This window comes from Rhinichthys klamathensis, unplaced genomic scaffold, assembly GCF_029890125.1.
Source record: "Rhinichthys klamathensis goyatoka isolate OS25496 unplaced genomic scaffold, OSU_Roscu_1.1 h1tg000183l_1, whole genome shotgun sequence".
Lineage (NCBI taxonomy): Eukaryota > Metazoa > Chordata > Actinopteri > Cypriniformes > Leuciscidae > Rhinichthys > Rhinichthys klamathensis.
This window is the reverse complement of record NW_026606711.1, coordinates 525,437-813,794: the sequence shown is the minus strand read 5'-3', so window position 1 is coordinate 813,794 and position 288,358 is coordinate 525,437. Positions and strand designations below refer to the sequence as shown.

The following is a 288,358-nucleotide window of genomic DNA, read 5'->3' as shown; positions in this document are numbered from 1 at the left end:
GCCATAGTCAAGCCGACCATAGTCAAGCCATAGTCAAGCCATAGTCAATCCGACCATAGTCAACCCATAGTCAAGCCGACCATAGTCAAGCCATAGTCAAGCCATAGTCAAGCCGACCATAGTCAAGCCATAGTCAAGCCATAGTCAAGCCGACCATAGTCAAGCCATAGTCAAGCCATAGTCAAGCCGACCATAGTCAAGCCATAGTCAAGCCGACCATAGTCAAGCCATAGTCAAGCCGACCATAGTCAAGCCATAGTCAAGCCATAGTCAAGCCAACCATAGTCAAGCCATAGTCAAGCCTGTTTTGGATTATATTTTGTCACTTTATTTAAAAAATATGCACTTGGGTTCAAGTTCATCTCGCCTACAGTGGACATCTGTTACAATTACCATACTAGTATTTTCCAGTATATTAATTTTCTGTATGAATTCAACGTTTGGATGACCTTCAATGCCGTTCAAAAGTTTTGGATCAGTAAAATCTTTTTTTTTTTTTAAGAAATTGATACTTTTATTTAGCAAGGATACATTAAATCAATCAAAAGTGTCAGTGAAGACATTTATAATGTTGTTTATTCTATTTCAAATAAATGCTGTTCTTTTAAACTTTCTATTCATCAAAGAATCTTAAAATCAGGAATTCCACACAAATATGAAGCAGCACGACTGTTTTCAACATTGATAATAATCATAAATGTTTCTTGAGCAGCAAATCAGCATATTAGAATGATTTCTCATGTGACACTGAAGACTGGAGTATTGATACTGAAAATTCAGCTTTGATCACAGGAATAAATTACATTTTAAAATATATTACAATAGTAAAAAAATATTTTAAGAAGTAATAATTTACAATATTACTGTTTTTACTGTATTTTTGATTTAAAAAAAAGTCTAATCCTCAGCAAGGCTGCATTTATTTGAACAAATTGAGCATAAAATACTATTTTATTATTTGTATTTATGATACATTATGATTTATGTTTGTTCTGATGCCAGTGACAAGTCCTCAAAATTTCAAATCGCCCTGATGTCAATCATGTTATTCTTCTCAAGTGAATGCATCATGCTTAATATAACATCTTTCCTTTCCATCACAACCCTTTAACTGGTTTTTAAGACCAAGCGTTTGAAAAATAAGAGCGTTTGGTTCCAAAAAGTGGTAGTAAAAACGTGAGCTCCACAAAGTCACAACAGAAAGGTCACCGTCATCCTCCTCGTGTGTAACGAATGAGCCAATCTATTTTCACCTAGAGTGCATTATGATGCAGGAATAAATCAAATCATGCACGCTCAAAGCTCAAGCGGAAAAACAAAGTGAGGTCTCTGTACGTCATGAAACTACAGGCTGAAAGATTCCCACGGATTCAAAAAGAATATGCTGCATTTAATGAAGCATAACACTATTTTTCTCATAAAGAAATAATACTTTTTTAAAATGATGATATTACAGGCTACGTCACGATACATATTCATGAGTGTCAGAAGATCAACAGAGCGTTATGAAAGGAACTCACGTGGAGTCGGGACCACTAGACAGGCAGAGAAGAGCAGCTGTAGTTGGAGAGACGCGGTTACATAAAACTCCCTGGAGGAGAGACGCTCACTTCTGAAGCGTTGGGCTGAGAGTCTCTTCAGCCCAAGAGTTCAGAAGAGGCTTCACACGGGAACCTGCTCGCATTACCGGAGCCGTCACTCGCCGGACACGCCGATCAGCCGCAGCTTGAAGGAGCGTGTCGGATCAGCTTGAGTTACCAAGGCTTTGAGCTTCGGTTAGTGCTGCTTTAGTTTAAAGTCAACATGAATTCAATATGGACCCCATTTACACCATCACAAAAGCATTTTGAGGTTTCTGCTTAAATGTTTAAATTAATTTTGCAAACAAATTTATTGCAATATGAAAAGTGAAATATTTTAAGAAACATTTAAATGACTATTTTTGGAATTAATTCATTTTGCAAACGAATTTGTTTAAAAATAATCTGCAAATAAACTGCAAATAAGCTAATTGAGTTTATGAAAAGTTAAACAATTTGTGAAAAATGTAAATGACAATTTTTGGAATTAATTCATTTTGCAAACAAATGTATTGCAAACAAATTGCAAAACAAAATGAGCTAATTTATTGCAAATAATAAAATAAACCGCTTAAATATAAAAAGTGAAACATTTTATGACCATTTTAAATTACGGTACAATTTTTGGAATTAATTCATTTTGAAAGCAAATTTATTGCAGACAAATTGCAAATAATTAGCAAATTAGCTGCAAATAAGCAAATAAATGGTGCTTATGAAAAGTTTAACAATTTGTGAAAAATGTAAATTTTTGGAATTACTTCATTTTGCAAACAAATTTATTGCAAAGAAATAGCAAATTAGTTGCAAATAAATGGTGCTTATGAAAAATTAAACATTTTGTGAAAAAGGTAAATTACATTTTTTGCAATTAATTTCAAATTTTAATTTATTTTTGAAGAATTTATCTTTACAGCGGGTCACAAAACCCTCTTATTTTTCAAACACTTTCATATACAGTAGAGACGCTTTTCACCATCCAATCAATTCCTAATGGACAAAATCAGGTTCTGCCCTACATATTTTTCTTATTGATTATCCTGAATGTGAAATGCTGTGAGCCAAACTCAAACTTCAAACTCATATCGTTCATGTGAGCTCAATGCGTCAGACTCAGAACACGAGCATTACGCCTTTTGTTATACAGAAATCACAGTTGTTGTAACCAGGTGGACTCGTGATGTCATTCTGTGACTCGCTGATCTCACTTAATCACCACAACATAGTACTTACCCAACTAATTAAGATCAAAATCCTTGTTTTTAGCTCCAACTAAGCAGACAATTAATTTAATAAGACGCAGCTGAAAGATGTTAAATAGCGTTTAATTGTTGCAGCTGTAGTCTAGTGGTCGGCACACGTGCTCGGATACGTTTGAGGCTTGATTGTGTCATTTTCCTCTCCTCCCTATCATTTCAGTCCTCTTTCTTCTATCACTATCAATGAAAGTGTGAAAGTGAATAATAATAAAACAGTCAGTGAAGAGAAAATGCATGGGTGCATCATGTCAGCAGGACTTGAGGAGACTCACATTTCTTTGCAGAGGTTCCCGATGCGCTGAGTTTCTGAACACAACTGCTCCTGATACTGAGAGTTCTGCTGCTTCAGGGCCTCAAGCTGGTGGAAGAGATAAAAGATCATTAAAACAAGTGAAAATTAGGCTTTAGGACAAAACGTGTTGGAGAGAATGTCACGAAACCTTCCAAAAACATGTATTTTCCGTAAAGAAATTCATGCATACTTAATGACCATCATGTCTTTTCCTGCATTCTTAAATTATTTTGATGATAATTAAGCATATTTCAACTCAAATTCTCACTATCACAAAAATATCAAATTTCCATACCTGCAATGTGGGGGAAAAAATGTTGTATAAATATTATTTACATTTACATAGTGTATTTCTACAATAGTAGTATTTGTTGTTCTTTACTTTACTACTATCTTTATTACAGTATTTTCTAAATGACAGTAAATATCCAGTAATATTTAGAGGAAAAGCAGTGCTGTTATTGTTTACTAAAACTATTTAAAAATGTTTTTGTTAATTGAAAAAAAGCTGAAATAAAATATAAAAAATAGATTAAAAAACTTAAATGAAAATTAGAAATGCTGCCTTGAAATAAAAACACACAAAAAAAATTATATAGCACTTTTCAGGCATAAAATCCAGTTCAAAGTGCTTTACATTAAAATTATACAGTCAAATATCAACAGCAACATCACATTCAATAAAAAAATGTGCATCAAACCTAAGAGATAAAATAAATTAAATGCAACATACAGTATAAAATACTAAAACGTGAAGGACAAACAAAAGTAAAAGTGACAAAAGCACATAAAATTACTGAAACTTCAATTAAATTTAAAATGAAAACTAAACACATAAAAACAAACGCTAATTCAAAATCTTAATAATAGTATATAAATATAAGACTAAAATACAACTGGGGGAAAAGCATTTAATTGTCATGAAAATAATAATGTGCTTATGCATAAAAAGGTGTTCTGGTTGTTTTCCGCCGTTTTCACGTCCAAAAATTGTAAAATAAGAAACCATCTCTCCTTAAAAATTATTTTAAGTAGCAATTATTTCTGTAGCACAAACATTTCAGTACAAGTTACACACCAAAACTAGTTCGAGATTGAAACAAACCTAAGCATGAGTAATAGTATTAGTGATGCTGCCTTCTTTAGCAAACACTGTCTAATTTTGACAAAGTATAATCAATGAGAGCTTACTCTGTTTTTAAATCAGAAAAGATAAATCACATTTAGGACTAATACATGCACAACTAATACTTAGTAAAAGCATGTCAGACTGTGAAATCTGGTGAAGTCAGATTACTGTTCCCATGAGACCCATAATTCAATCCCATCAGACTCTCTGTAACTAACTGGTCTGCATCAGACTGAAGCGTTAATTACACTCTTCAGCACAAACGCCTACAACTGGCCGAGTTGGTAATTCATTTCATCTACATGCCAAGAACCAACATCAGTGTTTTTTTAATGAATCATGGAGATTTGCCTGTGCTGAGATCATGGAGTGATTCAGTGTTTACATTGAGAAAGCTCGAGAGAATCCTTGATGATTGAGGAATTATACTGTCATCACTGAACGAACTGTCATAAACAACCGTTTCATACAGACTCGCATGAAAGCATTCTTCAACTCAAATGCACACGTCATAACGTGCACCAGATAAAAGTCACACGTCATAGGATTTTCTTTCCTTTTAATGCATAAAAATCATCTAAAAAATCAGAAAGAGCTAAAAAATAGGGATGCAATATGGATATCTGAAAATAATTTATGCTATCACCAATATCCAATTTGCTACTGAAAATAAACTCTAGAAGTTAGATATTTTAACTCACACTGGCTGATATTATAAATGGATACATTGGGGGGGGGGGGGGGACGACAACAAACAGCGCTCGCATTTAACATCATCTAAAATAATACACACTTCAAGTGCAATCAGCCATCAAAACATGCATGCAACTAAAAGGGTTTAAATTGAAAAAAAAAAAACAATGTCATCACAATCCAATTCCAATAGTTAAAAAAAGCTACTATTGCTGAATGGTCCAACCATGGTCACCAATATACAGTATCATGCATCCCCACAGGGGAAGAGCACTACAGAAGAGCGACCTTTACCTGGCAGAACGAGGTATAAACGCTGCCCGTGTAGTTCTGTTGGAGCGCTGTCACATCCATGCTGCTGTGTCCTTGCTATTTTTTCCAAACAAATGTGCCCTATCAATAATACATCCCCCTACGGCCCCCTGCAGAGAGAGAGAGAGAGAGCCGCTCGTGCTCCGCTGGCGTTCCAGCACACACTCACGTTTGAGCAAACACACGCTCTGAGAAGCATCACACAGGGCAGCTTCATTATGTAAGGACGACAAGCCCCGCCCCTCTCGACACCCCCCACCACCACCCCTTCTGCTGTTCTCCGTCATCAATGCTCATTCATCCTGAATTAGACGTTTCTACATGATGAGACAGTTCATGTTTGACTGGTGACATCAGAGAAATGAAAATCCTTGTGTGAGCGAGAACTCAGTCCTGGTTTCTATTTAAACATTATTTGGTGAATGTACACTACCATTCAAATGTTTGGCTACGTTTTTTTGTTTAAAGAACTTGAAAAAATGACAGTAATGACTTTCAAATGAAAATTCTAATGTTTTTTTCTTAACTTTGCATTCATCAAAGAATCCTGAAACGTAAAGAGTTTCCACAAAAATATTAAGCAGCAAAACTGTTTTCATTGATAATATGAAATGTTTCTTGAGCAGCAAATCATCATATTAGAATGATTTCTGAAGGATCATGTGACACTAAAGTAATGATGCTGAAAATTCAGCTTTGATCACAGGAATAAATTACATTTTTAAACATACTTAAAAAAAACAGTTCTTTTAAATTATAATATTTCATAATATTACACTGTATTTTTGATCCAATAAATGCCGCCTGATTGAGAATAAGTTTTAAAATGTTTTTAAAAATGTTTTACCGACCCCAAATTTTTAAACAGTGGTTTATTTTTTTAAAGCTTCAGCAGAGGCTGTGCAAGAGACTTCAGTGTCATCCTTGAATGACACAAAATAGAAGGAAATTCAGGCTAACCTAAATTAACTCTGCTTTTCTAAACCTTGAGGGGACAAAAGTCCTAAATGAGGTCACAATAAGGTTGTCTTTTTCAATACAGAAACCAAAAATAAACTTAAAGGGACAGTTCACCCAAACCTTTTAACTCTGTCATAATTTACTCACACTCATGTCATTTCAAACCTATATAACAGCATTGTTTATATAACAGCAGTTCATAGTGACAAAAAAGGTGTCAATATTACGTGCTAAATAAAGACTTTTGATAGCTTTGTTTGAAGAATAGAGCAAAATTTAAAGGGATAGTTCACCCACTGTCATTAATTACTCACTCTCACGTCGTTCCAAACCCGTAAGACTTTCAGTCATCTTCAGAACACAAATGAAGATCTTGATGAAATCTGAGAGCTTTCTGTTCCTTCATTGACAGCCACAAAACTGACACTTTGACGCTTCAAAAAGTTCATAAAGAGATCATAAAACTCCATATGAATTGAGCAGTTTAGTCCAAATTTGGTCCACAATCTTTCGGGTTTGGAACAACATGAGGATGAGCAATTAAATGACAGAATTTTCATTTTTGGGTGAACTATCCCTTTAAGTACATCTCCTCTGATTTAACACAAAGTTGTGGTATATACTCTTCAAAAGATTTGGAATATAGTGCAAAAAGACGCTTGTACATTCTCCAAAACTGATTTTGTGCTCCATGAATCAAAGTCAGTCATATGGGTTTAGAACAATATTAGGGTGAGTAAATAATAAGAGAATTTTCCTTTTTGGTGAACTAACCCTTTAACTCTGTCTATGTTTTGCCTCGTGAAACAGAAAGTAAGTCTTACTAAAATCTGCATGAATTGACCCAAACAAGCACTGGTCTCTCTCTATGGATATCCTGAGCATGTTGTCGCTTTACCCTAAAACACCTTTTCTATCTAAATCTTTCGAATCCATTAATAGGAGCATGCACTGTTTATTATTTATACAGTATATTTATACAATACAGATTGTTTAAAAACAGCTTCACTATATTAAACAGGAAAATAACATGATAATGTTGTATATGTATGCTTGTCTAATATTTGACGAAGTTTGTTCTGTTACTTTCCTATTTATTACTGCGAAGCTGCTTTGAAAACATTTCTAAATCTATAAAGCAGCATAAAACTAAAGGTGACTTGACTGTAAAACTCATCAATTATGAACAAATTCCAGCTCAATTCAATTAAAGATTTTGTTCGTATCTGATAGCGTCAGTGCAATTAAATTGATAATATTCCTAAATATTAGTTGTCTTTTAAACCTAGCACTCGCCAAATGTCTGGTTTGAAAGGCCACAGGAGACGAACCAAAATTACCCTCATCAATGCTTAACAGATTATGCTTATCCACACAAATGTCTTTAAACCAAGACCATAATTATTGTTCCTAATAATAATGTGCATGTGTGAATATCCACAGACTGAACCAACAACATTCTCTGAACCATTGCAGGTTCCTATCACTCGAGGACCAGTGACATAAGAAGACCTGTGACTCTTTCACGTTCACGCAGTCTTACCGTATGTGAAAAGCACAACCGCAGGAGGAAAGTCTCCTCTGATAAGCGCTGGCCGTCGGGCTGCTTATGTAAGGCCACATACGAGCGCACAGAACATGCTTTACATGCACCCTGCAGGCGGTCAGATGTAGAGGACTCATGCATGAACTAACAAAGTGTCTGAACCATTTCATCAGTAACAGGACATTTACACAGTGAAAAATCTCTGCTCACCTCTTAAATAAATGACTTCAAGTTAATCTGACTACAAATTCGGAATATGTTTTAATAATACTACTGGCAGTTTCACACATATTTTGTGTTCAACGTCATATTGACAGCAGTAATTCATGTCATGATGTTAAAGGGATAGTTCACCTAAAAGTTAAAATTCTGTCAGTAATTACTGATGATGTGTGAGTTGATGAATGTTCATCTGTTCATCATATAAAGCGTTTGGAAAAAGAAAAGTTTGGACTAAACCGCTCGATTCATATGGATTTGTTTTACGATCTCTTTATAAACTTTTTGAAGCGTCAATGGAGGGACAGAAAGTTCTCAGATTTCATCAAAAATATCTTCATTTGTGTTCCAAAGATGAACAAAAGTCTTACGGGTTTGGAACGACATGAGGGTCATGAGTAATTAATGACAGAATCAATTTTGGGGGGTGAATTATCTCTTTAAAAGCAGATATTTTTTATGATTATTACTGGTGTCTGCTAAGGCAAGAATCACAATCACTGCTAAGGTTAGTGATTTGGACAAACCCCTAACACTAAGAAAGCGACCTTATACACGGCAGCGCCATCTTTGACTTTTTTTTAGGCTGTGAGAAGGGTTGACATACATCTCGTCAGTGGGTTATACTGCTGTTTAATGTGTTTTTGGATCGTTCTGCTGACGAAACACTGTAAAAGTCCAGACAACATGAGCTGTGGCATAAAAAGTGATCTAGGAGTTTTATACAGCAATCGAAAACATGGTAATTCTATCTCTCACAGCCTCGTTTTCATACCTGTCATGGCACTGCTCTGAATAAGGTCTATAAACTTCATCCTACTGTATGAACACGAATACCTCAAATCATGTGGACTGGCAAGGAGATCCAGTGAGCAAACAACTAGCAACCACCCAGAGCACCCTGACAACCACGTCTCACAGAGGCGACTTTTGAACAGGTAAAGGTCATCAAAATAGTCCCACCCTTCCAAACATCCTCACACGGATACGAAGTAAAGTAACCTGGAGTCATAAAACACTGTTTATTTATGATATGAAGAGTTAAGCGTACTTACCTCCTCCTGCAACTCCTTATTCTTGTGCATCATCTGCTCCAGGTTTTCATCAGACTGTGCGTGAAAAAACCTCCAATTACACACTTGTACTACACTTCTTGACCAACATGCTCAAATATGCACTAGTTTGGGGTTGGTAAGAGTTTTAAATCAAGTCTCTTATGCTCACCAAGGCTGCATTTATCTGAACAAGAATACAGTAAAAAAAAAAAGTAATACTAGTCTGTGAAATATTATTAGTTTAAATAACCGTTTTCTATTTTAAAATGTTTTAAATGTAATTATTCCGGTGATGGCAAAGCTGAATTTTCAGCATCAATACTCCAGTCTTCAGTGACCCCAAGCTTTTAAACAGTAGAAACATGATGGCCTTTTGTTATGGCATAGATTAACAGTATATGCTATATGGAATTAATGACAGATGGATATGTTAGAGTTGGCCGACCTGACAAGTATTTACAGAGACAATATACAATACTTTCTGGAGTTATTGTTATCACTGTAAAATCATAAATAAATATGCAATCTCCTTTAAGCAATGTAAAATAACTGAACTATGTTACTTTGGAAATTATAATAAATTGTTTCCAAAACTTAAAAGGATAATGGTGACAACAAATGTAAATTAAAATGAATTTTCTCCTTTAAAATATTTTTGAAATTCTAATATATTTTCAGTAAATTTTGATGAAATATTATGAAAAAAATGTGTTCAATTTCAAAAACATCTCATATGCTACACATGCACTACCATTCAAAATTTTGGGGTCATTCTTTTTTTAAAATATATATATATATATATATATATATATATATATATATATATTTTATTCAGCAAATTATGCTTTTGAATGAAGTATCTTATGTTTCTGATTCCATTACTTCAGTGTTCAGTGTCACATGGTCCTTCAGAAATCAATCTAATATGCTTTACAAATAACATTAATGTTACAAACCGTACCCACCCCAGTGTATTGACCGGTAGTGTATAAAAGTGGGCGTCTGTTTTACAGTGGTAAATGTCAGTCACCTGGGTTTGGTTCTTGTAGGCTTTCAGTTCCGCCACCTGCCGTTCCGGCCCAACGCTCCTCTCTGTGATTCTGCTCAACTCTCCTTCTGTTTGGCCCAACTTCTCCTTCAGCTCCTTCATCCGAATCTCTCTCTCTTCATCCTTCACCTGTTTCTTCTGCAGTTCCTCCTTCTCCCTGGACACCTGATCCAGCTTCTCTCTCTCCGTTTTCATGTTCCTTTCCATTTCTGCCGCCACACAGAAGAAGGGGAGAAGGTCATAGAGGAGCTCATGAAGCAGTATTTGTGCTAATATGATCATTTTCCCCAAACTTTCACACAAATTGGATTGCGGAGCGAGTAAAAAGTGTGCCGTTGTGAGTTATGGCTATGCTGGGAACGTCTGGTTTATCTCATGAGCATGCAAAAATGAGTGTGCAGAGCTATTCGCATTGGCCCAGGCTCACATGCCAGAGATGCAAATAAATAAAGGATCAGATGCTTAACAGTAGTTAAAGAGCCTTTTAGTGCTTTTGATGAGTCATGTTTTACTTACCTTGCATTGCTAGTGTTGCTTTATTATTGTCCTCTGCTGCTGAGTCAAGCTTATTTGTCTGAAATTAAACAGAACAAACAATTACAAACTAATTGGTACAGAACAAAATGCTGGCCAAAAACAGATGTTTACCTTGCTTTGATTCAAGTTATTATGCAGACAAGAATACTTAAAAAAAAAAAAAAAAAAAACAGACCTGAAGTTTATATACCGGTACATATATATATATGCTCTGTACTTTATTTGATTTTTATTTTAGTACTTATAAGTTGGAAAAAATCCATTTTTCGTGATAATGTTATTAAATTCAAATTCATCAAATTGCTAGTACCACTTCACGTCAAGCTTAACCATAACCATGATATAAATCACTGTAAAGCATTGCTTCTCAAGACTTCTTGGCTGAATAGAAAATATTCCAAGTACCATGATTTTGTAATGATATTACATTTAGTTTTAGAGAAATGTATGCATTCCAAGGCACATCTAAATAATTTAAATAATATAAAGGCAGTTATTAGATCACCATATGGGCTGGAGGGAGGCGAATGTACAGCACAAGAAATAAAAACTTTTAAAAAATGAGTGTTAGTTTCCTGTAATCATTATGTGAAATAATAACCAGGGTTTTTCAGGTTAGTAAATAAGCAGTCTTAGGCTGCATTTACACTGCAGGTCTTGATGCCCAAATCCGATTTTCTGACTATATCCGATTTTTTTGACGACCCGCTTACATCATCTTTTAAAAGTGACCCTTATCCGATTTTTGCATTTACACTATACACTGCTGAAACTACCAAATGTAGATGTTCTGACCCGGAAAAGGAAGTAAAACAGCACGAAATACAATGGATGCAGATGCGAATAAAATTATCCAGTGTTTTGCTTTCCACAATATTTTTAAAAGTCATTAAGCTTTTTATCTTACGGTGGCACTGTAGCCACGAGCGCTTAAAACCGTGCCTCCCATCCATCCATCTTCTTCCGCTTATCCGGGGCCGGGTCGCGGGGGCAGCAGTCTGAGCAGAGATGCCCAGACTTCCCTCTCCCTGGACACTTCCTCCAGCTCTTCCGGGGGGACACCGAGGCGTTCCCAGGCCAGCCGGGAGACATAGTCTCTCCAGCGTGTCCTAGGTCTTCCCCGGGGTCTCCTCCCAGTGGGACGTGCCCGGAACACCTCCCCGGGAAGGCGTCCAGGAGGCATCCGGAACAGATGCCCGAGCCACCTCAGCTGACCCCTCTCGATGTGGAGGAGCAGCGGCTCTACTCTGAGCTCCTCCCGAGTGACCGAGCTTCTCACCCTATCTCTAAGGGATCGCCCAGCCACCCTGCGGAGAAAGCTCATTTCGGCCGCCTGTATCCGGGATCTTGTCCTTTCGGTCATGACCCAAAGCTCATGACCATAGGTGAGAGTAGGAACGTAGATTGACCGGTAAATCGAGAGCTTTGCCTTACGGCTCAGCTCCTTCTTCACCACAACAGACCGGTACATCGACCGCATTACTGCAGAAACTGCACCGATCCGTCTGTCAATCTCCCGTTCCATCCTTCCCTCACTCGTGAACAAAACCCCAAGATACTTAAACTCCTCCACTTGAGGAAGGATCTCTCCACCAACTTGAAGTGAGCAAGCCACCCTTTTCCGACTGAGGACCATGGCCTCGGATTTGGAGGTGCTGATTTTCATCCCAGCCGCTTCATACTCGGCTGCAAACCGTCCCAGTGCATGCTGAAGGTCCTGGTGTGAAGGGGCCAACACGACAACATCATCCGCAAAAAGCAGCGACGAAATCGCGTGGTCCCCAAACCTGACACCCTCCGGCCCCTGGCTGCGCCTAGAAATTCTGTCCATAAAAACTATGAACAGAACCGGCGACAAAGGGCAGCCCTGCCGGAGTCCAACATGCACCGGGAAGAAGTCTGACTTACTACCGGCAATGCGAACCAAGCTCCTGCTTCGGTCATTCAGGGACCGGACAGCCCTTAGCAAAGAACCCCGGACCCCATACTCCCGGAGCACCCGCCACAGGCCGCCGCGAGGGACACAGTCGAATGCCTTCTCCAAATCCACAAAGCACATGTGGACTGGTTGGGCAAACTCCCATGAACCCTCCAGCACCCTGTAGAGAGTATAGAGCTGGTCCAGTGTTCCACGGCCCGGACGAAAACCGCACTGTTCCTCCTGAATCCGAGGTTCCACTATCGGCCGTATTCTCCTCTCCAGTACCCTGGCATAGACTTTCCCAGGGAGGCTGAGAAGTGTGATCCCCCTGTAGTTGGAACACACCCTCCGGTCCCCCTTCTTAAAAAGAGGGACCACCACCCCGGTCTGCCATCCCAGAGGCACTGTCCCTGACCGCCACGCGATGCTGCAGAGGCGTGTCAGCCAAGACAGCCCCACAACATCCAGACACTTGAGGTACTCAGGGCGGATCTCATCCACCCCCGGTGCCTTGCCACCGAGGAGTTTCTTGACTACCTGGGTGACCTCAGCTAGGGTGATGGACGAGTCCACCTCTGAGCCCTCAGCCTCTGCTTCCTCAATAGAAGACGTGACGGCGGGATTGAGGAGATCCTCGAAGTATTCCTTCCACCGTCCGACGACATCCCCAGTTGAGGTCAACAGCCGCCCACCTCCACTGTAAACAGCATTGGTAGGGCACTGTTTCCCTCTCCTGAGGCGCCGGACAGTTTGCCAGAATCTCTTCGAGGCCAGCCGATAGTCCTTCTCCATGGCCTCACCGAACTCCTCCCAGGCCCGAGTTTTTGCCTCCACAACCACCCGGGCTGCAGTCCGCTTGGCCTGCCGGTACCTGTCAGCTGCCTCAGGAGTCCCACAAGCCAACCAGGCCCGATAGGACTCCTTCTTCAGCTTGACGGCATCCTTTACTTCCGGTGTCCACCACCGGGTTCGGGGATTGCCGCCTCGACAGGCACCGGAGACCTTACGGCCACAGCTCCGAGCAGCCGCTTCGACAATGGAGGTGGAGAACGTGGTCCACTCAGACTCAATATCTCCAGCCTCCCTCGGGATCCGGTCGTGGCTCCGCCGGAGGTGGGAGTTGAAGATCTCTCTGACAGGAGACTCGGCCAAACGTTCCCAGCAAACCCTTACAGTACGCTTGGGTCTGCCGAGTCTGTCCAGCCTCCTCCCCCGCCATCGGATCCAACTCACCACCAGGTGGTGATCAGTTGACAGCTCCGCGCCTCTCTTCACCCGAGTGTCCAAGACATACGGCCGCAGGTCAGATGAAACGACCACAAAGTCGATCATCGACCTGCGACCTAGGGTGTCCTGGTGCCACGTGCACTGGTGGACACCCTTATGCTTGAACATGGTGTTCGTTATGGACAAACTGTAACTAGCACAGAAGTCCAATAACTGAACACCGCTCGGGTTCAGGTCGGGGGGGGCCGTTCCTCCCAATCACGCCCCTCCAGGTGTCACTGTCGCCGCCCACGTGAGCGTTGAAGTCCCCCAGTAGAACGACGGAGTCCCCAGTCGGAGCACTTTCCAGCACTCCTCCCAGAGACCCCAAGAAGGCCGGGTACTCTGCACTGCCGTTTGGCCCGTAGGCACACACGACAGTGAGAGACCTAGGCGCAGGGAAACGACCCTCTCATTCACCGGGGTAAACTCCAACACATGGCGGCTGATCTGGGGGGCTATAAGCAAACCCACACCAGCCCGTCGCCTTTCACCATGGGCAACTCCAGAGTGGTGAAGAGTCCATCCTCTCTCAAGGAGTGTGGTTCCAGAGCCCAAGCCATGCGTAGAGGTAATCCCGACTATCTCTAGTCGGAACCTCTCAACCTCACGCACCATCTCAGGCTCCTTCCCCGCCAGCGAGGTGATGTTCCACGTCCCTAAGGCTAGTTTCCGTGTCCAGGGATCGGGTCGTCGAGGTCCCCGCCTTCGACTGCCACCCAATCCTCTCTGCACCGGCCCCTTACGGCTCTTCCTGCAGGTGGTGAGCCCACGGGAAGGCGGTCCCACGTCACTCCTTCGGGCTGAGCCCGGCCGGACACCGTGCCTCCCATATCTCGTGAAATGTCTTCAAACACGGATTTATTTCTGTAACAACCCTGCATTTTTGCCTGCACTGTCTCTTCGCCCCAAACACTCAAAAGACATGAAACCTCCGCATTGCTCCACTGTGTGTATCCTTCGTCCTCCATCGCGCCTATAATAAGTCATGTGATCTCAGTTGGTGGTGTCCACCTGAGTTGACGTCACTTTTTTAATGACGCATTTACTGGGGAATATCCGATTTGTCTGCTTACATGGCACACGCAAATGCACGTATCCGATTCATATCCGATTTATTACCACATATGAGTAAGGCCTGAATCCGGTCTGAGAAAATCGGAATCCATGCATTTTTTTCCTGCTTACACGTTCATGGGTCATATCCGATCTGTGCCACATGAGAGTAAAAAAAATCGGATTTGGGTCACTTGAACCATGCAGTGTAAATGGGGCCTTAGTGTTACCAGATCTTGCAGCTGCTGCTGGAGGGATGTTTTCTCCTGTTCAGAGGAGGAGAGTTTCTGCTGGAACAGAAGCACCTCCTTCTGTCTGTTCTCCAACTCAAAGTTCAGCTCCTTGATCTATAAGAACGCACAGAACACAGTGATCTTATGATGTAAATGTCTTTTGGTGTACAAGCAAATGTCATAATGCATCTTATTTAGGTTGATTTAAGGAGGGAGATGAACGGACCTTTTTGTCTTGTAATGGAGGGGAGGCTGATCCCGAGGTCTCGGCTCGAAGAGTTCTCAGCTGAAGCTGCAGGTCGGACACCTCCTTTTCCAGCTCCATGATCCTGGAGCGCTCGGACACCGTGGCGACCTACAGCAGCAGACAAGACTTAATCAACTGCTAAGTGTGACCAAACTGGTCTATGAAGGCATTAAACATAAACTACATACTTTCTACATAAGAAACATCTGCTGTTTTCTCATGAATTTAATGGGCGTAATGAAAATCAACATGCCAGGACTTTTTTTTATTTTTTTTATCACAAACTAAATGTAACACAAAACATTCTACTATGATATACACTACCATTCAAAAGTTTGGGTTTAGTACGATTTTTATTTAAAAGAAATAATACTTTTGTTCAGAAAGGATGCAATAAATTATTTAAAAGTGAGTAAAGACATTTATAATGTTATTATTAATTTTTCAAATAAATCCTGTTCTTTTGAACTTTCTATTCATCAAAGGATCCTGACAAAAATGTATCATGGTTTCAACGAAAATATTAAGCAGCACAACTGTTTTCAACATATCATTCCTTTGCATCACAGGAATAAATTACATCTTAAAATATATTAAAAGAAAAAAGAAGGTTTTATTTCACAACATTACTGGTTTTTAGATCAAACGAATGCAGCCTTGGTAAGCATAAGCATTTTCTTAAAAAAATCCTAAACTTCTGAAAAGCCGCTAACTTTTGAATAGCAGTGTAAACCAACAAAGATACTTGTAAAAACGCAATTTAAATGATATTTATTTCCCCACATAACAGTAGGCTACTGAGAATTATGGTTAAAATGTGCTTAAATGACATTTGGGGGTTTGGTTCTAAAAAAGACCTAGAAATATTTTTATACAAAATCATTTATTTTCTTCTTTTGACTTTGGGATGAAAAATGGCTTGCAGAGATGCACCCAGAGGTGCTTACAAAAAAGAGACCTACCTCAATCCATCATGGAATAAAAAATAATCGCTTTCCCAAAATAAGCAAAATCTCTTCCGTGCATGGGGATCTGACTTTAACCCCAAGAGAAATCTCTCTCCCCCTCCCATCTGACAGATTCATTTACCCTAGTATCCTCTAACTCCCTCTGGAGTTTATCTGCTTTGGTCTTTTCAAACAGAAGACTCTGTTCGAGCTCCTTAATGTGGGCATGCTCCAGTTTGGTCTGCGTCTGTTAGTAGACAGAAGAGGAAAAGAGAGACAACACCAACGGCGCGGTCACATGCCAGCCAAAAGCCAAGTACGAAGAGCTTCATGCAGATCTTGACATCATCCTTTCTCTATGAATGAGGACAAAGACAGCAGTGACACACACACACACAGAGCGGCGTGAAGACGGAGGATCGCATTTAAAAAAAAACAAGAACACAAAGACATGAAACAAATGTGAAAGGCTCAAAGAGCAGGCAGATGAAAGAGAGATGGAGGGTGTCAATAATAAAAGAATGAATGAAGGAATGAACGTTTGAAAGTGATAAAAGATGGAAAGAGAAGAATGCAGTGATGAAAGAGTGAATGAATGAACAAATAAAGAGAATAAGGTGAATAAAGCATCAAAGAGTCAATGCTATAACAGCCACAAAGTGATGCACTGTTTTCATTTTCTCCAATATGATTTTTGAAGAACTTGTCAATGAATGATCCTCATTTGATCTTGAGATCAAATCTATCTATCTATCTATCTATCTATCTATCTATCTATCTATCTATCTATCTATCTATCTATCTATCTATCTATCTATCTATTCATCCATCCATCCATCCATCCATCTGTCTATAGTTGTAGTCACAAGAAGTTTATCTATCTATCCATCCATCCATCCATCGTTGTAGTCACAATAAGTTTATCTATCTATCTATCTATCTATCTATCTATCTATCTATCTATCTATAGTTGTAGTCACAAGTTTATCTATCTATCCATCTATAGTTGTAGTCACAAGTTTATCTATCTATCCATCTATCCATCTATCTATAGTTGTAGTCACAACAAGTCTATCTATCCATCCATCCATCCATTGTTGTAGTCACAAGAAGTTTATCTATCTATCTATCTATCTATCTATCTATCTATCTATCTATCTATCTATCTATCTATCTAGTTTTAGTCAAGACAAGTCTATCTATCTATCTATCTATCTATCCATCCATCCATCCATCCATCCATCCATCCATCGTTGTAGTCACAAGAAGTTTATCTATCTATCTATCTATCTATCTATCTATCTATCTATCTATCTATCTATCTATCTATCTATCTATCTATCTATCTATCTATCTATCAGTGTAGTCACAACAAGTTTATCTATATATCTATCTATCTGTAGATAGTTGTGGTAACATCAAGTCTATCAATCAATCATCTATCTATCTAGTCTATCATCTCTTGAAAACAATATTTATTTTTCTGATATCTACTTATCTCCTGTGAATTTGTTTTGTTAAAAGTGTAAACGATACTGATTATTTCTGCATGAACACAGACTGATCTGTGACAGGTGCCTACGCTGGTTCCGGCCATATTCGGTTTCTCTCGATGTAAACGTATATGATAGGGTCACTTTACCTCTAGGTCACCTTTGGTAATATAAGCTTCTTCTACACGGAACTGCAGGTCCTCCACTTTTCTGTGGGATAAAAAGCACACTTCAAGCCCTCAAAAGTTTCTTAACACATTCACATGAACTTGCATGTTCTTTTGCAATAATCAAGCAATATATAAGGTATTTTTAAAGATCAGGATTACCTTTTTTCCTCTTCCAGTTGATTCATCAGCTCCACTTTATCTCGGTCTGCAGTCTCCACAAGTCTCCGCAACTGGTCCAACTTGGCTTCCATCTCGTTGGCGTACTTCAAAAACACATGCAAAATTTTAAGATTCAGAACACCATGCAACACGTGTGCATCTAAAGGTGGTGATACACGGGGCAACTTTTTGAGCAATGTTGCCGTCATTGGCAACCAGGCGAGACACAGGGCCCACGACCAATCTAAAATATCCAGATAGAAACATGTTGCCCATTCTCAATGGGAAAGAGCCCAAGCAACATTGCCCAGAAATATTGCTCAAAAAGTTGCCCAGTGTATCATCACCTTTAGAGTCTGGTTTAATATCAGAAAACTGCCCACCTGTTCCTGGCCCTGTCTGAGCAGTGCCAGCTCTTGCTGCACCTCTCCAGCATGGCTTGTGGCTCGTGCCACTTCCGTCCTCTCCAGGTCCCGCTCAGCCAGGAGCTGCTCGATGTGCTGCTGCTTCTCCTTCAGGGCCTCCTGCAGGGCCGTGGTGCCTGAGATCTTCCGTGCGTACCGTGCAGACGTCTCTGTGAGCTGAAAGATTATTGACGGGTAATTATTTCGAATAATATATGGAGAAGAACATATACTGTGAGTGAAAGGAGCAGGACTGTACCAGGCCCGCTCGGCTAGGGTTGCCTCCTGCTGAGGAGGTGACAGAGCTGAGGGAGCTGACGGAAGATGCGCTGGGGCTGTTCTTTAGGGTCGACCTGCGCCTGGAGGCTTTGGATTTGGCAGTGGTGGTGGACGGGAATCCGATGCGTGTGACTTTGTGCGTAGGAGCGAATAGTCCATACTTTGGGAGGCACTGAAAATACCTGTGAGAGTAAAGCATAAAAATACATAAATATTCTCTAATCAAGATGTGCCAAGCTGATAGACTCATATCCAAACAGAGTGCTGTAATAAAATCTTAGTATTAGTTCAGGGTGTGCACACTTATGCAGTTAGTTATTCCAATTTTTATTTAGATTTTATTTTTTCTATGAAAACTGTCACTTTGGTTTTCAGTGGCATTGCATAGGTTGTGAATTTTACATTCAATATATGCAAAAGTTTTGATATGACTTGTCTTTGTTTCATTTTTTACATCACAAAAAAAAACTTTTTAACAGGGGCGTGTAAACTTTTTATATGCACTGTACTTACAGTACACTTCCCATAAAGACAGTTCAACTAAAGTAACCTTAGGTTAACCCTCTGGGGACCAAGAACGCGCCCGCGCGTTTTGCTGTTTTTTTTTCACATGAGGAATAATCCTGGGACATTTACCACAGAACAAGTGCTGGTTTCACTTCGAGGAGGAGCAACAGATTCAGCTGAGAAGTGTAAGTGTTTTGTGCTTTGTTCTAATCGCGATATAGAATAACGTTAGTGTCTGTAAACGGAAAAATAGCATAGCCTACTGTTTTGTGAATCATGTTTCTGTGTGTGTGTGTGTGTGTGTGTGTGTGTGAATGAATGAACGCACAGATACGCACTTACAGACGAAATAAAATAACATTTCTTTGACTAGTTTTGGATAAAGTTTTTCAAATCAAATAAGCATCAAATAAGCTTAAAATAAGCTTCAAAATAAAGACATCAAATAAGCTTATGTTTTGTCAATAAACTAATCATCTAAGATGTTTGTTCCAATGCAAGCTATATGAAAATAATGAATCCTCAACTTTGAAATATGTATGATCAAACTAAGACATTTATGGAAAAAGACTATTTTCTTTTCAAGATGTTTCCAACTCTAACTTTGAACTGAAATAAAACCATGTCTATATGGTGAAGGGTGTGTGATAGAAGTGTCCAGAGTATGCACCCTGTATTTTAAAGAAGAACATTTAATTATTTGCGATACATTATTCATTCACAAAGAATTCAGGGACATTATTCATTTCCCTAAAGGTTGGAGTTTTCCTCATTTTTTAAATTAAGGCATTAAGATTTTTTATTCCTCTTTGTAGTCAACTTTAGCATGGGTGTTTTCACTTATTCTAAGCAGTGTGTGTGTGTGTATATATATATAATTAAAAAGCAATTTTAACCAGAAACCAGTCCTTTGTTGTGTATCTTTGGATTATGTTGTGTTGTAAATAAATCCAAACAATCTAAAAGCCATTCTTTTTTAAATCTCCTCATTCTTTGTGCAAGGCTCCTCCTAATGATAGGGCCTGATAGCACCTAATAGGGCCATTATGGGAGGGTCTTTGTCTTTCTCAGGTGTGAAATGCCATACATATTAATGAGAGATCACGCCTCCTCGCATAAAGCTTTCTCACACTAAACACGTCATACACATTCTAAAAGACTTTATTGACTTATCTGAATGAGTAGTCAGGATGATTCTCACATAGTTTTGGAGCAAATATTCTAGACTATGTGATACAATTTTCAAAAGTCTTGTGAAGAAATAATCAATATGTGTTTTGTGGCTTTATTTCAGAAACTTTTATTTTTAAGTTTTTCAATAACCATGCATAAATAATATTCTCTCAAAAATACAAACATGTAAATACATGTTGCTCAAAGATTATGGTAGCCCCGTTTGTGCTATATAGAGTGAATTTACACCTTTGCCATTAACATGTTTATAAATAACTGAAAAAAGCACAAATGTCAGTGCATGTCAAAACATCCCAAGGGCCTCAAAAAACCCTTGGTCCCCAGAGGGTTAAAACTAACATGACATCATTACCAACTCGTTTTACTTCTGTAATGTAATATTTCAGAGCGAAACAGGACATTTTTATTATAGAGGGTATGCATGTGACATCACTGTCTGGAGTGACTGCGGTTACGCCCACTGAGTGGCAAAAAGACTGAGTGGCTGCATTGGTTTTCAGCGAGAATGCCGCGAAAAACACACAAAACACATCTAAAACAGGAAAAAGCTTTGAGATTGACTGTATAAATAGATTTGACAAGAAATCTATATTTTAGTAGATTTATAATAAGTAAGAAATAAGTATATTTTAACAGACTGCCAAAAGCTACAGAAAAGAGAAGCAAATGGATCGCTGCAATTCACAATTTGCAAAAATTCTGCAATTTTCATTCATTTTTATGTTTTTTTCTTGTCATTTTAAGTTTAAAATGATCAAACGGTGTGCATGGGGTACATGCAACTCCGACACTAGGTATCCCGAGAGGCAGGGCGACGGTGTGTATTTTTTACCCTTTCCCAAGTCACATCTCAACCGAGATAAGTATCTGCTCTGGATAAAGTTATGCGGTAGACCACAACACCAACTCAACGTGGATAAATTAAACAAGAATTAAACAAGGATGTCTACATCTGTTCTAAGTCAACAACGTATTTGAACGTTATCTTTAACATCTCTAACGTAACGTTAGGCTAACGTTAGCCTAACATTAGAAAACGTTGACGTTAGCTTCTAGCTGCGTTGTACATCATGTCACTTAGCTTCATTAACGTATCTTTAAATAACCGAGATAACAAATGTTCATATAAAGATTCATGTAAATACTGCAGTGCATGAACACTGCTGATCCTGGTGATGACAACGAGATGCGGTTTATCACGTTTACACTGTGACCTGTACATTTTTGCCTGGAGCTGAAGCTTTTCATCGACCTTCTCAACAATAAAATTATTCATATAACCCTCCAATGAATAGTTAAGGCCCTTTTGGTGACTTCGAGATGATATATAATCTTTCTGTCTCCAAAAATCATCAATTGCCTCCTGTGAAATGTCTCCTACTGTGACAGCGTCTGTCACCGAATGTTGACTGTTTGTCCGAGTGAGTGGAGGGGGCGTGGCTTAGCCATAGGTCAATTGAGTCCATCCTTTAGTTAAACTGATTAATCGTTTGTTTTACTCGCATTTTCACCGTTTTCAATTAGATCCAGTCATGCAGCAGGCTCTTTTGCCACTCCGGGTGCTCCATTGGGAACTGAACATGAAAAGTGAAGCTATTTGACATACTGTACAGTTAAAAAAAAAAAAAAAAAAATCTCACATGCCTTTTCTATGGCTTCTCAACAATGTCTCAAAACTCTAGTTTTCAGGAATGTGCTAAGATTCAGCCAGATAAGCAAAGACCTTAAAGATCTGTTTTATAAATGTGTTTTAAAACAGAAGGTCCTGTTCTCACGGGTTGTTCTCTTGTGTAATTTTGACAAATTGTGGACTTACCTTGCACCAGCTACTGCCCCATCATTCTTGCCAAGAGGCTCGTCCAGCTCAACGCCACACCATTCACCTTTCGCGAAGTCAGTTTCGCCCAGGAAACGCACAACACCTGCCTTGGATCCTGCAACCTAAGGAAGGGAAGCAAAACATTCCCTCAAACTTCCCTCAAGGAGCCACTTAAGTGTGAAGACAGACCAGATATGGGCCTTACCAGCACACGATCACCCAGCTTCATGTCCCGCTGTAACTTCTTGGCCGAATCCGTCTCAGACATATTGGATGCAGACTCGCTGGTGGCCCTGGTAAGGTTTGATGAGGACTTGGTGGTTGCACTAATGGTCTGAGTGACAGGAGCAGGATCTTTGGCAGGGGAGGCAGAGGCCTTGTTGGCGGGAGTCTGCGTGCCATTGGTCTTGCGCTCTGCCACGGGAGTACGAGAGAGTTTGGAGGGCCGAGTAAATATGCCTCGCAAGTCCACACACTGGAAGTAGCGCACTCCAGACACAGAGCCATCGTTCTTCCCGATGGGCTCGTCTAGAACTATTCCTGCCCACTGGCCCGGTGCAAACTGAGTCCCTCCGATGAACTGCACAGAACCGGGCTTATTTCCGTTGACCCAAACACGTTCGCCAACAGAGAAATCTGACGGCGCATCTTGGCCGCTATTGGAGGTCGGAGATGTTACAGCCTTGGCACCAGCTGAAGTCAGCAAAAATAAAGGCACGTCATGTCTGAATCAGTGCATTTAATATGTAACCCATAGGTTACTCACCTGACGTGGGCGAAGTTTTGGTTGGCGCCGAAGCTGGTTTACCAATCTTGGTGGGTGGTTTGAGACCACTTGGCTTCCCCGTACTCATTTTCCCTGCTTTATGCACACATGTGCTATTCCTGCAGGGCCTGGAAAAACGTCAACCCTCCTTGACCAGATAGGATTCCCTGACAGAAGAAATGTTAATATAAGTAAAGCATGCGATTTGTGTTTAATTGTGTGATGATAAACCCCTAAAAACTCAAAAAGTACCTGTGTCCACCTTAGTCGTGATGAAACAGAAATAGCAACAAGTGTAACAGATTATCAAAAAAGGAAAAAGGTGGGAATTGGTTTTATTAATTAGTTGTTTATTGGATTTGTGGGTGTTGTACTCTTCCATGAGCATGCAGGGGAGGGGTTGAAGCAGACTAAATTATTGGCTAAAATTTAAGCAGACTAAATGATTGGAGAAGTCCTGCATACGTCACCAGAAAACCTTTAAAAACAAGCCTACTGTGAGGTACGAGGTTGTTAATCTATGGTATTTGCTTCTGCTGAAGCCGTCAGCCCGCGTTAATACATCATATTTTTGAAATAATCGTTTTTAACAGCACAATTCTTGGTGAAAAAACTACATTACCCATGATGCTGTACAACATACCGCAAGAGCGATTAGAGAGCAGAGTCAGCAGACGTCACCGTATGCTTTTGAATCGCTCTCCCGGTACTTTGATGTCATAAACCGATCGGTCTGTGCAGCGCCGGTTCAAGTCGAACAAGCCTTTATATTTCTCCATCGTTTTTAATTTGATTATGCTGTTCGCAATGCTTCATGGGATTGTAGTTCTTTCCCTCACTAAAACTTATTTTTGTCCAATATTATACGTTTTTGCTTCAATTTTATGATTCACCTCTTAGCTGATTGGCTTGTTTCATCATGGCTTATAACCCTTCAACAAAGACTCTCTATGGGAAAATGAATGGAGAAAATACTTCCGGAACCAGCGCCGCTGAAAAAGGGACGGGCACTAATGCACTCTTATAGGGAAGAAAAGACTAGATCAACTTCTGTTTCATGCCAACTTTAATACATGACATGGTAAAAACCATTATCATCAAAGTGGAATACATGGCATTACTAAGGTACTTTTTTGGTGACTGTTGGAGGGAAAATAAATATATTATTCGTATGATTTTATATTATTAACAATAATCAAATAACTAACTATGGTACTTTGGTGGGAACTGTTGTTACCATGGTAACCATGGCTATTTGTGTCGGTTAATGACAGTTAATCCTGAGTACAAAATCATTTATAGTTACGCTAATCCACATAATGACAGTCTATGATGACACATAATAAAACTTAACGGTAACAAAGATACCTAAAAAAAAAAGTACCATGGTACTACATTGACAGTACCATGATGTATTTGTGTACTGTATACCATGGTATTACCCACTGAAAATCACTCAACCATGGTAATACCCCAGCACTTTAAGTGACAAAAATCATAGCACAATTGTTTACTCTATTATTGAATAATAAACCACTGGTTATTTATTTTAGTTTAAGGATGAGTTAAATAAAGTTATCTATACTTTTGCTTCTGGTTGTTAACTAAATATTTGAAATAATAATAATGTTTGCCACTTAATGCAATCAGTGATTTCGATCAATTTGGACTGGATTGTTAAAAGAACAAAATATGATTGTTATTGTTTATTATTCAAGCGAGCTAACGACAACTAGCCAACGATAACTGTCAAAACAATAAATAAAAACTATCCAATAATTTCACATAATATCCTTCTAAACAAATATATGAAAGTCTGTTTTTAGTCTCAAATTCAGTAACGTTATATTTGTGTTTCTACGTGGCTGCGAGTTCTCATCATAACAAACTGTCTGCTAGCCGACATTAGCCAGAGGAGCTAATCCTCTAAATGCAACACACATGAGCTCAATACAGTGAGATTTAGAGAGAATAAAGTAATCATATTATCTTACCTGAACCGTTTTAATGTCAAGCATGCCTCCGTGATAAGGGAAATAAAGGGATTTCTTGTTTGTCTGGATGATGATCTCACACTAGGGATGATGATGATGGGTGAGGCAATTCAACACAAAGCTGCACCCAAACACTTTACAGTGACTTTTGACACATCCATATAATGTAAATTAACGGGATATAGACCAATTAAAATGAGCCTTATCAGAAAAAGTGTGGAAAATGGATTTATGGATAGATGCATGAGGATTTTTGTAGCAGAATATGTTTGATTTTAAAACATTTGAAATGTCTTGCTGGAGAGAAACAGAAAAATGTGTTGACCTACGATGAAAATGAAAAGCTTTGAGTCAGAATTGTGTGATATTGTTTCAGAAACAATTTAAGGGGAGAAAACAGTAATTTGTTTTTTTAATTATAGTGAATGAATGTGGCCAAAATGTGTCAGACTCAGTGGTCTGTGGCGGCCACTAGTGGTCGAATCGGAATGTTAACAAAAAATGTTAACAAAAAACATGAACATAAAATTTAACCTTTTTTGACTTGTTCCGTTATTATTTTCCACTTAAATTTCTGCATTTCCAATAAAGATTTGTATTACATGTCACCTTTTTGCTATTCTGACACAAGAGAGTACACAATAATGACCTTTAAAGAGTGCAAAAACGAAAAATAATAATTAAATAGCTGGTAAATTGATACCAGATAGTAACCAGTTGATTGATAATCTTAAAGTCTATAATTTTAGTATGAATATGTTAGTCCTACTGTTATCTATTAGCTAGTGTGCTCCAAAACAAAGACAATATTTTAAACTATATAAGAATTCAAAACAGTGCCTCACTTCTGCCAATATATGGATCAAAGATTTTGATGCCATCGCTGTACTACACTTCAGTTTCTCATCAGATTTTCTGTCCAATCAAATGCTCTCTAGAATCTAAAAAGTTCCGCCCTCTACATTATAAATAGACGCTAAAGCTAGGGCTGAAATCAGTCATTTGTTTACACTTGTATTATTTTCAACTTGGTGAATGGCACATATACAATACACTCACCTAAAGGATTATTAGGAACACCTGTTCAATTTCTCATTAATGCAATTATCTAATCAACCAATCACATGGCAGTTGCTTCAATGCATTTAGGGGTGTGGTCCTGGTCAAGACAATCTCCTGAACTCCAAACTGAATGTCAAAATGGGAAAGAAAGGTGATTTAAGCAATTTTGAGCGTGGCATGGTTGTTGGTGCCAGACGGGCTGGTCTGAGTATTTCACAATCTGCTCAGTTACTGGGATTTTCACGCACAACCATTTCTAGGGTTTACAAAGAATGGTGTGAAAAGGGGAAAACATCCAGTATGCGGCAGTCCTGTGGGCGAAAATGCCGTGTTGATGCTAGAGGTCAGAGGAGAATGGGCCGACTGATTCAAGCTGATAGAAGAGCCACTTTGACTGAAATAACCACTCGTTACAACCGAGGTATGCAGCAAAGCATTTGTGAAGCCACAACACGCACAACTATGAGGCGGATGAGCTACAACAGCAGAAGACCCCACCGGGTACCACTCATCTCCACTACAAATAGGAAAAAGAGGCTACAATTTGCAAGAGCTCACCAAAATTGGGCAGTTGAAGACTGGAAAAATGTTGCCTGGTCTGATGAGTCTCGATTTCTGTTGAGACATTCAGATGGTAGAGTCAGAATTTGGCGTAAACAGAATGAGAACATGGATCCATCATGCCTTGTTACCACTGTGCAGGCTGGTGGTGGTGGTGGTTTAATGGTGTGGGGGATGTTTTCTTGGCACACTTTAGGCCCCTTAGTGCCAATTGGGCATTGTTTAAATGCCACGGCCTACCTGAGCATTGTTTCTGACCATGTCCATCCCTTTATGGCCACCATGTACCCATCCTCTGATGGCTACTTCCAGCAGGATAATGCACCATGTCACAAAGCTCGAATCATTTCAAATTGGTTTCTTGAACATGACAATGAGTTCACTGTACTAAAATGGCCCCCACAGTCACCAGATCTCAACCCAATAGAGCATTTTTGGGATGTGGTGGAACGGGAGCTTCGTGCCCTGGATGTGCATCCCACAAATCTCCATCAACTGCAAGATGCAAATCCTATCAATATGGGCCAACATTTCTAAAGAATGCTTTCAGCACCTTGTTGAATCAATGCCACGTAGAATTAAGGCAGTTCTGAAGGTGAAAGGGGGTCAAACACAGTATTAGTATGGTGTTCCTAATAATCCTTTAGGTGAGTGTATAGGGGATAGGGAATGATTCAGGCAGTGTAATATGCTTTCCATTGGGGCGAATGAAGTCTGGTTTCACGGTATGTGTTACGCAAACCGCTGCAGCGCGCACAGTCTGCTCTAGTCCAGAGATACGAAAGCACAAAGTGGATCATGTTCGAGTCGGGGCAGACCAAAAAATTTATCGGACCCATTTGAACTCTACACAGAATGCTATATTTTAAAGCGATATGGAGGAGAAATGGTTAGAGATTAGGAAACTGCGTCTTTAACGAGCTCAATGGCTCTGGTCATGCTGTGACATAAACGAAACGTTATTGGCTATTTTTTTAAAAGGGGAGGAGTTGCTCGACATGTCCCGCCCTGTCTTCTTGTTTCAGTGGAGTCAACACATTAATAATGCTGCGTTTCAGGGCACTTTTTTAGTGGGTCTTTAACAAGAGCTGCTCACTGCAGAGTCAAATGACGTCTAAGCTCCACCTCTCTGGACTTGCATTGGTCATATGGCGCTATCACCATCAGTGTTGCCAAGTGGGATTCCCTTTACAGTGCACACTGTTTCCGTGGGTTGCTCTTTTAATAGAAATTGGCCTGGTTGTGTTACGCAGACCTGGCAACCCTGATCGCCACATTATTACCTCATTTTTAGACCACTCCTATTGTATTCTGAACCTGTAAAATTCGCAAAGCATGCAGATATATTCCTCGACAATAATTAAAACATTATCAAGTAGTTATTTGCATGCATAGATGCGCGCCTGGTGTTTTTATTTTTAGTGTGTAAGGGAATCCAATATTAACACCCCGATTTTAAGAGTGCTTCTGAAATACACGGGAATAACAGGAAGGATTCCGTAAAGGATTTGTGTGCAATCCAAAACATCTCGTGTAGATAAGGTAAGATGTACACAAAGCTTGATTTGAATTAAAGGGATACTCCACCCAAAAATGAAAATTCTGTCATCATTTACTCACCCTCATGTTGTTGCAAACCTGTATGAGTTTCTTTCTTCTGCTGAACACAAGTGAAGATATTTTGAAGAACGATTGAAACCAAACAGTTCTTTGGCATCATTGACTTCCATAGTAGAAAAAAAAAATACTGAAGTCAATGGTGCCCCACATCTGTTTGGTACCAATCGTTCTTCAAAATATCTTCCTTTGTGTTCAGCAGAAGAAAGAAAATCATACAGGTTTGCGACAACTTGAGGGTGAGTATGATGATGACAGAATTTTCATTTTTGGGTGGAGTATCCCTTTAAAGCCATACAAGCCTCACAGATCTGTTTATTGTTTACTAGGCGACTTTTCAAATGTATTGATGCGTTTCATCGTATTATTTTACATACACAAAGAAGAATATCCATTTTATATGCACCGTGCAAAGATATCATGTGTATGGATTGATCTTTTCACATTCCAGCTGCTGCCATTTTGTTTTATGTTTTACCTGCATCCACAATGAACAACACATGCAAATAAATGAATGGGCGACACTATAGCACAGAGCTTTTTTCATATTTTGTCAAAAAAAATAAATGTTCAACATTTTAATTCAGATTAGCTTTACTGTTTACTGTCATGGCTTTAGAATGTTGCCAAAGGAATACTAATAAAACGTATAGCCACACACAACAATAAAACCATGGATTCACAAAATGCAACAAATAGCTAAATTGATTTAGAGACCATGCAATGAGTTAAATCATTTAAAGGCACAACATTTTTAAATTATTTGATTAAAATATCCAAAAACAACTAGAACAATATGTTGATGATTTATGTAGGCTACTTTACATTATCCCAAATATTTCCAAAAATGTTTAAATCCAGAGAAATCAGCTATTTTAACCAGTGTCCCGTGTCATTGCGAAGGTAATCGACTCGTTGACGACACAGCTTATCGCTCATTGGGTTAGAACAATCATGACGTTGTCTCTGCGTCCAAAATTGAATGCAATAGTACGCCAAAAGAGTAGTGTTGAAGTACCCGGATAACATACTACTTTAAAAACCTTTAAACATCATGCTTTTAAAACTACTTCAAACTTTCTGACTAGGCTTTTTCAAGCTAACATAAAACATTTTCTTGACAAACTTTATCTAGTTTAATTGATTAATTATGCATGAACACTCCTTGCACTCTAACAGTGACATCTGTATAGAATATGACTGTAACCATATTACTGTAATTAAACTGAAATTGATAGAAAAGATACAGATTTAGTTTAAATTTAATTGTTGTTAATAATTACTTGTTCATTAATCATTCTTTATGTAAAAGCAGCAGTATTTTAAAACCATCCACTTTATTAGAATCAAATAAAAAAAGTTAATTTGACTACTTAAGTGAGGACATTTCAAAGGCCTCAATTGTTTTCATAGCTGGCTAATGACATCTCTTATCCTTATCCCTAAACACACAAACTATCACTAGCTTTAAAGAAAAGTGTCATCTTTTAATTTTAATAAAAAAAGACACCAAATTGTTCTTCCAAAGTGTTTTTCAACATGTTTCACTGTTTTAGTATTAGAACACATTTGATCCTAACAAGTATTACAAATTAAATTATAAATGTGGCTTCCCTTGGACCTTGCTTGCAGTTCAATCTGTAGCTGCATAATGAAGAGACGGTTTAGTGTTGTGGAGTCCCTGGTTCGTTTATTTGAATCCAGAGAAGAGGAAAGACATGCAACCCTACATACAAGTGATGGATGCATAGAAGAAGAAAAATGTGCAACCCTACATACTAGTGATGGATGCATGGAAGAGGAAAGTGATGCGACCCTACATTCAAGTGATGGATGTATAGAAGAAGAAAGAGACGCGACCCTACATTCAAGTGATGGATGCATGGAAGAAGAAAGTGATGCAACCCTAATTTCAAGTGATGGATGGATGGAAGAGGAAAGATTACTGGATGGAGAAGTTGAGCCAGAGGAGGAGCTCTTCGATCAAGCTTCTGAAACAGAGGACAATACAGAATCCGACCCAGACTACCACTCTACTGATGAGGAAGAGGAAGAGGATCCTCCTGATGTGGAGGCCGCTTACCAGTCCAAAAATGGGAACATATTGTGGACTTCAACAACTCCTTCAGAGAGACGAGGGAGATTACCATCTCATCGTGTCATCAAAATGACCCCTGGACCAACCAGGTTTGCATGTTCCAATGCCAAAGACATAATATCAACATTTGAATTGTTTTTCCCAGATGACATTAAAAAGATTTTGATTGAAATGTCCAATTTAGAGGGGAAACGAGTGTTTGGTAAAGCCTGGAAGAACCTGGACTGGACGGACATACAGGCCTATTTCGGTCTGTTGATTCTGGCGGGCGTGTATCGATCCCACCATGAGGCTTTGAGTAGCTTATGGAACGGTGTGTCGGGAAGGGCAATTTTTCGTGCTACCATGTCTTTGAATACTTTTACCATTATGTCAAGGATTTTATGCTTTTCTAGAAGGGTTGCAGGGCCTGGCCGACAGAAAGATGACAAGCTGGCACCAGTAAGGGACATCTGGGAAAAATGGGTCCAACGCCTGCCGCTCTTGTACAATCCAGGCCCGAGCATCACTGTAGACGAGTGCCTGGTCCCTTTCAGAGGTCGCTGTCCCTTCAAACAATACATGCCGAGTAAACCGAGCAAGTATGGAATTAAAATCTGGGCGGCGTGCGATTCCAGCTCGAGCTACGCATGGAACATGCAGATCTACACAGGCAAAGCTGCCGACAGAAAGCCAGAAAAGAACCAGGGAATGCGTGTGGTCTTGGACATGACATCCGGTCTCCAGGGACACACCATTACATGTGACAACTTTTTCACCTCGTATGCCCTCGGCGAGGAGCTGCTCCGAAGAAAAATGACCATGATCGGAACAGTCAGATCAAACAAGCCTGAGCTCCCGCCTGCACTCCTGTCAGTCAAAGGCAGGGCCCGATTCTCGTCCATGTTCGCCTTCACCGAGACACACGCTCTTGTGTCCTACTGTCCTAGAAAAAATAAAAACGTGCTTTTGATGAGCACATTACATAGAGATGCCGCAATAAGCAACAAAGACCACAAGAAGCCGGAAATAATCCTAGACTACAACAAGACCAAAGGTGGAGTTGACAACCTTGACAAGGTATTTTACTACTTTGCATTATTTATACGTTATTGGCATGAAATAAAAATCAACCCTATCTATTTTCTAAATGCATATTGTAGATCTTATTGTGAACAATTCATCAGTGCATATGTTTTCTTTTTCAAAATTCTGTTAGACCTGGATGTACACAATAGAGTTGAAAAGATCTCTTACTAGCATGTTATCACGACTTTTATGGCAAATGAGTATGAAGTGACCTGAATTGTCAGCTGATGACTAAAGCTTTTATGTTTTTTGCTTGTCATTTAACTTCCAGCTAGTTGCCACATACACCTGCCAAAGAAAGATAAATCGTTGGCCAATGGTTGTTTTCTTTAACATGTTGGATGTCTCCGCCTCCAATTCACTTGTGCTCTGGACCGAAATAGATCCTATGTGGAACAAACAGAAGTGCTTCAAAAGGAGACTCTTTCTGGAAGAGCTAGGGGAAGCTCTGGTGATTCCCTTCATGAAAAGACGTCAAGGCATTCCCCGCTCGCTAGCCTCTCAGAATATGGTAAAGGAAGCACAAGCAGGCTCTTCAGAAAATGAAGCCTCCCCCAAAGAGGTTCCGTACCATAAAGTGATGGAAGCACGTGCCTGCACTGTTGAAGTCAAAGAAACTGGCCCCTCGCCAGCCTCAACCCCCTCTAAGAGGAAAAGATGTCAGGTCTGTGAATCCAAGTTGGGCAAAAAAACCAACATGACGTGCAGTAAGTGTAACATGTACATTTGCAGGTCTCACGCTGTTATAACTTCTTACTGCTACCCATGCAACAAGCGAAAGAAGGTTTAAACAGGATTTGTCACTGCTTATGTGCTGTTTTTTTACTCAGTCTTTATGACAAATTATTTTCTTGCTATTCTCTTTAGTATGTTTTTGCTAATCTTCTGATTATTAATCCTGTTTTCTTGAGATTTCTTTTAGTTTGCTTCATTAGAGTAACTGAATGTTGATGCTTGATATTTTAAATAAATAATAATATGACAAAATAGTGTGCACTCTACGTCTTTTCATTCATTGTATCACTATTTTGTAACTGTTTTTGGCATCACTGCAGAAACTGACACTTCAAAACAAGTGAATATAAACATGATAAATTCAAGAGTAGTAGTTTCTAAGTATATCGTAAGTATATATCCAAATTCAAAAGTTGTGTCTAGAAATGGAGTTTGTGAGAACATTTGGCCCCAGAGAACTGGCAACATGCATCACTGAAGCCACCTACTGGTTATGTTGCTGTCAGTTTTTTCAGCAGGTGTTTTCAAATACACAATATGGCAGTTTAATGGAGCATATGTTTTTACTGCAGATCAAAATATTTATTTAATTTTATTTAAAAATTAATGGTGTAATTTTAGAGGTAAGTTAAGTCTAAATACCATAGAACTTTCAAAAGAAAGGAACAAGTTAAAAGATTTCACTTTTTAAAAAAAAAATACCTAGGACTGGATGTTTGTTTTTTATTGACTTACTAGCTGGAATCCTATACATGTGTATTGCAACCAATGTTTCCAGTTGTTTGATAGTAAACTTCAGTTACATTTGCACTGGTTTGCACTGGTTTGACTTTAGGCCACTACTGTATTCTGAACCTGCAACCTGTGGCTTTCGCATGCAGATATATTCCTCAACAAAAATTAAAAGATTATCAAGTACCGGTAGTTATTTGCATGCATAGATGCATAATTGTTTTCATTATTATTGTATAAGGGAATTCAGTATTAAACCCCCAATTTCGGGGGGGGAAACAGTCCATGATGCTCTTTATTGCTAAGTTCCAGCTAGATTACAACATGGTCTGAAATTTCACTAATTCTTTCATTGAATATTCGGGAAGCATCGAAAATATTCTTCAGATATGATTCCGTTGTGTGCAACATCTGCATGACTGTGCATGTGCATCACCAGAGGGCGCGTGAGCTGCTCCATTACAGTGTCAATAATATGGTCATATCTGCAATTTCTGCACCCCCGAATTCAAGGAAACAGTGTAGATATTACAGTAATCAGCACATGGACGTTTCCGTCTGAATGCAGCGCTGGTGTTCTTGCTAATCGCATGCATCTGTTCCTCACGCAGAGTCTGCTTCTGAAATACACGGGAATAACAGGAAGGATTCCATAAAGGATTTGTGTGCAATCCAAAATATCTCGTGTAGATAAGGTAAGAAGATGCATACAAAGCTTGATTTGAATTAAAGCCATAAAAGCCTCACAGATGTTTATTGTTTACTAGGCGACTTTTAAAATGTATTGATGCGTTTCATCGTATTATTTTACACATACAAAGAAAAATATCCATTTGATTTGCTTAGGTGCAAAGATATCATGTGTATGGATTGATCTTTCTTTTCACATTCCAGCTGCTGCCATTTTGTTTTATGTTTTAACCGCATTCAACTAAGAACACAAATAATGAATGGGTACAGAGCTTTTTCATATTTTGTCAAAAAATAAATATTCAGCATTTTAATTCAGATTAGCTTTACTGTCATGGCTTTAGAATGTTGCCAAAGGAATACTAATAAAACGTATAGCCACACACAACAATAAAACCATGGATTCACAAAATGCAACAAATAGCTAAGTTAATTTAGAGACCATGCAATGAGTTAAATCATTTAAAGGCACAACATTTTAAAATTATTTGAAAAATTTTTCCAAAAACAACTAGAACAATATGTTGATGATTTATGTACTTTACATTATCCCAAATATTTCCAACAATGTTTAAATCCAGAGAAATCAGCTATTTTAACCAGTGTCCCGTGTCATTGCGAAGGTAATCGACTCGTTGACGACACAGCTTATCGCTCATTGGGTTAGAACAATCATGACGTTGTCACTGCGTCCCAAAATTGAATGCAATAGTACGCCAAAAGAGTAGTGTTGAAGTACCCGGATAACATACTACTTTAAAAACCTTTAAACATCATGCTTTTAAAACTACTTCAAACTTTCTGACTAGGCTTTTTCAAGCCAACATCAAACATTTTCTTGACAAACTTTGTCTATTTTTTTTTTTATTAATTATGCATGAACACTCCTTGCACTCTAACAGTGACATCTGTATAGAATATGATTTAACCGTAATTAAACTGAAATTGATAGAAAAGATAGAGATTTAGTTTAAATTTAATTGTTGTTAATAATTACTTGTTCATTAATCTTTCTTTATGTAAAAGCAGCAGTATTTTAAAACCATCCACTTTATTAGAATCAAATAAAAAAAGTTAATTTGACTACTTAAGTGAGGACATTTCAAAGGCCTCAATTGTTTTCATAGCTGGCTAATGACATCTCTTATCCTTATCCCTAAACACACAAACCATCACTAGCTTTAAAGAAAAGTGTCATCTTTTAATTTTAATAGTAAAGACACCAAATTGTTCTTCCAAAGTGTTTTTCAACATGTTTCACTGTTTTAGTATTAGAACACATTTGATCCTAACAAGTATTACAAATTAAATTATAAATGTGGCTTCCCTTGGACCTTGCTTGCAGTTCAATCTGTAGCTGCATAATGAAGAGACGGTTTAGTGTTGTGGAGTCCCTGGTTCGTTTATTTGAATCCAGAGAAGAGGAAAGACATGCAACCCTACATACAAGTGATGGATGCATAGAAGAAGAAAAATGTGCAACCCTACATACAAGTGATGGATGTATAGAAGAAGAAAGTGATGCGACCCTACATTTAAGTGAGGGATGGATGGAAGAGGAAAGTGATGCGACCCTACATTCAAGTGATGGATGGATGGAAGAGGAAAGATATCTGGAAGGAGAAGCTGAGCCAGAGGAGGAGCTCTTCGATCAAGCTTCTGAAACAGAGGACAATACAGAATTCGACCCAGACTACCACTCTACTGATGAGGAAGAGGAAGAGGATCCTCCTGATGTGGAGGCCGCTTACCAGTCCAAAAACTGGAACATATTGTGGACTTCAACAACTCCTTCAGAGAGACGAGGGAGATTACCATCTCATCGTGTCATCAAAATGACCCCTGGACCAACCAGGTTTGCATGTTCCAATGCCAAAGACATAATATCAACATTTGAATTGTTTTTCCCAGATGACATTAAAAAGATTTTGATTGAAATGTCCAATTTAGAGGGGAAACGAGTGTTTGGTAAAGCCTGGAAGAACCTGGACTGGACGGACATACAGGCCTATTTCGGTCTGTTGATTCTGGCGGGCGTGTATCGATCCCACCATGAGGCTTTGAGTAGCTTATGGAACGGTGTGTCGGGAAGGGCAATTTTTCGTGCTACCATGTCTTTGAATACTTTTACCATTATGTCAAGGATCTTCTGCTTTTATAGAAGGGTTGCAGGGCCTGGCCGACAGAAAGATGACAAGCTGGCACCAGTAAGGGACATCTGGGAAAAATGGGTCCAACGCCTGCCGCTCTTGTACAATCCAGGCCCGAGCATCACTGTAGACGAGTGCCTGGTCCCTTTCAGAGGTCGCTGTCCCTTCAAACAATACATGCCGAGTAAACCGAGCAAGTATGGAATTAAAATCTGGGCGGCGTGCGATTCCAGCTCGAGCTACGCATGGAACATGCAGATCTACACAGGCAAAGCTGCCGACAGAAAGCCAGAAAAGAACCAGGGAATGCGTGTGGTCTTGGACATGACATCCGGTCTCCAGGGACACACCATTACATGTGACAACTTTTTCACCTCGTATGCCCTCGGCGAGGAGCTGCTCCGAAGAAAAATGACCATGATCGGAACAGTCAGATCAAACAAGCCTGAGCTCCCGCCTGCACTCCTGTCAGTCAAAGGCAGGGCCCGATTCTCGTCCATGTTCGCCTTCACCGAGACACACGCTCTTGTGTCCTACTGTCCCAGAAAAAATAAAAACGTGCTTTTGATGAGCACATTACATAGAGATGCCGCAATAAGCAACAAAGACCACAAGAAGCCAGAAATAATCCTAGACTACAACAAGACCAAAGGTGGAGTTGACAACCTTGACAAGGTATTTTACTACTTTGCATTATTTATACGTTATTGGCATGAAGTAAAAATCAACCCTATCTATTTTCTAAATGCATATTATAGATCTTATTGTGAACAATTCATCAGTGCATATGTTTTCTTTTTCAAAATTCTGTTAGACCTGGATGTACACAATAGAGTTGAAAAGATCTCTTACTACCATCTTATCACGACTTTTATGGCAAATGAGTATGAAGTGACCTGAATTGTCAGCTGATGACTAAAGCTTTTATGTTTTCTGCTTGTCATTTAACTTCCAGCTAGTTGCCACATACACCTGCCAAAGAAAGATAAATCGTTGGCCAATGGTTGTTTTCTTTAACATGTTGGATGTCTCCGCCTACAATTCACTTGTGCTCTGGACCGAAATAAATCCTATGTGGAACAAACAGAAGTGCTTCAAAAGGAGACTCTTTCTGGAAGAGCTAGGGGAAGCTCTGGTGACTCCCTTCATGACAAGACGGCAAACCATTCCCCGCTCGCTAGCCTCTCAGAATATGGTAAAGGAAGCACAAGCAGGCTCTTCAGAAAATGAAGCCTCCCCCAAAGAGGTTCCGTACCATAAAGTGATGGAAGCACGTGCCTGCACTGTTGAAGTCAAAGAAACTGGCCCCTCGCCAGCCTCAACCCCCTCTAAGAGGAAAAGATGTCAGGTCTGTGAATCCAAGTTGGGCAAAAAAACCAACATGACGTGCAGTAAGTGTAACATGTACATTTGCAGGTCTCACGCTGTTATAACTTCTTACTGCTACCCATGCAACAAGCGAAAGAAGGTTTAAACAGGATTTGTCACTGCTTATGTGCTGTTTTTTTACTCAGTCTTTATGACAAATTATTTTCTTGCTATTCTCTTTAGTATGTTTTTGCTAATCTTCTGATTATTAATCCTGTTTTCTTGAGATTTCTATTAGTTTGCTTCATTAGAGTAACTGAATGTTGATGCTTGATGTTTTAAATAAATAATAATATGACAAAATAGTGTGCACTCTACGTCTTTTCATTCATTGTATCACTATTTTGTAACTGTTTGTGGCATCACTGCAGAAACTGACACTTCAAAACAAGTGAATATAAACATGATAAATTCAAGAGTAGTAGTTTCTAAGTATATCGTAAGTATATATCCAAATTCAAAACTTGTGTCTAGAAATGGAGTTTGTGAGAACATTTGGCCCCAGAGAACAGGCAACATGCATCACTGAAGCCACCTACTGGTTATGTTCCTGTCAGTTTTTTCAGCAGGTGTTTTCAAATACACAATATGGCAGTTTAATGGAGCATATGTTTTTACTGCAGATCAAAACAATTATTTAATTTTATTTGAAAATTAATGGTGTAATTTTAGAGGTAAGTTAAGTCTAAATACCATAAAACTTTAAAAAGAAATGAACAAGTTAAAAGATTTCACTTTAAAAAAATACCTAGGACTGGAGGTTTGTTTTTTATCAACTTACTAGCTGGAATCCTATACATGTGTATTGCAACCAATGTTTCTGATGATAGTAACCAGTTGTTTGATAGTAAATTTCAGTTACATTTGCACTGGTTTGATGGTGCTTTAGGCCACTACTGTATTCTGAACCTGCAACCTGTGGCTTTCGCATGCATATATTCCTCAACAATAATTAAAAGATTATCAAGTTGGCTTTTGTATGCATAGATGCATAATTGGATTTCATTATTGTGTAAGGGAATCCAATATTCAATTACAGGGAAAAAACAGTCCATGATGCTCTTTATTGCTAAGTTCCAGCTAGATTACAACATTGTCGTCTGACATTTCACTAATTCTTTCATTGAATTTTCGGGAAGCATCGAAAATATTCTTCAGATATGATTCCGTTGTGTGCAACATCTGCATGACTGTGCATGTGCATCACCAGAGGGCGCGTGAGCTGCTCCATTACAGTGTCAATAATATGGTCATATCTGCAATTTCTGCACCCCCGAATTCAAGGAAACAGTGTAGATATTACAGTAATCAGCACATGGACGTTTCCGTCTGAATGCAGCGCTGGTGTTCTTGCTAATCGCATGCATCTGTTCCTCACGCAGAGTCTGCTTCTGAAATACACGGGAACAACAGGAAGGATTCCATAAAGGATTTGTGTGCAATCCAAAACATCTCGTGTAAATAAGGTAAGAAGATGCACACAAAGCTTGATTTGAATTCCAGCTACAAAAAAGTCTCACAGATATGTAATCTTTATTGGCGTTATTTTTATTTTTCAAATGCCATGGCGCGTTTCATCGTTTTTTTACACAAAGTGCAAAGATCTCATGTGGATGGATTTGTTCACATTCCAGCTGCTGCCATTTTGTTTGTTTTAACCCCCCGATTCTGTTCGGTCATTTTAAGCAAATTTCAATTTTAACCATTTGAGCACACTAAACATGGACTAGATTCTATACGTCTAAGTGGTTAATTAAAAAGGCTAAATTTGATCGACAATTGTTAATACATCGGACTAAAACAGAGCAATTATTAAATACATTGTCAAATAAAATCAACCAATCAATCAGGCAAAATGCAAAACACTCACAAAAATGAATGATGCTTTAACACATGACATTGTTGTTTTAATTTGTCAATAAAATTCTGATTTATTCAAGTGGTGTTCACTGCAGAGCCATATGATATCCAGCTCCACCTCTCTGGACGTCATGGGTTGAGGGATAGAGTGGGGTTAGGGTGTGGTTAGACCTTCTAGCTTCACCCATTACACACAAATTACATCCAGATAGGGGGAGCTGGACTCCACACTCCACCATGGCTCTGCAGTGAGCAGCCTCTCGATTTATTGGGCATAAATTAGGAGTAGAACAGTGTTGCCAAAGAAATATATATATAGGCCTATATATATACACACACACACTCACACACAATGCCAAATGTGGGTGTATTTTAGCAGTGGTGTGCAACACAGTCACTCCGTACTAGCCACTTTGACGGCTTGAATTTTGTATATAATGTATACACATTTTTCAATTGTATTCTTTTAAAAAGGCTTATGAAATAATAAAATAAGTTCAATGTAGTGTTGTCAGAAATAGAAAGTTTTCGAGAAAAATTCGAAATAGAATAGATAAACGATACCAGTGCTCTCTCTCTTCTCTCTCTCTCTCTCTCTCTCTCTCTCTCTCTCTCTCTCTCTCTCTCTCATCTCTCCGACAGCGTGCGACGCACAAACCCGCCTCTCCTTCATTTTCTCCGGATTAATATTGTTGGTGTTACAGGGCTTGAATTTCGGCATGGGATTGCGCACATTGCGTATAATATTACTCATTCCTGCAGATTTTGTGCTCACACCCAAAGTACGCGCACAAAAAGCCGCCTCTCAGTAATGAATTTAGATATTTTTTGGTATTGCACCTAAACAGTTAAATACACACAAAATAATGTCAAAATGTCTTGGCGAGTATTCACGTAAACACAGCCAGTTATGTTTTAAGTGAACGTAAACAGTTGAGAAAGAAAATCCATGTGTAACAGTATAATGGATCCGTGCATCAGGCCTTAGTGACAGCCTTATATACCTGCTGCCAAATTATGAGATAATATTAAGAATATCTATATGGCAGTTTTTTCCATGGTGATGACAAAATTGTGGCCAGTGAAAATGCTGAGTAGCTAGTAACTTTGGAAAACCACTAGCCACACTGGCTAGAGATAAAGAAAAAAGTAACATCAAGCCCATAGTTGCAGTGATGCCATGCTGGCACATGCTAAAATGTCTGTAAATGTACGGCAAGGCAGCCTCAGTTTTTAGAACCAGGCTAGCAGCACAAACCAAAAGGACGATGGGAATCGCTCATTGGCTGAGAACATTTGTGACATTTTGTTCCTGGGTGAAATGTTAATAGGTGTGTTTGACTTTGGCTGGATTTAATCAATCGGTGACATTTACCCCTCTCAGTGATGGGAAGTCCGGATAATTTTACTCACTCAGATTTTTGAATCTCACTCCACAAAATGAAAGAATCTTTTCTTCAAGTCATTTCGTTCATTTCAGCAGAATATAATTAAAATGTTACTGTAACGGGGTTCAGATGTTATGGGAAGAAGGAGGCGGGAACCGGTGAACATTCAACACTTTAATAATAAAATGAACAAATACAAACTGAAAGTAAAGCCAGCAGCCCCTCACGGACGACTGCTGGCCAGAGAAACAAAACACAACATAAAATCAGGCCTGTTCCTCTCTCAGTCTTCACTGTCGTCGCTCCTCCTTGATGCTTCCGCTCCTCCGTGAGAGATGCGAGACCGGTGCGTCTCACAGGTGTCGCTCATTACCACTCACGCCACCGGCCTCGCGGCCTGCTCGCCACAGTTACATGTTAATAGCCAAATTCCAAAACACATCTACTTATGCAAATGTGGATCACATTATGAGAAACAGAAACGATTAATTCATTGCTTAGCTGGGTCTTCAGGCTATGCAGTCTTTTAGTTCACCTCACCTCCCAATACGAGTTGTTTGTTCTTTTGTGACGTAGGCTGAAGATGCAGTCTGTAACGAAAACAGAAATTATTTGTTCACCCCCCCCAGGTCTTTCTGTTTCCTGTACAGAACCTAGGCTATAGGATGTTGCGCATGTGCAGTCAGCACAAAATGAGCAAATCACTCTCTGAGACAACTTGTTGTTCCTGAGTCATATTAAAGATTTTGTTCACAAGTAATGAATCGTGCATGATTGACCCATCACTAGCCGCTTGCAGTCTGGGAAGAATTTTAGATAGGAGACGTAAAGTTTGACATTTTCCGTGTTCTGTAGTGACGCTCACGTGGTGTTTGCGGATTAGATGCACTATTTGTCATATTCATTGACATCCGCAAGAAATTTTGTGCTCGCTCGCAAAACCTTTGCAGTCCCCCAAGAAACTTTGCGTTCGCTCGCAAAAACACGAGCGAACACAAAGTTTTTTGGGGGAACACAAAACATTTGTGAGAGAACGCAAAAGCAATGAGTTATTTTTCGTCCCATCTCATTTTTTTTTCACCACCATGTCCCTTTAGGGGCTCCGTCCCTTTTGAGCTTTTTGAAAACGAATGCAAAGTTTCTTAGGGGAATGCAGAACATTTGCGAAAGAACGCAAAAGCATTGACATCATTTTTCATCCATCTCATATTTTTTTTCTTCACCATGTCCCTTTAGGGGCTCCATACTCTCGCGGTGACATGGCAACGGTCCTGTCATTAATTAAACAAAAATGGCATGCACTGCTTAAAATCAGATGCCGATTTGGCTGCACAGCACTGCATGAAGTCAAACACACACCTAATTCTTTATCTCTAATTTAACATTTAAAAATTCCCTACCGCCATTTTAAAGTGCATTCAACGAGGGAAGTTTATTTTTGACAGACCCTCGACCCCGCGATTTTGACTGATGGAGCGAGTCTACTCCGTACACTTCAGGCAGATCCAAAGACCGCAATGCACCACAAAAGTTGCACTTAATTTAAGCTATGGCTTGCACACGCAAGGTCTCTCGCTTGCTTTCCCTCTCTGCCGTGTGCGCGCACGCTACGCGGTTTGGAGCACCATCTCTGTCTCGCGTGCGCGGTCGCTCTAGATTCCGGGAGATTTTAACTAATTCGCGGCATATAACTAGTCGATCACGAGTGGCTCAACAGGTAGATATATAGATTAACTCATCTTCCAGGCATTTGACCGACCAGGTTGACACTTCAGCGTGAGAAATCAGGGGTGTGGCGTGTGAGCGTGTGAAACCAATCAAATGCGTGTGTCTTACGGCCAATGCGTGAGAGTTGGCAGCTCTGCAGTAGCTTTAAAAATAAGCATTATATGTCCTATTTAAAGGGGTGGTTCAGGATTTTGGACATCGGGCCTCATTTCCAAGTTAGCCCTAGTGTTATTTATCAGTGGAGACAGTTTTCAAAAATGTTCATCCAGTCGTGCCAGTTGCATAGTTCGCCGGTGCTAGGCTAGCGCGAGTCAACGGTAACTGCTAGCCTGCCATTAAAAACAGTTTTACCCACTCCACAGTACACCAAAAGCAAATAAATGATAACGCCAGACTATCGATGTAAATGTCTGTTAAGAGAATAATGTTAAAAATCAAACTACACAAAAAGACTACCACTCTACTGATGGAGAAGAGGAAGAGGAAGAGGATCCTCCTGAGGTGGAGGCCGCTTACCAGTCCAAAAACTGCAACATATTGTGGACTTCAACAACTCCTTCAGAGAGACGAGGGAGATTACCATCTCATCGTGTCATCAAAATGACCCCTGGACCAACCAGGTTTGCATGTTCCAATGCCAAAGACATAATATCAACATTTGAATTGTTTTTCCCAGATGACATTAAAAAGATTTTGATTGAAATGTCCAATTTAGAGGGGAAACGAGTGTTTGGTAAAGCCTGGAAGAACCTGGACTGAACGGACATACAGGCCTATTTCGGTCTGTTGATTCTGGCGGGCGTGTATCGATCCCACCATAAGGCTTTGAGTAGCTTATGGAACGGTGTGTCGGGAAGGGCAATTTTTCGTGCTACCATGTCTTTGAATACTTTTACCATTATGTCAAGGATCTTCTGCTTTTCTAGAAGGGTTGCAGGGCCTGGCCTACAGAAAGATGACAAGCTGGCACCAGTAAGGGACATCTGGGAAAAATGGGTCCAACGCCTGCCGCTCTTGTACAATCCAGGCCCGAGCATCACTGTAGACGAGTGCCTGGTCCCTTTCAGAGGTCGCTGTCCCTTCAAACAATACATGCCGAGTAAACCGAGCAAGTATGGAATTAAAATCTGGGCGGCGTGCGATTCCAGCTCGAGCTACGCATGGAACATGCAGATCTACACAGGCAAAGCTGCCGACAGAAAGCCAGAAAAGAACCAGGGAATGCGTGTGGTCTTGGACATGACATCCGGTCTCCAGGGACACACCATTACATGTGACAACTTTTTCACCTCGTATGCCCTCGGCGAGGAGCTGCTCCGAAGAAAAATGACCATGATCGGAACAGTCAGATCAAACAAGCCTGAGCTCCCGCCTGCACTCCTGTCAGTCAAAGGCAGGGCCCGATTCTCGTCCATGTTCGCCTTCACCGAGACACACGCTCTTGTGTCCTACTGTCCCAGAAAAAATTAAAACGTGATTTTGATGAGCACATTACATAGAGATGCCGCAATAAGCAACAAAGACCACAAGAAGCCGGAAATAATCCTAGACTACAACAAGACCAAAGGTGGAGTTGACAACCTTGACAAGGTATTTTACTACTTTGCATTATTTGTTTTCAATCAATGCCAAATGGCAGATGTAAAATTAATTTATGTTTTATTTTATTTCCAGCTTTTTGCCACATACACCTGCCAAAGAAAGACAAATTGTTGGTGATTTTCTTTAACATGTTGGATGTCTCCGCCTACGATTAATTTGTGCTGTGGATGGAAATAAATCCTACATAGGAAGAAATTAAGAGATACAAAAGGACTCTTTCTGGAAGAGCCTGGTGACTCCCTTCATGAAAAGACGTCAAGGCATTCCCCGCACGCTAGCCTCTCAGAATATGGTAAAGGAAGCACAAGCAGGCTCTTCAGAAAATGAAGCCTCCCCCAACCTGCCTTGTGCGATAAAGTGATGTAAGAGCATGCATGCTCTTTGGGAAAAAAAGCCTCCCCCTCGCCGGTCTCAACCCCCTCCAAGAGGAAAAGATGTAAATCAAATCAAAGAAGGACACAAAAACCAGCATGACGTGCAGTAAGTGTAACATGTACATTTGCAGGTCACACGCTGTTGTAACTACTTACTGCTACGCATGCAACAAGAGCAAGGTTTAAACAGGATTTGTCACTGCTGATGTGCCGGTTTTTTACTCTGTTTTTATGACAAATTCTATTCTTGCTATTATCTTTAGTAATTTGTTGGCTAATCTTCCGATTATTGCCATTTTTACTAGTTTGCTTCATTAAAGTTACTGAATGTTGATGTTTAAATAAACAATACGCTACAAAATAATGTGTACTCTGTCTTTTAATTTCATTGTAACAATATTTGTAACTATAATGTGAAATTACTGCAAAAACTGACACTTCAAAACAAGCTGATTTCAAAATGTTAAACTTTGACAAATATGTTTCTAAGAAAGTATATATCCATATCCAAATTCATAACTTATGTCTAGAAATTCAATTTTTTTTTAGAATAGTTGGATCCAGAGACCAGGCAATATGTTTACCAATGCAAAATGTATAATCTGTTTATTGCTCCTTGTTTTCTTGACATTTTTATTAGTTTAATTCATCATTAGTTATTGAATGTTGATGTTTTAAATAAAGATAGGATAAAAAATAATGCATACTCTAGTATTTTCTTTGTGACACTCTTTGTAACCATAATAGGGTATGGCATCACTGCAAAAACAAGTGGATTTTAAAATGATTCTACAAAAATTGGTGTTTCTAAGCAAGTATATGCAAGTATATATCAAAATTCGTAACTTGTTTCTAGAAATGAAATGTTTTAAGAATATGGGGTTCCAGAAATCGAGACCAACATACGATCACTAACTGGTTACATTTTTTATTTTTGTCAAAAAAAAAAAAAAAAAAAATCTTAATGAATGTAGTAAAAGTCATATAAAAATATTATAGATATTAATAATTTTGAGATAAGTTAGGTCTAAATACCATAAAAATGGCAATATTCTAGTGACTTTCTTTTAAAAATATATGTATGTATAATGTGTGTCTATATATATATAAATAAAATTATTATATATTTATAAATTAATTTACTCACCCTGGTATTGTTTTAATGTCGTACAATCTTTCTCAGACCACAAAAGGAGAATTTTTTTAATGTCCTGCAAGCGCTCTTCCATAATGGCAGTGAGCAGTGACTTTTTAAAATAAAAAAAAAGATGCAAAACTATCATGTCTGCTAAGTGTAGTTTTCTAACTGTAAGGAAATCCATAAAAATGTACTTTCTTCTCTCAGGTGAATTTCTCCAAACCAGAGCTCCGGCTGTCAGATGAAAGTTGATAGGTGTGAATCTATAGTGTGAACTCGCTGTGTTGTTGCATCAACCAGAACACAAGAGAGATATTCACCTCAGAGAAGAAATTACATGTATAATTAATTATCCAGGAGCCGGGTGTTGCGTTTTGATTAATCTTAATTTCTAATGGTTTTGAACTGCTTCGCCAATACATTCTCGCCATGAAAGCGAACAAACGGCCAAAATCAGGATTTTACTCTAAATGATCAATTATATTTCGGTTTGTTTTTCACAAAACCCAATCGTATGCCATCAGAACAAGGGAATACATAAATAAAATAAAGAGAGAGAGAGAGAATTATCCACAGTACAAAAATAAAACAATTAAAATATTACGAAATATGATGTTAAAAAGTGACATCAGCAGTTCATTTTAAGCTTTTCTCTTTCCTGTCCTGAGTCCATAAAGTTTTAAAGTCATAATGAAATTTTTTATGGAATATTGCACTATTATTGTAAGTTTTATATATATAGATATATATATATATATATAAAATATTGATGTGCCCTCATAATCTTTAATCAGAATAACTTTCCCTCCCTCTTGCAGCGTCATCTCTTCTCTTCTCTGATGACGAGGGCGGGGCAACCTGTCACTCACATGAGATCGACCAATAGCAAACCACAACAATCCAATCAATCCCCTATGAACAAAATCAAGTCCCACCCTACATTTTTTTCTTGGTCCAGAAGAAAAAACTTGGATATACGTCACAATAGGCAAGAAAAGACTATCACAACTTCCGTTTCATGGCGCCTATGATAGACCCCCAAAAGTGTGCCATGGTTTTGGTGAGGGTTAATTAAGAATGAATGGGGAATAGTCATGTGAGAGGAGGCATCCATCATCGTGCTATGATTGGTCAATTACTAAATCCCACCTCTCATTTTTGTGTGTGCGCCACATCCACTAGTATCTGCCAAACTGGTCAGAATGAATAAGAAATGGTCTTAATGGGAAAACTAATAAAAAAGTAAGTAAACAACTTACTTAGATTTCACCGCTTTGTCACATTACATTAAAACTTGACATGACTTGAAAATGTGATCTGTGAGGTTTTTTTGTGCGCAATCAGTTTTGTGAAATTCATCCTTGTGACTGTGACCATTATGACACCTGCAGTGTTTACCGAGCTTGATGATCTGAAAATAAGTTGACTATTAAAAAAGCTAAATATCAGTTGTTAAAAATACATGAAATATGAAAAACTTTTTAGTTATTATTTTGGAATAAACGTAAAAATGTTTTAACATGCTTAATCTTTATAAGAAATGTACTTTGTTTTAATAAAAAAGAAAATGTATTACATTCTTAATGTAAAAATACAAAATAATGTTGTTTCCTTGATAGTGTAATTAATGTTTACTTATTTAACCTAAACATGTGTCAACTTTACAACAACAGCAGGGTGAATAATTTGGGGGTGAACTGTCCCTATAATTTGCCTTTAAAAACAGTTTTAACATTTAACTGTTACTTTTATTTAGTATATATTTTTTATGTTATTTTATAGCTTGACTGGAGGCCAGACCAGATGGCGTTCATGTCCAGACTGTCTCGGTCCCGGAGTAATTCCAGGTCTCCCAGCAGAAAGGACTCTGAGAAGGGCTCTCCTGTACTAACGGTTTCTGAACTCGAGCGTCTGCTCTACACGGGGAAAACCGCCTGTAATCATGCAGATGAAGTGTGGCCAAGACTCTACATAGGTGACCAGTGAGTAGCCCATCAACACATGTGGTTTTGGTCATTACGTATACAGGATATTGAACAGGAGATTGCTATTTCTCACCTAAACTTTTAATACTCAATTCAGAGAAATTGCCTCAAACCGCAAGGAACTCATCAAGCTTGGGATCACACACATCCTCAACTGTGCTCAGAACAAATGGAGAGGCGGTGCGGAGCATTACGCTGGCATGAACATCACATATCACGGCATTGAAGCCCACGATTCGCCTTCCTTCGACATGAGTGTGAACTTCTACCCAGCGGCCGAGTTCATTCACAGAGCCCTTAGTACCAGAGGTCAGTTCAGAAGCGGCCTCTTTCTTTTTAAACAATTCGCAGTCTTATTATAATAAAAATAAAGGCAAAAAAAAAAACCAGCCTCCAAGTTTCATGAAGAACTTTTTTTATTCGTCATTTCTTTACTAAATAAATTATATACTGTTTTTTTTCCAGTTCATTTTCCATTTGGTGTTATGTATAACATATTTGTGCTTAAATGCGACTTTTGAATTTATATTTGGAAATTCGAAATATTTTTTCTTATATATAATTCTTCTATTTTTTCCATTCTCTTGTAATTTATGTCATTATGCATTACATTATCAGTATAACAATTTGAGTGAAAGTTGTATTTTTTAGTATTTGATATGTAATTTTAATCACAGATATTCAGTGTAGTCTCAAGCCATGTTTCCATCCACTTGTCAATCGAATTATCTGAAGTTCGGTAAAAAACCTCATGCGAATAAAGCTGGTGAAAGTGTGTTTCCATCAAACGGCTTTAAAGCGGATAAAAACCTGTGCGTAATGACGTCACATGCTGTTTTGCGATCAAATTGGTATATCGAATTGATTTGAGACATGTTAAGGTGTTTCCATTCATTTTCTCACCGAATTGCACAACATTCAAGCCAACATTTGCGAACAAAGTTTGGATCGTGCCATAATAACGTTTCCATCCGCGTTTATCGCATAAGCCTTATATCGATCAAGATAAAATCCGATGAGACCGATCGTATTTCATTTGAGTCATTATTCATGAAATTCAATCGAATTTTACTGTTTCCATAAGGCATTTTTCATTCGATATCCCTTAATGCGGATAAAAACGTGTGGATGGAAACATAGCTTCAGACTTTTTATCATCCATGTGGGTATTATGATGCAGTGTCTTTAATTTTGTAGGAACGGTTCTTGTGCATTGTGCCGTCGGGGTGAGCCGATCTGCTACGCTGGTTCTGGCCTACCTCATGATTCGGCAGAACATGACTTTAGTGGAGGCCATCAAGACCGTGAAGGACCACCGTGGCGTAACACCGAACCGCGGTTTCCTACGTCAGCTCAGCGGTCTAGACAGCATTCTGCGTGCCAGCCGCAATTCAACATAAACTCACTGGTAGCTTTTGAACTTCAACCTTTCTGGCCCAGGCCTTGATCAAATGCGTTGCAGTAAATAAGAGCAGAAGGTTTTTACAAACAGTGAGTTTATTCCAGCTGTTCTCCTGCGGTCAATAGAAATGCCTTATTACATCAGGAACTCTAGAAATGTGCATAATGCCTTATACACTGTTAACCGTTCACATCTGTTCACACGACCACCCACTGAAATGTTGCCATGTTAGAGAATTGACCCATGTGTTTTTCCTCAAAGAAATCAGGAATGCTTAAGAAGCCATTCACACATGATGTGTTTTTAATATGCAGCAGGGCAGTGCTGCGAATAAAAAAAGAAAAGAAGACAAACAAGGTGCAGAGAGTTGAACTTTTAACGCTGCGTTTTTAGAACGGGTTGTCGCTGCAAAAGACCTGAGCGCAACGGGCAAACACATCCGTCTAGCGCATGTTTACATAGAAAAACTATGGAAAAGCAGCACCGCGAAATGCAAAAATTCAGTGTGAATGGCCCCTAGGCATTCACAGAACATTTTTTTGCGGTTAAAAACCAAGAAAAAAAATTAATACATCAGGTCTAGAGACGTTTTTTCAAAGTTTTAATTCTTTTAACTTGAGTGCCAAACTCGAGAGCATTGTGTCATGCACAAAACACTGCAAAAGATGCCAAATGTTCAGTCTAGTGTGTTTACATAGAAAAATAATGGAAAAGCAGCGCATTGGAATGCTAAAACACATTCTGTGTGAATGGCCGTTAAGCCTGGTCTAAACCTGGTTTATGCGCGTTGCTCGCCACAAATAAAAAAATTAATTACAGTTAAAAAGGAAAGAATTTCAACTTGACTGAATGTTCTAGGATCAGATTAGAATGTGATCGATTTTTAACTAATGTGCTGGAAACAAATATGGAAAATAAAAACATCTGCCAATCTTGAACAGATCTTAAAGCTGAAGTCGGCAAGTCTGGCAGATTGAGTGGACTTAGGCAAAATTTTGAATGTTTACAACTCTCATGCCCCTCCCCCACTATCAACCGATACCCTCCCCCCGAGTTCGTGCTCGTCAGTGTGTGTGCACCAGGTTATCTGTGAACACGCCCGTCTCATCAGCATCCATCAACACCATGGAGTATTTGGAGGTATGCTGTCCTGGCTAATATACCGATAGATTGCAATTGCTAACGTCATTTACACTCTAAATGAGCTTACTTGATTTGTTAGTGTTTTGAAAGCGAGATACATCCGCCATCACTGCGCAAACTTCAGGCGTGTGCATGTGATTGTAACGTGCGTGAGGGGTGGCGTGTGCCCGATCTGTGATTGACAGTCGGCGCTGATTGGACCCGATGATCCGGGAGCGGTAGATTTTTGCAAAACAAATAACACGCTCCAGGTGGAGTTAGAAGCTCAGGTTTTTTGTCTAAAACCACTTTATTTATGTTGTTCTGTCGGATTATAGTGTCGATTTCACTGAAAATGATCAAATTTTTTTTGCCGACGGCAGCTTTAAGCCAGCACCACTATTGCTAGGATTTGTATTAAAAGAGAAAACATAAATATTAAACTTTGGCAACATTTGAGCTACTAACATAAACGATACTGCAAAATGTGCAACATATTCTAAGTTTGCACTCGTTGGATGACCAAATATAAAAACCATTTGTGACCTTGTGACCACCCATAACAATCTAGTTAGCCACATAGAAATAGCAACCATCCAGAACACCTTTGTAACCACCTAGATATCCCTACGAACTTTTACATTTTTAAAAGTAGTTTTAAAAATGTTTTTCTAGAACATCTTGTCGCGTGTGAGACGCTGCAAAAGGTGCGAACAAACACGTCAGTCTAGCGTGTTTATATAGAAAAACAGTGGGATGCACTTTCTTTGTGAACAATGCATTGGTAAGACCCCACATCAATCACAACAATCTAGTAACCACATAGTATGGCCATAGTAACCACCCAGAACACCCTAACAACCACCTAGCAACACCCTAGTTGCCTAGCGGTACCATAGCAACTTTGGAAGCGTATTTCCGCCACTGAATAAAAATTCCACAAAAAAATAAAATCGCTTTTTTTTTTCAGAATTGGACTTTATAACTCACATTTGCGAGAGAAAAACATACAGAATTGCAAGAAAAAACATAATTGCAAGTTTATAATATTAGAATTACGATATAAACTCGCAAATGACTTTTTTCCCCTCACAATTTGAGACTCTCTCGCAATTGCGAGTTTATATCCCCCAATTCTGACTTTTTGTAATATAAACTCACAATTGTGAGGGGAAAAAAATCTGAATTGTAAGATAAAAAGTATTATTTTATTCCATGGCAGAAACAAGCTTCCATAAGCAACCCTCAGAACAACCTAGTAACCACTTAGACATCCTAGCAATGCCTTAGCAACTGCCAAGAGCACCCTAGCAACAACCCAAAACAATAATATTCCATAGTGACCTTTCAGAACACCCTAACAACCACTCAAATATTTTGACGGCCAGATTGTCACAGTAAGGACGTCTTATATTTTGTCCAGAAGATGGAGTTTTTCCCCAAAATTAAAAAATGTCTTGTTATAGGTGCAGTGTTATAGTTATGATAGGCTATTTGAAAAGTTTGTAAGTATGATCCATCGATTTTGCATTTAAATGCCGGTGTCTCAAGCGACTTTTAATGAAGGTAATGTAGCTGATCACATTCATCACAGTGAGCCAGTACATGACATACACTGACATCCACTCAGTTACTAAACTCTGGTGACCTGAGCTCAAGTGTACATGTGACTATATGCAAATTTGCAGTCAGTTTTGTTACACATTAACTTGTTTGATTTATCGTTGTCTGTATAAATACTACAAAAAAGATGTCATGTGAAGTATTCTACATGTTTCAAGTTATCCAAGCTGTCTCTTTTAACTTGTTTTGTATGGTATTGTAAAATACGGTAGCTACACAACAAGTGCAACCTTGTTGTACTTACAAATCCAGCAAATCCTCAAGTGCAGTACAAACTGTAGCTGTATGAAATTACAGTGTGCTAGTATTATTGTCATTTCTGTACATTTGTATTATTGGGGACAGCTGTTTACTGTATTTGTGTATGTGTTGGTCGTCGTAACATCTAACCACTGCTAAACACTGCCAGGACTGCCAATCCCTTCCACAGTATGTGGAGCTGATCCACACACCAGTTTGTGTCTTAAGAACAAGTATCGATGGCTCAGAGATTCAACTTGTTTTGGACCAAATTTCTGAGTTGAGCGGGAGCGTGCAGCCAGAGACAAAGTTTGTAAAAAAAAAAATGCTAATGTTGTTATTTTATTTATAATGCATATGAAATCTAAGCAAAGAGTTGCTTTTGTGCTGGATCTGAAATAAAAAATTGTTCAAACTTGTTTAAAATAGTTTTTTTTCTCCAGCAAAGCTGTTTTTTCTTTTCTTTTTTACCACAAACTTTGGAACAAAGAGTGTGCATTAGCGCCCGGTCAATTTTTAAGCACTTTTGGTTCCGTATTTTTTCCATTAATTTCTCCTTTAAGAATTTTTTTAAAATCTTTGTTAAAGCGTGCCATGAACCAAGCTAATCAGCTACAAGGTGAATCATAACAATAAAAACTTTGATTTGAACAATTTATTTAAAAATGTTGGTTATATACATATATAAACACAATCTATTTTAAGTTTTTTGCAAAATATGCACATACAAATATTTAAGTATTTTGCATAATTTCGTAAGTGCATTTTACGCCATGTTGTTTTCCTGCTGCATGTCCTAATTTTCAATAAAGTTTCGGAAAAAAAATAAGACGTAAAAACAGAATTAAGATTCTAGTCCACACTGGACCTATAAACATTAACATTAAACACTTAGCGCCACCATGTGGCCAATTCATTCAAAATGTAGCTAATTTAAAACGCCTTGCAAATATTTTGAATTTCATGATGAGGAAATGTTCACAAGGAAAATGACTGATGAAATATGAACTTTGTCCTCACTATCCCTAGGGTTGACTGGAGATTTTCGAAGGCATGTCGTCTGAATGTTGCACTGTGGTGTCGTTTAACCTTTGCTAAAGCCTTGTTTGTCAGAGAGCAGGGCTGGATTTTCACACAGAACCACTGAATGTTTAGGGCTGTTTGTTTGTGAATATGGCAGCATGGAGAACTAAAGCAATCAATTATTTGAAAATGTTAGGCTAAATAAAGAAACTACAAATGGACTAATAAACAGGCATGCAGACAATGAATCAATCAATGTATTGTGTAGAAAGCAATAAAGTTACAAAGCTCTGTAGTTAAAACAAAATACTATCATCCTGGCACATTTGACATATTATGATTTTTTGTGCATGAAGACTGTTCTAAAGTCTTCTTTTTAAAATCCTCTGGATAATGAGAAAGGGATCAAAACTGAAACCTGCCAATGTTGGTTTGATTTTTTTCCTATTTAAAGAATTAAGAATAACTTCATAATCTAAGTCTATAAGTCTTAATCTCATGCAATGAGTAAGAATAGTCTTACGGCGTTTCTTAAATATTAAATGAATCTTCAGTGAATTGATTATGGTGTTTAACGACAGATTTGTTAGCAGGGTGTGTGAACAAACAACCATCTGAGTCAGTCATGAATGACCGGCGCCTCAAAAGCCTTTGGCCCCTTTAACCTGGTAATATTTCTGTCTAAACATGCCTTTTAAAATCTCCTACCTTTTCATTTCGCTTAATACTACAAAGTATTCTACAAAGTATTCTAATTAATTCTACAAAGTAATTTCCAGACCACTTTGAACCACTTAGCCGAGTTTGTCTATTGTGAGTCATATATAATTTTCGCTAAATTAAATGGAAAACAAAATTAGGAGACTTTGACTGTGATGATCCCCCCCTAACTAAACACATTTTCACTTAAAAAAATAACTTGGGTCGAGAAATGTGTAGCCTATGCTGTATTTTTCTTTTTATATATATATAGATTTTAAGAGCTATTCATGCAAAACTTTTATATAGCCTACTTTTGAGGCCACACACGTTTATTTTATATATAGGCTAATATAATAGAAATACTTATAATTAATTGATTTAAATTTGATTTGATGGATATATGGGAAGTTTTTAACGGAGTGAATCACTGAATAATCAGTGAATCATCTAATATTTGTGCTCCGCCCCTTGAATTACAGGCGGGGTTTATTGTTTTCTCGTGCATGTCGTGGATATTTATGTCTGTCTGCGGTCCGTTACATTGTTTGATTTCCGTGTTCCTGACGGAATATTGTTTTATTCACATTTACAAACTCTCGATACTGACTGTAGATGTAACTAAACAGTCAGTGATTCTTTTGAGTCGTTTGAAGGTTGGCGCGTGAGAACATACAAAACCGAGTATGAATAAACACTGAAGGGAAAACGCTTATGGAGCCTGTTTATAATGGTGAGATTTTTTGTTTTTATATATTTTTTATTGAATTACATTGTAAATGTTTAATTTTGTTTCTTTAGGCTATCTTTCAGATAAATCGTGTTTTAAAAATCGATTGAAATTAGTGTGAACTGCCTTTCCAAGCGTTGTTCAAATCCCTAAAAATGTACTATATTGCTTTCAGCTCGTCCTGTTTCGTATTGTTATGTTGCACAAAATAATCACTTTAAATTTTTCCGTAAATTAACTTTTTTTTATCGGAATACTTTATCATCAACAAATAGCATGTACAAGGGTAACTTCCATATTAGCCTACAGCAGAAGAACATATCACATGGTTTACAATGTAATAGAAATTGAAAGAAAAAGAGACAAAAAAACAAGAAGAACATCAGAGAGGGTACATATCTATATTGTTGAATAAACATAGATACGTTTTGTGAAAATGTTAAGTTAACATATTGCAGTTGTTTTAATTGCTTTGCTATTTTTCAATTTTGACATCACATCTATGCACATTTTAATCTCATCCTCAAACACTGTAAAATTGGGTTTGCTATTTGTGAATTTACATTTGTGGATATGAAATTTACATAAAAATAAAATGTATAATGAAACCAGCATCCTTTGCGCAATGGTCTTTAAAACAGTAACCTAATATCTCATACTTATTGGATAAGAGAATATTTTTAATAAATCAATAAAATAATTATAATTATAATAAATTTATTATTTTTAATAAAGCAATAAATCTCTCAACATCTTTCCAGAAACACTGTGTACCTTGGCAGGACCAAAACATATGAGAAATGGTTTCAGTAGAACTTTGACAGAAAGAGAAGTTGATTTCAATATCACTTTTATTTTTTTTTGTAAAAATAGCTTGGTAGGATAAACTCATGGATTATGTTATATGAGATTTCCTTAACCTTATTTGTAAGGAGGAATTTTTGGGGTAACGACCAAAACTTGAGTCCAATATACATTATTAAACACATTGTCACAATAGAAAATAACAGGAGGAGTGGAAATATTCTCTTTTAAAAATAGAGATATAACTTTATAATTGTTAGATTTTAACTTGGAAAAGCAAATTGAGCCGACTGGGGTATTTACAGGTCTGGCAGGACAGACGGAGAGTGCAGACATATAGACATTATTTCTAATAAACACACCCACCCCAGCAGGTATAGTCTTTTTAATTACACTTAATTATTTGAATGTAATAATATATTACATTAAAAAGACAAAATATTTCATATTTTGAGATAAAGTCTACAAACTCAAATAAACTCCCTTCAATAGTGAATAACGGACTCCCCTTTCCTCTGTCGTCTCTTCTCTCAGGGCTTCTTGATCTTCAGGAAATGATTGATATTTAAAGCACCATGCCTCCAGTGACCTCTCAGGAACTCCCTCTCAACATCTATGTGGTCATCTTTGGCACTGGGATCTTTGTCTTTGTCTTAAGCCTGATATTCTGCTGCTTCTTTATAAGGTAAGTGAGTGTGGCTGACACTATCATGTTTATAAAGCTGGACTTCATCAGGGTTCTCCTGTAAATAACGACTGTGACAGACTGACAGAAAGGACTTCCTCTGGCCTCACGCGCTTCCGAACACGAACAATTCAGGACTAGATTGTATCTCCACGCTTTTTGTTCACTATGCTATTTTTGACCAAAGGCTTTTGGGTAATGTTATGTCAAACACAGAGAGAAGCAAACCTTCCCAGGGCAAATCTGTGTGGTTTAGAAACACACTACACACAGCACAACCACTGCTCGTACTGCAGCCAAACTGATGTCTAGATAGAGATGTACTTGATGGATACACAAACAAACACACAATATATGCAATATAAGTATTTAATTCAAATAATTAAATTGAATTAAATCATGAATATACATAAATAGATATATACACACATACACTGCCCGGACAAAAAAAAAGTTGGTGTTTGGATTTAAATAGGCAAATGCTTAAGAGTCTATTGCTATGTTTCCATCACCCTGTTTTTATGCGCATTTTCAAGTGTATTTTGCTGAATAAATTCTGACGTAAAGAACATTAAATCCCACGTGACTAATCGGATGTTTCCGCTGATGGTGTTTTATTTTGAAATGATTCGCTTCACGTTTGGATGGAAACCCAGTTTATGATTGGATCATTATTGCAGTGATTATGATGTTTCTAGCATGTTTATGTTTGGCAACAGTTCTTCTAACCCTAATTGATGGAGTGTGTAGCTTTTCATTTCTTAAACCACCATGTATGAGACACATCATGGCCATATTACAGGATGATAATGTCAAGATTCATCAGGCTCAGATTGTGAAAGAATGGTTGTGAGGATCATGAAGAATCATTTCCACACATGAATCGTCTCCTCTGAGTCCAGAGCTTAAATTCATTGAGAGTGTTTGGGATGTGCAGGAGGAGACTTTACAGAGTGCTGGACTCTTGCATAGACAAAACAAGTCCAATATTTGACCAAAAAATGATGCACCTCTTGATCGAAATAACATCACAACATTTAATTCTTCATGCTAATCCCAACCATTCTTTCACAATTTGAGCCTGATGAATCTTGACATTGTCATCCTGGAATATGGCCATGATGATAATATTTATTTAAGTTATGAATATTATCTATTTTTAATTCAATCAAAATAACATCAACCCTGTTAATGAAATGTGCGGCCTTTTTCTCTGCGCAGTAAATTGAGACACCAGGCTCGGAATGTGAGAGCAGGATACAAAATGGTGAGTGTGTGATGCGAGGCATCAAAAAGTATTTGTCACTTAAAAATGTCTATGTCAATCGTTTTGGCTGAGAACAAAGTGAAGTTTCATAACTTTATATTTAGGCTATTTTAACGTTGTATCCTGGTGTGTGTGTTGACTGAAGCTATACTATTTGTTTATTTTATTGACTAAACTATTTACTATTACTTCTCACTTTATGTTATATTTACTATTTGCATTGCACTACTTGTACCGTAACATATGTATTATCATAAAGGATCCATCAGTTATCTTTGTTATTGCTAAAATCTGGCCAATCACAAAAAAATGCTTTTTCCATAATAAGAAAACTTAAATTATATCTCAGTATGGGGGTCTTCACCATTCTTATCCAAGAATAAAAAGCCAGATACATGACTTGACCATTCTTTGTTAAAAAAAAATATTTTACAAGTCTAACTATCGAGATTTTAAATAACTAGAGATGGAACTTTTTGTACACCACATACAAACCACTGAAATCGGTTGATAAATGTAAAAACAGTTTGTTTTTATCCAGAAAAAACGCAGCTCACCCGTTTACTTACATTTGATTACAGTGCAGTCTTGCCCTCCGCAAAATGGCGGACCCGTTGACGTATCGTATTCTTTTACTGTCTATGATCGCAGCAACGTTCCAAAGCGGCCAATGGGGCGTCTATGTATTTATTATGTCTATGGTCCCGACTGCAGTGCTCTTCGGTTCCGTGTTTACTTTTCGGCGCAGTACTACTAACCGGAGCAAAGTAAAATTCCACCGCTGCTGAGAAACTAGTTCCTGTAAATGTATTGCGATCATTGAGATGCAAGACTAAGAGTACTTAACTCTACCATTATTCTCTCAACAGACATTTACATCGATAGTCTGGCGTTATAGTTTATTTGCTTTTCGTGTTCTGTGGAGTGGGTAAAACTGTTTTTAATGGCAGGATAGCAGTTACCGTTGACTCGCGCTAGCCTAGCACCGGCGAACTATGCAACTGGAACGACTGGATGAAATTTTTTGAAAACTGTCTCCACTGATAAATAACACTAAGACTAACTTGGAAATGAGGCCCGATGTCCAAAATCCTGAACCACCCCTTTAAGGACAGGAAATTCTCACTTTCATGTAAACTTGCTGAATTGAAAAGAAATTCACATTGTGTTTTGATGTTTAAATGGGGACTTTCCATAGACATAATGATTTTTATACTTTACAAACTGTATATTATATCCCCTTACACTAAACCTACCCATCACAGAAAGCTTTCTGCATTTTAGATTTTTTCCTCATGGGGACCAAAAAATGTCTCCACAAGGAGAAGGATTTTGGATATTGCTATCATTGTGCGGATATCTTCTCTCACACACTAGAGATATTCTAGTAGAATTCTCATGGTTTTGGAAAATCACAATACTTGATTTTCAAACTTCTCTTTGTTAAATGTATTCTCAGAAAATGTGCTTGTGCCATTTCAAAGAAATGCTGCTTGTCGATGCAATGAAATTCAGACATTTTTAAGTGTGTAAATACTTCATTTAAAGCATGTTTTAAATTACAGGTCGTATTTAAAGATGAAACGTCGCGGATACATGCACATGGGGTAAAACACCTTCTGTCTTCTTGACTATTTTGAAAGTTTTGAAACCGTTCTGATTTCCCCCTCTTACACACTGTGTTTCTCAGTTAACATGTGCAGTCTGTTTGGAGGACTTCAGGACAAAAGATGAGCTCGGAGTGTTACCATGCCAACACTCCTTTCACAAGAGGTAAATCCCCTTTATCGTGTTAATGGCATTGAGGAAAAGACTCCTTACAGCCAGACTAGTTTCAGGATAGCAGTTCTGATGCTCTGTCTTACCAGGTGTCTGGTGAAGTGGCTGGAAGTGAGATGTTCATGTCCCATGTGCAACGATAACCCCAACAGCGCTGCTCTGGGACAAACACACAGCCCGGGAAACTTGCTGGATGAGATGGTTTAACTCCTCCAATGAAGAGGCTCTGACACATTTTTACATAGAAACCTTGTAGAGCTCAAGCGAATGGACTCGATCTAAAAACACTGCTGTTGTAATACATCATTTGTAATGTTTTTGTATATGTGGTTAAAAAGGTTCACACACAATAAATATTGTGAGTTTCTTTATTTGGTGTCCTGTGGTAATATGGAAAATAATAGATTTCCTTAAACTTGGGAGGGCCAGAAAAACCATGCTTATTTCAAATAATGTGCATATTGCTGGGCCTATGCAGTTCATTTATTATTAATAGGTTACACAAACATTTCATCATTGGATTTTAAGGACATTGTTTACTTGAAGCAAAAAAATTTATTTCTATTTTAGTATCATTGCAATACTGAAATAGTTATTACTATTTTGATTTGTTTTTGGTAATATTTTATTTGAAAGTTTTAGTAATTTGGTGTGTTTAGTTTAGTAATTTCTTATTTTTATTCATTTACTCTAGCACATCAAATTAAACAATGAAAATACTATCTAAAATAAAAAGTTTAATTTTATGTCAGTTAATGTTTATTTTCAAGTAAAATTACTTATTTTAGCATCATTGCAATACTGAAAGAGTTTTACTATTTAGATTTTTTGGGATATATTTTTTATTAATTGTGTGTATTTGTATTTATGTTTATACAATTTTAATTAGTTAAATTAATTTGCTATTAAATAAACAATGAAAAAAATCTTATATTTTTTCAGTGAATGTTCATTTTCAAGTAAAGAATGTTTTTTTATAGATTGTTTTAGTGAACCACTGCACTAGTGAAGTAAGCAGGGCGCCACCTGCTGGTCAACAGAAACAACTGCAGCAGCACGCTGCCATTTTGGAACCAAAACAGACTTTAATGGGCTCCTTATGAATGACTTCTATATTACAAGAACACAACAGCACAATGAGAAATAAAAGATCTCTGGATTGCTCCGCAACAAATGAGTTGAGCTGTCTGTTCTAATGAAAGAAAGAAAGAATACAAAAACATGTTGAAAGGAATCTTGATCCATCTTTAATCCATGTTTAACAAATTAAGTCCTGGGGACTGTTGGAATACATAAAACAGGACCATGACACATGGAATAAGCATCTCATTCAGGAATGGCAATAAAAAAAGAAATCTATATAGTAAGGAATGTGCATGGTTGGGATGGGAAGGAGGTGTAAGCGACGATTAAAGTTGGCCACAGTCAGCGATCACGACCTTGGCGGAGCACTTCCCGCTGCTGCTTCCTTTGGCCTCGATGGCGTCCACCACGTTTATGCCTTCTACCACTTTACCGAACACAACGTGCTTGCCATCGAGCCTGTTCATGGAGAAACCAGAATTAGGGATTACGTCACCAAATCTAAATACAAAATCAGTTAGACGGCAGAAGGGCACAGTCACAAAGAAGGGCTTTACCAAGCGGTATCAGCGGTGCAGATGAAGAACTGGGAACCGTTGGTGTTCGGTCCGGCGTTGGCCATGGACAGGGTTCCCTTCCCTCCATGCTTCAGGGTGAAGTTCTCATCCTCAAACTTGTTGCCATAGATGGACTTTCCACCAGTTCCGTTATGGTTGGTGAAGTCGCCGCCCTGCGTGACGAGAGCATGACATCAGTGTGTGATGTCAACCACAGACTCCAATGACATCACGGGGTTCAGAGCTTACCTGGCACATGAACTTCTGGATGACGCGGTGGAAGCCGGAGCCCTTGTAGCCGAAACCTTTCTCGCCAGTGCACAGAGCACGGAAGTTCTCTGTTTGGGTATTGAGACATTAATGTGTAACTAGAAGCTAAAGTTACTAAACAAACATTGATGTCGGCTTGAGAAAGCCTGAACGGGCAGCCTTTGTATTGTAATAAATTAGCCTATTATTACAGCAAAATTATACATACATGTTAAAGTTCACAATAGTACAAGCAATGGCACAAATAAATCAGGTTTCAGGTTTGTAGGCGTTCAGATACACAATCAAATGGTACGGGTCTCCCTCTAGTGGACAGTACCGCTCCAACAGGGGGGGGGGGGCATTTTTGCTCATTAAGTCTATGGAAAACTTTCAATTTTTAATTATTATTTATACGAATACTGTAAGTCTGATCACTTTGAAAAAAAATATAGCAATAAACTTCAGAACAGGGAGTAGCAGTAAGAAAATTTAGTCTCAGAAGAAAAATATTAAGTTTAAAAAGAATTTCAGTGAGAAGAGAATGTCAACATATTCATAATAAAGCCATTTAATGTGGAAATATGCTTACCAGCAGTCTTGGGTACAACATCAGCTCTCAGCTATTTAAATAGAAGGGGAAAACAAGAAATAGAAATTAAGCTGAAGTCCAAGCAGAAACTGCTTATATATATATATATATATATAGTATGTGTGGATATCAATGGATTAGTGTTATCAATATGGCCATTTTCAGATTTTTTTTGGCATTCTCACTTATGTGTTCTATACATATTCATTTCAGTATATTTCAGTAAGTGTAATGCATAAAACCCCATATAAAACAAACTTCTTTCCAGTACGTTTTGCGATTTAACTGCATAACCACGCATGATGAAGATACGCTATTAGAGCATAACCATTCTTTGAAATGCCACATTTTAAACAATGAACAATCAAATGCAATCATTGAAGTCATACCAAATCAAATACGGAGATAAATCATAAACATGATATCTAAATTGAGTATATCCGCATCTTGATAAGCAAATATCAAAGGATAGATTTAAGGATTTGTTGTTTCTTGTTGCTGTTAAAGTATGAAGGTAAGTGACCTGTTTCTATCTTTAACTGTTCTAGACCATAAATTGGAACATAGATGTTTTGGCTGCTATGACGTTGAAAGAACCCGAACAGGTTAAAATTCCATGACTTCCGCGTCAACATCGATTTTCATTAGCGAGAGCGCGCGAGGTGCTGATAGTGCACGAGCACATTTATCGACATTTCTGCAGTACCATTTCAAGAGGGGATTAAAATCTTATGACTCAAGTCTGAGCATTCAAATCACATTTTAATATTGAGTGCTGGTGAACAAGTTTCGACAGACGGCTAAACTCCAGCATTCACCCCTCCCTTTTCAAAATGGCACCTTGGGGTTTTGAAAAAATGGTGAAAATGGCGTCTGCATAAAAAAAACGCGTGCAGCGCAACACACGCGCAGTCTGCGTCTGTAATCAGAGAAAACTCCGCCATGTGCGCTTAGCTGTCAGTCTCCTGTCAATGACAGCAGCACAACTCATTTTCTAGATGTCATTGAGAAGCATCAGGATGACTAACAGCGTTCAATTTTAACAAGAACACCGGTACCAATGTAGCGCCTGATCTACGGCGAATAGAAACATTGTTGCAGTTCGGCGCGGGAAATAACTGCTTCCCCATCCGCCCATTTCAAGATAAGGATGCTTCATACAGTTTACATGCAAATATTTAACATATTTTTTATGGACAAATACGCCAGATTTAAAAAGAAGGTGTGATGCTAAAACACAAGATACACCGCAAAACAGTCATTTTATGTTACCTACCTCAATTACAATCCTCCCAGCACTCCTTCCATCGATGGTGATGTCAAAATAAACTCTGGGGTTGGCCATGATGACAAAAAAAAATCAATTTGTATTAGCAGCTGGTCACCGAATGAATCCTACAAAATGCCGCAGCTCATCGGGAAGTAGGATGCGTGCGAAAACGGGATATATAGAAGCAGCCAGCAGACCTTTTTTTTCAATTGGAACCTATGAAGCCGTGGAACCGCTGAATGACGTGCGCGTTATCCAATCAGAGGCGGTGCGGATGAATAAATTATCGCAGCGCTCGAACGCAGCGATCAGAGGGAGTGCGTTTGATTGACATCCTCATTGGCCCGTTAGAGTAGGTAGAAATGACGTTGCTGCGTTCCATCCAATGAGCAACGAGGGAATGCTGTGGGCGTGTACCAGCGATCTGTTACTGCACGAGGGCGGTGGCCAAAGGCTGAATTCGCCATTACTGCTCAAGATTGTATCACGAATAACGAATGTTTTGAAGATTACATTTAGGAATTTTCTACATTTATTACATAGTTTGTGATTAACCAAAAGATCTTTAAACGTGACACAGTAAGATATAAAGCGAAATGAGTCGCAAAAGCTTTCTTTTCCCCTCAGAACGCCCGTCTTCCGGACACGCCCCATGAACAGCGTTACCGCGTCTTGACACAATGCGGTGCTGCTTCTGCTCTCTCCAAATAAAGCCAATGAAACGCAATGGGGCTTAACTCTTTACTTATAAAACATAATGGAAATATTTCACATCTTTAGAAAAACAAATCGATTTCAATTGTACATGTTTAATTCAATTGATAGAACTTAATGATCCACCAACACATGACAGTCAAACATCTTTTTCAACAGTTTGATCAACAAGTGATGCTGGTTTCTCAGTTTTTCATGATTATGGTCACAGATTTTGATGAATTCTTTTTTTTCTCTTTCTAACAAATTCATAAACTCTGCTAGTTAACACAGAAGAGAGAGATGCATACAGGCCCATCAATTATCTTTATAATTATAATAACAATTATTATATAATCAAAGATAAAATTGTATGATACACAAATGACTTCAAACAAACGAAAAAAAGAACAAAAGCACATCCGTCGACTCATGATGCTCCCTGTATTGTCAATATACAAACTGCACTTTGCTAACGGTGTCCAAAGAGCGATGATAAATAATAAAATCAGACAAGACAGGAACCGACAGCAGACTCATCTCCCCTCCACGGTTTCTCTGCTGAGAAAGCGAGCACTGAATGGAAAACGGGGGGAATGAAGCGCATGTCTGACATGAGCTCTTGTCATAGTGTTTCAAATGTTCTTTTTTCCATATCATGGGGTTAAGAGAAAGTTGACATCTGCGACAATAATAATACTATATCTGTACATATTTCACATGAATCCCAATGTTTTCCTTCTCAATTATGAGTGCGGCTATAAACATTAGTCCATTACCTGTTGTGACGCTCCCACCCACCCAGATTTGTCCAAGCAAAATCTCACTACGGGAAGGTATATGTCCAAAAAACGCCCTGTTTGTGACTCCTCGTGTGCATTTGTGTGTTTTGTAACCTGTCAACAAGGTGCTACTGGGCTGCTTGTGCTCTGTATGGTTTCACACAATTTGTTGACGAAGAAAACTTGTTTTCTACCAAATAACAGCCCAAACTTGCATATTTAAGGGCGAGTGAAATGCGTCCGCAAGTGAGGGTGTGATCTGAGCCAACGATGATCAGGGATACTAGTCCTTTCTTGTAATGGTAGACATCAACAGACATCGTGGCCTCAAAATCCACAGGGGAGGAAGACCGTTTTTAAAAAGAACAGAGGGGAAAAAAACTAACGAGACAGACGAAAAACAGAGAGCAGGGTGTGGCATTAAATTAGTCTATTGGCATGAGTTTGTGCCAAAACACACACACAGTGTGGCTTGAGGTGTGCGTGTGTGTATGTATTTGTGTGGGTGTCACAAAAGATGACTGATTCTTTGCCTTTTCCTTCGTGTGTTGGCAGACACATGGTGTGCAAAATGTCATAGTGCACTTCTTTCATGCTACTGTTTAAGGTCTGACACATTGTGATTGCCTCTATTAGCATGTTTAAAAGGAAAAAAGGCTACACTCGAGGTCTCCAAGTCAAGTACATTTAGGATTTAGTCATTTATGGTTTAAAACCATGTTACATCACATGGAGCTAGCTTTGTGGTCATCTTTGGGAGGAAAAAAAAGAAGAAATAAAACTTAAGCCTGCCTGTTTATTAAGAGAATTAAGTTTAGCCATGTTTGCTTTTCAAGTTACAACAGAAGTGAGACACTTTGGCTTTCCCCGTGTTATTTCTGAAGTGTAGTACTTTACATCAGCACTGACGTTAGTCCCTCATCTAATTTAGATTTAAAACAGGAGCTGCAATGAAAAACAAACAATGACTTGACCCCGCCCCCCCCTCCACACACACACACACACACACACACACACACACACACACACACACACACACACACACACACACACATAATGTCATTTACACCACACGAGTCTGATGTGAGATGAGGCGTCTTTCTACAAGTGATTCGAGAGAGCAGGAATTCTTTCAAACTGAAATTCACAATAAAGTCTCGACAGAGTTCAGAGAAGCAGACGAACAATAACATTGTCACAGGAGGAAGAAAAAAAAGAAAAGAAAAAAGATCTTCGTTGCACCTTCCCATGAGTCACTGCATTCCAGTCTCAGAAGGAAACAGTGCAAAGACGCAATCGGATATCTGTTACGCTTCCCAGACCTCCCCTCGACGAGCCGGGAGTGTGCGGGATTGGGGAGGCTGTCTGTTGGACGGTGATGAATAAGAGGGAGAAGGGGCTCAGTTGCTCTCGAACAGAGAGAGCAGGTCATCGTTACTGTTGTTGGGAAGGTCGGGAGGACCCAAGTAGGACAGCAGCTCATCTGGGTTTGTCAGCTCTGGGAGAAGCTGAAAAACAAAAAGGGAAGTCCAGGGGTTAAGACTCGGCCTATGGCAAAACTCTCAGCTTATAATCGTAATGATAAATTCAACATTAGTTGGCTTTTCAAAGACATTAATAAACATTAAATTACTGTCAAAAGTAGAGACCTGCATTATCGCAGGATTAAATTGGATTAAATAGGCGGCTATTACACAGTTATTAATAACACATACTTAATTGAACTGTTTTGCAGCAATTCATTAATAAAAAATCTGAATCAAAGAACCTTTCAAATAATCGCTAGGCCCATTTGCAGTTTTTGCACTGAGTTAAGTCATGTTCACACTAGACAAGTGAAACTTCTACGGACACAGCAAGGGTTGTGATATGACATCACACTCTGCGACATCTTTTTTTTATAAACATAAATTCTACATATAACAAATAATAATAAATCTAGAAAGCAAAAATATACAATCTACTCCACTTTACTGCAAAAAATTTGCATTCTTCTAATTCAGCCAAGAGGTCACCCAGTGACTTATCGATCTTCTATTGGTCACACATCTTCCCGTGATACGAATTCACAGTTCATCAAACTTGAACTTTGGAACGGGCCGAAATGCGAAACTTCTTTGCGTGAGCTTGCCTTTCCGCTCTCCAGCATTCATGTGCGTATGAATGGAATAAGCGTAGTGTGACCGCCCCTTTAAAGGTGATGTCACATTAGCATTAGCACATTAGTTCAGCAAAATTTTGCAAGCAAAAACATTGTCTATTGTCAATGGCGTAGAGATGCATTAAGTCACGTTCAAACCAAGCAGCTTTCTGTCAGTCAGCGCAGCAAATTAGCGTGACCAACATTAACATGAGCAACATTTCCGTGATTTTCTTTGCCCTCAGGCGAAACTGATTCCTGATGGAATGACTGGATTTAAGTGGTAGTTTGTAAGACATTTTATTAATGAGAAATAGAATTGTAAATGTAAAAAGGTTTGGTTTTGGCAGATTAGATCTGCTACTGTGACTGCAGAGTGAGTACACAGACTCGCTCTGCTAAACCACAAGAAAACAGAGAAGAAAACATGCAGCTGCTGAGACTTGCGTGTTTTATAGTAAAACGTGCTGCTGCAGGACAAAAGAGACCCCCGTAGCAGATCTAGAGAAGTGGTGCTGGGGCGGACCGGGACTATAGGCATAGTGCACAAACTGAGCTCCATCTAGTCAGACCAGAATATAAAGGCGTCCGTGGATAGGAAGACGTGATTGATTGGGTACCGAACCGCACATAAAGAGTTTCATGACTGAACTTGGTATTTCTCCCATGGAATTTCACTGAGCAACGGTAAATGTGACCGCACCTTTAGAGTAGAAAACTATTACTGATAGTTGAAACCAAAATTACATTATCCAAAATAGTTAATAAATGCAAATGTGGGGATGACCATTATCCAAAAGTTTTAAACATGATGAATTGCAAAAATGGGACCTAAATTATTGGCAAGGAAATCATTATAAGTTGGTAGTGGATGTACACGGAGTCAAATTGAACATGGGCGTTCGATTGAGATTCTCTGCATACCTCTAATTCAAATGGACAAAAATCATGACCGTTCGATCTGGAATAGATGATTGATTCTGACTTACATCAAGTGGCGGCTCTGGAACGTCGCCAGGTCCCCCGGGGCCCCCCAGCCCAAAGCTGTCTGTGTGCATCCGGGGATTCTGGGAGGAGTTGCGGGAGTGCATGGGTCCACCGGGGCCACCCATGCCGGAGTTACCATGGAGAGCTTGATGCTGCTGTTGCTGCTGCTGCTGCTGCTGCTGTTGAAGGGGATTGTGGGAAGGGTCCATGCGGCTAGAGTGGGACATCTTTATTAAGGAAGGGAAAGTGTAAAGAGAAAAAGAGACGGTCAGTGAAGCTGGAACACACTGCACAGTAATTTGAAGTGGCTTGTCTTGTGCTGCGTTTGGAGCGGGTGTGACGGGGTGGGAAAAGCAGCAGCTGCGAGTGACAGTCTTTCAATAGCTCTTATATGCAATGACATACGTGGATGACAGAAACCAAGATGTAGTAAAAGACATTTGGTTATCCATTCAGGACAATACGTGCAGCAAACTAGCCACGCTAATTTAAGTCATATAGATAAATTAATTTATGGATCTACATGATTATTTCCTTTTAGGCTTTCATCTGCAAGCTAGTTGGCAACAGACAGACAGATAAACAGATGGATAGACAGACAGAAAGATAAACAGATGGATAGATAGATAGACAGACATACATACAGATAGAGACAAAGACAGACAGACAGATATATAGATAGATGGATAAAACAGATGGATAGACAGACTGGCAGACGGATAGATAGTAGAAGTCGCCCGATTGTGTATTTTGCCGATAACGAGAACTAGGTTGGACCGCACTGGGGTGCGTTTCCCGTAGAGTGACTTAACTTTCTGCTTCACTACCACAGTACGATGCATTGTTGAAGAAAGCAACTAGCTAAACACGACTGTTTCCCGCAACCATATCGTCGCAAATTGGTCGTTCAACCATGTTGGGTAATGATGTCACGCAGGTGTTGGGAGTAATTAATACCTTCTTTTGACGAATCTGTTTGAGATCGAATTAATGCTAGATGTTTTGCTATAAATTACAGACATGGCATCTGAGAACAATTTCAAATTTTTCTCAGTTATTTTGGTTTATTTCCAGATTCAATCATAGGTTCGTTCTTACGTACTAGCGCACGTTCGCACATGCGCACTCTTCAAAAACAGTACTTTAAATCTCTTGACAATCTAAAAGACGTAATGACATTTGTATGTTTTCTAAATAATAGACACAGGTTGTACTGAATGTCAGCTTGCTTATTTGGCTCAAGATGAGGATTTATTGAGTCCACATGTCATGCAAACAAGAAACTCTGCTTCTAACCACAGCTCGAGAGCTGTCGTTCCAACCACACAACTTTCGATGCTATTTGCGAATGTTCATTGGAACGATAGTTTCGGGAAACACCGACTCGTTAAACTGCTGATAACGACAGAACTTGCGACCATAGTTGGCTAACGATGCTTTCGGGAAACGCACTCCTGGCCGATAATCGATTGATCAACCGATAGTTTTACTGATACATACTGAATGAAAACAAACAAAATACTCCAAGTAAACTAGTGCTGAACTTTACTACAAAAATGTTATTAACTTATTACATTACACAAATGTATATGAATGAATGTTAAATATTAATATGTTAATTATACCTTGATCATTCATGTTAGTTCATAGTGTTAACAGATACAATTTGAACATTTAAAATGTATTAGTATATGTTGAAATTAATGATCTAACAATGAAAAATACTTCTACAGCATTTATTAACCTTAGTGAATGTTACAGATGGACTTTTATTGTAAAGTGTTACAATTTCATATAATTCTAAACAGTCATGCTTAAAGATGGCCATTTTTAAATGTCTGCACAAAGGCCATAGCATTGAAGTATGCATATGTATACTTTCACATGTTATTTGCTTCTATGATGATAAAAAAGAACTGATAAAAAACTGATTTGTTTCTGTCAGCTGCATGAACATATCAATTTGCTTTCTCACGTCACTAGCTTTAAATATTTATATATTGTGACACTAAACATTTGAGTCAGATTTGCATGTATTTTTGTCACACGTTTTTAACCGCTTGAGGTACTACTAATGTTAGCGTCCTCTCAGCCTCGATGGCAAATATTCTGCTGTTCTTTCTCTACTAATGCAGCATCTAGTCAACAAATTTATAATGATATGAAAACATGTAGTGTAGTGTACTGTATACATACCGTTTCGTTGTCTATGCTTTAAATCTGCATCTGAAACGTCCCGCTCCGTGAAGCGCGCAGTCTCACGTGTCAAAACTACTCCACGAGGCGTCAGTGATAGTTTTTATTTCGCCTCTAGAGGCCGTTTTCGTACTGTATAATGACAGCGGACCCTTCTCAGCCGCTTCAGCAACGAACGCAACCCGGGAAAAATATCGGTATTGATTTTTGCCGATAACTGTTGTTCCAGCAATCAGTTATCGGTGCCGATTAATCGGCAAAACCGATCAATCGGTCGACCTCTAATAGTTGGACAGATGGATAGACAGATGCATAGCTAGACAGGCAGACGAATAGACAGACAGACAGACAGACAGAAGGATAGACAGATGAATAGTAGGGCTGCACGATATTGAAGAAAAATGTGATTGTTAATGCGATATTCGACATGCGATACGACATTGCTTAAAGTGTATAAAATCAAAAATGATGAAAATGATATAACCAATATATGTTTCACATTCTTTCTGGGAAAAGAAAGCATCACTACAACTGAAAGTGAGCAGCAGTGTTTTAGCATTACGCAAAAAGTAAATGTCACAAATCTGACAATGCCATTTTAAGATCAATGTAAACAAAAACAAACAAAAACTAATTTAAATACCAACAACTCTTTGCTCAACTTGGTAATTATATCAACTTGAAAACTTAACATCAAGAACATCCAGGAAAACAAAAACACCTGAAACTAGGGGTGGATGATTAGTTATTTTTGTTATTTTCATTTATCTTTGTTATTAAAAATAAGAACAAAGAAGCAAATTTCAACTATAGGACAAATACAATAAAACAAAGATACAAATGAAATAAACAGTGCTTTATGTTTTACAGATAGGCCTACATTAAATCTATTTAACAGTAGCATTCAAGTAAGAAACAATACAGAAAAGGAATAAACAAATGTAAAACTAAAACACTGCATAGTCTTCACATGAATTAAATATACATTGATTCATATTAAAGCTACAAAAGTTATGCAGTCAAGAGCAGTTAGTGATTTGAAACTTTTCTATTGTTGTTTGACAGACTATGGCAAGCCGTTTTAACTTTTATTCATTTCCAGGATATGAATACTTGATATCAACAATTCAATTTTCACTAGTTAAAATTATAATTATTGATATCAGGAATAATATTTCTAAGGGTAACAATGGCAATTTTTGATATCAGGAATTACATTTTCACTAGTAACAATGCTAATTCTTGACATCAACATTTACATTTTCACTAGTTAAAATGATAATTCTTGATATCAACAATTGAATTTCAACTAGTAAAAACTATCATTCTTGATATCTGTAATTGTATTTTCACTAGTGAAATGTCACCATAGGCTGCCATTCAAAATCAATTCTTGATATCAAGAATTGATTTCTTACTAGTTGAAATTCCAATTTCACATATCAGAAATACAATTCTTACTAGTAAAAACCTTTATTTTTGATATCAAGAATTAAATTGTCACTAGTTGAAATGTCTATTCTTGATATCAACAATTGAATTGCTACTAGTAACAATGTTCATTTTTGATGTCAATAATTCAATTTTCACTAGTGACAATGTTAATTTCTGATATCATGAATGTGATTGTTACTAGTAAGAAAGCCATTTTAGATATCTGAAATAATATTGATATCAGAAATACATTTTCAGATATCAAAAATGAAATTTTTTACTAGTAGCAATTCAGTTGTTGATATCAAGAATAGACATTTAGACTAGTGATAATTTAATTATTGATATCAGGAATTCGCATTTTTACTAGTAACAATGTAATTATTGATATCAAAAATTATATTTCTACTAGTAAGAAATCAATTCTTGATATCAACAATTGATTTTGAATGGCAGTCTATGGTGACATTTCACTAGTGAAAATACAATTGTTGATATCAAGAATTACATTTTTGATATCAATAATTCAATTGTTGATATCAAGAATTGAATTGTTGATATCAACAATTGAATTGTTGATATCAAAAATGTAATTGTAAATTGTAAAAATGTAAATGAATAAAAGTTAAAACGGCTTGCCATAGACAGACAGCATCAGGTTTACTGTTTTAGGCTGCTGAAATTTTAAGACATAATGCAAGCATCCTCATGACACATCTGAATTCTTTCTTTCTTTACATTCACTTAAGACATAATCGACTGTGTTTACATGAATACTCGCCACAGCAGGCGTATGTATTTGACCGTTCGAGTGCAAGCTGCGAAAGAGAACTGAATTCGGGATCACACACTGTCTGAGAGGCAGCTTTCTGTGTGCGCGCTTCAGGTGTGTGTCAGACAGCGCGCCGCGAGTATTGCAATGAGTTGTTTTCTGCACTTAACTCTTTTTAAATGTCAAGCAAGTCACAGGCAAGTAGCAGTCGCGTACCCAGTCTGTTCTCTGCTATATGCGTCGACCTAAAACTTTACACAACTTTTTGAAGTAGCATATTAAAATCATTCAGATGCATATTGCGATATGTGCACTTATGATATTTCGATATATCATGCAGCCCTACTGAATAGACAGACAGACAAACAGACAGAAGGACAGACATACTTTAACAATCCCTTATGGTAAAAATTGTATTTACAGGAAAGCCCACCTGTCCTGACATCGGGTGTCCCACAGGTTTTTCTGGGGTAAGGAGCCCACTCGGCAGGTCAGACTGGTAGGACAGTGGGGGCGGCCCGGAGGAAAACTCCCCAAGGGTCGGTGTGCCAGGGGCATTGGGAAAGTCCGAAAAGCCTGGTTGGTTAGAGTATCCTGAGCCACCTGAAAGATACGCGACAATGAATCAACTGGAGGTCAAAATACACTTCATCCAAATCTATTATGACTCCAAAGCAGAGTATTCAATGATAAAATGCTCACTGAAACATTTTTATTAACACATAAATGCTTCCTTGGGCCTTATGAGGCCTTTACAATCAGATGCGTCACACACCTTGGCTGGGATAATCAGGCGTGCTGCTGCTGCCACCTTGTGGCAGAGACTGGTAGGGCGAGGAGGCCGGGCCCAAAGCTGCAATCATCTCCATGACGCTGGGCAAGATCATATGACTAGGGCTCAGGGTGCGACAGCGTTTCAGGGCAGGGCCGTCTGGGTCCTCTTTAATATGCAGGTCTGGTTTCACCGGGACTGGCTTCCAGCTGCACACCGGATCAATGGTGATCTCCTCATAGTCCGAACTAAACACAAGGAGAAAGTTAAAAACTGAAAATACAGAGCACACTGCAGCTTATCTTGGCCAAAAAGCTTAACTTAGACAGGAAGGGGATGTCTGACCACGACATAAATCAACTGACCACCTTTGATGGAGTGCAAACTGGACAATACTTGTGATACTAATGCCGTTTTGGAAAATAAGGCAGCCAGTTCTTCCTTGGAAATGCTTGATAAAACAGCCTGGGAATTTGTAAACAACAATCTGTGCACTCTGACTCTGGGAAATTGGGTAGATGCCAGCCAATCATACTGGATAGGCCTATTTCACCCAGATCTTGCCATATTTGTGTGCAGTACACTTCACATGGTCAGCAAACAGTCCATGTACGGTCTGTACGATGTACGACTGGCAGATTACAACTGATAAAAGTATAATTTAGGATATCCGTATTTTCCAATCACAGTTTAGAGGCTACAGAGGTAACATTTTTGCAAAGAAACTTACTTCTGGATATAGATCAGAATGCCCAACATGTACTGGTCCACTTCTAGCCCCTCCAGAAGAGCTGTTTTACTGCAAGGAACAAATGAGTTTGTAAAACTGTACAAATATGTCAGCTATATACCATGTGAAACACATTTTTTAGGGATACACCGATATGCAATATGATATTATACAGGCTGATAAGCCAATAACTAGTTTCATGTTATGGCCAATAATGGCCAAAAAAATATAAAATAATATTAAAGTAAAATATTAACAAATATATATATATATATATATATATATATTAGGGCTGTCAGTTAAACGCGTTATTAACGGCGTTAACGCAAACCCATTTTAACGGCGTTAATTTTTTTATCGCGCGATTAACGGTCTTTTTGGCCTAGCAAACTTTGTAGGTTTTTTTTCACATGCTTTTGCAACAGGACGTCATGCGCGGCGCTGCGCTATGAAACCCATTCATTTCAATGGCTTGCGGCGCGCGAGGACGTTTTGAAAGCGCAAGCGGATCTAGCTAGACCAGAAACAAAACAACAGGCACGCCGCACACACTTGTTTGGGCTTGCGAGCCGGATGCGCGAGCGCGAATCTCTCTGCTCGCGCGCGGAATATAATGTGCCGAGCACGAATCTCTCTGCTCGAGTCGCGCGCGCTCTCAGATACACGCTGCTCTTGTAAGAATTTTCTCTGGGCTCACTCAGAGAATATGCCTGCACTTAAAACGTGTTCAGTGCAATCGCGAATCTCTCCTCTTCCCCAGCTAACAATTTTAGGTTATAAGAATGTTTTCATAACGTTCCCATTAAGTTATAAAAACGTTATTTCTGAATGTTATAGGAACGTTCAAAACGTCCAGTTTTGAGTGGATGACGAGCGTGAGACGCCGAAATGGATGCCAATAAGATTCTGAATGGAAAGTTTACTTTTAAAAAGTTGCCAAATGGTTCCATTGACAAGACCAAAGTGATCTGTGTGTTTTGTCGTTGTGAACTGAGCTATCATCATCGCAGCACGTCCAGTCTGAATACCACTTGATGATGGCCAGCACACACACACACACACACACACACACAGCTGATGCGAATTCTCCGCCCCCTCGTCAATATCAGGACCTCGTCAGTAATTATTTCACCCTTTTATTGATGGACAGTGTTATATTGTGTGAGAGATTATTTGCTCCAAGTGATAATGTTTTAGTGTGAAATTGAACAGTATATGCCAATATTGTTTTCAATAAAAAACATTTGCACAAAGCAAGCCGATCCACTTTTCCATGTTGATAAGAGCATTAAAATGAGAAAAAAATAATGGGACAAAAAGAAATCAAGAGACATTTAGAATAGATAAAAATGTGCGATTAAATGCGATTAATCGCGAGTTAACTATGACATTAATGCGATTAATCGCGATTAAATATTTTAATCGTTTGACAGCACTAATATATATATTTAAGACGAATTAAATGATATTCTAATATTATTATTATTAATACAATAATTTAAATACATATTTGTTAAATATAAAAATTCTATACTATTTTGTCTAGATAAAAAAAAACTGAATAAAACCTCAAATTAATCAGTGTAACTGTTAGAATGTTTAGTTATATTCATTCTGAGATTTGTTAAAGATTTAGCACTGTTTTTACATTTAGAGTTTGAAGTAACTTTAAGTGAGTGTTGTATGAAAAAAGAATTGTGCAAACACAATTATAAATCCATTGTTGTCTGTTCCCGAAAATCTGTAATATCGTCAGACAACTACTACGGTATGGATATATCGTGCATCCCTAATCATTTACTTAGTTTTAAAATAACAAAAATATCATGAAGATAAAAAGCAAGAGGGGAAGAAGGTTCTTACTTGCACACAGGACAACGCCAAGTTCCTCTCTCACAGTTGAGCTGCAGGTACGATTCCAGGTCAAAGCACTATGGACAAACAAAGACGTTATTTACCACAGAAACTCACTTTATGATGTCATGTGATTTAAACTTCGGGCCTCATCACCTGTATGTGTCTGCAGTCGTGGCCCCTGGCAGGAAGCTGGATGCGCCGGAAGGTGATCGGACACTTGAGCGAGACCTTGATGGCCGTCTGTTCCACGCCGTCCTCGCCGTTAAGGCCGGGAGTTCCTGGGATGGTACCGCTACTGAAGTTCCTCTTAACTGTGGAAGAAGATAGAAGGATGAGTACAAAAGTGTGGGGTCGGTAAGATTTTTAAAAATGTTTTTGAAAGTCTCTTCTGCTCACCAAGGCTGCATTTATTTGATCAAAAACACAGAAAAACAGTAATCTTGTGAAATATAATTTAAAATGTAATTTATTCCTGTGATCTTAGCTGAATTTTTAAACATCTCCAGTCTTCAGTGTCACATGATCCTTCAGAATTCATTCTAATATCCGGATAAACATTTACTATTATTATCAATGTTGAAAACAGTTTTTGCTGCTTAATATTTTTGTGAAAACCATGATACGTGTTTTCAGGATTCTTTTTTGATGATGAATTAAAAGTTAAAAAGAAATATCATTTAGTTACCATTTAACATTATATATGTCTTCATTGTCATTTTGATCAAGTCAATGTGTCCTTGCTGAATTGAAGAATTTTAAATACTTAAAAACATATCTTACTGCCCCCAATCTTCTGGATTTTAGTGTATGTGCAAAAGATCGTGGCATTACTCACTCTTAGTGACACAGTGCTCCGCTGGCAGGAGCCTCTTCTTCATCAGACCCTGAAGCACGGAGCGCACAGACGGCCTGTGAACCAGCTGCAGCACGAACAGATGAGACTACGCGAAAAAAAGAAACAGGAAATGAACACTGACCCATATAAAACACGTATTAGTCGGGCTGTTTGTAATTAACTAGAAGAACATGTGCGATGTGAATCTCTGTACTTACACAGCAGCAGGCTGTGACCGTTATCTGGATGGTGTTGCGTCCTGGCTGGCACACATGCTTCAGGTAAAGGGGTTTGTGGGAGGTCTTGTTGTCCCCGCGCTCGATGGTGAGAGGCGTGGCGTTGACGCTCACCTGGACCGACGCCGGCCAGTTGGTGTTCATCTGCCGGTCTTCGTGGTGATAGCACTTAAACTGCAGCTCCAGATCAGGCCTGTTAAACACACGATGGGCAAGATTAAATATTGAATGCGACAACACTGACACATTAAACACTCACAAACACAAAGGCTACAAGGGACAGATGTTGCACTCTGACCTCATCATAAGAGTCTTATACACGGAGTCTCGCAGCTGGAAGACGTGGTTGCTGACGGCCAGGTTGTGCTCCAATCTGAAGGGCTCCAACACCACCCCGTCCCGTACAGGGAAGGTCAGACGCAGGTCATCACTGGGGTTTCCTACAGACAGAAGAGCAGAGTTTCAGTTACTGAGGTGCCACATGCTTTTTAATCATTTCTCATCTAGGCAAGAAACAAAGGCAAAGTGGGAAAGAGACAACAAAAATTTCCAGAAAATTCTAGATGTAGCCTAAAGTTAGTAAATACTATAATGGCCTAAATGTTGAAAAGGACTTTTTTTTCTATTATATTTCTCTGGATGATACAGATTTTGCTGATACAATTCTAGCTTCTTGTAAAGTAAACAATGTCATACTACCTTATTTCACAGGTGCATTTGTCATGCATTATTTATGCCATAACAGATAGCATCTCATAATAGGGGGTTACAGAAATGAGGATAGTGGTCATGTGATCTCAACATGGAGGCCAACATGATGGGGAAAATCCTTTTTTGCAGTGTTGTTATTGTTAACTAAGCGAAAACTATTAGAAATCGTTAGTTTAAAATAAAGTATTGAAATAAAGCCGTGGCAACTAACTGAATTAAATTAAGTAGAAGTAATAAAATGTATAAAAATAAAAACTGAAATAAAAATAAATTAAAGCTAAATAAATATAAAAAAGTTTGGAAAAAATTACTAAAACTAAAATGAAAATATAAAAAATTATATAAATACAACACAACACTGCCCTTATGTGGAATAAAACAGCATTATATAGCGTTTTCTTCTTATGTGAGGAAAGAGGGGAAAAAACTTTTCCCCATGTGATAAACATTTAATTTGACAATTAAACTTTTTTATTTCCATTTACATCACAGAGAATTATAAACAAGGATTCCAGAGATAGGAGGGGTGTTGTCTAACATGCAGTGCTGTGTGTTACCTGTAGGGGGCTGCAGAGAGTTGATATTGGGTTTGACGTCATGGAGGAAGGGCGATTTGACGTCTTGACCAGGGGACATATACGGAATCGAACTGCCGGGGGTCATGGGAGGAGTGGGGTTTCCTGGGAGAGGAGAGCTGGGATATCCTGGCATCGCACGTCCGGGCTGTGGAAAAAAACAAGACTTTGTTTACAAGCTGAGGCCACCAAATTATCTTTACAGTCAGATTTTCATAACCGATACTCTGCAAAAACAGATTCAGCTGTGTGGAGTTTGGACCCCAGCTGCCAAAGTCCAATCGTGGCGCTCATGAAATGGTGAAATATTAACAGGCAGCTCCAAACGACTCATGTTTCACCAAACACACATGCATGCAAGAGAGGACACCAACCCCGTTGACGGTCCCCTGGTTGAAGGTGGTGTACCCAGCGCCCGTCACTCCTGAGGACAGGCTGTTGTGGCTGTTGCCCTGTCCGTTAAACTGGTCCGCCTGTTAAGCAAACACAACTCTTTCAACATCAGACTTAAAACAGAGTGAGTCAACCCAACCCCCGGTCTAAAGTTTAGAGACCTCATTGCAATGCATTCATTAGAAAGTAGCCATAAGAGGTATCTAAAATCTTATATTTAAAATGTGGACCTGCATTCCCCAGCATGGTAAGGCACACTAGGTTGAGCATGTTAAAGTGCCAAACTACAGCGGTATGACAATGGTGATAATCTACCGCTGTAATTCCAAACCCAGAATGGAATTTAAACCACCTGGGTTGGTTCGGGTTTCACTGGTACTACCAAAAAATCTTTTCACGACTAGTTGCCTCTTTAAAGTTCATTGCTGTATTCGTCAGTATCAAATGCCAGTGTGTTTCTCTAAAAACGGCAGCTTGTTTGTCACTAATACGGACAAAAGGAACCTGTTCTTTGGGAAACATGATACTGCTTGCAGCCTGCAATGTGTTGCAATTTGCAAGTGAAAGCTTTCTGATAGCTTTCAAACGGAAAAATATGACTATAACTTTCAGAAAGTACCTAAATTGATTTGAAGTGTCTTGCTTAATCGTAGCAAAGCTTTTTTTTCAAATACTAACTGCATGTATGATCAATAATACTGATGATCTTTGTACCTTGTAGTACTGGCTGGGGTTTCCTGGTCCTGCAGGATACTGGCCCATATTGGGTTGCTGGAGGGGCATTCGGTGGGTTGGGTAAGACGGGGAAGGAGCGGACCGCTGTGGCCCAGGATGGTACTGCATGGGCTGGCCTGGGTACGGGCTCCCAGCTCCCATACCGGGACCGTACTGCTGTCCCGGAAACCCCTGTAAGAAAAGAACAACAGTCATTCCAAGATTGAAGCAAGTTGTCAGCACTATCCTCATATTTTTAGACTTTTAAATTAGGTTTTATCATGTTGAGTCCTCAAACAGAGTGTCTTTAACATCTAGTTTGTAAGTTTGACCCTAACAATAAGCCATTTGAAAAAGATTAACTTGTGCATCATATAACCTAGTGGAACAGCTTTCTTGCCGGGAGCATGTCTAGTTTTGTCTAGTTACGCATGTTTTGGAACATGACATCTGAAAGGTCAAGTTGGTGAACAGCAAGTCTCCACTTACATCGGAGTTGTAGGGGCGTTTCAAGCCCTGCTGGTGGCGTGGAGGACCCTGCTGGCCTCCTGGGTAGACGGGATGCTGGGGCAACCTTTGGCCCTGCTGTGTGTACATGGGTCCCATGGAAGGAGGTCTGGAGCCGACCATCCCGGAGGGGGCCATGCCGGGCGGCCCACGGGGTCCAGAGTGCGACAGGAACTGGGTGTTGTAAGAGGAAGCACCACCCATCTGTAGAGCAAAACAACACAGAGATCCACACCCATCAGAACCAGCGTTGGGTAACAATGGCTGGAGACGTGCCTGCTGCCGTGACTTATGGCCGTCGGGCCCTGGGCATGAAAGGGAAACGGCAACTAGGTCACCACCGTAAACAATCCAAGTCCTGTGTGGCCATGATGTCTGCCATCTAAACCCAGGCAGACAAGCGGCATGTAAAATCTGCTGGAAAAATGAGGGGAAAATACTTTGCTTTTTTTTGTTGCAATAATTAAAGCCATGATTTTGGAATCAGGGCTCGTTTATCCACATTCGTCCAGCAGGGGGCGATTTGAGCGCAATGAAATCAGAGGTTACTGTGTGTCACACAAGATTGCTGAAGTGGAGTGCAAAGCATTTACCACACAAAAAAAGATCAGCAATCAGATTAACAGCATTTAAAAAAGAAAAAAGAAAAAAAGAAAGAGATTAAAAAAGGGGACATGATTTATTTCCAAAACATTTAAGCATGGGGAGATTTATTCCAATGACCTTCCCTTTAGTGCAGTTCACATCAACAAAGGTCAACTGCACATAATGTGAACACAAATAAGTCAGGTCGCTTACCTGCCCGTAGTTCAGGTCCTGGTTTTGCTTCTCCTGGATCGCAGCGACTGTTGCCGTGGCGGTGGCGGTTGCCGTGGCTGCGGCGGCGGCTACGGCAGCAGCGGCGGCCGCTTGGGTGAAGTCGGTGGGCGGACGAACTCCATGGGGCGGCATCCCGAGGGAACCCCCTCCGTTATTGGGGTAACTAAAGAGAAGACAAACAGGTTATGTAGAGCAGTGGTTCTCAAACCTGTCCTGGGGACCCCTCACCAATGCACATTTTGCATGTCTCCCTCACCTAACACACCTGATTCAACTCATCACCTCATTAGTACAGACTGCAAGAATTGAATTGGGTGTGTCTGATGAGGGAGACATAACAAAAGGTGAAACGGAAGGGGGTCCCCCAGGCCAGGTTTGAGAACCACTGATGTAGACCATCCCATTCATGTTATAAAATGCTCAATAATGTGACCCGGCATATTTGTAGAAGGTGGCGTAAGTGGAACTGATTATTCATATTGTCGTGGCAGCAAGTGAGTGGTCTGGCGAGCCAAGGGGGGTGCTGACTGCTCCGAGTCAGTGATTCAATAGATTTATTGCGATGCAAATTGATCTTAAGGGACACAACCGTGTGAGTGTGTGTGTCTGAGTCAGCGCAGGGGTGGGACATTACAACGCTCACATCCCCCACTGTGGTGACGTCCACTCGCTGCCTGACGTCACGCAACTCCCACGAGGAGCAGAGACTAAATACAGCCACACAATCACACAGACACTCATAAACGCAGAACGCACGGACAATATTTGCTTTTCCTCACCTGCCCCCATATCCAGGTCCGGCTGGGTATCCCCCGCTGGGCCGGCCGTACATGCCCTGCTGCATGTAGCCCTTGTTGGGCTCGGGGTAGCCCTGCTGGCTCATGAACTGCGGGGAGTTCATTCCCGGGCTGTTGCCAGGCATCATGTGACCACCGGCTGAGTTTCCGCCTGGACCCATGGGAGCACCAAAAACCTGGCGAAAAGAGATTTTTTTTTGATTGAGCACATTTTTCGTTTGGTATTACTTGCTGATATATCTTACATTTGATATATTATTATTATAATACCGTATATCAACACTTTCGGGTGGAAACCTTGTATGAAACCTTGTGTCATTTATTTCATAAATCACGTAAATCTCCCTTTACGTCTGCCTGTGGGTTTTACAAATATTTAACCAATAAAAAGCATTAAAAAGAGCTTGTGACTAAACCTCGTAACTACACTGGATCCTCAAACCTCCGCCCCTCCTGTATCAAGTGCTGCACACGGCCAATCTAATGACGGACAAAACATGTATGTCCAAAATTTGCTGGTCAAAAACCTCGTAACTCCATTTGAGCTTGATTTTGGTTAAATATTAATAATCTAATGACACATGCAAGTGTCTGACCATACAGTATATAAAGCCACAGTATTAACTTTTACAACGCATTGTTCACATATCTAATTGTTTTTGTGTTTTTAAATATAAGTAGTGTGTTCAATAACATGTGAACATGGACCACAAAACCAGTCACATGGGTAATTTTTTTAAAATTGAGATTTATACATCATCTGAAAGCTTAATAAATAAGCTTTGCATTGATGTATGGTTTGTTAGGATAACATAATTAATTTTTTTGGTAACACTTTATTTTACAGTGTCATTATTACATGTTACATGTAGTTTCTAAACTAATAACTATAAATTATGTATTATTACATGCAACTGACCCTAAACCAAACCAACCCCTAATCCTAACCCTATAGTACGTACATGTAGTTACTTAACATTACTCAGTACTTAAATGTATAATTACAGTGTAACAAAGACACTTTAAAATAAAGTGTAACCCATTTTTTTAATTATTCATTCATTATTTTAATAAAATAAACTTAATTATAAAAATAATGATTTATAAGAATTTAATATTTATTAATTACTATATTTATTAATAAGTATTTCTCAATTAAACAAGAACAACTCTGAATGCGGATTCATTGACAACAACAAAATTCAAAAGAAAAATAATGTTTTGTTTGAGAACCGGACATGACGAGGACATCCCAGGAACATGCAGTGCTTTCTCTGCTTTAAGATAAACAAGCTGGTGATCTCATCACTCCTTCTTACCTGGCTGGGTGAAGGATTGGTTACCCCCCACACTGTGGTTACCACAGAGAGGGAGCCGGCAGGCTGATTGGGGCCTTGCTGCCAGGGGACAGGATCATATGGGTAAGAGGCGTCACTGCGGGGCGAGAGAAACACACAGACACCGGGGTTATTAATGCATCTGAGTGCTTCCTCTACAAAAAGCTCTTAATTCACTTTTCACTGATCTGCCTCGTATTATCCATAACCAGATCCACATTATATTCCATCTACATCTTTTGTCTTGATATGATATCAGCATATGGTGTGAAGTGTGTGTGTATATGAGAGAGAGAGAGAGAGAGAGAGAGAGAGAGAGAGAGAGAGAGAGAGAGAGAGAGAGAGAGAGAGAGAGAGAGAGAGAGAGAGAGAGAGAGAGAGAGAGAGAGAGAGAGAGAGAGAGAGAGAGAGAGAGAGAGGATCTTTCTGCGACTTCAGACGTGCCAGAGCCACATGATCTGGAGGTACTCGGCACAATGTTTCCATGGCGACTCCAGTCACTTAGAGACAGGAAAGAGTAACGATGCCAAGGGAGAGGGGGGTGAGAGAGTAAGTGTGTGTATCTACTGTTTTCTGTGTAACTGGATCAAACCAGATCGCTCTCAATAATCGCTCGCCATCTTTCCATAATTAGCCAAACTACATCACATGCTGATTAGAACATGGAAACGCACCTTAGATAGAGTCAACGGCATATTTACTATGACTTGAATTACAACGAGGCTGTGAGGGATGAATGTTCAATCACTTGTACTATGTACATCTTCATTCTGAAAAGCATGTCAAAATTAGACATGATTTACGACACTGTGCAATCTACCCCTCAAAGCCTCTTTTTCATTCGTGTCAAGTTAAATATGGTGTCTAGTCTACCCTAGTATACAATAAAGGGCAAAAATGTGCACACATATGGCTCTAACAGAACTCGCACCTACATGCATTTTACAATGCAATGCTTACAAATTTGAAAAAAGGTCTTGACGGATAGAAATGTGCCCAATAAGTCCATTAGGGACAAAAAGGATAGAACAGAGCCAAAAATGACCAATATGAGATAAAGAAGAGTTGACTGGTAACTTGTTTTATGACCTGGTCGAACCGTAACATGCAAACTTCAGTAAATATTTTAATACTTTTATTAATCGAGGATGCATCAAATTGGCTAAAAGTGACAGTAAAGATATGTATAATATTACAAAAGATTTCTATATCAGATGAATGACATTCTTCTGAATTTTCTATGCATCAAAGTATGCAGAAAAAAAGGTCATGTTTCCACAAAAATATTAAGCAGCACAACTGTTTTCAACATTGATAATAATAAGAAATGTTTCTTGAAAATCACCTAATCATCATATTAGAATGATTTCTGAAGGATCATGTGACACTGAAGACTGGAGTAATGATGCTAAAAATCCAGCTTTGATCACAGGAATAAATTACATTTTAATAGATATTAAAATAGAAGAGAGTTATTTTAAATAAAAGTACTGTTTTTACTGTATTTTTCAAATAAATGCAGCCTTGGTGAGCAGAAGAGACTTCTTACAAAAACATTTAAAAAAATTCTTACAGACAAGCCTTGCATTTTAACCAATGTACATTAGCAAAAATATATTTTTTTAAATACAAAAAGTCTCAATATACACTGAATAATGACAATATTAATATTTGAGTTTTTTGAGTACCAATACTTGCACATTCATAAGATTTCTTATAGTCTAACAAAAAGGTTTTGTTGCTTTGTCAGTTTCAGCCGCAATTCACTTGCTATATTGTGATGTATTGCAATATATTGTACACACACACATATACATATATATATGTCAAATGAAAAATCTAAGTACAGTTAAATACAGTGGCCAGTAAATCATCTCTAGTCACTACTCATTGGCAGGATTGGCAAAAAACCTTGGACACCGAAAGGGAGCATTCCAGGTAAAAGCTATCCAAGCGGCAACAAGAGTATCAAGCAAATTAAACCTGCGAGGGTTTATTGAGTGATAACTGGCTCTGAACAGCTTCTCACCCGGACTGACCCGAGACACCTCAACCCCACTGCCACATGAAAGACTCCTCTTTTTAAAGCCCTCCGCGTAGAAAGTCAAGATCCCCTTCTTGACACATTTCCACTTCGATCTGCGGCAAAGTATCCACTGGCCTGCGGCCCACAGGATATTGAGGTTCCAACAAAGGCTCAAAGCGTGCGTCTCGTTGAGGCTGGTCATTGCACTGCTTTAGCAAGTAAACAAAATGAACTTTCGGCAGCTTAGAGACATTCCATAGGAGGCAGAGGTTTCTCTTAAAGTTCCTCTGCAGGAAAACCACCAGATACCCCTTCTCTGCGAAACAGGAAACTGTGGTTTCAAAGCCAAACCCTCTAGAAGCCAATCAGCAGCTGAGAGAGGAAGCAGCCAATCAAAATAAAAAAAAACTCAACACTGAAGCTGATTGAGAGCTCTGCAAATAATAGGAGAAGATGTGGGCGTGCGGATTCAGTTTGGGCCCCAATGCATGTGCTGCTGTGGGCAATTTATCTTCAGTTTACTGCGGTGAGAGCAAAAAGACAACTTTGCATATTCAGACTGTTTGCTTCATTATTGCCTCTGAAGCAACATAATTCCATTTATGTGCTCAAATAGCACTAAAACGTATGAAAATGTGCCAAGTACACCTACCTACGAGAGCCTGCAGTGCACCATTTACTAAATATTTAAAAGACCAAATTACTATGAAAGCTTAAAATCTACTTTAAAATACCCAAAGCACATTAAGCAATTAGGTCTTTGCTGGTTTGGAGAATTAAGCACTCTTAAAAGGGTTGTTCACCCAAAAAAAAAGCTAATTCTGTCATCATTTACTCACACCCATGTCATCCAAAACCTGTATGACTTCTTTTCATCAGTGGAACACACAAGAAATAGATGTTAGGCACATGATAAAAAAATATATATATACGTAAAATAGTAATATAAACTATTTATGTGCAGCATTATCTTTCATTGGATGATTAAAATCATGTTTGACATTCTGCTTAACTTCCTTTCGTGTTCCACAGAAGAAAGTCAGTCATATGGGTCTGAAACAACACGAGGGTGAGTAAATGCCAGATAACTCAATTTTGGGTGTAATTTCCCTTTAAAAATAAAGGTACAAAAAAAGTTCCACAAAGAACTTTTAAATCTCAGGTTCTTTTGACCATCCATGTACTGGTACTTAGCTTAAAAAAAAAAACCTATAGTGTAAAATCAAGAACTTGTTTTTGGGGCCAAATAACCGTATAGCAACTTGAGGACCCGTTTACAGCCAAATGAGGTTCTTGATATGAAGAGTGAACCTGAGAACCATCAAAGAACCTTTCATTTTAAAAGTGTGCAAAAATAACCTAATTCATAAGAGTGAAATAAACACAATTGAACTGCACGCCAAGGCTAATCTCATCCAGATAAGACTGCAAAACAATTAAAACACATTGCTTCCCTGAAGCTATTACCAAACAGCAGTTAAAATATGCAAAATCAACAATCAAAACATCAGCGGTGGTGTTTCGACTGTTAGATGCAGCGCTCAGGGAAGCAGGTGTCAGTTTGAGGGGGTTTGAGAGTTCAATGTCGTTGGAGAGGAAACAGTGGGCGAGTCACACTTTGACTCGCAGTCGACGTGCAGGAGATACTGACCTGTGTGGCGTTGGAGGCAGGGCAGGTTTCATGGAGTTGATGGGGTTCATCGGAGGAACCTAGGGGTCTATGGGGCACCCCGAATCTCCTCAACCTCGCAGGCAGTCTGCAAAAGAAAGAAAGAAAGAAAGACAGACACGTTAGAGTGACGTGACTCAATCAAAACAAAGGCTCTGTTTCCGCTTCGACTCACTGAGACAGAAGCTTCTGCCGCTGTAGTGGCTTTAACCAATTTCATTCGTAGGGCTCTCAGATGGCTGCGGTTCTGCCCAGAGGCACGAGGGGTTAATCAACAACTGACTGCGCCAGCACATCTTTCTCCGTGCTTTCATAGGGTGGCTTTTGCAATCGTTTCCTCGAGTTGGAGCCTTTCCACCAATCACAGTTTAAAAAGCAGCCAGCGCCGCACACAAAGGAGCAAGATTTGACAGCATGTGGCATCTCTCGGGCTGCTGCACCGCAGTCAGTGTGTGAGAATTCTCCAGACTGCATCGCCCGAGACAAAAGCCGGTGCAAAAGAGAGAGCTTTAAACGGGTCGTAACCCGTGCGTTTCGACGTGGACGACCCGAACGCTGCGTCTTACTGCAGGATCCTCACGCTCTGCGTCGACGGAAGGAGCCGGGGTGGGAGGGAGGGAAGGACGGAGAGGGCTATTTATAGCAAAAAAGAAAAGATGTGGAAAAGCAGAGGTTCTCATGGCTGCCGCCACTTTGAGATCCGAGCCCTCTACAAAGATAGCGCCTTCAACCCCGCTCAATTATTTAAGCGATCAGGGAGCTTGTTCTGACCAAAGAGGGTGCTTCTTTGTGCGTGTCCATTTAGATTGAACAACGTTAATAATGACAACAAGACCCCCTCCGCCCCACCCCAATGCCTCTCCGTCTGTCTCCACTCTCGGGGGTGAAGCTTGATTAGCACACATGCTAATTTGCCGCCAACATCAATGGCTGTCATCCGCCCCACACCCCTAACACTGTCCCCTCAACATCCCTCTTTAGATCAGACACCAACATTAACGACACTTTTCATTCATTATTAGTGGAGAATCATTTAAAATAATGAAATAAAATAAATAAATAATAATAATTCAAATCAGTCATTTGTTCCCAACATCAATGGCTGTCATCCGCCCCACACCCCTAACACTGTCCCCTCAACATCTATCTCTTTAGATCAGACAGCAATATTAACGCCACATTTCATTAATTATTAGTGGAGAATCATGTCCCTTTTTTTGTAAAATAATAATAATCAAATCAGTAATTTGTTCCCAACATCAATGGCTGTCAGCCGCCCCACACCTCTAACACTGTCCCCTTAACATCCCTCTCTGCTTCCATTTTCTTCTCCTTCCTCACAGATTTAGGTCAGACACCCCACAGCTGCAAAAGAAAGGTGGATGAACGCTGTTGAGTCGAGGGGGGGCTGGAAGAAGAGTCACTCAGAGGAGTGACAGAGTTGATCAGAATGAGCTTCACCTACAGGGATAATGAGAGGATCGAGCGGAGGATGAAAAAGGGAGGTGGGCGGCAGCGACAAAATGAGATCCTCCATTGTCGTGTTTTGATAACCACTTGACTGAAGCAGGCTTAGCAATATTTACATGCTTGTGTGGCCGTTTTCATTAGCAATTACACCAGCTCGTCCGTGTAAAGAGACGTTTATTAAACCAGCGTCTGATTTCAGCCTCTTTGCCATGCTATACTGCAGGATTTGCCTATTTATGGTTGGCGCATGTTCTTACAACTAAGGATACATAATATATAGGTGATCAAAAACAAAAAAAAGATTTTTTTTTTTTTTGTGGTTATTATTGGTTTATTGGGTCATTAATGGAGACCCTTCATCATTTTACAAAAAGAAAAATGTCATATATCATTTTTATATATAATAAAAATTCATAAATACTAATTTCTACATGTAAACATTAAATAAATTATTATATTGCAATAAAAACAAAAATTGATTAAATAATTGGTACAAAAATAAAATAAAATAATATTTAAAAAAAACAATATTTAGACTATTCATTTAGAAAATAATGACCAATATTAGCATGCAGATTAGCATTACATTTTAATCTCAACAACATGCTGAAAAATGGCTTTTTAAAATCCAATTAATTAAAGAAATAAATCAACAGATTAATCAATTATTCAAAAATGTATCATCTCATATCGATTGTCGGATATAAGAAATATTTAGGGGTGTTTGCCCTATCAAAATTCAATGCCACAATGCTAGGGTGTTGCTAGTTTATTCTGGGTTGCTTTCTAACTGGTCCAAGAATCCAAATAGCCCACCGAAGTCTCTTGATATGATAGCAAAGACCACTAATAAAGTATCAGTTTTCCGTATTAAGCCAAAATGCTTTTTACAACTACTGGTTTTGGAGGTTGTTTCCATGAAATGCATTACCTTATAGCTCTCCAGATTAATTACTGCAGAGTGATGATCATTAATGGCGCTTAATTAGCCCAGAGCTGCTCAGCCCACCCCTGTAGTCATTAATATCTCATATTAGAACAATCCTTCAATGAAGGAGCATCTATTCAAACAGTGGACAACCTAATCTATCCGCTCTGGAAACATGATATGGTGCGTGTGAGGAACACACACACAGTTAAGGACCCCATGATATGGCTTTCTTTCCTGTGTTGACATTTCCTATTGCAACAAGTTTATGTCACAGCCATAAATCATAACTTGCTACTTGCCGTTACAATGTTACATTCTCATTTAAGAGAGCATCTGATTTGACAAAAAATTGCACACGACCCTAAGTGCAAGATGAGTCATCAGAAATATGAGTTAATTTTCCTAGTAGAGAAACACTTGTTTTTGGACTCAAGCCACAAAAATCCAATTTCAAACATGAGGTCCTTTAAAACATACCCGGGCACCAAAGTAAACATCCCAACACAACACACACACACGTGACAAGTGCAACCACAAGCCAAAGTTTGTTCAAACCTTCAGCAAATGACACACACACACACACTCTTTTGAAGCACCAGATCTTATTTTGTGCTGTGAAATAACACGGCTCAGCATCTTTGCTTATTGCTTTCACTTCACTGTGAGACGGATAACAGCACAAACAGTTCTTGCCCTGGAATGAACAGAACACACTGTTCTTTACTGCTGGGCTCCATCTGAACCCCTCCTCTCCTTTCCTCTAGTCCCACCCCTGGCCTGCACTGACCTGTTCCTTCTGGGCTTCCCTCCCTTTCTCCATCACGTGGACCATCCTTCACTTCTCGTACCATTTCGCTCACTTATAACTACTTCTGGGCACGCCAAACACTTTTAGGCCTGTCCATGTCTCTCCCTTCCAACAGGATTGTTCAGTCTGGGACAGTAGGACACAAGACGGCACCGCAGGGGTGTGACCGTTAAGGCTACGAAACGTCTCGGGTTTTTTTTTTTTTTTTTTTTTTGCCAAGCAGCACACAAAAAAGCTTGCAGGTCTTTGATTTCTGATAGGCCGTAGAAATGCCTGTGTGTCAGCGCTCTTGAAATGAAGTGCAGATTCAGCTCTCCACAGGGACTGCGCTTTCAGAGGACAGAACCTGAAACACCACAGGTTAGGAGAGTATTCGAGGAAACGATCAAGACTGGAATAAAAAGGACTATTGTACCACATCTGAATTCACATTTTCAGACTATTTTTGATGTATTTTCTGTGTCACTAGCAGTGCCAAATGGATAACACCTCTGGCTCAAAGGTGATTTGAGTTTGTTCATTAAGGCTGTGCATCACCAAGAATCTGCTGATACGATGCATATCACAATACACTACAGGGGTTACGATACGATATCTTGCGATATATATTCAGGTATTTCTTGTTTTTTTTAGGAAGAGGATCTAATTTTAGAATCAAAAATAACACCATATGATCAAAAATACTGCCAAAACAGTGAAATATTATTAACATTTAAAATAACTGTTTTCTGTGTGAATATATTTAGAAATGTAATTTATTTTAGTGATCAAAACTCGAGACTGGAGTAATGATGCTGAAAATTCAGTGTCATATGATCCTCCAGAATCATTCTAATATGCTGATTTGCTGCTCAAGAAACATTTATTAGTATAATAACAAATGTTGAAAACAGCTGTGTACAATTTTTTTCACAATTCTTGATGAATAGAAAGCTCAAAAGAACAGCATTTTGTCTGAAATAGAAAGATTTTGTAACAATGTACACTACCATTTAAAAGTTTGGGGTCAGTAAGAATTTGTTTTTGGAAAGAAATTAAATTAATACTTTTATTCAACAATGATGCAGTAAATTGATCAAAAGTTACAGCAAAGAGATTTATAATGTTACAAAAGCTTTCTATTTCAGATAAATGCTGTTCTTTTGAACTTTCATTTTTGTTGTGCGTTTATTTTACTGAACGTTAAGTGTGCAGTACATATTCTCGAAAGGCCACTCGAAAGGCAGTGCGGATGGCGTCGGGATGTTAAGTGAGCGCTCCGATTCAATGCGTTTCTCTCGAGTATTGGATTTTAGCATGGCTCTTATCGATCTTCTTGGTGGTTTCTTTATAGTGGAAGCCAAAATGATTTCACACTTCAGCTCCGTACACCACAGCGGTAGCTGGTATTATCGTCTTGTGACCTGGGTTTGCTAATGGTAATGCTAGCGATGTACCCTCGCGCTTCTCTGCACCACAGTTTACCTTCTGAGATAACGCTGAGGTCGATCTAGAGATCGAACCGAACACAAGTCACTGACACGAAAATTGAATGAAAACAAATAAATAAATAGATAGTGTTTTTGAGAATTGATATCATATTGCCAAACGTATCACATTATTTTTTTTCACAATGCTTTTTGGTGCCACTAGTGCCACAGAAACCAGTGATATTACTCTAAACAAAAACGAAAATAACAAATGAAAATAAAACTGAATAAAAAAAGAAATCGGCATTTTCATGAAACTAACTAAAATAACATACAAATACCCACAAATTAATTTTAGTTTTAAATAAACTGTAATAATAATAATACAATTTATTTTAAATAAATAAATAAATACCATTACTGGCAGCCCTAAAATACTAAAACAGAAGTAAAAAGTATGAAATTCTGGAGAAAAAAAATAATACTAAAAGCTGATTAAAACTTAACTGAAAAGAAAGAAAAAAAACTGAAAAGAACTTTAGAAAATGAAAATAAATGAATTGGAAAAAAACTAAATAAAAACTAAAATAACTAAATAAAAGGTTGCCAGAAATTACTCACTGCAGCTAAATGAATACAAACACATACTAGAGATACCCTCTATCCAAATTTTTCATTTAAATATGACATTTGTTAACATATCTGCAAAACCCGAAACCCAGGGATTTCAAGCGAAGGACAATCCCAGTGCATCAATAAGAACAGTGGTTAGCTAAAGACCCGCCTGTCCAAAAATCCACAATTCGTCTGCCAGCCAAATGGGGGAGCGCCTTGGGTCACATGGTTAGGCCTCCCCTCCCCCACGTCGCTGAAGCCGGAGCGAAGAAGCTGATGCCAAACACAGAGAGAGAGAGAGAGAGAGAGAGAGAGAGAGAGAGACAGAGAGAGAGAGAGAGAGACTGGGGGCTGGGGAAGGGGACAGAGGATTAGGAACCACAGGAAGGCTGGGCCTGATAACGCATTCCTCCACACATGTGCACACACAAACACACACAAAAACACGCACACACGCTTGCTTCTGGCTAAAAGTGTCTCAACACCAGCAATGGAGCAGCAAAGAATGTCCAGTTGAAACTTTAAGCAAGAACAGAGTATAATGAATATCATTGTGCATAAAAAAAAAAAAAGACTGCAATATACGCCTACAGACTCTGGGCTGTGAAGAACAACACTTTTACCTGAGAAATCAGGAAGATCAGAAACAAATTGCCCTATGATTGGCGTAATAAATGCATCAATGCATCCATTTCTGCAACAAAAACGTGTAAAAACAGGCCGCTGCTTGTGCCGTCAAGTGTTGCGACTTGTCAGCTGAAGTTAGAGTGCTAGGTCAGTTTTAAGTACAGATAAATTGACATTCAATGCGTCGCCCTCAGGGCAGCAAACGTCCACCACTGATCCACAAATGGAAATGTAATGAGCATAACTGTGATGAAAATGGAAATTTGATTCTTTGTAAAGAGACAAAAAAGCCAATGTTCCCAGCTCAAATCATACCTACATCGCTTCACCTTTAGGCCTTGTTGCAGATTGCATGACGCAAGTTCAGCGCCGCACAGCAAAGACTCGGTCTGACATGGAAAAATATGCAAACGTAACTTGAATCCCAGTGTTGGTCGATGGATATAGAGGAGTTGTGTTCAGGAGTGGGGAGCTCAGTATAGCACTGATGTCTGTGTGCGTAGGGCATGCCACCGAGTAGGTCAGCTGTATTTGTTCGGTGTCCAGGCCCGTGTTTGGTGCTGTTTGAATTTCTCAAACACAGAGTACTTAAAGAGTGTGTACAAGCCGGTCTGTCACCTCCCTTTGAATAAATTCATTAGTTGCAAACAGAAAGTGAAGAACAACCGGTTTTTGCACGCAGCCTCATCCTGGTGTACAACTATGAGAGCAAAGCCAGATGCCAGAGATTCAGTAGGTTTTTTAACACTCAACAGCACGTCAGCATCCAATTATTCTGAGTCAGTTTCAGTTCAAAAGTTTAACTTCAAGAGTTTGCTTAAAAGTGATTCTCAGGTGATGACAGGTGAATTTTAGCCCAATTATGATACAAAGAACTAAGTTTAAGGGATATTTCACCCAAAACTTTGAGAAACTCGCTCTATACCAGGTTTAAATAACAAATTATAAATAATTTTTTATCAATAAACGTAAACACACACATTATATATATATATATATATATATATATATATATATATGGGTCAATGACATGATGTGCATATTTTCATGTCCAAGTACATTTCCTTTTAAAATAATTTGATAAATTCATGACACTTTATTCTATGAAACCCATTAGTTTTAATTAATTTTTAGTACATTTAAATACATATTTTACGTTTTGTCATCTTAAACCCCAATATGTCAGGTGGTGCAACTGTCCCAACAAATGAACAGACTATGAAAACTATTTAAAGTGTTGTCTTAATAATAAAGCATTAAAAACTAAATACCATGGCATCACTTTAGGGTTGAAACCTTTCATTTAAACACATTTTATAAATATCAGTAGTTTTAAAGCTGTTGAGAATTGAAAAACGTTTGTCCAGCAATTTGTATATTCTCAAATGTCAGGGTGGCACAACTGCACACATGGCTCTTTTATAATGAATTGACAGGGTAATAAAAGTAAACATGATAATGTGAGCCCGACTGATCCTTGTGGCAGAGTAAAAAGGTTTGTAGATCTCAAGTCAAATACTCGTAAAAAAAAATATATAATTTTAAGTATGGGAAGGTTGGTACACTTTTCATGTCAGGTGGTACAACTATAGTATACAACTATACCACCTGACATAAAAACGTAAAAAAATAAATAATTTAAACACTTTAAAATGTTATTTAACAACTGAAACTTGTTTAAACACATTGTTCATGACTCAAAAATATAGATTTGCATCAGATTTAAAAATATACATATTTTTAAAACACCTTTTTTGAAGCTTTGTCAATGACCCATATACAAAACACTGGCATTTGGTCAAAATATCATATTTGTGTTCAACAGAAGTCAGTCGGTCATACAGGTTTGGGATTGGAATGACACGAGGTTGAGTAAATGGTGGCTGCATTTTCATTTTTGAGTGAACTATCCTTTTAAATGCAACAACAACGAGACTAAATTCCAAACGATACTACAATGACATCGCCAGCATGGCATGTAAGGAGCATCCATGTTTCATAACACATCTGCGAGCGGTTTGTTTGTGTCTGACTCTGGAGGAGCGGCAAGGCGCCAGACGAGAGCAAGTACTTAACGGTAGAACAGAACAGGCCGTGACTATCTTCACTCAGCAGATTTAGTGGGTCTCTCCAGGTCTAGATCTGCACCGTTCCTCGGCTAACTCCTCCTCAAAACACCTTCCTCTCAAAGTTGGTGGGAGATGCCCGTCGCCGTGAGGCTTACCTCATCACCATAAAACTATCACACACACACACTTCTGCTTCTCGTCTTCCCTCCGTCTGCAAGGGCGGGAGCGTCCCGGGGTTCGTTCTCCAGTGCAAATCACAACTCTTGTGAAGATATTCTTGGTGGAAAGAATTGCTCTTCAACATCCCAACAAGACATTCCCAGAGGAAAACGACTAGGAAAGACAATTGAGCATATTAATAACGTCCTTCCTACGTGCACCACACTGTATTTTTATGACACAGAAAATGTGAGACGCAGCCGAAATGCACCAGTGTTCATAGGTTATTAGCAAAGAAATCAAGTTGCATCGTCATTCTCGGAGACAAGAAAAGGTTGAGTGGAAGTGCACAATGGAGCACATTCATTTGGCCGATATCAGATTTCTTCATGGGCATCAGTGAATGGTCTATAAGAGCCCAAGCCTCGCCGCTCTAAAACCCATTTCCCCCGTTTGTGCTTGCTTGAATCGAGCAGCACCGAATGCAAATTGCATCACAATGTATTGATTCTCCTTTAATGACTTTGTTACGCCTCTGACTGTCCTTTACAAAAGCAGAGCTGGCTGGTTCGTTCAAGGGCCTCCGCTTGATAAACTTGTCTGACTTCAATGCTCAGCTGCTCTGTGCATGTCTGTGAGTCTCTCTCTCTCTCTCTCTCTCTCTCTCTCTCTCTCTCTCTCTCTCTCTCTCTCTCTCTCTCTCTCTCTCTCTCTCTCTCTCTCTCTCTCTCTCTCTCTCTCTCTCTCTCTCTCTCTCTCTCTCTCTCTCTCTCTCTCTCTCTCTCTCTCTCTCTCTCTCTCTCTCTCTCTCTCTTCTCTCTCTCTCTTCTGCAACGTGACTCACTCTGCACACAGCAGTGTCTTTCTCTCCCTCGCTGGTGTAGAGGGAAAAACAGGTTGATTGACTGATGGTTTGGCTGATGAACAGTGACAGAGCCACTCGATGGAGACTTGCATTGAGACAGCTTTCTGCTGGCCAAAATCGGTCCCTCTACTCCGTTATCAGAGAACGGCGCTTGCCGTGCGGCTTACGGGAGCTGTAAAAGAGCTTCGGCTGGGATTGCAGCAGAGATGTTACTCTAATGGCAGTGTTTTGACTGTCAGTGTTTCCAGGGCTTTCGCATCCTCACATAAATGCGATGGTTCCTTGGTACCGATACTTGGTGGTTGAGGAGAGACCCCTGACATGATTTTAAAGCGCCTTGGGTGGACAGTAGTACATATGAAAGCGCTATGTAAATAATTCATTCCTACAGATGAGTGGGTGGCCTCTCAAATCAATTTGAGGGACTTGAAAACGAGCAAGGTTCATCCGTATCTTATTCTAAGGAACATGACAAGCCCTACTCATGCAAAGCAACAAACACGCTTGCATAAAGAAGTTCCCCTTCTGATGACTAGCTGTGATCATGGGACTCATCATGACGAGGCTCTTCACAAAGACAGCTCACAGAGCCTGGGCTGAGTGTGTCCACAACACCACAAACCACTATCACACCTGCATCCAAAAAAGTAAAGTTTGATGAAAAGGCTTGTTCACACCCCAAAGAATTTGCGACTAATTGAGCAATTTGCCTTTTCGCTCATTTATTTTGTCCATTCATGGTGAGGTGCGGCTTGAAATGTGAAAAAAAACAACAACACCTGCCCTGTGACCAAAGGGGCAAAACTTGGTTACACCACCAAGCCCTGATGAAATCCAGGGACTTTTCTAGGAACAAAATTTGCAAAATGGATTTGAATTTTAAAAGCATTATCAAATTAGCCAATATCTAATAAACAAATGGTGTTTTATATATATATATATATATATATATATATATATATATATACACGTGTGTGTGTGTGTGTGTGTGTGTGTGTGTGTGTGTGTGTGTGTGTGTGTGTGTGTGTGTGTGTGTGTGTTTGTGTGCGTAATGTGTGTGTGTGTGTGTGTGTGTGTGTTTGTGTGCGTAATGTGGACTCATGCATTTTCTGTAAAGCTGCTTTGAAGTGTGTATTGTGTGTATGTGTATTGTGAAAGTGCTATACAAATAAATGTGAATAGAATTGTGTATTTATTTTTAAATATTTAATGATATTATATAAATATATATATATATAGAAATATATATAGGCTATATATACATTGAACACAATTCAAAATTTATGTTTATGTTCTAATTATAAATTTATAATATATTATTGATCTATTATTATGTATTATATATTAATAATATGTATTATTTAAAATGCATCAATCCGTTCATAGAACGCTCCGTATCAATGTTTTTTTTTTTTGCAAAGCCAATCTAGCGCTCCGTAAATGTAAATGACATTTGTATGTATTTTAAATAAAAGACACTAGGGGTGGCACGGTACATGAAAAAACATCCGAACCGTTCGGTTCAGAGCGTGTGTGCGTCTCACGGTTCGACGCATGCGCAATGTAGCCTCGTGCCCGTATGATCTCAGACATGCGTTTCCTTTTCGCGCGAAATAAGACGTGTGTGGACATACAAATGTGGCTTGTTCGACTTGAACCGGTGCTGCACAGAGCGATCGGCGAATGACATCAAAGTACCGCGAGCGCGACGGCTCCGTATGCTTTTCAATCACTCTCGCGGTACTTTGATGTTATTACCGATCGCTCTGTGCAGCGCCGGTTCAAGTCGAACACGCCAGTAAAAGTGGAGTATGGAGTGCTGCAGGCAGTGGTGGAATGTAACGAAGTACAAATACTTCGTTACTTTACTTAAGTACATTTTTCACGTATCTGTACTTTACTTAAGTAGAATCAATAGTGCATACTTTTTACTTTTACTTCGTTACATTTTGCAGCAATTATTATACTTTCTACTCCACTACATTTCTACAACGTTCTGTTACATTTTCGTTAAATTTTCTGATCAGTTTTCCCCCTCTGCCAAAACGTCATCCTGACCGTCCGTTCATCGCACGTTTCTGTCTCACCATGTGAAGTTTGGTTGCCATAGACATATCAACCCGGTCACACTAAATGCGTCTCTATAGCACGCAGTGTGTTTATCGTGCAATTTATACGCGAAAATTAATTTTTACATGCATAGGAAACGCATTGGTAGGTTTCATAGACAGTAAAAGAAAGGTAGGTTTAGTAGTGATGTGGGGTGCGTGTGTATTATACGTTTGGTTAGGATTAGTATGGCAAGCCAAGAGGTTCAGAATTACGCCATAAATGAATCGCGTTTACAGCCAAACGCCGTCATATACGGCGTTTTAACATAATATGTGTTTATATATATATATATATATATACCGTAAATAGTAAGGGTTGGCTATATAGTAAGCTTGATGTGTATATTGCCTAATTGCAAGCTTGTTCAGAAATGGTGACAAAAACTTAAATTATAACTGCTTTTCCATCATATTGAACATCATTATATGAGTATTAGGTTGAATGAGTTAGAATTAACTCTTTTATTAATTATTAGAATATAGACATTAAGAGAATAAATTGTTATGCAAGTACTTTTACTTTTAATACTTAAAGTACATTTAAAATCAGGTACTTTTTACTTAAGTAGGGTTGTCATTGTGGTACTTCTACTTTTACTAAAGTAAATATGTCTCTGGTTATTTGTACTTTGACTTAAGTACTGAGATTCAGTACTTCCTCCACCACTGGCTGCAGGTCACGTCACGCGGAGAAGTGGCAAGTGGGAGAGATAAGGAAGGCTAACCGGAGTTGGAGGATGCTGCACTTTAATTTCAAGTGAAAAAAGTGTATCCTCACTCTCAGGGAATTGAAGCATTGTGAACTTATGTTTCACTTTATGATTATGGCCTTTGATATTGCTATAGCCTAATTATGGGCAATTATGTTTAATGTATTGTGACTTATTTAAAAGAAAGAGTTTTAAGAGTTCCTCTCTTTTTCTTTTAAAAGATACAATTTTTGTAAGAGCTACACTTAAGTTGGCAGTTTGATAAATGCAAGTTAATTTTCAATCTTTGTGTGCTAAAAATGCACATAAGTTCCTGTAGAGATAGTGATACACGTTCTACTTTTTTTGCCAAATAAACGAAAAGCATGTCATCAATGTCTTCTCTCTTGCTGTATCAAAATCTCACCTAGCTTTCCTCGGAGATGGTCCCAATAATGTGCTTAAAGTCAATTCAAATTCAGTTTGTGCATGATTGCATGATATAACATTTTTGTTAATACTGTATCCTAAATTGTGGATAATTAAGCTATATATCATATGCTGAAGTACATTTCTGGAGTGTTAAAGATTAAAAGAAAAAATAACAACAAGAACCGCACAGAACCGAAAACCGTGACCCTAAAACCGTGATACAAACCGAACCGTGGGTTTTGTGAACCGTGCCACCCCTAAAAGACAAAGGTTGTACTAATTGTCAGCTTGCTTATTTTGCTCAAGATACAGATTTATTGAGTCCACATGTCATGCAATCTAGAAACTCAGCGATGCTGTTTGCGAATGTTCATTAGAACTATGGTTTCGGGAAACACCGACTCGTTAAACTGCTGATAACGACAGAACTTGCGACCATAGTTGGCTAACGATGCTTTCGGGAAACGCACCCCAGCTTAGTTTCTAGATGTAGACACTCACAGAGGACGTGAGGAAAATCCCACAACAGATAGCAAGTACAATGCGAGTTTATATTTTGCTTCCTAAAATATATTTGCACAATGTAAAAATGTAAAATAGTGCCCTGCCGTGTTGAAGTTTTGCTACATTTTCTTTATTGTTTTCTTTATTTTTCTTTATTCTTTAAGGAGATGCACTGAATTTTGGTGAATAAGAGGACCTATTTTATTTTGATGCACATATTTGTACATTAGCAGGAATGTAGCACAATATGGATGTGAAAGCAGTTATAATGTGACAATAAAATTGTTTTTGGTTAAAATCAACAAATAATCGTGATGATTAATCGCGATCTCAACATTGATCAAAATAATCGTGATCATCATTTTGGCCATAATCGTGCATGGCTCCCTGTTGCGTGTTCATAAGTCGGACCCACTAACCGGCTAAAGAGAGGAAGAGGAGGAAATCACCGCTCAGAAGGCAGGAAGAACGTTCTGCTGCTGTTACAGGAAGCTACAGCGCATGAGCATCCAAGTAGCCTAGCATGAACCAACACAAACATGTGACAGTGTTAGTCAGAGGGGTCCGTTCGGTGAAAAAGCACTACACCTCTGTTTTCTCAGGTTGTGGGTGTATTGTGGTCAAGGCCTGCGAGAGGAGCCAGTGACTGTGTACGTGGCTACACACAACGTCAGAGGAACAGGTCAGTTGCAATTCTGCTGGGGCTTTACACAGTGTCAGAGTGTGTCAGTGTGTCCCACCCCTGCCCTGACTCACGGTTTCAGTCTGACAAACACGCTCACGCCCCCTTAACCATGCACACACTCTGTGACCTCTCTCCTCACAGATCTACTGTGTGCGCATGCAAGACGTTCACGATCAGCGAGTGTGAAAGCTGTCTAAATAAGAGATCCGAGGTGGAGGAAAGCCAGGAATACTGCTTCTCCATCACTCACACAGACACGGAGCAGACGCTGAGAGCACCTGTGTGGGTAAAGCTGTCAGGGCCAACAGATACAAACCAACATATCCCAGATCAACTGAGTGATAGGCTGTTACCATGCCTATTCCCCCATCAGCTTAAAAGCTCAGGCACTGAAGCCTCTTTTCCATCTAAACAGGCACGACACGGTTTCGATGTAAAAGAGGCATGAATTTTAGATCTTTTGAGTTACCTAGTTTTGAGAACTTAACATTCAAAGTAATGTAACTGCTCACTTTTAAGCCATCACAAACTGGTTTGATTTAGACCTTATTCACAGCAGCGCTATCATTGATTTGTTTTTAACAGGAATGAAAGCGAGGCTGTGTGTGTGTATCTCTTCGGTGGGTTGTACAGTTATTGGATTGTTCTGCTGACGAAACACTGCAAAAATATCTTTCCGAGAAATTTCAGTAGACAAAAAAAACCCCAGACAATATGAGCTGTGGAAAATTATAAGTGATCTAGGAGCTTTATACAGCGGATGCCATTGAAAACACAGTAAGGCTATCCCTCACAGCCTCACTTTCACACCTCTCACGGCTCAGCTTTGAATAAGGTCTATTATGTTTGGATGTCAAGTAATAAACAGGACAGTAGCAATCAAACAAAAAGATAACGAGAGGAAAAATACTGCAAGATATTAGGAATGTACGGAAGCGCATTGCATTCACTTGAGGAAAAAAATCTACTCTGTTTTTCTTAATTAACGAGTTAATTATCTCAGAATTACGAGATAATTTTTCAAGGAAAAAGGTTTTTGCTCTGTTTTTCTGAATTAATGACTTAACCATCTGAAAATTATGAGTAACACATTAATTCATAAAAACAGAGTGAAAAAAATGTTTTTCAAGAAAAATGTATCTCATAATTCTGAGTTATTAACTCGTTAATTTAGAAAAACAGAGTAGATTTTTTTTCCTCAAGTGAATGCAATATGCGCTTCCGTAGGAATGCATAGCATAATAGAGTAAAATGAATTAATATGATGAGAAAATAATATTGACTAAATTTAAAGGGTTCAAACTTTACACAGTGAGCAGTGCGTACCGGATATCCGGCATACCGTATCTGTGTGTGTTGTGCTGCCTCGCTAGTTCTAGCTTGAGGAAGCGCATCATACGTGTAAATGATCGATCGGTGTCACTTTAGAGTACTCGTCCACATTCATGGTGCTAGTAGAAATATATATTGTATTTAGCTAGCTACTGTTATGTTGTAATGCTTAATATTTTAAACAACCCAATAAATTCATTAAATAATCTTACATTTGGGTATTTAAGATAGGTTGGCAGTTATCCTAACTTAAAGAAGATATTTAAGATGATTTTAAAGATTCTTTAAAGATTCATTCTTTTTAAGATTTAAACATTTTCTTAAATTTTGTCTTAAAGGGACACTCCACTGTTTTTTCATATTAAACTATGTTATTCCCTTAACTAAGACGAGTTGATGCATACCTCTCTCGTCTCAGTGTGTGCACTCAATCGCTCTGGTGCGGGAGACACTTTGATAGCACTTAACTTAGCCCAGTTCATTCATTAGGATCCAAACAGAGAAGCGACCAAACACCTCCACGTTTTCCCTATTTAAATAGTTACACGAGTGGTATAACTCGACCAAGAATGGTGACACAAAATAAAACGTTGCGCTTTTCTAAGCGTGTAAAGTGGATAACTATAATGTATGGCGGAATACCATAGCAAGTGCTTGGGAGCACTTCGACTCGGCGCAGTGATATCATCACTCGTGAAAAGTCCTCTCCCCCTCCCCCTCTCCCTCTCCGGAGTGATGATATTACTGCACCGAGTCCATAGATATATATGCGCCGAGTCGAAGTGCTCCCAAGCACTTGCTATGGTATTCCGCCATACATTATAGTTATCCACTTTAAACGCTTAGAAAAGCGCAACGTTTTATTTTGTGTCACCATTCTTGGTCGAGTTACACTACTCGTGTAACTGTATTTAAATAGGGAAAACGTGGAGGTGTTTGGTCGCTTCTCTGTTTGGATCCTAATGAATGAACTGGGCTAAGTTAAGTGCTATCAAAGTGTCTCCCGCACCAGAGCGATTGAGTGCACGCACTGAGACGAGAGAGGTATGTATCAACTCGTCTTAGTTAAGGGAATAACATAGTTTAATATGAAAAAACGGTGGAGTATCCCTTTAAGAACAATCCTAAGAAAAAAAGATAAGAACATTCTTAAGATTTTTTGGGAATACAAAATATTTGTATCTTTTTAGAAAATAAGAAGAAAATGTCAGTTAAGAAGAATTTTATTCTTAAGACTGTTTCGTGAATCCGGCCCCTGATCCTGGTCTCTGACTGTACTGGTTCCTGCTTCAAGACTAGCAGGTTTAAGGGGCTGTCAAAAAGTTTATGGTATGACGGATTATTCAGTAGTCAGCTTATGATGAAGGCAAGGGGGTAAAGGTCAGCCAAACCCGACACCCTGTTAGTTTTGTCTGTCAGGAGCAGATGGAGAGGTGATGCTGGCTTAGCCGTTCTGGTCCAACAGCCTCCGTGAGTCTCCGTCCAGACTCTCACCTTGTCATCGTGCCAGCCGGGGCTAAGGGCAACACAGGGCCTGAACGCCAGTCACCTTTGTTCTCACACAGAAATTGCAGAGTGTTAAAAGCATTAGTTTGACAAATCTATCTCGGGATACTTAGGAAAGCAATTGTAAAAGCAAGTCAAGGCAGGTCCCATCCTGGGTGGTGCTGCTGTCAAGAAACACAACTTACATCTTGCACTTTCATCTAGGTGAGAAAGCTAAAACAGCGTTTTATAATGATCATTTCTGCATGGCTTCTTTCAGAGGTGCTTTCTAAGAAAAAAATGACTCAAGATAACTCCATGCAGAACCCAATGACTTGGGCTGCATATCAATTATGGACATAAAGTCTTGGCAAGGGTGCAACGATAACCTTCACTAACAAGAAGCAAGAACAAACATGCCATTTCAGCCGATGCCAATCAGTAAATTATTAAGCGAAACCATGAAGACACAGAGTCTGTTGCTGTAAACGAGTCGGCAGTCTGTTGCACAACAACTTTCTCGTCTCAACAATCAGACTCTTTGACTTCGCCATCCGCTTTGTTCGCTCACAGAAGGCAGGATAGAGATGCAGGGCTAATGAGGCATCTATCAGGGCCCACGGTGTCCCTGTCACTGAGAACAGAGGATCCATTAACCCGAGCGACCTTGCTGGGTTGTGTCCACTCCACAGTAACCAGACAACACCACCACAGCCTGAGGAGGAGCTCATTACTGCAGAAAGACGGCCTTGGCAGGGAAGGCTTGTGTGGAGCGATACGTGCACTCGCGGAGAATTTCGGGTTGTCGCAGATCGATTTGCCTGTAATTCAAATCAGACTCAAAAGCTGCGGCGCACTACTAAGCAAATGATCAACTGAATGACAAAAGAAGCCAGGGTGTCAAAAATGGATTTTTACCCCCACATAATTATTTGTTAATTATGTTTTTTAAATTATATTGAATTGGGAATTAGGTAATTTGTTAATTATTTGTTTTTGGGTTCTCTCACCAAGTTGTAAATGTTGATCAAATGTTTAACATAACACTTTTTATATGCAATAATGTTATATATATATAGTAATAATGTTATATATATTTATAAATATATTAAATAGTCTGTATATATAAATAAATACATTACAAAATCTGAATTAAAAAAAATGTTCTCTCTCTCTCTCTATCTATATATATATAGTTTTATTCTGTTTCAATTCAATTTTTATTATTTTACAACAACACAGTCCCGCTGAATAATCTTGTCAAATGATGTTGTATGGCCAACAATATCATGTGCGTTTCGCACGCAAGGGTCTCTACCAACCCCCCCTTGCCCTCTTTTTGTCTTTATAATGATGAATTGTGCCTTGCCGTCCTCATACGGGGAGGTGCGCCATATGGAGGGTGTGAATGATGACACAGAGTGCTTCTCTCTGGTGGCCAGATTAGATGGAAACAAGCCTGTTCTGGGAGTTGCCTTGTGGCAGGGCAGAGCGGTGGAGGACCTGCGTCAGAGCCCGGCGCGAACCTGATGGGAAGATTACACAGCGGCTGACATTGCAGATGAGACCGCAGGAAAGATTCATTTTGACAACGCGTCCGTTTTCCGTTAACGTACAACCCTGTCATCGTTCTGATCTGATTCTGGTGTTATCAGATACGGGCGGCCCGTTTAAAGAACGACAGCTCGTGTTTTATGCGCCATGTTATTTGATATATAGATTTAATTGTACTATTATAGTACACAAAGAGGATAGTAAATGATCCGTACACTGGTATGAGCGCTAAAGCTCAATGTGTCTGAATACATGTGCTAACTGCTAAGCCACAACGCTGATGTTGCACTGCAAATTTAAAGGGACAGTTCACACAAAAATGAACTAATACCAAACCTGACCTTGTTCCTTCTAAGGAACACAGAAGATATTTTAAAGAATATTTTTGTCCATATAATTAAAGTGATGGTTCAAAAAACTAAATTGGCCTCCAATTACTTTCATTTTGTGTTACGCAGAAGAAAAAAAAGCCATACCAGTTTGGAGTAACACATTTTCACTTTTAGTTAAACTCTTTAAACTACTATGGTTCTCTATCTTTACTGGTTCGCTAGCATGTTCATCATTAAGGGTGAACATAAAAAAATCTGAAAGCCATTTAGATTGCAAAGAGAGGTCAGAAAACTCCCTTGACAGAGAGACATATCAAAAGGATGATGCTCACTCAGCGTCCCTCTGGCAGACACGCACAAGATTAGAAACATTCAGAGCTGTCAATACAAATATGTTTCTTTTTAGTTGTCTGTGCCTGAAGGAAGGATGAAAGAAGTTACAGAGAGAGAGAGACACTTTGCTGCTTGGTGTTTGAACTGCCATAGTGTGTCTAAGCCTTTTCTCAGGTGGCCAAACACCAATACAGTAGTGTATTTGGGAGTGTGTATTACAAGACATTGAACACAGCATCTAATCCTCCTTATCTGTACCAGCTGTCACCACAGTCAACTAAAAATAAGAGGCGGAAATCGACGCCTTACCCCTTCTCCAGCTGAGACAAACTAGTGGACTAGAGCAAATAAAAGTGTACAATGCAAGTTAAGCTCAATCCACAGCATTTGTAGCATAATGAGTGATTTCTTTTCCCTACAAAAAAAACAACAAAAACAAAAAACTGGGTAACAATGAAGCACTTAATGGAAGTGAAAATACTCACTCTTTCAACAGGTAAATTCGATTTTTGAAATTTATTTGTTACTAACCTTTTCTCTGTAAAGCTATAGGCTACACAATTTTACAACTTTTTTTGCAATGACAATGCAATGCTATAACTTTGTTGTTTTTGTTAACTAAAACTATTAAAAATCATTTTTTGTTGACGTCATTTTAGTTCTATTTCAGTTAGTTGCCAAGGCAACATGTCCAATTATTGTTTAGGTTTTACATCCAATATTCATATTTTTTATATCAGCTTTAAAAAACTTAAAGCTGAATTCCAGTATTTGAAAGAACTAATAAAAATTATGAAAACATGAAATAAAACTACTTAAACTTAAAATAAAAACTAAAAAGTTCAAATAAAATGTAAAAAGAATATTAATAAATATTATAATAGTGTATAAATACATAATACTAAAACACTGAACGCCATTAATCTTTTTTTAACAGATTTAAACAGCTGTACAGATTTAATAGTTTAAACAGAAGAATTATTGTAAATAATGTAAGTGCTTTCAAAAAAACATTACCCCAAGTTTCACATTTAAATATTTATATTCATAATATTTATTTTGCCCTATTTACTTCCATTGCAAGTTGTTGTTGTTTTAAGAAAATTAAGGAAGAGAGTGAGACCCAATTTTTGGGTGGGTGGGGGGGTAATCAACATTATTCCAAAAAATGCAGTCGATTCAGCTTAACTTGTCTTGAAACCAAACTATTCCTTTAACAAATTTCCATAATGATAAAAAAAAAATGAAGGGACGCAACTGTCATGATGCAGTAATACCACACAGTCACTTTTCACATGAGTCTTCGCACAGTCTAGCAGGGTGTGTAGCATATGGACGACCGCAGCTAATTGTGTGTCTGAATCACGAGTTTGGCCAAAAAAACCTGAGTGAAACCATTAGCTGCTTGTGTCTAGATGAGCACCCCTTTAACACACATTCCCAGGATTCCTAGCAGCTGGTGGAAAGGTACTCTGGGGTGACCCCTGCGACCCTTGCACATTGATATCCGAGACAAAGTGTCTTTACCTTTCTCTGCAGTTACAGCCGAATAAACAGCCCTCAGGCCACAGTCCCTACAGGAGCAATTTGCGTGAGTGGTCAAAAAAACACAAAAAAAAAACACACACACACCCTGTAGCCCAAAGAAGATCAAAGCTATTCCTGCATATCCCAACATACAGGGGGGAGTGAAGAACATCAATTTGCAGAGCAAACGGCAGCTGCACTGAAAGGGGAAGAGCGTCCACCCCCACCCCGTGCGCTCGTCCATCTCCAGCGTCCATTACCACCCTCTATACACCTCTGGAAGTGGAATTTACTACTCACACCGACTCTTTGAAATGATGGGCTGTGGAATCATCTCTCCTCCTTTAATCCCGTTAGATGTGCTTACCGACGTGGCCTTTGAAGGAGAAGCTTGATAGTGGACGAGGATCCCGCCACCATTCGCCATTAGTGAGGTATGAAGCCTCCGGATCTCAGTGCCAACGTTATCCGATAATAAAGTTATGTTGAAGCACTAAAACTAAAATACATCAAAGCTACATTGAAATATTAAAATTATTTACAAAATAATTGACATACAAAATGATTAAAACTTGAAACAAAAACTGAAATTATAAAAATAACTAGTACTAGTGTTGTCAAAAAATATTGATATTTCGATATGTATCGACACTGAAATATCTGAAACTGTTCCAATACAACTTTTCTGCAGTATAGATACACTGATGCCAGCTTCACGTTCTCACTCTCTTCTCTCCGATGGCAAACTAACACTCGCCGGCCTCCTGTCACTCACTCGTCTCAAACACTCTGGTTGAATAGTGCTTGTATTGTGCATAATTTTTGTCATTCCCACAGGTTCAGCGCTCACGCCAAAAGCGTGTGCACCATTGATAGTGGCGATCTAATAAAGCCGCCAAATTGACTTCTTTTTCGTGGCTTAAACGGTCTAATACACACAAAATTATATCAAAATGGGTAAATTCAGGTAAATACAGTCAGTTTTGGGATGTAAATAGTAGAGAAAACACGTGTAACAGTAAATTGGATCCGTGTGTTAGCTCTTAAAGTGACAGCAGCCTAATAAATCTGCTGCTGTCTGTCATGTTAACTAAATAACAAAAAGAGAAAATCATTCGATGTTCTTGACTTTTGTTAGCGTGACTTCGTCATACTCATATTCTAGAAAGAATGTGAGTCTGAAACTGATCCATTGGGCTGTGATTATGGGGCGTGTTTCAACCGAACCAGAAAAGAAAATGCCTCTGCATTAAATTGGATAGACCTACAACCAATCAGAGCAACGGAGTAAATGACGCATGTTCTTCATTCATCTTTCCGACCGACAAATGCCTTGATCGCGGTTCTTTGTTCCTCTTTTAAAAGCAATGCGCGGTCGATATCTTCTATAACAGAAGCGATGGCGGAATATACACATGATTATTGTTATTTCATAAACAAAGTTCGGGAGGAGCACGTTCAAAAAATCAATCCAATCAACTTGTCATCAAACAATAACATGTCTAACGTTACCCTATCAGCATGAGAGGAAGCATATTCACTCTAACTCACCTAACACTCCTCGACAGTTTTTCAGCATCCCTCCACCACCCCGAATCCTCACTCTTGGCTTGTTCTTTCACAGCCAGGAATACGGGGAGTACTCTGGGTTCGGGCCGAATACCGATCACGGAGCCCTCTCCTCGGACAGCACGTCATATACGCATTTATTCTATCTGACTTATTTGTAAGTGTGAACTCGTGAAATCTCAATTCTCCAGCGGCAGAACTTTGTTGTAAACGAATTCAACCCAAGCGCTCTTTGGTGACGTGAGGATTACGTAACTGCACCTCATCTGTCAATCATCGTATAAAGCCCGCCCTGGCAATTTGATTGGTCCGACCATTTTTTGACTGATCATAATTACTCCTCAATGGATCAAGTCCAGACCGAACTTCCCGACCAAAAATTGTTGTGGGCGAGGTTCGGGCTGGCAGCCAGGCTAGACTTTTGTAACTTTAATTGCAAATTGATCTGCATTTAATTTTTACAATGAAAACTATCCAGTGTTACTTTACATTTGATTACTTTAATTTCTGCAGTATTTCTTACCCGAGTACTACTGTTAAACCAACCAGAAAAACTTAAAGCCATATTTAATTTACCTCTTTATTCTTTTGTATTTATTTGTGCTATTGTTTGCAATTTGTTTATATGTTCTTTTATAAAATTATGGAGGTGTATATGGCAGTTTTCCCTGTGGTATCGAATATAAATATTTTTCAAGGTATCGTATTGAAGTTGGAAATTCCAGTATCGTGACAACGCTACTAAATACTATAATAGAATATAAATAATAAAATAACACTGAACCCCATAAACCCTAAAATGTAAAATTGATGATTTAAACAGCTGTACAGCTTAAAAAATACACAAGTTTAAACAGAATAATCAAGGAAAGTGTTTTATTAAAATTATGAGCTTCACACTTTTTTTCCCGACGCAACCTTTGAAGGAGTCTTTGCTTTCGCTAGGTATGAAGCCGGTCTAGATCTCAGTGCAGACGATATCAGACGGCCGTTTGGGAACGCTAATCATCCGAGGACAACCATGAGAGAGTCTCAACACTTTGGCAAACCCCGTCCGGCAGCCTGCAATCTGACTTCAGCAATTTCCAGAGCGTTCCTCAAAGAGGCGAAACATCTAATTTGTCAGTCTTGAGAATGTGAGCGCCAGAAACGGGGAAGCAAAAAAAACAAAAAAAAACAAAGCAGATTTATCCAGGTTTATGACCTCTGCCCTCTCGTTTTGATCTGGCAGAGGTGTGTGTGGTTAAAGCAGCGAGTGGTTACGGCGTGCATGCATGCACACAGCTAGTCAATAAGAGGTTAGGCATCTCTCTGCGCCTGTCTTCTAGTGCACTGTCTGCATGGGCAAAACCGCAGGCGGATTACTGCCAGGCCTATCCGATGATCTTCAGGCTGTTCTGTAATGCCGTCACCCGCCTGTTAGCATGCCGCTCAAGCAACGCCTGAATGGTGTTAATGCAAGATCTCCTCCCTGATGGACGTCTCCACTCCATTCCACACATTATCTACATTAAAAACTCATTTTAGATTAGTGCACATGTGTTTTCCTCCATGATATAACATGACCAACAACAAAGAGGCCATATTAATCTGCGTCTTATAGCGGTTAGCCATTGACATCACCAGGGAGGGAAAACGGACACGGAGCAGCTCGAACATCGATTGCATTGATCTGTACCTCAACATCTTAATGTTTAATCACAAAGCAGCCCCCTTTACTCCGCTGTCATGTGATCCCATTAAACCCTTTAACCACATCTCTCCCCAGGCGGACCGCGGGGGTCCACGCTTCATGCGGTCTCTCGGACCGCTCAGACATTTAATCCGCCGCAATTGATGACCGCAGAACACAGAACTCAAGAGAGGAAATTGACGTAACGGAAGGGTTTTTAGTTTTTTTTTGAAGCTGTGTTTCAGCACACCAAATATAGCCTGGCTAGATCCTTACATGCGGCAGGGACATTGATTTCAACACTGCGTGCTTTGCTCACTCCGCGGATATAAAAAGAAACTCCCCCAGAGTACTGAAACAGTGAGGCAGACAGAAAAGAGAGGGCATGGCTGTGAATGTGTCTATGTGCGCTTTTATTGCTGCAATCTAGAGCATTACTCGGTCTTTGCAAGCACCAAACAGCGTTCAACCTTACCAACCACCAGCAGGATAAATGTTAACATGCTCCATGTCTAGTTTAAAGATTCCTCACAAATTTTAAAGCTATAATATAAACATTTAATACTTGCACACTGCGCAAAGCATATGGTTTACATGTAACATAGTATGCAACCATAAACATTTCAAACAGTTGTCTACTACACTGTCATCACTCATCACTTACTCTCATTACGTGGCACGTTTAACTCCGCAAGTGATATTGAGTTAACACTAAGGAAAACATCGAATTTTTAACCTACTTTTGAGTAAAAACTGTGATTGATATTGAATCTGATTAGGGCTTTAGATTTCTGTTACATTTTTCTGATAACATCGCCACTTAAAATACGGGGGGTTTTGTTTTTTCAAAGAAATTCTGATTATACATCAATATGCTTATAAAATAGTATTATTTCTCTTTATTTCATATTTTTATTTAGTAATTATTATTATTACTAAACAAAATAAGAAATATTACTATTGCAGTATTTCACTGTAAAATAAATCAAGTATTTAAGGCTTGTTTTCTTTCATTTCAAATGCTAAACCATCAGTCTTTTATTGTGGCTCTCCAAGCTTCTTTTTCTTTTTGAGCGCTTCTGATTTTGGGAAAGATGGTTGGCACATCTTGCGTTCCCAAATGCACGTTGTGAGAGACCCAAACTCAGAGCACATGCAGAGATGGATTTTGCATGCAAACTAAGCCGAACTGAGACACTGAAACCTCTGGATCGCAAGTAAAAGAACAGTGCCACACTTCATTCTGAAACACGAGGCGCGTATATTTTAATTAATTTGCAGCCTTTGCGATTTAATAATCACACTAAGCCATATCACGATTATAGTTTTATTTCGAATAATCGTGCATCCCTCCGCTGACTCATTCAAAGTCAGGTTGAGGGCATTGCATTGAGGGATACAGTCTCTCAAGCAGAGCTCTGGGTGTATACGACACATTTTAGCACATGCAATAAGCCATTCATGTAATATGGCACATTGTACAGAATGCATACTGCAAGAATAGCATGTGATTAAGCCATTATGAACATAGCTCAATTTAAGGACTTAAAATAAATAGGCTAAATTAACAGGAACAGAATTATGTTTGAAGGAATCGCTCTTCCTGGGCGGCCTTTTATTCGTCATTGTGTGAGGTCCTGGATTAAATTACCTGCTCATCCTTTTGTTCGTACAGAAGGGCCTCTGTTGACACATCCTCTACAAAACTGCTGTCTTCACACTCCCAATCTGAGCCAAGGTCAAGCACAGTGTTTGCACAAACCAAGGTTAAAAAATAAAGCGATAGGTTTCCTGGTGCAATGACTCTATTTTAAAACACGGCTCCTGTCCTCAAAGACATGGCATGCTAATGGATGTGGTCTACTGTTATAGCTGAGACACGTGCATGAAAGCTACTAATCATTAACAAGTCAATTAAAGTCAGATGAAAAGACTTGATATGAGTCATGACTGTCAACTCCAACAGAGTTCAAAAATATGACAGAAGCGTGTGTCTAAGGGTGCTTTAACACTGGTAGTTTAGTTCGAAACGGGGCACGGTACGCATGAAAAATTGCTAATGTGAAAGCGGTCATGCGGACCCGGTGAGCGCAGCGGCGTACCGAACCCAGACTACCTGAAGAAGTTCGGTTGCACTGGAATTGTGGGGCGATTCGCGTGAATGTGAAATCAACTCGGACTCAGGAGCGCACTGGTTCAGGAAGCTAAGTCACCAGCACACACATTTCGAAGTCATTACTTCAACAAAACACATCATGTAAGGGATGACAATGGTGATGTTTTACATTGGATACGAGCGAGAGTGAGCGTTCAGTGTAATCGCGCATATTATGTTCAATCAGAGCAGCAAATGAATGGATCGGAATCCGCCGTCTCCTCGAGAGTCCGTTTGCAAGTAGCAGAAACCCGGCTTCATGCAACACACATACAGTATATACACATTATAATTACATTTTACCATGATAGTGAGGTGTCTGCGGTTATCATGATGATTTAAATGTATGATACTATGGATGACCCCAATGGTTAATTTGAATAAAAGTAGAGTCCGAACTCAAACATTTAGTTACTTCATTTAGACCCTGGTTCCTGCAGTCGAAATACACAGTACCACCTCAAAGTTCCTAGTTCCTGCGGTGGAAACACGGCTATGTAGTTTCTGCAACTCTAGTGGCAGCTTGCGGAATTACAAAAACACCGGATATTTTGATATATTATTATTATACCTCTTAACGGGTGCTTGTGACGGCATGTCTCAACCACAGTAGGGCTGGGGCGGTATGGATTTTTTCTAACCGCGGTTGAAAAGCAAGATATTCCCGTGGTATAGCGGTAAACCGCTTTAAACACCCAACCCTACCCATACAGACTTCCGCGCACCGCGCACTCACCAGATGGTGTTTTTTTTTTTGGTGTTCTAGACAGATTTTGTTAAATATTTTCACCTACATCCGAAAAAAAACGAGCACAATTTGAAAGAGTCCAATTTTCATTAAGCTGTAATTTGGCATGAACCAATCACTGAATAGATTTCCTAATTTAAGAATATTCTCAGATACATTCGCATTGAATTCATCATTTTCAGGAGAATACATTATGATGTTGAACGAAATGAAAGATGAACACCTTTTCCAACATGTCTTAATTACAAAAATGATATTCCATATTTATGTTAACATAATATAATGTTATTTTTTATTTAATCTATGTCGATTATATGAAAAGTGAACACCATGAGTAAGATAGGATCATAAGATGGGTCAGACATGATTTTGACCACTTTATTAAGTTTTGTTTTGTAGAAAGCCTTTCTTTAAATTAAATTTCGTTTTGTATAAATTGTATCTTAATTTTAATCACTGTTTCATTAACTAATTGCCTGGAATTATACAAATGTAGCAGACATATAATCAGGACGATGTGGAAGCGACGGTGCGATCTCTTGCGCGTGAACTGGAGCTCGTCTCATAAATGAACCGAAACTCGTGCGCCCATCGGAGACGGAGTTCACTGCTGATATTCTGATGATACAACATAGCCAATAGGCTATACTAGGGACTTTAGCCTTTAAATATCTTTGCTGCATGCGCAGTCTCCTTTCTAAAACAGCCAAGAGCTTTCTAGCCTCGCGGCAGCAGCGCCTTGCATCGCTCATAGACCTTAAAACTGATAAAAAAATTCAAAAAACGAAAATTTATCAAAAAACGTTGGTGCGGATGGATGGCGGACAGATGATGAGTTTTGTGCTGCGGTTCCGTTGCGGATGAAATAATAATAGCCCATCCGCGCATCTCTAATACAAATGTAGCTAATGCTATGTGTCATGGAACATTGCGCTCCCCAACTCGCGAAAGGGATTTGCTCCATCTTTTGATAAGTTTTGTTTAGAAAACCTTGAATCCATGTAAGACACACTATCATTAGAAATAATCCATGTCATTAGAATCAATGAATCCATATCATTAGACACAACGTGCACACATGTGCAGGCCAATGTTTTTTTTTTTGTGTGTTTTTTTTGCGGTGATGACGGTGACGAGCTCAGACCCGCGGTTGGAGTCACGTGACCGCGGTATTGCGGTAATGCGGTAACCGTCCCAGCCCTAAACCACAGACTGTAAAAAAAAATATGGACGACACACCTTCACTCTCTTCCATTGTAGAGAAATGAAGCCGCCAATGTCCAAATATGGCGCTGACATCTTGGAGCCCGAGTCTGCGCATTATGGCGCTTTTTTACACGGCACGGTTCGGTACTGCACGCTTTGGCGCTTTTACACTGCATGGTACAGTACGGCTCGGCTCAGTTCGGTACGGCTCACTTGTGGCGCTTTTCCACTGCATGGTACGGTACAGCTCGCTTTAAATGGTACCACCTCTGTTGAGGTTCCAAGCATACCGTACAGATACTAAAATGTGATGTGAACACACTGCAGATCACTGATTGGTCAGACAGAATCATCACTACCAGCGTCATTGTATTTGCGAGACATCAAACCCGCTAGATTTAAATAGCCAGTAACAGCCACCGCTGTAGCACCTGTTTTAAAACTACTTGCTTGACTTGCTTGAAGAACAAAGAAAGAAAGAAAACTTCCAAAAAAAGAAATGGCTGAATCGTGGTCGTACAGACGTTCCTCTCGTTGGTTGCCGAGGAGTGGATAAACTATAACGATCAGACTATAATCCCACCCACTTTGAAGCGGTAGCCTACTAACTGCAGTGGAAAAGCAAACCGAGCTTAAGCGAACCGAGCCGTGCCGAGCCGTACCACGCAGTGGAAAAGCGAAGCGAGCCGAACCGTGCCGAACCGTACTGAGCCGTACCAGCAGTGGAAAAGCGCCATTAGTGAGCGTGACGTGGTGCCGCGATATCAAGCCCACATTCCCGCAGAATCAGTTAGTACAGTTAACTGCAGAACAACTCACCATGTCGGTGTGAAATAAAAAGTTATGGAAATGTAGAAATTAAAGTTGAAGATCCATTCTCCTCCCGAAAAAAGTCAGTTGGTGCCTCAGTGTCTACTTCGCTCAGAGAAGCTGTCAATCATGACGTCACACCCCGGATTTTATAGTAAACGAACCCCTGACATCAGCGTGATAAAAAGTAAAACTACCTAAAATTACAAAAATCATCTTTGGAAAAAAACAAATTGAAGTGTAATTTGATTGGTTAGTTAGTCTGATGCCCCATTAGATTTCATGGAGAGGGCGGGGTTTATGGCCTATACTGGGACCAGTCACCTGGGGGCGATCTAAACTTTTTGGCTTCACTTTTCAGGACCTGTGCGCCACATTTGGTCTCAATAGGTAAATGTATAGGCTTAGGCTACTTATCAGCAAGTGCTCAATGCTGATATGTTGGTTTGGCTTATGTAAGTGAGACCCTCGCGTTCGCTCTAAACAGTGTTAGCTACTCAGTTGCTCACTCTGTCTCTGACACACACCAGCACAGTTAAAAGTATTCTTAATATGTTGGACCTTTTATTAAAGGAACACACCGACTTTTTGGGACTTTAGCTTATTCACCGTATCCCCCAGAGTTAGGTAAGTCCCTTTTCATCTCCGTGCGTGCTGTAACTGTCTGACGCACCCACCGCTAGCCTAGCTTAGCACAAAGACTGGAAGTAAATGGCTCCAGCTAGCATACTGCTCCCAATAAGTGACAAAATAACGCCAACATTTTCCTATTTATATGTTGTGATTTGTATAGTCACAGTGTGTACAAATTAAAAAGGCCATATGAGAGACAGCCATCTTTTAACCGTATACATACTGGGAACTATATTCTCAGAAGGCGAAGCACTGCTACTTGGGCGGAGTGATTAGCGCTACACTGATTAGCGAACTCTCTGCTCCTCACCACGGGGCTTCTCAGGTGCTGCGAGCAAATCATTCCGCAAATCACTTGTATAGTCACCACTGTGACTTTACAAATCACAACATATAAATAGGAAAATGTTGGCGTTATTTGGTCACTTATTGGGAGCAGTATGCTAGCTGGAGCCATTTACTTCCAGTCTTTGTGCTAAGCTAGCGGTGGGTGCATCAGAAGAGTTACAGCACGCACGGAGATGAAAAGGGTATGTATGGACTTATCTAACTCTGGGGGATACGGTGAATAAGCTAAAGTCCCAAAAAGTCAGTGTGTTCCTTTAATAAAAGGTACAACATATTAAGAATACTTTTAACTGTGCTGCTATGTGTCAGAGACAGAGTAAGCAACTGAGTAGCTAACACTGTTTAGAGCGAACGCGAGGGTCTCACTTACATAAGCCAAACCAACATATCAGCATTGAGTACTTTTGACATGACGCACCACCCAGCATACGCGGTTAAAGAAGTCACCGCTCACCACTGGTATACATAACTATTATACACCAGATACAACAGTGAGTATGCTAGTATATTATTTCAAACACAGCCCAATTTATAAGACCAAAGATGTAAGATGAAATGATCCAGATGCTTAAATTCAAATTTGGGGGGGATAGAGGGGGTGCTGTGATTTTTTTTTTGGATCGAAAATTGTGATTGTGTGCAAGCCAAGGCTGTACAAATTGTCCAAAAAGTTTTCTGATTATATATCAATATGACTACAAAATGGTAATCCCTTTTATTTTCGTTCATATTTTAAGTAATAATAATAGTAATAATTTCTTATTTTCTTATATCTCAAACGTTAAACCTTTGAGCTTTTACGCAGCAAACTCTGTACACTCTTGTACGCAAATATTACCTGATAATACCACAGAAGCGCAAACAAACTCCGAGCACATTTAATAATATTAGACTTAGGCCTGTATCCCCAGAGAGAGCCGACACAAAGCCATGACACTCATCTTCAGGACCGAAGCTTTACTTGACACTGCCGAGGCCGGCCTGCCATCAATTATTGACCAACTCCTCACGACCAGAAGTGCTTTTAGTAAACATTTCCTCAACACATAGGGCACATATAAAGACAATGCAACCTTCTGAGTTAAATATTCATGACGATAAGTAATGATGTCATTATTTCCTTTAAAAACCCGAAGAACGTCAGAGTCCCTATGCTGTTTGTCCAGAATAGCAGATGGCTTGGGTCCTTATCATAATTGAGTGATCTATCACCGATGGTGTTTTAGAATGAGACAACGCATGCAAATTAGGGCTTAAAAAAAATAGAAATATCAGCGGAAGGATGTCTGTGGCCATCATTTGACCCCTGGGGATGGGCAACGCTGCATTTGTCGCCTACCTGGTCTGTGACCTGCAAACACAGAGTTTGTAGCAGCGCTGAGGTTCTGTCTGTGCACCACCTTCACCATCTGTCCATCTCACCTGCTGTGTCTTTACCGGCCTAAAACGCCTCCCGCTACACCGACCTGCCTGTAGGTGTGCTGCCAGTATGTAAAGCATCTGGGTGGAGCGCTCTATCATGATGCTAATGCAAAAGGTATTGTGATGCGACAGGCAAAACCCCCCTCTCATGCTGCCCTGTGTATGTGGAGCAACTCAGTTTCAGCTTAGATCCCAAAAAAGAAGATTCTAACAAGGAAAACAAGCATTAGACCTTGCATCTTTCACACACACACCCTGGAACTAACGTGTAAAAACACCTCCTGGAGCAGATCCTGTGGTCCCTAATGACTAAATTCAGAGGTTGATATTCATAACAAACAACTTAAACCACGTTCAACCAAAGAGCCACAATGAAGTGATCACTGTGACAGGCAACACTAGTGTCTCAAATGCATTTAGCTGTGAAATTCACTTAACAGCATCCTGATTGATCTAATAAAAGCTGTGCTATATCATGCCACACATTTCACTCATCAGATCAGAGCTGGACACATTTAAAAACATGTTGCCCACGTTTGCATTGAGAAAAACTGAGAATGCACCAACTCAAACTGAGATTCACTGTCTAGCTCTTTATTTCACACATATTTCAGACAATAACCACATTGCATGAGAGTAAAATCATGCAGCAGAGCAAAGTAATGATCCTACAACCCTGAGTGGGTGCATCTTATAGTGTAATTTCTTTCTTTTAATACACATTTAATGCCCTTTAAATAAAAATTCAAACCATCTAACCCTGGCTGATTACCTAATTCATACTCTAGTCCAGCAGAAGGCATTTCTACTGTAAGCTCATGTGCATGGGTCCATCCTTAGCTTACTCTACTTAATCATTTGAGGGCAACACATATTTATGGCAGATGATTATCGAATTGACAGCTGGAATAAAGAAGTAAAGAAAAGCAGGAAACGACTGCACAGGGCCATTCAAATCACCAAGCATGAATAAAAGCTAACACCTTTGAGCCTTGGAACACATTAAATATCACTACATACATCAGCAGCACATACAAAAATAATCAAAATCACAAAGCAAAACGATAATAAGATGAAAGAGATCATACTGAAAGCTCCAATGATCCGTCCTCACCTTCCACTCCGGCTGCCCGAGGTTGATCTGTTGGCTGGATTTGATTCCGTGTTCGGCTTTCCTTGTGAGAAATCCTCTCTTAATGTTCACAAAATAGAGATCGGGATCTAGCTCGATCCTCGCTGGGTTAAAATGGATAAAAACGTAGCCGTTTCTGTCCTTTCTTGGATAGCTAAGGTTTCCTCAGAAATCGGAAGCCGTGCGAGTACGTTAAAACCGTTAAAACTGGATCATATTATCTGTGAATGTATCCGTTCTTTGCGGATTTCTATTTATATGATCCATAGGTTGCGAAATAAAACACCCTAAGCTTTCAGACTCCCAGCATGTGTTTGTTTTAATGAAATGTTTTTGTGTAAATCCAAAGAGTCGCGACGGCTCTCGTGTTGCTTCTGCTGCTGCTCCTGCGCGCGCGTGCGTGTGTATGTGTGCGCGCGAGTCTGCTCGACTGCATTCCTCCCTCTATTGCACAATGAGTCGCTATAATTTATTCATGAGATCATGGGGATGGAGGTGCTCTGTCGGAAGAAAGAGAGGCAGTTTTTCTCTTTCTTGCTTGCTTTCTTTCTTTCGTTCGTTCGTTCGTTCTTTCTTTCTTTCTTTCTCTCTCTCTTTTTTTTGTCACTCACCCCCTCATCGCCCTCCCCAGCTGACTGACTTCCCTTCGATTGAGAGACTTGATTAATAGAGCGTCGAGGAATCGAACCAACGAGGCTGGGTTGGGGAGGGTGACGATTGTGCTGTGCTCGATGGTGAATATAAAGTGCCCTTCATTGTAGAATCACCTGTAGGCCTACATTAATCTATGTTAGAAAAATATATCACATGCATTAGAGGCTATTTGAAAGTTTTAAAGCTATTATAATATATCATTTTATAAGTATGTCTTTTGTGTAAAATGTAACTGTTGTTCTTGTTTCACAGACGAGGCTTAAACCTAGTCTCAGACTAAAATGCATGTTTGAGCTGTTTTAGCTGAAAGCAGAAATCAAAGTGCACTGATATATCTTAAAATAAGTCAGTGTCATTGTTTTATCTCAAGATAAAAACCAGTAATGTTTTTTTCTAAGGCACGTTTAAAAAAGCTGCTTGAATGTCCTAATTGAATTAAGGTCTAATCCTGACTTAATCTAAGCCTTGTCTGAGAAACCGAGCCTAAAATACCTTTTAATTTTATATTTTATAAGTTCATTTGAAGTTATTTTGTTATGCGCTTTTGTCATTTTTATTATTTTATTTTATTGAATTTTTATCTTTATTAGTGTTTTTAAATGTAGTTTTTTATTTTAGTAGTAGTAATTTTAGTACTTCAAATTAAATTTTCTTTTAAGTTTATATTTTTCATCTAATGGGCTATTTATATCTTATTTTATTTCAGCTTTATTTCAATTAATGAAAATGACTTATAATAGTTTGTCTTTTTGTTATAGCCTACTTTTTGTACCTTTTTTTTTTTGTTGAAAAGTCCCCATAAATTCTTAATTAAAGAATCACAAATTTATTTATTTTTAATGTCAAGAAGATCTTACACAGAAACAAAAAGAAAGGTGTTACATTCTTCTATGTCACAAAGGTACATTTTTTCCCATCTTTTTCAATGTATTTTAAAAGCATACTAGTAAGAGAATAAAATTGGTGTAAAAAGTAACTTATTTGATTTTATTAAGAGCATTTAGGGTAGAGACCAGACCAGATTCCTGTTATAATGGATGAACTTTGCGAATCTGACAATGTGAATTTTTAGTCAGAATGCTTGAGCCAAAATGGCGCACAGTTGCTGCGTTATACATGTTCAGTCAGGGAACTTTTTTTTTTTTTAAAGAATACTTTTATTCAGCAAGGATGCATTAAATTGATCAAAAGTGACAGTAAAGAAATTTATAATGTTACAAAAGATTTCAGTTTCAAATCAATGCCGTTCTTTTGAGCTTTCTATTCATCAAAAAATCCTGAAAAAAATCTATCATGGTTTTCACAAAAATATAAAGGAGCACAACTGTTTTGAACATTGATAATAATACTATTTTTTTCTAGAATGATTTCTGAATGATCATGTGACACTGAAGACTGGAGTAAAGTTGCTGAAAATTCAGCTTTGCATCACAGGAATAAATTACATTTGAAAATATATTCAAATAGAAAACAGCTATTTTAAATTGTAATAATATTTCACAATAGTACTGTTTTTACTGTATTTTTAATTAAATAAATTCAGCCTTGGCGAGCAGAAGAGACTTCGTTCAAAAACATAACAAAATCTTACCGACCCCAAACTTTTGAACAGAAGTTTATCAAAATGCAATTAATTATGTTGATTCAAATTTATTAGCACAATCATAGTTGGCTTCATTCATGAAACACAAACAGAACAAATGTCTATGCAAGAAAAATTTGCATTTTAACTTGTTAAATTGTTGGATTCGATGTATAAACAATCTTACACAGAAATTCCTTCCCCCACCGTTTCATGAATGAGGCCCAATGTGTTCAGGGACATGTTTTTCACATGGGCAGGTAGCCAAAGTGTCTTTAAATCATGAATTAGAAGAGCAGTGGTGTCCGCTGTCCTCTAAAAAGCAGCGGGCAGTGAAAGGATTGGTTCAGACTGCTGCACAACTCACAATAGAGAGGTCAGAGAAGGGCAAACTCAAATTCCCAACCCCTCGGATATGCTTAGATGTGAACTGCACTCTCCCTGGTGAGAGATGTAACTCGCACACTCAACGCTTCATTTCATTAATGATCTCATTTCGTTATTTTCATTGGAATAACATACATGATGAATCCTTCACAATAAGAGCAGGGATGTGAATTGGAAAAGTACATTTCAGGACTGAGCGCATGCACCTTCAGGTCCGGCAGAAAGGAACAGCAGTGGTTTAACTGTGAAACAGATGTATTGCAATCTGGCAGCAGTCAGCAGCGCTGTGTTTGGCAGAGATGGTGTCATGTTAAGGTTTGAATTCAGCTTCTGGGCATGAGGTGACAGTGACAGACGGTGTTCATCAACCTGATCTTTCATCTGCTTTCCTGGCTTTCTCTCGCCGTCTACATTTGTACGTTTATGGTTTGTTCTGATGCTCTTTTGCCTCTGTGATGTTATCACAGAAAGAGGCAGCGCTCACGTCATCCATTTTGTTAGTTTATCAACCTCTTGCTTTCATGCAGTGACATAATTGTTATTCCTCTCTCATTCCTGTCCTGTTAAGATCTCGCAGTGTACTGCGAGAAAAACGGGAAGAGAACTGCCCTTAAGACATTGAGTCAATAAAACAGGCACTTTACTACGCCGTGAGGGGATGGGGTCGTGCTATGTTTGTGCAACAGAGGGGTGGGAGTTGCGTTTTGCGTGCTACAGATGTCAAACTGTCTTAATATTAGTGCCATGCTTCACCAACGTCTCTGTGAATAGGAGTTTTGCATGATTTTAAGATGCAAATGTATTTATAAATCAGTGTGGGTGCATAAAGAGCTCCTGTTTGGTTTGTACTCACCCCTCGCTGAGAATGGTACGCCCCACGCCAATGGCAAGAACATATCATGGGAATTATCCAGCAGAGAGAATGGAGGGAAGGCGGGGGAGAGTGAGAGCGCCGGGGCTAGACTGGAGCTGCTGAGGAAAGAACAATAGATCTGCAGTCTCGATGAGCATGACTGAACGTTAGTCTGGAGGTTTGGGGCCAGGCGAAGAGCTGTAGGGAAACAGTACAGAATATTCTTTGTCAGAGGTAGAAAGGACAAAGACAGTCAGATGAGCAGGTAATGAGGAGACACCGTGAAAAACACATTATTTGATGTGCAACTCCAGTGTTGGTTTGGTAGATTGCACCTCCATTAAAGTGGGTCACTTTTTTATTATGCTTTTTCGAATATTACCTTTCATGCAGTGTGTGATATAGCGGTTTGTGAATGTAAAAGGTTTGCAAAGTTGTAAAGATCAAAGTGCTCGACAAATAAAGTTATTGTCTCCTAAAAGAAAGAATATATTCTGAACTGCCGAAACGAGTCGTCAGTAATTCCAGTCTCACTTTCTGTTACAAACCTACACAACAATGTAACAAATTTGCATAATGCCAGCCTATGCTCTTCATTGGCTGCCCACAAACAACGTCTACTTTGCCCCGCCCTCAAACACTACTAGCTGAGACTGGAAGAGTTTGGTTTGTGTTGTCGACATGTTTTGATCCACTTTGATGCACTTCCAAAAGATGACGACTCATGCTGGGATTGATACAGTAAAACCGACGCCATCGTAACTGATCGTATTCCTGTGTATCAAGCGCTGAGGAAGATCTGGAGGTGAAGTTCAGTTGTGGTAATGGAGGTTTCGTTTCCGCGATACCCAATCACAACAGACTGGGCCATCTGACCAATCAGAGCATAGTAGCTCTCAGAAAGGAGGAGTTTAGAGAGACTGAATCTTCGAACGAACCATTTCAGACTCTTTGAGAATTTGATGTGCTATGTATATTATGAGAAAATTAAAGTTTTTTTTTTTTCCTTTGATGGATTTAAATCTACTGTACAGGAGAACCTTTTAAATAGCACAATAGGGGAACTTTAAACGTTTGAAAGCATTAATTCACCCAGGTATGACAATTCTGTCATTTTTTTTAGAGCAATGGAAAAGCTCAATTCTTCATGGAACCAATAAAGAACCTTTATTTTTAAGAGTGAAATCAAAACTTTTGTTGAATCCGTACATCATGGCAAATTAAATGTAGGAATTTTGGTGCTTTGTCAAATGGCTTCTCAAAACTGGTCACTGTGAACTGTTGTCGTATGGAAGAAAGTTGTCTGCTTAATGTTGCTTTGAATTGATAACAGGCCGTGTAAATAATGGACGACTTTTGATTTTGAGCTGAACTACTCCATTTATAGAGGTTTCTGTAACATTTCTATTGGTCAAAGCTCAAAAACCCAGTGAAAAGAATCTGAGTCTTTATTAGTTTGTGTGTCAGTTTGAAGAGGCTGCATCACTGCATGCGGCCGGTGAGGGGGTGGGGGGGATAAGTCGGACTTATGCTCAGCAGCTCCCTGTTGCCCTGGAAACAGGTGCTGAGATTCTTTTGCCTTTTTTTCATCTTTCTCCTCGCTATCGATGTCAATGCCACCTCCCACAGGCTCCCCTCCCCCACGACCTGCTGCATCCCCCTCTCCCTCCCGCCACATCTACTGCAGTCATTTAACAATGTCACAGGCTAGAACAACCAACCCCCCTCGTTCCGCACACTGTATAGGGTCAAACAGCACTCGGTTATTGATCCTTATGAGCGCTGTCAAATCGCGCGGCATCAATCTGACCCCGGTTAATCTCACTGCACGGCCGCACAAGCGGATTGCGCGCTAGAATGCCACTCTGCCAGTCTCGTCTTTGTGCTCCTATTGGATGAGCAACAAGGACAGACAAAGAGTAATCTGACTGCTGAAAAAGACGCCCCCTCCCTCTCGCACGCACGCACGCACGCAGCGTCGTTGGCAAATCCACAAACTGGTACCATCTTACGCAATGTTCTAATATGCGCTTGGGAATGGGATGCAGCTGTGTTTTAAAGCGAGATAATTAAACACGTATTTGTCTAGGTTCTATTTTCGCTCCAAAGAATAGAAAGTACCAGATTTACGCCGGACGCGCGCATCCAGATCGATTCCATTTTCTGGCCTTTTTAAGTCAACATTGTTGTTTAGCGGGGCGCGCGCTGCATTCCATTGCAGTGACTTCTCCCTGGCCTGAAGAGGAACATTCCTGGGAAGTGGCTGACCGACAATAACAGTCGGCAGCAAAAAGGGGGCAGGAGCGGGTTTGAAAAAGCTGTTCTTTCCAGCCTTGTTCTCTGAACACACCCCCCCCCCCCCCCCCCCCCCCCCCCCAAAAAAACTAGGAGCTTTACCTCATCTGCATCATCTGGAACAGCGCGTCTCTATTGCTCACAAAAAAAAAACTAAAAAACACCACAATGCGAAATGCAAATAAAATGCAACTACTCGTATAATCGTGCATAGTTAAAATAATTAGGCGTATCAACTTTTAGTTGAAATAGATTTTTAGTTAAAGGGATAGTTCACCCAAAAAGTTCAATTCTGTCATCATTTACTCACCCTCAAGTTGTTCCAAACCTGTATACATATCTTTGTTCTGCTGAACACAAATGAAGATATTTTGAAGAATGTTGGTATTCCAAACAGTAGATGGACCCCATTGACTTTCATTGTATTATTTTTCCATATGTTAGCTAGTCTGTCAATGGTGCCAAACAAGTGTTTGATTACCAACATTCCTCAAAAAATCTCTCAAAATAGATATTGTTGTTGATGTCAGAGGTTGAGTGCCCAAACTATTTTAGCATTAATTGTGTCACTTGGAAATATGGCTAATCGTAAAATAACATTCGACCGTATACGTTTATTTAACGTGATTTCACCAAGTACAATATGTTGGATCAACGCATTTGTTGATCCTGGAACAACATTTCAATCAACCAATCAGATTAACTTCGTTAAGTTAGGCTTACAACAAGGGTTAGGTGCTTCTACATCCGTGTTATTCACCTATCATTTCCTTCTGATTTTAGAGATAAGTTATGGGTAGGGTTAGGTTTAGGGGTAGTGATAGTGTTAGGACTAAATTATCAGACAGGAATGACAAAATATGTTGATCCAGGAACATGTCAAAATCATGGTGGCCACATTTATATATACTTATATATGTTTTTGCATGTGTTTGGCATGGTAAATCTCACTTCTGCTGTTGTTTATGCAGTCAGTTTTCCTACCCAGCCTGTCCTGTTCATTTTTAATATTGTTGCGCCTATTATAAAAAATAAATAATAAAAATACACACACAAACATGTTTGATGGGGACTTTCCATAGACATAATGATTTTATACTGTACAATATTCTCTCCCCTTACACTAAACCCATTACAGAAAACTTTCCGCATGTTTACATTTAAAAAAAAATATACAATGCATCCTTGCTGAATCAAAGATCTGACTGACCCCAAACTTTTGAACCATTGTGTATAAATGTTGAATCATAATTTTATATAAATATTTGTAATATATTTAGTTTCTATTATAACTAAAAACACAGAATAAATCAGTCAGACTCAGTCTACACCTGTTGTTGAACCTCCTCACACACTCTTTGTTGTTACGAGGTCAGCGATCAAACTACAGTTGTCATATTAGAAATGTGAAGTCACCTAAGGCGCCGTGTGTTGTGTAAAGCTGCTGGATCATATGCAGTTCCATAACTCAGACAGACATTAACAGCCACATCAGCAGCAGAGCCAGCGATTGAAGAGGACATTCTGTCTGTCTCAATCATGCCACAACCCTCCTAATTAGGCAAAGCTTGAAGAAAGTGTGTCATGAGCTCTCAAAAAGAGATATCTGTGATTTGTTCTTGCAAATTGATTATTGTTTAGGATACATAACGACTATAAATCTATGGTCAGACTCAGCTTAGTGAGGGAGTATTTATCTGGAGGTTCTGGGGCCAGTGATGGCGAAGGCAGGGATAATGAGATTGCAGCTCAGGACAGCCGGCCAATCATGTGATGGGTCAGACAGCAGAGGGTGCAGGAGAAGAAAACCCTCAGGAAAGGACCAACCATCTGACTCAAACAGAGAGAGCTTTTCACATGTAAAGAGAGCTGTTGTTCCTCTTGCCTGAGGTGAATCTTTCTCCATGGCGTCCCGCTGAGGGGTTCAGGCACCAGTGAGCACAGGTTTGTCCAACAGTCATTATGCAGACCTGACTGAAACACAATGGGCAGTGGTTAGAAGCTGCAGTTTTGTGAAAATCCCTCAATCACTTTAAGAACAGCCCTAAAGCAACCAAGAAACAGCAGGGTTTTAATATATTTTAAAATTCAAATTTAGATTCATATTGAGTGAGCTGAATGTCAATGTGAATAACCAAGTTCTTAAAAGTAAATGAACGAGGTTACAATAATTGGAGTGTGGCGCCATCTTGTGGTTACCGTGAGGAATGCCAACTGTATTTTCTCAAGTCACCGGCAGGAGTGACAGAAAGTTTCGGACCGATCACAAGAAATAAGCTATAAACACTGAACATCAACAACGCGTTAATTAAAGACGAGAAAGTGTGTATACATGGAACTACTTATATAAAAATTCTGAAGGATCAGAATAATGAAGTATTTACCTGGGTAAGGATGAGAGGAGGGGATTGAATATATAATGATAGGAAAAGAAACCAGTTTGAGGATTCTTACAGTTTTGCAAATAATCTTAACCGGTTAAGTTCAATATCATCTAGATAAAACAAATGCTTATGTTAGAATTCCCTTTATGGACTTCTCTTCCACTTTTAATACTGTTCAGTTTCATCTTCTTTTAAAATGCCTTGATGATTTAGGTGTTAAGTAGCTGGATGATTTTATGGATTGATAAATGAATAAAAGATTGGCCTCAGCAAGTCAGTATCAGTAATATCATGTCTGTCTGCTATGTTAAATTGTGGTGTAGCGCAATGTGTTCTATGTTGTTCTCTGTATGCATCAATGAACTGCAGTGTGATGATGACAGTCATCTTTCGCTCATAATGTAGGCCTATATGCTTGATGATATGGCTTTCGTTTCCTGTCAGAAATAAATAAATTGCTCCTTATATTTTGAGTATATTGACAGTCTTGTCAATAATCTTGTCTAGTGCATCTTTGAGCCAACATTCAGTAAAGTAAAATACTTAAAGAGATAGTTCACCCAAAAAAGAACATTCTGTCATTAATTACAAGTAAGACTTTCGTTCATTTTCAGAACACAAATGAAGATTTTTTTTAACAAAATTTGAGAGCTTTCTGTCTCTCCATAGACAGCTACACATCTATCACTTTCAAGGCCCAGAAAGGAAAGACATCATTAAAGTAATCCATGTAAATCCAGTGGTTTTCCTCAATTTTATGAAGTGACACGAGTGATGTTATGTGCAAAAAAACAACAACAATAAAACATAATTTACCCATGTTCAAGTGTTGATATAAAAAGAATGCATGAAGATAGAATAATATGTGTGTGTGTGTAAAGGCAAAGGCTCTGTTCTTTCTTTTGATATAATGTGTGTTGGAGAACAAAATATTCTGGTGGCCATGAACGTTTTGTGAAAATGATCAAAAATTTTGGCACTGGCTGGCAACTTAAAAAAAAAAAAAAAAACACTGGCGGGAAAAGGATTAAAGTACAGTTAAAGGTATATTTCAAGTATAAAAAGTAATACCTAAATAGGAACATAGTAGTATACTTAAAATGCAAAAATAATATATAAATAGTAAATTAAATATGAATACTAAACCAATACTAAATACTTAAATACAAAACCAATACTTAAAGAATACTAAACAACTAAGCTAGTTTACTGAGAGTATACTTCAAAGTGTACTTTCATAACCTAAAACTAAAAAATGTGCTAAGTATTTAACTGGTAAACTCAGTATAAGTTCACTTGTAGTATTTTGTACTCAAAGTTGGCTACTGTTACACTTAAAGCATACTTAAAAGTATACTTTAAAAAGTTTGCCAATTTAGCCCCAAGTAGTAGGCCTATTGAAATAGTACACTTACAAGTTTACTACTAGTACATTACAATAAGTATACTATATAAAGTAGGCTTATACTTTAAAATATAACTGAACTTTACTTGAGTATACTTAATAAAATGAACATGAAGTATTCTTATATTTTGTAAGTATATTAGAAAATATATCAGCCTGGCATGTTTACAGAAATTTAAGCATTCAAAATGCATCATTCATGTGCGTATCATCACAAAAGTTGATTAGCATTAGGGGATTGTTCAAAAATCACTAACCTTAAATGTGAGCATGAGCAATAGAGCATTAGCAAACGCCGCCCACAACTAAACCACATAATAATTAGTGTGGCGTCATCTGATAGTTAATGAGGAAGAAAGATGAGATAATACTAAAAAAGGGCTCCTTTATGAAGCAGTTTAGACCAGGAAACACTATGACAGAATTTAATACATTTTATTATCATGAATAAATGTTTGTGGTGTTTTTGCATCTCGACACCGCTCGCGCCCAATGCTCGCGCCCTGCAGTTCTCAGGAAGTGACACCAGCTCAAGGTTTCACTCCTGCACGCTCACTTTCATTCTGTTGTCACAGGTGATCACACACACACACTACACTTCAACAACACGGACTGTCACCGCCGAACAAGTGAGTAGATGTAACTTACCATCTTCTGTACGTTCTGTCGCAATTGTAAAACTTCGCTAAAGCTATGTTGTGGTTTCTATAACAACAGTGCATTTACTGGACACGCAGTTGACAAAAGCGAAAGTGAAAGAGCTCAAAACATTACACCACAAAACATTAAAGCACTACATAGTGGGTATAATAACTAAGCATTTAACGTATTAAAAGAAAATAGACGAAACGTCTGCTAGGCTATTTCAGCATATTCCCTATCGGAGTTGAGTGAGTTCGATTTACACTAAGTTAGGCAGGCTACAGCCTTTTATACATATGTGATTCCTGTATTTTACGTTCTCAGAATATTTTTTTGTTAATATTGGCAATAACCAAAATATTAAAGACGTTAGTTTTAGAAAATCCGAATCAAATCAGAGCGAATTATTTTATTTAAGTAATAAAATGTAATTTTGCTCACAAGGTGAAAGTCTATATATATATATATATATATATATATATATATATATATATATATATATATATATATATATATATATATAGGCCTATAGGTTTTTTGGACTGTGTAATTTTTGTAATGTGGTTATAATTTTATTTCAGATTTACAATATTATCACCGCCCGATACTTGTCAAAGTAAAACATTCGAACGTTTGTTATGGTTACCTCACTTTTCGAATGTTCGCAGGTGATTCGAATTTTCAAAGTTATTTTAACGTTTGGAAACTTTGTTAGAACCATACGTAATCGAATAGAACAAAAATGTACTTCTTCTTTTTTTAATTCTAATGTTTTTGTTTTGTTTTGGGCTTAGATGTCGCACAACAACAGCAATCAAATGAAGGAATGCCTCGGTCAAACAAGTAACGGTGGAAACACTGTTGATCGTTCATCAAGAGGAGAATCCAGGAACCAGGACTCACGTGATCCTGCAGGAAAAGAGCCCACAAGCCAGACCGCATCTTGTGACGCTAGAGGCAAAATTGATAAAACAATGCCAACATCTAGTGAGAAAAAAGGAGAAGGGGGAGGAGAAAAAACGGGCACATCTTTTGAGAATGCAGAGAAAGGGGCCAAAAAAACCACATATGATGAGCATAGAGACAAAAAGGGCCAAAACCATGAACCTATGGACACTTCAGATTCCTCCAGCTCAGAAACAAGACCAAAGCCTGTGATAGTCCTGGGACCCACATGTCCCATCAAGAACCTCAAGACAATGGAAAACTTCAGCTCAGAGCTCAACTCGCAAATTCCCATGAAAGGACATACAATACTAATAGATGTAAGAATCATGCAATTTCATCCTCAGTTCTTGTATGCTAATCTTTTCTTATAAAGTGTGCTATGAATGAATATAATTCATGTTACTGGCTTGTTTGAGCAGACGACGCATTTCCGAAGGGGTTTAATTGTCCCCCATGAAGGGAAACACGTTTGGGATTCCCACCATGTGAAGTTACCACATCTGTATGTAAGTATGACCATAGAATGTTTCCTAAAGATCATCATTTCTATATCGAGAGCTTTTCTGAACAAGTAGCTTATCAAAATAGAAATGGTATCGGTTATTCATATTCACACTGAGTAATCGTTATTCCCCCATAGCAACTGCCTGCGTCCCACCAGAAGTCCCGTGCATCAGCCTCTCGATGGGACGCCACTTGTCAAGCGTTGCACAAACTCACCAAAGGCACTTTCTCTATTGGGGATATTCAGGTACTGCAACACTAAACAATGACAATTACTTTTACACTATAATGTGACCTGTTTTCTATCTTTTGTCTATTTGTAGACCGCAATAATGTCTTACAATTCCAGCAACAAAGACAAATGGACATTTGATGCATTCCATTATTACGGTCAGGTTAGTGAAACATTCTGCATATCAGAGGAAAGCTAAATGTTAGTGTAAAAATACAAATTGATGACAGATTTGTGCAATTGCTCTACAGCACGTACACTCAATGGACAATAATCTCCATACGGTGATCCCAAAGATGGCGAAACTGGCACTTGAATTACCTGATCTCATTAAACGGGTATGTTACAGGTTCCTTCTTTCCACAGACACTTGCATTATTATCCCTTAGTACAAGTATAACTTTAAAGTTAAATCTGATTAATGAGGCCAAATTTCTTTTTTTTCCCGGTTCCATTTAAATGTGTAGTGTGAATAAAGATGCAAGAATGAATGTAAAGGTCCATTTAACCCTGTAAATCATGACAATATTACATTTACATTACATTTCATATTTAATCAGCTGTGTTGATTTCTCTGAGATGACTAAAATCATAGAATCTGACTTAAAGTCTTTCTTAGCTTTTATGAAAGGTCTTACCGGACTCTGAACAATCTGACGAGCAACAACCAGACAAGAACAAAAAATAATAATAATAATTTCACAGTGCACCATTTAAGCTATAATAATGTCCCACTGGACCGAAGAAAATAATCATTTTCAGATTAATTGCATTGCTTAAACAAGTTTGTTGTAAGTATTTTGAGATCTGTACTCTCTGTCTCTAGCCCATTCCTCTACTGCGACAGCAACAGACCCACGCCATAACAATGACTCAGCAGCAGATCTCCTGTCTGTTAGCAAACGCCTTCTTCTGCACCTTCCCTCACAGGAACGACACTAGCCCTGGTTCAGAATACGCCAACTACCCGACCATTAACTTCAGCAGGTGTTACATTGATCGCATTAGACTCACACCACTCTATTATACTGGTGCTGTATCAATTATTTATTCATTTTATTTTTTTGCTGTAGCTTATTTGATAGCCGGAGTGACTCAGTAAAAGCAGCCCTACAGGCAGAGAAACTGAGAGCCATATTCCATTACTTCAACACCGTGACAAATGAAAGTCCTCCTCAAGATTCAGGTACTGAGAACACGCTTCACACACTTCACACACGACCACTGTACACTACCGTTCAAAAAATTGGGGTCAGTCAGATTTATAAATGTTTTTGAAAGAAGTCTCTTCTGCCCACCAAGAATGCTTTTATTCAATCAAAAACAGTAATTGTGAAATATTATTACAATTTAAAAATAACTTGTATTTTAAAATGTAATTTATTCCTGTGATGCAGGGATTTTCTAGCCTGGCTGCGCCCTCCTACGCACTTCCGCTCAATTTCATTTTCCTTCAGTACTACGTCTGGGATTCTGCTGTAGACTTTGGTTTTCTCCGATCAATTTTTTGTAGGGCCAATCAGCTAACAGAGGGAGTGGCTGAGAACGATGACGTCGTGCGTTATTTTGAGTTGTAGTTCAGTAATGGCAGCGGAGAAAGAGGCGAGCGAAGCCATTCGGTCCGTTGTAGCAACGCTGCCGAATATTAAGAAGTTAAAGCCGGAGCATGAACAATCTTTGCTTAGTTTCGTTTTGGCCATGATGGTTGTGGCCCTCCTCCCCACGGGGTTAGACATACATCACGAGCAAACGTTAGCGATTGGTGGCAGATCCAGAGTGACTCTGGGCAGATCCAATAGTTTTAGACTTCAATAGAGTACCCGCCTACAAGGAAGTTAACGATTGTCAATGGAGCGATGCCAGATCTGGCAACCGTTACTGGGCCAGAGCTGGCTCACTTCCGGCGTGCCGCTGCCAGTACACAGCCGAGTGAGCCGACACTCAGCCGCGATTGGCCCGATTCCGCTGGCTACCTGGGGACTCTATGTACAAATGAAATGTACGAGAGTCTGGTAGAACCAGGCTAGGGATTTTCCACATCATTACTCCAGTCTTCAGTCACATGATCCGTTAGAAATCATTCAAATATGCTGATGTGCTGTTCAATTTCCGATTATCAATGTTGAAAATGGTTGCACAGATTAATATATATATATATATATATATTGTTTTTAGGATTCTTTGATGAATAGAAAGTTTAAAAGAACAGTATTTATTTGAAAAATAATCGTTTGTAACATAATAAATGCCTTTACTGTCACTACTGTCACCAATTTAATGTGTCCTTGCCAAATAAATGTTAAAAAAACTAAAACATACAGAACCCAAACGTTTGAATGCATGCACATATGATGAGCAAGGATTTTATTTTTGGATTGAGTGTAACCAATTTCTTTCAGCTTCTTCAGCATCAAAACCAGATGGACTGGTTACTTTTGAAAGGATTTGCATTCAACCATCAAATCTCCCCGACTGGAATAAGTAAGTTGAACTGGTTCACACAATTGATAGACTAAAGTGAGTTGATGCGCATCTCTTACTGATTGTGTTTGATTTAGTCGGAAGGAAACCCTGAAGAACCTTCACATCTCTTCAAAAGGATCCATTGAGAAAGAGGGTGCAGGCATGCTACAGGTCAGCTTCATCTCAACATCAGTTTTGTACCCGTTCTTCAGATAAGATTCACCTCCATCATGTTGTTCTGAACAGGTGGACTTTGCGAGCAAATATATTGGTGGTGGAGTGCTGAAGTCAGGACTGGTTCAGGAGGAGATCCTCTTCCTCATGAGTCCAGAGCTCATCGTGGCCAGACTCTTCACTGAGAAACTGGCTGACAACGAGTGTCTTAAGATCACAGGTACTGCTGGGGGAATCAGCAAAGACAACGTTATCTTAAAAAACATAACAGCTTTCCGTCAGGTATAGGGATAGTTCATCCAAAAGTGTATACCTTGAGTGCAACGCAAGTCACTTTGGATAAAAGCATCAGAGTACTTATTTTGTTGTTGTAATTGGTTATGTGATTATTTTCTTCATCGTAGTCTAATCTCTAATGTCTCACCAGGGCCTCAGATGTACAACATTACTTCTGGGTATAGCAAAGAGTTTTCTTGGGTTGGTCCATACATCGATCAAGTAAAGCAGTAGGTACCACTTCAAAAGTGTTGAATTTCTTCAAAAACATTGGTTTTACAGATATGAGTGTAAGTTGTGGCACATTTATTCACAGGGACACGTGGAAGAGACGTTATCGGCAGATTGTTGCCATTGATGCTCTGGACTTCAAGAACCCGAGGGAGCAGTACACTAAAGATAATATAAAACGAGAACTCAACAAGGTACTAGTTTTTAATATATCGCTGTTTTTTTATCATGAGAATTTGTTATAAGGTTATTCAGACGTATACTGTGTGACTCTCAAAGGCATTTGTGGGATTCCACGGAACTCCGAAAACAGCCATCGCAACGGGCAACTGGGGCTGTGGAGCCTTTAAAGGGGATCCTAAGCTCAAAGGTAAATGAAGACAACACACACATACACACATGTTTGATCTGGTGAAATTGCAAACACTATTGATGGCTATGATAAATGCACAGAACAGAATGTGTTTGTCTTCAAAAGCTCTCATCCAGTTGATGGCTGCTGCAGTGGCTGATCGAGACATGGCTTACTTCACATTTGGCAATGAACATCTAGCATACGAAGTGCAAAGAATGCATGAAATACTGGCCCAAAACAGAGTGACTGTGGGTACGTACATAAACTGCATTTGAAACACACAGAAGCAGGTTAATAAAAAATATAACAAATATATCTTTTTAAGTGACATGAAGGCCAAATCTGGTAACCCATACTTGGATTTTGTCCTCTGCATTTAACCCATCCAAGTTCATGCACACACATTAGGAGCTTGACTACTCACAAAAGCTGTGATTAGTCAACACAAACACACAGCAAACTGACACACACAGCTTTGCTGCGGCTCCTGGGGAGCGATTGGGGGTTCGCAGTCGTGGGTATTGAGGTTGGAGAAAAGCACTGTTCATTCTCCCTCCCACCTACATTTTCCTGCCGGTTTTGAGAATCGAACCCACAACCTTCGAGTCTGACTCCATGAGCTCTGAGGTTGATGATTTACATAACAATTCAAAAGTAATTGATACTTTTAATCAGCAAGAACTTGACAGCAATTGATTAAAAGTGACTAAAGACATTTCTGATAATCTTTTTCTTTCTATTCACGAAAGATCATGGTGTCGACAAAAATAATTTTTATTTGATTATTTAATCAAATATATACAGCCTTGGCTAGCATGAAAAAAAATCTTACCGACATCAAACTTTTGAACAGTACTGTATGTTAATGTAGATACTTTGTGTTATTTTAGCTTTTTAAAATTTGAAGTAGCTTAATTTAACTCTTTCCCCACCATTGACGGAAAAGTCCATCCTTTGTGAGAAAACGCTACCCAGGCATTGACGGAATATTCTGGATTTTGGTGTTTTCACTGTTATAATGTAGGGGGCGCTATTAGGCCTCTTCTGATAGATTACGGAATCTCCTGATTCATGCAGAAATGAACGATATATGTAATCAGATGCATATGTAAAATAACACGATCATTAACATTAAACAGCATATAAATTAAAACTGCCTATTGTTACTGAATGAAATGTCGACCGACCCAGGACGAGTTACAGGTGAAGCTTTAGAGGTGTTGATGGACTTTATCTACTCCATCTGTTTTCATTATCGTTCTGAAGAATTCATGAAGCTAAAATAAAAGTTTTTTTTTTTTTTTTAAAAGCAGAGTCTCTGTTCTTTCTTTTGATATAATTCATGTTCAGATATTCATACAACAAATATTCAAAATATTTCAGTGGCTGGAAACTGAAAAAAAACAAAAACAAAAAAACACTGGTGGGGAAAGAGTTAATAGCCAAATTCAAAATTAAAGCCAAATAGCCAAATAAAATTACTAAAGTAACTAGTGTATTTTTGAGTTTGGGTTTAGAGTACCCTGATCATTTCTTCTTTCAACAGATAAACTGTACAAGTTGCTGAAGGACTACTCTGGACACTACGCTCGTGAACATCACTCGCCTAAAGACCTGTACAGATTCATCAGAGAGAAGATTGGGCATAAGGACAGCTTATTGTAAATGTGCCTGACTACTGTGAGATTCATACAAGCTCATTTCAGAGAAAAGTTTTCAGAACGGTTCAGCAGTATTAAACGTAAAGCTGCTTTGAATGTATCAGATTTTTGAAGGATCAGAAAAATTAAGTAACAATACTATAAAAAAAACTGTAATGTATTTTTTTTTTATACACAGGTGTCAGTCAAATTGTTTAGCTTAATTAAAATGCTTTAGTTATTCAGGATTTATAATAATTGTAGTTTCATCTGATAAAGTGCACATATGACATCTTCATTAATGCAAAATAAACACTTTACATCAAATTGATAGTTTTCTTGCAACAGTTCTTAGTACAAACAAGCAGACAAATGGAAACTGAGATGCTTTTATTGAACGAAGCCTTATAATAGTCTGGAATTAACAAACCTAAGAAAAATAAATAAATCCTTTTATTTGATGTCTTGCAGAGTCTTTCTTGCTGCATAATCTCAGCTTAAGGACAAAATGATTGTTTCAGCTTTCAGTCCTTGAAATCATCTATTGAAGGTCATGATAATTTGGCACGGAGTGCTTAGAAGGGGAAAGGGAGATATGAAGATGAGGATGAAGAATATATCGTCTTTACATTTCTTTCTATATTTTAAAACTCCTAAATGCAGGTAAGCTTAATATTTCCTTTCGCAATAATTTAAAAATGCATAGGGTTCCATGCATGTCCTTTAATGTCCTCATGCTATCATGACTTTTTCAATATGTCCCATTTCTGAGAGACGTCCATGCCAACTCGGTGCAAGCATTTCTTGCACTTCTCTGTGGTTTTTGTGCGTATTTAAAAGTAAATATTCATATTATTGAGGGGAAACCTCAAGCGGTGTCATTTTAAGGCTCTATTAAAACCATCATCAACATGCCTCAGAAAATACATGCATGCATTGTTACCATGTAGTTGCTAAAAGCTTGCATTCCTCTAAAAAAAATCTGCATTGATAGACCTGTCATACCTACAGAGTAAAGCAAACCTGTGCTTTGGTCAGGAGATACCTAGCTGCCAGTTTGCCCTCTTAACGCTATCAGCGGGATGTGAGCTTCCTGAAAAACAAGGGACGGAGGGATGAAAAAGGAAGTGAATGGAAGGGGTGAGGTGGTTAAGACCGGCCCTGGAAGGCATCCAGGTTGAAGGCGGTGTCCAAGAACCGCTCCAGCTCCATGAGATGCGCCTTCTTGTTCCCTGTGGCAGGGGCAGCTGCAGGTTCTCGGCCGGCATACCTGAGAAGAAAGCAACGCGAGTGAGTACAACTACAGATAAATGTTGCATGAGTGGATATCACGAAAACTTATTTAGGTCACCCCAAACTAAAAACAATTTCAACTCAATTTGAGATTTAAATATTAAAAATACTTTATTTATGCCTTAAAGGGGTCATATAATGGTACATGCACTTTTACAAGTTGATTGTACTGAAATGTGTGTTGGCAGTGCCTGTACACAACCATCATATAATGATAAAAAATCCATCCAGTGTTTTTGTTTTAATCTACTTATATGTTTTCCCCTGCCTCAAATTGAGCCGATCATTTGAGACGTCAATAAAACAGAAGCCCCTCCCACGATTGTTGATTGACAGCAGCGTTTCAACACAGACCCGCCCTGAGCGAGCTGTCATCATAGTCCGCCATTGTTGATACGCTGGAGCAGAATGGCATCTAAGCGATTGTGGTGTTCTGTTCTTGGGTGTAATAGCGAACACAGTCATTTTGATGTTCCTAAACCCGAACCGCTGAAGACGCAGTGGCTGAGTTTTGTTTTCGAAGGGAATATTCCCCACGAGCAACGTCAGTGATTTCATATTTGCGCAAATCTTTTCTTACTAGACTGCTTTATAAACGAGGATCAGTATAAAGCTGGTTTTGCTCCTGAAAAAAAAATCGGTGGCAACTATTTATGTTCCCTCTGCATCTCCAGAAGAAGTAAGTGTAAAGTTTTATTAACCTTTATATTAATCTTTGCAAATCGCGAAAAAAAGTTTTTCATGACCATTAGTTGTAACGTCAATCTGTCAATGAACAGTAAACACATAGCGTTCGTACCTCACTTCTCTACCGTTACCCTGCCAGTATATACAAAAATAGATCAAAGTGACATTACGTTAACCAACCATTCAGAAACGTCCTGTTCGAGCCTTAATTGTCTTAACTTCTTTGTGGCCGTCATCTTGTTTCGGGTCCGACTCCGGTTCAAACTGATACGATTGCACAGATGTGTCCTCAGAGACTCCCGCTGCCATTCTCTCTCCAAAATATACCCTCAACTGTTGTCAAGGCAACACTCCACGTGCGTTGTATCAAAACGCCGGCAGAACAGAGGGGCGGAGTGAGCGAAGCTCATTATCATTTAAAGGCATATGCACTGAAACGGCGTGCTGAAAACAGAGCTGTTTTTGACCAGGTAAAATAAGTGTTTTCTTAAAATACTAATGAGAATTTTTAATAAAAGTATATTACAAAGTTTTCATTTAGACCCTAAACATTCATATTAACTTGTACAAAAATGGCATTATATGACCCCTTTAAGAAACTGAAGCCTATTTGTATGACCATTAAAATGATTTGTATTGCGATCAGTGGCGGTTTTAGGCACGGGCGAATCAGGCAGTCGCCTGGGGCGGCATTTCTTCATGTCACATGGGGGGCGGCACGAGCAGTTAAAAAAATTCCTCTGTGCCGCGAAGGTTTTCTATTTTTTTTTATCAATGGCGCCCCTGCTTGCTGAGAAGGTGCCGTGCACAGAAGCGATGTCAAGGGGGTCTCCTGATTAGTTCACGTATCGCGTCTTTTGCGCGCTGGAGAGGGTTATTTCAAATGTAGGCGCACGGGAAGCGCGCTCATTATTGAAGCGTCGCGCTAATTTTTTTCCAGGAGCAGCGAGATGAAAAATTGTAAACTTTTCAGTATGGGAGTGTACCCAAACACTTGGGTGTTTTTCTCTTCTCCGTAAATAAATCTTTTAGCAGAGCTACAGCAAGCGTTTTTCTGTGGTGGAAATCCATTAGCTACTAAAACTTCTTTGTCGTTGTGGAGAGCGCAGTGCATGGTTGTATAGCAACGACAGCCATGGGAAAATCGGATCGAATTTTACTATTAATAATAAAAGATAAGCTACTGTGCATTATAAATGTCAGAATGTATCTTTATTGACTCATTCTTTTATAAATATGATTTAAATGCTGATATGTGAGGTTTATCTTTTTATAAAACCCTTTTTGTCAAAACTTTATTTGAACGTGTGCATGTAGATGTGTATTAGGCAATTTCATTGTGTATTAGTTTTTTTTTTAACAAGATTCTGTGTATAACCGTGATCATTTTGGTCACTATATTCATGAAATGAAAATCATTTTCATAATGATCAACTAAAATCAACTTTAATTATGTGTTTTTACAGTAGCCTATAATATGCAAAGTACAATTTTCTATTAAAAATAATCTCTGATTCTGTCCTTTTCTCTGACATTTAAGAGTGACATAGGCCTACAAAAGCTATTTTAGGTCTAAAACAGTTTGGATAGTTGTTAATATGAGAGCTGTTCGAAATTATTTAAGAGATAGCCTAAGTATTGTGTTACTATAAGTATCTCTCTGAGCCGTTCACTTTTAAAAACTCCATTTCGTGACAAAGTTTAACAAGTCATAACTAAAAGTGTGCCATGCTTAGAATTCAAGGCAGTAACCAATGCGCTAATGGTTCCTCCCTGAAAGTTAGATTCATCTAGCAAAATAACTGGATTCTATTAACTGTGTTTTTCAAATGGGGGGGAATCAGTAAATGATTCTGGATTAAAATATGAACAGGCTCTTGAGAGATTTTGTGAGATTTGCCCCTTCAAATTGAATCAAAAAACACTAGTTACCAAACAGGACGGGTGTTGTTGAAGGTTCTGCTGATGCGTGGCTTGACATAGTCATAGTAGCCTTGATTCTTATGCTCTTCCTGGCACCACAGCAGCTGAGCCTGTGAATACTTCTCTGCCTCTGCTTTCACCAGGTCAAACGGGAATGGAGAGAGCTGGAAACAAAACCTTCAAAGTCAATCCAACACAGTGCAGGAATTAAGCGAAAATTATAATGTGGTGTATAAATGTTTAGGAAAGAAAGCCTGACTAGCATGGGGAAATAATTACAGAATATGGCTCAATTAATAAAAATGAAAGTGTGTGCAGGTACCTGCTCAATGCGGCTGATGGCTACTAAGTCCTCCAGGCCTCTGGTCTTTCGCTCTTTGGTGAGGTCATAATAAACTTTCCCTGTGCAGAAGATGAGATGCTTCACTTGCGCTGAATTCTGCGATGCACTTCCCTCTTCTGGAATCAGATGTCTGAAGTGTGTGCCTGATCAAAACCAAACACAGACCATTACTACAACGTCCAAAGCATTTTTATGACATTTAAAACATTCCCAAGATTTCAAGCACACACCTGGTAACATGTCGTCAAAACTTGACTTGGCCTCTGGGTGCCGTAGCAGCGATTTAGGTGTGAAGATAATGAGCTAGAGCAAACAGAAACAAAAAAAAATATTACAAACAAGTTAGCTACAGACAGGGTCCCACACTTTTTGACTGTCCCACACTTTTCCATGGCCTGGATTTAGATGGATTTAAAAATATATATATTTCAATTCAGATTTTAAAATGATGTAAGCCCTTTTGACCGAATCACTAAAAAAAAGCAATTTAAAAGAATGATTTGCTCAGAAAGTGGGCATGACTTACAATAGCTGTCCAATTCAATATTTTAGAGCAAAAATATTTCTATTGCAGATATGATTTACCATGAATAATCCATGACTAATTCCAGACCTGGTAAGCAATTTATATTCCCAGATATTTCACTATGTGGAAAACTTGTGGAGTTGATAAACAGAGTGAAATGTCTCTACCGGCTTTCTGAAGGGTAGAAGGATCTGCCTCCGAAGAACATGGAAGTAGTTTGCAGGAGTTGAGCAGTTCACCACGATCCAGTTACAGTCATAAAGCTGTCGGACGGCAAAGTCCTCTGTGATTTTCTGTGGCAAAAAAATAAGTATTAAGCATTTTGCTAGAATGATAAAAAAAAAAAAACAGGGCTTGGTGGAAATTTCTATGTATTCTACCGGGAAAACGTCAGGGTCATCATTGCACATCTGCAGGAATCTCTCTGGGCGGGCGGAGGAGTGCTCTGGTCCCTGGAAGAAAGACAACAAGAAAGCAATGAAAAAGAGAAATGATGGAAAGATTAAAGCCCTGAGGTGGATTTAGGATGAAAGACCTCACCATGCCCTCCATGCCATGAGGTAGTAGCAGCACAATGCCGTTCTGTCGGACCCACTTGGCCTGGCCAGGGGAGATGAACTGGTCGATGATGCACTGGGCTGTGTTATGAAAGTCTCCAAACTGAGCCTCCCAGAGCACTAGAGCGTTCGGGCTCGCCATGGCAAAGCCAAGCTCGAAGCCTGCACACAAAGAGACAGACCTGAGGACATGCTTGTTCAGTGGGCATAAAATGCCACACACCACAGCTTATTCTGGGTTTGTTTGACCGACAGCAACCAACCAACAGCTCATTTGATTTATACCCACCAAGAACCCCGTATTCTGACAGGGAGCTGTTGCACACAGTATAAGGAGCCTGGTTCTGGTCCATGTAGTTCATGGGAATGCAGGTCCGTTTGTCAACGTTCTGATCATGTAGCACATGGTGCCGATGACTGTATGTCGATAAAAAGGCAGACTGTGAAGTTGCTTTCAATTCAAGTTCAATCAGAAGCAGGAGATGCAGCTATTCTCACCTGAAGGTCCCTCTCTCCACATCCTGACCACTGAGACGCACATGAATGCCTTCCTTTAGCAGAGAGCCCAAGGCCATGTATTCTCCCAGAGCCCAGTCCACTGAGCGGTTCTGCACCATCGCAGCTCTGCCCTTCAGGATACGGGACAGACCTTACGGGAAGACAGAGACAAAATGACCTCAGGGTAATGATGCTGAGGTACAGATGCTAGCTTAACTTAAAAAATATTTTTTTAAATATATTGTTGTGTTAATTTTTTTTTTTTATAATACAATTTTTGGCCGATTTTAGTGGTGATTTCACACGTTTTTGAAAACGTGAAGATTTTAGTCTTTCCCCATTAAAGTATATAGGAGCTGTAGTTGCATTACCAGAAACAGCCAGTTCCCAACATGTTTAAAAAGGACTTTGTTTGGGTACAGACGATCTGCCTTTTTCTAACTGTGTGCATGTGCATGCAGAAAGGGGAGTGGAAAGGTACCTCCGTGGATAGTGAAATCGTCCACAGGCACAGAAGAAGCCACTTGACCGATGTGACTGAGCATTTCCTCAGTGAGGCCAGTGGACGGACAGCTCATGCTCTTAGGTTGACCGTCCAGAGTGAAGAAACCTGTAGAGTTAAATACAAATGTCAAGCCAAGCAGATTTAAGAGCAAATACAAGTATACACACACATATACAAGTGTCTCGATACTGTTTATTGACATTGTACATTAACACAAACACACACCAGGCCAAGGGGAGTCAAGCCAGTGCTTGATGTGCATGATCTTCTCATCTTTAGAGCGATTATATGCCTCTTCACAGATTTTGTCATACTTAGCAATTTCCTCCTACAAGGACAAAAAGGCAACATTAAATTAATCTAAATATTCACTTTAAGTCATTTTAGTAAGAAAGCATCTGACATATAGTCAATATTTCCTATTAATGTCAAGAAATCTCTTATGACAACAAAGCCTGAATTTATTTGATAAAAAAACAGTAAAAACTGTAATATTGTGAAATAATATAACAATTATAACATAACTGTTTACATATTTTAAATGTAAATTATTCCTGATTCAATCAATACTCAGTATCAATACAGTCTTATAATCATACTTATACGAATAAGTATGAGAATAAGATAGTATGAGTCTTATACTCTGAGTATTGACAATTATAAGTTAGTGTATAATACAGTCTTCAGTGTCACATGATCATTCAGAAATCATTCATCATGTTGATTTTCTGCTCAAGAAACAGATTATTCTGACTATTCCGATTATTATTAATGTTAAAAACTGTTGTGCTGCTTCATATTTTTGTATAAATTATATATATATATATATATAAAATGAATATACATTTTGTTTGAGGATTCTTTGATTAATAAAGTTTAAAAGATCTTTTGAGGAAATCTTTTGTAACATCTTTACTGTCACTTTTGATCAATTTAACTTAAATTAAAGTATTAATTTCTTTTGAATAGTAGTGTATATACATATTAGCTGTAATATTTGTTTAATCTGACCTCATATTCCTGTCTGCTCACGGCTCCTTCAGCAATGAGCTTTTCAGCATATTTTTGCAGAACAGGTTTCTGTTTCTTTATCTGTTTGTACATTAACGGTTGAGTAAACATCGGCTCATCCATCTCGTTGTGGCCGTTTCGTCTGTAGCTCACCTATAGAGCAAAGTTGAATGATAGTATCAACACCTAAAGCACTTTTGACACAGTTGGCAACATTCCCAGTTGAAAAAAAATATATATATAAAGAGTAAGATTTCCTACCAGATCAACAACCACATCTTTATGAAAGGTGGCTCTCCATTCTGCAGCCACGTTACACACATACATCACAGCCTCAGGGTCGTCTGCGTTCACATGGAAGATGGGCGCGTTGACCACTCTGGCCACGTCGGTGGGGTACGGTGAGGAGCGTGCCATCCGAGGGTCAGTGGTGAAGCCAATCTAAAGAGAGCGGAACAAAAGCTATTTAAATAAATGCAAACATTTACCTAAAAAAAGTCAAACTCTCTCTCAGTGATTTCAACCATTTTTAAAAATTACACCATTTTGCAAACTTTAACCACACTTCTCATAAAAACGAAAGACATGTCAATCATCCTGAACATGCAACCTATAAGGAAAGGGGAAAATTGATATGTCATTCCTGAAAAAAAAAAAAAAAAAAAAAAAAAAATCACTTGTAGCACCTATGAAGCCATATTTTGTATAAATTATAGAATATATACACTACCGTTCAATAGTTTAAGGCCAGTAATTTTTATTTTGAAAAGAAATTAATACTTTTATTCAGCAAGGACACATGAAATTGATTAAAAGTGACAGTTAAGACATTTATAAATGTCACAAAAGATATCTACCGGTATTTCAAATAAATGCTGTTTTTGAAGAATCCTGAAAATGATAGTTTCCACAACAATATTAAGCAGCACAACTGTTTTTAACATTAATTTAACATTAATAAGAAATGTTTATTTGATCAGCAAATTAGCATTTTAGAATGATTTGTGAAGGATCATGTGAAACTCAAGACTGAAAAATCAGCTTTGCATCACAGGAATAAATTGCATATGAAAATATATTACAATAGAAAACGATATTAAATTGTATTACTATATCAAAATATTGCCGTTTTTACTGTATTTTTAATCAAACAAATGCAGTCTTGGTGAGCATAAAAGACTTCTATCACAAACACAATTTTTTTTACTGCCCCTCAACTTTTAAAGTGTTGTATATAACCGATTTCTGCTTGAAAAGGTAATTCTGGTGAGAGTGTGAGAGAAACAGACCTGGTTGTTTACGACCACATGAATAGTACCATGGGTGGTGTAGGACGGCAGGTCACTAAGGTGAAATGTCTCGTAGACGATGCCCTGACCTGCAAAGGCTGCGTCTCCATGTAACAAGATGGACATCACCTTCAGAGACAAGGACACATTCTTCTTACTGACAACATGTCAATCATGTCTTGTTTTCTAATCACAAAAGATGATTTAAGACCGTTCTAAAAACTGCTGACATAATACAACCTATCACACCGCAATGTGTTTGTCTTTGAAGGAACCGTTTAATCTTTGGATACAGGCCTCTTTATCGGTCCTTTCATTTAGTCCATGTCTGTAACTTTGAGCTCATCTATATACTAGCATACTCCTTGACAAATTACATTTTAAGATAATGTCAGCATTTAACATTTACAGTAATAATAGATTTGTTTTCACACTTGTGTCCAACAACATAATTACAGATTCTTAGAACCACAAGGGAAGTTCACACACCCTATTGCCGTCAGAGTCCCCGCAGTAGAACTGCTCCGCCTTGGTCTTGCCCTGCACTACAGGGTCCACTGCCTCCAGGTGTGAAGGGTTGGCCATCAGGGATAGTGTGATGTGGCGTTCAGTGACCCGGTTGATCCGTCTGTGGTACATACCCAAATGATACTTCACATCACCTGAGCCCTGAAGGAAAGTCACAGACCGAAACATAAACAGGACTGAAATGTCAAAAGCCAGGATTCTTTGTGTGAGAGGAACATTGCATACATTACAGAGTTGATATTCTTTCATTTTCTCAGAAATGAGAGGGAGGATGTTTTCACAGAAAGATTGTGTGCAGAGCTACTTATGTCAACTACAATTATGGTAATGATTGTTTAAAATATTACTGCACTGTTTGTTCCAGATTTGCCTCATTTGTCAAACATTACCACTTTAAAGTTGTCATGAAATTGTCTGTGAACAATTCATTGTGTGAATGTAATTCTTTTTTTATGTCCTCATAATTCTTAATCAAAATTTCATAAATCAATCATTTGGTGAAACGTTAGACTTCTCAAGTTCAAGTCAATCGTTTAATCTGCCCTTTCTTTCAATTGACTGCAAGCTCGGATTTAGCTGATGCGCCTCAATCAACAAAAGATGATTTCCCTACATGTTTTTCTTTTTTGATAATCTGTTTCACTTAGACGCACGTCTCAATAAGGAAGAAAAAAATCTGTTGCTTATTATCTTTCATCACGCCTTTGAAAAAGAAGTGAAACATTTAGGTATAAGGTTTCATAGCATAATAATAAATAGAAAGACATCGATTCTCCTCCACTGGACTAGGCATGGTAAAAAGTAGCGGTGTAACGGCACACATATTCATACCAAATATGTTCGATTCGGGTCTTTCAATTCGATACGCATGAGTACTGAACAAATGTAGCATTGTTTTAACCACTGCACGTGTGAAACTTCTGTGTGCTGATATCGATATACTTTAATATTGCGAACGCATCTGGAAAAATAAAGGGCACAAACTGAGTTGCTGCGGGAAAAGTACATGACCAAAGTTGTCCAAAACATGAGACATGCTGGATATTGAGAGCTTAAAACGAACTTAAAACCCTCCTGTCAGATGTGTGTGCTGTTTAATACATTTGAGACCTGGTTCACTTTCATTATCTTATGGTTATAACCATATCAGCAAATGTTGGAAAGCCATGCCAGTATTTTGAACCATGACTTCAAAACTAAGGTAAGTAAGTAACCGTAATTTTTGTGGTAAAATTGCTGAGATGGGACCTAAGGCCTAACAAAACAAATATTTCAGAGTTTGCAGACTGATCTACTTTTTTCCTAAGCTGTTTACGGAGTTGAACTGTGAAAGTGAAACGTCTGCTGAAGGAAATGATGGTGGCTTGAGAGATGATCACCTCATCCGCAGCTTCCAGCTTTGAATCAAACTGGCAGAAGATCTGCTCCAGCTCCTTACGGATCACATTAGCAAGCACATTCAGACGACCTCTGATGGAGAGCAGACAATTCAGACATGTTTCAATGGCCCTACATATGTACCCTGATGTACTTCCCTATTTAACCCTCTGGGGTTGTTCGGCCCAAATGGACCCGAATCATTCAAATAAAAAAATGTTAAAAATCGCAGCTTCTTTCGGAATGGTCCGAAATTTGGTGACTTTGTTGGTATTTGGTATGTGAACACCCAAAAAAAAAATTGGGGACAGGATGTGAACAGTCTAAGTGGTTGTAAAAAAAACAGTCAGTCACACTCAGGACCTTCGGGTCCAAATGGACCCCCATAGGAAATGAATGGGAAATTGGCAAAAATGTGAAAAAACAGAGTTTTTTGGGGCGTACAATCTACAAATCAGCCACAATCCATAAAAAAAAGCACACAACAGTGAAGGGGTGAATCTATAAAACATCAAGAGTGCAAAACAGACACATCCACACACACACACACTTTTATACACATACACACTCATAAATTCAGATTACATAAATCTGTTTTGAATTTTTTTAAATCACAGCTTAATCGGAATGTTACGAAACTAGGTGACTTTTATGGTATTAGGTATGTGAACACACAAAAAAAATGGGGACAGGATCTGAATAGTCTAAGTGGTTGTAAAAAAAATTGTCAAACTCAGGACCTTCGGGTTCAAATGGACCCATTCATAGGAAATGAATGTGAAATTGTCAAAAATATGAAAACACAGATTATTCAATATGAAAACACAGACTATTCAAATAGAATAGTCTATTTGAATAGTCTAAGTGGTTGTAAAAAAAAAAAAAAAAAAAAAACTCACACTTAGGACCTTCGGGTCCAAATGACCCCCATTGGAAATGAATGGGAAATTGTCAAAAATATGAAAAAAGTTTTTTTGTGCATACAATATACAAATCAGCCAGAATGCAGAAAAAAATGACTCAACGGTGAAGGGGTGAATCTCTAAAACATCAAGAGTGCAACACACACACACACACACACACAGTATTATATATTTATAATAATCTGTATTATAAAGTAAAACTGGCACTTCAAATTACCATTTAAACCAACCAAACAAACAAAAAACAAGACAAAAATAGTCTTTGAGAATCTGTTATTATATTTTAAAAATCAACAACCTGAAAAAAAAATTGGTATATATTTGCAAAAATCACTAGAATTCCCAAGCCTTTCTACAGAGAGCTGTAAATCCACTAGTGGTAAAAATGTGCTATTGGGTGATAAAAATGCTCAGTCTCCACCAGATGGCATCTATATTTTTTCAAAAATTGCTTTCATGAGGCCTAGGCTTCACTCTAAAATGTAATACAGCTTTGATAATTAAAAAAAAAAAAAAAAAAATTCTATTATGTTCAATGGGAAAAAATGGGTCATAATTATTGCGTAGATATTAATTATAAATCATAAAATATCTCAAAACACCAAAAAAGAAAATAATTTTTTTTATAAAAAACAAGTAAAAAAAAAAAAAAATGATTTTTTTTTTTTTTTTTTAAATATGAATCCTGCCCTTTGGGTCCATTTGGACCCGAACACCCCAAGTGTGACTGTTAAACGAACAACCCCAGAGGGTTAAAATACATTATTCAGTATTTTGGTCCTCTACCTGTGTGGCATGCCCATAATAACATTCTCCACCCCATTCTCACTGGATTTGTCGATGATAGTTTTGAGAGCAGGAATGAGAGACTCGGATCCCTCCAGGCCAAAGCGTTTCTCTGACGACCACTTCCTCTGCAGGAACTCCTCAAATCTGTCGGAACCACAGCATTACAAAAACATTCACAGAATGATCACAAACATTCTCTGACATACTAAAAAAAATATGTTATTGCATATAACACAATATCAAAGCAAGCGTCATCTGCAAACAAATGATGCAAGAGTTTTCTCAGACTGAATTTCCATTTTCTTGCATTTTTTAACCAACTGGTGTCAATTGTAGTGGATGTATGAAGTCAGTTGTCCTTTTATGAAAGCTGCAGTCCATAGTTTTTCCTCTTTGTCACCATCTCTGTTTGAAATCTGCAATTGCAGTTATTCGTGGAATTATCAACTTTACGTGGGTTGTGCCTCAGTACGGCACAGCGCAGATGAATCCAATGTTTTGAGGAGAGCGTGCAGCTGTCAGTCACCGTGCCGGTGTGGATACTGGCATTCAGAATCACAGATTCTACTTTTTGGAAGTATGACCAACATAAGTATTTTTACCGGAAAATGTAATCTGAACAAGTAAGTAACATCCACTTTTGTTCTGACCTGATAAGAGAAAAAAGCATTGCAGTAAATCTCGCTGATTAACGATCGCTTATCATATCACGTCAAACCGTGCAAATTATACTTTGTTCTCAAATTGTTAATGTTTACAACATCAGCATTGCGTGACTACATTTAATGCCCTTCCGATATTTATTCTTGTTTTCGCATGGGCCGGTCTCTTTTCTTTCTGTAGCCACTCCGAAGTCCGAAGTCTTTTGCATTTTACAGCGGGTGAATCTCCAGTTGTCACTGGTGATCGTCGTTTGAACCTTTCTGGATCCGCCATCAAATTGATAAGTTTAATTATATCAAGTGCTGTGAGAAAAGGCTATAAATCTCCACCTCCAACATCCTCACACGCAATATAGCCTACTAGCCGAGACTCTTCTTTATGTGTACAGATGTGAAGTAATGACGCAAAGACAAGCTCGAATCTCCCGTGGAAATCCACCAGTACCACTGGAATTAAAAACATTATTACAAGCTTACCGCTTTGAATCGAGCTAAGGCAAGCAGACAGTTTTGAACACTGGCTGGTTATGTACTTGCTCAAAAATGTATTTTTTGGGTCATTTTTAACTCCAAAAAGTTATGGACTGCAGCTTTAAAGTATACCTATGCTTAAATTATTTGAATGGCAAACCATTCATTCAGGTCTCCAGAAAACTATGGCAAGGGGCAGACCTGGTTGAGCGGACCATACGGGCCAGTAGCGTCCTCTTCTCTTCCAGAGTAAACTGCATTACTCCTGGCTTCTCAAATTTCTGTCTGATCCACTGGCACTGCTCCAGGTCGTTGATAAACATGAACTCCACCCCGATGTGTTGACAGTAGGCCATCTGTGTATACAGTATATAGGCATAGTGTAGCGAGAAGTCATGTTTTTGCATATTATACTTTGTATATTAAATTTTTGAATACCTTTTTATGTAATGCAATGATACTCATACATCATCCATATTCAAGTATCATTGCATTATATGTGTCTCAAGTGGGGAAACACTTGGTTACGCACCTCTAAACGCCGGATGATTTCCCTGAGTGGAAGGGCACTTTCACTGCCCCCGATAAAGGTAGTGGTGGGAAGCCGGAAAACTTTATCCAGATCCGCTTCTTCCAGCCCGTAGAAGCCTGACAGCAGACATGAAAACAAATGGATGGGGCAGGGGGTGGATAGGCAAGCGAAACAAATCACCACAGCGGATCCAACCGACACACGTAAACACAGAAGACAAAATGGTACAGCATTAGAGGAAGCAGGGTTGTGGAACAATTCTTATGATTTAAAAGTTTTATTAAAAACAAACAGTATAAATAACAGCACATTCTTGCACATACGACACAGAACATGTGAAAAAAAGGCTAAGCCAACAGTGTTAGCAGAGGGAAAAAGGAAAGATGGTGAAAAACAGAACGCATGCATGAGATGCTACAAATGGCAACATGCATTTTGAACAAACACATTTTACCAAGAAATGCGTTTCAGTGTACAATTTAACTTCTTTTCTCATTGATTAATAAGCAATGTAAGCGTGTTTTTATCAGCAAACCATGAAGGTATGTAAACTAGAGTCATTACAATGAGTCTTGCATAGCAGATTGCTGTGACCTTTAATCTCACGGTGCCAAAACACTGTTCATTCACGTGTACCATGAGCTGTTCCTATTTATTTATCCACACAAAATACATAAAGAAATGTACCGTGAGGCTGCAGGCATGTAAATATGATAATATGTTCTTTCTTGCAACACCAGTAAAACAAGATTAGGGAAAACCAAGCGGGACGACAAGTGAACGAACAAAGATAAAACCGAGAATGCATATAAAAATGGTTTGTCAAAGTCAAAAGTGATATTCTGGTCTCTAGATATGGCTCCGGATTTTTTATTTTCTGACAGGCAAAAACTATAGGCCTAAGTTAGATCACATTCAAACATTCATTTCCGTTAGGCTTGGGCGGTATCCAAATTTTGATACCGTCAAACCTCCTCCCTATTTTACCGCGGTATACGGTATTACCGCGTGACTAATTAAAAATTATTACATAAGGCTCAGACGGCATCACCAAACTGTTGGTTTGTGCAGGGATGAGTCACAATTTTCGAATATTCAATTATTTGATTTTATTATAGAATATGGAATAGGTTGTGGGATTATTGTCTATAAAAAATCCCCATGTTTTCCGTTCTGATGCGGTGGTGACACGTTCAACCAGAGGGTGGCGATGCCAATAATGCATCTAAAAGCTGTCAATCAACTCTCAGACAACAGGAGAAGATGCACATTGTGAGCGGAGCATGTGAGCGGAGTGGTAATATTTCCTCCAGAGCAGAGAGCGCATTTCTGAAGATCACGCGCCGCGTGCTCAGTCCACTCAGCGTCGCGCGCTCAGCATGCCCGCAGTGACATGCTGGTTAGAAAACATGTGAAGTAGGGCTGCCCGTGCATGACTTAAACAATTTTTTTTCTAGTTGACTAGTAGTAGTTGATTTAAGCCATTAGTCTAATCATTTATATTGATTAAATTACTTAAATATATATAGGAGAGAATGCTAAACCATAATGAGCGTTTTCGTAATATATAGCCTATTCTGCATCTCAAAGCACACATAAAGCTTGCCACAAAGAACCGGCAAAAGTAATTATTATGCATGAAACATTTTAATTGTTTATTAATAAAAAACTTTCTATGTCAGTGGCTGCACAGATAAAGTTTACGATGCAGACTCGCATCTTCGCAGTAGTGAACGCGCATAGAGAGAAATGCACACTTCATATGAATTAGCCTACAGAGAGCAGCCCATTTCTTTTAGTTTTTAATTGTTTTGTTTAAAAGTAGACATTTCAAGCTTTCTATATATATACACTTCTCAGATATTTAAGGCATCTATCTTATACGCTGAGTTTCGTTTATTTTAGGAGACGCGCTCCAGTTCACGCGCCGGCTTATATTGTCTAATATATATCCTTCTTATTTATTAATCCAGGCAATTCGTTGATGAAACATTGATTAAAATGAAGATACAATTTATGCGAAACGAAATTCACTTTAAAGAAAGGCTTTCTACAAAACAAAACGTAATAAGTGGTCAAAAATCATGTCTGACCCATTCCAAATGTTTTCCGATATTGGCCATCTTATGATCCTATCTTATTCATCTCATGCAGTTTCCTTTTCATATAAATCAACATAGATGAAAAAAAAAAAAAAACATTATATTATTAAACATAAATATGAAAAGAAATGAGTTTTTTATTTATTTATTACTTATAGCCTATTTAAGTGTCACACCGCTCCGCTGTATAGCTGTGTAGCCTACATGCATGTGTGCGTGCATATGGTGGAGGGGTGCTATTTTCGAATAATAATTAAATAATACCAGGCGATCTTCAAATATTATTTTTGCTTGAAATGCCCATCCCTGCCAAACTGCAGAAGTCGTGTTCTTCTTCGAGACCAGGTCACTCGTTGCGCAACTTGCCATCTTTCCCCCTCTCTCCCCCACTCTTTCTCCTCCACACTGTCACGTGATGACAACCACACATAAGCATTTTTAGCCATTAAATAAATTATATTTAATCCTTTTCTCCTATATAAGGGCATTGGATTTTTTTTTATGACGGTATGACGATATTGAAACTGATACCGTTGCTATTTTTAGATCCCGCGGTATACGATATTACCGTATTACCGCCCAAGCCTAATTTCCGTAGAACAAAATGTAGGACTATTACCTTGGTAATAGCGATGTTTATATTAAAGCAGGTACAACTATTACCATTAACTGGAATCAACCAAAGATTAATTTGGGAGAGTCTAATAACATGTCACAGCCTCAAACTCAAGCACTGAGGCTAAAACTGACATTTCAAGAGGATGAGGACATTATGTAAGAAACAGACCCTAGGCAAGGTTAATGAGGGAAATCGCCACATATGCCAGCTGGGGCTCTTGCGAGGACCAGAACGGTGCAGTGCCACGTGAAGTTACATAAATGTTTTTCTGCTAAGAGTTGAAAGCTGTCCATGGAATCCAAAAAAGCATGCTCAAGTGTTCAGTTACTGACAGCTAGTGATGCATGCACCGATGTGAAAATTGTAGCCGATACCGATAACCGATATTAATATTGCTGTTATGGCCGATACCGATATTTACAGATGTCGATATCAATATATATTGCGATATAAAAACAATTTCACCAGATGACTTGAATAGCTCTATTTGGAAAGAATGAATTATTCTAGAATGACTGGGGTGGTTTTGTCATGGAGTAAATCCGCATAGAAACTAATATTAATAGAATGTTAACTAATGTAGTTAACTAGACTTTAATAAATGGAACCTTATTGAAAAGTGTTTCCGATTTATGTCTCTTGAGTTCAGTGTTGGACAGATCAATTGTTTTAACCATTCATTAAAGTGAATCGGTTCAAAGGAGTCATTAGTTCGCGAATCGGACGTGTCATTAACGGACCACGGCACACGTCGTGTGATTATCCAGGCAGTTTAGGACATCGCACAAGATTTGTCTCAACACAGAAATCATTTCATCAATAGATAGATTTTTTTTTGTTTATTGAAAGTGTGGTTTATGTCATCTGAATGTGTGGAAAGCTTTTCAGAGTTGTGAATTGTGCTAAAATAACGTTGCCTTCATTTTAGCACAATTCACAACCAGTGGTAGTTCAGAAAAAAAAAATGTTCGGTCTTCCGACCTTTTACCATCGTGTATTCTCAAAGATATTCAGTCAACTCAATTCATTAATATGCACGAGGGAGGGAGAGAGAGCAAGACAGTTTGAAGACGATGAGAGTGTGCGCGACCGGGACTTTCACTCTCTCTGCTCGTTCTCTCAGCCGTGTATTCACACCAGGAAAGTCCGATAGTTCACTTGCTTTGGTCCGGACCAAATACATTTTTTTTTTTTTTTGGTACGGTTCGCTTTCACGCTGCTCTTTTTGCAAGTGAACCAAAATTTGTAAACAAAACCACACGTGTGCTAAGGTCGTCCATTCATAGGACAAGGATTCTCAAGTAGGGAAATCAGGAAGTGCAAAAAAGGCTCAGCATGGAGATATTTCGTACTGCAATATTTGTTATTTTACTAATTTTGTGTTATTCTGTACAAACGCAATATGAAGAAACCGCGCAGAAGACGGATAAAGTATAAAGTTTTGATTCATAGAGAGGGGCTTTGTTCACACATTCAAATAATGAGATTCTTATATACTGCTAACAAGTGCTGTCAATGTTAACGCTTGCGATTAAATTTGTCCAGTTTAACGCAGCGTCATCCATGTATTGTAACTATCGTTACATTATATGAACTGCAAAAGCTTTTTTTTGCATCTATGCGCGATTAGACTAAAGAGAACGCTCTGTATGTGAATGTCCTGATGCACACACTCGTTCATTCATTCCATTCCAATGATGCACACACGGCGCGCAGAAAGACGCGCAACAGTATCGTGTGGCCAGACAGCGCGCCGGTGTTCTGACGATTTGTGCTGCCTTGTCGAAAAATGCTACCGTAGTGCGAATCGATCTATATTAATATTATATATTATATGAAATACAATTATAATACAATTCTAAGTTATGAGTAGCTACTGTATACTGTAGACTACTGTTTTTATTTTTTAAACGGTGTGAAAAGTAAAAATTATTATCAAATATTGACTTGTCAAAGCACACCTTTCCTTAGTAACTGAAACTTTCAATTATTCTTCTTCAGCTGGCTGACCGTACAAATATTCATATGGTAGTTATCATTTTTAAAAGAAAAAATACTTTATAACACATGAAAATTTACCTTTTGTTAAAAAAACTGAGTCTGCACATGCGCATAACCAGTAAGTAGCAAATCTCGATGGGTAGCATGAATCGTCAGAACACCGGAATGGAATTCTCTTTCGCACTTGAACAACAATAACAACACAAACCATTATGCCAAAATCTCCGACTACGGAAGCCTGTTAACTCAAAGGCGCAGTGCTTTCTTGCAATTGGGTCGGTTCATGTTCACACCGTAAACGAACCGTACCAGAGTTCGTTTGGAACCGTACCGAGACCACCTCTTCAGCTGGGTCTCGGTTCGGTTGTTTGGTCCGCACCCGAGTTCGATTGCTGTATTCACACCTGCCCAAAAGGTCCGCACCAAGGGGGGAAACGAACTAGAGTTCGATTCAATCGAACCAAACAAGGCAGGTGTGAATACACAGTTAAACAAGCGCAGCAGTCAGTCATCTACATCACTCACCCACACTCACATCTACACACACGTCAAATACACAGGAATGATTATCGGCCTGTTCACATTGGCCCTATTTTGACATCGGAACGATACCGATGTGTAAAAAAATTTACCATATCGGCCGATATTATATCGGCGGCCAATATATCATGCACCACTACTGACAGCTTTATTGGACTAGGCCTAAGGACCATATTCGGATATGCAAAATCAAGTGCATGGGGTTCCATTAAATGCTAAAAAAAGAAAGCAAGGTTATGCAACTCTAAATGTATTTAATCACTGGCTTTTGATCAGGGAACTGGTGGGAGCTTCTTAAAAATGCCATTAACTCAAGTGCTCTAGCTAGTCCCTCATACCTCCAGCAGTAAGGTGAGAAAATTAATGCCCCAGGTGTGGACGTGACCGATGTTACAAAGTGGTTTTTGTTTTACTGTTGTACCACACAATGACCTGAAATGAACCGAACCTGTGAGGTGTTCTGAGAAAAAGCACTGAGCGCAGCATTTCCACTGAATGAAAAGCAGAACAATGCAGCGCTGGAAAACTGAGGGCCCTGACACTGTCAGAGAGAGAAAACTCACTCACCTCACATTGTGCAACCCTACCGTCAATAAAGTACAGACGGACGGCTCACTAGTATTGGATGCTGCTCATTGACAATCAGCCAGCCATTGATGATAAATGCTCTAAAATATCATGCTTGACCACTGGAAGTTACCGATCGGACACAGCAAAGTGGTTTAGTATGGTAAAATTTGAATCTGAATAATTCTCTGAATGCTTTTAATTCTAAGTTTGCTGAAGCAGAACACTGCACTGCAAAAACACATTTTCATTACACATCAGGATTTTTGTCTTGTTTTGAAGTAAAAATAAATGTAAACAGTATTTAACATTAAGTTAGTGTTTCTCATCTCACTGGCAGACTGATTATTCTTGTTTTAAGCATAAACCTCAGAACAATGATCTTGTGCTTACAAGAACATTTTCCAGTAAGGTAAGAAAAATCTATTTAATTCAAGATTTCATTTTCTGAAAACAAGTCCTCATATACCATCTATGTAATATTTCTTCTCAAATAATATCTCATATTAAGGGTAAGATATTTATACTATGAAAACAAGACAAAAAAAAAAAGATTAAAATGTTTATTTTCAGCCTGTGTAATAGATAGGAATGAGATAACGTTTTTTTTTTTTTTATATATATATTTTCATGACACAAGGAACCTGAAGAACAGGAATATCGACATTTAATGAGCTATTATGAGCAAGTTCTAGGCATTCTGATGGTTCACATTTCTCAAGTAGTTGACTTTTTTTATGGAAAACCACAATCTTGCTCAACACGCCAACTCTGTGGGTGTGCCTTGTCTCTTGCTAAAGGTTTCCAATCATCCCTGTTAAATGTGTGCATGCAAATAAACCTCTACAAAAAGTTTGTGCACAATACAATGAGAAAGAGCAACTTATTCACAGCATCCAGAAAAGCAATCAACAGCCTAGGCATTATCAGTGCAATAAAAGAGCCTCTGTGAGGGGATATGAAAAAGGCAAAGTGAGAAAGAGGAACTACAACTTGACACTAGATGAGACAAGTGCTACACAGACCAACACACCCCAGGTCAAGAGTGAGACATGAGCAAACAAAAGGCAAAGCCAGAGGCCTGGATATGTAGTGATAAGGTACAAACTGATAGGCTCTGATTCAAAACATAATTTGGCAGCATATTTAGGCATCTCATCTCATATTATTATTTTTATTGCTGGTTTAGTTTTTACTGCCTAGACTGTTGTGTATCTTTCTAATTTCATTATTTTTATGTAAAGTGCTTTGAGAATGCTAATTTTAAAGGCACTATATAAAATAAAGTGTATTATTATATATATATATATATATATATATTCCAAATAGTATGCGGCACAATAGTCTAGTCAAATCAAATGTCATATATACCCTACTATTCAAAAGTTTTGGGTCAGTAAGATTTTTTAATATATATATATATATATATATACACAGCACAATTTATTTATTTTCGGCAAGGATGCATCAAAAGTGACAGTTAAGACTTTTATAAGGTTACAAAAGATTCTACTTCAAACAGATTGTTCTTTTGAACTTTCTATTCATCAAAAAATCCTGAAAAAGGTATCACAGTTTCCACAAAAATATTAAGCAGCACAAGTGTTTTCAACATTGATAATAAGAAATGCTTCAAAAGGCAGCAAATCAGTAAATTAGAATGATTTATGAAGCATCATGTGACACTGAAGAGTAATGATGCTGAAAATTCAGGAATAAATTGCATTTTAAAATGTATTAAAATAGAAAACAGTTACTTTGAATTGTAATAATATATCACTTTTACTGTTCTCTTACGAGAGTATCTCTCGTACTGCGTAATAGCTTTACGCTAGGGGAAAAACTCTTTTCCGCGAGATATTGAAGCCAAAAATTATCCTTTAATTTTTTATTAATGCAAAACGCTTTGCAGCAGCAAGCAAACATAGGCGAAACAGAGAAACCTATCGAGAGAGACTCTGCGTGACGTAATGACCAATGGGGGCAATTCGCGCCCGTATCGTCACGTCCCGCCAGAAGGGGCGTGGTCTCGCCCTATAAATATGCTCGTTAGGCTGATACAAGCTGATTTTTACCTCTTCAGCGAAGCACACGCATCGCTGGATCCGGAGTGAGAAGCCGCGCCGTCGAAGCAAGCCTTTCAGCGGGACGAGCTCTGGAGTCGCTGGCCTCGCCGCCTTCATCTGCCGTACCTGCTGCGCTTTCCGGCGTTATATATCCTTTCAAATACTCTGTGTGTATTTCTCTGTTGAGAAGTGTTTGTTCGCTTACTTGACGCGACTTACACTTCTCTCACAAAAGAGCAGCGTCTTTTTAAAGATGCCTTCCTGTGGCTCGTGCCGCGCCCCGCTCAGCGATGGAGATCGACACTTCATCTGTGTTTCCTGTCTGGGTGAGGATCACGCGGCTATCGCGCTCGCTGACGGCGGATGCCCTCATTGCGAGCTTTTGCCCATGGTGACTCTGAGGACGCGCCTGGCATCATTCTCCGAGCCTTCACCACAGCCCGCCGTGACGCCGCGCCGTAAAAAGCGCCTCCCGAGCTATCTCCAGCCCGCCAAAGCTCGCCGGTTCGCCCGCCTGCTTCGCCGGCTTCGCTCGAGTCGCTCACTGACGGACAACGGCCGCCGCCTGCCGCCGCGTCCATCCACGAGTTTGACGAACCCACCGAGGCGTGTTCTCTTCTGGCATCCGATAGCGAGGATTGGGCGAGCTCCGTGGACCTCCCCTCCGCTAGCGTTTCCCGCCAGACCACTGGTAAGAGAGCCGGCATTGAGACTGGGCTGATGCGTCTGCTCTCTCAGGTCGTGGATAGCATCGGCCTCGATTGGGAAGCGCCCGCGCAACCGCCGCGCAACAGGCGAGCTCTGTGGACCTCCGCCTTCTGTCCGCGAGTCGTCAAGGAAACGGGCCAGCATTCTACCCCGCCCCCCATGGGCGTGCGTCACCGGCAAATGAGAAAAGAGTGTGTTTTAGTCCCCGCCGAGGCCGGATTAATCTCCATTTCTCAGCTCCTAGTTTGAGCGGCTGAAAATGTCATTATTGCAGCAATGAGCCTGTTGTATAACACGCACACCTGCATACAAACGCCGACACACACAAAACTGTGATGACGCTCTCTTATCTGCTTGCGCTAGTGTAGTTCTCCCTGTGGCCCAGTGGCGGAACCTGAAGCTTTCACGCGGGAGACCCGTGTTCGATCCCGGCTCTCGCAGCAGATAAAAATTTAGTCTCGCCGCGGCCAGACTTCCACCGAAACTTTTCGCTCGTTCAGTTCCAGATAATGCGACTGTTCCAGTGTATTTTGCAGTAAACAAGCTGGTACCACGGCCCGCTTGCCTGCACATAAAGGCCGTTTCCATGGCGACCCAGAAAAATCATTGTATTTCTGGTTTTCCGGCCACAGCCGATGGTGTTATAAGTGTAATAAAATGCTCACAGCCCAGTGTTCATTTCTACACACAAACACAGCCCGCCACGGTACAGGGCTCGCACAATTGTGCATTAAATGTAGTGAATGTGCCCACAACCCAGTGCCCACATACACTACCACGGTTTCTGTAAAACGAAACCAACACAAGTCTTCCTAGCCTCCTAGGAAATTGACGGTGTTTCAGTCTCGCCGTGGCCAGACTTCCACTGAAATTTTCGCTCGTTCAGTTCCAGAAAATGTGACTGTTCCAGTGTATTTTGCAGTGAGCAAGCCAGTACCATGCCCGCTTGCCTGCACACTAATGCTGTTCCCACGGCGACCCAGATAAATCACATAAATGGTGTATTTTCTCATATTCCGGCCACAGCCGATGGTGTTATGAGTGTATTGAAAATGCCTACAACCCAGGGCTCATTTCTACACACAAACACAGCCCGCAAAAATGCAGGGCTCGCACAAACAATCCGCCCACGGCCGATGGTGTTATGAGTGTTGTAAGAATGCCCACCCAGTGCCCATTCCCACACCCAGACACAGCCCGCCACGGTGCAGGGCTAGCACAAATAAACTCGACTCAGGTCGATTGTGCAAACAATGTAGTAAACGCGCCCATGTCACCATGCCCGCTCACACTACATGCTGCGTGTCCCTTGGTTTCTGTAAAAACGAAACCAACACACATTCAGTCGGCCATGAACGACAGTGTTTTCAGTGTATTAAATGTGCCCGCAGCCCCGCGCCCACATTTTCTCACAGACACGCCGATTCCCACGGGATCTCCCCCGCTCGCTTTTTCTGCACAATCTGCCATAAAAAAGCTGAGCGCGGCCAGGTCGCCCGCTGTGATCAGCGCGCCCCCCGCCTCGAACGCTGTAAACACGGTGTTGTGTTCCCAGTATGCCCAGGCTCTCGAGCTGCCGTTTTGTCGCGGCCAGAGCCCGGATTTCATTCTGCCTCTAGCTATTCACGCAGATGCGTGGTCAAAGCTTCCCGGGGTTTCAGAATGGGTGCTGAACACTATAAAGAGAGGCTATTCGCTACAATTATACCGTTTCGCTACCGTTATACGGCGCGCGTCGAAACTACGGTGAAAAACGAAGTATCTCATCTACTTCGTGCCGAAATAGCGAAACTACTGAGCAAAGGGGCTATAGAACCTTTATCTCAGGCTCAGAGCGAAGGGGGCCTATACAGCAGATATTTTCTGGTACCGAAAAAGGATGGGGGTCTCAGACCCATTTTAGATCTGCGGCAGCTGAACAGAGTGCTTGTGAAGCGCCAGTTCAGAATGCTTACGACCAGGAAAATCCTCGCGCAGGTGCGCTTCGGGGACTGGTTTATGTCGATAGATCTGAAAGACGCCTATTTCCAAATACAAATAGCGTCCCATCACAGGCGATTTTTGAGATTCGCCTTCGAGGGCCAGGCATATCAATACACAGTCCTGCCGTTCGGCCTGTCCCTAGCGCCTCGTACATTTACGAAGTGCATGGACGCGGCGCTCGCGCCCCTGAGACTTCAGGGCATGCGAGTTCTGAACTACTTGGACGATTGGCTGATTCTAGCTCGATCACGATCGGAGCTCATAGAACACAGGGCCGCATTGCTCGAGCACCTCGAGAAGCTGGGCCTCACAGTCAATTGGGCGAAGAGCTCACTGTCTCCCAGTCAGAAAATGTCCTTTCTGGGAACCGTGTTGGACTCGCTGTCCATGACAGCACGCCTGTCACCAGAGCGCGTGCTAAATATTCAGCGCGGCGTGAAATCCTTCCGCCACGGCGCGATAGTCCCGCTCAAAAGGTTTCAGAAAATGCTGGGGCTGATGGCCTCAGCAGCCTCTGTACTCCAGTTGGGCCTGCTCCGCATGCGCCCACTGCAGATGTGGCTGAAGACGCGGGTTCCACCCAGGGCATGGACAGCGGGTCTGTTTCGCCTCAGGGTCGACCTTCAGTGCGTTTCAGCTCTGAAACCTTGGAGAGAAACCGACTGGTATCAGTCAGGTGTAAGTCTGGGGACCGCTTCGAGCGTGAAGGTGGTGTCTACGGACGCCTCCACCTCGGGGTGGGGAGCGCTGCTCGAGGGCAGACCGCTAGCTGGCCTGTGGTCAGAACGGGAAAAGCTCCTTCACATAAACTGCTTGGAGATGATAGCAGTCGACAAAGCGCTACGGCGTTTTTGTCCCCAGATAACAGGCCACCACGTCTTGGTCCGGTCGGACAACATGTCGGTGGTGGCATACATAAATCGCCAGGGCGGCGTCAGGTCACGAAACCTTTACAGGTTGACGGAACGCCTCCTGGTTTGGGCTCAGCACAACCTGCTCTCACTGAGAGCGGCGCACGTGCCTGGTCACCTGAACGTGGGACCAGACAGACTGTCCAGGAACAACGTTCCAGCAGGGGAATGGTCGCTGCACCCGCAGACGGTCCAGCTGCTGTGGAAGACGTTCGGCAGAGCTCAGGTGGACCTATTCGCGTCCCAAGAAAACGCTCATTGCCCGGAGTTTTTCTCGAAAAGCAAGGACGCGCTGGCTCATGTTTGGCCCCGCTGCCCCCTGTATGCTTTTCCTCCTGTCTCGCTCCTGCCTCAGGTGTTGGAACGAATCAGGGAAAACGGATGCCCAGTGCTGCTTGTAGCCCCGCTCTGGACGAACCAGACGTGGTTCCCTGCCCTGATGCAGCTGACCAGCACTGCCCCATGGCCTGTACCATTGAGGAGAGACCTCCTCTCTCAGGCGGAGGGCTCGATCTGGCACCCTCGCCCGGAGTTATGGTCCCTGCACGCATGGGCCATCAACGGGTACCCGCTAGCCTCCCAGAGGGAGTGTTAAACACGATCGCGCAGGCTAGAGCTCCGTCTACCAGGCGGCTCTACTCCTCGAAATGGTCTGTTTTCTCTACATGGTGTCAGGCCCAGAGCCTTTCACCTGTGGAGTGCGGGGTTGCGGAAGTGCTTTCCTTCCTTCAAGAGCTACTGGATAAGGGCAGGACCCCATCCACGCTCCAAGTATATGTGGCGGCCATAGCAACGTTTGCAAAACCGGTGTCTGGCCAGTCGCTTGGGAAAAACGACTTAGTCGTGCGTTTCCTTAGGGGAGCTCGGAGGCTGAACCCTCCAAGGCCCCCTTCAGTCCCGACGTGGGACCTTTCCACGGTCTTGGAGGCCATGAAAGGCGCCCCGTTCGAGCCAATCCAGCTGGTGGACATGAAACACCTGTCGTTCAAGACAGTGTTTCTCATGGCTCTCGCTTCAGTGAAGCGCATAGGGGACCTACAGGCGCTTTCAGTAAGCGCGTCGTGTATGGAGTTTGGGCCTAATGACTCAAAGGTCATTCTCAAACCGAAACACGGGTATGTCCCGAAATCCCTCAACACGCCGTTCAGGGCCCAGGTCATTTCCCTGTCTGCCCTTCCGGTTCTCAGTGAGGAGGAGGATGCAAGTCTCCTCTGCCCCGTCAGGGCATTGAGAGCTTATGTGGCACGCTCGTCTGTTTTCAGACAGACGGAGCAGCTTTTTGTTTTGTTCGGCGGGCGTTCCAAGGGACTCGCCGCCTCAAAACAGAGCCTATCCAGATGGATAGTGGATGCCATCGCGCTCGCTTACTCTGCGAAGGGCTTACAGTGCCCCTTGGGTGTCAGGGCGCATTCCACGAGAGGCGTGGCCTCTTCGTGGGCATGGTCTAGCGGGGTTTCCCTGCAAGATATCTGTACGGCCGCAGGCTGGGCCTCGCCGTCTACATTTATAAAATACTATAACCTGGAGGTACCCGCCTTACAAGCTAAGCTTTTGGCGGTCTAAATTCAGTGCTATCTGCCCCGCTCTGCGGCCCAGATGCTGAGTTTACTGCAGCCCCATGAGTGTTGACTCACGTATGGCCGCCCAGATCAGGCTGAATGCTTTCACCCTGGCTGCGCGTTTGATGGTCATATAATAGCCCCGCTGGGTGCTTTTTTATAGGGAATGACGCTTCCAGCCTCTCTTCCTTTACTCTATGTGAGTTTATGGTGATTATGCACTACATGAGCCCTGGGCTTCGGCCCCTGGGACTTTGGTGTTGGATCCCTTTACGCACGGCGTGTTGCATTGTGTTCCCCTAGCGTAAAGCTATTACGCAGTACGAGAGATACTCTCGTAAGAGAACGTACTCGGTTACTAACGTAACCTCGGTTCTCTCTAGAGAGGGAACGAGTACTGCGTATCTTGCCGTGCGTGGAATACGCTCTGGTTCGCTTCAGCGATAAAAACCAGCTTGTATCAGCCTAACGAGCATATTTATAGGGCGAGACCACGCCCCTTCTGGCGGGACGTGACGATATGGGCGCGAATTGCCCCCATTGGTCATTACGTCACGCAGAGTCTCTCTCGATAGGCTGCTGCATTTGCTGCAGAGCAACCAATAGGCGCGCGAGCTGTTTCGCCTATGTTTGCTTGCTGCTGCAAAGCATTTTGCATTAATAGAAAATTAAAGGATAATTTTTGGCTTCAATATCTCGCGGAAAAGAGTTTTTCCCCTAGCGTAAAGCTATTACGCAGTACTCGTTCCCTCTCTAGAGAGAACCGAGGTTACGTTAGTAACCGAGTACGTTTTACTGCATTTTTGCCCAAATAAATGCAGCATTGGTAAACATAAAAGACTTCTTTCATTAACAAAAATCTTAACACAACTTTAGAACAGTAGTGTGTATATATATAAAGGTCCATTTAATGCATAATTTCACCTAACATGTGTGTGCTATATGCATATTTGGACTTATTAGAGTTTTGCTCTATTGTAATCAACTGAGCATTGCCAGCTAGGTTTTGGAACAAGGCCATCGTGTCCAATATCACACAATTCCCAGGTAATGTTATTATTATGCTGAACCTGCACACAAACAACACTCACTGCTAAGTGTTTAAATTTTACCCATTGCAAATATTCAAACAGGTCTGACCACATGCATGCTTCAGGTAAGGGTGGACACATAAATAAGCCATGCCACATAAAAGATTCTATCTCTCTCCAACACCCAATCAAAACCTCACCAAGTTTATCAGAGGATGTGATTATATCTGCAGGGACACACGAATCGAGATCTGCATCCATAATTCCAAGAGGATCCAGCTGTGCAACGTGGTGCCCCCGAATCTGCAGGGATTTCCAGGAAAAAAAAGACATATAGATAGAAGGAAAAGTGGAGAAGGAAGGAGGACAGTAGCCCAAAGATTAGTATGGGCAGTTGAGGAGGTGAGATTGGGACAGACAGAGAGTGAAAACCACCAGAGAGATGACAGAAGAGCAGGGACAGAAGGACACAGATCGATGTTAACACACTGAATGAGCACGCTTGCAATCACACTGAACACCACAAGCAGTTCTCACCAGATTGATGGAACCCGATAGATACCGGGGCATTGTCAAAATTTACACAACTGATGCCCAATGGGTCAAGTTTGGCTATATGATGACCTCTGACCTGTGAACAAGGCAACAGCACTTACAAGCTAACAGAGGAGTGCAATTACAGATTAATTGTCCTTCTTAAGGCATTTATATATTAATATTAAAAGGGACCTAGCTTTTTTAAAGGGGTCATAATGGTACAGGCACTTTTACAAGTTGATTGTACTGAAATGTGTGTTGGTTGGCAGTGCCTGTACACAACCATCATAAAATGATAAAAATCTATCCAGTGTTTTTTTTTTTAAATCTCCTTATATGTTTTCCCCTGTCTCAAATCAAGCCGTTCGACCGTGTAACGTCACAGGCTCGCACGCCCCTCCCACGATTGTTGATTGACAGCAGCATTTCAACACAGACCCGCCCTCGCTCGTGAGCGAGCTGTCAATCATAGTCCGCGCGGACCGGCGGTCATTGTTGATATACTGGAGCACTGTCTATGAGCAGAATGGCGTCTAAGCGATTGTGGTGTTCTGTTCTTGGGTGTAATAGCGAACACAGCAGTCATTTTAATGTTCCTAAATCCGAACCGCTGAAGACGCAGTGGCTGAGTTTGTTTTCGAAGGGAATATTCCCCACGAGCAACGTCAATGCTTATTAATATAATCAATAAATATTAATATAACGTCAATAAATATTAATTTATTGACGTTATATTAATCAACGTCAATAAATATTAATATAAAGTTTAATAAAACGTTACACTCACTTCAGTTGTTCTAGAGGTTCAGCAGGAACACGAATATCTGGTACCGATCCTTTTTTCATGAGCAGCATCTTAGCAAAACCAGCTTTATACTGACCCTCGTTTATAAAGCAGTCTGGTGAGAAATGATTTGCGCGAATCATTTCTCACCAGACTGCTGTATTTTTGCTAAGATGCTGCTCATGAAAAAAGGATCGGTACCAGATATTCGTGTTCCTGCTGAACCTCTAGAACAACTGAAGTGAGTGTAACGTTTTATTAAACTTTATATTAATATTTATATTAATCTTTGCAAATCGCTAGCAGCACGCTTCACAATGAATGCGTCTAAGGTTTACACTCAGGGTACATTACGGCATGTTTTCTATGTACGACGTTCTCAATATAATTCATAATCCCACGTCTATAATGAACAACGCGTTATGGTTATTGTGTTACAAACGGTGTACGCACAGAACAGAGAGGCGGGGTGAGCAAAGCTCATTATCATTTAAAGTCATATGCACTGAAACAGCGTGCTGAAAACAGAGCTGTTTCTGACCAGGTAAAATAAGTGTTTTCTTACATACTAATGAGAACTTTAAATTAAAATATATTATAAACTTTTAATTTAGACCCTTAAGAATCATATTAGCTTGTACAAAAATGGCATTATATGACCCCTTTAATGAATAAAATTAGCCAAGATATTTAACTTAAAAAATATGACGAGGATATATTCCATTCAATTCTGTGGAGCTTTACAGATTGTGTTTAAGGATCATTGGGCCTCATTTACTTTATCCACATTTTTAGACCAGAAATATATTATTGAAATGTGGAAATTTTGTAAGGAAGGGCATTATATTTAGGCAGTACTGACATTCACTACCAGCCAAAGGGAACACTAACTTGTTCTTTAACCCTTTACAAAGTTTAGAATAACAGTTGAGTCATCAAACAACGAAATAACACAAATGTAGACTATCATTCAAGAGTTTGGGCTTGGTAAGATTTTTTTATATCTTTGAAAGAAGCCTTTTATGCTCACAAAGACGGCCTTTATTTGATCAAAAATACAGTAAAAAACTGTAATATTTTGAAATATTATTACAATAAAATTATGTTTTCTATTTTAATATATTTTAAAATGTAATTTATTCCAGTGATGGCAAAGTCTTCAATGTCACACGATCCTTCATAAATCACCCTAATATGCAGATTTGGTGGTCAAGAAACATTTTATCATCATATGTTGGAAACAAATGTGCTGCTTAATATTTTTGTGGAAACTGTGATCCATCTTTGAAGAATAGAAAGTTTTGAAGGGGGTGGATTCTGGAATCCAATGCTGCTTCAATGTATATCTAATGAGTGATTATAATCAAGGTTTTAATCAATATTTTTCCTTCTAAATATCAAATGAGTTGAATGACTTCTCTAGGCTTGTGAGATTTTACTCTGTTATAGAAGTTACCAGTGTGATTACTGAAATGTTGTTTTCATGTATTCTCTAATGTCTCTGTATTTGATATCTGAATGCAGTAACAGTACTTGCTCATTTAGCCTGGCTTCCAGAAATTAAATATGGAAAGATGTTTTGTTTGAGAAAGGTCTTCAACATGTATTAAAACATATATCTGTTATTAAAGTGTCATCTCCTTGAGAGAAAGAACATATTATCTTGATGTTTTGAGAATACTCTCCTGTTTATAGTTAGAGCCTGGCCAAATCCAACCTTGAGGAAGCTGTGTGTGTTAGTCTTTTTAATTACAGGTTAAGGAACCACTGGCCTTATTGGAGATTGACTGAGTTGTTGTTCGAGACAGACTGGTGCCCAGCAACGCAAATCTGCAAACTGGAAGGTCACGACGTACCTAACTTCAGGGTCGGAGTGTCAGCTTCATAATCGATGGAGATATGCTTCAGGACACATTAACACATAGCCGGGTATTTAGAGAAATGAATATTTCCCCCCCTCCGTATTCAATAAAAACAGCGTGCACACAACATTGGTTTAAAAAAAGTTGTCATTTACATCAACCCGCATAAATACGCCGTCGAGCGCCATCATAACTATGCCAAACTGGCCGCTCACATGACGGTAAGCATTTTCTGGGGCATAATGTGACGTTTGAGAACCTAAAACCCTGTTTCTCCCAGTTGACACGGCAACACATACCCGGCGTTAAAAAGAAATCTCCACTTTGGCTGGAGTTTTTAGAAATAATCGTTTTCTGTGATAAAAACGGGATTTTCGTGTAAATGAGAGGCCAAACCGCAGGGAAATATCTGCGTCTTCCCTTTGTGTAAACGGGGCATCAGTCTATCTGTATATGTGTGGAAAATTACTATGTTTATCTATTTCTTAGCCAATCAGAAACTGCAACCTGACGCAAGGACGTAGCTTAGACCTTGGTGTGATCTTTGTAACTGTAACAGGGTGGCCTACGAACTCCATGTGAGTCTTGAAGCTGACGTCTGCCTATCTTCAGTAAAACTTCTCTTTAATTTATTATAATTCTGACTCTTGTCTTAATAATTTCTGGTTCTGGGTCTTGGACTGCAAATCCCCATACAGTTTAAAAGAACATTTATTTGTCTTTATTTGATAGAAATCTATAGAAATCTTTTGTAACATTATAAAATGTCTTTACTGTCACTTTTGATCAATTTAATGCGTCCTTGCTAAACTGAACTTACTGAACCCAAACCTTTGAACAGCAGTGTGAATAAATAAATTATAAGTATAACATATACTATATTGAGGGGAAAATCTGTAGCAGTCTCCTAAATTTATACCTGGTAGGCACGGATGAGGGACTGCACGGCTAGGTGATCTTCCACCAGTTTTTCCACATTGGGCTGAGCTCCAACCAGCGCCTGGGCGTGAGAGAGTCCTGAGAGACTCACCCCCACTGGAGGTGGACTTTGGTAGGCAGTGCCTGGGGGAGCGCCTGCGTTGGCATTACGGAAGAAGATGTCCCATGACTGTTGAGAAACGAGCACAGTGTGCACAGGAAGAGATTAAGAAAGAGAACAATAACAAGATTTGATGGGCAAAAAATAAATTTGTTTTACTGTGCCCCTAATCCTGAAATAGAGTGATGTCCATCTTAGGAAAATTGACATCTTCACCTTTTATTCAAATATTATTATAAATTATATAAACTATTATTATACATTTTGTAAGCATATTGTAGTTGTGCTAGGAGTAAATAGTTTTATGCCAAATTGTGCACACATCATTTTTAGCCAAAGAAATTATGAACATCCAAAAACAAGAGAGAACCAATGAAACATTAAAAACTGATTATGTTGTAGTCAATGTACGCTTTGTCCTGTAAGCTTTTTGCTTTTCTATGCATTTTTTTTGTATAATAAATTAAAACCTGTAGTTTCCCTTTATTTGCCAAATAATTCTGTCAGATAAATACCTTAACCAAGTTTAGTGCTTTGTTCTTCCCACATTAAATATTTTTCTCATATGTTAATGGTTTAATTGAACGTGTAGGGTAGGGTCATTAAAAAACAAAAAAAATATCCCATCCCGAAATCACTTTTAGTCACTGCTGTAAATCCACTGATAAAATAACATTAAGTAAAAGCCGCTGACTAGCAGTATTGGTGTCTTGCATAATCACACAGGAACATAATCTGACTCATCAATCTGGTTCATCCTCCAAAGTCTCCAGTACAGATGGGAACTGCAGTCACATCTGAGTAAACTGTGGGAAGGGGTCAAATTTCAGTAAACTGCTTTTCAGAGGAGCAAAACTTCACTGGATAAGCTGGATGTTTAACTGCATAACCTAAGACTTTAGAAGATGCAATCATTTGCACTTACAGACACATCAGGTCACTGTGATTCAATGACATCACAAAGGACCTCGTACTAACCTGATAATTGTCTCATAGGCTTTCCTGCTTTGAGGAGCTAAAGAGCTCAGTGTGTTAAATTGAGAGAAGCGGTGGTGTATCGTACCGCAGTAGGGCACATGAGGGAAGTCTGTACTGTAGTGTAACACTACTATGCACTTTCTTTATAGATTTTCTGTTACATCTCTCTACAATAAACAACTTTCGCAGAAGTCTGCATTTTGCTTTCTTCATATCTGCCTGCCTATTTGAATCACTTGTGCATTTTACTTTTGCCGTCACTCAGTACTCAAAAAAGGTCAAAATAGTTCAAGATAATTTATATAAATATCATGAACAACAACCACTGTCTATGCATCTAAAGATATGCTGAAGTGTGTCATTCAAAGACTGAAAAGATACAGAACTAAATGAAAGGGTAACGCAGCGCAGCAGGTTTAAGCACTGCACTTGACTTAGCATGTTTCAGTATGATAAATGGTACATGGAAAAGAAAAGTCTTACGTAACAGCCCTGCAAAGCTAAGCTTACTGTCTGAGTGGGAAAACAAAGTCACATTATGAAACGTGGATGTCCTCGAGCATAACTTTGGAGATCAAAGAAGTTCCTCTTCGGTTTACCTTTAAACTAGAGAAATAAATCAGTCCAATTCATGACTGAATCATTCAGACTGGCTTGTGAACTGAATCATTAACTCTCATGACAATAAATAATATGCAATGACAATAAATAATAATAATAATAATGAACCTGGCAAGGAAAATTAAGCCGGATGTCAAGATTTTTCAGAAAATTTAAACTTGTGAAAAAGTCATATTGGGCTACTACTTTTTTATGATTATTTTTTTTGCATTTAGTCCTTAATTTTTGTACACCTCAAATGAAAGAAATATAGGTTTGTATTACAATAACATGAAAACTGCTCCAACACTGAAAGACTTAAACTGACTTAAAGGAAAGGAATTTTTTTCTGTAGTACAACAAGCACTAATTAATCATTCACAATATAAACACAAATGCGTATTATGAAAGTAAACGGGGTGAATTTTGATTTCAAGTGGATTTTAAAGTCACCATGAAATAAAAATTGACAATAATTTTTTATGGAATATTGCAGTATTTATAATGAATGATTTATCCGTGCACATTTTATTTTTTTAATGAATGTGCCCTCGTAATCTTAAATCAAAATAACTTCCCCTCCATCTTGCAGCGACATCACGTTTCTTCTTTGATGTATAATGGCGTGAGGGCAGGACAACCTGTCACTCACAAGAGATCCACCAATAGGAAACGACAACGATCCAATGAACTCCCATTGGACAATATCAAGTCCTATCTTACATTTTTTTCTGTTTGAGAAGCTGTTTCACTTGGATATACATCACAATAAGGGAAGAAAGAACTGAACTGAAAGAATGAAACGTCGATTTCATTTCGACTTTAATCATAACTGTGGTATAGTGCAGCTTTGATCCATCCACAAATGACTGGACCAAAAGCACCCAGAATTTCTTCACAAAATCCTCTACGCTGAACGCCGATGTCTTACCTTGTGCACGCTCTTGGGGTTCTCCAGCCACGCGTAGTACATCTCCTCCACATAGTTGGAGCTTGTCCCGTTAAGAAAAGGCTCAGCGGCGACAGGGGCCGTGTAGCACCTAAAGGGCTGAAACGTCCTAAGGGCCCCAGGTGCCACTGCTGTCCTGTGCTGTGAGAAACCTTGAGTACTTTGAGAGGCTGTGAGCGGCCGCAGCCGTGCAGCGCAAGTCCTTAAGCGATGCATCGCAGTCTATAAAACAGCTCCACCGCCTCTCCAATCCAACCAGGAGAACGAAAGCTCCCCACAGCACTGAATCCAACAGATCCTGGATGTGTTCCTTTAATAAAGGTGGTTGTCCTCCTACTTGTCCACTCAAGGCCTGTCTGAAATCCTGCCCGTCCCAGGAAGCTGAAGATAACACCAAATAAAGCATGTCAGTAAAAAATGAAAAAGATGACATTTTGGCAACACTTACAGTAAATGTTAAGAAATTAATAGCATGCTTTTGTGCCCTTTTACTCACCATCCATATGCGAGCTGTCCTTTAATTTATGAAAAAGACTGATTATATGCATGCAACAGTCTCAAAGACTGCAAAAAGGAAGTTCAAACCCTGCATAAACAAGACTCTTGAACTCAGGTTGCATGAGGGAGGCTTTAAGTGTACAGTAAATCACTTAATGGAAATATAAACTGTAACGTTAAATACCGCTTTAAGTTTAAGGTGCCAAAACATTCCTTGCCAAGTAACAGTGGGAAGTGAAATTAGCTAGAGGAAATCATTAAAAAAATGTTTCTTATAATAATGAACTGCAGATATTAACTTTTAATGACTGTGGCATAGAGAAGGGCTCTTCTTACCCAATAAGCCGAACAAACAGGGCATGAAATGAAGATACATAGACCGCAAGAGTCACTATTAAGTTATAAAATAAGAGTTTAATCTGTTGGCAGTAGAAAATGTCTCAAGTAACGGAGCACACCGGCTAGCTTGAGCTAACTCGAGCTAATAACAAAACTCTCCATAAAACCTTCAAACGTCCTTTTAAACTGCCCCGTGCATCAGTGGAAGATAATAAAACAGCACGTTATACAGCTCTAATAACAAAATATACCTCTAAATGTGTCTCATAAAACAGTTATCTCTTCAGTACCGGTGAGGTTGCTGACTGATGCAGAAGTGACTCGCTAACGCCTTTACTGACAGGAGCATTAAAACGTGAAAAGCGATGCGAAAACATAGATAAAAGCGATTCAAATACTTACTCTCAGAGCAGGATATTTTTTAAAGTGTAGTTTAATTTCATAAAATACACAAATTGAAAGAGAACGAGTGAGATATGAGGAGCAGGATGTGTCTCGTGGCGGCTCTTATTCAGATAAATGAGTCGTTCGTTTCTAGGCAGCGCGAGCACTGCCCTGCGTCACGAGCGCGCATGACGTCAGCCGCACGACGCAAAGAGTTGCGGTTACTTTTTTTCCCAATGGCCCATATGCTTCCCCTGGCAAAACTGTTTTGTACTCTGTTTACATGTATGTTATAATCGTGTATATGGGCCATTCTACAGAATTGGTGCAAACTGCTGTCCCTTATAAAAAAAAAAACACATTTGAAAAGCATTTAATTATTAAAATCTTAGATGTTTACTAAGATCCTTCAATTATCTATTGAAACCCACAATAATATTTAAGATATCAGTAAGCTTTATATACATAAAATCATCATTTATGGCCAACTTTCAATTAGGAGGTGGCTGTTCAACTTGTGAAAATGATATTGAATTTTATTTTGCAAATTTTTCCATTCTTGTTTAAAAATAAATAAATAAATAAATATATTATATATATATATATATATATATTTTAAATGAAGTTTAAAAAAATATTTATTTTATATTTTATTTTTAAATCATGAAACTTTATCTAAAAAAAACGTGTCCTGGATTTTCATGTCACTACCATGTTGTAAATGTTGTAGTCCATTGGCTGAGACTGATTTTAACCACACCCCTACATTTTTGATCAGGAAATATTCCTGTGTCCCTCTCTCTCATGTGCTATAAGCATAAGGTGGGTAGATTGATCCCATCATTTTGAGGTAAATGTGTTCTAAAGTCTAAAAATCTGTGTGTAACTTTAAGGAATGTCACTACCAAACTCATTTTTTCTGCTATTGAGAAAACTTTTTTGGATGTTATTCCATAAAATTTAGTTGTTATATGTGTTCAACTGTTCTGACCAGTGATTGCTAACCATGTGCTGATTAGCATCTGCGAGCTAGGCTCAAAGTATCTAAAATTGTCACTACCGAAACATGTCTTGAAGTTTTGGTTGTGACATTATTGTTTTGGTAGTGACAAAAGGGAAAACATAATCCTTTATTTGTAGGAATAAACTACATTTTAGTACAGTTATGCAAATAATTACTAATGTAGTATGTTTTAGTGTTTTAGTATGCAAGATTCTGTTAAAATTCTGTAATGTGATGAGGTCATTATACGCCTTCTTAAAAAATTATTTAATATTGTGTTTCGGTAGTGACAAATTTGGGGAGAAGGAAAATATTCAAGCATTTTCTGAAAAAACAATATGAGAATTAACTGCACAATTACTAGAAAAGTGTACCTTAGATATTATATAATTTGCATACAAAAATTGTGGGAAAAAACGTGTTTTCAAATCTGACTTTGCACCAATTCTGTAGAATGGCCCATATTGTTATGTATATTTTGTTAGTCTCTTGTGATTTGTATTTTGTTTTTGCAATAAAAAAAATAAAAAAGGTTACTTTTTTCCCTAGACATCCTGTAATGTAACTAATACATGATGCAATTACTTATATTTTATATTTAAATTATATTTTATTATGTAGCCTACCATATGCACAACAAGAAACGGGGTTTTAGCAAAACAAATAACAAAAGCCTACATAAAAAATGTTCGATACTATACACAACCCTTTTGGTATATATAAAAAAGTAGAAGAAAACAGAAAAGATAAAAGCTGCAACGTAATGTTTTAAAAGCATTAAAATGTAGCATTTAAAAAAATAATAATATTCTTATAATTACACTGGAATATTCTACCATGTACGAATATTCTTCCAATACCATGACTTTTGAATATGGAGATTACATAACCATACAGCCATCATTCATAACGACGTATTACCATTTTAGATAATTAGGTCTACTATGCAGCAGTTGTTGAAAAAGGGTTTCGTGGACGTTCTTCTGCAAATTTGTTCCTGTATCAGAAACACACAGACACAAATAAGGCCAAATTACAGATCAATGTCATTTTCTGGAAGACTTCAGGAAAAAGTGATTCAAATAGGCAGGCAGATATGGAGAAAGCAAAATGCAGACTTCTGCGAAAGTTGTTTATTGTAGATAGAAGTAGCTACATAAAATCTATAAAGAAAGTGCATAGTAGTATTACACTAAGCTTCATGGATCAGGACAGGTTTTTGACCTTTAAACTCTTTAAAAGATCCATTTTGACCTTTGTTTTGAAACATTATTTTAACTGATTCATAAAAAGCATATATATAAACTAACTTTACAAAGCATATAAAGTACTAAAATAGTGATAAAAAACATTAAGACTGGATGAGAAGTTGAATTATACTGCATTTGTATGCACAAGACAGCACGCTGTAACATTGATAACTTTTCCTTAATCTGAAATGATCAGCATGCAAACAGCAATTGTTGACTCATTTGGGCAGAGTAAAAAGTTGCTGCCTTAAACAACTTGGATTTTTAAGTCATTTCAACTTAAATTACATTAAACTGACTAAAAAATTAGTGGAATCTTGAACTTATAAACAAAAGTTGAAAATTACTCAACTTATTTTAAAGCAATGTAAAACACATCTTGTCATAACTTTTTGATCATAGAAATTTTTACAGTAACTAGACAACCGGCGCAAACAACAGTTTGTACTGTGCGTTTACACCACAGTTGCTTAATTGAATTCAAACTGATCATTTTTAGTGACTCAGCACTCTAAAGTATGCATGACTGGCACAGTTGTGTAATAAATTCCCATGCTGTTTTCTCATATCTTATCAGCCGTCAGCTAGACCTCCCTGCTCATTCAGATAACGGCCCATACGTTTGTTAGCAAGACCACAATGTCAGCAGAAAAGTAGAGTTCTTTCATACTGATTTCATTTGGCTTCGTATATAAACGACTACATGGGTTTTGACAGTCTTTTTATTGATAATACTGATAACATCTTAATACATTTCTTATAGCACACAGAGAGAAAAAGAGGGAGAGCACATTGGAAGAACAGGTATGAATATTAATGAGAAGAATCAGGAGAAACAAAGATTTAATAATCTAACTTTTTCATTACTGATTAAAATCCACATTGCAGGATTTGTGGTTACATACATACAAAAAAAAAAAATCTGCAAAGTTGAGTACGGGTCATCTTTAGAGAAATGTGAAGCCATCAGGTTAAAGATTACAAAAGACATTGGGAGAAAATGTGAATACTACAAATTGATCGCTATTGGCTTGATGTTGTAAGAGCAGCAATGCGTCACCACTAGAGAAACACAACACTGGTTCACTCTTTCACATATGCGTAACACTCAAACACACTCAGACACACACACACAAGCTTCTCATTAGAGGCCTGATTAGATTACATCACTAAACCGTTTCAGGCCACTGATTGGAGAAGTATCCAGTTGATAACAGAGATTAAACTCTTTTAGTGGTTATTCAGTGTATAAACTGCAAAAAAATAATGTCTTCCTCAGTATTTTTGTCTTGTTTTCCAGTACAAAGATCTAAACATTCTTTAATCAAGATGCATTTACCTGAGAAGCAAAATGACGAGATGTTAGGCCTTGTTTTCTGAAAGATTTTCAGATGTCAGTCTTTGCTTAAAACAAGAACGGATATCTGCCAATGAGGTCTCATCTTCCATTTGAATTAAATTGTTTTTCAGACGTCATTGGCAGATATTTCTTCTTGTTTTAAGTGTAATTGTTACTTAACTTTGTTAAACTTTTCATAATTTTTTTTAATGAATTTCGCTTCTCAAGCAAATGTATCTTGATTTAAGAATGTTTAGATATTTGTACTGCAAAACAAGACAAACATACTAAAGACGACTTTTTTTTTTTTTTTGCAATGATTTAGGTGTTAAGTTTATTAATCCAAGAAAATTGTGTTTCTGTTTAAGAATAAAAGTGAGTGAATTATTGGATATCTTGTAACATTATCCATTTTTTTCTAACAAGAACAGTGTGGTAAAGAGCGCCCACTAATGGTTTAGGCAGCATTAGAGCAAAGCACAATGAGGGTTGCTGATTAAATGCAAATCAGATGCTTACATTGACAGACATAATTCAAGGTCCCTTTTGTAGACTGGCAGCCAAAGCATGATCCATTCCGTAATAAAAACACATGCATAATGCGACCAAGCGTGACAGCGGCAAACGCTGCGATTGACCCACGCTAATAAATTCATTATTTCACATTTTCACATTTGGGCTCAGCCAACACTGCTCAAACAACAACAAACTCTTTTACAAAAGCATGCCGTACAATCAGAATAATTATGTTTTACCATGATAGTTATTATCAGTAAGTCATCATTTTTAGACAAAATAGTTATATGCACTTACAAAGCTCAGAAAATAGATAGAATCACCAGCATTCAGTATAAAATAAACAATGAAAAAGAAAAAAAAAATCAACAAAATGTATTATTGTGAAGTTGAAGTTCATGCAAATAGTTTCCATCTACAATATAAGTTAACACTATGCAGCGGTTTTACAAGATGCCTATTTATTGAGCTGTTGTATTTTTCAAATATCTTCAATAAACACATAACACCAGTTTGTCGACATGCAAATCGCCGTTTGCGGTGGATGTCGCATTTTTCACCATTTCCAACTCTGGGTTCATTAGAGCCAACTACAAAAGTTAAAGTCAAATTTCAGAATAAAATTAAAAGCAACAGAAAACACAAACTATAGCCTCAACAAAGGTCATGTGACTTCAGTTAGCGGCCCACAATCAGTAGGAGATCAATCTTTTGACAGGATGTCAAAAACAGTACCAGTTGTCAGGAAGCCCCCTAATCAAACCGTATGCGTGAAACTGAATATGAGACCGTTTTCCAATTCTGCTAGATAGAAAGACAACACTAACAGAAACATCCCTTCAAATCTGCCGTAAAGAGTTGACGGTGCGTTATGGCTTTCAACACTTTAATATAGTGACTATATGCTTTCACATTCAAGATATCAGTGCCATTGTATTGTAAAACCACACACTCACACTCTTAAAAAGGATACAAAAAAAAAACAATACTGCCTTAATAACTCCACATAAATTAGATATAAAAAGTTCCTGTGTGTACAGAACAAAAAGAAAAGCGAAGAACTATAGCTGTAGGTGCCTGAGTCGAGGTGAAACGCAAAGCTCCTGTGACGAAGGTTGAAACGTGTTCAAATTCGTCTCGTAGGTTGCAGATCACCATGGTAACCAGAATGGCTATTTAAATCTCGAACACACGTAGTACATTTCCTGCTGCTTTACAATAAAGGCCCTTAAAACAACATGCTGTACGCTCTCAAAACGAGTCTCATCGGTCCTACAAGATCCCCAGAGAAAAAGACAAACTTATTCCAATGTAGCGTTCAGAGATCAAACTATAACCCGTACCGACACTTGCTTTGTCTTTACAGTGAAATGATTGTGTAAACACTGCAAAAAATGACTTGCTTACTCAGTAGTTTTGTCTTGTTTTCCAGTTCAAATATCTAAACATTCCTCAGGTGAAGAAGCAAAATGACTTAATATCTTAAGTCTTGTTTTAAAACAAGAAAAGAATGTATACAAAACATAACTTTTTTAATCAAGATTATATTTCTGACCCCATTGGCAGATATATTTTCTTGTTTTCAGCACAAGCAAGACTTAAAGGGGTCATGACATGAGAAATCAAATTCTTTTGTCATATAAGAGGTATTTGTACCATTAAAACATCCTACAAGTTTTATTGCTTAAAATGTCCTCCTCAATATAAACAAAGCATTTGTTTAATCAAGCTCCAAAAACTGCTCGTTCTGATATTGTAGGAACTGTGACGCATTTGCATATGACTACCGCCATAGCAAGACATCGGCCAATAGTTACACCATCACACTATAGGCCCCGCCCACTGGCATCAGTCGCTTTATGGCTGATATTTGCCTACATCGGATATGAGCGTCACGTCAAAAGCAAATAGAAGCCATTATAATCAGTGACGCTGTCTACACTGTTCAGTTTCTGACGTACCCCACGCACTTGAGTCTGTCGACAACAGGACAGCAAATGGTTTACTTTAATGCCGTCCCAGATCGCGTGCGTCGGAGGATTATATGTTTGTTTTCGGAGAACAAACTTTTTCAAACAAAGAAACTTTTGTTGACAGAGGAAACAGCCGACTATACTGAATCTGACAGAAGCTGCATAGCAAACTGTAAGTGAACGATTTCATAGTGCTTTGATAGTTTTATGTGGATAATGTTTTTAAAACACTTACGTGCAAAAGCGATGATACGGTTTCCTATGCAATGAGGTTAGCCAATCATAACAGTGGCCTTAAAGGATCCGCCCTTTAAAAACGGGTCATTTCAGATTCAGACTTATCTTAAAGTTGTTCCAAACCTGTATGAACTGCTTTTTGGTTACCCATATTCTACAAAATATGTTCTTTTGTGTTCAACATAAATTCATTCAGGTTTTAAACAACTTGAGGGTGAGTAAATGATGACAGAGTTTTCATTTCGGGTGAACTATCCCTTTAACAATATAAGCGAACCTCAGAGAGAATATTAAACTAAAAAAATCCATATCATGACCCCTTTAATATCTTAGGACATTTTGCATCTCAAGTAAATGTATCTTGATTTAAGAATGTTTAGGTATTTGTACTGGAAAACAGAAAAAGATTCACATTCTTACAACCTCACAGACAACTTTAACAAAACGTATTAAATAGCTTCTCAAATAAGACCAGATCAGCACTGACTGCCAATAAGGAGGACACATCAGCTGCTGGCCAGTAAAAGAGATTAGAGACAAACAGCTCAGCTCAACCTGCAGATATACGAGGCAAACCTCAATGATGTGATAATGTCAGCTGCCTCCAAGAGATTTGATTGTAAAAACCATGAAGCACCCTGATAACACAGACACTGATCACGGTCACGGGAAATCTGGTCGCCGCCACATATGAGTTTTGAATCTTAAAATCTTGTGTGTGCTGCCGCTGTTTTATTTTAATTTAAACAGCGAGCTGTGAACGTGAACATGTACAGCGCTGCCGAAGTACACTTCAGATTACTCGAACACCAAAAAACCCAAAACAATCGCTAATACTTAAAATCCATGCTTAAAAAAGAGATTGAACTCAAAAATGTTTTAAAACAAAACAGTAATTTGACCATCAAATATACAATCTCAAGAACAACAGCAATAGTTAGAATCCTGACGGAAGTAATAATCATTATAATAGTAGCAACAATAACAAGAATACAATGATAATAATAATATTTTATTAAAAATGATCTACTGTATTTGGGAGTACCTGGGCACAGGGGGCATAAGGCCAGTGAAGACGAAAGTGGAGCGCAAAGGACTGTGGACAAGAAGGCAATCGTGCGGGTTATTATAACTCTAGACGGGGACCTGGAGTCTGTGGTGGCTCTCGATGATTAATATATGCAGTGCTGCTCTTGCGTCGGCGGTGAGTCTTGGCATAAAGACGTGCTGGGTGTTGTGGGAGGTGAGGGGTGGTCGGGATGCTGTGTTTCGAGAGCAGCCCAGCAGGCAGAGAGATAACTGTTGGTTTGCATGCAGGGGGAGGACGGCTGTGTCCAGCGTTGGAAAGCTGGAGGTTTCGGAGCGTTTCGACGCTGGACCCCTGCTCTCGTCCTATCAGTCCTCCCTGTCCTTCACCTCCGCTTCTAATGTATTCGCTGCAGGGCTGGTCTGAAATACAGAGAGACAGAAAGCTACCGAGTTCAATTCAACTTGGAATACAGTGTTTTTTAAAGAATGCTCTATACAGTATGTATACAAAATGCACATAAATTAAAAACCTTCAATTCATCTTATAGTTAATTCGCCTTTGGCTAAGCCACACCCTAGAATGTAGATTGACCAATCACAGCGCAGCCAAGAACGAGCTCCCATAGAGGTCCGACACTTTTTCACAGCGCTCCATTGCCTTTAACACAGGCGTATCATATTGTTGGTCTCGGCAGGCTATTATTACCGTCGTAGTTTTATCAAAAATATGGTTAAACGTTGTGCCTGGGGCATTTGTAACACAGATGCGCGTTTCCCAGAGAGGTTGGAGGGGAGTGTCCGTTTTTTTCCCTTCCCAAAACCGAAGTCAAATCCTGACAAGTGTCGTCTTTGGATTAAACTGTGTGGACGTCCTCACAGTCAGCTAAACCCCTCAAGGATCAACAAGCACACTTTTTGCTAACCAAAACATCACCTTGTCAGCTAACGTTAACGCTACCTAGCATGATTGGTTGTTGATACGCTAGCACACACTGCTAATAAATACAACGTTATACTCGCGTAACGTTAGTCCATTTGCTTTGTAATAACGATTATAGAAGTGAATAGAGACCTAACGTTACCCAGCTTTGCATGAAGTGTTGCTCCTTGATATTGTTAGTCCCAGCCTCAGTCTCGATTAGTAGGATATGCGGTGGTTCATTTTTTGACTGTGACCGGTATGCTTTTGCCATAGACAGTATAAGAAGGCTTTTGCCTCTATTTGGATGCCTTGTTGTTCCTTGCGTTTCACCTGTATGTCGTGAATATAGCCTTTGAGCATATATTGCAGCCCCTTTTGCCTACTTCTATCGGACACTTTATTTGCTGCTTTATAAAAGTTTGATCAAATTTCAGCAGGAAGAGCTGTCACAGCATAAGCCATGTTGATACCAAACCAGAGCCCAGATGAAGTTTGTCGGACGTAGCAACAGTAACTAAGGGGGGCGGGGCTTAGCCAAAGGCGAATTATTATCATATATTCATAAGGTTAGATCCTTCTCATATATTCATTAATTGATTACATTAATAAACAAATTATATTATAATTAAATTAAAATAAATTAAATTACATTTATTTATAATACCGTTCAAAAGTATGAGGTTGTAGTGATATTTATTGTTGTTTATTGATTATTGACTCTTTTGCTCACCAAGGCAGCATTAACTTGATCAACAATACAGTAAAACAGTATTATTGTGAAATATCATTACAATTTAAAACTGTTTTTTATTTGAATGTATTGTGTTTGAATAGAAAAAGTTCAAAAGAACAGCATTTATTTGAAAGAGAATCTTCGGTAACAATATAAATGTCTTTACTCTCACTTTTGATCAATTTAAAGGGGACCTTTAATACAAAATACCCTTTTATATTGTTTTTAAACATATTTATGTGTCCGCAGTGTGTACACAAACACCCTATTGTGGTAAAAATACATCCACTCTGTTTGTTATTGTGAAAATAGCATATTTTCTTAGCGATAGATTATATTTACACAATGTAAAAATAGCAGTATTTTCTTTGCAATAAATGTAAAGACTTAGATAGCATTTGCACCTCAGTATTTTAGTACATTATAAAACAGTATGCAATAATAACATATTGAGTGTAAATTATTGTATTTATTAAATAAATGCCGCCTTATTGGGACTATAAAGCCCTCCCTACACCTACTCCTAACCCTACCCGAAAAACACTTTATTATCAAATAACCGTTAGGCACTTTTATTCCACTTTTCACATATTTTCTTCATATTTATTGAAAATAAAAGCTTTTCCAATCTGATATACGATGGAAAAAGCAAGAACGAGTTCGGCAAAAGGCAGATTTGACCTTTGTGTGTTTTTTACATAACCTTGTGTGTTTTTGACCGTTTAAGTGTAATAAGAAAATAAGAGAACTTAGTTTAATACTCACGCAACGCCCGTCTGACAGACAGCTTTCTGTGCAGAAAATCATACATCAGAAGTTTAAACTGAGATGGCTTTAAAACGCATTCGAGTATCCGAAGCAAGAGCTGTAAAGACACCCTTTTCTGGATAGGGGGTGGAGAACAGCAGCTCATTTGCATTTAAAGATACATGCAGGAAAACAGCATGTTTTTCCTTCCATTCAAAAAAGGGGCATTTACAACATGGTATAATAAATGATCTATGGGGTATTTTGAGCTGAAACTTCACAGACACATTCTGGGGACACCCGAGACTTCTATTACATCTTGTAAAAAGCAGCATAATAGGTCCCCTTAAATGCATCCTTGTTGAATAAAAATCTAATTTCTTTAATTAATCTTAATGAATATAGTGTACATTTTTTTATATATCTTTTTTTAATTTATTATTTTCATTTGCAACTTCAATATAGATTTAATGATTTTTTTTTTTACACTTTCTGGAATAAGTCCAGAAACCACAGCAAAGGACTCAACCTCTATTGTGAACTAGATTCAGGAAATGCAGAAATGCGAAGCGTCACCTTCACTGGAGAGGAGCAGCGGGCGCACCGGAGCAGTGGAAATGAACATTCTGCCATTTGGAGTCCCGACGGTGCCAGACGCGAGTCTCCTCCGATTGGCTGCTGCGCGGTCGGCCCTGGCCATCCACAAACTGGGTGAGGCGGATGTAGGCGATGCAGGCGGCGTCTTCTCCGATCAGGTGCACATGAGGGTTTAGGATGGTGGTGTGGATGGGCTTACTGTTCTTGGAAAGCACTGTAGAGAAACATACATGCATGGAGAAAGATCACGTGCATGGTGCTACTCACATTTCCTGTGTGTGAATTACACATAACTGATTTCATTTATGTTAGTCCTTCTCACACTTACAGTTCTCAAAGTAGAATCTATGGAAGTCCATCCCCTCAACTAGGTTCCCCAAAGCCTCGGGTTCAAAGGAGGTCAGTCCAGGGTCACAGATTTTCCTGTGACAATGAATGATCCCATTGTGTATTATTATTATTATTATTCATGTAGCTGCTATAAACATGCGGACAGTTTAACTAACTTGCTCGGTGAGGCTCTCTACTTAAACATTTGCTCCACTATGAGAGTACAACTGACTGTAGAAGAAGACCTGCTAATAATGCCTGCTATAGTATCCCTTGTGGCAACACTGAGAATGCAACACAACATTTATAAAAATGCAAGACATCTGGCTTGAGTAGCTAGCTATAGAAGCATTTGCATCTTTGTATTTGTACAGAGTATGTTTTGGGCCATGTGGGTTGTGTTTGCGAGAAAGCATGAGGTAACGTACGCATAGGCCTCAAAGTCCCCATTATTGATGGCTTCTATCAGCTGCTCCGTGATCTTGATGATTTCCTGCTTGCGTGCTGTAAGAGAAAACAGACACAATCAAGCTAATTAATCCCACCTTGGTCTCGCCATTTTTTTCACTCAAAATTATGATTTATGAAAAAAAGAATAAACATTTTACTTCAGGTATAGGAATATTTTTCTCTTTACATTAAAAACATACAGTATGTAAATTGAAAACCCTTTACAATTAAAGGCTTCTATCTATTAGTCCATGTCTATTAGCGTTGAGATCTATATGTTAATGTACCCCTGATTAAATATATTTTAAACAGATATATGCTTGAAACTGAGTAGCTCTTTCTGGAAAATATAATAGTCTTTATTAATCTTGGTTTTGGTGTCAGTAGGTTTTTGAGAGAAGTCTCTTATGCTCACCAAGGCTGCATTAATGTGATCAAAAGAGTCAAAAATACATTTAATATGTAATTTATTCCTATAATGGCTAATGGTCTTCAGTGTCCCATGATCCTTCAGAAATCCTTCTAATATGCTAATTTGCAGCTCAAAAAACATTTCTGATTATTATCAATGTTAAAAAACATAATGTGCTGCTTAATATTTTTGTGGAAACCATGATACTATTCCTTTTAAGGTTTGATTTAAAATGGAAATCTTTTGTAATATTATAAACACTGTCACTTTTGATCAATTTCATGTGTCCTTGTGGAGTACAAATATGAATTTCCTACTGACCCCAAACTTTTGAACGGTCCTGCCCAACTTTCTGTTTCAATAGGAAATACCTTTATGAATTTTTAGGCACAGGAAAAAAAAATTGTGCATTCATGGATTCTTTTAAACTATAGACTAACAGAGCCAAAGCTAACTGTTCCTCTCTGTTGTACATGACAGGAACAGAAAAATGTCACGCTTAAGCAAAAGTGAATGCTCTAAAACACACACACACACACACACACACACACACACACACACACACACACACACACACACACACACACACACACACACACACACACACACACACACACACACACAGTTCAGATCCTTCTGAGAGGATGAGAAATGTTTAGTACTCCAGCTCTGCTGTGGACTTACCCAGTTTCTCAGTCTAGTCTTCAGTCTAGACCTTCATCCATTCTTCCTCAATTCTATGACTAAGCCCCTCCCTCCTGATAAAGTTTGTACTTTAACCTAACTACTGACACTTCATCTAATTTATCCGCATGGAGCTAGTTGTGCTATTCCTGGACCCTTAGATAAGGCTTACTCCATGTTTCCTCTCCCTCTCCCTCCCTTCAGGGAGCTTAGTGGCCTCGACACGTCCTTCAGTTTCTCCTTGTCAATCTGACACTACAGGCCTGATCTAAAGTCTCTGACTGGGGTTTCAGCTTTGATAAAAGTCCCAATTCCTTAAAGAGAAAACTGTATATATGGAAGTACATCAGATCTGAAGCAGTTCTGTCACACTTTCACAAACTAGACTCCCTTCAGATGTTTAAATCCTGCTCTTTTATCAGGGAAAACTGCCTCCCGCTACTTCCGAATGTCAGATGTTGGTCACAGGGTTGATGGGAAATCTGACATGGTGGTGTCAGCTACAGACTGTTAAGGCCCTGATACACTCACAGCATCTTCACTTAGGGGTAAAAAGAAGTTTGTGCCTTCCTCTCAATATCAAAATAAAAACACAACAAAGGTGACAGCGATGAGAAAACTACAGTTAAGAAAGCATCTGATCATTGCAACAGGGATTTTTTTGCACCAGCTCTACAATTCATAGTTTTCAGTCTGTGATCTTGTGATCCATATACGGCGCAGGACGTTCTAAAACGATTAACGTGAAAAACACATAAAGTGCCTTAATTTACTAAAACAGTGGTATTAAAAGTTCAGATTCAGTATACACCTTACTGATGCATTCTATATAGAGGTGAGCAGATGAGACCAGAATATGAACACCGCTAAATGGTTAAGCATTTTCTTTATAATAGGTTTTGATGGAAAAACACGTAATGCTTAACTGCACGTAGAGTTTATATTCAGGGTTCATCGGCTTGCCTGTACATAGTATGCATCATCAATAAGGTGTATACTGAATTTGGTATTTTAATATCACTGTCTTACTTGGTACAAACTTGGTAAAAAGGACAGGCGGGTAGTGGAGGAAAGTCTTGTTTTGCCCTCCATGTGAGCGCTCCTTTAAAGGTGTGATGTCGCGTGAAAACTACGAATTTAACACTCCAGTCAAGTCATGCCACATTGATTTAAATAGCACTTACTTTATATGATAGAATGCTTAAAGTCAGCATGAAATATAAGTTGCGATTGAATTTTTTTTTCTTTTCTTTTTTTTTATATGATCTCATGTGAGTGACAGGTTGTCCCGCCCTCATGCCGAAAAACACATCATCAGAGAAGAGAAGTCATTGCAAGTGCAAATTAAAGATAACGAGAATAAAATAAAATAAAAACATGATGTGCATGGATAAATCATTTGCAATACTTCAATATTCCATTAAATTTTTTTTTTAAGTGGTGACCTTAAAAGCAAGCAGCTTTACAGTATTAAACATGAAAAACATTATTTCTCTTTCAATTAGAATTACAGCTTCAATTTCTACTATTAGGCGGCTCTCCAGTGAGTTCATGTTTTAAATCACATTAGGCCTCGACGAACTGAACAGAAGAAATGAACCAGAGGAGATTGAAATGAATCACAGCAAAGAAGGCGGAGCCCTATGATGTAATCATCACATGATGTAATCACCACAGGCCAAAGGTGTTCATCAGCCGCCACCGCCAACTTTCCCATGAAGTTGGTTTTGGCCAAGCTCCTGAAACAAACTTTGTTTTGGCCTGAAATTTAGCTTTGAAATGACATCACACCAGTTTGTCCTTCGATTTCACTTGAAGTATATCAAGTGCAATGTGGACTAGACTTTATGCTAAAAACACACTCACTCCACTATATACTCACTGTGCACAGACACAGAGGGGGGCGGGGTCGGGGGGGTGGAGGGCTGGGGAGGGGGGGCAGAGGTTTGGGAGGAGGTCGACTCGGCCTGAGCTTGCGGGACAGGTGCACGGCCCACACTGCTCACCAGATCTGTGAACCGGGCTGAGTGGGTCGGGAAAGGGAAGAAAGCATTAACCCATCGTGAAAGACAGAGAGATGGAGAACATGTCAAAAGATGAAAAGGAAATGAATGACAGCAGCATCAGACAAATAACAAGATGCATGGGGCCGTTGCATCTGACTGAAGGGGGTATGCGTCAATAACAAGGGTAAACGGTCAACGCTTGGGCCGAATGACAGTATGAACAGGGTCCAACATTAAAAGTTCACGTTTTTCTTGTTAATTACCTAAGGGAATACATTAAACATCACATTATAATAAGTTAGATCAGTAGCCTAGAAAAAGCTTTAATAGGCATGGAGCAGGTCGGCTCACGGGGCCTGACATATTAAGAACATACTGTATGAATAGCTGAATACTACTCACTTCATCCCAATATCCCAACTTTATCCTACAACTCCCCTGTTACTGGAAACTCAAAAGGTATAAAGCATAATACACTGTCCAAATCGCATAATAAGAACCATAGCGGACAGCTAAAAAAAATCCCTTTATTATTAAATTACATCATTTAAAAGTCTAATTAATTTAATATTAAATTAACAATTAAATACATCATAGATTATCAATATTATTATTAAATCATTCAAATGAATAATTCATTATTACAAAATAAAAAACATTATTAAATGATTAATAAATTAAGCTTTTAATTTAGTATTAAATTAAAGTATTAAATTAAAAGCTTAATTTATTAATTAATTTAATTTAAAATGGTTTTAATGTACTTAATTTAATATTAAATTAAAGTATTAAATTAAGTACATTAAAACCATTTTAAATTAAGGTACTTTATTCAATATTTAAATATTTAAATGAAAATGATTCTTTTATATCAAATACTAAAACAGATCAATATTAATATTAATTTAAAATCATTAAAATGAACAATTATTACAAACAAATTACTTGACAAAAAACGAATTGTGACACATTTTTAAATTAAAATACTACTTTAATTCTTAAATTATTACATTCATCATTATTGTTAATAATAATTATTAAAATGAATAATGTTAATTTTGATTATTAATATTATAATTACAAAATTAACAATTACAAAATCTAATTCAACTAAATAATGCAACAGCCAAAAAGTTGATTGTGGACCCTGTGCATGAGCATGATAGCTGGGGTCTGCAGGGGGCGCTGTACTCACTCTGCAGGACGGGGGTCTGTGGAGGGGACTGGGTGGAGAGAGCAGCTGCTTCAGTATCAGGCCCGGTCGAGGGTCCTGAGCCCCTGCGGGCGCAGCCCAGGATGTCGGTCAGCTTGGTGGCTGTTCACACATCGGGGGGTGATAATGATGACCGATGGCAGGTGGGAACAAGATGATACTAATGATACAGATTCATCCAAACTCATGCATCTTAAAGGCACAATATGTAAGATTTTTGGATTAAAATATCCAAAAACCACTAGAATGTTGTTGACTTATGTACTTTACAGTATCCCAAATGTTTTCAACAATGTTTAAATCCAGAGAAATCAGCCATTTTAACCAGTGTAATGGCCCGTGTCATTGCGTCGCCTGTTAATGATGTCATATCCGTGTTACCGGTTTTGCTTCCGTGAAATACGTGGAAACACCACAGACCCTTTTATACATTACGTGTTTTATTAGACATGTTTGGATGCCTTTATTGACAGAAAACGAATCATTGTTATATAGCTCAACAACACGGTTAGCCCAAAAAGTAAAGCACTATAAACACGAAGTGGCTAACATAGCAAAATCAAAGAGTAATACAGCATTTTCTCCACCATATAATGTTCTAAAATGATGCATGCCATTTAGCAACACAAGTCATCCAGGTTTTATTAATATGATATCATTCTAGCTTACTGCAGTGTGCAACAAGTGTCTCACAGCAGCCACCGAGCGAACGCACAGAGTAACGTTACAACATAACTTTTAACACACAATATTTTTAATATGATTGTTTTGAAGTAAACAGTGCTGCAGTACCCCACAATTTTAATTCGTCAGATAAAGTGACCTGTATGAGTAGTAAATCAGCACTTGTGGCTGTTTCAGTGGAATGAAATAAAATAATGTGAATTTAAGTGATCAAACGTAACTGTTCAGGGAAGGACGAGGAGGCGAACGTTAAATGTAACTTTAACTGCGGCATATAAGCATAATAAAAACAGCCAGGCTAAATGTCCCAGGCTCTTGACGCGCCCTGCTTCACGCCACAGTAACGTTAATAAAACTTTGATACATTAGCTCATGTGTGAACACGAAGTCCCGTCGGACTTTCCATCGGCTGTGGAGGAAAAGACGACACCTCCCATGATTCCACACTCATTCACTGCATCATCAAGCTACACCTATGTTACGGTTTTAAAGTGAAACTTACGTACTGTGCCTTTAAAGGGGTGTGTGTACAGGTAAAGTGAATGAGTGCATGCCATTACATTTGCTGGGGGCAGCGCACGGGAAACAGCAGGGAGATAGGCCCTGTCCCAAATGGCACACTTCATATGCATTTTCGGTCTTGTGGGACCGTTAAGTCCATGAGACCATAGGGTGTCCCATTTGTCATTTTAGGTTTCTGAAGGGTGCTCGCAAACGCCCCCTTTGCAGGCGATATGCACCCTCAATGCGCACTCTTGCCGGACTTATAGGAAGGCCGTGAGTGCTTAGGGTGCCATTTGGGACAGGGCCAAAGTGGGTTGCTTTCATTAAAGGGATTTTTACATTTTTAACAGTCTTTGCTATTTGGATGCCCCGGTGATCAAAACCCCTTCCTGTAGGGCATCAGGAAAGAGAAGTTCAAAGGGTTTTATCTACACTTATTAGGGGTTAAAGGGATAGTTCACCCCAAAAATGAAAAATTCTGTCATCTTTACTCCGCTTCATGTCATTCCAAAAATCATAAAACATCAGTTAATCTTCGAAACAAACTTTTAATGAAAGCTGAGAGATTTCTGTCCCTCCACTGAAAGTCCAGGTAATCAAAAATTAAAAGATCAAATAGGTCATAAAGGCATGTAAAATGAATCCATATGAATCGAGCGGTTTAATCCAATTCTTTTGAAGAGATACGATCGCTTTATACGATGAACAGATTTAATTCGGCTTTTTTTTTGACACCTATACAATGATCGGCATGATGCACAGGAACCAATGGGGTGTTTACCAAATGTATGTGTTTATATGTAAATTAAAGCCTAAAATAATCAGTTCATCATATAAAGTGAGTGTATCTCTTCACAGAATTCGGATTAAACCGCTTGATTCATTTTATGACGCCTTCATGACCCTTTAGGATGTTTTAAATTTGGTTACCTGGACTTTCAATGGAGGGACAGAAAGCTCAGGTTTTATTAAAAATATCTTCATTTGTGTTATAAAGATGAATGAAAGTTTTATGGGTTTGAAATGACATGAGGGTGAGTAAATGATGATCATTTTTGGATGAACTATGTAGCAACTCTTGAACAGTCTTCTACGCCACACATCCCTATTTATTAATAAAGCAGAAAGACCACAGACAGCATTGTGCAAATTACACTAGACCTTAAGCTGTCTGTTATTACCCAAATGGATCATCAACCCATATTTTCACATCTATAAGTCACCTCAAGAGGAGCAAAACTCAACTGGAAGCGGTTTATTTTTCAGGGATTTGCTGAAGTTAGTGAGGAGAGCGCTGAGAAATGCCGTGCAAACCAGCCAGGCCAAACCAAACGAGTGCAGACCAGTCATTCTGAGACTTATGAGACTTACAGAAGATGGCGGGGGCGGAGCCTGGAGGTGATTGGCTGACTTCAGAGGGGGCTTTAATTGAACTGCTATCTAGGCTTTTCCCTATTGAGCGGGAAGGAAAAGGTGGGAAGAGGAAAGATCCGACTGAGAAAGGAGGGTATGCAAAGACGGAACATGGCACATTATTTAACAACATGACTGCAACCTATTATTGAGGCTGAGACTTTTACAGTAAAGGTTGACAAATAGACCCGCTCACTTCTGTCACTTTTGAACACGACATTTCCACACAAAAGTGTGTAAGGTGAACCAACATTGACTCGTGTGAATAAAACACACACATAGCCTTAGCCCACATCTCTCACATTTCTAGTGTTCCTTGAGATAAAAATACCTTCAAGGTGCCCTGGAACGTGTCGCCCAGAAGAGCAGGACGGTAGAGAGCAGAATTACGCCAACACTTCTTATGTCATTTACAAAGTCAGAGGAAGTCATAAGGCCTGTCAGCTGAACCTCAGGGTTATTATGTAACAACAATAGTAGACACGAATTAAATAAATGCTTTGGATTTCTTTGTATATGGACTGTTGACCTGATAGGAAACCAGATGGATCAAAGTTCAAAGATGAGGCATACCTGTGACTGCAGCAAACACACTATATAGCCTACTTTAAAAAAAAAGTATATATATAAATTAAAAATCCTATTTTAAATATATAATTTTGCCTATATAAATTAAAAAAATAATTTAAATAAATTAAATTTTTTTCATATTGCTTTTGTCATTAAAAAAGAAGAAGCAATAATCCATTTGAGGCCATGCTATACAGTGATTTTACCAAGATTAAAGAGGTTTTATACATGTTTATAGTCATGAAGAAGTGTTCACAACTCATTATACTTTCATAACGTGATAATGTGTAACATACACTAATGTTCAAAAGTTTGGTTGGTAAGATTTATGTTTTTGAATGAAGTCTCTTCTGCTCAACAAGGCTGCATTTATTTTAATCAAAAATACAGTTATATTGTGAAATATTATTAGAATTTAAAATGGCTGTTTTCTATTGTAATATGTTTTAAAATCAATCAATCAAATTTTATTTTTATAGCGCCTTACAACAGCCAAAAGGTGCACAAGGCGCTTTCCAGTAAAAGCATCAATAGACACCAGAAAAAAGGGAAAGAACAAAACAAAACACAAATTTTAGCCAGAGTCCGAGATTACATGTTAAAAGCTTGTCTGAACAGATGTGTTTTTAACTGCGATTTAAAAGTACTCAACACGGTGATGCTTCGTATGAGTGTTGGTAAAGCGTTCCACAGTTTAGGAACCTGGACAGCAAATGACCGGCCGAAATGTAATTTATTCCTGTGATCAAATTTTCAGCATCATTACTCCAGTCTTCAGTGTCACATGATCACATGGTCACATGTTGATTTGCTGCTCAAGAAACATTTCCGATAGTTATCAATTTTGAAAACAGTTTTTGTGGAAACAGTGATACATTTTTTCAGCATTCTTTAAAAAATTTAGTTCAAAAGAACAGCATTTAATATATTTTGTGACATTATAATTTTTTATGTAAACTTTAGATCAGTTTAATGCATCCTAGCAGTATTTGAAGAAAAAAAAAATTATCCATCAGGAATTTACTTGATTATGAAAAGGGCTTGATGTCGTAATCATAAACAAAGTCCTTAGTAAAATCACTGCGATTGCATGGACTCTTGTGGCGTATTGCTTTAATAAAATGCAACAGAAACAAACAGCACTCACCTTTGACGTCTTCATCCTCAATGGTGGTGTTGCTGCTGTCTGAAGATTCCTGTACGACAGACAAAAGCAAATCAGTGTCTGACCTCACATCTTCATTAACACACATATACCAACCACGAAATATTTACTTAACAAACAGCAACTAACTCCAATAAAGCACGACCAATACTACCACTGAGACAAATGCATCATCACCACAAATGAAGTTGCACATATTACACTTCAGATGAATGACATTGGCAACAGTAAAGTAGACAGCCGCGGGCTGATCTGAGCTCTATATCTGAAGTGGGTTTAATCTCAGGCTCAGCCACCTGGTGAGGCTGTAACACAGCCATTCAATGAAACTCAGATCCTCTACGCTCTGTTGTGCATCTCCACGTCTCTTTCCCAGATGGCAGCATTGAGACCGCAGCTGCACCCTCCTCCCCTCTGCATATGCATGTAACCACCCACACCCACACACACACACACATTTAATAGCTTGCATTTAGCTTCTGATGTATAACAAATGCAAATGATTGAGCCCCCGTCTGCTGGTATTTCTCTCTACGGGTTCCTGTGTGTGTGTGTGTGTGTGTGTGTGTTTGCCCACCGCAGGCACCGTGAGGGTTTGAGACGCACACAAACGGACACTTCAGCCAGCTGTGGACATGCATATGAGGACGGGCGTCCGTCATTATGGAGGCAAGATAGGAAACTTTTTTTGGCAAGAATCGGAAAGTCTGATTAGATAATTTAAGTTAGTATTCTTTAATAAGAAAGAAACTGATAACAGTATGACATTTTTGTTAAAAAACACATTTAGCTGTGGTTCTCATATGGGAGATTCAGGTTCAGATCTGGCTTGCGTCATGCCCTGATTCTATTCTACATCTAAAATAACTTTTATTAGCATAAAAAATAGCTAATTAATTATTTTAAATAAACAAAGACTCCTAAAAATCACACCCTTAAAGTCAACATGAAATCAAATCAAACCTTTTTAAGGAAATTAAATAGAAAAAAAATGCTATATAGTATATAATACTATATTTGTTAACAATCTGAGTTGGAAACAGTAGTCAAGGGGGGTGGACACTTTCATTCAAAAGTTTGGGATCAGTAAGATTTTGTTTTTGAAAGAAATTAATACTTTTATTCAGCAAGGACGCATTCAATTAATCAAAATGGACAGACTCTTATAATGTGACACAAAATATTTCAATGTCAAATAATGCTGATTTTTCTACTTTCTATTCATTAAAGTATCCTGATTTTTTTTTTATCATGGTTTCCACAAAAATACAAAATACGTTTTCAACATTGCTAATAATCAGAACTGTTTCTTGAGTATCAAATCAGCATATTAGAATGATTTCTGAAGGATCATGTGACACTGAAGACTGGAGTAATGATGCTGAAAATTCAGCTTTGATCACAGGAATAAATTACATTTTAAATTATATTCAAATAAACAACAATAAATTCTAATATTTCATAAAATTAGTGCTTTTACTGTATTTTTGATACAATAAATGCAGCCTTGTTAAGCATAAGATTGTTCTTTCCAAAAAAACATTCCAAACTTTTCAGCAGTAGTGTAATTTTTCTTTTCTTGCAAATGTGTCATATTATGCAGTTTCAAGTTGAGTTGTTGATTAATTTCTGCATAAAACCATGTGCGTATAGACTAGCATGGGTCAAATGATTAGACTGAACCATTGGTTTCACTGTTTTAACTGAAACAATTAACATTGAACAGTGTACTAAACACCACACTCTTTCTCAAACACTTTCCCATCTTAATGCGAGTACATGCTCACTCACAAACCAAAAACAACAACCTTGCTCGCACCACAGAATAAAGAGACTGGCAACAGACGACAGAAGCAGAGAGAGGAAGAGAAGAGTGGAGGATGAAAGAGAAGAGGATGGGGAGGGAGCTGAGGAAGGATGTACCTTGATCCCATCCGCTGGGTTATGGATAACAGTGGTCTGAGGCTCCTAAAGAGAGAGAGAGAGAGAGAAAAAAGAGGAAGAGGAGGAGACAGCGAGAGAGAGAACGAGAGGGAAAAAGACGAGCAAAATGAGATGGAGGTGAGAGATGGGAAGAATAAAACAAGTGTTAGCAAAAAAAAAAGAGGAGAAATGTAGAGTCACATAAGAGCAGTCTCAGTAAAAGCGAGAGAGAGGAGGAGGAGGAGGAGGAAGATGATGGAGGTTATTAGTCAGAGGTGGCGCTCTGGTTAAAGGCAGAGGACAGCGAAGGTCAAAGCCCAACATCTGAAGCCAGTCCAGAGATGTGAACGCATTTAATCCCAGTGCAAACTAATGAGGAGCTCAGCAAATCGACAACTTCTTGATTAACATATTAAAGTGCCCCTATTATGCTTTTTAGGATATTACCTGTCATGTAGTGTGTGATATAGCTGTGTGTGAATGTAACAGGTCTGCAAAATTTCAAAGTGCATGATTAATGGAGTTATTGTCTCCCCCCCCCCAAAAAAGAACCGACTCTGAAGTGCCTGAAATGAGTTGTCAGTAATTCCAGGTTTGTAACAAATTTGGACCACATTTTAGTTTAGGGTCCAATTCTCACTATTAACTATTAACTATGACTTTTGCTTCAAACTCCTAATTACTGCTTACTAATAGTTAGTAAGGTAGATGTTATGTTTAGGTATTGGGTGGATTAAGTGATGTAGAATATTGTCAAGCAGAATAATGCATTAATATGTGCTTTATAAGTATTAATAACAAGCCAATATCCTATATGCATGCTAATAAGCAACTAGTTAATAGTGAGAATTGGACCCTAAACTAAAGTGTTACCCAAATTTGCATAATGCCCGGCTGTGATCTTCATTGGCTGCCCGCAAACAACGTCTGCTTTGACCCTCAAACACTGCAGTTGTAGCTGTAGTTTATATCCTGACCTAAATTGACGGTGTCTTGTCTTGTTTTGTTTGTTAATATTGTGAAAATGATGGTAATGTATCTTTTATGATGGTCATCTTCCTATGTGATTTGTATGATGGTCATCTTTTTGTATTATGTTTGTTTTATGTCATAAGTGTCTTTTAAGCCTATTTGGGCTGGGCATGTAAGTGCAAGACACTTTAATAAATAAAATAAAAATAAAAAATAAAAATAAAAATGTAGCTGAGACTGGAAGAGTTTGGTTTGTGTTGTCGTCATGTTTTCTGCGCTGTGAAAGCAAATCCACTTTGGAGGAGTGGTTACTGTTCGATTAACTGTGTATTAAGTGCTGAGATAGATCTGGAGCTGAAGTTCAGATTATGGTAATAGGTGTTTCATTTCCTGCAAGCGGTTGACCAATCACAACAGACTGGGTCATCTGACCAATCAGAGCAGAGCAGGCTCTCAGAAAGGCGAGGTTTAGAGAGACTGAATCCTTTATCAAACTGTTTCAGACACTGAGAAAAGAGCTGATGCTGCAATGTATTTTGAGAAAATGAAAGTGTTTTTTGAGCTTGGAGGCATGTAAACTTACTATGCGGGAGACTCCAAAACAAAATTAGGAACCTTAAATATGGCATAATTAGGGGGCACTTTAATGCCAAGTGCTTTCATTTTAAAACAAAATATATATAAAATCACATAGATCCAGTTAAACAGGCTAGACTAGTGCGCTAACCGCCTTTTAACAGAGTTTTGCTCTTTAAACTTAATAAAATGTTGAAAACCTGCAACTTAAGTAATCTAAAATGGTCTATAATTGCAACCAGACCCTTAAGTCAAACTTCAGACTATGTGTGAATATTATTGCATTACATCAGGGTTTCCCAATCTGGGGTTTGTGAGTCAATGAAAAGCTAATAATGAATCAAATCATAAAAATGCCAGATTTAAATAAATACATTTATACATCAAAATAAAATAAAACACTTACTAACTGCATGGACATCAGTCATCAGAGAGCTGTGAACTTGTTTTGTTAAATTATTGAAATATTAACTTTAAATATCATGGGAACTTCAGGTAAATATCTTAGATCAGCTGACAAAAAAAGTTTGGAAATCCCTACATTTTACTAATTAAATTATAAACAATAATAAAAAAAACCACAAAAAAACAATAATAGCAATTTAAGAAAGTTAGCACAAGCACACTTTAAGCAAAGCATTTTCCAAAAAGGATTGTTAGGTCTGAAATTATGTCATGTTTTCAAATGCCATTTCCTTTTTATATTTTGTTATCTAATGCAATAACATTTGGACATTTTTGAAATGTGACTCAAGTGGCCAAATACATGTTCGGGGTCACTGCATCTCTCAAAAATCAATGCAATTCTGAAGCTATAAAAAGATATAGCTAAAAATAGTTTTACAAACAACCTGAAATTAGGATTTTATTAGACAATATTGTACTGGTTTATATCACATTTGATCCAGTACAATAATAGAAATAATTTCTATACGTCACACTTTACAGCATTAGCTCACATAAAAAAGATATTCACACACAAACACTTATATTTAAATGGAACATCATAACGGTCATAATGAGTGTCAAAACACACAAAGAGCCAACGTCAAAGTTTGGTTGGCTTGCCATTGATCCAAACAATGAGGAACACACAAATGTTGTCCAAACAACGTCCATGCACACTCACCACACATCTTTATGAAAACATGAAGCTAATTGACGCTCTAAGCATCAAAATGCATCAAATTTGGACTATAAAATCGTTGATCATAACATTGTTTCGATGACAAAGATGAAGATACAGAGACACACATAGCGTCTATGACAGGTGGCCTGAGACGGGCCAGACGCTGACACAGACAGACATGTGTGAGACAGGAGAAGGAAGCCAAAGTGACAGACGAGTCGGAGCGAGAGAGAACAGAGAGGAATAAGGAGGTAAATACCAGAGCAGGAGAAGGGGCGTTTCCTTTGGGACTGGTGACTATGCTGTTTTTCCCACTGTTTGACTGTGGCTGTGCAGAACACAAAAGGGTGTTAAAGGGTGTCAGTGGGTGTTTAAGGGCGAGATGACAGAAAGAGAGAAATACAGAGAGAGAGCAGGGGTGATAATGTGTTCAGCGGTGAGGGAGTGGATTGTGTTTTAAATCATAGTTCATAAATTGAGCCGTGGTCTTGGAGATACATTGAGTGCCCTTTGTTCATCATTTGTAAATTTAGATGAATCTCATAAAACCTGTCAAGTACACTTCCATGTCCACATTACCACAAAATGAAAAAATAATTACAATTGATCACACTGTACTGATGGAAAATCCAGTTAAAACCAGTTTTCAGCTGGTTTTACATGGTTTTCATGTGGTCCAAGCTGATCATTTGCTGGTCCAGATGGTTAAGCAACTGGACTACCAACCAGTGAGGATAAAGTAGACCATCTTGATAAAGCTGGTTAGAGCTAGACCACTGTTGACCAGCAAAAAACAGCTTCTCCAGCTTATGACCTGTTTCCAGCAAGCTGAATGAAAGCATTCAAAATAAAAATCAAGTAAGCAAAATGTTTTGAAAATCTGTGCTTGGTCCATTGTTTTCTTAGAGAAAGATGCACAACTGGAGTAGAGTCCTTATGAAGCTACGGGAAGTACAATCACAGACGACATCAGACAGACACACAGACGCAAGGAAGCGATAACGAAAAGCCAAACACAAAAGACACAGTCTAAAACATACACAACAAAGGTCAACATCGACTCGCTACAACCCTCCACATCATAAAGAACGCCAACACAAAAACACTACGGCAGGTCTGAAGACCCTCACCTGTGTTTGAGGAGTCATTTAATGCCATCTGACCCTTTAAATCAATCGCTTGATATTTGAGCAAGAGAAGAATCAATATAGATCATTACAGAGGAAGAGTGGATTTATTCGACATTATGCATTAAATGACACAAAAGGATGAGCAAATGAATGAATGGATAAACAAGAGTGAGATGAGAAAGGGATGGAGGGATAAAGAGATTAGGATTAAATATCATTCTCACCATGTACTGAACGGTGGAGCTGGATTTCCGTTTCTGGGTGGAAAGGAGGTGATGGAGGGATGGAATGAGAGAGTTAAATACATGTTATGATGAACGCTGAGATGAACATTAATCACACGGAAACGGACAGACATATGAGCGGAAGGAAGGTTGAGATGAGGTGAAGCAAGGTGTGGGTTTTTGGCAAGAAAGTAAACTTGTCTGGTGGATAAAAGAGGTTTTGATGTGGTTTCATGTACAGAAGAGCCCTTAAAGGGATAGTTCACTTTGAAATTAATTTTTGGTATGTTTTAGCTTACCTCAAGGGCATCCAAGATGTAGGTGTCTTTGTTTCCGCGCAAGTTTCAATTTTGATATTTTTAGGTCAAACCGTTCTTGTCTGTCAGTGATATAATGCAGGTCTATGGTCACCACCTCAAAGAGCACGCACAGAGAAGTCCAAATTAAACATGATTTAATGACTCGTAAATGTAAGTACACATTGATGGCCTAAGACACGAAACGAGCGGTTTGTGTGAGAAAACGAACTATTTATATCGTTTTTTCCTCTTGTAACGCACAGACCGAAGCGCCCGCGCCCTCAGATCACTTGGACGTGGCTGTGTTTACAAGAGGTAAAAACGATATAAATACTGTTCGTTTTCTCACACAAACCGCTCGTTTCGTGTCTTAGGCCATCAATGTGTAATTACATTTACGAGTCATTAAATCATGTTTAATTTGGACTTCTCTGTGCATGCTCTTTGAGGTGGTGACCATAGACCTGCATTATATGACTGACAGACAAGAACGGTTTGACCTAAAAATATAAAAATTGAAACTACTGCGGAAACAAAGACACCTACATCTTGGATGCCCTTGAGGTAAGCTAAAACATATCAAAAATTCATTTCAAAGTGAACTATCCCTTTACGGCATTCTCTTCCCTATCTTAATAACCTGCTGATGGGAGTCCGTGCAGGTGTTGACAGAACCGTTCCTCTATCTCTACAGTCATGAGGCTATTTTCAGAGGTTTGACAGACAGACAGAGAAAGAATGATAGATAGAAAGAACAATACAACGATAGACAGATAGATAGAAAGAACAGTAGATAGAAAGAATGATAGATAGATAGAAAGAAAGAACAATACAACGATAGACAGATAGAAAGAACGGTAGATAGAAAGAATGATAGATAGAAAGAACAATATAGCAATAGATAGATAGAAGATAGAACGAACAAACAATAGATAAATAGATCAAACGATAAATCGATAGATAGAATGAATGATAGAATGACAGAATGACCAAACAATAGAACGATAGAATAAACAAACAAACAATAGAACGATAGACAGAATGAACGAACGATAGACAGAACACACGAATGAATTAACCGATAGAAAGATAGATAGAATGAACGAACAATAGATTTATAGAATGAACAAACGATAGGCAGAACAAACAAATAAATGACCAAACAAAACCCCCCCAAAAAACATGATAGATAGATAGATAGATAGAATGAACAAATGAATGAACCAACAAACAAACAAACATTTGATAGATTTAATGAACAAATGAGTGAACAAACAAACAAAACGATAGATAGAATGAAGAAACAAATGAATGAATGAACAAACAAAAACAAAACGATAGAATGAAGAAACAAATGAATGAACCAACAAACAAACAAACAAAACGATAGATAGACTGACCAAGTGATAAAACAATAGAATGAACGAATGATAGACAGAACAAACAAATGAGTGAACGATAGATAGATAGATAGATAGATAGATAGATAGATAGATAGATAGATAGATAGATAGATTCAAATTCATAGTTATGACTTGAAAGGGTCTAAATTTTTATCCATCTATATTTATTGTCGTCTTTTACTTCCTGTCCATTTCATTAATCTGTATCTCTTTCGAACTGAACCTGTGTTTGTGGGGGTCTCTAAGAGTTAAACCACGATCATCCATGCTTCCCCTCACAATTCATCCCGTGGTGACGCTCTTCATCGCACTGCAGAACGAACGGCAAGACAGCAAGAAAACGAGAGCGCAGAAAAAAGGAGAGAAATGTCAGAATGGAGGAGTGTGTTAAGCCAGTTGCTAAGCAATGAGTGAGGTGCAGTGGAAGGGTCTATATCTGTCTCCCGGTTCCCTGGGTTCAAACCGCCAGCTATTCCTGGAGCGAGAGCCACATTCCCATCGAGGAGGTCCACCCTCCGGCTTTCTCACACTCATACTCTGGATTGGGATGATATTGTGGATCTAAAGTGAGGCGTGGGAGGAGGAATCATGGAATGATTGGCAGAGAGACTGAAAGTGGCTTATTAGCACAGTCGGGGTGATGAAAGATCACACCTGCCCGAGCGGATAATGAGAGCGCTTCGGAAAAAAAAGATTCCCGCCGCAGGTGCAGTTTTGAGTGAACTTGTGGATGAGATCCACTCGGCGGCTGACAGGAAGTGAGCTCAGCTGAGGATGAGAACACAGTCTGACAGAAATGCTGATGGTGGGCGGTGAGCCGAGCGGATTCAGACTCGACCGCAGTCAGAGGAGAGAGAGTCAAAGGAAAATATGAATGCAAGACATATTGGTCACTACAATACCGTTCAAACGTTTGGGGTCAGCAAGGATGCATTAAATTAATCATAATTTAAAGTATAAACATTTATGTTACAAGAGATTTCGATTTCAAATAAGAAAGTTCTTTTGAACGGTCTATTCATCAAAGAATGTATTATGATTCCACAAAAATGTTTTCGACATTGATAATAATAAGAAATGTTTCTTGAACAGCAAATCAGCATATTAGAGTGATTTCTGAAGGATCATGTGACACTGAAGACTGGAGTTATGATGCTGAAAATTCAGCTTTGATCACAGGAATAAATTATATTTTAAAATATATACAATCAGGGCTTGACATGAACTTTTTTGCTCACCAGCCACTCTAGCTAGTGGTTTTCCAAAGTTACTAGCCACTCATCATTTTCACTGGCCACAATTTTGACATCGATACCATTGGGGGAAAAAACTGCCATATAGATATTTTTAATATTATCTCATAATTTGGCAGCAGGAATATTAGGCTGCTGTCACTTTAAGACCTGACGCACGGATCCATTATACTATTACACATGAGTTTTCTTTCTCTACTGTTTACATTCACTTAAAACATAACTGACTGTGTTTATGTGACACATGAGTAAACATGAGTAAAATTATGCACAATACGTGCAATCCCATGCCGAAATTCAAGCCCTGTAACACCAACAATATTCATCCGGAGCAAAATAAACGAGTGAGTGAGGAGAGGCGGGTTTGTGTGTCTGTCGGAGAGATGAGAGAGAGGGAAAGAGCAGCTGGTATCGTGTATCTATTTTGCGGAAAATGAGTATCGGAAGCGTTTCAGATACTTCAGTATCGATATATATCGAAAAATCGATATTTTTTTACAACGCTACATTGCACTTACCGGTAGTTTATTATTTCAAATGGCTTTTTAAAAGACTACAATTGAAAAATGTATATAAAATTCAACCTGCCAAAATGGCTATAAGGAGTGACTGTGTTACACACCGCTGCTGAAATACACACACATTGGCAGTTTGGCGGGTGTTCATGTCAAGCCCTGATTCCAATAGAAAACAGCTATTTTTTTAACTATAGTAACATTTCTCAATAGTACTGTTTTATAGTATTTTTGATCAAATAAAGGCAGCCTTTGTGAACATAAGACTTCAATTCAAAAACATAAAAAAAAAAAAATGTAACTGACCCCAAACTTCTTTGATATCTTTCTATGTCAGTACAAAACTACTGTAGTAAAACTTCTACAGTTCAGCCAGAAATGAAAAAATTAACGTCCAGAAAGAGAATGAGAAACTTATAGGAGGAAGCTAAAGTTCAAGCAAGATCACTGACCTGTAACACACTGAACAATTTTAAAGCATAATGTCTGAGACAGTTCAGCCCACATATCCTCATTTGTTCAGGACTAAATGTTACAGAAACGCAGCATCAGCGCAGGAGAGAGTCGCAGGATTTTCCTTGGGGAGCTTTTTAGCATTAGGCCTCATAAAAACTTGCAGGCTAAAAGATTACGTAACGCATGATTAATGCTGCGAGTGGAGGGGATTATTCTCTAGATTAGACTCCACATCCAATCCCTAATAGAGAGCAGTCACAGATTCATTTCTAATTCTGCGGTGCAATAAGAGGTGAAAGCCGACCTTTTTCCTCTGTCTGAGAGGATTATATGTTATCAGAACAAATGAACCTGCAAGTGCACTCTCTCTAACAGCTCATTACAGGTCAGAGGTCAACATCTGTGCGCGTACACCTGATGCCGTGTGACGCACACCGCGCCGTGGAACTGATGGCGATCACGAACAACGAGAACAATGACTGAGGCTCAATGGGTGAATTATATAGGTATAACGGAATAAGATTTAGAAGTTATTGAAAAACCAAGCTTCTATTTGGGCAGAGTGGTGTGACCATGTTTACTGTGCGACGACAAAAACGGGTAAAGATTCTGCATTATGTTCATGGTGCAATTTCGAAAAACCAGAGTTGCTATCAACTATACCTAAAACCATTTAAAAATGTTTTTTTGTTAGCTAAAAATAAAGCTGAATTAAATAATAATAATAATAATAATAATAATTTTATATTATATATAAGTGCTGTAGCAGTAATTAAAAAAAAAAATATATATATACTAGTGCTGTCAAATAGATTAATCGCATCTAACATAAATGTTTTTGTTTACATTATATTCATGTCACGTGTGTATACATTTTATATATATATATATATATATATATATATATATATATATATATATATATATATGTTGCCTTGGCAATTTACTGAAACAAAGTAATTTTAAGCTGTGCTAAAATTAAAACAGAATTATTAATAATATTAATAAAATAGAAATATTTAAAAAATAAAAACAAATAAGAATGACAAAAGCACAAAATAAAGTTAATAAAAAAATTAAAATAGAAAAATAGAAGCTAATTCAACATATTAATAAATACTAAAATAGCATATAATTATTAAAATAACACTAGTTGCAACATCACAAATATTCAGTTGTTCGGCTATTTTACTCCAAGTGCGGCTCATCCAATCTTATTATTATGGTTTTGAATTAATAAATAATTATATCTAATTATAAATAATGAATGAATGCATGAATGAATTTTAATTGTTGAACTGTCACATAAAGTAAAGCTGTTTTGTCAGATTTATCATTCATTTGTTATGCAAAATCTTTCGCTTTCCATCCATCGAGTTGCAAATAATTAAAAAAACCCAGAAATTTTATTCACTGAATTATCCAAAATAGGCATTAGTATGCGTTTATGTACTTCATAAAACATTTTTGGATTGAAATTCTGGAAAAAATAGCTATATTGTGTACAGTTACAGTATACTGACACTAATGTAATATTATTTATATTATGAAACAAGATTATTATACCACCCACCACTACCTCATCTTATTTGAAGATCACTTGAATCTAATCTTGCAGAAGAGTCACAAACACACAGAACATGGAGACAGAGACTTCGGACACAAACACACACAACATGGAGACAGACACTGCGGACACAAACACACACAACATGGAGACAGACACTGCGGACACAAACACACACAACATGGAGACAGACACTGCGGACACAAACACACACAACATGGAGACAGACACTGCGGACACAAACACACAGATCAGCTTCAGACACGCCAAATCAAAACTTCCACCAATTAATAGACATGAAACGTTCAGGATCCCTCCTCTACGGGAAACTGGGCAAATGCGAAGAGAAAGAGAAAAAGGTATGAATAAGGAAGAGGAGAAGGGAAATGAGCGGGGTCTTACCTTGACATCGGCCTTCTTGTTGAGCAGGCTCTTGGCTGCTGTAGATGTGGAGAGAGGAAACGCAAACATCAGCACGCTGGGACAGAGCAACAGTCAACATTACAGGAGCGCTAATGGTGCTCGGCCTAACATGTCACATAACTGTCCGAGCCAGCTGGGGAAATCCCCCCGTCCCACATCCAGGGGATTAAACTGGCGTCTGAAACACTACATGAGTACACACACACACACACACACACACATATCACGAGCAGAAGTGTGCAGTGTGTTATCGAATGCACTGTGCGGCCCAGAGCGAAAACTGGTCAAATAAATCAACATCCCGTCGAGGAGTGAGGGGTCGGTGACTGCCATGCATACGCAAGGGGATGCGCTGGTGCCCGTGCAGAAGAGTGCAAGCAAACACACACACACACACAGTTACACAGCTAAATGCATAGTATAGATTTCTGTATATATACACTACTTTATATAATGCAAATTAATAGGTAGGCCTAACATCCATTAAACAAACTTGAAAAGCCAAATTACTTTCGATTTTTTTGTTTTTGTTGATTAAGTAAATTACCTGAGGTTTAGGTTTAAAACAAGATACAAGTATAAATAAAAATAAACATAAAAATAGATATTTAGGTAATAAGTTAAGATTTTTTTTTACATTAAATCAAGACAAAAATATTGATAAAATATTTTTTTGCAGTGTAAGCCTAACCTAAACTCTAATTCAACCCCTAAAATAGAATTTTTTTCAATTTTTAGAATGAAAAAAAAAACAACCCAAAACATTTACATTACCGTTTATTAAAAATAGATTTTTAAAAATGTTTTTAAAAGTCTCTTCTACTCACCAAGGCTGCATTTATTTGATCACAAATGCAGTACATTTTAAAATATTATTATAATTTAAAATGACTTTTTTCTATGCAAATATATAAAATGTAATTTATTCCTGTGATCAAAGCTGAATTTTCCGCATCATTACTCCAGTCTTCAGTGTCACATGATCCTTCAGAAATCATTCTGATATGCTCAAGAAATCTTTCTTATTACTATCAATGTTGAAAACAGTTGTGCTACTTTATAATTTTTGTGGAAACTGTGTCAATTGTCAGGATTATTTGGTGAACAGAAAGTTCAAATGAGCATTATTTCTTTGAAATAGAAATATTAAGCAATTTTACTGTGACTTTCTATCAATTTAATGCATCCTTGCTGAATAAAAGTACAACAAACTTATTACATTTTTAATGGTAATGTATATTATTCACTTTATTTATAAACCCTTTTAATAACCTCCCAAAGGTAGGTTTAGTCAAATTTAGTGCACTTCTGGGACACTTTTATTTCCAAAGTACAGCTAAATAAACCCACCCACACACACACACACACACACACAGTGCAGTGTAAGCATGATACGTTCAAATATTTACTTCATGAGGTGGCGAACACCTGTTACCATAAAATGCTATTCCTGCCACAAGTGAGGATGTTAAAGATTGTCAAAGTCAATAAAAACTGTCATTGACAACTTCACATCACTAAAAGGAAATCAAATGAAATGGAGCCAGCAAATCCTATGTGAACTTTTAATCTTTGCTGCCTTGACAAGACGAAAGAAATATTCTTAGCGTTTCTATGGAGCTAAAGTCCCCGACTTTATTAATCCGTGCAGATGAGAAGAAGGTGTTGTGTGGAGGGGAGGGTTGAGAGAGAGAGAGAGAGAAAAAGAGTGAGAATCTTACCTTGACACAAATGTTAGAGGCAGAGAGGAATGGAGAGAAGGAGAGATTAAGAAAGAATAGATTAAGAGAGAGAGAGATCTGTACTGGTTCATGATCTGGAGTGTGTTTGTCTGGACGAGGGTAGGGGGTTCAAATGTGTGTTTCTTATCCGCCATATAACAAAGGTTAACTTTCCATCTTTGGTTTGAGTTTCAAATCTTTATCTTTGCCATGTTGTGCCATTATCAAGCCTTTTCCTCCATGACACAATTGCAGTGACACCTAGAGGTGGCAATAAACCCGATTCACCTAAAACCTCTGAGACACACACAAAAACAGCGAAGACGTGGAGTAGACGGGGAGATGGGCATCTGTGGGGAAAAAAAGATTCTACAAAACAGATAAAAATTATCAAAATTAATAATTCCGACTGCTAATGCACTATATTTAAACCGTTGTGTTACAGATGCTTTACATCCAAACTAAATTCAAAAATCTCAAGTATAAATGGACCACAAGGTATTATTATATTTGAAAATGCACCATGTATACCAGGTTAATTTCAATATAATGTATATGGATTGTATCTGCAGCTGTTGACTTTACCCCCCCCCCCCAAAAAAAAAACTCAAGTGTGAATAAATTAAAGCAAAAAAAAAAAAATCCATAATTTTTTTAATTTAAATATTTAATAAAAATGTATGGAGCCGTTAAACTGCCCTTATGGTGATGGAAAAAATATGAGATGGGAAGAAAAAAATATATCTCAATGCTTTTATGTTCCTGTGCAAAACTTTTGCATTCCCCCGAGAAACTTTGCGTTCCCTCACAAAACTTTTGCGTGCCACGTTGTGTTCCCTTGCAAAACTTTTGTTTCTGCCGAGTAACTTTTGCATTGCATTGCATTGCATTGTGTTCCCCCAAGAATCTTTGTCTCTCACAAAACTGATGTGTTCCCCAGAGAAACTTTCTCGGAGGAGCACAAAACATTTGCAAGCAAACGCAAAGCCATTGACTCTCCTCACATCTCATATTTTTTTCCATCACCATATCCCTTTAGGGCAGGGTTCCCCAAATCCGGTCCTGGAGGACAAATGCCCTGCAGAGAAGAGCTCAAACCCTGTTCAAACTCACCTGTAACTCTGTAGACCTCGACTAGCTTGTTGTTCAGGTGTGTTTGATCGGGGTTGGAGGTAAACTCTGCAGGACAGTGGCCCTCAAGGACCGGATTGGCAAAACCTTGCTTTTGGGGCTCAGTGATAATGTAAAAGTTATCTGTGGCAATCAACAGCAGTCCACAGACATTAAACTCAAAATAAGCTAATAATATTCCTTTAACCATCACTGAAAACTTGCTGCATAGATGCTGGAATCAGCCAAGAGTAAAAGTGTCCTATACTTGAATGCTGAAAGGACATTGAACCCCCTTTCCCGAAACACACAGGTTTGAGACGCATGCACTCGGATCGGATCACATCAGGCTTCTCCTGCATCACAAGACATGCGTGTGCTCTCGTGCAACGTTCAGTCATCAGGCAAGAGAAAGAGAGAGAAACCTATAATCAAGAGATCTGACACACAAAAGAAACCCAAGGGAAGAAGAAATGAGGAGGGACATGACTGAAGGATGGCAGATTTGCACATGGATGGATGGAGCAAGTGGAGAGAGAGAGAGAGGGAGAGAGTGCAAAAAAAAAAAAGAAATAAGAAGAGATAGATGTTGACCCTGTTGGAAAATCCAGCTAAATAAAAACCAGCTGCTGAAATGCCACTTTAAATCACACTTGTCACTGTCAGTCAGGTGGTCTTTTTCTATCCGAATCTGCAGTCACACTAGACTCCATGCTTTTATAGTGGTAAAAGTGTAGTAACCATGTTTTTTGGCAGATTGATTACCATTTGTATAACAGTTTTACTACAAATTCCATGGTTAAACTAAGGTTAGTGTAGCAAAATACACCTTTTTACTATAGTAACCATGATTTTTGGGTTTTATTTGTAGTAAAACTGTTTAATTTTCGTAAGGGATGTGGACATGTGAGACTAGAGACAATGAAAGTTCAGCTTAAACAAGACGATAATGCACATAATAAAGTCTGGCTGTGGGGAAATGTGTTGTTCTAAGTTTAACATATGCTGGTCTAGATGGTTAGTGGGTCGTGGTTTTGATCTGGTAGAACATCTTGGCCAAACAGTTAAACCATTTTAGATCAGCAAAAACCCACTGTCAAAAAAACCACAACAACTTGACTGCTTAAAACTAATATGACCTGGCTTTTCCAGCAGAGGAGAGGAAAGATAGATGATTTTGTGAGCCGTTCACACTGATAGTGATTTGTAGCAACAAAATGATGAGAAATTTTTCATTTGTATTAATAGCAGCTGGTTTGAGCAGAAACTATTGCCAATTGCCAAGGTATATTTAATGCATTAAAAACCCTTTTATAATGCATTATACATAAAAGCTTTAAGTAAAGTGTTACCGTTGTTTTTCCTTCACGCAAATAGAGCGGCAACCACTAATAGAAAGTGAGTAATTTCACTGTTTTATACGATCCAAATGCATTTAGATTTGCATTTTATCCAAAACAACTTCAGGTACACTTATGTTCAAAAGTTTGAGGTTGATAAGATCTTTTAATGATTTTGAAATGAGTCTCTTATACTCACCAAGGCTGCATTTGATCAAAAATCTTTTTTTTCTTCTTTTTTTTACAATTTAAAATAACCGTTTGCTATATGAATATATTTTAAAATATAATTTATTCCTGATGCAAAGCTGAATTTTCAGCATCATTACTCCAGTCTCCACTGTCATTCTAATATGCTGATTTGCTTCTCAAGAAACATTTCTAATTCTTTCTCTACTAGTTGATCTAATACAAACTGTGTCAGAAACTGTGTGCATTCTGAACGATTCTGTTTCATGCATTTATAATCATGCAATCATCTTGTGATGCATTATTCACTGCTGCGATTAAAAAAAAAGTTCCTCTCCTGAACTCTAATTTTTCAGCTGCTCCATTTGCGATGAGATTGTTATAAACAATGGCTGGTTGGTTGCGCAGAACAAACGCCCACTACGATCAACGATACAGCTACACCAAGTGACCCGCAGTCAGTGTGAACGGGGCTTTATGAAGCCTGCAAAACAGAGAGATGGAGAGGACAAAGAGAGAGAAATGAAGGAATAAAGAAAGAGAGATCTAAAGTCAGCCAGTGGCGTCCGCAGTGCTGAACACGAGACCGCTGTAACCGTGACATGCTCCAAGCTCCATGCTGAATGTGAATCATGAGAAGATGGATGGATGGATGTGACGAGGGCTACCTTGTTCCACCAGACCGGCGGTGGCCCCTGCCGCAGCGGCGGCCGCAGAGACTGAGGAGGGAGCCGTGGTCTGCCTGCCCACTGCCACACACACACAGACACACACATATGCCCATCGTGCCATAGACCACTGCTTCTCAACTGGTTTTGCCAACACTGAATCAATATTGCGTAAAGCTCAAAAGTAACCCCCCAAAAAAGCCTATTTCAGAAGGCCAGATTTAGTGGCTACCCTGGTACGTTTTTTCTGCATTGTTTTTAGCACCTTTTTTAAAACTAAGGCTACACATATAACCTTCTGGAAAAGGTTTTATTTTGGCTGAGTAAAACGATTCACTTGTTTTCTCGATGCATCGATTACAAATCCTGCTGATTCATATGCATAGATCTTAAAACATGGATTTTTGAATCATGAATTGCTCGTTTCAATCAATAATTGATTCAAAATGCTAAAAATTTAGTTAGTTACTATTCTGTGAAGTATTTTTCTACTTCACTATTAACTGACTGAATAAATGTTTTAGTTTTAATAAGATCAATATAAGTTTAATACAGTAAAGTCTATGCAGTTTTATTTTACATTTATTAATTTATTTATTTTCTCACTTGAATACTACTATTAGATCTACATAAAAACCTAAAGAACGGTTTATTCCATTTTTCTGCTTGTTATTTGTTTAATTGTTCTTATGTTGATACTGACTGATTACTGGTTTACTTCAATAATTGCTTTTAATTCAAGCTTTTTACTTAATATTAGGCAAGTATTCACTTTTGCTGCGGTATTGAAATTGGTATCAAGAATTGGCATCTAAAGTAACAACCTAACCATAACAACTCTATTTACAGCAAAAATCATAATAGATAATGTTTTTGTGAAATAAAATTATGTTTTTGGTCATATCGAACACCCCCACTATGAATGTACGTAGAAACAAACAAAATGAAAGCATTAATTGACACTAATCCTGAATCGACCTATGATTGAAACTACTCACACTCCTATAGGCCAATCAGCTGTGTGCAAAGTGACATTTATCTGATGCAATATAGCAAATATATTTTGACAATTGATATTAAACTTTTATTTAAAATTAACATAAATGCATATATATAAATACAAGCTTTAAAATATGTAAAGATTTTTTTAAAACCATTTAACTTGTTTTTTAAGCTATTTGTGAACCTATATAAATTGATTCAATAAATGTAGTGGATTCACTTGCATTAATACAGCCAGATATTTTCCTTCTCAAGCTTTCATGACAGCTCCAGTGTTTCTCCTGCCTTTTAAATGAACTTAAATTCAAGATATTTTTCATAATGATCTCTTAATCTTCAGCAGAAAGTCAGATGTCACACTTTCAGGCACACGCACTGAAGAGTTAATCATAAGATCAAACCCTGAGTTGACGTAAAACATTTATACCAAATTCGCTGAAAATGATCTTCTGCCAAGTGACAGACAAATTAACACCAAAATACCACAGACATAAGGCCTCTGACGTTCGCAGTTAGATACACTTTTAGGTCACGGCACACCAGTTGAGAACCACTGCTGTACTGACATGACATTGAGAGAGAAACTAAGGGATAGAACAGTCTGTTAGCATGGAGAGAGTTAGCTGGAAACACAAGCTGCTGTCTGCAACCAGAGAGGGATTCTGAGAGTCCATTACAGTAGTAATCATATAATGAGTTTTCCCCTGTCATTCTGGAATAAAGAAAAGGCTCATTTTCTTGTCAAGCTCTCTTCGGGGAGCCACTCTCTCCTATCAGCGGGGAATAAACGCCACTTATGCCAGCGCCGATCTACGCCACGGCAAAGCATTTATTTGGGGGTTGGAGTTTCGGTGTTGTGAGAAGGAAGTAGAAATACAGAGGGAAATAAGTGACAGAGAGAAGGTAAACAAGAGATGAAGAAAACAAGAAATAAATCCATATGCAATCTAATGTTCACCAACATTTGCGCTTTTCAAAAAAGCGTACAGTACAAACAGTACAGTCCGATTCATGAACAAGTGACTTTTTGTGAGCTGGTTCTGATTCAGTCAAGACGACTCGCTGAGTTATTGGTTTGAATCAAATCTAACGAGTTGTATGCTTCAGAGAAGCTGCTGAATTAAAACCGACTTGCTTATTACTAAATGGATGTTCGACGTGTAGTCAAAGATACACGTCAAAAATAAATAAATAAATAAAATCAGTGCTAAATATTTTAATTAAAATAAAAACATGAAAAGAAAGTACCAAAAAATAGGTACCAAGTAAAATTTGTTGACAATAATTGGCTTAACTGGACTTGGCAATTTCATAGTAGAAAACAAAAAATCTATACAGTAGATATAATAATGTACATATAATAATATTATTATGAATGCATTTTATTATATTATTATGAAGTAAATAATAATATAATAAGGGCTGTCAAAATTAACATAGCATCCATTTTTTCCTGTCATCCTTTGGCAAGCGTTACATTATATGATCACACTCTTATTTATACAAGTGCTTTTAAACCATTCAAGTGCAATAAGACACAAAAGAGAGTATTGGTATTGGTGCGTATCTGTGACAAAATGCCCGTTTGTCGAGTATCCTCACAAGCACAGTTAAATGAGCCTAATAATCCTGCTGCTGTCTGTCATTAATGTTAATCAAAGAACAAAAAAAGGAAAAATCACTGATTGCTCTTTTTTAGCTTTAATAATAACTTTTGTAGCTTTAATAAGGATTATTAAATCCTATATTTAATTTATAATTCATGAAGTGACGACTGTGAAGTGTTTGATAACTGAATGCCTATAATTAACGGCTAAAATTGAGAAAAAATGTATTTCATTAATTAGCAGCAGTGTTGGTGTCAGTGATACTGGCCTTCTTTCATTAAAAGATTACATTAAACAAGTATTGAAAATATACGCTACTGTCTTTATGTTGTTTCTACATTAATTTGGAGATTAAATGTGAAATTACTACAATATAAACAAAAATGTTTAAAACTTTAAAATGTTAGGTGCGATTAATCACGATTAATTAGTTAACTTTTTAATCATTTGACATATATAAAATACATAAATAAAAATGCAATCCACTTTTTTTCTTTAATCATGGACAATTTCTCTACTATTTGTTTCTACTATGAAATAGCCAAGGCAGATTTATTTATGACTTTTGTGATGATTACATATTTTCAATTTCTCCACCCAAAAAAGACAGAATAAGGGGCATATATATACTATATAAAAAAAATAAAATGTCCCTATCAAAGGCCGAATAAAGGATAAGGGAATGACATATGAGGGCAAGTGTGTGGAGTGACGCTCGGACACTCCCACGCCTCCTCTACCACTGAGTCACCCCGCGGGATGAGGTAATTACAGTAATGAGAGCAGAGAGAGGACGGGGGACGAGCCTCTGATGGAGAGAGCAAGAGAGAGAGAGAGAGAGAGAGAGAGAGAGAGAGAGAGAGAGAGAGAGAGAGAGAGAGAGAGAGAGAGAGAGAGGGAGAGAGAGAGTGGCCATCTAAAACGCTCCTCAAACAGGAACACTGTTGCTTCCGCCCACCAGCCTGCTGTTGAAGTGCGAGCGAGGGAGAGTGTGTGTGTGTGTGTGTGTGTGTGTGTCGGGAAGTGAGAGAGCAGATGCTTCATTACAGCAGATATAAATCACATGTTATTATAAACGCCAGTTATCACAAGCAGCATTTGGCACAGCTACAAACATCTAAAATACGAGGCCCGCTGCTCACAAACGCCACGCGCTTCCTACAGAACCACACGTCTCTGAATCAATCTGTCAGGACACGGCCCGAACGTCCAGCTGCTCTCCGAATCCAATGGTCGGATAAGAAACTGCGTATCGTTCCCTTAGCAGCGAGATTTCCTTTTGTACTGAAGTGTCTGATGCCTCAAGCCACAAGGCAGGATTTATTAATAGCGTAAATACTTAAGTAGATAATTTAAAGGGAGAGTACACCCAAAAATGACAACTCAGTCATCATTTGCGCACCCTTACGTCTTTCCAAAACGAGGAATGATTTCCTTTCCCACGTCGCAGACAAAAAACGTCAGACAGAATGTTAATGCTGCTCTTTTTTACTCAATAACAGTGAATGGTGATGACCATCCAAAAAGCACAATAAATGCATTATATGTATAATGTATACATAATATATTATATATACACTATATTACTTCTGAACACATATGGAAAAAAGCTTTTTACTCTTAGAAGACGTGAAATATAGCAAACAAATGGTATGGTTGTAATAATTTTATGTTTTGTAATAATTAGAGCTGCTAGTCACCATTCACTTGCAACATATGAAAATTGCATAATTATATGCATTAAAAAAGTCATATGAGTTTGGTGTGATCACAAGTTTCATTTTGGGGTGAACAATTCCTTTTCAGTTTTGTTTGTGTTAACTAAAACTTTTTAAAAAATTGGGGCGGGAATAAAGTTGAAATAAAATAAATAATATATAAATATTAGAAGCAAAATTTAAACTTAAAATCCTAACACAAAAATTAGAAATGCTGCCTTGGGCAACTACTAAAAATAACTAAATGACTTAAGTACTAAAATGACTAACACTAAAAATAAAAATAATAAAAAATAATAATAACAAAATCACATAAATTACAAAAAATTTAATGTGAAAATATAAAAGGAAATGCTGATTAAAAATATGAACATATACTATAATATTATATAGAATTAAATAATTCTAAAACAACACTGTTAATAAGAGTTTGTGTTGAGGCTTTTAGAATAGAAGTCAGATTCATTTATTGATTTGTAATTTTTTATTCCTCTACTTTAAGAAGTCAAATAGTTTAGTTAGCACAGTCCGGGTTGGTCGAGTGATTGTGCGGGCCTTTGGTTTTGTCTTTTTTGGGCTCTATGTTTATGCAACAGTTGGTTTAGTGATTTAGTACATAATATCTTGATGTGAACTTACCTGAGAAATTGCGCGACACCAGCATGGTGGTCAGAATCGCACCCTAGATGCGAGAAAGAGAGTAAGGCAAACAGAAGAATCAAGCGGTGGTTTTCAGACATAAACAGATGAAATGCATCTACTTTCAGGCATAATGACTTTGAAGAAGAGACATCAGCAGACCTTGAGTTTCCTTCTTGCGTTGAACTTCTTCAGGCACTCGACCGTTTCCTGTCTGTGCATCATGGACGCCACAGTGGAGCGTTGCTGTGAGAAACAGGAGAATCATTTTATTGATTCAAATTATAAGAATGGTTTGGGTCTTAAAGTTAATATGAAAACTAAAACAGATCCTATTTACATTGCTTGAAATATACCACTTCTCAGAAGTAATGACTTTAAGCATATGTATTCTGGTGTGTGTTGGTATTTAGTTCAGGTCGGTGGCCGGTAATACTCACACAGACCCACGGGTGTTTAAGGGCCTCTTGCGCCGTGATTCTCTTGCCTGGATTGATGGTCAACATCTGATTGATGAGGTTTTTGGCTTCAGGGGTAACCGTGTCCCACTCTGGGGAGGGAAACTACAGGAAACAAAGGAACACAGTTATATTTTGACTCCACAAGTTGTACTGTATGATAGAAACCAAAAGGGGACTCACGTCATAAGCCCCGGCTTTGATCTGTTGGTAGAGCTTGTGCTGGTCTTCATCCCAAAATGGAGGATATCCCACCAGCAGAATATACAGGATGACTCCTGCAATGACATAATAAACATTTCACTAATACCAGATTCTATGCAATTGTCTAAATTATATTACAAAAGTATATAAATAATAATACACACATTTTTTCAAATATATTTTAACAAATGTAAATAATATATATACATATATATATATATACATTATATATATATATATATTATCATTATATATATATATATATATATATATATAATAAATATAAACAAAAATGGCAAATGTTTTAAACTAAAGGGCAAAAAACATATATATATATATATTTATTTCCAAATATATTTTAACAAATATTTAATATACATTATATAAAAATGCAATATAAATCTAAATTAAAGTGGCAAATGTTATCAAAACAATGGCGTTTTTCATTTTGTCCACTTAAAAAATAATAATATTTTTTTAGTTTAATATGAGACAATTTTTTATATATATACTGTGTATATATATATATATATATATATATATATATATAGAGAGAGAGAGAGAGTTTATAAAAATAGTACACACACATATGTGCACATATATATATATATTTTCCAAGAAAAATGTATATATAACAAATATTATCAAATGTAAATAATATTATATAAATTATTAAAAATAAAATATAAATATAAAACTAAAACGACAAATGTTGTCAAAACAGTTAAGCTTTTAATGTCTAATTTTATTTTTTAATAATATATATATATATATTAAATAATATAATATACATCATTTAAAAATTCAAAATAATAAAATAATGCTAATATATTACATTAAATAAAATATAAAAAATATTAAGTTGAATTGTAAAAAGTGTAAATTATATTGTTTACTTATATAGAGGCATATTATATAAAATGTAAACTTAAATTCAGTTTAAGTCAAGATTGATAAAGTTTTGGTTAACAACATTTATTTTGTGACAACAAACAAACAAACATAAGATGCAACATAGGGGAACACTAATAATGAGTGTTACATTTTGAGAATGACTGTGAATCTGTGAATTGCTTCATTGATATACGAACTGTCCTAATGAACCTAGTTGAAATGAATCACTCCCGACCATAGACAAAACAACACCATCCCACCTACTAATCTGCAAAGTAATTAAACCGCTCAACTCAACTAGAGATACTCTAGAGAAAGTGGATGTGAAACAGGACGGTGGTGAAAGCGGCGCTTGGCAACAGCCTCTTGACAACACCTGCCGGAGAGAGCTCTCCACATCTGAGAATGATGCATCTGAATATGTGTGGGGTGTCGGGAGAGAGAAAGAAGATGGAAATAGATGCAAAGAACTCTATCGGGAGGGAGTGTGTGACTCACCACATGCCCAAATGTCCACAGGTTTCCCATAAGCCTCCTTTCTTAGCACTTCTGGGGAAAGGTAACCAGGCGTTCCAGCAAACCCTGCGTGCGAAAGTAAAAAGAAATACACATCTAAAAATGCAACATACAGACTCGTTCCATCTCAACACTGCCTGGACGTTTAAAAAAAAAAAAACATCTGGGTATCACAGTGTATGTGGAAATAACAAAATATTCAACAAATGATGAACACTCAGGTGAGAGTTTAAAGTGCCCACGTACCAAACCAGGCTTGCTGGTCCCCTTGTACTTCGATGGCCAGGCCAAAGTCGGCCAACTTGACGGCGGCGTTCTTGCATTTACTGGCCAAGAGCAGGTTTTCCGGCTGGGGGGGAGATCAGGGGTGCACTCATGTTACTGCTGAACCCAAATCTGATACACGTCACCGCATAACATACAACCACAGCTGTGCGCGAGACATACAAAATATAAGCTGTGCTGGGCAGAGTGCTGTCACCTGTAGAGTTCGCTACAAGCACTTTCATATTGATTTCAACTCTGTTTAAAAAAAAAAATCGGATTAATTATCACTGCTTTCCATTTAAAATCATTTGTGAGATCTTCCTACTTGATATCTATGACCTTTGACCTTATTATTAAAAAATGGAAAAATATTAAATCTTAACAAATCATGGACATTTCTATAGTAAATATAAATATTTCTAGATATGTCAAGCTCTCAAATATTTAAGCACACAGAAGCTGCTATTTGAGTAAAGAAAACTGTTTTTCTCTTGATCAAGAATGACTGGAAAAGTCATTTAAATTCAATGCCCATAAAGAGATTGGAAAAACACTCAGTTCTTGAAACTTCTAAAATTATGAAATGATTTTTTTTAAAATTTGTAATTACTTGTGTATATAAGTACTTGCCACTTTATTAGGTACACCTGTTCAACTGTTCGTTAACGCAAATATCAAATCAGCCAATCTCATCGCAGCAACTCAATGCATTTAGGCATGTAGACATGATCGAGACGATCTGCTGAAGTTCAAGCTGAGCGTCAGAATGGAGAAGAAAGGGGATTTAAGAGACTGAACGTGGCATGCTTGTTGGTGTCAGACAGAATGGTCTGAGTATTTCAGAAACTGCAGATCTACTGGGATTTTCACACACAACCATCTCTAGAGTTTACAGAGAATGGTCTAAAAAACAGAAAATATCCAGTGAGCGGCAGTTCTGTGGGAGAAAATGCCTTGTTGATGTCAGATGTCAGAGGTCAGCGACCAGATGAGCTGATAGAAAGACACCAGTAACTCAAATAAGCTCTCGTTACAACCGAGGTGCAGAAGAGCATCTCTGAACACACAACACGTCAAACCTTGAAGCAGAAGAGCTCCAGCAGCAGAACACACACACCGGTGACACTCCTGTCAGCTGAGAACTGGAGACTGAAGCTACGATTCACACAGACTCCCCAAAACTGGACAATAGAAGATTGGAAAAATGTTGCCAGGTCTGATGAGTCTGCAGCGACGTTCAGATGGTCGGGTCAGAATTTAAACAACATGAAAGAATGGATCCATCCTGCCTTGTATCAGTGGTTCAGACTGCTGGTGCTGTAATGGTGAAATGGGTATTTTCTTGGCACACTTTGGGCCCTTTAGTACCAATTGAGGATCTTTAAACGCCACAGCCGGCCTGAGTATTGTTGCTGACCATGTCCATCCCTTTATGACCACAGTGTATCATCTTCCAGCTGGATAACGCTCAATGTCACAAAGCTTAAATCATCTCAAACTGGTTTCTTGAACATGACAGTGAGTTCATAGTCCAGTCATCAGATCTCAATCCAATAGAGCAGCTTTGGGATGTGCTGGAACGGGAGATTCGCATTATGGATCTGCAGCAACTGTGTGATGCTCTCATGTCAATATGGACCAAAATGAGGAAAGTTTCCAGCACCTTGTTGAATCTTTGCCATGAAGAATTAAGGCAAAAGGGGGTCCAACCTGGTGTAGCAAGTTGTACTTAAATAAAGTGGCCAGTGAGTGTGTATATATATATATATATATATACACACACTGTACACACACATTTTATTTAACTATTTTAATACATTTACACTCCTAATTTGTGTAAATGCATTTAAAACATTTTTTTTTGTGTGTAAATAAGCAGATTTGCCACTCCAGCAGAGGTACCAGGAATATCTCCACCTATATGCTCTTTCCTCTGAGACTTCAGTAGATTTCAGTAAAATTAGCTTACTTTTGAAGAAAGTTCATTTAAAAAAAATGTACCTCCACAGATATTTACACAGAACATTGAGAACCTTTAACCTACAAGGGTTGATTTGATTTCATGTTGATCTTAAAAACTGTACATAAATATGGACATACTACCATTCAAAAGTTGAGTCAGTAAGATTTTTATTTTTTTAAAGAAAAATTAATCCTTTTTTTATTCAGCAAGGATGCATTAAACTGACCGAAACTAAAGATCTTTAATCTTATTTATTATCTTTAATAAATAAGATAGCTTTAGGTTATTTGAGCCTTGGTGAGCAAAAGAATTCTTTCAAAAACATAAAAACATCTTACTGACCCCAAACTTTTGAACGGTAATCTACCTCCATAAATATTTACACAGACCATTTAACAAACGGTATCAAGAAATCCAATAGGGTTCATTTTAATTTCATGTCGAATGTAAAACGCACATGCAGGCTGTCACGTAACCAACTGTCACTCATTTAGACCTATCGGTTAATAATACATCATCCCACTTATCACACACATTCACACCTCCACACAATGTTCAGCAGGAGAGCGAGAGTGTGTGTGCTGTTATTAAGTAGGTTACGTTCCCTCTGCTCTGGTGGAAGTCGAGCCAGGTGGGAAATTGGGTCCAGAGGAGCAAAGCATCATGGGAAACTTATTCAGGCTCAATCTTTGATCTCTTTCTTATGCTCACGCTACAGATGCCGTATTGAAACAGAGACGGACGGTCTATTCGTGGAGCTCAGACGGCATCTTGAAGTTTCGGGCTCGTGATTTAAAATGCGTTCTGGTTGAGGATCCGTAGGATGGAACTGGAAACGCATCCAGACTGAGATTTGCATAATCTGAGTCTTCGAAATATAAAAAAAAAGCCTTCTAAACTAAAGCAGGATTAGGAAGAGAAGCAACATGAAATCAAAACTGACCCGATTTACTTTATTAATAGACATTCTTGATCACTCTACCGCTGAACGATATCCCATTCTTGTTCAGCGTCAACTTGTTTGTGAACTCTTCAAACAAATTGCATTTAAATTGACATAAAAAAACAATGAAAAATGAATCTGACATACTAGCCCAATCTGAAGTTAAGCAAGAAATAGATATCCATGCACGCAACAGCACAGTCACCCATGCCAAATGGGATCCTGAGTATTAAGCCACACCCCCTACAGGTTATTAATCATCTCACCATTCGACTCTCATTATAATCGTACAGCATACGAGGCACATTTGGACATCAACGCAAGCACAACACAAGCACAGAAAAACACATCACCTGTCACTCACCTTGAGATCTCGGTGCACCACGCCCATTTGATGGCAATGAAGCACCGCCTCCAGGATCTGCTGGATGCAGTGACTGCATGCAAACACCAGGGGGCGCATGTTAGTTTGAGCAATGCCATTCTCTCGTGCACAGGCACAGGCAGGTAATGCAGGGCCATTACAAGGAGCTACTAATAAATGTAACATCTTCTTCGCCAAACATAATAAAATACGTTAAGTGACTCCCTCTTCCAAAAAACGTGCAAATTTTCACAAGTGTGGCAAAGACTTTTTAACCTGGCCCTAGCCAGATGAATTTCGCTCCGCCTAGCTTCACTCACATCCATCTGGAACCTCCTCCATTGAGAGTGATTTCTCCAACCAACTTTATGGTTTAGCCAATCAGGACGCAGGGCGGGAGTTTCATAGATGTGACGTAGTGGAGAAGCGACCGTGAGACTGTTTTGATTCAGACAACAATGGCGGCTCGCATCGAGGAAACAAGCATTAACATTGATGCTGTTAACATTGATTTCATCCGTGTTGTCCAATCCACCTAATATTGTTTCATTAAAAGAACATCAGAGAACGGATCTTAAGGCTTTTGTTGGTGGAAACGATGTTATATAGATCAGTGCCTTCTCCCGACCGGATTCTTCAGCGTCACGGGTTGGCTTCGGTGTGAGTGGTTGAAATAGCACGTCGATAAAGATGACAGACAAGTGGCTTATCCAATCATATGCAAGGATTTTTGATAAGGCCCAGCCTTCTGAAACGCCATTTCAATGGATCGGTTCCAGATGGATGTGAGTGAAGCTAGGCGGAGCGAAATTCATCTGGCAAGGGCCAGGTTAAAGACTTTTATCTACCGGATGAATCTCCATCTCATGTCCAGGTCACATTTCCCCCACAAATCAAAAGAAAATGTTATTTATTTAGAAATGTTGTTAATATTGTTATTTAAATGATTTTTATTGTTGTTATTGTTTATTTAATTTTTCATCATATTTTAACCTGTTAAGATCCTGGACCATTTTGGGGGATTTCCGGCTGGATTTGGCCTACCCAAAATTAAATTCTTCCCATTTCCACTTAGTTTTGTCAAAATGGACAATTTCGGTGTCATTTTACAGAAAACCCTTTGAAGTTTAAAAAAAAACAGTGATAAAAGTGCTAAACATTTAAGTATATGTTGTTTGAGCTGTAATAAACACCAAAATGTATTTTTTTATTTTAAATTCATTTTTGAAAGTGTATAACTCAGAGGAAAACGAATAGTTGAATAAAGTCGTTATTTTAGTTTTATTTTTGCGCACAAAAAGTATTCTCATCGCTTGATAAACTTAAGGTTAAGCCACTGTAGTCACTTGGACTATTTTAACGATGTTTTAACTAACTTTTCTGAGCCGCCAGAATACAATTACCTTTTCATTTTCATTTTTGGGTGAACTAAACCCTTTAATGTTTATTTAATTTATTTGTATTATATTTATCATAAATAAATATTATTTCATTATTATCATTTACTTTTCGTTATATTTTAAATAAATGAAACAAAAACAAATAAATAACATTTAAAATAAAATTCTTAAAACATTTATGACATTTCCATGCCAGTTAAGCACATTTTATCCCACATTTTTGCTGTCTTAATCAGGGGCTCCAGTCATCGGCTAATTAATTCTTTATTTTGATTTCAGAGTAAAACATGACCCAGACACAGAGATTCACTCTTGGATTTATCTTATCTGCAAAGAAAACTGAAGGGTTAGCTTTCAAACACATTAAAAAAAAAATAGCACATAACTAAAAGCAACTTGGGACTTGAGGAAGACAACCACTATCACCCTTTCTGACACTTCTGGATGAAATGAAGCCTCTTTCTCTATATTATAAACTGCGTTGAGTCCGCAGAAGTGTTAACGTGCATCTACGTCTTTTGCAACGGCAGACGTGATGCTTTTCCTGCATACAGAAACCCTGCTTTACTGACACAGGAAGCTCTAGCTATAACACTACACACTTCACCACCCACGACGACAGCGAGCATCAGGAGAGAGAGAGAGAAGGAGAAAGAGAAAGACTGAGGCCAGAAAGAATGGCTAAAAGAGAGGTAAGACTGGCAGGTGGCCCTGGAGTGTTTTTTGGCAGTTGTGTGTTGAAATGTACCGGTGTGTGAGGAGAGGAAGGTGGACGTGTGAGTCAGCCTGTGTAGGCGTGTGCTGCTGATGTACTGAGAGTCAGTGTGTGTGTACATGTGTGTTCATGTGGTAAAACTGGAACATAGAAAGCTGTTTTCTAGTTCTTCTACACCACGACTCTTCAACTGCCCTCTTTTGGGGGACAACATACCCAGATGAAGATGAGTCTGAGAGTGGTAATCATTAGATCTGAGCACTTTCATTGAACATAATGTCCTGACATGAAAAACAAAACAACTATTTTTATTTTATTCATCCATCCATATTTCCATCCATCCGTCTATCATTCCATCATCCCTCCATCGTTCCATCCATCCATCCATCCATCCATCCATCCATTATTCCGCCTATCGTTCCATCCGTCTATCATTCCACCATCCATCCATCCATCATTCCGCCTATTGTTTCATCTGTCTATCATTCCACCATCCATCTATCCATCCATCCGTCTATCATTCCATCATCCATCCATCGTTCCATCCATCCATCTGTCAATCATTCCATCATCCCTCCATCGTTCCATCCATCCATTATTCCACCTATCGTTCCATCAGTCTATCATTCCATCATCCATCCATCCATTATTCCACCTATCGTTCCATCAGTCTATCATTCCATCATCCATCCATCCATTATTCCACCTATCGTTCCATCAGTCTATCATTCCATCATCCATCCATCATTCCGCCTATCGTTCCATCTGTCTATCATTCCACCATCCATCTATCCATCCATCCATCCGTCTATCATTCCATCATCCATCCATTGTTCCATCCATCCATCTGTCTATCGTTCCATCATCCATCCATCCATCCATCCATCCATCTGCCTATCGTTTCATCTGTCTATCGCTCCATCCATCTATCTACCCATCCTTCCTTCCATCCGTCTATCGTTCCATCTGTCTATCATTCCGTCATCCATCCATCCATCCGCCTATCGTTTCATCTGTCTATCTACCCATCCATCCATCGTTCCATCTATCTATCTACCATCCTTCCATCCGTCCGTCTATTTGTCTATCATTCCATCCATCCGCCTATCGTTCCATCTGTCTATCGTTCCACCGTTCCATCTATCTATCTATCTATCTATCTATCTATCTATCTATCTATCTATCTATCTATCTATCTATCTATCTATCTATCTATCTATCTATCTATCTATCCTTCCATCTGTCCGTCTATCGTTCCATCTATCCATCCATCCATCATTCCGCCTATCGTTCCATCTGTCTATCCATCCATCCATCCATCTATCTGTCTATCTATCCATCCATCCATCATTCCGCCTATCGTTCCATCTGTCTATTGTTCCATCTGTCTATCCATCCATCCATCCATCCATCCATCCATCCATCCATCCATCCATCCATCTATCTATCTATGCATCCATCCATCTCTTTCCATCCATCCATCTATCGTTCCTATCCATCCATTCATCTATCTTTCGTTCCATCCATCTATCCATATATCGTTCCATCTATCTATCCATATATCTGTTGTTCCATCCATCTGTCCGTCCATCCATCCATCCCTATAATTATAAATAACTTAAACCAAAAAAGAGAAAATAGAATAGACCTCCTCTATATTTGTCCTGCAAATACTAGATCAACTGCAATTCTCAGATATTTCAGCAGATAATTTCATTTCATTTCATTATAACTTGATCTGATGATGAAATGAGCCACATCCGTTCAACTAACCTCTCTGTCACTTTTCCACCATCAGTGTCTCTTTACTGAATAAGACACATTTATCAGAATAGACACAATCACAAATGGTGCAAATGACTGAACTATAGACTTAACCTCTAACTCTGCTCCAAATGCTTGCACTGAGTGCTGGACTCGTCTCTGGCCGCACAGCAATCTCATCAATATCAATCGAGAGGCAATAGAAATGACTGATGGCTGCATCTGGCTCACAGGCCGGCAGCTGAAGAGCCCGGAGACTAACACTGTTGGGCTCACTAATTTAACATAAAAAGATTCCGCAAGAAAGAAAAATCACAAATGGGATCTCTTTAAAGGAGTTATAACACAAGAAATCCAATTTTTCTTAAACCTTTGAGGTAGAAGAGTTCAACAGTGTAACTTCGAGAGCTCAAAACTTCTCCAGTCTGAAAGCAACATTTATTGAAGCCCAGCTGCAAAATCAAATTTGGAAGAAAGTCTGAAATAGTATTTTCTTGTGAAACATGCTCCAAAAATCTTTGTTTTAATTACATTTCTTGTAGTTCCCTGTGCATTTAAAGCTTTGGTAGTAAAACTAGAGCAACTAAAAATTTGAGCAAAACAACGTTTTCATTCTTGGGCATTTTACTAACGTTACCCTGTTTTCTAGCTAAACCATCTCATCTCTCTAACTATCTATTGTTCCATCTTATCTATCTATCTATCTATCTATCTATCTATCTATCTATCTATCTATCTATCTATCTATCTATCTATCTATCTATCTATCTATCTATCTATCTATCTATCTAATCCATCTTATCCATCCATCCATCACTAAAAATATAAATAACTAAAAAAAGAGAGAAAACCGTATAGACCTCTATCTTTGTCCTGCAAATACTAGCTCAAGTGAAATTCTCAGATATTTCAGCAGATAATTTCATTTAATTATAACTTGACCCGATGATAAAATGAGCTACATCCGTTCAACTAACTTCTCTGTCAAAAAACTCAATGTAAAACATACAACATTAAGTTATGATTGTTTTTAGAGCCTGAGTATGTTTTTAGAGCAAATCAATTCATTATCATTGATTTTAGAGCACATGACCCCAAAATTTTGATTTTGAGTCGCAAGTGTCAAATTCACCCATGACCAAATGATCTCATCAATGTGATCCATTTTAATTGTATGTCTCTACACTCTTACAGGATTTAAGGAGAACAACCTGAAACAAAGTTGATGGGTAAATGAAATAAATAAGAACTCAATTAAGTCTCCTGAGCAATAAAAGTGCAATTCCTGACTATTTTACCTCTGTCAGCAAGTCAAGAGGTCAGACCTATCAAATGCATGGTCGTATGGCGCAGGTAACCTCCCGTTTCCCCTCTCAAAGGTCCGGCTGAACTGAGCAGAAACAGTCAGGAGCTTTATTTGAGCTTCTGAATCAAGACCACAACAAACTGCGAGACTCTGTAAGAGCCCTTCACTCAAGTGCCTATTAAACAAAACAGTGGCACTCTGTCATCCTGAATGCCAGGCTTGACTGAAACAATACATTACACGCGCCCGAGAATTACCCAATTGCAAAGATAAATGACACTGTTTTGAAACAACAAAAAGGAAGACAGACAGCGATACAAGAAACAAACAGAGAGCAGACAGAACGGGTGAGGAGAAACTCTCAGTGCATCAAGAGCAGTTCGGCTGTTTTCACACTCGAGCGTCTGCTGCCGACCCGACTTCATATGACGTCACAATTTGATTGGTTTGATCAATGGGGCAGAACGCTCAAATATACCTTATCAACCCCTAAAGGATGCATATTAGTACTTTAAATTAATAGTTCATGCAAAAGTGAGAGTTCTGTCATTATTCACCCTCATGTCGTTCCAAACCTGTGTGACTTTTTTCTCCGGAACACAAAACAAGATATTCTGAAAAACGTTTGGGTCAGTATTGTTATTGTTAACTAAAACTATTAGAGTGCAACAGTTGGGTTTCGGAAGTAAAAACTCAATTTTCCCCATAGGGAAATTGATTTTGAATGATAACTTATAAACCTTTAAAAGAACCTTACTGTGAGCTGTGAGGCTGTTAATCAATGGTATTTGCTTCTGTTAAAGATGTCAGCCTGCATTTTTTTCAATGTAGTTTTAAAATAATAGTGTTTAACAGCGGAAATCATGGTTGAAAAACTACATTACCCATAATGCTGTACGGAAAATTCCACCAATCAGAGTCGAAACAAGCAAAAAGCAGCAAAAGATCTCGTTAGCTCCGCCCACTCCCATGAAGCACCACAAATTATGTAATCAAGTAGATCTCCCTACTTTCAAAATACTCAAATATATATATATATATATATAAAATAATCAATATTTTTAAATATAGTAGTAGTTTCATATTTTTTCCGTCATTTTTAAATAATGCTTCATGGGATTTTAGTTCTTTCAACCACTAAAGCTGTTAAGTACATGGTCTTGTACTTTAGTATTTTTGTCTGATTTTCAAATACTTTTTTTTGCTTCAAATCAAAGTTTGTAATGTTATGATTCACCTTGTAGCTGGTTGACTTGGTTCATGGCTTATAATGCTTTAATCAAGACTTTAATTCCAATGGGAGAAATGAATGGAAAAAAATACTTCCCGAAACCAACGCCGCTGAAAAAGTGGGTGGCGCTGTTGCATGCAATTGTACATTTTTCAATGTCAAATTTGTCTATTGTGTTTCACACAAGACAGTCAGTCATGCAAGTTTGGAACGGCATGAAGCAATGAAGACAGAACCCTCATTTTTTTCCTAAAAGTACCTTAAAGTGAAATCAATAAAGCACAATTTGAGGCATTATAATAAAACCTTCTTTTTGATGCTTGTTCAAAATTGACAACTTGCATCTGCAACAGACGTGTTTACGATGGTATGACACAAATTGCACTGTGAATCATAGCCAAATAATACAAAGTGGAAAGTGACCTGTAGAGGAATTCAGACCAAACTACTCGCACACAAACAAAACATTTCGTATAGGATATCATTTAAAACTATTTTCACTCAGAAATATCACAAATAATTACAAAGAAATGGAAAGTAACACGTTGAATTAAACGTGAAATTCTGAAGAAAGTCTGAAATAGTATTTTCTTGTGAAACATGCTCCAACAATCAGTGCTTTATTTACTTTCTTGCAATTCCCTGTGCATTTTAAGCAATGTTTTCGATCTTAGACCCTGTTTTCTAGCTAAAATGGCAAAAAAAAACTGCAGCTAGGGCACTAGTGCGCAAATCCACTGCGAATTGTAGCCAAATAACACAATGTGAAACGAGATCATAGCGAGAAATTAAACTCCAGTTCAGACTAAACAATTAAACCAAGTGTGAAAACAGCCATCGAGTGCAGAAACACACCTGAAGTCCCAGACGTACGGTTCAAGACAGTCAGACACGCAAATGGGCGGCACGAAACAGGCAAGAATCACATGACACATGCAGGGGGCCAGTGCACTTCCCATACTGACCTTCAGGTCCCTGTGCACAATGTCATGATGGTGAATGTGACTGACACTCTCTAGAATCTGATGGATACAATGACTGTAAAGACAAGCGAGAGAGGAGAGGACAGACAGGAAACAAGAAGAAAAAGAATCGATGAGGGAAGAGAGCCGTGAAGGAGGTGGTGAATTAGTCACGGGGAGACGAGCGCGGGACAGGAACAACACAGATAAGAGAGACCGTTTGATATGATTGTATGGAGAGGGTGATGAAATGAGACGAGTGATAACGGTGAAAGACCTGATGTTACACGGCGCAGAACAATAGAAGCAGTCAGGCGGGGACGCATCATTTCCTGTGAGGGCGCTGTGCCGATGACGCTCACATGTGGGATGGAGAAATGGAGGGAAGGGTGGATGAATCAAACAGAGTAGAGCTGGAAATATGGAAATGATCTGTGTGTGTGTGTGTGTCTGGATGTTTAAGAGTGTATCAACTGTTTTCTGAAATGCTTACGGTGTTTTCCTCACACACATCTAACACAGGCCTCATTAATAAGGATGGTCTGCAGTGTGAGAGCGTTTCGGGACCGTTGGGAGAAAAGTCACTCGTCCTTTTAGGCCAGCGCCGCACTGCCACTCAAAATCTTACATTCTTTATGTGTGCAAAAAACAAGACTGACACGGAAGAGAAGAAATTGTTGAATAAAGTCATTATTTTAGTTTATTTGCACACAAAAAGTATTCTCGTCACTTCATAACATTAAGGTCGAACCACTGTAGTCACATGGACTATTTTAACGGTGTCTTTACTACCTTTCTGGGCCTTGAAATTTGCAATGACGTTGCTGGGTGGTTCAGAAACCTCTTCGATTTCTTCAAAAATATCTTAATTTGTATTCCAAAGATCAACAAAAGTCTTACGGGTTTGGAACGACATGAGGGTGAGTGATTACTGCCAGATTTTTTTAATTTTTGGGTGAACTAAGCCTTTAACGGTTTAGTTTTCTGTGATGTAATGATGTTTTATCACTCAAATAATGTAGCCGAATAAAAGATTCTGAAGTCGTCAACACGGAAAAAAAAAGAAAAAGAAAAGAGTTTAAAAGTTTAGAAAACTGCAAACTAATCAGCAATGTTGTAAGTCTTTCTTTTTGTAAAACACATGTTTTTGTAAAGAAAATTTTAAAAATACCTTTATAATAAATTTAAAATAAATAAATAGCCAATATAAAAACATACAATATGGTTCAAAAGTTCGGGGTCAGTGAGATTAAAATAAAATAAATAAGAAAAAATAAATTAATACTTTTATTCAGCAAGGATGCATTAAATTGACCAAAAGTGTCAGTAAAGACATTTATAAAGTTACAAAATATTATATTTCAACTAAATGTTCCATTCATAAAAAAATCATGTTTTCACGGAAATATTAAGCAGCACAACTGTTTTCAACATAAACTGTTAAGTGTCTGTCAGGGATTTCTAGTGCTCTTGAAACAGATCGAGCTCAGATGAAGCCAGTGTGCGGGTTCATGTGGCGCTGTGCTGGAGAGGGCTGAATATGAGCCGACACTGTCATTATGTGTGTGAATTAGAGGCCTACTTTCAGACACTGCTCTAGTGGAGGCAGGTGGAGGGGCTACGGCCCTCCGGAAGGATACATTTCATCGTCTTGACGGTGGATGGGCGGCATCGTGACACGTTTCTACCCACGAATATGGCGGATGAGCTCACTGAGCCCTGTAGTCTCATCACTCGCCAGCTCTTGTGTTTGCTCCCTCGGTAAGCATCTCTCGTTCTCTTTCCGTTTCTCGCCGCATCTCTCACTCCCACATGCTTTCCCACACAGTCAAATTGATTAAAGCTTTTTTCCTGAGGGCGACTGCAGTGTGTGTGTGTGTGTGTCGTTGTGTGTGACTGTGAGAAGATCTGAAACAGGAATAGATGGAACGGGGGAAAAAAATGAAGCCGATGGGAAAACTGGAGGAAAGGGATCTGCAGACGCACGGAGAGAGCGAGACACTGCCTCAAACATTTAAAAAACTCATTTATCACTCACATGATGTGGACGAAAGTATTACTCCCATATTATACTCGAATGTGTACAAAGTACATACGTTTGTCCAGATAAAACGAGAGTGAAAGAGGAAAACAGAAATGTGGATGGAGAGGAAATGGTCGTGGGAGGGTCTGGACTGGATAACAGAAAATGGAGATGCTGTTTTACCTGGCGTCAGCTTCACTGTAATATTCTCTGGCTACAATGTCTTCAAACAGCTCTCCACCCGTCACACTGCAGGACAGAGAGAAGATATCGGCACCACGGTCACCATAATCACATGCAAATTTATTCTGTAATTCTTCAACTTCAGTGTGGTGTGCTTTACACTGGCATCGCAAAAACTGCGCATTCATATTGCAAAACACTTGCTGGGTGTAATGGGTTCAATGAAATTAAATCATATAAATAAAAAAAATAGGAAAATAGGAATGCAAACAAAATGACACAATTGAATATATATTATTAAATAAAATATTAAATAAAATAAAATAATACAATAAATGTAAAAAATGTTAAATAAAATATTTTAAATTGAATAAACTAATAATAATACAAATGTTTTAAATATTTTTGAAAATAAAATAAAAATGAAATCATGTAGTAGCAAATGTACAAAAACGAATAAATTTAAAAAAATTTTTTTTTTTTTTTTACTACTACTAACATAAGAAAAATGTTTTCTCCTATGCTAGGTTAGGTTGGGTCAGGTTGATTTATTTGAAGTGTAAATAGCCCGACAGAGCAACACCTGGCTCAACCTTGGCATGATTTTGAATTGCTCTGCAGAACTTACATACTTCACAATTGCAACAGTAAATTACGTAAAAATAAAAAAAAAGAATAAATGAAGACACAGCATTTATTCAACAAGCACAGTTAAATAGGACAAACTAAAGACAGCTGTAATATTAATTTACAGACATGCATGTGTGTGCATGGTTGCGTATGACAGGAAAAGAAAGCGAGAGAGTATGGATGGGGGAATCCTCTAGAAGAGAGATCACTGGGGCTTCGGGGGGGAAACCCCTGATGCAGGATTTCTCTTCGACTGGGCAGCCCGGCTCTGTTGCTATGGAAACTGGCTCTCGAGTGAGAGAGAGAGAGAGAGAGAGAGAGAGAGAGGGATGCTATGGGGAAGGTAGAGTGGGTGGGCGTCTGTTGAAGCACACTGAGCAAAAACAAAGCAGAGAGAAAGAGATATTATGCACATTATATGGAAACACTTACAGGTCAAATAAGAGGTAATGGAAGCCTTCCTCTGATATACTGTCATGGAGCCGCACTGCATTAAAGAAGAAGAGAGTCATTATATCATCAAATACTTTCATTTGCCATTCACTCACAGCACAACTCAAAGAGCAGATTATGAAATGAAATTAACTCTTTCCCGGCCATTGACAGAATTTTACACTGTTATACGGTAGGGGGCGCTATTACAGATCTCCTGATCAAAATACAGGCGAAGAAGAAGCAGAAACAAGCGATATCATATGCAAGCATATGCATAAGTAAAATAATGAGATCATCAACATTAAAGGGGTGGTTGATTATGATTTCACTTTTCTAACTTTAGTTAGCGCAGGGGTCTCAAACTCAACTTAACTGGGGCCGCTGGAGGTAGAGTCGGGGTCAGGCTGGGCCGCATCAAGTATTCCACAAAAAAATAGTATTCAAGTATTCCAAGAAAGGAGCACAACTGATCCAATCTTCTCAATCTTTATTATTAACGTTTCTTCTGAACTGTTCCTCTGAATTTGAACATTCCTTTCTGTACATGATTGGTTCTTCATGAGCTGTCCCAGAGACTAAAAGGACTTTGGCTGTCCCTCTGACAGTTGAAGTTCATTTTTACAAATTCTTTTCCTTTTCCTTATAACACATCTTTGTGATACTTATATTTGCTCATGTCCTTTTTATTTTCAATGATATTGAATGTTTTTTTTTGGAAGGCACATTTCCTTATATTATACTTCGAAAAACAATTATTGCTTTTGAAATACAAATATTTGCAGTCATGTCTGCCCGTCTTATTGAATTATTTCTACACATGTATAGTGTCTCAGGCAAATTACAGACTTTGCACAAATCAAAGCAAACCTTCTTATCAACCTGTTGGACACATATTACAAGCTCAAAATGATTATTCTCACATTGTTTTAGAGCAGGGGTCTCCAACACGTCGCTTGCGAGCTACCAGTAGCTCGTGGCCTGATTGGTGGTAGCTCCCCAAGGGTCCTGGTCACATATCGCGCTCACATATTTTGCGCGCTCAAGTTCGTTATTTCAAATGTAGGCGCGGCAAGCGCGCTCATAATTGAAGCGGCGCGCTCATTTTTTTTCCAGACGCAGTATGTTTGTACTTCGCGGTTGTCTATGACAACTATTGACAACAAACCCGTAAGCTGTCACGAGACAATCTATGGTAGCCCATAAGGGATAAAAAAAAAAAAAAAAAACGCGGCACCCGCAACGACGGGCCGCACTAACATTAAACTTTAATGTCAAGTAGGGGGCCACAAAATATCACCCCGCGGGCCGCGAGTTTGAGACCACTGAGTTAGCGTGTAATGTTGCTGTTTGACCATAAACAACATCTGCAAAGTTACGACGCTCAAAGTTCAATGCAAAGGGAGATATTTGCTTTTAAAGGAATTGCTTTTTAAGGACTACAACAAACGGCTGGTAGGGACTACGCGACATTCCTTCTGGGTTAGTGACATCACTAACCCTAAAATTTACATAAACCCTGACCCTGGAACATGATTTATAGATTATCAAGACAGAATATGCTAATCAATGACTATTAGATAGTCCTCATCTAACCATTCAGAAATGTTGTCTACATGTTGTCACTTCTTCTTAAGTCTCTCCATCTTTGTCTGACTCCGGTTCGAACATAAAAGGCTAAAAGTTTTGGATATTTTCAGTGCATGTCTGTGTGAGGTAACTGAAGCTGCTAAGAACTGCTAGCTCCGCCCCCTGTGCCGGGAGCAGCAGCTCATTTGCATTTAAAGGGACAGACACAAAAACGATGCGTTTTTGCTCACCCTCAAAAAGTGACAATTTTAACATGCTATATAAAAATATCTGTGGGGTATTTTGAGCTAAAACTTCACATACACACTGTGGGGACATCAGAGACTTATTTTACATCTTGTGAAAAGGCCATTATACTACACCTTTAAACAGCATATAAATCAAAACTGCCTAATGTTACTGAATGAAATGTCGACCCAGGACGAGCTATAGGACTGTGCAGCTTTGATGGACTCGATCTACTCCATCTGTGTTTTGATCATCGTTCTGAATCCAATCTGGATGGTCTTTGACAAAAACTCGATTTTCTCAGCTTTTTGCTCAAAATGTTGCTTTTTTATGAAACTTACCCACATTCAAGTGTTGATAAAAAGGAAGGTATAAAGCAAGAATAAAACAGATTTTGTTTATTTAAAAGCAGAGTCTCTGTTCTTTCTTTTGAAATATTGCATATTCAGATATTCATACCACAAAATATTCTGGGGGCCATGAAACTTTGGTGAAAATGATCAAAAACGCTGGCGGGGAAAGAGTTAACAGGAAAGCTTTCTATATCACTGTCCCTCGAGCTCATTTTGTCATGAGTGGAGAAGTTCAGGTACATCTTTGACGCTAACTTTAATGGCCGATGCCTCAGACTCACCGATATTGGGATGCTTGAGCAGACGGCAGATGCGGGCTTCCCGTTCCAGCTTCTGGTGATCTGGGAAAACAATTGGATCGATAATGTTATGGAGAAATTGCAGATTGATTAAATGTGCAGTGCATTTTTTTTTAATGTAAACAAAAAGTAATTTAACCAATGAATAGATTCCACAAATCTTTTGTGGAATTTAATCATTTTGTGGAAGTTTAGCCTCTATGAAACTATGCTAATTTCACATAAATTTTAGTTAAAGGGATAGTTCACCCAAAAATCGAATTGAAAGTTGTTTAAAACATTTATGAGTTTCTTTCTTCTGTTGAAGATATTTTGAAGAATATGGGTAACCAGACAGTTGACAGTAGCCATTGACTTCCATAGTATAGAGAAATAAATACTATGAAAGTCAATGGGATTCATCAACTGTTTGGCTACCGACATTATGAGTAAATGATGACATAATTTTAATTTTTTGGGTGAACTATCCCTTTAACCTCAACATCAAGCTGTTAACTAACCAACATATGCCAGATTACTGAGTATGATTGACTAATTCCTACTCTACATTCTCAACTGACCCCAAAAAACGTGACAATCATCCCATTACAGCAGATCAGGGTGATTAACGAAAAGTAAAACTTGAACCGTAAAAAAATAATAATAACTTGAAACTATTTTAACAATAACTAATATAAAATAAAACATTAAAAAATAACGCTGGAGATTCTGCAGACCGTGAGAAAATCACGCTGATGCAAATATACCATGCTGAAATGTCTAATTATCGTGCTGAAACAGTAAGTTGCCACTATTTTATCTACCGATCGTGACAAGTGGTTATCATCATTATTTTTTCCCGCCCACACATGCTTTTTACATCAGCGGAAAAGTCGTTTCAGAGGCGGAGAAAGTCCTTGCATTATGCTGAAAGAATATGAAAATGAACGAAACCTGCACAATAAGACCATGAATATTTATAAACAATAAGACTACTTATACTTATCAAGGGCCAGCGCCTCACCCGGACTATCCTGACCTAACAATCAAGATTAAAGTGCACAGGCTTTCTAGTCTACTTTCATTGGCTACTATAGCAACATTTAAGTTATGGATGGCCTGTTTAACCTAAAAACTTTCCACGCAGATCTACGGAGTAGGCTAAAAATATGTTTGTTTTTTAGGTATATGTTTATATGGCCCTGTAATACACCTGATATTGAGATGTGTTTTGGTCGATTGGATCACAAGTAGACGAGGGAAAAACATTCCCACCTAGTGTTTTAATCCGTCTCTTCTGTCCACTTTCAAGCACTTCTGTCCTGATTTCTTCGAGGGGAGGGTCTATTGACGGGTAAATGACTGGGCTTTTTCAGATCTTTCAATCTAATGGACAAAATAAGCTCACGCAATTTACATATGAACACGCCTGGAGACGACAGAAAAACACACGGAGAGAATCAGCTTTAGTTTCTGCTCTGAGCCGCGAGACCAGCCGAACGCTGTGAGTGTGTGTGTTAGAAATCAGGAATGGAGAGAACATTGTGCTTGGTACGTTTTTCCTCTTCAAACCAAACTTGAGTCTCCAGCCGATAAAGTTTAAACCCCGTCTGGCTAGAGCTCTTCCCATAATGTTCCCTCATGAGGACAGTAGACGGAGAGAAGACGGTGTTTAGTGGCTGTTTGAACACACTCGACCACATGAGCGTTTACACTACGAAAGCAATACAGGTTTAATGCGTTTTCGACTACCGGAAGTGGTGGAAAGTTGTCAAGCTCAAGGTGTTTTAGACCCCGTTTACACCTGTATTTAGCATCCTATGTTTAGAAGGCTAGATAATTGGTTGTAGTTAGTTGATCATTTCATTGTATTGTTATTGTTTGTCACCTATTGCAGTTTAAGCGGTTTATAACTTCCTATAAAATTATACATCTGTTAAAAGGGTCGCGATAAGTGTGTGTTAAGTGCTAGTGTAGCACTCGCAATGAGAGCGTGTTTTATAATAAAGCAGACACAATTACTTTTGGTGGTGGTGCGATCATGATAACTCTGTATTCATAGTAAAACCACTGATATTGTGTATCAGATTTATATCTGATGGTCTAAAATGTGCTTATTTCACTGATTTTCGAATATGTTGGCCGTGGCAATTTTCCTTTTTGTTTTATGAAATAATATTAATTAATGCTCTGCCATCTGTATTGCTCAGTAGCTTTTAGTTTAATAGTTGTAGTAGTGACAGGTTTGTTTACAGTCTGACAAATACGTAAATAGGCCACATGTTTTCTAGTTTGGGATACTTTGTTACATCGTCGCACCCTTTCGTTTCTTCAGTGCTCTGCTAGTGACTAGCAGTACTTCATATTGTTACTTATTGTAAACTGGGTCAATTTTGCATTTATATTGTGAAAAGTGGCGTGAAAAGTGTTGTATCAGAAAGCAGACACACTTATTCGCTCATATAATGCAAGATATAGAGTATCATCCAAAGGTTTGGGGTTAGTAAGCATTTATTTTAAAAATGTAACAATTTCTTGTCAATTTTGAAAGTAGTTGAGCTGCTTAAAATTACAGTGATACATTTTTACAAGATTCTTTGACAAATAGAATGTTCAAAAGAACCGCATTTATTTGAAATGGAACATTATAAATTAGGGCTGTGTATTGGCAAGAATCTGGCGATACGATACGTATCGCGATACATGGGTCACGATTCAATATATTGCGATATATTTCGATACTGTGCAAAAGGCGATATATTACGATTTTTTTAAAGTAGGACTACAATTTTAGAAAGTATTATTTAAAAAAAAAGACATGATGTGCATAAAATTCAAACAAGTTTACTTTAGATCAGTGTTTCTCAACCTCTCCTGCAGGGACCCCCTGACAGGCCATGTTTCTGTTTTAACCCTGAAATGGCACACCTGATTCAAGTCATTAAAGGCTTAATGAGTAGTTGACTAATTGATTAATTGAACTATTCCTACTCTAATTACTCATTAAGCCTTTAATTACTTGAATCAGGTGTGCCATTTCAGAGTTAAAACAAAAACATGGCCTGTCAGGGGGTCCCTGCAGGAGAGGTTGAGAAACACTGCTTTAGATAAACAATTCAGTACACAGAAAATCAAACTGCCAGTTTGGGATTGTGGTTCACAGGTTCTTAGTGAGCAAATTTGTATATGCTCAAGTAGGCCTTAATAAAAGAAAATACATAGCCCCTGTCACAATACATAACATACACACATGTGTGCAATCTGAAAAAAGAAAAGACATCTGTCTATGTCAATAAAAATAAATAAATGCTTGCACTATTCCTAGTACACAGGGTACATCCAACACGTTTTGTGTTGCAAAAACACGAACACAATTCAAGTCAAGTCAAGTATATTTATATAGCGCTTTTCACAATTGTATCAAAGCTTCACAGTATAAATCAAAATAACATAACAATGTTTGTTTCTTAGTGGAAAAAACATCCACGTTAGGTAGGGCTGATCAATGGTATTAATGATTGGTTAATTAATTTGAATATCCCCAATTCCTAAAGGAAACATTGAGGAACAAATATATAAATAGTCAGTTAAAGAAAATACATAGCCCCTTACTGTGACATCTAGGCTAATGCATAACACAAAAGGTGCAATCTGAGGGGCAATCTGTCATTAAAAAAATGCTTGCACTATTATTCATACAGGGTACATCCAACACATACCGTAAAACTTCAAATAATAGCGAGTCCCATATAGACGCCGGTCTCTTTTACACGCCTGATGTGGCGAGTGGCGACAGGTTTGGGTAAATAAACGCCAGTCTCAAATAGAGGCGGGGTCTGTTTTTTAGTTTCGGGTTGTATTTAATCTTTTAAAACCCGTCAAATCGTCCGCTTTTTAGCGGCTGCCAAAACAAATTTGTGTCCCGCCAAAGCCTTTTTTTATCGGTGAGTGATGTAGAATAGAAAGACTGCTGCGCTTGACAGGACGCAAACGAGCAGAGAGAGAGAGAGAGAGACAGAGAGACAGAGAGAGAGCGCCCCGGCCGCGCGCGCGGTACTGATCCACTTTTGCGACACGACTGAAGCGTGGTGTCGCACGCCTCTCCACATTTGTAAGTTGATGGGCGTTCCTCAAGTTTACCGCTATGGGCGTGGTTTTGACCCAGCGGCCAGTCTAGAACAAAGGCCCCTCGAGAGACTACTTCTATTGGATAGACGCGTCGCGTTTGGCGGATTCATTTGCATAAAGCTGGGCATCGGCCAGCTTTTTGACTCGCAGCATTTTTCCAAATGAAGCGCCGCCTTCCCGGGATGCTTTGCGGGCGCGTTAAAGTCGCGTGACGTCACCCATAGGAATAAAGTGGAGTGCGACGCGACTGAAGTGCCGCACGGACAAGTGGATCCTTCAAACAACACGCGCGCTGTCTTGCTCTCTCTCCCTCGCGCATATTAATCAAAATCATAGACACTGTAGGCGAGGACACTAGTGGTGCGTCTCATTCTAGCCATCTAGTGGTAGGGATTTAAACACAACATAAACGCGAACCACGGCAATAGTATGAATATTTTTGCACGTAAACTAAAAAAAAAATCGATATTGCGTTTTTGAAAATCGATACAGTATTGCAAAATAAAATATCGCGATACTCAAGTGTATCGATTTTTTCTTACACCCCTATTATAAATGTCTTTAAATGTCACTTTTGATCAATTTAATGTGTCCTTGCTTAATAAAAAGTATTCAATTCTTTAATAGAAAAAAAATACTTACTCCAAACTTTTTGTGCATTTCGTAGATGGAACAATCAAACACAAAATGGCACCAATATCTTGAAAATAACTAATTTCAGTTGTCATGGCAGGATGAACGCATGATGTTTGATGTGAAAATAGATCAATAATTCATTTCAAATCTTTTGAACAAAGCTTTTTTTATAGTTCTGAAGGGCAGTGACGGTTGTTTTCCTGCAGTCAAACAGTTCCTGCTCCATTCGCATTGGTTAAACCCTTTTAAAGTGCGCATTTAAAGCGGTCTGTACATCACTTCAAACATGGCAGCAAAGGTCAGGCTCAGCATCATGCAGACCACAGGATCTACTGTAAACCACACGCCAACGGCCAACCAGTGCAACCTCTTCTAGTCTGACTGTGGAGGACATGCTCGACTCGAAGGAATCCGCATGATACGGAGAGACAGACGCACACAGCCGAGAGACCTGGACCGCTCCGGCACACTCCTGCTGTCTGCCATGCATGAGTCATACGGGAAGGAGGACAGCTGGGAAACAGGGCACAGATTATCTCCAGCGCTTCACGACTCAGTCCTGATAAACACACACGGCCCGCTGTCTATCATCCCAGCATCATTAGGGCTGCATCCGAAATCGCATACTTGTACTATATAGTAGGCGAAAAACAGTAAGTGACAAAATCCAACCAAACATGCCAAGTGTGAACACACCCTGAGCAACACGCACCAAACAACTTTCTAATCTTGTAATGAGAAGCATTTACAAACCTGTTGTACAACAAGAGAATATTTAATAACATGTTTTTGCCCCAGTCCCATTCCATTCACGACAGTCACGATTCAATACAGTAACATTTAAAAGTTTGAGGTCAGGAAGAAGTCTCTTATGTATTTATTTGACCAAAAACAGTTTAAAAAGTTATATTGCATAATATAGCTTTTATATTTTTATTGTATTTTAAAATATGATTTATTCCTGTGATCAAAGCTGAATTTTCAGCATCATTACTCTAGTCTTCAGTGTCACATGATCCTTCAGAAATCATAATATGATTTGATGCTCAAGAAACATTTAATATTATTATCAATGTTAAAAACATTTGTGCTGCTTAATATTTTTGAGGAAACCATGATAAAAACAATTCTCTTTTTGATTAAAGTTTTAAAGAACAGCTTTTGCTTTTGAACAGTAGTGTAGATTAAGTAGACCTCAGGGACGAAATGCAATTACATAAAAAAATGCATTATACGAGCCATTTAAATTGCTATTGAAGCTATAGTCAGTTTACAGAACATCATTGAGGCCTCTTTGCAACTCTCCCAAACACACCAAAAAAATCCACACACACACACACACACACACACACACACACACACACACACACACACACACACACACACACACACACACACACACACACACAACAGCTCGAGAAGTTGTCACATTGAGCGGAGTGACTGGTGTGAAGCTGTGAGAATGCTGACACCCAAACACCACAAAACGCCTCTGCAGCAAAAAGCACCAGACCCTGCCGATCCGATCTGACTACAGTAATGAACCACACGCCACAGCTACAGTACACTGACCTGTTCACTTCACTCACATTAGTTATGGGGATTAAAGATGCATTCTCTCAAGTTCACTTATGTTAGTAAAAAAAATGCACAATTTGGTCAACATTTTTGTGATTATATATCAATATTTTACTGTAAAATAAAAAATATGTTAGAGTAAAACTACAACACTAACATTTATGGCATTTATAAATGTCTTGATTTCTTCTTTTTTTTTTTTTGATAATTTTTATTTTTTTTATTTACCAAATCAGGAGCATATCTGAGTTCACATGAACTATATACAGACAGATGCCATGAAAACTGTCCACATATAAACAAAAAAACCTTAAAAGGGATATGTAGAATACGGAGGGGAAAGGAAAAGAGGAGAGGGGGAAATGTAGTATGTCAAAATCTCAGTTTATCTGACAAATTATCCGCGATTTTAGCCCAGCTTTAAATAGTCTTGTCCTTTGCGCCGTTGACCATACCAAGTTGTAGGTATGGATGGTTCTATCCATAGCTTAAAAATAGTCTTTTTGGCAGCAGTGCTTGCTGCCAATAAAGTCCTTTTTTGTTGAGCATTCAACTGGAGAGCGGAGTCATCTAAAAGAAGAAATAGCAAAGGGTCTTGTGGTATATCCAAATGTAGAATATCCGAAAGAACATTACTTACAAAAGTCCAAAAAGGAACCACCGTAGGGCATTCCCAAAACATGTGCAAATAAGAACCTACTGTAGATGTGTTGCATAGATGACAGTATGGATCAGATCTAACCATCATCTTATACAATACACTAGGAGTAATATAAGCCCTATTAATCCATTTATAATGAATCATCTGGTGAGCCAGGTTCTTAGATGCAGTGAAACTTCTAGCCCATACCACATCCCAGTCAGGCTTAACTAAACCATCCCTTTCCCAGGAGTGCACAGCTGGAATATAAGTGTATTGCATTAAAAGAATTGAATTATAGATCTTAGAAACTAAGGATTTCTTCATTTTTAAACGATAAACTATCAAGCTTTTATTTTGGCAGAAAACCACAGGGAGACTTTAGTTAAAGCTTTTTTTAAAAAAAAGTCCCTTTCAGGCGAGTCATTTCACTCGGCGGCCATCTTTGAAACGCCTCTCAGGCAGCTATTGCAATCATCTCTGTGAATGGGGAAACATCAATCAAATTCTCCAAAGTTGTTCACCAAGCTCATGATTAAATTTCATATTTGAAGTCACCAATGAAATCTGACAACTGCCTCATAAATTGTTTCTAAATGCTCAAGTCATGAAAAAAAAAAGGACCAGCCAATGCTTCTCTTCTGTTGGCAACAACAGCCAGTTTAAAAGTGCTTCTCCTTACAAGTTTAGGAAGACAGATGCCCAAACTTCCCAAATGCAAGTTATAAGCGATGCAAACTTCGAGTGGAGTAGAATGGGAAATCCTCTTAAAATGGGAAATTCAACAAGAAAAGATATATAGGCCAGGACTTGATTCTATCCATCGGGGAATTGATTCATTGTACATTTAACAGATGCTTTTATCCAAATGAGAAACATCATAATCATTTACCATACGTAAAGAACATTTTACAACAAAATGCAAGGTACAACTAAATACAAGCAATTTTGATGCACACAAAATTAAGCAAGAGGTAAATGAACGGTTGGATCCACGGTTGCATCCACCTCACGGTTGCATCCACAGAAGCATGGCAGGATAATAGGCCTGTCAGAAACAGTTACAGCTCAAACAATCGTTATTCTTCCCAGTGGTAGGTTGTTATAATTGGAAACAATCACTGAGTCGATAGCCCCGATCAACCTAGCGGGTTCAGTCCTGCTAAACGCTCCAGAGCCGCATATGTGTGTGTGTGTGTGTGACACTCGGGTAAATCCAGGTCAACTCCATGCTGCATTGCAGGTTCTGCGATCACAGCAAATCACAACTTCCCAAAGCAGCTCTTATGGATTCTTTTCACATTTAAAGGTCCTTAAAAGTGGAAGTCGTCATAGTTGAGTAAACTTCTACGTTGGTGAACGGGAACTCCAACAGAAATCAATCATGCGTTCCCATTTGATCCAAGAGCAAAAAAAAAAAAAAAAAATCCATGGTAGCATTTCTATGATTTTTCCCCCAAAAAATAAAAAAAATAATCAAGAGTGAGAGGAAAGATGCGTCAAATCCCTCAGTCGCTGTATTTGAAACACTCACGCCACGTCAAATCACCGTTATTTATATAGGGCTTTATACAATACAGATTGTTTCAATGCAGCTTTACAAAATCAGAAGTGATGCAAACTTCATCAAATATGAGACAAAATTCAATCTGCTCTTACAAAATATTATTCATCTCAATTCAGTTCAGTTCAATAACTGTAAAGTTCTCCAATTATGAAACGAATTTGATTCAGCTATGAAGCAGCTCTTCAGAAGCAAGTGTCATTATCCAGCATCAATTCAATTCAATAATTGTCGATGTAGCAAAATTCATCAATTATAAAAGAGTCGATTCAGCTAGCAGCTCTACACGTGTCATTATGAAGCTCAAGTCAGTTCAAGTTTGGTTTCATCCAACAGTATCAGTGCAAAACGATAGTAAAACACAATGTATAGTATTATAAATGTATATTAAAGTCACCATGAAATCAAAATCGACCATTCTTGTTTTTTATGGAATATTGCAGTATTTATTATAAATGATTTATCCGTGCACATCATCATTTTTTTTAATTCATGTGCCTCGTAATCTTTAATCAAAATAGCTTCCTCTCCCTCTTGCAGCGACATCTCTCTTCTCTGATGATGCGTTTACTGGCGTGAGGGCGGGGCAACCTGTCATTCACATGAGATCCACCAATAGAAAACCACATCCATCCAATCAATTCGCAACGCGCAAAATCAGGTCCCACTCTACATTTTTTCCTTGTTCGAAAAGCCGTTTCACTCGGATGTGCATCGCAATAGGGAAGAAAAGAGTATTACAATTTCTGTATCACGCCGACTTCAATTTTTACAAGTGAAAATATAAAACTTATACAAATTTGCTCAAATTTGAGGTTAATAGCAGTGGAAACATGTCTTAACAGTCTGTGAAAAGGGTCCATTGCGTAATAAGATAATCCTTCTTGAGGAAGGGAGCTGCGTAGTCATTGGCTGCTCTCTGTGTCAATCACCCCACCCTGGCCCCGCCCCCTCACATCTGCTCCAGTTTCAACTTGCCACATTTTGCATTAACTCTTTCAGCACTGGCATTGCCTTCACATGACATATAAACCCTGTTTCCATCGCAAACCACAATAATACGAATACACTGAAAACGAATCATTGCATGGGCGTCAGTGAGGTGTCAGATGTGGTCAAAAGCTGAGTCAAAACAACAGCAGCGATGACAAGGCGGCAATCTGAAATCTTTCCACTTGAAGTGTGGCATTGCTTTGTTTGAGGATGGCAGCAGAAACGCAGCTCTCAAACAGTCAAACAAAAGCCCCTTGTGTTCGAGTACTTGAGAAGTGAAGCCCCTCCGCACCAGCGTGGGTGTGTGTTCGAGCATGTACACGTATGTCTGCGCTCTGTGGGGAGATGAATCCTGTGCTCTTGGCATGTTGGCCGCACAGACACGCTCTGTCTGTGGTGTGCCAAACGGTCAGGCTGCCTGTGATGACCTGCAGACCGTATGATTGCCCTCGTGCGCCAACATTTCCCAAAACACACACACACACACACACACACACACACGGGCCTGTTCTCCCAGAATATCACACAGCACCACAGCAAACACGCCAACTACAAGCGCTGACATCTTTATATTCGCCTAGTCATTTACTGTAAACTCATCCATGCCGCCATAATTCATTTAGCACAGTCACCGAAAAATGCCAAAAATTTACTATATTTGTACCATAGTAAACATGGGATTTTGACATAAACTAGGTTTAATATGGTATTTTTTTCTATTTTGACTTATTCAGAATACACATCATTCAAATGTTTGGGGAGAGTAAGTTAAGAAATGAATACTTTTATTCAGCAAGGATGCATTATCAAATGTGAGACATTTATAATGTTATAAAATACTTCTATTTCAAATAAATGTTCTTGAAAAAAATTCCACAAAAATTAAGCAGCACAGCTGTTTTCAATAATGATAATAATAGTAAGTTTCTTGAGCAGTAAATCATCATATTAGGAAGATTTCTGAAGGATCATGTGACACTGAAGACTGGAGAAATGATGCTGAAAATTCAGCTTTGATCACAGGAATAAATTACATTTTACAATATATTCAAAAAGAAAACAGTTATTTTGAATTGTATTAATATTTCAAAATATTACTGTTTTACTTTGATCATAGAAGTGAAGCAGTGGTGAGCATAAGAAACTTCTTTTGAAAACAATAAAAAAATCTTTACTTATCTTTACTTATTCTTTACTCTTTACTTATTAAAAAAAAACTTTACTTATTAAATCGCACCTTTTTATTGTAATAATCACGATTAATAACACCTAACATTTAATATATTTTTATATTGTAAAACTTTCACAGTTAATCTCCAAATTAACGTAGAAACAACATAAAAAAACTACATAAAGACATCTGATCTAACAGGTAGGAAATAAACAGAAATTGTCTTTACTGCATAAATAATAAATTAAATATAGATTAATCCTTATTAAAGCTACAAAAGTTATTCAGTCAAGAGCAGTGTGAGATTATCTCTTTGTCTTTTGTTCTTTAATTAACATTAATGACAGACAGCAGCAGGATTATTAGGCTGCTGTCACTTTAAGATCTGACACATATAACATGGCCTCACAACTCTTTATGGTCATTCAACACTTTATTTAACTCACATAAGACTGTGCTTATGAGGATACTCGACAAAAGGAGCATTTTGGCTCTGTTTTTGTCCATTCAAGCATGAAAGAGAACTGAAAGTGGCACTGACGCGCTGTCTGAAGTGGATTTCTGTGCGCGTTTCAAAGTTTGTTCACAGAGAGCCGCTTCACACACAGCGCACCAGTACAGATTTAAGTTCTTTTTTTTGGCATCTTATTGCGCTTAAATGGTTTAAAAGCAGTTGAATGATTGATAGCGTGATCATATACTGTAGCGCAGCCAAAGGATGATGAAAAAAAAAAAACGGATCCTGTGTTAATTGCGTCAAATATTTTTTACGCGTTAAACTGAAAAAATCAATCGCATGCATTATTGCGTTAATTCTGACAGCCCAAATGAATATCAAATATTGTGATATTTTAAATGCAAAAAAAAAGAGAAGTATTTCATTTCTTACATTAAATACATTAAATAATTTCAAGATGTTAGCTTGAAACAAAACCAGAATTTTTAGCCATGTCAGTGCACAATACATTAATATTACGGTACATATTATCAACTGAAAAATATCCACAGGTTTTTTTTAGCCATATCACCCAGCTCTAATTGCAAACCAACCCCCTTTTCCCTGCCAAAAAACATTTCCCAGCAGTCATGAATTACCTCTTGCCGAGAGCTTTTTGGTGTTGATGATTTTGGCAGCATGCTCTTGGCCCGTGCACAGCTTGACACAGCGTCGCACGACTGAGAAGGCCCCCCTGAAGAAACAGACGAGAGAAAAACACAACAGCTCAGAAGATCTGCAGATACACCGCTGAACTTGAAGAACCCCCCAAACCCCAAAATCTGCTCAAAACCCTTTGGGGGGGGGGTTTACTCTTTGTAATGTTGATGTTTGAGCATGAAAAGGGTCTGAAAAGCACAAAGTCCCTCCAGCGGGAGTTCTTCTCTATATCAGTGTCAGTGTTTCTGAACTCCCTGAAACGCCTCCACTGTAGTCTTGAGTTTCCTTCCGGCAACAAACACGGCACAATATTCCTCATATAAATAATTCCCGCTCAAGACATATGCAAAAATAAAAAGGGGCGGGGCTTGGTTGAGTTTAGTAGGGTGTTGAAACTTGCGGCTATGGTAAGGGGCGTGACATTTCCCTAAACACACTGGAAATGGTTGACCAATCACAACACCCTGACCCAGCCAACCAATCAGAATCCACTGTGCTTTTTGGGAGGAGGGGTTTCATAGAGACAGGAACTAAACAGAGCGTTACTGACAGACTAGAAAGAGAGGTGCTGCAACAATGTCAAATATGGGGAAAATAAGGTGTTTTTGAACATTCAAGCATAAAAACCTATTCTAGCAGACTTTATACAGTCTGTTATGCACACATCTTCTTTACCAAAAGCATCAACAGAGTCAGAAAACACAACATACAGGTGTCTGATGCACAAATATTCATGATATTCACATGGGAACAAAATGTAGAGCACACGGTGTCTATCAACAGCCTTCTTGAGTCTATTTTCAGAAAAACCTGCATTTAAAACAAATCACTTGAGACAGTTGTGATAATGGTCTGATGTCATTTCTTACCAGCTAATTTTAGCCCACCTTGTTACAGTTACACAACACACTTAGAATGTCTCAAGCAGACGCTCTGAACAGATGAAGTCGGATCCGTGACTTCCCGCCCCTCACCGACAGGCTCAAATGCCCTTGGAAACATCCATGTGATGTTAACATGTGATAAAAACAGACCATATGCCCCTCTGTGACCTCGGGCAAATCACCTGCGCACGCTTCGCTTGGCTAAGAAACCAAGACTGGATGATTTTGGGCATAATTCGACGTAGATCGTCATTCAAAACATCTAAATGTCCATCATACATTTTCAAAAAGATTTTACCGTGACGTTTGGAAATGGTAGCATGGTAAAAATGAGTTTTTGGACATTTTCAAGATGGTAAAACCATGGAGTACCATGTAAATTAGTGATGAATATTAAAATTGAAAGACTGAAAACAATAAGCTTACAATCTTTTAATGTTTTGACTGATCATTTTTTTTGGGATACAATTGTAGAATATTTTGGGTAAAAAATAAAATAAAATAAAAAGTAAATATTGGCTAAAATATAAAATGTAACAGTTATTTGAGTTTTAAAATAGCAACTGTATGTTAGTGCAATTAAATATAAAATGTTGGCCAACATACAATCTCAAACAACACATAAATTTTAAGATCTAAAAAAAAATTAGCTGATAAATATTTTGCATCCCGAATCTAAATACAGTGGTATTACCATCTGATTTGCAGTAAGGTCAGCATATTAACATATATAATGTAATGTAGTGGTTGACTGTTGTGGTGGTTAAGACATATCACACCACACTATTTGATTTAAATAGAGTAAATGACACGAGCATATCAATTGCTAAAATTATATTCATTTTGCATAATATTTACTCAATTATGTTAGTATTTACTTTTAAAATAGAGGTCTTGCTTATGACACTTATCGACTAAAATGAAAAACGTATCAGCCAATATGATAATTAGAATCCGATATACTCGTCAACAACTAATATCATGTATTGTAATTAATTTCATAAACATTGCTTGTCAATGTGAGGGAAACAACACATGATGTTCTTCACTCCAATACGAAGAATGGAAACTTCTCAACTAATAAAGCAGAAGGTCAAAGCGTGTCACAAGCATGAGCCGCCCGTTCACCTCTGACCGGATGAAGGCCTGGAGCCGCGTCTGTCTGTCGCTCTGTTAGCAAACGTGTGTTTCATTAGTGCTGGAAGAAGCCCGAGCGTCTCAGCGGAGACATTGAGCTGATTTACAGCTGTCGGCCTGTCAGGAAGACCAAACCACTGAGCTGCTCAGGTTCAACAGCAGAAAACACACTCACAAACAACAACCACAAAAAACACACCGCAACTTTGGACTGACAAGTCAAGATGAGCTGAAAGTTATTCAACTCATAATATAATAATAAATAATAGTCATTGTATTACATTAGATTGATCAAAAATATAGTAATATTGCAAAGTACAATTTAAAATAACATTTTCATCATCATTACTCCAGTTTTCAGTGTCACATGATCCTTCAGAAATATTTCTAATATGCTGATTTGATGCTCAAGACAAGAAATATTTCTTAAAAGTTTGAGGTCGATATAGTAGTGGCCAAAAGTGATGTCTGGAGGAGATATTTGTTTTTAATGACCGTACAAGTTTGATTGAATCGTCAAAATATTTGATATATTTTAAATATGGGAAAAAGCGTTCACTGACTACAACATAACCAGCTATTAATATTTTGTTGTTTATTTGCATGTGTTCATTTATTTGTATGACAGCCTGACCAAAAATGATGTCAGCACAATTTCATTGCATTATCACAAATAAAACAATTGACTCCAAGTGCAACTACGCAATATGCTTACAAAATCTTTAACACGTTTTTTATAATATTTGAATAAAGATGTCAATTTTCCTTGACCAGACATAACTTTTGGCCACTACTTTATACATAACAAACATGATATGACCAAATATCTACTAAAGAAAGTTAAGTAAACGGCTAAAATGCATGTCTCCACCACAAACTGAGGATGTGGTAAAATATTCAGCTGAGCATGGTGAAGATCAGTTGAAATATCACACATATAAAACATCTCAAAAGTTGTAAATGTCTGTTTCTCCTCAGTGAGAGGGTTCAAATGAACTGAAAATGAAAGCTACAGAGCATTTATATATATATATATATATATATATATATATATATATATATATATATATATATATATATATATATATATATATAAAAGAGAAGTTTAAAAAGTTTCTAAGAGAAATCTGTCTACTACTATTTGTGTGTTATTATGACTGTGGGTCGGTTAATAATTCAGGAGAAAACTGTGCGAAAGAAACGCAATACTTACTGACTGACTGGAGGAGGGGGGCGCTGAGAGAGTAAAATAATTTCCTAACGTCAGGCCGCAGGCATGTCTCTCTCACACACACACACACACACACACACACACACACATTATAGACAGCAAACAGCCGTCCGGGCAGCTCTCACAGCTCCAAATGTCACACGTTACAATGTAGCGGCCCTTCACTCCAGCCCAGAGTTTATGATAGATTGTAACAAACAACTCTTAATACATTATATCAACCGTTCATGTGGAGATACAATGTTGCAACGTATTGACCTGTTAAACTCTCAAATATAAATCACCTTGAACATAACCTCCAAATAACCCCTCAATAGCTGATCATTATGATCAGACATACAAGATAAGAATCACTGTAATATTTCCTGACAGCTGTGAAATCCACAAGAGGAACCACAAAACATGCAATATCCTCACGTTTCTTTTTCTGTATAGTTAAATACTCCCATGCATATTTATGCAACTGCATTCAAAGGGGCTGCAAACATGCAATATCCTCTAAATTTAGCTCTGACTGTTTATATTTATGATCTTTGAATCATTAGTAAATGGACTATTTTGATTCTCTTTGAGTTCTACATATTAAATGCAGCAAAATCATCTATGATCAGAGACTGTGTGATAGGAGTATTCACTGTAACATGTTCAGTGGTGGGTGTATTTAAATGCAACTCCCCTCTAATGTTTCCTGACAGCTCCTCTGAGCATTCTGCATGAAATGCACCAGAGGAGCCACAACACATGCAATATTCTCAAAATCAAACCCCTGACGGCTTATATTTACGAGCAGATTTTAAATAAACACAGGAGTGGGAGTATTTGAATGCAACTCCCTCTAATGTTCCCTGACAGCTCTTTTGTGCATTCTGCACATGATGCATCGAGTTCAAATGTGCCAAAAAAAAAAACATGAAAAATAATGAAGCCCTGGTCGATGTGCATATATAGTAAATATGAAAACAGTCACTTTAACATGCACAATAACATAGTATTTAAATGCAACAGTGCTCTATCTTTCCAGACAGATCGATACTCATTGCATTGCCGAAAAGCATCCAACATTCTCATAATGATCACCAGATTTCTCTTGTTTATTATCAATGATAAATAGTTAAAGGGAGTATTTAAATGCAACTCTCTCTAATGTTTCCTGACAACTCCTCTGGGCTTTAGCATATGGATTTACATTTAATAAACGCGTGGCATCAATATAAGACACTCGGCGTATGCACAAACACTAGCAGAGAAAGCAAATCTTACTTTCCAAGTTCTTCGTACAGCTGGTACTCGTCGGTGAAGCGCGTGCAAGTTGTCGTTGCCATTTCTCAGCCCTCAGCGTTCGCGGCAATATCCGAGCTGACTTCCAGCACTACTGTACGCTTCTGAGCCTTCGACTTGCGGGGTTTCAGGACAAAACTTAAACGTGGATATGGATATTCGAGGGAGGGAGGGAGAGGTTCGCCGACGAGCAGGCTCGACTGCTTTACCGACCTCTCACCGAATGCGCCGTTTAACTGCAGTGAGTGCACTTGTTTTCCGCTGTGTGTGTGTGTGTGTGAGTGAGAGAGAGAGAGAGACGCGCTGTCACCGCTGGAGGGCGCAGCGGAGCTTCTGTTACACCTGCAATACCTTTTTCTGCAAGATAAACATAAGAGTAACAGATACTGAGACAAAACAAAGAACAATGAGGGTTACATTACATTATCAAAAAGCATATTATACCGGTTTATATGCATTAGCACTACACCATAAATAAGTCCTACATAAAGGGATAGTTCACCAAAAAAATAAAAAATCTGTCATTAATTACAAACCCGTAAGACTTTCGTTCATCTTCGGAACACAAATGAAGATATTTTTCATTAAATCTGAGACATTTCTGTTCCTCCATTGACCGCTACACAACTGAAACTTTGATGCTTCAAAAAGTTTATAAAGAGGTCATAAAACTTTTTTATTTTTTCCCAATATTTTCTGAAGAGACACGATCGCTTTATATGATGAACAATAGGCTTTTATTCACATATAAACATTCATCAGTTGTGGTAAACTTTTTGCTTGATGTGCGAGAACCAATGAGGTTCATCAGTTTGAGCTTCAGCAAGAACCAATGAGGTTCATTCTCGTGTTACGCAGCACGTTTGAGCTTCTGCTATAGAGGTTTGTTCTTGTGCGTCAAGCAGGTTCGGTTTGTTTGGTTGGTTTAAATTCTGTTTATTTTCACTGATCAATGTTTATGTGAAAAACTAAATTCGATCTGTTCATCATATAAAAGGATCGAGTCTCTTTAGAAGATTTGGACTAAATCGCTCGATTCATATGAATTAGTTTTTTGATCTCTTTATAAACTTTTTGAAGAATCAAAGTGTTCCGAAAATGAAAGGAAGTGGTTTGGAAGGACATGAGGGTCAGTATAATTAATGACAGAATATTTTAAAGATTTTACTTTCTTGAAAATAAAAAGGATAAGATTTCTTCAAAAGTTTACACTTATGTATGTAAAATTTGGCAAGAAATAGCAAGAAATTCTTTTTATATTTTTTACCAATTTTTAATTAAAATGAGAAGGGTCTAATTTCAGAGTCACCAAAAATTGGTTTATACAGAAATTTGAAAAAAGAAATCCTTTTTATCAAAATTTGAAAAGTCAGCCCAAAATACTTTACGACAAGTACAGTCCCAAAACAAATGAATATCAGTTTCTTCAAACTGATGACAGAAGGAGCACATGGGGGAAATGCTATTATTAAATTTGACAAGTTTATAATTTACAGGGTAGCAATTACGTACTATTTTAATAGAGGCTTCAACAACTTTATTAGACAAAAAAAAGTCAAAGAAGCCAGAAATCTTTCCATTCAATATCACTAAACTTCTTATTTCAAAAACGTCTACGAGCAGGTAGAGAAATCTGAGATCTGTTAAGAATTAAACACCTGCAAAGCCTTTTTTTAGTAGGTGTGTTGAGAGGTGACATCATTATGAAACAGTTAAAATATTTAGAACTTAATTTTGTTAAATTTAACTAACCAAATGTATTGTAAATTTGACGATTTGTGGAACATCTACATACCACACACACTTAAAACGTATGAGGGTCATTACATGAAACATTTTAATGTTATTTATAATTTAATATCTTTTATTCTATCCCAATATAGGACATTTATCTGAAAATCAAAAAAAATTTTTTTACTTTAACATGTATTAAACATCTTAATATGTTATATTATACGTGTTGTACATTGTCTACATACCTCACTTAAAAAAAAACAAGGATCACATTTTAACATGTATTATTATAGGCATATATATATATATGTACACTGTATAAATATACATTAGTGCATGTAATGCAATTATAAGTGTGTTCTAATGCAATGATTCTCACACATTGTCAGTGTGACAGCATAACAATAATCAAAGAATAACACAAATTGAATGTTTGCAAAAGGTTTTAATTAGGCACAAATGAAAAAAAAACTGATGCAAACAATGGAAATAACATCTATCAACCAACACAATCTGAAAATGACAGAATTTCATCCCATGTGAGAGTTTGAGCAATCTGCTTACAGATATTTTCTATATCTGATGAATCTTTCTTTCCCTGTTCCTATTGTAGGTCACTGAAATAGCAAGAAAACGAACACATAATAAGCCCTGAATAGTCAGTAACTGGGCAAACGTAATGATCACAGACACACGCAGCCAAAGAAAACCTCAGTCAACTGATTCCATAAAACACTAAAAATTATAAATGATCAACGGCCCAATTTGCATGCCAAACACTAGCAAAATACGAGACAATGATCAGTGTCAGCAAATCAGTAATATTGGCTTGATTTGTGCAGTGTAGACACTGATGATGTTCATTTTGTCGCACCGCAAGAAAGCGCCACATCACTGTCCTTCAGTGTGTTACATAAGTGCTGACTTCAAATCTGACATTGTCGTGTAACCTCAAAACTGGACAGCATTGGGTGGGATGTTGAACAAGGAGGGGTCAAAGTCCTGTCCTTTAAACGGAGATCCTTCGGCATCCCAGCCCTTCTTCAGCATCTCATGGACTTTCTGAAAGGCAAAATAAAACATCTTTCACTGCAATATCCACATAGTTTTTCATGCAACAAGTCCCAGAGCTCTTAAAGCTGTCCTTGGGCTGAAGCTTGGACTGAAGTTCTTTTATGTTCCACAGAAGTAAGAAAGCAACATAGAAAATAACTTGCATTGCGTGCTCACTAGAGCTGCTTTATTATTGTGAATTGACAATGATCTCGATTCAAACACATACGCAAAATTATTCCTAAATGACAAAGATTGGCCTTTGACAAGTACGATCACAGTGAACATTCAGATCTGCATTGGCGCTCCAGCTGATATAAAGAGAGAAGTTGTAATGTATAGGTCTAAAACAGCTTCACAAACACAGTTTTATTATTTCTGTTACAATAATTCAAATGACCACAGAAGTACTATAAAAGTTTATAGTTCAGACTGATGTCTATGGTAGTGATCAAAATAGAGTAAATCACCTTTTGAAAGAAACTTCAAATAAAGAATATCAATTACATTGTTACACCAGTAGGTGGCGACAAGTGAGTGTTAAAAAAAAATATCTGTCCTTAGCCATTTTTCAATCCACCTATTTATTATTATATGGCATAGAAAACACTGGATGGAAACGCCAAGATGCGCATACATTCTGAAAATGTGCATAAAAAAACTTGTGCACTCAATTGAGGAGGATATATTTTCTCTCACGTGACTTTGCCTCAACAAAGGATGTGATTGGATAACTAGCGGACCAATTTCATTGTACAAATTTTGGTTTGATCATTCTGAAATGCCTGAGCCAAAGTCTGTCATCAGAATGATTTTGGTATAATGACCTGAACATGAATACATACAGTGCCCTCCACAATTATTGGCACCCCTGTTTAAGATGTGGTCGAGGACTTCTAAAAATTCTCCTTTTTTTTAAAAACAACATAGAACCCAAATGCAAAAAAAGAGAAAAATCCAACCTTTTATTCAAGTATATTACTTTGGTGGTAAAAAAAAAAGTCACACATTTAAAAAAAAAAAAACTTGAAATCATGTGTCCCACAATTATTGGCACCCCTAACAATTCCACTGAAAAATTTAATTGATTTTTTTTTAAATATATCTTTCTGTAGTTGCTAAAGTTGGTCAGGGTATCTAGGAACTTTTAATTAGTAATTCATGACTTCCTGTTTCCCTGGGTATAAATATGACACGACACAGAGGCCTAATTCTCTTACCCATTTGTCAACATGGCAAAGACAGGAGAACACACCATTCAAGTAAGGCAGATGTGTGTCGACCTTCATAAGTCAGGCAATGGCTACAAGAAAATAGCCACTCGCCTTAACTTGCCCGTATCTACAGTCAGAGGAATCATTAAGAAGTTTAAAACAACTGGAACAGTGACAAACAAGGCTGGAAGAGGTCCCAAGTTTATCTTACCACAACGCACAGTGAGGAGGATGGTAAGAGAAGTAAAAAAAAGTCCTAAGCTCACTGTCACAGAATTGCATCAAAGAGTGGCATCTTGGGGTCACAAAGTCTCCAAAACAACCATCAGACTACATGCCAACAAGCTGTTTGGGAGGCATGCAAGGAAAAAGCCTTTTCTCACTAACACTCACAAACGTAAATGCCTGGAGTTTGCTAAGCGTCACTGGGACTTCAACTGGGATTGTGTGCTTTGGTCAGATGAGACTAAGATTGAGCTTTTTGGCAACAAACACTCTAAGTGGGTCTGGCGTAAAACAAAAGATGAGTATGCCGAAAAGCACCTCATGCCCACCGTGAAGTATGGTGGAGGATCTGTGATGCTGTGGGCCTGTTTCTCTTCCAAAGGCCCTGGGAACCTTGTTAGGGTGCATGGCATTATGAACGCTTTGAACTACCAGGACATTTTAAATAAAAACCTGATGGCCTCTGGCAGAAAGCTGAAGATGGGTCGTCATTGGGTCTTTCAGCAGGATAATGATCCAAAACATGTGGCAAAATCTACACAAATATGGTTCACCAGTCACAAACTCAAGGTCCTCCCATGGCCATCTCAGTCCCCAGACCTCAACCCAATCGAAAACCTATGGGGCGAGCTAAAGAGGAGAGTGCATAAGAGAGGACCCAGGACACTGGATGATCTAGAAAGATTGTGCAAAGAAGAATAGTCAAAGATCCCTCTCTCTGTGTTCTCCAATCTTGTGAAATGTTATAGGAGGAGATTAAGTGCTGTCTTGTTGGCAAAAGAGGGTTGTACAAACTATTAACATCAGGGGTGCCAATAACTGTGGGACACATGATTTCAAGGTTGTTGTTTTTTTAAATGTGTGATTTTTTTTACCACCAAAGTAATATACTTGAATAAAAGGTTGGATTTTTCTCTTTTTTTGCATTTGGGTTCTATGCTGTTTAAAAAAAAGGAGAATTTTTAGAAGTCCTCAACCACATCTTAAACAGGGGTGCCAATAATTGTGGAGGGCACTGTAAATACTTTTTAAATAGTCAGCAGCAATTCAAATTTTGTCAGCACCTCTACGTTATTTAGTTTTGTTGTCTATTCAGAACTGTGATCTCCATTTTAAACAACAAATTGAGATTCTAAATGTATCCAGAATCACGTAGCTCTAGTGCTCACCATCTCGTGGCTCTGTGGCTTCCCCTGGAGCTTTTGGTGGTAATCAAACGTGAGGCGGTCCAGTACGGCATGCTCCTCTTCATCTACGGTTGCCATGGTGCGTTCCCGGTTGATCTGGTTCACATCGATCTCAGTCTCGCCCTTCAACACGGCGCTCCACCAAACCTCCCCGGTTTTACTGAGGGACAGCTGGAGGAAAAGTCCAAATAATCACGACATTGACACAAAAATTCGAATAATTCCATACAATATCTAGAGATATAATTCTATGTACACAACTGCTTTTGAAGTATTTTATGCTTACCAAGGCTGCATTGATTTGATTACAAATACAGCAAAAACAGTAATATTGTGAATTATTATTAACATTTTTTCTATGTCAATATATTTTTAAATGTACAGGTGAAACTCGAAAAATTAGAATATGGTGCAAAATCTCATTTATTTCAGCAATTCAACTTAAAAGGTGAAACTAATATATTATATAGACTCATTACATGCAAAGTGAGATATTTCAAGCCTTTATTTGTTATCATTTTGATGATTATGGCTTACAGATATAAAACCTTTTCACAATATTCTAATTTTGATTTTGGGGTTTTCATAAGCTGTGAGCCATAATCAAAGTTATAACAAATAAAGGCTTGAAATATCTCCCTTTGCATGTAATGAGTCTATATAATATATTAGTTTCACCTTTTAAGTTGAATTACTGAAATAAATGAGATTTTGCACCATATTCTAATTGTTCGAGTTTCACCTGCAATTTATTCCTGTAATGCAAAGCTACTCATTACTCCCGTCTTCAGAGTCACATGATCGTTCAGAAATCATTCTAATATGCTGATTTGCAGCTCAAGAAACATTTCTGATTATTATCGATGTTGAAACCAGGTGCAGCCTTGGTGATAAAACAGCATTGACAGCAAATGTACACAAAATTGCTCAAATTTCACTTAGAAAACAAAACAAAAAACAAGTGTTTATTATCCACTGACAAGCCACAAGACTGTCAGTAAATTTTAGACCTTACAATGGTGAGGATGAAGCCTCAGAAAAGCGTTTTAACCGTCTCAAAATGGCTAATGATTGGCTGATACATCAGTCTATCGAACTTTTAAATACACCATCCAAAAATTATGTGTACCAGAACGCAGCGGCCGGGCTCCAGGCTCCACAGGGAATTCTCCGTGTTAATTTTATGTGTGAATTCTCCCTCTATCAGGACTCTCTGAGATGCTCCCTCGTTCACGGCCACACGTACCCGTCCCGGCTGCAGGTCCACTGACACCTGCACGGAAAGACGGAGTGGAAAGCAGACTGTTAACGAATTTAGTTTGTTGTAATACTAGACAGCAAGATAAAAGTCAATCTGAATGGGGATGCTGCCAATCTGTAAGGCAGTACGCATGATAAAATCAGATGGCAGAAGGTTACACACACCTGTCGGCCTTTAACGACGGTAGGCGGCACATGCACTCGAATTTCCACATCCGTGTAATCCTGCGACCAGGTGTAGTCGTCTCTGACGGCACCGTTGTAACTGTCTGCATTGGACTGATAGCTTTCCTGTCCACTGGAAATGCAGAACACAAATAGGTACGATTTTTTAAAAGAAGTCTCTTAGGCCCTGTTCACAGCTGGTATTAAGATGTTTTGGTGGATCGGATCGGATCACAAGTGGACGACTCTAAATACAGGTGTAAACGGGGTCTAAAACGCTTTAAGCTTGTCCACTTTCTGCCACTTCCAGAGGTAGCGTTGTTGAAAATCCGGTTCGCGTACCCCGAAGTGATAAAATAAAATTCTGTATCAAATTTATAGGCAAGACAAGTAGTTTGTTTAGGCATGGTTGGTAGGGAAATTACAAACCTGCGCACACATATTCAAACGAATATAACTATAGAATCAATTTTTAATGCGCATGTGAACGCCATCCGGTCACAGGTTCGCGTTTAAAGTCTGTTTAGAGAGAACGCCGTCGTCTTAGTGGCCCCTAATGTAATAAGAAATGATAATTTTGCTGGAAGTGAATCAATCAAAACCAACTTTGGCCGGAAATAACATTATTCAAAATCGCTATAAAGCCAAAACAATCTCTATTATCGTAAATTGTATGTTTATCTCTGTAAAGCTGCTTTGAAACAATCTCCATTGTTAAAAGCGCTATATAAATGAAGATGACTTGACTAGTGAAAACACTTTAGACCGGATTGCTTTCGTAGTGTAAACGCTCATGTGGTCGAGTGTGTTCAAACAGCCACTAAACACCGTCTTCTCTCCATCTACTGTCCTCATGAGGGAACATTATGGGAAGCGTGCAAACCTTTGTTGGCTGAAGACCCAAGTTTGGTTCGAAGAGGAAAAACGTACCAAGCACAATGTTCTCTCCATTCCTGATTTTTAACACACACTCGCAGCGTTCGGCTGGTCTCGCGGCTCAGAGCAGAAACTAAAGCTGATTCTCCGTGTGTTTTTCTGTCGTCTCCGGGCGTGTTCATATGTAAATTACGCGAGCTTATTTTGTACATTAGATCGAAAGATCTGAAAAAGTCCATACATTTACCCCATATAGACCCTCCTCTCAAAGACATCATGACAGTGGTTGAAACTGGATAGAAGAGACGGATTAAAACACTAGGTGTAAACGGGGCCTTATGTTCATCAAGACTGCATTTATTTCTCTGCATCATTTCATTAAACTGAATTTTCAGCATCATTACTCCAGTCTTCAGTGTCACATGATCCTTCAGAAATCATTCTAATATGCTGATTTGCCGCTCAAGAAACATTTCCTACTATTATCAATGCAGAGTTATAAACAGTTGTGCTGCATCATATTTTGTAGAAGCTGGGATCATTTTTTAGGGTTATTTGATGAATAGAAAAGCATTTGTTTTCAAACAGAATAGATAATATTTATTTGAAATAGAATATTTTGTAACATTATAAATGTCTCTTTTGTTCCATTTAATGCATCCTTGATGAATGAAAGTATTCATTCTCACTGACCCTAAACTTTTGAATGGTAGTGTGTATCAGTATTAGTTCTTTGTAAAGTCAAACGTACGCTTTAGTGGTGTCAGAATCGGCGTGTGATGCCGCTGTGGCTCCTGCTGGCGTCTCTTCGCTCGGCGCTGATGATGCTGTGACAGGTGTGGACTCCTCTGTGCTTCTCTTCTCCTCCACAGGAGCTTCGGCCTCGTGCTCGGACTGAACCTCCAGCTCCTGTATTGCAGGAGGAGCAGCTTTCGGCTCCTCGGCCTGCTTCATTGCCCTCTCTCTGTCCTGCTCAGCAAGCTTCTCATATAACTTAAACGTCTGGTGGAAGAATGACAGTAAATACACTTGACTCTTCAATTTATTACAGAAATGATAAAGTTGCATATTATAAATAAATTATTTTTTATTTAATAAATTATTCATTTTTTATTTAATTATTTTTGTAGACTGTTACAGTGATTATAAAGAGGCATAATATAAATACAAATAATGAATAATGCATTTATTAAATGAATTTAATTATTTTTAAAGACACTAACAGCACATTTAATAAATTACTTCATTCTTTTTAGGAGACATTTATAAGGTGGCATAATATAAATATATGAATAATCGAATTGTTTTAATTTTTTTATTTAATTAATGTAACATTTTTAAAGACACTTAGAGCAATTATAAAGTGGCATCATATGCATAGAATAATATTTTAATTACCGTTATTGTAAATTAATAATTTAATTAAAATGAAATTAATAATTACAATTTTTCTATAATTTAATAAAAATAATATTTCGGGGTTTTTTTTAACTGTCATACCCAAAACAAAATTACAACACTGACGCAAGGCTAGCTGTCATAGTCATTCATTACCAGCAAAACAAGACCATACCAGGTTTTTTAACTAGTACCACGACAGTAAACATCATAAAGTTAATAAATTCAGTAACGTTACCATGGCATTTCCAGCTGGTGCCATCGCTGTACCATGGTACTGCCACATTTATACTTATTTATAAAGAATCCAGTCAGTTTAGTGGATCAAAACAAAAGTCGCTCAGTACCTTGAACACCATGTTTTCAGCTACTCCGGGGGGGAAGCCCATGCGGTCCTGTGGGCCGCTGAGGAGACGGTAGAAGTCCGTCTTTCTGTACAGGAACCCAAAATAAACCTGCAGGAAATTCTGAATGTTTCCAACATGCTGCAGAATCCCTAACAGCGCGTTATCATACAACTCCGTCATTTCCACCGGAGAAGACATGGCTGAGTAGCTCAGCGGGATCAATTTTGACTCGACGCTGTTTAATGTAGATGCTTGTTGATGAAAAACAAATGTAAAGCAACAGAAGACCCGCAGAAAACTTGTGAAACAGCACTGCAACAACAGATCTTTCGAGAGGACGCAGCTGCCTAGGCGCTTCCGGTTCACTTAGTACAAAATAAAAGTCTGTCTAAAAACAAAACAAAACATTCTTCTTCTTCTAGTAGACGCTGCGGAGCGTATTACTGCACAGGTCAAAACAAAACATCTGAAAACACTTTACATATAATTACAATATTACATTTATTATATTAATATAATTTAACAACATGTAATACGCTTTTATATATATATATATATATATACATATATATATATATATATATATATATATATATACATACATATATATATATATATATATATATATATATATATATATATATATATATATATATATATATATATATATATATATATATATATATATATAATTATTCTAATTAGTTTTCAATATTATATTATATTAATATTAAAGTGTGCTAATATGTATTTGACGTTGAACTACCGGTACATACATTTAAATTATATTATACATTACACAGGATAAAATGTTGTTGCAGTGCGGAAGGTGGCAGTAATGCGCTCTTAACGACTGACGCCCTTGTGCAATTTGTGGGCAAAAACATGGCGACGTCCTTGGTCAGACAGACAAAATTGTTGTCGGTAAGATTTAATTCAGAATTTTTTTGCTTTTGTAACTAATGACCCGTATTTACCGGTGAGGATCTTCCATATATCGTGTAACTGACGTAGAAAATGAAAAGCGTTCTGATAAAAATATATAGAGATACTGGCACTGAACGTAATGTGGGATGTGAAGCTTGATTTTGGGATTATATAATTAATAAGTGCATGTCATTTGATTTATCCAATAATCTGTGTGTTCGTAGATGGTGACCAGCCAGTTAAACTCGGCGGCATGTTTCAGGAACATTCACTGCACTGCAGCTTGTTTGAAGGTATGTGATCAGATCTAGTGATTGCAGATGGGGTTTGTCTGATTTATTATGAGAGTTTTGTGTTATCCTTATTCATCCAAAAACATTTCTTTTAATTTAGCTTCTATTTTTTTGTTGGTTTTGAAGATTTACAAATGCAGACATTAGAACATTAGGATAAAAAAAAAAAAAAAAACGTTTTAATAATTTTCTTGAATAAAAACTTTTAAATGTTTACAATTATTAACAGATTTTGCTACTTAATATTACCCCATATTTACATTTATGTATACTAAATTGGAAAATATTAATAAAACATTTTCAAAACACATTTGGATAGGATGTGATACTTAATAAATGAAAGAAACCTGTCCAAAAACAAGCAACAACTCCAAAATAAATTAAATCCATGGCGTCCACAAAATGTATAAAATATATCAATATTACAATGCTTATCAGATTATTGCAAGGTGAGTTTAAGATACATTGTGTCAACTTTATCTGACATTAAAGCCTGGTTTCACATACAAGGTTTAGATTAAGCCAAGATTAGACCTTAGTTCAATTAGGGTATTTAAGTAGCTTTTATAAACGTGCCTTAAAAAAAAACATTACTGATGTGCATCTTGAACAAAACAATGGTAACAATACCGGGGGTAAATATTTATGAGGTAATTACCACATTTTATTCCATAACCAGTCCATCAACACAACCATTTCAAAATAGCAGGTCTGGTGAGAATATCCATTTGAAACAAAAGCTAGAACACATCAAATACTATTTGAAGGAAGTAGAGAAACAGATTTAACCGACTGCAGGATTGGCAGGGTCCAAAAGGTGTTTTTAAATGAGTAGTTTAAGTTTACTCACCCTTAGGTTGTTCCAAACCTGTATGAATTTACTTTTCTGCTGGACACAAAAGAAGATATTTTGAAGAATATGGTTAACCAAACAGTTGATGGACTCCACTATGGAAGTCAATGGCTACAGACATTCTTCAAAATATCTTCTTTTGTGTTCTAACAGAAAAAAGAAACTCATACAGGTTTGAAACAACATGAAGGTGAGTAAATGACAGAATTTAAATTTTTGGGTGAACTGTCCCTTTAAGAAGCGTGTTTAACCCAGATGATCTTTCTTCTGTCTAACAGAACCGCGCAGCTCGTATTCGAGTGGGTAAAGGAGACCGGCCATTGACGTATGAGCAGGTGCATCACCCTCATCACATCGGCCACAGGAAGGGCTGGCTCTCACAACACACTAGTGAGTAACAATCTTTACATTACACATCCCACTCAAACAGTACGCTTTCTGGAACCTGCTGGATTCCCAACATTACGTGGGCTGGTACTCCGGTTCAGTTTCATTGGAATTTAACTGTAGTATGCGTACTCTAAGTCACAAGTGCCTGAATAACAATCTTTGACTTCCTCATCCCGTAGGTAATCTTCAGGGTGAAGCTGGAGCGGCGGAGCGCGTGGTGGAGGACGTCTTCATCAGGCGCTTCATATACGGCACGTTTCATAACTGTTTAGCGGATGAGGTGGTGATCAAACGCAGAGGCAACATCCTGGTCATCTGTGCTGTGATGATACAGAAACTCTTACCGAGTAAATTCTACTTTCTCATTGGCTACACAGAGAAACTGCTCTCACACTTCTACAAATGTCCAGTTAAAATCGAGTTGCAAACAGTAGAAGAAAAAGTAGTCTACAAATATCTTTAAGGCCATATGTTGCGGCTTTAGAAAGTTGGTTATTGAAGGGGTGAAATGTCTATTTTTAGGTGTTTTACAATGTTCAATAAGTGTAAATGAAGGCCTTACATTTTAATTAAATCATTAGTCAAAATATTCACATCGCAATGTAAAAAAAAAGCCTTGCACTGTGTGTATTTATAAAGATCAAATTATGTGTGTTGCTTCATACATTGAGTGTGTCAATAAAGGGTTTTTTTTTCACACAAAAAGCAGTGAATTATGCATTTTGCATTTTTATTTGGCATTGTGCATTTTATAAATGGACCTAAGGAGATTAAAATAACTGAGCCTTTAATTGAGCAATTCATACATATGAATATTTTGCATACTCCATAAAGTTCAACATGCTCTTAATTTCTTCTTTAATCAGTCTAGATGACTTTCATTCAAAGCATTACACTAAATGTAGTTGTTAAAATATGTCAGAAGGAAACTATTTGCATACGTTTATTATATATAGTACATTAACATATATAATGTGTGTATGTACTCATTTATATATAGTATATTAATTACATACATTAAATTATATTTCATACATGTGGCAGTAATGTGCTGTTGCATCAAATGGACACTGCAAAGTTAATTTATTTCTTTGTGTAAATTTATTGATTTTTCAAAATTAGACATTTGTATCATACAAAGGCACAAACACTGATTTAGTGCAAAAAGGCACAATCATATAGATTAAAATATCCCTTAAATATCAGATATTTCCCTTTATGAAGCAAAATTAATTTTAAAACAACATCAGAGCAGGATTTCCACTGTGGCACATGAGGCACATAGATACATATATGGTTCAATTCACAGTACGAAGAACACATAAAACAACCATGCATAACCAAAGATAACGGTCCAAAAAAAAAAAACAGCTCTTAAAATGCAACGGGTAAATGTTTTGATGATAGTATATTTTAGTAGTCAAAATTTAGTTTAAACATTCATTTACCATAAAAGTCCTCCAAAAACATTGCATGACGACAGTAAGGAAAGCCTGAGGACGAGTAAACTTCCAGTTGAACTGGTTCAAGTCCTTAGAAGTGCTTTTCTTGTAGCTGTATTTCAGCATTTGAAGTCGAATCACACTGTAGATACATTCACATTTATAGGAGGGGCGTGTGCGTGACTTCACCACATCAGAAATAAAGGGACAGTTCACTCCAAATAAATGTAAAGATTTACTCACCCTAATTACTTCGTTTCAAACCTGTTTGACTTTCGTTTTTGCACCAAATGCAAATCCACATTTGTTAGGTGAACTATCCCTTTAAAAATTTCAGGAGAGATTTGTGCAAGTGAAAACCCTGACACATCTTCACATGACTGAACTTGGCGTTCTCCGCTCGAGCTGGACTTATTTGAGGATTCGACAGCCGTTTCCCATGCAGGACTCCAGCTTGATCAGCCTTTGGTTCATGATCTGCAGAAGGGAAGGATCGACCTTCTTCACAATGTTCTCCAGCTGATGGGGATCTGCCGTCAGGTTGTACACCTCTACAAACGACTGCAGGAGAACACAGGGGAAATTCAATGAGCCCACGTCTACATTCATCTAGATGCATTCGAAAATGGCATTTTCCTGTCAAAATGGTCTGTGAGGTCATGTCGCACTCAATTGCCATTCCATGGATGGTCTAAAATGCCATTGTAGGGCCTATGATTTCCACAATGAATGTAAAAACAACAACAATAATAAAACTTTGAGGGATAATCTCACAATTTGTCTTCTGTTTAAATTTGAACAGTAAACCTTTGTTGTGCAGCATTTTTTGGGTGCAAATAAATTATTAATGTTCTGTCTTCATTTGATTATCACTGTTTTTGATAATAATTTGGTATTGAATCATAAATCCAGAAAAAGTCAAACACAGCACAGCATAAAAAAAAAGCCTAAGTCCCTCCCCTCCGCTTCCGGCTCATGGGACCTTATTTCGGAAAAAACATGTATGGTTCAATGGCGAGAGACAATTCGTCTTTTTATTCCGTCTGAACTGTGCCCTGAATTACACATATAATGTTTGCCAATTTTAAAGATAATTATGAAAGTCAAGAAAGTCGCAGTTTATCATAAAACAGAAGAGTAACATTTAGTTTTATGTGGAAATCGCTCAATGAACTACATCTCCCGGGAAGCGAAACGAGCGAGATCCGCTGCTCGTGTGTGTGCAGTCTGGTACAAAACACTCAGGCATGACGGCGTAACGTAACAATTATAACGTAAGACTATAGAAAAAATGACAGACGTTAGCTTCAGTAAAGTTAGCTTCAGTCATTGAGAGAAAATGTGCGCCTTTGGGGTTTGTAGTCTTTGTAATTACGTATTTTCACAGTCAATACCTCAACAGTTTTACATCAAACTGCGACTTTCTTGACTTTAAAATGTATCTTTTAAATTAACAAGCATCATGTGTGTAATTCAGGGCACAATTCAAACGAGATCAAAATATTTGTTGTCTCTCGCCATTGACTACCATACAATATTTTTCCGAAATAAGGTCCCATGGTGGTCGACCGGAAGGGGAGGGACTTAGGCTCTCGGGTTCCGCAAGTAAAATCTCCATTAATTTTCTCCATCGGGAAATTGATTTTGAACGATAACTTATAAACCATTAAAGACAACCTTACTGTGAGCTGTGAGGTTGTTAATCGCTGGTATTTGCTTCTGCTGAAGCCGTCAGCCCGCGTTATTTCAACTCCGTTATTTAAAAAAAATAGTTTATCAGCAGAATTCATGGTGGTAAAACTACATTACCCATAATGCTGTACAGAAAATTACACCAATGAGTGAGTCGAGACAAGCAAAACGGCAAAAGATCTTGTTAGCTTCGCCCACACCCATGAAGCACCGCAAATTATGTAATCGAGTCGATCTCTCTAAGCCCTTAAAATACTTGAATATTCAATATATATTCATATTTTGCAATAATCTAAGAATCATCAACATTTTTAAATGTGTAGTTTTCTCCATTTCTCAATCGTTTTTAATTTGATTATGCTGTTTACAATGCTTCATGAGATTGTAGTTCTTTCTATCAATAAAGCAAAGTACACAGTCTTGTACCTTTGTATTGTTGTCTACTATTTTGCTTCAAATTAAACTTTGTAGTGTTGTAATTCACCTCGTAGCTGATTGGCTTGGTTCATGGCTTTTTTGTGCATAAATCTTACCAGTTTCATTTATGTATGACTGACAAATACGCACACAATCAAGTTTATTAAAACTGTGCAAGACAAATTCATGGAAATTTTTATATGCGATTCAAATACATAAATATTTTTTTTGTGTTCCCAGGGAATACATGAAGTAATAAAATCCATACTTTGAATGCAATGCAAGTCGATTTGGATAACGGCGGCTGCCTAATGCATAAATGTAAATGTGGATTAGTGTAGCCTGAGTTTTAGTGTAAAGCTCACCTCATTGTCTGCAAACTCACAGTACTGCAGGTCTCCATCCTTCAGAGTTCTGACGCAGGCGTACGTGTTGTTGAAGGCGTCCTCGCATACACAGTCTGGGAAACAATGCTGGAAGAAAGAGGAAATCTTTGGTTTGTATTCTAAGAAAACAGGAGAGGTTGATGGGAAAGTGCTGCATAGGAACACTTACAGCTAGTCCTGGGCCGAGTTTAGGGCAGCTGGGATCTTCAGAAGCAAATCCCTCACCAGTGTACTCCACTAGAAAGAAGGGCCGTTCGGTGCCATTACGCAATGATGGTGCCTTCATGGAGAACATTAGATGAGAAAAGACTCATTTTAGCATTTTTTTTCTCATTGTGACATTATTAGACCGTTTTCATTACTGTAATCCTCATTAACTGAGAATTCACATTAAATATAATTCTCATTCTCTGTATTGTAATGCAAAAAAAGTCATAAACATTATCTTCCTGGGATACACATTTCAAAATTAGCATAAAAGACTAATGGCAGAAAGTATGATTTCCTCAATACAATATTTAGTTGCTTTCTTGTAATGAGATTAAATAATTAAGCAACAATTAAGCACATTTTCTTAAAACTCCTCATATTTTTGTGGAAACACTGATAAAAACAAATTAAGGATTCTTTGATGATCTCTTGTAACATTAGAAATGTCTTAACTGTCACTTTTGATCAATTTAATGCATCTTTGCTGAATACAAGTATTCATTTCTTTCAAAAACAAATCTTATTTTTGAACAGTAGTGTGATATAATGAAATAATGCTGCATTGAGGTAGATAGTGTAGTGAAAAAGGCATTAAAACATGCAAATGAGTAGCACTTGAAACTGCATCAAAATACTTAATTCACAGTACTGTTATGAATAATCTATAATATAGTATAGCACAGTATAAATAATCTATAGTACAGTTCGCAATGGAAAGAAACACACTCCTGGGCAAAAAAATAAATAATGGGCCAAGCACAAAATGGCTAAACACTAAGGTTTTAATTGTCTTAACCACAAATGTCTGCTTGGGAAATGATCTGAATTTAAGCAAATGTACAACTGCTGTCTCAGACAAACAGAATTAAGTTTTTTGGCAGAATATGGGAAGTTGTAAATAACAATGAAACAAGGTGATGCTCCCGAGTGATGTCTTTGAAAATGTGCATCTCTACCACAGTGAAGCATGGAGGAAGAGTGTCATCACAGGTGTTTAGCTGCTGCTATCAATGAGCTGCTTCACTGTTTAAAGTCATTTAATGCTTCGGTGTACAGGAGAATATTGCAGAATGGCTCGCTTCAAACAAATGAAAAAAGTTATCTAAAGAGGAATGAGCAGATTTTATTGTTCAACGAGACAATGTTCCTGCCCAAACTGCAAAGACAACCAAGAAGTGGCTCCAGAACAAGTCCATCAGGCTCTTGCTTTGGCCTGGTCAGATGGTGCGTTCACGTGCTATGGAAAATATGATATTTTCCACTTGTGAACTGGTATTTACCAGTGTGTTGCGTTCAAGTGCTTTTGTTGTCGTAATGTGGTAAAAAGATGGAGATCCAGACCTGTTATTTAGCTAAAACTATTTTAGATTGCTTAAGTCATCTGCTACAGCAAGAAAATGATTTATCAAAACTTAAACGGTAAATAATATGCTGTATATTTTCTAGATCATGAATAGTACATATTTTTACCATTCACAACTCTTGCGTTGCTCTCTGCCATTTTGAAAAGGTCAAAGGTTATCTCATCTCGGCAACTCGTGCATCAAAATATTCTTCGAGTTGCCCAGTGGAAAATACCACATGAGGGGGTGTTCATGTGCATTTTCCATGTCGGCTTTTGGTATTGACCATAATTACCATAGCACGTGAACGCACCAAGAGACCAGATTTAAAGCCTATAGCAAATATTTGGTCTCACATTAAACAAACAAACTGGGAGACATTTTCAACTATTCATGAACTGTTTGAAGACATTAACATTGAGTGGAACAACACCGACTCGTCAATCAGGAAGTTAATTTATCTACAGTATTTGTGCAATCCTTGCTATAATCTTGAACAGTGATTAAGGTTTAAGACCATTAAAAGGCCCCTAAATATATTGCCATTTTTGGCTTGGCCCTTTTTTTTTTTTTTTTACCTAGGAGTGTATATACTGTACACACACACACACACACACACACACACACACACACAATAAGAATATAAATACACATGTACTGAAACAGGAAGTGAAAAACATGACACACTCACCATCTGCGGCAGGAAAGACTGTCCGTCCATGTTGACGGTGGAGAGATTTACTCCAGCGATGTCCAGGATAGTCATGGGAAGATCTATATTCAACACTGGAGACTAGTGGACAGTTTAATAGATGTTACAGCATTTTACGTAAAATAATAGATTTAGACATATCGCTTAATAAATCAGTAATTCATTCCTCTAACCTGAAGTGTTTGGTTAGCTTTGATTCCTGGACCCCGAACCAAGAGGGGGATGCGAATGTCGAAATCATACAGTTGTCTCTTGTCAATGGGCAATGAGAACTGGCCTGAAATTGATTTTTAAAATATGGTGTTATTAAGACAGACAGTAACACATGTAACCGTGGCGATAGAGGACGCACCAGTGTGATAGCCGTGATCAGACGTGTAGATGATGTACGTGTTGTCCAGTTCCTTCACTGAATCCAGTTTCTTAATCAGCTGTTCCACCATGTCGTCCACAGACAGAAGCGTCTGCCACCTATCAGAGATATTAAATACACATCATATCACATTACATTGTGATGTGATAAAACTTGTCATGAAATCTGTATTTTTGTACCTCCTGCGGAAAGCGTCATCAAGGTACTCAATGGAGCTGTTTGGCATGGGATTCACAGGCTGTCGTAATAACCAATGTTTGTCCTGAGATCAGAGAAAGAGCATTTAATCTTACGCTCATGAGGCCACTCACATCTGACCGTTTTCATTTAGCTTCATTTGACAGACTAAAAGAACAACTAAAACTGAAATATACATTTATAAAAAGGCAAAACAGCAAACAAAAAATACTAAATTTAAGTAAAAAAAAAAAAAAAAAAAAAAAAAAAAAAAGCGAATTCAAAATATTAATAAAAGCTATAATATTATGACAATTATACTAAAATAATGATTGGATCAAAATATAAGCAAGCCACTTTGAAAATACAGACAAAAAAATTCAACAGGCAACATACAAAATACACAAATAATAAAATATTAATATATATATATATATATATAATATATATATATATATATATATATATATATATATATATATATATATATATATATATAAATACAATTGATGGACAATATAAAACTTACTAAAACATGCTTATTTACCAAGTAATATAAATTAATAAAATATACAGTATATATTAATTACATGTATTATAGTGCTGTCCAATCACGATTAATCACAAATGTAAAAAATACAAACATATATAATATTATACATTTACAATCTTTTATGTTAGATGCGATTAATTGATTTGAGAGCACTCATTTATTAACAGACTCAGTGGCTGGTATTATTTAAATCGAATTAACAAAATATTTAAGAAAGCATATAAAAAAAAATCATGCTTTAAAAAACATACTTCTTGCACCATTTAAAAAAATAAAATACAACTATCACCACCAATATTATTTAAGTAAAATACAAAATTAATTTAGATTAAATCTGCTATGAAATATTGTGAGAAAAATGGCTGCTGAAAGATGTGAATATTTACAGAGAAATATAAAATATTATTTATACACATTTATATATAAATTACAAATCTTTTTGATATAAAATAATATTTTACTAATATTTATATTACTTATTTTTAGATTAGTTTTCTCTAAGCTTAAAATATCGTGGGAAGTCAATCTTGTTAAATGCATTTAAGCCTGCAGTGCTTGCTCGTAACCTATCAGATGTCAAGGTGGATGAAACTGTAAGCTGAACCTTTCCAGGCTTGTTGAAGCTGCCGTCGCGTGGCGCTCTGACGTCGCTGAAGGTCTTCTGATGCTGCGGGGCGGCCGTCCACGGCGAATGAGGAGACGGAGGACACAACATCATGAAGAACGGATAATTGGGGCTCCGCTCCTCCAGAAAATGCAGCGACCGGTTCAACTAGAATCAACAAAGACTTTATTTCAGAACCATCTGTTTTAAATGTAATATATAACTTTATGCAAACAAACCAGATTTTATGGCACTTCATGTGGTTTGATAGTGGATCACATTTTAAGACCTGATTGTACGAATTAAAAACATGCCTCAAAAAAGGTTTCCTTTTTTTTGGTTGATATTTTATCTAATGCAATAACATTCATATTTTTAAACAAAAACAATTTAAATTTTTACTGCAGATGCACTGTTTTTTAGCTGTTCCTAAAGCTCCCTATTAGTTAACTAAAACCGTTACTCGAAATAAAATAAATATTATCATTAGAAGTAAAATTTTGATGTTAAATCCACTATTGTTTGATATACAATCATTCTACGATTACCTCAAAAGTAACGTACAGAAAAACGACGAAAAAATTATTATGCATTACACCCAACACAGGTGGAGAATTACTATTGTGAGTGGAGTTTAATCTTTTTCCAGGACACCTGACCTTAGTTAAACAATAACAGAGCAGGTTTTAGTGTCAGATTAAGGGCTATAAACCAACATTACAGCAAGTATCAAAGGGGTCCAGTCATGAATCTTGCAGAAGTCACGACACACTGCTGACGTGAGGAGGCTTGATCTAACATGCAATGCAACTGTGTGGGTTATTATTCACAATGAGGCAAACAGCTCGTATCTTGTTCTAAAACAGCCAATTGCAACATTATTTGATAACCAGATTGTGTTAACTGATCCATTTCACACGTAAAACATGTTTAGCAGGTGATGAGGCAAATTCATTGGCTTTCACATTTACAAGGAAGCAAATAGTCGCACTTCAGTATATATATAGTGATATTATAATGACAAGTTTCAACTTAATGTCAAATTCAAATTGACTATTTACTTCACAAGAAGACTAGGATTGTGTGTTTGAAAACTATTTATCAGTACAACTTATTCAAAATAAGTCATAACTTGTCTTTGACAGATTTTAAAACCCTTTCTAACATATAAAATAAATAAGTCATGCATTGTATTCCTCATTGAATATCCAGTTTCACCCAGAAGTACATCGCAGTATTGAAGTAAAATTGAAGCCTTAATACTGACTCTACACTTTAAAGCATTAAAGACTCACAACCAGGTCTGTGAGATAGTCCTTCTCATAGTTGTCCCCATGTTTTTCCTCTTTTCCATTCACAGAAAGTGTGTAATTGTAATACTGAGAGTTTCCCACCTGTGGATACACAAATAAAACCATAAGATCACACTGAAATTAACATACGCACAATGAAAAACCTGCCATAAAACAATCAGTAAAAGCGAGATTAAACGGTTAAAACTGGATCTGCTTTTGCGGTGCAGGATGTGATGAAACCAGCTCACATGACTGTACTAAACCATGCGTTCTGCGTGAATGCGTGTCTATCGGTGACTGACACTGTGTATAGCTTTTCCCTGCTGATCTGAATGCAGATATAGTGAAACAGGAAGTAATGTGGGACTGATGCTTCAGTTCGTGACTTACCAGCGCGTGCCATTGGTCCCAGCCGGGAGGCACATGAGCCACACCGCCTGCGTCCTTACTTCCATACTGAAGACACGGAGAGGGATTTATACAAGATGAGTGTAAACAGAATCTCACAATACTGGTCAAAACATGCCAGAGTCATACTGCCCCCTTCAAATTTAAACAGAAACAAATAAACTGTTTTTTGTTGATGAAATGAAAGCCATTTTAAGATTTTTTTTCCCCCCATTATTTCCATGACAATTAAGCATATTTAATCTCTCCCAATTCTCATTACAATAATGCAAAAAAAGTATATTAAATAGTATTTTACATGGTAGCATTTGTTGTATTAGTGCTGATTGAAATAAGTATAAGTATCTATCCTTGTGTTATAAGTAGGGCTGTCAAATGATTAATCACGATTAAACTTATAAGTATTATAGAGTTTTGATTATAGTAATCAGAATTTGGGAGTAAAATGTGCCTTTATTATCATAATGATTAAGCACATCATTTTTTTTTAGAGCTTTTTTTTTATTTTTTATTTTTTTATTTCAGGTGAAATATGACCAGGACTGGAAAGTAGTTGAAGAGAAAAACTTCTTAATCTCTTAAAGGGACAGTTCACCCAAAAATTAAGATTCTGTCATCATTTACTCACCCACAAGTTGCTCCAAATCTGTATGAGTTTCATTCTTCTGCTGAACACAGAGCAAGATATTTTGAAGAATGTTGGTAACCAAACAGTAGATGGACCCCATTGACTTCCATAGTTGTTTTTTTCCTACTATGAAAGTCAATGGCAACAGCCAACCGTTTGGTTACCAGTGTTGTGCCGTTCATGAACTCGTTCATATTTTGGGCGAACGTGAACTGAACGTACTGTATTACTGCCTGATGAACGTTACTGTGAACTCGTTCATTCTGGTGTCTGTGAACGCACGCTCTCTCAGTTTAACTTCGTTCAATAGGGTGCCAGATTTCTATAGAGCCTTCCAGGCGAAAACCTGGCTAAAACACACCGTAAACATGTAGCAAATATAGCAAATCCTTAATATGTAGCAAAAGAAACACCCAATCTGGCAACACCAGCCACCAGTGTCGCTCCGCCACATGCGCCATCAAAACAAAAAGCAGCATGTAGTCGACAAAGCAGTGAGCGAGGAGGCGGCGTATGATCATTTAAACGAGTTTTATGCAAGGTCAGTGAGGATGGGAAAAATCTTTCGTTTCTGTGCAAACTTTACCCGCCGACAGGGGCGGGCGGGCGGCGCCAGATCATTTTTAACGCAGGTGCTGAGGGGGTGCTAGATCATTGACAGGGGGAGCTGCACAATTAGCCTATATATATATACACTCACCGGCCACTTTATTAGGTACCCCATGCTAGTAACGGGTTGGACCCCCTTTTGCCTTCAGAACTGCCTCAATTCTTCGTGGCATAGATTCAACAAGGTGCTGGAAGCATTCCTCAGGGAGTTTGGTCCATATTGACATGATGGCATCACACAGTTGCCGCAGATTTGTCGGCTGCACATCCATGATGCGAATCTCCCGTTCCACCACATCCCAAAGATGCTCTATTGGGTTGAGATCTGGTGACTGTGGAGGCCATTTTAGTACAGTGAACTCATTGTCATGTTCAAGAAACCAATTTGAAATGATTAGAGCTTTGTGACATGGTGGAAGTAGCCATCAGAGGATGGGTACATGGTGGCCATAAAGGGATGGACATGGTCAGAAACAATGCTCAGGTAGGCCGTGGCATTTAAACGATGCCCAATTGGCACTAAGGGGCCTAAAGTGTGCCAGGAAAACATCCCCCACACCATTACACCACCACCACCAGCCTGCACAGTGGTAACAAGGCATGATGGTTCCATGTTCTCATTCTGTTTACGCCAAATTCTGACTCTAACATCTGAATGTCTCAACAGAAATCGAGACTCATCAGACCAGGCAACATTTTTTCAGTCTTCAACTGTTCAATTTTGGTGAGCTCTTGCAAATTGTAGCCTCTTTTTCCTATTTGTAGTGGAGATGAGTGGTACCCGGTGGAGTCTTCTGCTGTTGTAGCCCATCCGCCTCAAGGTTGTGCGTGTTGTGGCTTCACAAATGCTTTGCTGCATACCTCGGTTGTAACGAGTGGTTATTTCAGTCACTGTTGCCCTTCTATCAGCTCGAACCAGTCTGGCCATTCTCCTCTGACCTCTGGCATCAACAAGGCATTTCCGCCCACAGAACTGCCGCTCACTGGATGTTTTTTCTTTTTCGGACCATTCTCTGTAAACCCTAGAGATGGTTGTGCGTGAAAATCCCAGTAGATTAGCAGTTTCTGAAATACTCAGACCAGCCCTTCTGGCACCAACAATCATGCCACGTTCAAAGTCACTCAAATCACCTTTCTTCCCCATACTGATGCTCGGTTTGAACTGCAGGAGATTGTCTTGACCATGTCTACATGCCTAAATGCACTGAGTTGCCGCCATGTGATTGGCTGCTTAGAAATTAAAGTCCCTGTAAAGTCAAAATTTTGTATGTGTTCTGAGTTTGTCACACGACAGAAAAATGTGTTATTAGCCACCCTGCCAAATTTGAATGATAAAAAAAGCCAGCAAGTACATAAAATAAGCTATCAAAATCTTGAAAAAATGAGCAGTAGTCTCTGCTCTCAAACGCTGGGGGCGTGTCCGCTGGCTGCGCTGAAACCACGCCCACTCGCAGGAAAGCTGCCGTCGCCACACTCAACTCTACAGCCGGAATAGATGCTCGCACGGTGGGCACGCACTGCCGATGATGGCACCAGTTGTCTGCGCGACGGGAGGATGAATGCCGAGGCGGAAGATAGTCGGTTCGGGCCCATTCACCAGTAACAACGGATTATCAGTGAATGTCTCAGTTGTCTCCGACGAAAGTTTATAAAACTATCCCGTGTAAAATGATCACTTACAGAGGCGGGTGTCGGCGGTGATCCTCAGCTCTCCATCAAGGTTGGCTCTTCATAAAATTAATCCACTTCTTCTTGATGTAATCGTTGTTCTGAAATTTAAATAAGGACACCGATCTGTTTTGTATGTGATCCGGTGATCGCATCCAGGTAGTAGGCCTACGCATTTCCATGACGAAGGCATAGCTAGCTAGCAATCTGTAGGCTGCTGTAGTAACTAATAGTACTGACCGTAACTCACGATTGAGTGGCAAAACTGATGCGAATGTGCTCTATTGTTAGGGGAGCGGACAGCCTCAGTGCGTCATCAAGTAGGGGCGTGTCCAGGAGCTCAGGGGCTCCAGTGCGTCATCGAGCCCCGTTTTAGCCCCGCCCAAAAAATCCGGAAAATAGCAATGGTGAAAAACTGTTTAACGGTCTAACTCCACAATTCAGTACTTCACAGTTCACAGTCTTTGTAATATGTTTTAGCAATACATTTCTAACATTTATAATGTGTTTAGATTTTTTTTTTTTAAATTGCCTTTACAGGGACTTTAAGTGTTAACGAGCAGTTGGACAGGTGTACCTAATAAAGTGGCCGGTGAGTGTATATATATATATATATATATATATACACACTATTATTTAAATGAGCAAAATTAAATGATGAGATGTGCTCCAGTTCACGTGCAATGCAATCGCGCCTCCTTATCTTTATCATATTGTCTGCTATATTTGCTTCTTATTTAGGCTATTATACCCAGTCAATTGGTTGATGAAAAATTTATTAAAATTAAGATACAATTTATACAAAACGAAAACTTTAAAAAAGGCTTTCTACAAAACAAAACTTAATTTATACTTAACATAAAAAAATTAAAATCCTTTTCCTTTAAATCCTCACTTGTCTGGCTTATGCTACTCCGAGCAATGTCCGAACTTGGTATTTTGAGCACTTCTTGCGTTGTTTTTGCCTTTTCACGATGACTCGCTTGGTTTAGTCCTCAGTTGAGTCGCTTTGGATTAAAGCGTCTGCTAAAATAAATGACTAAATGTAAATGTGTAAATGTAAATTTAGTGGTCAAAATCATGCCTGACCCATCATATCTTCCGATATATCGCGCATCTTACTCATGCTGTTCATCAGCATAGATGTAAAAAAAAAAAAAAAAAAACGTATTATAATATTTGAACAAAAATGAAATTAAATGCGCTTATTTAATGGCTACAACACACATATAGTTAGCCTGGTTCTACCAGACTCTCGTACATTTCATTTGTACAGAGAGTCTGGCCTCGCTCCATTGAGAAACGTTTACTTCCTTGTAGGCGGGTTCTCTGTTAAAGTTCAAAACTATTGGATCTGCCCAGAGTCACTCAGGATCTGCCATAGCCAATCGCTAACGTGTGGTCGTGACGTATGTCATGCGCCGAAACCGGCTGGAAACAAGTCCGAATTCCATATTCATAAATCTAAATATCTAAATGCTAAACCTCTCTTTCTTATATTTGTGAAAGAATTTTAAAAATACCTCTTTTCAATTAAGTTGTCTGAGAACAAAAAAAGCCTTAAAAACATTATCTGTTTGTAATTATTTGCCTTTTTTCAGTATCATGTTTTTCTCTTAACTTGTTAATGTTTATTTTATATTATCCCCCTGTTTTTTTTTTTTTTTTTTCTTTTTTTTTTTTTTATGTTTTCTTTTATTACTTGTGTATTGTTTTAAGCAATAAAAAAAACAAGTTCAAAATGATCAGAGGATTATGTTTAAAATAAGATGTCTGTCAACGAGAGCTGCATGTTTTGTTCATCGAATTTAAGAGTTCAAGGAACAATTTTAAATGTATATTTTGACACTAAGGACAGTGATGTATTCAGTCAACTGTTGAAGCTGGGTGTAATCATTAACACTACGCCGCTGCGGGCGTTTCGGATCTGCCACAAATGCTGTACAGTGATCATCGTGCACGCCGAGCTGCCCAGCACGAACTCCTAACCTTTCTGCCTCCCTCACTTGGTCCTCCATTAGTGCAACAAGAGGAGACGACAACAACTATAGGCTTTGCATCCCTATCGTTCGCCTTAGCTAACTCATTCACCACTAGCGGAGTGAGCTGGAAAATTAAACTTTTCCCGAACCCCGTGGGGAGGAGGGCCACAACATCATGGCCACCAACAACACTTAGCAAACATTGATCTTGCTCCAGCTTTAACTTCTGTATATTCGGAAGTTTTGCAACAACGGACCGAATAGATTTTCTCTCGTCTTTCTCCGCTGCCGTCACTGAACTCCAACTCAAACTGACGCGCTACATCAACGTCATCGTTCTCAGCCACTCCCTCTATTCGCTGATAGGTTTCCAGAAATCAATTTTTTGTAGGACCAAAGAATACACAGCAGTCCCAGACGTAGTACTGAAGGAAAATGAAATTGAGCGGAAGTGCGTAGGAGGGCGGAGCCAGGCTAACATATAGTGGGCCTGACTCTCTAAATATTGAAACAATTAACATTAACAATGCTGAAGTGCAGTTAATTAATAGTAAATGTTAACTAATCTAATTAAGGGTTACCGATTTTTTATACACCGATTCAGAGGTCTCGTGAGTTCAGTGTTGGACATGTCAGTTGTTTTAACTATTCATTAAAGTGAATGGTTAAAATGAGTCATTCGTTTGCGTATCGGACGTGTGGACTTCTACGGCACGCTTGTGATTATCTCAATAGCGTCGGCAGTTTAGGACATCGCACAAGATTTGCGTCAATACAGAAAACATATCACTGGATAGGTTTTTTCGTTTATTGAAATTTGGTTTAGGTCAGCTGAATGGGCGGAACGCTTTTTACAGATGATAAGCTGGGCAACGTGGTTTTTTTTTAGCACAATTCACACACCGCGGTAATTCAGGAGAACAAATCTCCAAATGCTCCACGTGAAACTGCGGTCTTCCGTCCTTTTACTATCGTGATTCGTGTCAATTGATTTTGATTAATATGCGCGAGAAGTGTTTAAAGACGTGAGAGGGCCGGGGCTCTCTCTCTCTGCTCGTGATGCGCCCTGTCAAGCGCAGCAGTCATTCTATTCTACATCACTCACCGATCAAAAAAGGCTTTGGCGGGACAAAAATTTGCCGTTATTATGTCGAAACACCGAGATATTATATTGAAATAACGACTTAATATCTCGAAATAACATATATTTGAATATAATTGATTCCAGAATCCAGACATTATTTTGGGGGGTGCTATCGGGGTGCTTTGGTCTTTCTTGGGGGTGCTGAAGCACCTGCTAGCCCCTCCCTAGCGCCGCCCATGCCCGCCGATAAAATAATTGCTGTCTGTGGTTGTATATGGACTGTGGCAATAATTTAAAAACAAAATAGCTCGCAGCAACATATGGAAAAAAAATTTGGAACAATTTTTTGGAACTGTGAACTTAGTTCTAAATTTTGAAGTATGACCTGAACTAGTTCATTTTAAAATTTGTGAACTGAACTTTGAACTAGTTTATGTAAAAAGTGAACTTTCCCAACACTGTTGGTTACTAACATTCTTCAAAAATATCTTGTTCTGTGTTCAGAAGAAGAAAAAAATTTATACACGGTTTGAAACAACATGAGGGTGAGTAAATGATGACATTTTTGGGTGAACTGTCCCTTTAAGAATGTTGTTGGTTAAGAACATTTCAAATATTTGAAGGATTTGTGAAGAGCTTCTGATAACATTGTTGACAATTTAACACTCTGCAAATAGGCCAGTGAAGACCTAATAGGAAATAGGCCCTCTATTTCATAGAGTCCCAGACGGGTAAAAGGCTGACCTGATTCAGGTATTTCCCCCCGTAGAAGGTCTGGTAGTGCATCTTATTGAGGTAAACCGGAAAGGCGAAGGGCTCGACCTCTTTCTGCCACGTCACGCTGCTGCAGTTGCCAGAGATGGAGTTATTTCGGACTAAATGATTGTGTGGATATTTGCCACTGAGGATGCTGCTACGACTGGGACAGCACAGAGGGGTGGCAGTGAACTAAACACAACAGGAAAGGAGAAACTTGTGATATTTGATCAGCTCTGTGAAAAGCTCTTCATGGCTGAGCACTCACCGCATTGGAGAAAGTCACACCAGCATCACCGATCAGTACTTTGGTCTTCTTCATGGGAGTCTGCGGAAACAGAAAGACTTAATGTGACTCTTATAGCATTAATATAATGCATCATCTGTAACACCTAAAATGTCAACAGGATGTATTATTTCACACACTAATTTTCACCTAATGACTCACTTCTGGGAACTTGATATGAAACAACTGCAGGTTCAAAATGACTTTAACATGCTCTCCCTGCCTGACCAGCATGAGACTGGTTTAGCCTAGTATATATACACATTTAAAAGCATATTAGAAATCTGTTATGTTGTATACAGGTCCTTCTAAAAAAATTAGCATATTGTGATAAAGTTCATTATTTTCCATAATGTAATGATAAAAATTAAACTTTCATATATTTTAGATTCATTGCACACCAACTGGAATATTTCAGGTCTTTTATTGTTTTAATACTGATGATTTTGGCGTACAGCTCATGAAAACCCAAAATTCCTGTCTCAAAAAATTAGCATATTTCATCCGACCAATAAAATAAGTGTTTTTAATAAAAAAAAAAAAAGTCAACCTTCAAATAATTATGTCAGTTATGCACTCAATAGTCAATACTTGGTCGGGAATCCTTTTGCAGAAATGACTGCTTCAATGCGGCGTGGCATGGAGGCAATCAGCCTGTGGCACTGCTGAGGTGTTCTGGAGGCCCAGGATGCTTCGATAGCGGCCTTAAGCTCATCCAGAGTGTTGGGTCTTGCGTCTCTCAACTTTCTCTTCACAATATCCCACAGATTCTCTATGGGGTTCAGGTCAGGAGAGTTGGCAGGCCAATTGAGCACAGTGATACCATGGTCAGTAAACCATTTACCAGTGGTTTTGGCACTGTGAGCAGGTGCCAGGTCATGCTGAAAAATGAAATCTTCATCTCCATAAAGCTTTTCAGCAGATGGAAGCATGAAGTGCTCCAAAATCTCCTGATAGCTAGCTGCATTGACCCTGCCCTTGATAAAACACAGTGCGCCAACACCAGCAGCTGACATGGCACCCCAGACCATCACTGACTGTGGGTACTTGACACTGGACTTCAGGCATTTACATTGGCATTTCCTTCTCACCAGTCTTCCTCCAGACTCTGGCACCTTGATTTCCGAATGACATGCAAAACTGAGCAACAGTCCAGTGCTGCTTCTCTGTAGCCCAGGTCAGGCGCTTCTGGTTCAAAAGTGGCTTGACCTGGGGAATGCGGCACCTGTAGCCCATTTCCTGCACACGCCTGTGCACGATGGCTCTGGATGTTTCTACTCCAGACTCAGTCCACTGCTTCCGCAGGTCCCCCAAGGTGTGGAATCGGTCCTTCTCCACAATCTTCCTCAGGGTCCGGTCACCTCTTCTCGTTGTGCAGCGTTTCCCACTGAGGTGCCTTGATACAGCACTCTGGGAACAACCTATTTGTTCAGAAATTTCTTTCTGTCTTACCCTCTTGCTTGAGGGTGTCAATGATGGCCTTCTGGACAGCAGTCAGGTCGGCAGTCTTACCCATGATTGCGGTTTTGAGTAATGAAACAGGCTGGGAGTTTTTAAAAGCCTCAGGAATCTTTTGCAGGTGTTTAGAGTTAATTAGTTTATTCAGATGATTAGGTTAATAGCTCGTTTAGATACCCTTTTCATGATATGCTAATTTTTTGAGACAGGAATTTTGGGTTTTCATGAGCTGTATGCCAAAATCATCAGTATTAAAACAATAAAAGACCTGAAATATTTCAGTTGGTGTGCAATGAATCTAAAATATATGAAAGTTTAATTTTTATCATTACATTATGGAAAATAATGAACTTTATCACAATATGCTAATTTTTTTAGAAGGACCTGTATAACACTGGTGGTCAAAAGTTTGGAATAGATGTATTTGTTTGGTTAGTTTTGAAGGAAGTCTCTCCTGCTCGCCAAGGCTGCATTTATTTGACAAAAATACAGTAAAGAATACCTGAAGGATCATGTGACACTGAAGACTGGAGTAATGATGCTGAAAATTCAGCTTTGATCACAGGAATAAATTACATTTTAAAAAGCATAACAATAGAAAGCAGTTATTTTAAATTGTAATAATATTTCACAATATTACAGTTTTCACTGTACTTTATGTATTGTGAGTGACATATTACAAAACTTTAAATAACTGCTTTCTATTTGAATACGTTTTAAAATTAATATTTTATATTATTTATTTTAGGATTTAAAATGTATTCCTGTGATCAAAGCTGGAATTTTCAGCATCATTACTCCAGTCTGCAGTGTCACATGATCCTTCAGAAATCATTCTAATATGCTGATTTATTATCAATGTCGGTAACAGCTGTGCTGCTTAATATTTGTATCAAATATTACTTTTTTCAGGATTCATTGATGAATAAAAAGCATTTATTCAAAATAGAAATATTTTCTAACAATATAAATCTTTACCGTCACTTTTTTTTAAAATCAATTTAACACATCCTTGCTGAATAAAAGTATTAATTTCTTTTAAACAATTTCTGACCCCAAACTTTTGAACAGTAGTGTATATTGTTACAAAAGATTACTATTTTAAATAAATCCAATTATTTTTTACTTTTTTCTTTTACTTTTTATTCATCAGGGAATCCTGAAAAAAGTATCAAAATATTAAGCAGCACAACGGTTTCCAACATTGATAATAAATCATCATATTATAATGATTTCTAAAGGATCATGTGACTAAAGACTGAAGTAATGATGCTGAAAATTCAGCTTTGCATCACAGAAATAAATTAAATAAGTACATTCAAATAGAAAACCATTATTTTAAATTGTAATAGCATTTCACATTACTGTTTTTTTCTGTATTTTTTATCAAATAAATGCAGGCTTGATGAGCAGAAGATACTTTTAAAAAGGAAACATTAAAAATAGTAATATATTTTTGGACGTACACCAAAGTAGTACCATTGTATTTTTGGAAGTTCACTGAAATACTATGTCAATATAGTGTATGGACTTCAGAACCATGTTAAATATCAAAGTACCATGGTATTACTATTTATTAAGTTACCAGAACGGTAGCTACTTTTGTTCAAAGGTGGTATTGTCATGGTGCAGCACGACCAATAAAAAAACATTTGTAGTGTACTTTTGTACACTTACCATTCCCCCCATTTGCACATCCTGGTCGTCGGTGAGAATGAGAATGATGTTGTTCAGTTTGACGCATTCTGAACACCTGAGCGTGCAGGTGAGAAGAGTGACGAGCACACAGGTGGACACGACGCGCGCGCTGGACGTGCACTGACCGAAGCGCGAGCTCGCCATGAGGCCAAAATCAGGTCCAAATCAGCCCAAACCCGCGATCTGTGTGTGTGCGTGCCTGCCTGCCCGGAGACACGGAGTCCGTCGAGCACAAGAGGGTTTCGCGTGGCGAACTGCAGCTCTCGCGGACCACGGTGGGATGAGCTGAGAAAGTTTGAGGAAGTGAGACGCTCAGTGTGTCATATGACTTCAGCCTGATATAACAGCTGATACATTTACACAGTCATAGTTCAATTAAGTAATATAATCAGAAAATGAATCGCTGTTTTGTAGTTTTTCTTCCACTGACACAAAGTTTGTGCCTGTTAAAGGATGTTCTGAGTACTTTGCATCGTTTTATTTTTATTTTTTATTTTTTTATGTGGATAATGTTCTGACAAAACAAAATCGTCCACAATCTTCTATTAGATTTGTTTTTTTTAAATATGACATGTAAGTTTAATAATTTATATGACATTTTATATGGAAAAATGTATATATTTATATTATTTAAATTCACGCATGTTATAAGAATTGTATATCATCATCGTCAATAAAGAGAAATAGGACTAAACCATAAATACATATTCCTCTCAAATCAACTAAATAACATGACAATGCCTGCGCGTTTTATTTCAAGGTCACACCCCCTCCCTTTCACGTGATTGTTTTTTATTTGTTTAGAATCGAAAATGACTTGGTATTGTAAATGCATTTGAGGATCAAGAAAAACTTTCTGGACTTTTCGAATTCATTGTTTTATTTATGTTTTATTTTAATTCTTAGTGAAGTTAATGTGGCAATTATGTCTGCACCCAGTCGGAACATTTTATGAGTGCACCAACATGTGCATCACTCAAAATAGATCCCCCTGTCCTGTGTACATGAGATATGAAGTCCATGAGATGTCGCCTGTGGCCCGAAAACCTATACTGAATGCTGGGCTTTTTTCTCTTTTTTTAGACGTTTCTGAACAACCCCGTTGTCGATTAAATCTATTGTTTAAAATGCATGATACGTTGCTACCATAATTAGAAATCCGGTGAAGCAATCCTTTTCTAGTAATCACAAATGGCTGTGATTGGTCCATCCTCACCAACGCTGAAAAAAGTAACAGAAATCACACGTGAATCCTTTCGCTGCGGTTATGACAATATTCACCTGAAAATGTATAATGAGAAACATACTTTCTTTATAGCAGTTTCATTTAAAAATAGCAAGTGAAGGGTTAAAACACAATACTTATTATTTATGCCCACCGTGACCAATTAAAGACACATTTTGGGCCACTAATGCGCGCACTTGAATCATATATTTTTTTTCTGTGACTCACACGTGACATCTTTTCCCTCAATCTTGTGAAAGTGCAGAGAGTGTTGGATTACATCTGATCTGTGGTGGTAGATGAGGTGGTTAAAATTGTCAGAAGGGGGATCCAAAGTGTTAACTCTAGTCTAGAGTAGACTATGTCTATGATCCCATTAAAACGCAGGAAAGTATCTCTAACTGTTAGCCAACAGAATGACATCTGTAAATTTCCCCATGTTTCTATATTCATCTTGGAGAGAAAGCTGGGAACGTCTAGAAGAGCATTTCTTACACGACTAGGACGGAGCAAAGGATTTCTTATTAAAGAAACCTACAGGTATGTTTACATTACGAACCGTCGTCAATTTATCATGCTAATGCCACTTTATTTTTTGGAAGGGTACCATAAAACACGAGTTATTAATCTATTATACAGATAAAATTGGATTTAAATAATACATACTGTTGTGCATTACTATAGTGAGTAGAAATATATAAATAATGTAACTTAATTTAACTAATTTTAGATGTACATTTTCAGTGTATAAAATGGGTGTTTAGAAATGATAGATGGATTTTAAATTTTAGGATGTGTCCTTCACATGAGGTGGATGATCATATTTTGGGGTCCTTGGCATCTTAAAGATTGAAAACCCCTGCCATGAAAGATAACTTTTGGACTAGCCCAGTTTGTTCTCTTCTACAGTTCCTCCATCACACATATTGTATCAGAAAACAACAGTGGAGATGAAGTGCAGGCCTGGCTGGACAATCAAACAGGACCAGACACTTCCAGTTCTGTCCATTTGTTAGACATCAGGTGGTTTACGGAGAGCATGGAGGCAGGACATCCCGTTACTGTTCAGGACAGTCACACATTACAGGTACAAGGGCAGATCTCACTTGCTGGATCTGCTTTTATGGACACATTACTTTAAAAAGAGCAAATTAACTAAGTATGTACATGTGTTGCAGGTTAACCCAAAACCCAACATAGACCCAACTGCAATGCTGGTGAAAAGTTATGCCTGTCAAAGACGAACACCTTTGAAACACCACAATTCATTTCTAACAGTGAGTTATTTGATGTCTCAACTGCTTTCTGTTTATTCACTGCCATTGAGCTAAAGATGACACTCTGTCCTGTAGGAAGCTCTTGAAATCTTGTCTCAAAATGCCGAATATAATGACAATGAAGGACGGAGCGTCGCTTTTAGACGGGCAGCTTCAGTCCTAAAGGCACTTCCCCATCGAGTGAAGAACATGGAGGATCTGAGGTCTTTGCCCTGTCTGGGTGACCATTCACAGAGGGTTATTAAGGTGACAATTATGCTTTCCTATAGATAGACCCAAAAATGAAAATTCTGTCATTATTTACTCACCCTCAAGTTGTTCCAAACCCGTATAAAATTATTTGTTCTGCTGAAGAAAAAACATTGCCTTTGTCGCTTTGGATAAAAGTGTCTGCTAAATGCATAAATGTAAACGTCTCTAAAATCCATAGTCTAGATATATCTGTTAAGAAGCTTATTTCACCATTTAGGAGATTTTAGAAGATGGATCATCAAGAGAAGTGGAGTCAACAAGACAATCAGATCAATTTCAGGCCATGAAGGTAATGATCGGTATATGTTAAAAAATAGAATACTTTCATACTACTCAAACTATTCTGAGTAACTAATCTAAACTAAATGCCTGATTTCGTACCTTTAGTTTGTGAATTATGAAGTCGCAACCTTTTCTGCAGGCACTAACTGGTATTTTTGGGGTGGGTGTGCGGACGGCAGATCGCTGGTTTAGAGAGGGATTGCGATCTCCTGATGATTTGTTTCGCACAGGACAACAGTTGAACCGTGAACAGCAAGCGGGTACTGCATTTCAATGTGCTACATTTTTGTAATTATATTCATAAATATAGAAATATATTTATCAAACAACCTATATCATGTATATATATATATATATGTGTGTGTGTGTTTGTCTCAAACAACATTTGATTGATCATATACACTCACTGGCCACTTTATTAGGTACACCTTCCTAGTGCCATCAGAGTTACCTTAACTGTTCTCCGCTAACCTGTTTCTGATGATTTTCTGGTTCTTCAGAAAAACTGAAATGTACGATCTAGAATTTGAAATGACCTCTGACCTCATCACTTTCAGGAGTCCAGTATTACGCTGACCTCCAGAAACCCGTCACTAAGGCGGAGGCTGATGTCATCAGTGATATCGTAGAGAAAGCTGTGCGCGCTGTGCTGCCCGGAGCGGAGATCAGGCTCATGGGAGGGTTCAGGAGGTCAGATCTTGCCTTAAGTTTGATGTACTATATATCCAACTTTATAAATAGAGCTGTGTGATTAATATATTTTACATTTTGCGACAATATAAACAATCAAGCAGTTGAGATTCGCTATATATATTTCAGGGGGAAAGAAGTCGGTCATGATGTGGACTTTCTCATAACACATCCAGAAGAAGGAAAAGAGGAAGGACTGATGCCTAAAATCACAAACTGGCTGGAGCAGCAGGTACTTGTGAAGTTCTTTTGAATAGTGAATAGAATAGAATGATCTAATCCATTCCTTGTGTCTGTTTGGTGTTGTAAATTCATTTTACTCATCCAATATCTTTACAAAGTAACATGTATTTTTCATCAGGGTTTACTGCTGTATCAGAAGACGACCAGAAACTCTTATCTGGAAAAAATGGACGGTCCAGCTAGAGCTCCTCATAACATGGATCGCTTTGAGAGATGCTTTTCCATATTTAAGCTTCAGACAGGAAGTGAAACTGAAGGAGCCAGTAGGTCAGGCTGGAGAGCTGTACGGGTAGATCTGGTGGTCAGTCCCTACAGCCAGTTTGCCTTCGCTACGCTCGGGTGGACCGGGTCTAAGGTGTGGAGCTTCCTCACTTCCAAAGGATTAAATTGTTTCCAAAATTTCACTACTATTTATTTCCATTATGTTTTGTTTGTTTTCAGTTAGTTTTATTGGTTGAGTAGTTTGAAAACATCAGTTTTAGTAGCACTTTTCACTTTTAGTAACATTTTCATAGTCCGATCACTGATTATTGATTGAAATCAATCAAAATTGATCACACACACACACACAAAATATATATATATATATATATATATATATATATATATATATATATATATATATATATATTTATACCTTCTATGTTTTTGAAATTTTTATTAAAATATTACATAAAATATTAGGGCTGTCAAATGATTAATCACATCCAAAATAAAAGTTTTTTTTACATAATATATGTGGGTGCACTGTGTATAATTATTTTGTATATATATAAATACACACACATGCATGTATATTTAAGAAAAAAATATCATTTATATATAAAATATTTATATATACAATATAAATTTAGCCTGGGAAAACCCAGACAACTTCCGGCAAATTTAGATTTGCTCTGAAAGTTAGTCTGGCAAAGAGCTCATTCAAGCCCATTTCCAATCCGTCTAATTCAAGGTACCAATCAGAAACGTTGGGGCGGGCTTTACACGATGACGACAGCGCTGGGATTTTGAAGCAGATTTTGTAGCCTACATTACAAAGATGGATGCCGCCGTCGAACATCACTCGTTCGAATCAGCTATCGCGTCTTTAAGCGATTTGAACGTTTCCTTTTTGTTAAAAACCGAGCAAAGAACAACACTCGGAGATGTTTCTCCGCCGCTCTGCATACGTCATCTCCTTCATCGCTCTGATTGGGTTTAGGTCTATCCGCGACGTCCGTTGGTGACGCCCCTCTGGAAATGATTTGTCTATGACGCTTTGCCAGACCAAAGAATGGTCTGGTTTTAACCAGGCTAATATAAATTATATATAAATCTATATACAGTATATACATGAAAATATTTCTTAAATATATACAAGCATGTGTGTGTATTTATATATATATAAAATAATTATACACAATGCACCCACATATATTATGTAAAAAAACTTTTATTTTGGATGTGATTAATCACGATTAATCATTTGACAGCCCTATAAAATATGTCTATATAGTATAGATTTTATACATTTTTATTTCAGTTTTGGTTATTTTAGTACATAAAATTAAACTAAATGAAAATAAGAAATGTTACTAGCTGAAATAAAATAAGTTTAAGTTTTTATTTCAGTTTGCGTTCATTTTACTTTGTAACAAAAGGTATCATGAGGTGGATTAATGTGAATGTTTAACGGAGTCGTCACACCTGACTACCTCCTCTCGCAGTGTTTGAGGTCAGTGATGTTCACTCATGATGGGCTGTTTGTTCTGCAGCTGTTTGAGAGGGAGTTGAGGCGGTGGGCTGGGCAAGAGAAGCACATGTCTTTGAGCAGTCACGCACTGTACGACAGCAAACAGGTGAGCCACATCGGCATGTGTCTACTAAAAGTACATCGGTAACACTTTACAATAGGGTTTATTAGTTAACATGAACTAACAATGAAATGCACTTATACAGCATTTATTAATCTTTGTTCATGTTAATTTCAACATTTACTAAAATTTTATTAAAATCTTATAAGTATTAGTTAATGCACTGTGAACTAACATGAACAAACAATGAGCAGCTTTATTTTTATTAACTAACATTAACAAAGATGAACAAATACAGTAACAAATGTATTTCTCATGGTTAGGTCATGTTAGTTAATACATTAACTAATGTTAACTAATGAAACCTTATTGTAAAGTGTTACCAGTACATGATCAATAGTTATAGTATGTTAAAGTGCCCCTATTATGCTTTTTAAGATATTGCCTGTTATGTAGTGTGTAATATAGCTAGTAGTAAATGTACAATGGAGTTATTGTCTCCTAAAAGAACCAATTCTGAACTGCCTGAAACATGTCGTCAGTAATTCCAGTCTTTCTTCTTGCATAAACCTAGGTAGGTTTGTAAAAGATTTGCATAATGCCAGCCTATGGTCTCGACTGGCTGCTCACGAACAACGTCTACTTTGACCCTCAAACACTGTAGTTGTAGCTGAGACTGGAAGAGTTTGGTTTGTGTTGTAGACATGTAGAGAAGACGCTTTCTTCTGTGTTGTGAAATCAGGAGCTGAATACAGATATGGTAATGAGCATGACACATACTGTAAGCTTTCGACCAATCAAAACAAACTGAACCATCTGCCCAATCAGAGCAGAGTAGACCAATCACAAAAGACTGGGTCAGACCAATCAGAGCAGAGCAGGCTCTCAGAAAGGCGGGGTTTAGAGAGACCGGAACCGTGTGAGAAAAGAGCTGATACTTCATTCTATATTATGAGAAAATTCAAGTGTTTTACCTTGGATGCATGTAAACCCCATGCAGGAGACTCCAAAACTAAATTAGGAGTCTTTAAAAGAGCATATAGGGGCACTTTAAAGGTCCCGTTCTTCATGTTTTTTTGAAGCTATGATTGTGTTTACAGTGTGCAATATAACATGTGGTCATGTTTCGCGTGTAAAAAAAACCACAGTATTTTTCACACAATTTACTTATCTGTATACCGCTGTTTTCACTGTCCAAAAAACGGCCTGATGACTTCCTTGTTCTATGAAGTCCCTCCTTCAGAAATGCGCACGAGTTCTGATTGTGCCAGCGGTTCCTGTGTTGTGATTCGACAGCAGCTTATCGCACGTTGCCCGGAAAGGTCACGCCTCTTACCATAAATTGGAGATGCATGCGCAGCTGAAGGGCTTCTTCTCCGTAGGAGCGCAACAAGACCACGCCCCCTTTTTTGTGTATTCCTGTGGGCGGAGATTAGTCAAAAAACTGCTCTAGTTACGTCATTAAAAAAGGAAGTTAAGGGATGTAGTCCAAAGCGGCCGTTCGCTGTATGCTTTGAAAGGGGACTTCTGTTAAATAAAATATCTCGCTAGGCATTGAACTTTGAGCTTTATAATTTTACAGGTATTATTTATGCTCTAACAGCAACATTACACACTATCAAAATGGAATCGCGAAGAACGGGACCTTTAACATATTTTGTGTGATTTGACTTAAAGGTGCAGTGTGTAACATTTTTGAGTATCTATTAACAGAAATATGACATCCATAACTATGTGTTCAGTGGTGTATAAAGAACTTACTTAATAAACCGTAATGTTTTTATTACCTTAGAATAAGGCTTTTATATCTACATAGGCGCAGGAATCCCCTTCTATGAAGGTCGCCATATTGTGACGTCATGTTTCTACCGTAGCCGACAGCAAACAGCGTTACAGAGCGCGTTTCGTCACTACCTTGAAAGAGAAGCCGCAGAAAGCTAGAAGAAGCTAGTCATAAACACCGTGAGTAGTGACTTTTCCCTTGTCAGTGGTGTAAATATGTAGTTGGATTGTTTCATGTAACCTAATTCTTCTCCCTCGCTGTGTTATGGCTTTGCTATGTGGGGATAAATGTGCGGTTTAAGTTCGTGAGACAGCTGATTAGTAGACTACTCTTGTCATTGACCGTAAAACAGTTACAGGAATCACCAACCCGTCGATCTTGAAAGCATTTTTAAGTCGATCGAGTTTCCAAAATCAGAGAAAAAAAGCCTATTGTGTGTAGTAAGTGGTGTGTAGGGGATGCGGAGGCGCGCGCGCTGTTACAATCACGTCATTTTTGCCGCACGCACCTTTGGGCTCATGCGGACGTGTCGAGTTTAAACAAAGCTTTACGCTTTAACCAGCTCAGCCACAGTAACAGCTCATATTACAGCTAAACTTTTACTACCCTGTTAGAAAAAATATATAGTTGCATAGTTTCATGTGGTTCTTCTCCCTCGCTGTATTATGGGTTTGCTATGTAGGAGAATGTGCTGGTTACGTTCGTGAGACAATCAGCTGATTACTATTATTATATTATGTATTAAGACCCTTGATCCTCACCTGAAACTTTATCCATGATGTGGTTTATAATGGACTGTGGTACAGAAACTTGGTTTACGCTGGCTATTCTCTGCTGTCTCAGACGACGATGTTTGTCCCGTTTTAGCCACCGTAGCTTCTTCCAAAGGGAGGGGTGAGCAGTGGGCTGAGCCCTTAGTGTAAACTCGCAACCGAACCGCTAGATGTCGCTAAAAGTCACACACTGCACCTTTAAAATACTTTTTGGCCTATATATTGTTTAATATATACATTTACATTTATACATTTATTCATTTAGCAGACGCTTTTATCCAAAGCGACTTACAAATGAGAACAATAGAAGCAGTTAAACTAACAGTAGGACAACAATATGCAAGTTCCTTCGCAGTTTAATCTAACGCAGTACGTGTTTTTTTTTTTTGGGGGGGGGGGGGGGGGGGGGGGGTTTATTGCTTTTTGTTTTTTTTAGATAATAGATATAGAATAGAAGATAAAGTGTTAGTATTAATGAATCAAGTGTTGCCGAAAAAGATGCATCTTAAGCAGTTTCTTAAGCAGCTCTGGTTGAGTTGGGCAGGACATTCCTCCAGCAGGGAACAGACCAGGAAAAGGCCAGAGAAAGAGACCTTTTTCTGGTATAAAACATATAGATTTTATAAGTAAACATTGAATGTTTAACTGTAAAAACGTTCAACACCTTGCTAAAAAAAGCTGCATTTACATCTCTCTCTGTAAAATTGCACAGAATCTATACCTCAGAGCAAAGACGGAAGAGGAGATTTTTGCCTACCTGGGTCTGGAGTTTATTCCTCCGTCCGAGCGCAACGCCTGAATCTCCAGTCTCCAGTTATCACGACTAATGTGCCGGTGCTTCCATCACAGAGCCGTACATACTTTTGAGTTTGGCTGCCAGTTATGATCAGGTCACGTTTCACATGGAAAAGTTTATAAGATGTGCAAATGTTTTGCCAGCATCGGATATCTGCTATAATCTGATCAGTTTTCTCTGTGTTTTGCACTATAGTTTAAGGTTTTAACGTGGTTCTTTGTAAATAAGGTACAGTAATGATAAAAAGTAGTTCTTTTATCAGACACTTGAATGTTTTTAAGATGTTGTTCTTATTTTATACTTTTTAATTAAATTAAATTTTAATTAGAACTGAAAATGTGTCAGTATATATTATTTAATTTGACGTTGTCTTTGGATAAATGACCATTGGGGCTAACTTGATTTTATCGTCTTAGCTGCTGGTGTGATTTTCTACAATTTATATATACTTTAATTTTGATAAAGTTGCATATACTAAACCTATAAATGTTCTACTGACATTTACGGAGATGTATGGAGGCTCTCAGCTTTGTCAGTGAGGATATTTGATGCATGTACTCATCATATATGCAGATGTGTTTGTGGTTAGATGATGCCTGACATTATTCTAACCTCCTTTTTGTGCACCTGGTTCATTTTGACCCGCTTTTCCCAACCGCCAAACTTCTTTACATGCTCATTATATATTTTAAAACATTTTCTCGAACACTGGGGGAAAACGGACTACAGCACTAAAAAAATAAACGCACATTAAATTCAGCAGCCATTTTGTTTTTCTGGCATTGCAACCTACTTAAAGGAAGGATATTTATAAAACATGC

The 288,358-nt window shown here is 38.4% G+C and overlaps 13 protein-coding genes and 1 pseudogene across 67 annotated transcripts in view; 7 read left to right on the top strand and 7 right to left on the bottom strand.

Annotated features, from left to right (window-relative positions):
• The window catches only part of clip1b (CAP-GLY domain containing linker protein 1b), a 33,114-nt gene extending 7,890 nt beyond the window's left edge, over positions 1–25,224 (bottom strand). Inside the window, exons 1-15 of one of the 2 annotated variants that reach the window (XM_056261541.1) lie at positions 25,086–25,224; positions 23,092–23,258; positions 22,531–23,018; positions 22,323–22,447; positions 18,786–18,987; positions 18,506–18,703; positions 18,123–18,226; positions 17,943–18,003; positions 16,443–16,547; positions 15,333–15,461; positions 15,104–15,220; positions 10,610–10,667; positions 10,076–10,302; positions 9,046–9,099; positions 3,112–3,197 (exon numbers count right to left, since the gene is read on the bottom strand). In XM_056261541.1, coding sequence (XP_056117516.1) covers positions 3,112–3,197; positions 9,046–9,099; positions 10,076–10,302; positions 10,610–10,667; positions 15,104–15,220; positions 15,333–15,461; positions 16,443–16,547; positions 17,943–18,003; positions 18,123–18,226; positions 18,506–18,703; positions 18,786–18,987; positions 22,323–22,447; positions 22,531–23,018; positions 23,092–23,179 — 2,042 coding nt within the window. In that variant the 5' untranslated portion in view covers positions 23,180–23,258; positions 25,086–25,224. The remainder of the gene's footprint in view (positions 1–3,111; positions 3,198–9,045; positions 9,100–10,075; positions 10,303–10,609; positions 10,668–15,103; positions 15,221–15,332; positions 15,462–16,442; positions 16,548–17,942; positions 18,004–18,122; positions 18,227–18,505; positions 18,704–18,785; positions 18,988–22,322; positions 22,448–22,530; positions 23,019–23,091; positions 23,259–25,085) is intronic. The other variant, XM_056261542.1, reaches the window with a different exon arrangement.
• A 2,916-nt stretch (positions 25,225–28,140) lies between these two features.
• On the top strand, positions 28,141–49,200 carry LOC130094940 (dual specificity protein phosphatase 26-like). 5 transcript variants are annotated; one of them, XM_056261540.1, is made up of 6 exons: positions 38,362–38,632; positions 46,075–46,316; positions 46,439–46,498; positions 47,039–47,238; positions 47,339–47,550; positions 48,439–49,200. In XM_056261540.1, exons 4-6 carry the CDS (start codon positions 47,060–47,062, stop codon positions 48,639–48,641), a joined length of 594 nt encoding a protein of 197 aa, XP_056117515.1. In that variant the 5' UTR covers positions 38,362–38,632; positions 46,075–46,316; positions 46,439–46,498; positions 47,039–47,059; the 3' UTR covers positions 48,642–49,200. The 5 variants fall into 5 exon arrangements, with proteins under 5 accessions (XP_056117511.1, XP_056117513.1, XP_056117515.1 ...); XM_056261539.1 differs by having other exon boundaries at positions 46,075–46,498; XM_056261538.1 differs by lacking the exons at positions 38,362–38,632; positions 46,075–46,316; positions 46,439–46,498 and adding an exon at positions 28,143–28,250.
• On the top strand, positions 33,383–37,338 carry LOC130094939 (piggyBac transposable element-derived protein 4-like). 2 transcript variants are annotated; one of them, XM_056261535.1, is made up of 3 exons: positions 33,383–33,653; positions 34,994–36,473; positions 36,754–37,338. In XM_056261535.1, exons 2-3 carry the CDS (start codon positions 35,013–35,015, stop codon positions 37,270–37,272), a joined length of 1,980 nt encoding a protein of 659 aa, XP_056117510.1. In that variant the 5' UTR covers positions 33,383–33,653; positions 34,994–35,012; the 3' UTR covers positions 37,273–37,338. The 2 variants fall into 2 exon arrangements, with proteins under 2 accessions (XP_056117510.1, XP_056117509.1); XM_056261534.1 differs by lacking the exon at positions 33,383–33,653 and having other exon boundaries at positions 34,751–36,473.
• LOC130094900 (piggyBac transposable element-derived protein 4-like) lies at positions 37,643–44,154 on the top strand (annotated as a pseudogene).
• A 4,624-nt stretch (positions 49,201–53,824) lies between the features above and the next one.
• Positions 53,825–58,986, top strand: LOC130094937 (RING finger protein 122). Its single transcript, XM_056261531.1, has 6 exons — positions 53,825–54,083; positions 55,419–55,569; positions 56,791–56,836; positions 58,402–58,443; positions 58,527–58,609; positions 58,705–58,986. The coding sequence occupies exons 2-6, from the start codon at positions 55,460–55,462 to the stop codon at positions 58,820–58,822; spliced, it is 399 nt and encodes a 132-aa protein (XP_056117506.1). The 5' UTR covers positions 53,825–54,083; positions 55,419–55,459; the 3' UTR covers positions 58,823–58,986.
• Positions 58,987–59,839: 853 nt separating this feature from the next.
• Positions 59,840–62,564, bottom strand: ppiab (peptidylprolyl isomerase Ab (cyclophilin A)). The gene is made up of 5 exons (XM_056261530.1): positions 62,373–62,564; positions 61,097–61,127; positions 60,505–60,593; positions 60,256–60,428; positions 59,840–60,157 (listed from the first exon to the last, which is right to left on the bottom strand). The coding sequence occupies exons 1-5, from the start codon at positions 62,439–62,441 to the stop codon at positions 60,025–60,027; spliced, it is 495 nt and encodes a 164-aa protein (XP_056117505.1). The 5' UTR covers positions 62,442–62,564; the 3' UTR covers positions 59,840–60,024.
• Positions 62,565–63,093: 529 nt separating this feature from the next.
• On the bottom strand, positions 63,094–120,628 carry zmiz2 (zinc finger, MIZ-type containing 2). 4 transcript variants are annotated; one of them, XM_056261473.1, is made up of 20 exons: positions 120,457–120,628; positions 85,331–85,436; positions 81,636–81,750; positions 80,299–80,492; positions 79,499–79,682; positions 78,683–78,904; positions 78,194–78,385; positions 77,461–77,559; positions 77,069–77,234; positions 76,099–76,240; positions 75,783–75,993; positions 75,565–75,670; positions 74,883–75,040; positions 74,736–74,803; positions 72,873–72,941; positions 72,146–72,390; positions 71,792–71,973; positions 66,971–67,195; positions 64,875–65,349; positions 63,094–64,826 (listed from the first exon to the last, which is right to left on the bottom strand). In XM_056261473.1, the coding sequence occupies exons 2-19, from the start codon at positions 85,378–85,380 to the stop codon at positions 65,242–65,244; spliced, it is 2,736 nt and encodes a 911-aa protein (XP_056117448.1). In that variant the 5' UTR covers positions 85,381–85,436; positions 120,457–120,628; the 3' UTR covers positions 63,094–64,826; positions 64,875–65,241. The 4 variants fall into 4 exon arrangements, with proteins under 4 accessions (XP_056117448.1, XP_056117447.1, XP_056117446.1 ...); XM_056261472.1 differs by lacking the exon at positions 120,457–120,628 and adding an exon at positions 116,963–117,589 and having other exon boundaries at positions 64,871–65,349; XM_056261471.1 differs by lacking the exon at positions 120,457–120,628 and adding an exon at positions 116,963–117,589.
• An 8,025-nt stretch (positions 120,629–128,653) lies between these two features.
• On the top strand, positions 128,654–134,259 carry pargl (poly (ADP-ribose) glycohydrolase, like). Its single transcript, XM_056261581.1, has 14 exons — positions 128,654–128,701; positions 128,771–128,881; positions 128,958–129,029; positions 129,118–129,204; positions 129,693–129,853; positions 129,940–130,034; positions 131,275–131,347; positions 131,425–131,500; positions 131,576–131,723; positions 131,931–132,009; positions 132,096–132,204; positions 132,290–132,380; positions 132,489–132,617; positions 133,912–134,259. The coding sequence occupies exons 1-14, from the start codon at positions 128,654–128,656 to the stop codon at positions 134,028–134,030; spliced, it is 1,398 nt and encodes a 465-aa protein (XP_056117556.1). The 3' UTR covers positions 134,031–134,259.
• Positions 134,260–134,510: 251 nt separating this feature from the next.
• Positions 134,511–170,091, bottom strand: ogdhb (oxoglutarate dehydrogenase b). Of its 2 annotated transcripts, none has more exons than XM_056261470.1 (23): positions 169,995–170,091; positions 168,738–169,136; positions 166,109–166,297; positions 162,544–162,637; positions 147,920–148,035; positions 147,589–147,743; positions 146,252–146,398; positions 144,545–144,635; positions 143,127–143,306; positions 142,638–142,766; positions 141,610–141,789; positions 141,349–141,501; positions 140,563–140,665; positions 140,314–140,442; positions 139,833–139,983; positions 139,624–139,751; positions 139,318–139,496; positions 139,158–139,229; positions 138,945–139,070; positions 138,482–138,554; positions 138,231–138,394; positions 137,918–138,072; positions 134,511–135,275 (listed from the first exon to the last, which is right to left on the bottom strand). In XM_056261470.1, exons 2-23 carry the CDS (start codon positions 168,969–168,971, stop codon positions 135,155–135,157), a joined length of 3,069 nt encoding a protein of 1,022 aa, XP_056117445.1. In that variant the 5' UTR covers positions 168,972–169,136; positions 169,995–170,091; the 3' UTR covers positions 134,511–135,154. The 2 variants fall into 2 exon arrangements, with proteins under 2 accessions (XP_056117445.1, XP_056117444.1); XM_056261469.1 differs by lacking the exon at positions 162,544–162,637 and adding an exon at positions 162,207–162,309.
• Positions 170,092–176,355: 6,264 nt separating this feature from the next.
• LOC130094923 (calcium/calmodulin-dependent protein kinase type II subunit beta) lies at positions 176,356–246,995 on the bottom strand. Of its 45 annotated transcripts, none has more exons than XM_056261476.1 (25): positions 246,700–246,995; positions 242,127–242,221; positions 230,325–230,384; positions 227,873–227,927; positions 226,811–226,876; positions 224,608–224,680; positions 213,936–214,038; positions 213,672–213,755; positions 212,259–212,353; positions 212,058–212,180; positions 211,780–211,863; positions 211,618–211,660; positions 206,652–206,732; positions 201,603–201,640; positions 195,708–195,740; positions 194,613–194,681; positions 191,677–191,721; positions 189,736–189,784; positions 187,977–188,057; positions 185,400–185,519; positions 184,081–184,221; positions 181,081–181,156; positions 180,651–180,745; positions 180,302–180,536; positions 176,356–177,743 (listed from the first exon to the last, which is right to left on the bottom strand). In XM_056261476.1, exons 1-24 carry the CDS (start codon positions 246,759–246,761, stop codon positions 180,304–180,306), a joined length of 2,004 nt encoding a protein of 667 aa, XP_056117451.1. In that variant the 5' UTR covers positions 246,762–246,995; the 3' UTR covers positions 176,356–177,743; positions 180,302–180,303. The 45 variants fall into 45 exon arrangements, with proteins under 45 accessions (XP_056117451.1, XP_056117458.1, XP_056117452.1 ...); XM_056261477.1 differs by lacking the exon at positions 224,608–224,680 and adding an exon at positions 217,227–217,299 and having other exon boundaries at positions 176,357–177,743; positions 201,603–201,637; XM_056261475.1 differs by lacking the exon at positions 224,608–224,680 and adding an exon at positions 217,227–217,299 and having other exon boundaries at positions 176,358–177,743.
• Positions 246,996–248,876: 1,881 nt separating this feature from the next.
• nudcd3 (NudC domain containing 3) lies at positions 248,877–256,550 on the bottom strand. Its single transcript, XM_056261525.1, has 6 exons — positions 256,177–256,550; positions 255,183–255,433; positions 253,556–253,688; positions 253,260–253,403; positions 252,113–252,301; positions 248,877–249,513 (listed from the first exon to the last, which is right to left on the bottom strand). The coding sequence occupies exons 1-6, from the start codon at positions 256,372–256,374 to the stop codon at positions 249,403–249,405; spliced, it is 1,026 nt and encodes a 341-aa protein (XP_056117500.1). The 5' UTR covers positions 256,375–256,550; the 3' UTR covers positions 248,877–249,402.
• Positions 256,551–257,009: 459 nt separating this feature from the next.
• mrps24 (mitochondrial ribosomal protein S24) lies at positions 257,010–259,344 on the top strand. The gene is made up of 4 exons (XM_056261529.1): positions 257,010–257,100; positions 257,328–257,396; positions 258,528–258,639; positions 258,819–259,344. Exons 1-4 carry the CDS (start codon positions 257,062–257,064, stop codon positions 259,100–259,102), a joined length of 504 nt encoding a protein of 167 aa, XP_056117504.1. The 5' UTR covers positions 257,010–257,061; the 3' UTR covers positions 259,103–259,344.
• Positions 259,345–259,854: 510 nt separating this feature from the next.
• gnsb (glucosamine (N-acetyl)-6-sulfatase (Sanfilippo disease IIID), b) lies at positions 259,855–278,637 on the bottom strand. The gene is made up of 13 exons (XM_056261523.1): positions 278,400–278,637; positions 275,247–275,306; positions 274,967–275,170; positions 268,234–268,299; positions 267,844–267,942; positions 266,549–266,716; positions 265,394–265,476; positions 265,194–265,312; positions 265,015–265,118; positions 264,821–264,922; positions 262,746–262,856; positions 262,556–262,663; positions 259,855–260,642 (listed from the first exon to the last, which is right to left on the bottom strand). Exons 1-13 carry the CDS (start codon positions 278,562–278,564, stop codon positions 260,493–260,495), a joined length of 1,539 nt encoding a protein of 512 aa, XP_056117498.1. The 5' UTR covers positions 278,565–278,637; the 3' UTR covers positions 259,855–260,492.
• A 1,375-nt stretch (positions 278,638–280,012) lies between these two features.
• Positions 280,013–287,671, top strand: polm (polymerase (DNA directed), mu). The gene is made up of 11 exons (XM_056261524.1): positions 280,013–280,185; positions 280,555–280,732; positions 280,824–280,922; positions 280,998–281,168; positions 281,392–281,463; positions 281,596–281,716; positions 282,014–282,146; positions 282,276–282,378; positions 282,508–282,744; positions 284,147–284,230; positions 287,454–287,671. Exons 1-11 carry the CDS (start codon positions 280,013–280,015, stop codon positions 287,538–287,540), a joined length of 1,458 nt encoding a protein of 485 aa, XP_056117499.1. The 3' UTR covers positions 287,541–287,671.
• Positions 287,672–288,358: the final 687 nt, after the last annotated feature.

Excerpts from the sequence above, each read along its gene's own strand:
- mrps24 (XM_056261529.1), top strand. The coding sequence starts at position 257,062 with ATGGCGACGTCCTTGGTCAGACAGACAAAATTGTTGTCG. Across the intron at positions 257,101-257,327 it reads GACAGACAAAATTGTTGTCG|ATGGTGACCAGCCAGTTAAA; the intron begins GTAAGATTTAAT and ends GTGTGTTCGTAG. Across the intron at positions 257,397-258,527 it reads GCACTGCAGCTTGTTTGAAG|AACCGCGCAGCTCGTATTCG; the intron begins GTATGTGATCAG and ends TCTGTCTAACAG.
- zmiz2 (XM_056261473.1), bottom strand. The coding sequence starts at position 85,380 with ATGAACCCCATCAACTCCATGAAACCTGCCCTGCCTCCAACGCCACAC. Across the intron at positions 75,994-76,098 it reads TATAAGACTCTTATGATGAG|GCCTGATCTGGAGCTGCAGT; the intron begins GTCAGAGTGCAA and ends TGTGTTTAACAG. Across the intron at positions 71,974-72,145 it reads GCCTGATTATCCCAGCCAAG|GTGGCTCAGGATACTCTAAC; the intron begins GTGTGTGACGCA and ends CGTATCTTTCAG.
- pargl (XM_056261581.1), top strand. The coding sequence starts at position 128,654 with ATGTTTCCTAAAGATCATCATTTCTATATCGAGAGCTTTTCTGAACAA. Across the intron at positions 128,882-128,957 it reads TCTCTATTGGGGATATTCAG|ACCGCAATAATGTCTTACAA; the intron begins GTACTGCAACAC and ends GTCTATTTGTAG. Across the intron at positions 131,724-131,930 it reads CGAGTGTCTTAAGATCACAG|GGCCTCAGATGTACAACATT; the intron begins GTACTGCTGGGG and ends ATGTCTCACCAG.
- ppiab (XM_056261530.1), bottom strand. The coding sequence starts at position 62,441 with ATGGCCAACCCCAGAGTTTATTTTGACATCACCATCGATGGAAGGAGT. Across the intron at positions 60,594-61,096 it reads TGTTGTACCCAAGACTGCTG|AGAACTTCCGTGCTCTGTGC; the intron begins GTAAGCATATTT and ends ATACCCAAACAG. Across the intron at positions 60,158-60,255 it reads TGCACCGCTGATACCGCTTG|GCTCGATGGCAAGCACGTTG; the intron begins GTAAAGCCCTTC and ends CTCCATGAACAG.
- LOC130094937 (XM_056261531.1), top strand. The coding sequence starts at position 55,460 with ATGCCTCCAGTGACCTCTCAGGAACTCCCTCTCAACATCTATGTGGTC. Across the intron at positions 56,837-58,401 it reads TGAGAGCAGGATACAAAATG|GTCGTATTTAAAGATGAAAC; the intron begins GTGAGTGTGTGA and ends TTTAAATTACAG. Across the intron at positions 58,444-58,526 it reads CGCGGATACATGCACATGGG|TTAACATGTGCAGTCTGTTT; the intron begins GTAAAACACCTT and ends TGTGTTTCTCAG.
- ogdhb (XM_056261469.1), bottom strand. The coding sequence starts at position 168,971 with ATGCATCGCTTAAGGACTTGCGCTGCACGGCTGCGGCCGCTCACAGCC. Across the intron at positions 148,036-162,206 it reads CACATCCTCTGATAAACTTG|GCTTCTACGGGCTGGAAGAA; the intron begins GTGAGGTTTTGA and ends GTCTGCTGTCAG. Across the intron at positions 139,984-140,313 it reads CGATTTCACTATCCACGGAG|GTCTGTCCCGTATCCTGAAG; the intron begins GTACCTTTCCAC and ends TCTTCCCGTAAG.
- LOC130094939 (XM_056261534.1), top strand. The coding sequence starts at position 34,965 with ATGTGGCTTCCCTTGGACCTTGCTTGCAGTTCAATCTGTAGCTGCATA. Across the intron at positions 36,474-36,753 it reads GAGTTGACAACCTTGACAAG|CTAGTTGCCACATACACCTG; the intron begins GTATTTTACTAC and ends TTTAACTTCCAG.
- gnsb (XM_056261523.1), bottom strand. The coding sequence starts at position 278,564 with ATGGCGAGCTCGCGCTTCGGTCAGTGCACGTCCAGCGCGCGCGTCGTG. Across the intron at positions 268,300-274,966 it reads GGGGGAAATACCTGAATCAG|TATGGAAGTAAGGACGCAGG; the intron begins GTCAGCCTTTTA and ends CCGTGTCTTCAG. Across the intron at positions 260,643-262,555 it reads GTGAGTTTGCAGACAATGAG|TCGTTTGTAGAGGTGTACAA; the intron begins GTGAGCTTTACA and ends GTTCTCCTGCAG.
- LOC130094940 (XM_056261536.1), top strand. The coding sequence starts at position 29,977 with ATGAAGAGACGGTTTAGTGTTGTGGAGTCCCTGGTTCGTTTATTTGAA. Across the intron at positions 31,483-31,762 it reads GAGTTGACAACCTTGACAAG|CTAGTTGCCACATACACCTG; the intron begins GTATTTTACTAC and ends TTTAACTTCCAG.
- LOC130094923 (XM_056261476.1), bottom strand. The coding sequence starts at position 246,761 with ATGGCAACGACAACTTGCACGCGCTTCACCGACGAGTACCAGCTGTAC. Across the intron at positions 226,877-227,872 it reads CATTACCTCTTATTTGACCT|TGTGACGGGTGGAGAGCTGT; the intron begins GTAAGTGTTTCC and ends TCTGTCCTGCAG. Across the intron at positions 206,733-211,617 it reads GGTGTCGCGCAATTTCTCAG|TGGGCAGGCAGACCACGGCT; the intron begins GTAAGTTCACAT and ends TGTGTGTGGCAG.
- polm (XM_056261524.1), top strand. The coding sequence starts at position 280,013 with ATGATCCCATTAAAACGCAGGAAAGTATCTCTAACTGTTAGCCAACAG. Across the intron at positions 281,169-281,391 it reads ATTCACAGAGGGTTATTAAG|GAGATTTTAGAAGATGGATC; the intron begins GTGACAATTATG and ends TTCACCATTTAG. Across the intron at positions 282,379-282,507 it reads CAAACTGGCTGGAGCAGCAG|GGTTTACTGCTGTATCAGAA; the intron begins GTACTTGTGAAG and ends ATTTTTCATCAG.
- nudcd3 (XM_056261525.1), bottom strand. The coding sequence starts at position 256,374 with ATGTCTTCTCCGGTGGAAATGACGGAGTTGTATGATAACGCGCTGTTA. Across the intron at positions 255,434-256,176 it reads CTGAAAACATGGTGTTCAAG|ACGTTTAAGTTATATGAGAA; the intron begins GTACTGAGCGAC and ends TTCTTCCACCAG. Across the intron at positions 253,404-253,555 it reads CCGTCGTTAAAGGCCGACAG|GTGTCAGTGGACCTGCAGCC; the intron begins GTGTGTGTAACC and ends CTTTCCGTGCAG.